The sequence below is a fragment of the Canis aureus genome, chromosome 3 (assembly GCF_053574225.1).
Source record: "Canis aureus isolate CA01 chromosome 3, VMU_Caureus_v.1.0, whole genome shotgun sequence".
Taxonomy (NCBI): Eukaryota; Metazoa; Chordata; class Mammalia; order Carnivora; family Canidae; genus Canis; species Canis aureus.
The window spans coordinates 52629082-52881963 of NC_135613.1; the positions used below are offsets into that span (position 1 = coordinate 52629082).

Consider the following 252882-nt stretch of genomic DNA (forward strand, 5'->3'; position numbering starts at 1 on the left):
CTTGAAAGGTGTGGGGGAAATGCTGGGTGATAAAAACAGATGGGGTAACAATGTGATTCTATGATCTTCAAAATAATGTGTGCAAAGTAACCAAGAACTAGAGGTACGTTAATAAGTCTCTTCGTGTCTGGTCAAGTATGGTATTTTTAAATTTTGTCACATTTTTCTATTTTGTAAAATTTTTTCTTGCATGTCTACCCCTCTCATTTTTTTATTACTACTGTAACAAATTACCACAAATTTAGCGACTTACCTTAAACTTATTATTTTATGAGTCTCTAGGACAGAGTTAGGTAAAATCAAGGTGTTGGCAAGGGGGCATTCCTTTCTGGAGGCTCCAGGGGAGAATCTCTTTTCTTAACTTTTCCAGCTTCTACAAGTCACCCACATTCCTTGGCTCATGGACCCCTCCTCCACTTTCTTTTTTTTTTTTAATATTTTATCTATTTATTCATGATAGACAGAGAGAGAGAGAGGCAGAGACACAGGCAGAGGGAGAAGCAGGCTCCATGCCAGGAGCCCGACGCGGTACTCGATCCCAGGACTCCAGGATTGTGCCCTGGGCCAAAGGCAGGTGCTGAACTGCTGAGCCACCCAGGGATCCCCCTTCCTCCACTTTCAAAGCCAACAACACTGGATTGAATCCTCCTAACATCACATCACCCTGAACTCTAACTTCTGTCTCTCTCCTCCACTTTTAAGGACCTTTTTTTTTTAAAAAAAAAAAAAGATTTTATTTAAATTAGAGAGAGAGAGGGAGAGTGTGTGCACACGTGCACAAGTAGGGGGTAAGGGCAGAGGGAGAGGAAGAAACAGACTCCCCGTTGAGCTGGGAGCCTGACACCAGGCTCAATCCAAGGACCCTGAGACCATGACCTGAGCCAAAGGCAGACATTCAACCAACTGAGCCACCCAGACATTCCCCTTAAAGACCTTTGTGACCAGATGATGGAGGATAATCTCCCTATTTGAAGGTCAGCTGATTAGCAACCTTAATGTCATCTGCAACTTTAATTCCCCTCGGCTGTGTAATATAACATATTTAAAGATCCCAGGCATTAGGATCTGGACATCTTGGGGGGGGGGGCATTATTCTGACTACCAAAAATGGTAAAAAGCAATAAAGATTATTTCTATGTTAGTAGAACTTCCATGGAGATGTATTTTATAAGCATTCACGAAGAGAGTTTACCAAATCAAAAGTGGCATCTTGTGCTGAAAAAAAGAAAAAAATCAACAATCCAGTGGAAATTACCACCAGCATGTAGCTAATCTCCTTTTAGCCCAGAGCAGCTTCATGGGAACTTTTGTAAGTAGTGCTTGGGGCCCACTCTGTGTTAAGGAAATGACTCTCTAGGAAATGACTGACAGCACACTATGGAGTCATTCTTAAAGGTTTCTATTCCTTTAAACCTTGCTATAGATTGTCTCTCTGTTACCTGATTCATAATGCTATTTCATTAAACACTGTCTTTGAATATAAAAATCATAATTGATTTTATATCATGCACTGATTCATTCACTACACGCCTTTTTAGTTCACCGAGAACATAAGCATTAAGTGTCTCAGGCACCTGAAAGCATGTAACAACATTTCAGTTGCTGTGCCTGTAAAAGATGTCTCAGTCTTCAGGGTGAGGCTTAGAAATGAAAGGCTGCTAAGAATTGGCAAATATTGCAAGATTTTCATACAATTAATATTATCACAGAAGATGGGAATCCTGGGTGGCTCAGTGGTTGAGCATCTGCCTTCGGCTCAGGGCATATCCCGGGGTCCTGGGATGGAGTCCCGCATTGGGCTCCCTGCATAGAACCTGCTTCTCCCTCTGCCTGTGTCTCTTCCTCTCTTTCTCTCTGTGTCTCTCATGAATAAATAAAATAAAATCCTTTAAAAAAAATCACAGAAGACAGAATCAGACTCTGAGTTTGGAAGTCTTATCAGTCTCAGACTGTCCAAGTGGATTTTATTGTTCCAACCCAGAGGCCAGGCTTGATCTAGGAGCCATGGTGCTTCACTTGGTGCTTCTCAATCCCCATTCACTGGTTGGTGGCTGGCAGTCAAGATCCCTGGGGCAAGACGGTGGGGGGCAGGGGGTGTGCCTGGGCAGAGGGTATGGGGAGATGGCCTGAGAGAAGAAATCTCACCTCCCACATTCACACCTCACCTTCCTGACTTGGAAGACACCTCCAGTTAATGAGCAAATCTGGCATCTGTCAGCTTTTTGTAAGCAAGCATTTCACAAGGTTTACAGAGAAGTAAAGTAAACAGAGTTCTGAGTAACAAAAGAGTGGCGTTTATGCATTCTTTGATTCACTTTAAAGGATGGTATAAACTGACTTTTTAACCAAGCATTAGGCAAGATCTGGGCCCAAGCCATTCTATAATAAACAGTGACATGGCTATATTAAAATATTTACTTTGTGTGCTAGAGTGACTTATAGGAAGAGTGGCTACTACATAGAAGTCCTAAGTATTAAGGCGTCAGGTGCCACGGGCGGCATAAATATTCCATGTGCACTTGTTTATAGGAAAACCCCATCTGGATTTGGCTAAAACAGCAGGCACCCTGGTGACCCCAGTTTTGCTATTGGAAAATATAACACAAGTGTTCACTCATCTAGAATAACTACAGTGCTAAGTGCCAAATGACAGATGGGAGGGGAATTGGCTTTTCTCAATAAAATCCAGGCACTCCATTGTGAAGGGTTTCATTGTAAGGGCTCCTCGGCATTTATAGGCTCGCAGAGTAGATGTGCAGCTAGATGAGGCAAGGTGCTGGGTCAGGCTGACCACGGGGTGCCTGTTCAGGAGAGCTTTGCCTACATACACCCGTGCAAGCTGGGCAAGATGTGAAAGATCTGGCCTGGGATAGTCCATGGACAATGTCATCAAGCCTCACTCCCACACTCCCTCTCCCCACAGCTTAGTTATGCCGAGTCACGGTCAGGCAGATGGGCTGGGGACCAAGCCTGGTGTGATCAAAAGAGCAAAGTATTCTGAGACAGAAAGGCTGAATTTGATGCACTGCTCCTCTACTTACTTGACTTAACCTTAGGGATAGGGAGAAGGCAGTGCCTATTGATAGGCATTGTACTGGAAGCTTCTCCTACATCCTCTCACTAATATCCTCACATCAGTACTAGGGTGCACGTAGTACTTGCCCATTTCACAGATTCACATCTAGCTGAGAATGATTCCAGGGAACGAAAGTTCTTCCCAGGCCAGGTCATCCCTTCTGATGAACACATCGACCTTCTCTAAGGGTTGAGCCAAATGTCGGGAAAGCAATGAAAATAAAAGCAGAAAAAAAAATCACATTAACATCAAAACCCATCCACCCACCCCCCAAAAATAAAAGTAGAGCAGTTCTCTGGGACTGATCATTCAACTGGGGAGAAAATGCCTCTGTAGGACAGCATGATTACCTGACAGTATACATCTCAAAAAGATAAAATCTCTCTCTCTTTTTAAAAGATTTTATTTATTTATTCTTGAGAGACATAGAGACATAGAGACACAGGCAGAAGGACAAGCAGGCTCCCTTCATCGGAGCCCAATGCAGGACTCAAGCTCAGGACCCCAGGATCATGCCCTGAGCCAAAGGCAGATGCTCAACCACTGAGCCAGGCAACCCAAAAAGATAAAATCTCAAACTGAAACTAAGCCATTAACTGCAAACTAAAATCTCTGTGTGATCGGATAAAGCAGTTCCCTCTGCATCCCATTCCACCTGAACGCAAGCTTCCCCCAAATAAACTTAATCAATAGATTTCTTTTCACTCATCTGCTCACTCAACAAAGATGTCATGAGTAACTACCATGCATTGAGCCCTTTCTAGATAGACCATGAGAGTATGGCAATAAGCAAAGTCCCTGTCTCCATGGAGCTGACCTCCTAGTGGTGGCGGGGGGCAGATAAATGTATGATTACATAAATACATAACAGGATTTCAGGTAGTTACAAGGATACGGGAGTAAGAAATGTCTAGGAAAGGCATCTTAGGTAGGCTGGTACGGTAAACCAAAGCTATTAGCTGAAAAGCAGGGGAATTGTATGCATCACAGCCCAGCATGAAGGGAATAATACTGAGCTAGTCTAAGCTTTAAAATGAACTTATCATGTAGTCCTGAGAACGCTGTATCATTTCACAGTGGGGAAATAGATCCTGAAGTGCCATATGACCTACTCAGGGAAGCAGAACTAATGTGAGAACCTGAGGTTCCTTTCTTTCTATTTTATATTTCTAGAATTGTGCTATCCAAGGTAGAAGCCACTAGCCACACGCATTTACATTTAAACTGATGACTTTTTAAAAAATTCAGGTTTGGTTGCTTAGTCACACTGGCTACATTTTGTTTTTTAATTTATTTTATTTATTCATGAGAGACACAGAGAGGCGGAGACACGGGCAGAGGGAGAAGCAGGCTCCCTGCGGGGACCCAATGTGGGACTCGATCCCAGGACCCCGGGATCATGACTTGAGCCAAAGGCAGATGCTGAGCCAGCTGAGCCACCCAGGCGCCCCACACAGGCAGGCTACATTTTAAGTGCTCAGTAGCCACCAGTCACACAGACATAGAACATTTCTACCACTGCAGAGAGTTCTATTGAAGAACCCTGTCCTGCTGTCCTGTGGATTCTGGTAGTTTTTGAGAAGAAGAACCAACTGTTCATTTATACATTTTCTACTTCTACCAGATGATTTGCCATCTCAGAGACAAATCATTTTTGGTGGTTTAAACCCCAGAATTTTACAACCAGTCCAGTTTTCTTTTATGAGTGAAAATAACAGAATGCTGAAGAAATCATACCATCCATAAAACCTTCTTTAAAAAAAAATGAAGATGTACTCTGAGTGATAGAGAAAATTAAACTGCCCAAACTGTAAAATCAGAGGACCAGGGATTGGATGATATGCACAACAATAGTTATGTAGAAAGATCCATCCAAATAAACATGATAGCATTTTAAAAACAACTTTCTAGGGGCACCTGGGGGGCTCAGTGGTTGAGCGTCTGCCTTCAGCTCAGGTTGTGAATCCCGGGGTCCTGGGATCGAGTCCCGCATCGGGATCCCCACAGGGAGCCTGCTTCTCCCTCTGCCTGTGTCTCTGCCTCTCTCTGTGTATCTCTCATGAATAAATAAACAAAATCTTTTTTTTAAAATACAACCTCCTTTAGAACTCAAAGTATATAAAATGTAAAGATGATTTAAATATATAGGCTGGATTTTAAAATAAGAAAAATCAATAAAGTTGCATAATAATAGTCAAGGCTGAACTTGGCAGTGAAGCAGCCTCAATAACAGTCATCATGAGAGCACAAACAAGTGCAACTCTTTGATATATATTACACTTAAGATGGTTAAACACCTCCCACCTTGTTATCCCACTTATAGGAAACAATCCCAATAACATAAATAATAGTACCACCAAGGAGTGATCGATATAAGATCCCCATTACAGCATAATGTACAGAACTCAGAGAAATTGCATACATTACATATTGAACGTATTCTTACGTTCAATAAGAGAAGAATCGTTTGATTCTAGTATATCTATAAAATGCAATCTCATGTAGCTACTAAAAATCTAAAAATTTTTTCGGGGGGCACATGGGTGCCTCAGTGGTTGAGCATCAGCCTTGGGCTCAGGGTGTGATCCCAGGGTCCTGGGATCCAGTCCTGTATCTGGCTCCGCAGAGGAAGCCTGCTTCTCCCTCTGCCTATGTGTCTGCCTCTCCCTCCGTATCTCTCATGAATAAATAAAATCTTTTTTAAAAAATTAAAAAAATTGTTTGATAATATGGGAAAGTGTTTGTGATAGGACATTAAGAGCAAACAGCAAAAGGACAATAATAGATAATATTTATTCAGTATTCAGTAAGTGCCAGCCACTTACCCAGAGGGTTTTCAGTCTGTTGTATCAGTTACCAATCAAGAAACCTCTAAGTCGTCCGTACCAATATTGCCTCCAATATGTTACTGAGGAAACAGAGTCTGACAGCTGTTTTGCCCCAAGTCCCACGTATCAGTAAGTGACAGCCAGCTCTTGAATATGGGCCCATCTGATGTAAAGCTGTGTTCCCAACTGCCTCCCTCTCACTCACCTCAGGAGACTCTCTGAGCTACATTCTCTCAACCATGTAAAAAAAAGAAGAAGAAAGAAAGAAAGAAAGGAAGAAAGAAAGAAAGAAAGAAAGAAAGAAAGAAAGAAAGAAGAAAGAAAGAAGAAAGAAAGAAAGAAAGAGAAAGAAAGAAAGAAAGAAAGAAAGAAAGAAAGAAAGAAAGAAAGAAGAGAAAAAAGAAAAGAAAAAAAAGTATGTTCACACTTAGAAAAAATCCTGGCTAAAAATACACCCAACACTTCATAGTGATTGTCTCTGAATGCTGGGGCTACAGATCACTTTCTTCAAATAGGCCTGTAATTTTAAATCATTCTGCCAATGAACGTTATTCAATAGTGAAGGAAAAAAAAAATTTTAATGATAAAGGGAGGCCAGCTCTGTAACAGATTTGTACACCACAGCGGGGGGGGGGGGGGATAATAATTCAAAAGGCAGCGCTAAAAATGGAATTCCAAAGTGTTGCCTGGAAATTAGTGGGAGTTCAAAGGAGTTAAATAAAAGATGGAAAATGGGAGACATGCCATTGCTGGATCTTTAGGCTCTTCCAAAAGGTTTCTGTTTGTGGTTGTTGGTGTGTCTCTCTTTCTCTCTCTCTCTCTCTCTCTCTCTCTCTCTCTCTTGCTCGGCCCTCAACTTAACTTAGGAGCACTTACAGAATTACCAAGAAGTCAGAAGCCACTCAGAGGCTCCAAGCGCAAGTGTCTGCTGTGTTGTTGTTGATATTTTGTTTTAAGGACTTCACTGGCCTCACAGACGAAGGAGTTTAGCATCCGCAGGCCTCTCTCCTCCTCGTCAATTTTATTATTATTGTTAAATCAGGCAACACTTTGCGGACAAACCTGACCCTGAAGAATGCTTGTTGGCGCACTGTCCGAGACGTCTAGCAGAAGTTTGTATGATTATCTTTATGAGTGAGTACAGTTTAGTCTGGTCCCTTCTGTGTTGAATAACACCACCACACCGAGTCCCTCCGGGGAAATAGGACCATAGGGTCTCACCTCCGACCGGGTGTTCATTGGCCCTTGTGGTCCACAGAGGTCCCAGAACATAGCTTCGCACACAGCAGCAGAACCACCGTGAGGTCATGGACAAATTCGTCATCCTTGTTATCACATTTCATTTTGCCAGTAGTGTCTCTGCAACATCTGGAGAAACGTTCCAGGGCTGTCATCTGCATTCATTCGGCATTCTGTTCCAGGGAGGCAAATTCGAACCCCTGAGGGTCAGAATTGAAATAATGCTCCAGAGCACGGTATGTTAATTATTTAAATGGGGAAGAATTATTTTCTCTGGATGGGAGGGCCTCCTTGAGGACCTCAATTTCCATTTTGGTCTCCACTTTTTAGAATATAAAAAAAAAAAAGGCCTGGAGAAGGAGGAGGAATGGGATCAGCCAAAAGAAGCTCAAGGCATTAGAGTCGCCCAGACTTGACTTTGGATCCTGCTTGATCATTCACTGGACAAGATCTTTTTTTTTTTCTTTTTTTTTTTTTTATTGGACAAGATCTTTGATAAGTGTTTAACTGCTTTGAGATGCATCTTCCAAGGGATCCAAATGTTGGTATTAAGGTTCAAAGCTAATGTGTCAACAGAAAGCCTGGTATGGTGCCTGGCACATAGTACGTGCTTAAGAAATATGCTCTCTCTTCCCATCTCGTTACTCAGAAGCACACCCACCAAATGCTGAGCTCCTCGGGATCTGAAGCACAGTATGTAGTTTCAGGCCATGGCTCTTTGTTCCTACTCATCAGGCCTGAGGGGGCTTCTTTGGGATGAAAAGCATTCCATTTCTAAAGATGAAAGAAAGCAGAACTTCCACTAATCCTTCCTCTTGCCCTCTGTGGAGTTCCATGCTGTGTCACGCCCTCAAGAATTAGGCTGTAAGCCCCCATTGGTGATGAGCATGGTCTATACACTGAGATGACCTCACCTGTCAGGACCACCATCCAGAGGCAGTGCCTCAGATGAGCCCAGACCCACTCTTCCCTTCTGCTCTTTGGCCATGTCCGTACAGGATCTGCTGTGGACTATCCATCCTTGTTGTCTATAACCAGCATGAGCCCAGTGTCACTCCCTCATCTCACAGTCTACAATATGCTTTAATGAACTTATCACAACTTTCTGATACTTTGTAACAGACTGGATATGCTAGGTGATGTTGAGGAAACAAGTAATCCTGAAATTCTCAGTGGTTTAAAGTAGCAGAGATTTGTTTCTTACTCATGCTATGTATTCATTGCAGATGGGCTAGGGGCTCTGTTCCAATATCTTTCTCACTCTGGGCCCCCTGATGATGCAGTGTCCACTCTATGGAACATTGCCCATATCTGTGAGAAAAGAAAATGAGACATTCATATTGGCCCTACATCTTACACTAGGAAAAGCACATATCATAGTTCCAATGACTAAAATAAGGCATGTAATCATGTTAGAATCTGGGGGGATGCAAACACACACCACCATCACATGTCTCAGAGAAGGGAAAAAAACCCCATACTTTCATACCACACCAATCACACACCTGTAAGATATGCATATCAGGTAATACCAGCCTCACTGTATAAAATGAATATAAGTCCATGAAAGAAAGAATTGGCAAACTGGACTTCATTAAAATTAAAAATTTCTTCTCTGCAAAAGATACTGTCAAAAGAACAAGAAGACAAGCCACAGACTAGGAGAAAATATTTGCAAAAGACATAACTGGAAAACTACTACTATCCTAAATATGCAAAGAAATGTTAAAACTCAACACTAAGAAAATAAATAGCATGATCTCTAAAATGGGCCAAGAGCGGCTCGTTGGCACAGTCAATTAAGCATTCGAATCTTGGTTTTGGCCCAGATCATGATCTCAAGGTCATAAGATTGAGCCCTATGTCATGCTCCATGGTCAACACAGGGTCTGCTTGAGATTCTCACTCTTCCTCTGCCCCTCCCGTTCCTGTGCTCTCTCTCTCTCTCTCTCTGAAACAAATAAATCTTAAAAAAACAAATGCACTAGAGACCTTAATAGACACCCCGCCAAAGAAGATCTGTACAGATGGAAAATAAGCATATAAAAAGGTGTTGAACATCATAAGTCGCTAGGAAACTGCAAATTAAAACAACAGTGAGATGCCACTGCACCTATTAGGATGGCCAAAATTTAAAACACTGACAACATCAAATGCTGACAAGGACATGCAGCAGCAGGAACTCTCACTCACTGCTAGTACGAATGCAAAATGGAACACAGGTTTGCAGTTTCATATAAAAGTAAATGTACTCGTATCAGACAATCCCACATTCACTTTTCTTGGTGCTTACCCAAATGAGCTAAAAACTGATGTCAACACAAAAACTCGCACATGGATGTTTACAGAGGCTTTATTCAGACCTTCCAAAACTGATGTCCTTCCGTTGGTGAAGGGATAAACTAACTGTGGTCCATCCAGACAATAGAATATTATTCCGCATTCAGGGTTAAAAGGAAATGAGCTATCAAGCCATGAAAAAGACACAGAGGAAACTTCAAGGCATATGACTAAGTGAAAGAAGCCAGTCTGAAAAGGTTCATGTTGTGTGATTTCCAACTATATGACGTTCTCGGAAAGGCAAAATTATGGAGACAGGAAAATGATCAGCTCTTGCCAGGGAGAGAGAAGGATGATTAGGGCAGTGAATCTACTCTGTATGATATTATAATCATTAATACACTCCATTATAAATGTTTCCAATCCCATAGAACATACATCACCCAGAGTGAACCCTAAAGTAAACTGTGGACTTCGGATGATAATGATGTGCCAACACAGGTTCATCAGCTGTAACAGATATACTACTCTGGTGGGCAAGCTGGCAGTGTGGGAGGCTGTGCATGTGTGGGGGCAGGAGATCCATGGAAAATCTCTGTACCTTCCACTCCATTTTGCTGTGAAACTAAATCTGCTCCAAAAAAAAAAGCAAATCTATTTTTAAAAATGAATACATGTCTTGGAAGGTTAAGTGGCTTGGTTAAGGTCATGCAAAAGAGGACCTTGCACAGAGTTGATAATAAATATTTGTTGAATAAATGAGTGAGGGCACGTGTGAATTAGTAAAAAAACAGAATCAAAAATGGTTTGCAGGTACAGGTGGCCTGATTCTTGATATGAGGTTCTTTCTGTTTACATCACTGTACCACCCTGCTACTAGCAAGTATCTTCTACCCCCGGGGGAGGTTTCTGGGCTTTATTCCTCTGTGTTCGTTAAATAACTTGGATTCCTGGATTCTAGAACGGCGAATAGTAAGCAATTGCCCTTGTAATGAAACATAAGCAGGTGCACACACGCCCACAGATATAAAAAAATGATCAGCTTATCATTAGAGCAGCAACACCACAGGGCACTTAAAGGGAATAATAATCCCCACGGATTATTACTTATTATCAGAAAAGAAGCTGCAACAGTGATGTTGAAGTCCACAGAGAACATTTCACTGACAATGCCTCTAGTACCAGGCAGAGCCAAAAGAATGAAAAATTCTCCATCTGTGAGAAGCAAAAACTGCACATAAGCCAAATACATCTGCTGAATGTTGAAAGTGACAATATGCAGCTCGGAGAGAGAATGCATTGAATCATTAAAAAAAATTCCTAAGAAACTTAACAAGTACATCTAGACACTGCTCAAGTATGTGCTCTGATGGCTCATGGAAACATCCTGGGGAAGTGATTCAAATGGCTCGGAAAATGTGGCCTCCATGCTTGAATGATTCACCAGTTGAGGCCACGGTAAGAAGTCAAGGTAACGCTAATTGGGTGTTTCTTGGGATCAGATGAAATCCTATCAGTTGTGGCTCCGTGAAGGCATCACAGCATCCGCGTAATGGTGCGCAGAAACAAAAATGGACGATTTCCTTTCAAAATGCTTATTTTCTTTCAGTGGGTAATAATGCAGTGATGAGTGCAAAGTTTTGAAAGACCAATGAGATAACCGGAACTCAAGTTGCTATCATGCAAGTACAGAGAAGGGGAAAAACAAAAAAGAAGGAATTTCAGTAACTGTTGGACCCACACCTTTGAGGGGTGGGGCATGTTTTAAGGATAAGAACTGTAAAGAAATCTGGATGTTACCTGGGCTGTTTGCTGTTTGGTGATGGTACAAGGGTAGTTCTTATGATGCTATTTCGAGTGTACAGTAGAATAGTAAAAAATAAATGTATATAGTTGGGAATCTAGGGTTGTCTTATGAGAGAAGGGAAGTAAAAATAGGAGAAATGTTGTTGGATTAAAATGATGTTAAGGACAGAATGTTTTTTGTCCCCCTCACACATGCGCACATTCATGTGTTAAAAGCCTAACCCCCAATGTGTTGGTATTTGAAGATTAGGCTTTCAGGAGCTAATTGAATTTAGATGAGGTGGTGAGGGTGGGCCCTTGTGATGGGATGAGTGTCTTTACAGGAAGAGGAAGAAAGAACAGAGCTTGCTCCTTCTCCACCATGTAAAGACACAGTGAGAAGACAGCCATCTGCAGCCCAGGATGAGGGTCCTCTTGATGTTACTGAATTGGCGGATACCTTGATCTTGGGTTTCTAACCCCCAGAACTCTGAGAAATAAATGTCTGTGGTATTTAGCCAGCAGTCTGTGATATTTTTTGTTATGGCAGCCTGAGAAGACAAGGACAAATGAGGAGTATTTTTTTTTTATTTTTAATTTATGAGAAACACAGAGAGAGAGAGAGAGAGAGAGAGAGAGAGGCAGAGACACAGGCAAAGGGAGAAGCAGGCTCCATGCAGGGAGCCCGACGTGGGACTCCATCCTGGGTCTCTAGGATCAGGCCCTGGGCTGAAGGTGGCGCTAAACCGCTGAGCCACCGGAGCTGCCAGAGGAGTATTAATATGAACTAGCTTTATCGTTGAAAAAGGTCTAGAATTGTAACCACCCTACAAGCAATGAGCACACCGTGTGATTGCCCAGATCTTGGTTTCTGAATTCTATTCCCCACTGAAAGGACTCAGGGAATCTTGGGGAAATGGTTCTTTCTAGGTCAAAGACAATGAAAGTACAAAATGGTGCTGGAACATTTTATCATTGTGTTGGAAAGCAAGGAAATGCTGACATGTTGTGTCAAATGCTGACACAGGAGCCAACTTGAAGGGGCTTCCAATGGTCACATTTGGAGTCATTATAGCATCAAAAAGTAGTGATAATGGCTGCTAATATACTGAATTTCTTTTTAAAGATTTTAATTATTTATTCATGAGAGACACACACAGAGAGAAGCAGAGACATTGGCAGAGGGAGAAGCAGGCTCCCTGAGGCCACTCGATCCTAGGACCCCAGGATCATGACCTGAGCCAAAGGCAGATGCTCAACCACTGAGCCACCCAGGCGCCCCTATACTGAATTTTAAAAATTGATTTATGTATAATACAGTCAAAAAAAAGGGAAGGTGAGACTTCTCTCAGAAGAACATTAGGTAATAAGATTAGGACTCGTGGATTTTGAAAATGATGATTTTTGTCACCTCCAATGTACTAACTGATTCAGGCCAGAATCAACAGAGACTACAGCCAGTCAAGTATAAAAGCTGGAGTAAATCTAAGACTTTATAATTCAAATAAATAAGCTTTGATAAGACCTCAGGAAGTAGTAATCAGACTCCACTGAGTGAAATGTTGTGAGCGTATTCACATGGTCCCAAATTAACACACCCCAATGTTGTATGAGCTTGCTAGGACCACCATAACGCAGTATCACAGACTGGGAGGCTTGAATAACAGATTTTTATTTTCTCACTTTGGAGGTTACAAGTCCAAGATCAAGATGCTGGCAGAGTTGGTTTCTCCCGAAGCTTCTTTCCTTGGCTTGCAGATGGCCACCTTCTTGCTTCTTTTCACATAGCCTTCTCTCTATGTGTGCCTGTCCCTGGTGTCTCTATCTGCGTTCTATTCTCCTCTTCTTATAAGGATACTTCTTATACGTCAAATTGGAGTACAGCCTATCCATATGACTTCATTTCACTTAATCACGTTTTTTACAACCCTACGGCAAATGCACTTACATCTTGATGTATTGGGGGTTAGAGCTTCAACATATGAATTTTGGGGGGACACATTTCAACCCAAAACAGATGTGTTCTTAAATACAATGGACAAGGGAATTACAATGGCCAAGTCTGGCAGCCATTATCTTACCTAAATGAGCAACCTCTGCATCACTGAGAGCACCTCTGTAGTATTCTTGACAAAATGTTTCACCTGAGTCTACTTATGAGGACATAGAAAAATCCAGATTATGAAAATTTCTACAAGACAACTGGCTGGTATTCTTCAAAAATAACATTATCATAAAACAGCAGGTGGACTTACCTAGACACACAGAAGCTAAAGAGACATGACAACCAAATTCTAAACCCTCGATCTTCCCAAAAAGAGGTATGAACAAGAATTTTGTGATAACAGTATATTAGAGGATACTGTTGTTTCAATGCTAAATTTCTTGGGTGGGTAATGATGTGGCTTTGTATTTAGGGACAAATATCATGATGTCTACAATTTATTTTCAAACAGTTCCACAGTTGGGGGGATCTATAATTAACAGTGAGTCTTTGTGAAAATTATATGATCTATTTACTTTAAAATTCTTAGAACCTTTCTGTGTATTTGAAGTTTTTCAAAATGTGAATTTAGGGCAGCTTGGGTGGCTCAGCGGTTTAGTGCCGCCTTCGGCCCAGGGCCTGATCCTGGAGACCCGCGGTTGAGTCCCACGTTGGGCTCCCTGCGTGGAGCTGCTTCTCCCTCTGCCTGTCTCTCTCTCTCTCTCTCTCTCTCTGTTTCTTATTAATAAATAAATAAAATCTTTTAAAAAAATGTGAATTTAGAGGTGATGGACAGATAGATACATAGTATCTACATCTTTTGGAGATAATTCTCTAGCATACAAAAATATACTGGTTCTGTTTCACACATGCATAATTTTCCATTGTGCATACATTATTTAACCTGTACTCCATTACTGAATATTCAGTTGAACATTTTTTTCACTATAAAAATGATGCAAAAATAATCCTGTTTATACAACTTTTTGGACATGTGCAAGTGTATCTTTAGGATAATACCTAGAAGAGGTATTGCTATGTTAAAGTTCTCTCTGGATGACTCTACATGGGCACTGAATTTCTAAGCAAAAGTTATTTTTTTTCAGTTCACTGGTCTTCTAAATCAACATAAAACAAGCTAATTAAAAAAGCAAGCGTTCTTAATTGATTTCTTTACCTTAATGGTTTAATTCAAGATTTGAATTATTCAACTTTAAATGCAAAACATCTAACATGGTGTGTTGTACAAAATAGATATAAGCATTCATCAAATGTGTTTGAGTGAATGAGTGAATGAATGAGTGGAAGCTTCTAGACACTAGAAGCATTAACTGTGGAATTATAAAATAAACACATCCTCCCTCCCCACATTCCAAAGAGGCTGTGAGAATCTTAATGGCATCTCACTATAACACACAAATTAGATGTCAAGACACATCTTCCATGGACCTCATCCAACTCACCAAAATGACTTCCTTAAAATGGACTCCCAAGACAGAATTATAGTGTAGTAGTTGGGAATTTAAAGTTTATAAAACTCTGTGAATTCTCTAGCTCCTTGCCTACTCCCTGCGGCTGCTTCTCCTCCGCCTCCCCACCCTGCTGATTTCTGATCCTCCGTCACTCTGCTCCATATCAGAGATATTCAGAGAGAATGGCAAATTTAGATCTTACTACAGCCTGAGCCCAGTGAAGATAGAAGATTAATAAACTTTGAGCCAAGTCACTTTATCCCTCAAAGGTTCTATTTTATCATCTGTAAATAAATAAATGAATAAATAAATAAATAAATAAATAAATAGGTTGAAGCACTAAGATTTCATCTCACATTCTGTAGCTCCTTGGAAAAATTATGTTAACAATCACATTATGAATAGGAACAATAAAAACCATGTAGGAAAAGGGAACAAAACTTGCAACAAAATTTCAACAAACACTATGTCGTCATGCAAATAAAATGAGACTAGATGCAGATCTTATACTTGTCACAAAAAAAAAAATTAAAAATGGATACATACCTAATTAGAAAATTATAAAACTCCTAGAAGATGACATGGAACAAAAATCTAGAAGATCTTGGGGTCGGCGATGACTTTTCAGATACAACACCAACAATGTACAATCTGCAAAAGAAAAAATTAAGTAGCTAGATTTCCTTAAAATTAAAATTTCTGCTCTGTGAAAGACATTGGTAAGAGAATGAGAAGGCAAACCATAGACTGGGAGAAAATATTTGCAAAAGGCATATCTGAAAAAGGAGTGTTATCCAAAATATACAAAGAACTGTTAAAACTCAACAATAAGAAAATAAACATCATGATTAAAATGTGAGTCAAAAAACTTAACAAACACCTTATCAAAAAAAAAAAAGATATAGATGGAAAATAAGCATATGAAAAGGTACTCAACATCTTATGTAATCAGGAAATTGCAAAGTAAAACAACAATGAGATATTAGGCACATCTATTTGAATGACCACAATCTGGGTCACTTACAACACCTACTGCTGCGAAGACATGAAGAAACAGGAAGTTTCATTCATTGCTGGTGGGAATGCAGAATGGTACAGTCACTTTGGAAACATGTCAGCAGTTTCTCACAAAACTAAATAGACTCTTACCATTCGATCCAGCAATCACATTCCTTGATATTTACCCAAATGAGCTGAAAACTTATGTCAACACAAAAACCTGCATGTAGATGCTTTTAGCAACTTTATTAATAATTTCCCAAACTTGGAAGCAACCAAGATCTTCTTCAGTAGGGGAATGGATAAATTACTTATGGTACATCCAGACAATGGAATACTACTCAAAATGAAAAAAGAAATGAGCTCTCAAATCATAAAAGGCAATAGAAGAAACCTCAATGTGTATAAGCAAGTGAAAAAGCCAGTCAGAAAAATACTATACGAGGGATGCCTGGGTGGCTCAGTGGTTGAGCATCTGCCTTTGGCTCAGGTCATGATCCCAGGATCCTGGGATCAAGTACCATATCGGGCTCCCTGCAGGGAGTCTACTTCTCCCTCTGCCTGTGTCTCTGCCTCTCTGTCTGTGTCTCTCATGAATAAATAAATAAATAAATCCAAAGAAAGAAAAATCCTATACGATACTGTATGGGTTACTGGAAAAACTCTGGAGAAAGTAAAAACATCAGGGTTCAGGGGAATGGGAGGGATGAATCAACAAGAGTACAAAGGATTTTTAGGGCAGTGAAACTATGTGTATGGTACTATAATGATAGCTACAAGGCATTAAACATTTGTTAAAACCCACAGAATGTGTATAATACCAAGAGTGAATCCTAATGTAAACTGTAGGCTTTGGGTGGTAATGATGTGTCCATGTAGGTTTATCAATAGTAACAAAGATACCTCTCGGGTAGAAGATGTTGGTGGTGGGGAAGACTGTGTATATGTGTGGCCAGGGATTATGTGAGAAGGCTCTGTACTTTCCACTCAATTTTGCCTTGAACTTAAAAAGTTCTTAAAAATAGCCTATTATTTAAAAGAAATCTCATAGGGCAAATGTTAATGAAAATAATGGCAAGTTGAGCATTTAGCTTTCTTCCACAATTTTATGAAGGTAAAGTATAGCTCTATAGTGTATTGCTGCTTCCTCAAACTCTTCTTGAGGCTGGATCTGGGAGTTAGACCTAAACTACTTCAACACTTTTGAGTCACTCAGATTATTTGAAGTTTGTCCTGGTGAGCCATCACTTTGATGACAAGGCCACCACCACACAGACACTGATGACACAGAATCAAGATGGCAGGTTACCAAGAGAATGTAGCCAAGGGGCTCAGTAACAGTTCCAGCAAAAACTAATGTCTTACTGTTTTTATCTTATATAAAATGTATAAATTCAATAGATGTTAAATGGGATTATTTTAAAATGGTATTCTTTTGTTGGGTTTTAGAATTAAATGTTGAGTCTCTGATTAATTAAATCTAAGTAATTAATCAAATTTCATAATACTGAAATGTAGTGGGAGGTGAGGAGTAGGGAATTCTGAAATAATTTTTAAGCAAAAAAAAAAAAAAGACTTAAAGTACCATGCTACAATAGACTTGGAACAATCTTTTTTTTTTTTTCTTAAGATTTTATTTATTCATTCATGAGAGACACAGAGAGAGAGGCAGAGACATAGGCAGAGGGAGAAGCAGGCTCTCTGCAGGGAGCCGGATGCAGGACTCAATCCCAGGACCCTGGGATCTCGACCTGAGCCAATGGCAGATGCTCAACCACGAGTCACCCAGGCACTCCGACTTGGAACAATCTTGACGAAATTTAGAAATTCAAGGTTGTAGTACTGAATTTTATACATTACAAAATAGTCTTTCAGAGTTAAGCCAACAATGAAATCTCACAGAAGCGAAAAATAGAAATGGCAGTCTTAAAAGTCTACTGAACATAGGAAACACTGGTCCCCAAAGTTTGGCTTCCTCTTGACTTAACTGTCAATTGGTTAAAAAGCAATCAGATACCCACAGAAGTTTTGTTCTTCCACTTAATTACATTTCCTTGGTCGTGAAAATGTGCGGTCATCATAAGCTCTTGACTCATGTGAAGCTTCCTCATTTCCTCCCTGCCAGGGCTCTGAGTCATGGCAAACCACTTGAGCTAGCGTTTCCAGTGATTTGCTATTCATGTTCATTAAATGCTCAGACAACGTCACAAGAATCTGTGGACATTGAATTGTATTAAATAAAAGAAGAAAAGCTTTTATATCCTTTGGTAAGAATTCTAAAGTTTTCTTCATCTCGGCCATACACATTTCCTTTTAGGTTTAGTTTTAATAACAGCGATAGCTAACAGTTACATACTGTTCTCAGCACTTTGCATGTATTAACTCATTTAATTTCATAGTTTTTGCACACAGGAAGCACTTCAAAAACATTAGTGCTATTATCATTTTTATTAACACTCGTGTATCTCCTCAACAGCTATCACATGCCTTTGATTTGGATATATTCAAATTATCTACTTTTAAGAGGTGTCATGTTGATTGATTCTCTTGGGTTTTCTGGGTGTCCAATATTCAAAGAGCAATTTTGCTAAGTGTCTCCTCATCATTTTGTTTTTGTATCTAATTGTATTTTCCTTCAGCTTCTGGAGCAATGTTAAACTAAAGGGAGCAAGATGAAAGATTTCATTTCTGTTCCTGACCTTAATCCCCATGAAAAAGGGTATTCTTCTATAATTTCTCCTTTAGGCATTTGGCTGGATTTGAACAGGGGATGGGAGTGGATATAAAATAGTAAGAAAGTATCCCTCTACTACTCTCTTACCAAGGATCCTTCATTAAAAATGTACAGTCCTCTTATCAAATATATTTTAGCCATTAATCATTCTGATAATATGCTTTCCCCCTCTGACCAGTTAAAATGCTAATTCAATGGCAATAAATTCTCTAGAATGGATCCCATCCTCATTTTCCCAGAATGAAATGGAGTTAACAGGGGATTCTATGACATTATTGGTAAATTATATTTGTTAATAACATGCTATGAAAAGTTCTGCCCGAATGTAATTGATACTGTTCCCAGAGTTGTCATTTATTGTGCATGTGTGTGTGTGTTTACCATGTTACAATGGCTTTGAGAAATATTTGAAAACTATTTTTTTCCCTGTTCTCTACACTCTGAAATGATAACAGTATTGGATCTTTCTACTCATTGAAAGGTACAGAGAATTTCCTTGTGAAACTATCTGGATTTGATCCTTCTTGTGAACATAGACCTTGAAAACCTTTTTCAATTTTGTCCATGATTATTGGTTCTATTTGGATTTTCTCTCTTTCAGGGTCAATTTTGGTTGTTTCTATATTCTCTCGGGGCAGAGAATCATTATTTATATCAGGTTTTCAAACGTTGCCTGGAGTTTAAAAATGCATCCTCTTAGGTTTCATTAACAACACATTTATATTTGTTTCACTTGTCTCATTTCTAAATTTGCATATTTGTCCTTGCTCCTTTTTAACTTAATTAGTATAGATTTATCTGTTTAATTGTTTAACTGCCTATCACATACTGGTTTTATTTACTAGACCCAATTTTTTTTTCCCACTCCATGATTTGAATGCCAAATTCTCATTTTACTTTTTATGATGTATTTAAGACTGTGAATGTCCCCTTTATCCATAATAGTATTTTCTTCCCTGGTTTTTCATGGTTATTTAAGAAAATTTGCAATTTTGCTTTGAATTTTCTCATTGATCCAAAAGTATCTTAAGACTTTTTCTTTTCTTTTTTTCTCTTTTACCACTAAGTACTTGGGATTTTTGTTTGCTTGACTCTATTTTGCAATTTTATGCTTTATTACAATGTAGATGAGAGAATGAGGTCTGTATTATTTCTACTTATTCGAATTTATTGTGTTTTTTTAAATGTCCTACTATATCATCATGGCACTTTGAAAAAATGCCTATTTTCTGTTTCATCAGGATCTGGAGTTTGTTCTACATTTATTAGATTATCCTTGTTACATTAGTTAGATTCACTATATGCTTACTCCTTTCTGTTTATAGCTATGTCATGTGTTGAAAGGCATGAGGGAAAGTTGCATGTCACCCTGTGTGTTTCTGCCTAATGTTCCCTCTCTTTATTCAGGGGTTGCTTTATGTGTATCGATCCTATGGACTGAATTTGTGACAGTTACCACATTATAAAGTACCATTCTCTTGGTTTTTTTTTGTTTTTTTTTTTTTGTTTTTAAGCTTTCTTACTTTACTTTCTATTTTGCTTTTAACTCACCATTGGCTTTTTTTTTTTTTTTTTAATATCTTTTGCTTTCTGGTCTCTGTTTCTTCTCTAAAAACAACAACAACAACAACAACAACAGATTCTTTCTTTCGGATAAATTTTAAGGTTTATACTCTTTTTTTTCCCCCTAGTTCCTATAGGGGTTATAACTTTAGATAGTAAACATAAGTTTCAGTGTATTTCCCTTAAATTACCGTATTAGACATGCTCCTCGAAGAGAGAAAGATCAAGAATCATTTAAATACTGAAGATCACTCTACCTACTTTCTATTCAATGATCATATGCCCCAGGAGCATGTCGTGGGAGGGCACAGTCTGCTGACCCCATCATGCTAGATTGGCAGCTAGTATTTTTGGATATTCATTCCTTATGTACATGGGTCCAAAAAACAGGCAAACCAGGGTTTGTTTCTGGGGCCTAAGAAAGAAAAAGCCATATTTTAAGGCAGGTAAGAAAGTTTGCTGAGGTGAACTTGCAGGAAGACAACAGATTGTCAACGAGGCACCTTCTGTACAGATTTCCAAGATAATCTTGATTATGGCACTTACGTTGGACATGTGTATGCTTCTTCCAAGTCTGTTTGCCATTCTCTTGGTAATAGCCTTAGATTTCATTATGAACCCACTCCTCACCAGCACAGCCCAGGTATAGGGAGAGTTGTCTCCAGTTCCAGGAGGAGGGCCTGTGACTCACACCTAAATCAACCAACTTTACATTCACCATGAGAAATGGCACATATGACCCAATTTATGCCAATGAGATACAAGGGGTGGGGGTGGGTGGGTTCTGAGAGCTTCTAGGAAAAAAACAAACAAACAAAAATAGTTCTTCACTTTTTTGAAAGACCTGAAGGCAATGACGTTCTCTCTAGATCCTTGGCTGAGAAAGCATATTATCTCAGATGTTGTTGACAGACATTTTGCAGCCATGCCTGGCAGTCTCCTACCCAGCACAGAGCTGATGTCAAGGAATAAAAGGCAAAGGAAGCAAAAATACCAATCCCTGAGCATATAGTTGAGCCCCTGAGTCAACCAGTCACAACTATGCTCACAAAGTGTCACCCTGTAGTTGTGTGAGTCAACACGTCTCATTTATTGGTGAAGTCAGATTGAAACGGTCTTGATGTTCTGTATCCAAATGCACCCTCAGACAATGGCTTAGACTTTTCCTGACCTGGGAGCCCAAGCCAGTCACAAGCTATGACTCCCCTCTGAGGCTCACTCTTCAATCATCAACTTTAATAGAGCAGCATCTAATAGCTGCTTGCTGTGCAAGTTAAGAAAATTAGTTCACTTGTTATCTCCACAGCTCATTCCTCCTCCTCCAAATTTATGTCAGAATACCTGAGACTTTTAACATATTACATATACATACACATTTACATATGCATATTGACAGTGTATTCAAGGTGAATGGTATTTATATTTTTTTCTGAAATCATAATTCTGACTTTTTACCCCCTTGGATCTATACTTTAAAATAGAATGGACGTTCATATAGTGCTTTCAGAGTCCAAAAGTTTACAAGTTTTCCTTTTTTTCCCCATCGACTTAGCACTTAAGTGGCTAAATTTCCTCATAAAATAGATGGTTCAAAATTATTTGTATTGAGGTTGCCAGACTTAGCCAACAAAATTACAAAGCTCCAAGAGGAATATGGATTTTAGATAAACAATGAATAATTCTTTTCATGTAAGCATATAGTATGCAATATGTGAGACACACTTATCTTAAAATATTATTCATTGTTTATCTGAAATTCACATTTTACTGGGAATCCTATATTTTATCTAAAAACCTCCTCTCGTGTGAATTATATTCTCTGAGTCCTTGATTATGTGAACATGCCAGACTGTTGCCTTTTATATCTGAATGACAATTTAGCCGAGCTTAAGAATAGGAATGGATTTTTTATATCAACCTTTTGCATGCTGCATTTCTTATGTGGGTATAAGGGGTGGGGACACTCACAGTATTTGTACATGGCTGCCACTGTGGCTTCTGTTCATGCTATTCATCTTTATGGTAGGAAGCTCTGTGTAGACTTTCTATAATGTGGAAATGTCCTTTATCATTCCTTAGTTGGTGGTGGAGAGAAGAGAAGCAGAGGGAGGATTATCTGGTGCCATCAACATTTATAATAGGTAAATTTTGTCTCCATTACTTTGTATTATAAAGTTGTAAAAAAAAGAAAAAAAAGTCCTGTGCTAATATTTCCCCCATCTAGCTTTGGAAATATCCCGTGTCTTTGCCCTTATGTCTGGGAATTTTGTCCTAACTTAGAAATTGTCATCATGTGTTCATTTCTGCTGGAGTCCATTGTAGACATATCCTCTCCCAGGTCACTGCCTCTTCTCTAAACCAAAGCCACTTCCACTTCCCTACCAGCCAGGTGGTATGTCCAGTGGTGATAGGTACCATTAATGAACACTTCAACACAGAGGAGACTGTGGGTCTCACCCATGCATACTTGCTTTATTTGCTTTATTCCTCATTCTTTCATCTTTCAATTCTGATGCATGTCAGTTTATTGTTAGAGATAATTAGCTCTGTAGGATGTGCCTGCTTTTTTCCCATCTAGGTGAAAACAACTCAGCAAATTCTAGCAGTTTTCTCTGAGTGAGTTTTTTTTTCCAGTCTCTCTTAACTTGGAAGTTAAGCAATGCTGGTTGGGGAGAACCTCCATTCCAAAGTGACCACTATGTTTGTTGTTTCATGTTAGTTCACTGGTTTAATTTTTTCACCTAGATTGCCTCTTCCTTCTCCTTAAGTCACTTCCCACGGTGTTGGACAGAATAGTGAGATTTTTTTAAATCATCTTTCTTCTACCATCTTCTCTCCATATAGTTTTTGGTGTGGATAAGGTATTGATACTAATGTGTTGATTCCTTCTGTGGTCCATTCCTCTGGTTTCTAGATGATGCTCTAAGATTATGGGTGTTAGACTGTATTCACTCTTTGAGTACTACTAGCGTACCCTTCCTTTCTTTCTTTCCTTCCTTCCTTCCTCCTTCCCTTTCTTTCTGCCTACTTTCAAAAACTTCTATTTTGTTCCTTCAGTTGGATTGGTGGAGGAAAGTTTGTAAACATTGTTCTTAAGCAACCGTCTCTTCCTAGTGGTTGCTAGAATTCATTTAAAGGAAGCCACTCAAGGAACTCCGACCTATTTAGATCACTTCCTGTAAATAGAGAAATTCTTAGGAACTAATTAAGTCAGAGTAAATATGTAATGAATATATATTAAGTCACTGAAGGGTGAAGAAATCATTCCACGGGGGAGGGAAGTATGTGAAAAATCAAGGACACTTTGCGGAAGCTACTAGAGAAGATGACCAAGAACGTTACCATCAGTGAATTGCTGATGGGAAAGAATAGTAGTAAATGAAGCAAGCTTTGCTGGCCTCCAAGATGAGATTCAAATTAAGGCTGCAAGTATTTCAGTGCTGTGTGACCTTGGGAAAGTCCCTTAGCGTCTCTAAGTGGGAATTCTAACAAATGCCCCCATAATAGCCTTTTTAGGGTCAAATGAGATAATACAGGCCTGGAGCCTCAAGTTCCTGACACAGAGAGCCCAACAGATGTCAGAGAACTATTACTCCCATCATCATTTTGTCTTCGAAAAGACAAAAGGAAGAGACAAATGTTGCAGATTGTGTTATCTCTGTTCTTCTATTCTGAAATATTTGTTCACGTTCTCCACACTTGTCCAGTGTGTAAACTGTGTCAGCCAGATTTTAACCTTGCATCTTCATCCTCTATCCTGCCCACCACAGGGCCCTGTGCTTACATGTAAAGGATACTCTTTGATTTCACCTATGGAGTCAATCAACTAATGGATTTAGGATTATAAGGAACAAAAGAGGAGGCATTTTATCCAGGCCTTAATGGATAAAATTGAACTGAGGTTGCATAGTTGCATTAGGTGCATTACTTCTGCATAGAAGTAGTTGCATTACTTCTGCAACCAGGGAGAAATGACCATTGGCATGGATTGTAAGTGCAGAGAGAATCACGGCACTTGAAATAGCTGGACAGTTTAGATGGGAACTACAGCCACAATGTCAGACCTCCCTCAGGGCATTTAGACTGGGGATGATCAACATGCAAAAGTTTACAAACAATTCCCACAAAACGAGGAGTCCTGGTCTAATATCCAGAGCTGGGCAGGGCAAGGGAGTGCAAGAATCAAAAGTTAACATAATTCTTGGAAAACAGAGCAAGGAAAGGGGAGGGTATGTTAAAGCAACCAGCACAACCAAAGCAGAAACTGATGTTAATGCTATCGACAACAATAATAACAGAAATAATAGTAGCAAGCATTTCCGGAGCACTTACTATATATCAGATATTATTCTGAGATACAGACCGATGACAGATTCATTTAATCCTTATAAAAATCCCACAAAGAAGGTGAAATTAGACAGAGATAAGGAAAAGTAAGACACAAGAAGAAGCTATGTGCCCAAGTCACACATCTAATGGCCAAATAATATTGGGATCATGTTAGTCCTCTCTGGAAGGTGGATTAGTAATAAAGTCTTACACCTTCACACAGGGAAAGGTGACTGGCAGCTGGTGGTCCAAGCTGACTCTGGGTGAAAGAAATTTTTTTTTAAATTTTTTAAAAGATTTTATTTATTCACTTGAAAGAGAGAGACCATGAGACAGGGGAGAGACAAGCATACTCCCTGCTGGGCAAGGAGCCCAATGTGGGTCTCAATCCCAGGACTCCAGGATCATGACCTGAGCAGATGCTTAACTGACTAAGCCACCCAGGTGCCCCAGAGAAAAAAATTTCTAGTGCGGGTTTTAACTGTGCTCTTGGCTTTAGAGTATGCTATGTCTCTTGCATCTTCCCACAATATACTTAGGAAAAGATGTATCATATTGCACTGGTCGAGAGCCACTGAAAAGAAAATCACAGGTCCAACATGGAGTTCCTTATGTTAAAGGCCTTGTATCAGCAAACCAAAACTTAATACCTAACCTAAACTGCAGTCCCAGCCTCCCCAGGGAATGCAATCTTTAACCAGTCAACATAGAATTCCCTGGTCAACACTAGGAAATTCACTGATAGACCCCTTCGGTTCCCCTTACGAGGGCAAGTTTGCCTAAAACAAGGTAATAACTTCCTTTTTCTTCTGCTCCCCATCTGCTTTTAAAAACATTTCCTTTTGTGCTGCTCCATGGAGCTCCTTTCTCTTTGCTAGATGGGATGTGGCCCGATTCGTGACTCATTCAACAAAGCCAATTCAATCTTTTACATCACTCAGTTGAATTTTTGTTACTGAACAAAGCCTAACCCCTCAAAGCTAGAATGCCCAGTTTGGATTCTGCTTCTTCCTCTGACTAGTGGTGTGACTGGCCCCTCTTCAGTTACTTAATATTAAGGAGTGTTTCTTCCATCCACCCTCCAGTGTAAAGCCAGGAAGCTGGAGATCTCCACTGGCAATGCCTGGCTTGCACACCCCATTTCCATCCCTTGGCACTATCTCTATTGACACTGCCCTGGTCCAAGCACTGCACCTGAGGGTTGACCTTGGGAAAGCTAGTCTCTCTATGCCTCTGTGTCTTCACCTGCAAAATGGGTATAATGCCTACCTCCTAGGGCTATGTGAGGATTTAACATGTTCATGAAGCAAAGAATGTGGAACAGTACCTGGCACACGGTAAGAGTCAAAAAAATATTAGCCTCAAGGACCTTCCAAAGGTTTCCCTCCTTTCACTCTGCTTTCTGCTCTTATCTATTTTCTGCACTGAAATCAGGATGATCCCTTGTAATAGCAGTTTTGACTGCATGCCTGCTTTACTTAAAACCTTTGCTCAACTTCTCTATTCGCTCAGGGGATAAAAATCCCTGCCCAGTGAAGCCCTGCTCTCTCTCCAGGTCATCCTCCACTATGCTCCACCTTGTTCCCAACTCATTGCCCACTCTGACCTCCTGTCAGTTCTTGGAATGCCCACGTTTCTTCCCAGCACATCCTTTGCATACAGTGGTCCCTCCATCTGTAATATTTTCCCACTCCCTCTCCCACTCCTCTGCCCCAGGGCTAACCCGCCCATCCTCCTGATTCCTGTTCACTTCTTGGAGAGGCTCCCTCTGATGCCTACCCTCCCCACTCCAGGCTAGGTCAATCTCTTTTGTCCACACACAATCTTAGGACCTCATTCTGCACTTACCTCATTAATTAGGGGATTAATGTTTAAATACTGGTCTCTTCCATTAGACTGGAGCCATCACATGGGGGGGAAACACACATGTATGTTTAATATGAGTTTTCTTATAACCCAAGTGAGGAGCTCCACGAAGCTCCACTTCTTCCCCTTGCTACGCAACCCTCAGGTCAACCTTTCTCTGAAAAACAACTCCTTATTCTAATCCCCACTGTGAGACCTTCTAGAAATACCACCCCATGTCCACCCTGGTTTGGTGGTACCCCAAAAGTCATGGCCTGTTCTTCAATGGTACATTTCTCCAAGTCTGAGTTACGTAAGCTCAAAAGTGCTCCGAGGGGGTGAGAACAGGAAATTCCACATCCATGTCCCACAGAATAGTCTGTCTCTGTGTGGGGGAGGGGAATAGGCAGGGTTGAAGGGAACTTAGAAGGAACATTTTGAGATGGAGGGAGAACTCCAGGCTTTTTATCTTATAGACTTTAACCCTCCTAATCTTCCAGAAGATAACTGCTTAATCTCTCTCTCTCTCTCTCTCTCTCTCTCAAAACACACACACACACACACACACACACACACACACACACACACGCCCCATCACCAACACCATCACCATCACCAGGACCCTCAGATACAGTCTTCTAAACCAGAAATCACACACTGGAAGCCCCAGACAGGGCCAAATCCAAGCATAGAGTTTGGCATACAAAAATTATAAAATTTTACATAAAGACCCATATTTTGAGCATATGTGGGAAAAAAAGAAGTAAGATTTCCATTGGCTGGAGCTGAATAATGGTGGTCCCTTTGGATGAGTCAGGCTCTCCCTGGCCTGCTAGTGAGTATGATCTGCAAGCAGCTCACAGCACTCACTCCCTTTACTTGCCTGACCCTTAGTAGTGGCTGATATTTCCAGCACTAGTCAACTCTAAAGGTGGGAGAGATGTAATTTCCTATCTGTTTCTCAGTTTTCAAGGCTGTATCCAATCTTTCCATTTTGCAATGTCTTTTATCCATCCTCTTCCTCACTCCCTCTCACACTGTATCCCTGAGAACTTGCAGGGAATAAGAAATGGTCCATTCCTGAGTCATCCATCTCTTAATAGCAGCCCCCTTAGCTTTAAAAAATGTGGCTGGAACTTTAAAATTTACTGATTACAAGGGCCAAACTAAATTCTAAAATTAGGTCCACCCTCTTCCCTGAGATGATTCTGGTTACACAACAGAGCACAGACTGGTGGGGAATTATGGGCAGCTGGAAGAGGAAGAATTAGTGAGGCTGATGTTATCAGGCAAGTAGGGAGCTGAGGGTCTGAACTCCACCAGTGACCACAGAAAGAGGAGGAGGTACAGATGCTATGGATTCACCATCAAAATATCCAGCATGCCGTCATTTCTCTAGGAAGATGACACACTGATTTACTATCATTGCACTCTGTAATTACATTGTCCAACCCCTCCCCGCCCAGAAGATTCCAATGATTGTCTCTTCTCTCATTTCTTGGACTCAAACAAATGTTTATAAAATCTGTGTGTCTATAATATAATGAAAACATTTACAGACTCCAATTAAAATTATGCACAGGATCTAGCTATTAGGAGGAAAAATAAATCCTACCAAAATGTCTGACAGTAATTTTGATTTTGGTCCCATTCTCCTTGATGGAACACACTCAGTATGTATGTAAGGCCACTTGCAAAACACCACCATGGACATTATTTTGTCCTGCAAATGAAATAGGCATGGTGTGGATGTAGTGAGCACTTAATATTTGTTGAGGGAAAGAAAGAAAGGGAGGGAGGGAGAGAGGGGGGAAGGATAGGAAGGAGGGAGGAAGGGAGGAAGAGAGGGAAGGAAGGGAAGGGAGGAAAGGGAGGGAAGGAAGGAAGAAAGGAGGGAGGGAGGAAAGAAAGGGAGGAAGGAAGGAAAGAAGGAAGGAAGGAAGGAAGGAAGGAAGGAAGGAAGGAAGGAAGGAAGGAAAGGGAGGAAAGGGAGGGAAGGAAGGAAGAAAGGAGGGAGGGAGGAAAGAAAGGGAGGAAGGAAGGAATGAAGGAAGGAAGGAAGGAAGGGAAGGGAGGGAAGGGAGGGAAGGAAGGAAGAAAGGGAAGGAAGGAAGAAAGGAGGAGAGAATTAACACATAGAAGTCCTGCAGTTCTAAGTCTTCCTACAGAAGTGATAATTTTGAAAGCCAGTCTTGGTTGAGAAATAGAGATTACCAACTGCCAAAGTTCCTCTGACCTATTAAGAGCAGAGTTCAAATATCAAGTTTTATTGTAGTTTCCAAGCAGATAAAACCCAATACCCCAAACAAGTGGCCCATGAATGACTCAGGAGGAAGTGAAGAATGAATCTGGGTACAGGAGGAAGAGCTATGAAGGGAAGAAGAAGAGTAGAAGGAATAAGAATTCAGGGGCATGAGCCCGATTACTACCTTGAGTTCAAAATCCTTTGAGAACATCAATAGGTTAAAAAAAAGGTCAAGGTTATCCCATTCCATGGCAGCTTGTTCCTCACTTCTCTGGCCACACACTGGGACCATTTTAAGCACTCTTTCAAATGCCTCAGGTTTAACTGGGTGCCATATCAATGTGGAGCCTATGAGCTAAGGTAGGCATCTACACAAATGGGTTGCAGGTCGACTCTGAGTTGTCCATACTTGATATACTGGTGTGGAGAGCATTAGAGGTCCTATAAGTCCCAATGGTAGGTACAGAGAGGCTGAAAGTTTCAAGAGATCAGCAGAGGGGTCAGAATAGAAGTCAGAAACTATATGACCAAAGGGCAGCACCAGGATATCAGCAATACCCTAAGGGGCCAGATGGGATTGGACCTATGTGAGTGGCCCAGTGGGTGCCCAGGGAGCAGACACGTGGGTACCCAGGGAGCAGACCACATCATCAACCCAAGGCAGAGACCACTGTGAACCCAGACACAGTTATAGAACCAAAGCCTCTTGAAGCACTGCCATGAGGATGTATAAACTTCCCATTATACTTACAGATAAACTTGAGCAGAGAAGAGAAATGAGGATTGTAAGGAATCAGGCAGAGAAGCCCTGAAAGACTGGCATGTCCCAAGAAAGCCTCAACTTTAAGCTGAAAGAAGCTTCTCAAATGACCCAAACAACAGGAACTCCAGAAGCAGCCATGGGTACACCTAGACAACATGAGTTTGACCATATGCAATATAGATTATAAATGTTTGACCTCGCTATGAAAATATGAGTGGAATGATGATGAAATCAGTCCAGAAACAGAAAAAACGAAAAATTAATAAAGCACTATTTCCTTTTACCACCAATAAATGATCGGAAGGAATATGCAAAAAAAAAAAAAGCTTGAAAGATAGAAAGAAATGACCTTTTCTGTTCCTGTTCTTACCAATATGAGCTTAGCTCATTTATCCTCTTCACAGTCAATATAGTATTACGAAATGCGAATTACAATGGGGACACAGAAGCTCTTGGCCAGGAGCTTAAGGCTAAGGGGCAAGTCTGCCTATCACCCAGGGTCCCTATAGAAAACAGATGGATCCATAGGGAGTTTGAGTGGAAGACTGTGACCTCTTACCTTGGCCAAAAAGGGACAATGGGAAGGAACTGTGTGGAAGAGCCTACAGAGAGCTGGAGGCAAGGAGGAGGAGCTCCTATGGGGAACAGCACCTGCCCTCTCAATCCTCCTGCCCTCCAATCTCCTGCTGCTGCCTCCTATTGGCCAAATCCAGCTGATGTCAGAGGAGAGGGCAGCCCAGGTAACAATCCACTGGTATCAGTTTCCTGGGCACCAAGCAAAGCAGAGAAGTATGGAGAATGAATCGAGGCAGGGTGGGCAAATGGAAAGTAACCCTCACAGTCTGATATATGGAATTATAAGACATGGCTCACATCTTCAGCAGGGTTTCCGTATTTCCATGTGATTGTCCAAAACCAGAAAAGAACTGCAGCCCAAGAGCAGCACTTGGGTGGCCAGTCGAACACCTGAAAAGAATTTGCTTTTTTTTCAATTTTCCATAGAAATTAAGAAATTTCCATCATCTTCCCCAAGGCTGTGATGTCAGACTGTTTTAGTCTCAACTAAACTACTTCAAACATTGTCACGTATTTCTATAAACTTGAGCTATGGGAGTTCTGCTTTCATGGTTTCAATATACAATCTAGAGGCAAAGACTGTGTCTATATGTCAACGATGTTCTGGTCACAAGACTCACCACCACATGGCACAGAAGGCTCTGCCAGACGAAGCTGACCTCAGTTTGCAACGCCGGCTTTGGGGGACTTTATTTTAAAACCTGAATATTTATACAGTTTGCATTCTTTAGGAGGTGATAGATTCTATTAGCCTTCAAGAGCTCTCCTTTGCTTTATCTTTTTGCTAAGAGAAGTCAGGCTGCCTGGCCGAGAGGACCTGGCTGACTTGGCTTAGTTGAGCCATACCTGTTGTTATTAAACACAGAGCAGAATTATTTTAAGTTCAATTTTTACATTAAACATAATAATTTTACTATGTTTGGATTCCTGAGGGCTCTTTGGACACTATAATTTATTTCACTCTTCTGATGCTGCTCCTCCCCCCACCTCCTTGAATTCCACGCTCCATGCTAAGGCACTGCCAGGAAGGGGTGAGTGAGGGGCAGCTGTGGCAGGGAAGAGGTTGGTAAGAAAATGTGAGAACAGCCACCATAACTCCTGGTCCTCCATGGAAGGGTTTGGGGGAAATGCACCTGATTAATTTTAGTTGAACCAGTAGAGTAGAATTTAGGGAAGTAAGAGGTTATTTCTCCTTCCATTTTGTTTCCACGATAATTCATTGGAAATCCAGCAACTTTGGCCTAATTAGAGCTGACCCTTGAACACTGTGAGGGAGAGGAGTGCTGATCCCTGCCCCAGGGAAGTTGGAAATCCACGTATAACCTTTGACCCTTCCTAAAACTTAACCACTAATAGCCTGCTGTTGATCGGAAAGACTTGCCAACAACACAAACACATTAATACATACTTTGTAAGTTGTGTGTACTCTACACTGTGTTCTCACAAGAAAGGAAGCTAGAGAAAAGAGTGTTAAGGAAATTGTATGGAAGAGAACTATTTATAGTACTGTATTGTATTTATTGAAAACAATCCATGTATAGATGGAAACACAGAGTTCAAAGCCATGTTGTTCAAGGGTACTTTTCATAGCCTTTTTCATGGTTTCTGTATGTAGAGCAGAGGTGCTAGAGTTATCCTGACCTGAACTGGACTTGCAGATCTTACTGGCTGCATGAGCCAAGGTGGGTTGCTTCCTTTCTCTGATGATCAGGTACCTCTCGCTGCTCAAAAAAGTGTGCTTCACGTAACTGTACCTCTTGATAAGGTAAGTACAAAAATGGAGTGTTTAACAACATTTTTTAGCAACATGGCTCTTGCTGTAATGTCCATGTGCATGATCCTTGGACTCATCTCACTGAACAAGGTATGGACCAAAAATACAGGTCTGTGACAACATGTAGAAAGAAAATGGAAAGATTTCTAAAGTCTCCCAAAACCCAACAAGCCCTGGTCTTTCCCCAAAGAAAGTTTGAGAAGCACGGGTGAGGATGACGAGATCTCTGGCTCTCAGATAATGGACTGGAAGCATCACAGCGCTGACTGGCATGTGGTAGGAGCTCCCTTCCTCTGTCTCAGAGAAGACCCTCAGGACCTTAAAGTGAATACTTGAGACCTGTCAACCCTGACCTTGCTCCAACAGAACCTACAAGGATGCATCTTGCCAGAATGCTGCATTGGAAAGCCTTGGGAAGAAAGATGTGCTTAAGAATCCTTGCACCCAAACTTATCATGAACACAGTAGGGCCCAAATAAGAAACTCCACCCTCTCTCCAACTGGAAGGAGACTGCCCCATGAGATCTACAAATATTATTAGTGTAAAATCAAGCTTCAATTTGACTTGACACTAGTAATAATAATAGGGGTACCTGGGTGGCCCAGTTGGTTAAGCGTCCCACTTTTGGTTTTGGCTCAGGTCGTGATCTCAGGGTTGTGAGGTCGAGCCTCACTGTGAGCTCTGTGCTCAGTGGGGAGTCTGCTTTAGATTCTCTCTCCCCGTCTCCCTCTGCCCCTTCCTCCGCTCATGTTCTCTCCCTCTAAAATAAACAAATCTTAAAAAAAAAAAATCATAATAATATGGCCATTTTCAAGGAACTGAGAATTTCCCCTAGTCAATTCCTGGATTTTTAGTAGAGGCAGTTCATTCATTTGCATCGAATAATCCCCTGTAGGCCTCTTTTTAAAAAAGAAGCTGAGTAACTAAGGAAACAAGGGCTCAGACTGGGCCTACAACACAACAGTGCCCCATATATTCTTTTACCACAACAACAGACTCTGGTGTATTCTTTAAAAAAAAAAGATTTTTTTGTTTGTTTGGTTTTTTAGAGAAATTTTAGGTCTATAGCAAAATTAAGCAAAAAGTCCAGAGATTTCCTGAGGGCTCCTCTGCCCTCACACATGTATAGTACTCCTAGAACTGTGGTATATTCTTCCTTCAGACTTGGACACAGCTCAATTATGAGAGGTCAAAGCTGCAGATGAATTGCCTACCCAATGCAGCATAAAGTATCCCCCGGACCATGTCTAATCCCGTGCAGAAAATAAAATGTTCAGATCCTATGACAAGTCCACTGGTGGAAGAGAAGCTCCTCTTGAACTGGGTTGGTTCTCCGGCTAGCTTGGTGCTGCCTCAGAAGTAGCACACAGCAGCCGTGAAGGCTGAAAGGACTTGGAAAATTCTGGAAAGGTGTAAAGTTCAGCAGGGCTCTGGCCTGTGTATTTGTTAAACCTGCTTTCCAATGACTGCTTGTGTACACCACTTCAGAGGGAAATAATGAGCATGAAATTCAATTATACAGGCCTCGCTTAGCCATCTCAACCAGAATTGTGTACCTAATCTTTTATTTTGAAGATAAAGTGAAAATCTAAAGCTACTCTCCTTATGATGGCATTTTATTCCCTTTGTGACTCAGCCAAGAGAATTCCCTTCAACCTAAGGCTCTAAGCTTCAAAGTCAGCTCTCTTCTTAGCTGCTGCCCTGCTTTTGAACCTTAATTTATGTTTTCTGTATACTACCGAAGTAGGCCAAAGCTTACCCACCAAGAGGGCCTCAGGAGCATTGCCCTGGGGAAAGATGAGCAACAAACACTGAGCTGTCTGCTGGAGAGAGGACACCTCCTGCCCTACCTGCGCAGCTACGGAGTCCTGAGGAGCTCTGAAAGGCCCTGGCCCCGGCCTTGATATGTGCCAGGTTAAAACTGAGCCTGTGGTCTAGAGCATCCTGGAAGGGTGCCACTCAGAGAACTCTCTTCGGCCTTCCAAGTCGTCTTGTCACACCTCTGCATTGTGCCACTCTATACATGTAAGTCCCACACATGAGATTCACATTTTACTTCACCTGCCTCGCTGTGGGACCATGCCTCCTTCACCTTCGCAGATGAACCAGCACCAAGCACAATGTCTGGCCCCTGGGTGATTCCATTAAATGGGTGCTGAATGAATGAATGCACAGCTAAACTTTCAGAATAGGGCCTATGCCCTGAGGATTCGGATTATGAAGCTTTGAGACAAGTGTCAAGAGCAATGGTGCTCCCCAAAGCCCCTTTGTTCTGCTTCTCCTACTACTTCCCACTCAAGTGAGAACCTAAAAAGTTTGCTTAACAGAAGGCCAGAGAGCTCTAAATCCATGGATGTAGAGCACAAGTCTGCTCTCTGCCCCCAACCACCAGTATTACTTCTTTCTTTCTTTCTTTCTTTCTTTCTTTCTTTTTTTTTTTTTTTTTTTAGAGAGAGGGGGGTTGGGGAGGGGCAGAGGGAGAGAGAGAGAGAGAGAGAATCTCAAGCTGACTCCACGCCTAGCACAGAGCCCAACATGGGGCTTGATCCCACAACCCTGAGATCATGACCTGAGCTGAAATCAAGAGTTGGACACTTAACTGACTGAGCCACTGAGGCATCTCCTTATCCACTTTTTAAATTAAAAGAGGACATCAGAAATAGGAGTATTGCTGTTTTTCAGTTGCATGGTCTTTTTCCCAATATAAAGGATGACAAATAGAGTTATGGTGTTGCCATTAATGGATGATGAGTAGAGTTTGTGGTGTTGCTATTAAAAGGCAGATAAAGGGGAGCTGAAATTGGTGAAGGAAGAAGTTTGGCTTTGAAGTCAGTCATCGAGAAGAACTTCCTGATGGCCAGAGTTCAGATATTCTAGAGTAAGACCATCTTCTCTTCAGAGAACCTTCTGAGTTTGTGTGTTTAAAAAACAAAAACAAAAACAAAAAAACAAAAAAACTGAAAACCTGAATGTGGTCTTTCCAGAGCCAAAGAGATGGATTACTTTCCTTCCTCACCTCATATGTCTGTCAAAATCCTTCCCATCCTACAAGGCCCCTCTCAGGTACCCAGAGCATGGTAGTCTCTCCACCTCTACCACCCCTTGTGTGTACTCTGTGTGCCTCTGTCATACCCGGGCTTCATCAACACTTCTTTGTTGACGCCTGCCATGGCTGGGTACTGTCCCAGTTTTCTGGGGACACAGAAATAGTCCTGAAAGACTAGGTCCCTGCTGTCATAGAGGCCACATTGTCAGGAGTATGAAGATGATCAACATGGAAACGAATACACAAACTACTTCTCACTAGTTTTCAGTGTTACCTAAAAACCTATCAGGTTAAGTATGAGAATGGCTGAGGGTTCCCCTAAAGAGAATTTCTCACAGGAAGATGGGAGCCTCTGTGAAGAGGTGACCATGAACTGAGGGCTGAGATGGCCAGTATGTTTTTGAGGCAGGCGAGGTGATTCCAGAGGAGGGAAGAGCAGGTGAACTTGGAGTGTTCAAGCAACAGACACAAGGACGTGAGTGCAGGTGCTCACTGAGTGCAGGTGAGAGAGAAGAGTAGGCTGTTGCCAACTCCCCTTCCCAGGGTGCTGTGTGGTCTATTTTGTAAGGGTCTTGAGGTACCATAACCTCCTCCACAGAGCCATGTTGTAGATGGAATGTGCTCTGAACATCACATATGAAGCCCTAGCCCCTCATATGAAAAAATTCAGAGATGGCTCTTTGGGAGGGAAATTGGGTTAGGTGAGGTCATGGAGATGGGCCCCCAGTCTGATGACATCAGTGCCTTCATAAGAGACACCAGAAAGCTTGCACACTCTCCCACCCCCTGCAGGCACATAAGAAGTGAGACGGCAGCTGCTCACACGCCAGGAGGAGGTCTCAGAATGAAATCTGCCTCACTGCCTCCTGGATCATGGACTTCCCAGCTTCTAAGGGTGTGAGAGAGAAATTTCTGTTGTTGAAGCCACCCAACCATGGAAATGTGTCATGGCAGCCCAAGCTGACCAACACAGGTCTACTGGTATGCCTGGAACTCAATAGAGAGTCTGTAAATATCTCTTCAATCAATGAGTAATGGAGTCAGAGGATTGTAACCCACACCCACTCAGTCCTCCATGACTTATGCCTCATCCTGTGTAAGAGGGACCTATAATCCCTCACTCAAAGCTTAACCAGATATTTTCAAGAGATCCTGAGGGAGAATCAGGGCAATCCAAAAGAATGTCATCATATATTCTTTCACTCCAGGCTCCCTTCCTTACCAAGTAGCTTTCAAATCTGTGCCACACCACTATCCTGGCAGCTAAGACACTAAGGTTCATGCTGAGGGTGACAGGCACCCTCTGTTCCCAAAGCTATGAAACACTCAGTGCCAACATGAGCTGCGCTTCCCATAGCCTCCACTGATTCATGGGATAAAGCTGGGGGAAAACACATGCTCTCTTACCTGCCCGTCTCACCTGGTGCGTTAAGTTCTATTTGTGCCATCATGCTCACTGAGTCTTCCAGAGAAACTTGGTCCTTCAGCTCCTGCCTGGAGCCTTGTTTGTCTCCACTGAGCTCAGAACCCAGTCTACATCTACTATATCCACTGGCCCATGAGATGTGCCTCAGGTGAGCAAACATCTGGGGGAAGCCAGTCACCCGCACCAACTTGTCCCCGGTCAAGCTGCATGTTGAATAAAAGATGGAGCGTCCCTGGATTCTCAGTCTCTGTTCATGTCTAGCCTTGAAATTCAGGGGGCTTTCTGGTATATGGAAAAGAGTCAGCTGAAAGTGAAGGGCAGAGTGACTCTTTCCCCTGTGAGGAAGGATGTGTGTGTCTGTGTGTGTCTGCATGTGTGCTGTGGTCTCTGGGACTAGGATCAAGATATATGTCCTCATTGTGCTGTTGCCAGTAGACGTTTGACTAGCACCCCTATGCATGACGTTTGTTTGTTCAAATGTCACACAATTCATGGTCCATGTGGGAGCACAGGGGTGCTGTGACACTTAGCAGCTGAGGACTCCCGAGCTTGGCAGCCTCCCGGGCGTGCTGCACTGTGGCAGGCAGCCAGCGCGTCACAGAGTGTGGATCTATGGATACCCACATATGCACTACACACATGCACACACACGCACGTGTGCGCGCACACACACACAAGGGCAGGTGAGAGGCACTTTGTCTTCAGTAGATACTTCATTTCTTTTATGTAATTTATACTCGCAAACCATGCTATGCACAATCAAGTCCTGGGGACTTGATTCTCTTTCATGTGGTTCTTTGTGCTAACGAGATTAAATCAGTTCCAATAGGTACTGGTTTAATGGAGATGATAAACTTTTATTGAACTTGAGCACATTAAAATGAAATGTAAGCAATAGGTGATTTTGGCATTCTCCCGGGGTCTCTTCCAATTTGAATAAAGCCAGCATGCCTTCTCTGGAAAATAACAGCTCCTAGCCCAGCTCACTTTATGTGCTTAATTAAAATCTATTTTTGTGGTATAAAAAGGAGCTAAACAATGTAATGTTTCTTCTCTTCCATAGAAGTCCAAAGAAACTATGTTTTCAACTAGGAGAGCAGAGATGGACGAGTCCTTTCTTAAAAACAGATCTTTACATTTCACACAAAGAGCAGGTAATGTGCTGTTTTACAGCGAACTGTCTGCTAATCTGTGATCTGTTTTGTCTGTGAATGGGATTATCATGGTGGTTTATTGAAAAAGAGCCAAAAACGATGTAAAGTAAACTGTTTACACAAAGCCACCAGGCTGAAAAATCCAAACTCGGACTCGTTTCACGTTTTAACGAAAATAAACTTTATTATACTTTCGACTGGACAGTTAAACCTTTCAGGGTCTGCTCAACTTGCTGACTGTGTAGGACCCAGGACCAGGGCTCTCGGCAGAAATCACGAAACCGTAAATGTCGGGGTTAACCTCTGAAGGTTGCCTCTCTCTGCAGCACTCCGATTGCATTTTACTCCCGGCCAGGATGTCGGCCAGGCTCCTCGGCCAGGCTCCTGTCACTGTGTTTGCCAGTCCCGTAAGTCAAGAGGGGGAGGTTTGGCTCTCCAGCATGGCAGGGGGTAGCCGAGGAGCCATCAGTAACCCTTAGCCTTACTCCTCGGGGAAGACATCTTTATGTTTCTGGGGGGCTGGCAGGGTACATATGGCCTCCTTTGACCCTCTGTGGTGGGCCCCTAGTCCAAAAGGGTCAAAATGATTTTCTTAAAATTAATGTCCACTCTTGATCTTTGTGCATCTTAAATTCTAGTCCAGGGCCAAAACATTTCATAAGACGTGCTTTGATCTGCTTGAAAACAGACAAAAGACCAAAAGAATAGAAACATCCACCAAGGAAGTCCGACTTCGACACATTGTTTTGTCTCTTTGCAAGTTCTGCAGCAGGAAGCCAGACAGAGAGTTCTCGCCCGTGTTCACCATATCCGCAGAAGTCACTTCAGAGATTGCTTTTCTAGTGTGCAGATCAGAGGCTCACGGGAATGGTCCCGGACCATTTTCTTTTTCCCTGAGCCTACCTAATTTTTCCCAGAATTGTCTTCTGGAGCTCTTTGGACTACAAAGAGCCTATGTCCTTTTTACCTGACACCAATCACCTCTTAGCCTCGTTCATTCATTCACTCATTCATTCAATGGAAGGATCCAGTGTGTGCCAGGTACCGCATTAGACATGAGGGATACAAAATAAGACGGTGCTCCTGACCTCAAGCACTCTCTAGCTAGTTGAGTGACAGGTAATTATAATATAGAATGATACATGGTTAAAGAAAGGAACTAAGTATTAGAGGAAGACAGGTGCTCCTTGGTCTCCATCTAAGCTCTTCCTTTTCCCTGACCCTTTGGTGCCGAAGACCCTTTGGATTCTGCACTGGGTCCTCTTTTCTCCTCTATCGACACTCCTCTGCTAGTCTTCTTCCCTCTACACTCCTCTACTTATCCACAGCTCAGTCCCAGAGCTTTGAGCAATTACATGTTGATAACTATTTCTCTGTCTTCAGCCCTGACCTCTCCCTGAAGCTCCACATTCTTATGGCTCTCTGCCTATCTGACCAGCTCCACCTGAATGACTAGAGGCATCTCAAGTCTATGCACAGTCACTCTTAACCTCTGCCTTCCCACAATGCCCTCCTCCCATGCCACCTGCCCACTTTCACCATCTGCCCAGCTGGTCTAGAAAAAGCTGGGAAGCAACCTTGACTCTTCCTTTTCTTCCCCATTCCACACCCAAGCCCTGTGGATTCCATCTCCAAAGGCATCTGGATTGTGTCCTCTGTCTCTGTGTTCCCTGCAAAAATCTACCTTCAATAGCTATCATACCTTGTCTGCATTCCTACAATAGTCTACACATTCTCCCACTTCCAATCTGTTTCCATGCTGTAGTCTGTAGGACCTTTTTAAACCTCAACTGGTAAAATATTGCTCCTTTACTTAAAACGCTTCAAAGGGATGGGCACTGAGGGGAGCATTTGATGGGATGAGCACTGGGTGTTATACTATATGTTGGCAAATTGAACTCCAATAAAAAAATATACAAAAAAAAAAAAAGATTTTGAAAATAAAGCTACCTTACAACCCCCCCCCAAGATATATAAATAAAAAATAATAAAAACTGGACAAAATGAAGCCAAAAAACAAACAAACAAAACAAAACAAAACAAAACAAAAACAAAGGGATGGGCCTTCCATTTCTGACAGAGATAGAATAACAGGCACTAGATTTATGCTCCCATATGAAATAACTAAGGAATGATGCAAAATATGTGCAACAATTATTTTCAAAACATCAGGCATGAGGCGATGAAGGAGAGTGACAGCTGAGAGACAAGAAACAAGGCATAGCTGCATGATTGCCCCTGTTTAATGTTTAAAGAGAATTTTCAGGCTGTGGCACAGGGACAGGGAAGCAGAAAGTTTAGTGGTCTTGCTGAATTGAGGAGACAGTACTAGGTGTCCAAGAGGCCCAGGAAGCCAGAACTCATGGGGGAGTACTGGAGAGAAGAGAGTTCCAGAGAGGGAGCTCCAGAGATTAGAAGAGAGTCCTCCCTACGTGCTGCTCAGTGCATACCCGTAAGAAAACACAGGTATGAGGCAGGGGGTAAAAATACTTGAAAGGGTTAGAGAGAATAATTCCTCAGAGGTCACACAAGACAAAATAATTTCTCTTTTATCCATAGCATAAAAAAAAATGTCTGAAGATGGGTCTTATACTCTGTAGCTTCCCCCTTGAAAACAAACAAAACCCCTGCAAAAAAACCAAAAGTAAAAAAAAAAACCTACTCAAAGTTAAATTCAAAATAATAAAGAAACAATAAAGATAAGAATGAAAATCAGCAAATACAATGGAGAATACAAATGAGATCAAAAGCTGAAGATCAATCCATCTGATAAACCTCTAGCCTGACTCATGGGGTGTGGGGGAGGGTAGGTAGAGAAGTGCACATTAGCAACATCAGGAATGAGAGGTGTGCCATCACTGTAGATTCTACAGATATGACAAGCATTATTTCTTACAAACAACTTTATGTAATAAATTTGAAACTCACGGGCAGCCCGGGTGGCTCAGCGGTTTAACGCCGCCTTCGGTCCAGGGTGTGATCCTGGAGACCTGGGATCCAGTCCCACCTCGGGCTCCCTGCATTGGAGCCTTCTTCTCCCTCTGCCTGTGTCTCTGCCTCCCTCTCTCTCTGTGTGTCTATCATGAATAAATAAATATAATCTTTAAAAAATTTGAAACTCAGAAGAAATGGAAAAATTCCTTAAAAGGCATAAGACCAACACCTGCTCAAGAAGAAACAGGTAACAGGGATGTCTGGGTGGCTCAGTGGTTGAGCATCTGACTTTGGCTCAGGGTGTGAACGGATATCAGGATGGAGTCCCTTATCAGGTTCCCCGCAGGGAGCCTGCTTCTCCCTCTGCCTGTGTCTCTGCCTTTCTCTCTGTGTTTCTCATGAATAAATAAATAAATAATTTTTTAAAATAAGAAATAGGTAATCTGGCCAAATAACTGTATATTTTTAAAAATTGAACTTATAGTTGAAAATCTTCTCATGAAGGAAACTTCACATACAGGCAACCTCACTAGTGAATTCTCCCAAGCATCAGGAACAAAGAATACCCATCTGAACAAATTCTTGAAGAAAACTGAAGAGAGGGAATGCTTCTCAACCATTCTACTAGGCCAGCATTACTCTGATACTAAATCCAGAAAAAGATGTTACAAGAGAACTATGTAGGTACGAATTTTCTAAACAAAATCTTAGCAAATTTAATCCAACAATATATAGAAATGATAATAAATCATAATCAAGTAGGGATTATTCCAGGAATGTAATTTTGGCTTAGCTTTCAAAGCAATCAATTAATGGACACAAAAAATAAAAAACAAATGATCATTTTAAAAGATGGAGAGGAAACATTTGACAAAACACAGCACCCATTCCTGATAAAAAAAAATCTCAGTAAAATAAGACTAGAAGGCAATTTTCTTAACCTGATAAAAGATATTTATGAAAAACCTATGGAACACACACACACATACAGAAGTATGTACTGTAGAGATGTAAGTCATTAATCTTATTTACATAAAATGTTAGAGAATGCAAACTAATCAATAGTAACAGAAAGGAAATTGGTGGCTGCAATGAGGGAAGGTTCTGAGTGGGGGATTATAAAGGCCCATACAAAACTCTGGGGGATAAGCATGCTCAGTATCTCAAGCGTGGTGATAATTTCCTGGGTGTTTACATATGTCAAACTTTATCAGATCGTATACTTCATACACATTCAGCTTACTGCATGTTAATTATACTTCCTTAAAGCCATTTTAAGAATCCTTCAAAGGGGGGGTCCCTGGGTGGTGCAGCGGTTTGGCGCCTACCTTTGGCCCAGGGCGCGATCCTGGAGACCTGGGATCGAATCCCACGTTGGGCTCCCGCTGCATGGAGCCTGCTTCTCCCTCTGCCTATGTCTCTCTCTCTCTCTCTCTCTCTCTCTCTCTGTGACTATCATAAATTTTAAAAAAGAATCCTTCAAAGGTTTTACATTGCTTTGAGAATAAAATCCGAAGTGGTCTTGTGGACCATTTATGGCACATTTATCCGAGTGTCTGGAATATAGAAGCAGCTCAGCGAATTAAGTTCCCTTCCCCATCCTCAGTTCCAGCCACAGGGAAGGGAACTGCACGGGGAAAAACATGTTCTGAGAAAACGGCATGGAGAGTTGGGAAGATGATGACAAAATGGAAAATTTTAGGAGCATAATGGGGAGAAATGGAAGTTAAACCCGGAAATGCACTTTGTCAAGGAACTGAGTGCTCTGCTTCTGGATTTCCAGCTGTGAATAATAGGAAGCTATAAAGGAGTTGGGGTGGGCTAAGGGAGGATTAGGCTGGAGAGATCTACAATTGACAAGAGTTCCTCTAGTAACTACATGAAGAGAGAAATAAAAGTTGGTGAAGAGTGGGGAAGATTGGAAGCAGAGAGAAGACTTGGGTTTTTTTTTTTTAATTGTTTAGATTCCAGCGATGAAGACGAAGCACCCATGACTCTCACCTCTAACTGTGCTCTGCTTTAGCCACTACCACCTACCTCTTAGGAGACCCTCAAAATAACCCTCAGCATCAAAGCTGAGTCTGTGAATTATAACAGAGCTCTTTACCATTGGTTGAAGACAAAATCAAAATAGCAGATCAGGAAAACATTTGAATGGTCATGAACTTTTGGTATAATTTTTCATACCCAGAGGTTATAGATGAGAATCATGGAGAACTTCAATTCTCTGATTAAGGAGAAAGAGAAAGGGGTGAAATGTTTAAAATCCCCAAGGCTACCAAGACACAAAACAAGAGAATTGGCAGCAGAGATCCAAGTAGTCAAGGCTCGTGAAGAACAAGTGGATAAACTGGTTAATAAGGGACTTAGCACTGGAACATAAAAACCGTGGGGTTGAAGGTTATGACTCAGGCTTTCCTAGCAACTCCACTAAACAGGGACATTCCATGACAACGGATTCAAATTCAACAAGGAGCTAACTGATAAACCTGGGGGTGGCTCATTCTTCCAGAGCAGGGGGCACGAATGAAAGAGAAGTCCTAGTGACAAATAAATAAAAATATGACTTTGCTGGAATGTACGCCCAAAGAAACTGCAAGAGAGACTAAGTTTTAGAAGATTTGCCCCTCAGAGACTGTCTCCTTCCGTCAAGGTGGCACTGGTACTCCTGACCAAGAGACCTGTGAACCTAGTGGTGCAAGAGAATCATTAAGTGGGGCTTGATAAAAACACGCATGGCCTAGAGACTCTGATTTAGTAGGTCTGGTCTAGATCCTGACATATGAATTCTTAATAAGTCCCTCGGGTCGTATTGATGTGCTGCTAGGCTTGAGGATCACTAACCTCCATCAAGGCCTTGTCCAAACAGAGCGACTTTGCACGGGCATGGTAACTAAATGTTATAAAGGATAGTATGACTTTGCTTTGCATTACGTTTGTCAGGAGAAATGTAATACCTACCAACCTTGCGTATGTGATTTTAAGTATATATATATATAGTGACACATGTTAAAGAAAGATCATTAAAAACATAGGTATATTTAGATATCGCTTAAGAACTCTTCTCCTATTTCTTTCACTCTTAAAAATAGATTATGTGATGTGAGAAAGTTTGGATTGGAGGAACGGAGAGTGTGAAGGCAAGTTCAAGGGAGAACATTTCTAAGCTCTGTGTCAAAGAGCAGGAAAGAGACTTTTGGGAAAGAGCCCCCTGCCTCTGAGTTGAGTCCCACTGCCCACCAATGGGACAGGTGGGGGGAAGTGCCTTCCTCTAATCCCAGGCCCAGCAAAAGGCTGAAAAAAGGCCACTTGGAGCATCGAGATGTGTTTCCCACAACATAGAAGAACGACATGGAAAGGTAAAGCAGCCTGCAAGTCTAAGTGCCTGTGCTCATCTCCAGTGGAAGGGAATCAGATGTAGGTCCTAAATGGGAATGCTGTCCTAGGGCCAACTCAAATCCTATTTGAGAGGACTGCTTGAAAGTGCAATGGAATACAAAAGGGAAAGTTCTGTGGGCAGTGGACAACCAGAAATCTTGGGGCTGACTGGGGAGTATCAACCAAAAGAGAAGCCCAGGATTTGAAGTCAGAGGGAGCCAAGGAGCAGCAGAGTCTCTGGAGGGATCAGGAAAGCACTCTCTGGAGGAAGAGCCAGCTTTCATCCCTGTCAGGTATAAAGAGAGCAAAATCATCCTGTGATGTCTCCGTCAAATCAGACATGTGAATATTCATTTTCTCTTCTTCTCTTCCTGTGTCCCAGCCTTTTATTTATTTATTTATTCATGAGAGACACAGAGAGAGAGAGGCAGAGACATAGGCAAAGGGAGAAGCAGGCTCCATCCAGGGAGCCCGATGCAGGACTTGATCCCAGGATCCCAGGATCACGACCTGAGCTAAAGACAGATGCTCAACCACTGAGCCACACAGGTGCCCCCCTGTGTCCCAGCCTTGGAAGCTCCATAAGCTGACCATAGTAAGATGATGGTTGAGGTGAACCAGAAATAAAGAAAAAGCTGACTACATTTCCTTCCTCGGCAGCAGTTAGCTAGTCCCAGTAGGGAGAGTGAAAAGATTCAATGCCAAGTCAAGTCTGGAGTCTTGGTTACCACGTGGGCATTTGAATATCTGAACTCAGACTGGCATAGGAGCTAAAGCACCCAGCCTTAGGTCCTGCCAGTTTCTTCCAAAGGCAAAGGCAATTTTAAAGGGGTGGTGGGAGATAAAATAAAGATGATCTCTATTTCATCTCACAGATTAATCATGTTCAATGTACAAGTTTATCCTAACCCTCGTCTTCCCTAAACCCTTCCTCCCTACTCCCTTTAAGAAAAAGAAAGACAAAAGATGCTTGGGTGGCTCAGTCAGTTAAGCATCTGACTCTTGATTTTTGGCTCAGGTCATGATCTCAGGGTCATGAGACTGAGCTACGGGTTGGGCTCCACACTGGGTGTGGAGCCTGCTGAAGATTCTCTCCCTCTCCCTCAGCCTCTCCCTCCTCTCCACTCTTAAAAAAAAAAAAAAAAAGAAAGAAAGAAAAAGAAAAGAAAAACAAAGACAAAACCATTTTCAGTATTTTCAGTTTGCTATCTACCCCTGGCACAGTCAGAAATCTTAGCTTGTAGGTACGACCCTGATTCCAGAATTTCTATAAGCAAAGCAAAGTCGAACAATGCAAAAAGACAAAGCAGGAGTCAGAAGAGCCGAAAGCTATCCAAAGGCAAAGGAGGGGTCACTTTCCAAAAAGAGAACATTATGTTTTAAGGGTGCCTGAGATTTGCTTTAATTAGTTAGGGTGAGACACAGACACGGAAATAACTCTCACGAAGGAAGAAGTTTTTACAGGCACAGATCCCTAGAAACAGGACGTATGGCACGCAGGGCCACACTCAGTCAGGAGACAAAGAGAATGAGGGAAAGCATGAGTAAGAGCCGGTATTGTGGTTTCTGCGGGAAGGAACGTGCAAAGCAGAGTGATCTGGCTGAGGATGGCGAGTCTGAATCATTTCAGCTGGCTCTGGGACACACAAGATGGCCATAGTCATCTGGTACCCGGTCCTGGGTGATTAGTACAAGGGAAGAGTGGTCTTGAAGGCAGGAGCCCACCCCATAGAAGGGGTGGCTGGGGGTTTGCATTGGAAAGGCATACTTGAGGGCCAGTTGTTTACTCTCTAAGAATTGGCGAGTCCTGAAAGGGGAGTCTCTCTGGGGTCAGCAGAGCCCCCAGACGTCAAAGCATCAAAAAGAGAAAAGGACAGAGTTAATACAACTGAAAACAACATACGGCAGGATCACATGCTGCAAAGAGGTCAAGGAAGTTGGATCCTACAAAACAGGTATTGGATTTTCCAGCTGAGTGGTCACCGGGAGTACTTCTAGGAAGCAAGGTGAGCACGGTGGTCAGGGCCAAAGGGATAAAGAAGAAAGTTGTTGGGTAAGAAACAGGATCGGAGATGGTCAGAGTACCCTGCGTATATGTACAACATGAAAAAAAGAGTAAGAAAAGCAGTAAGATGGTAGGATACGAGGAAAAGTATTTTGTTTTGCTAGACTTGTTTTTGTCTTAGCAGACAAGAGATATAAATTTGCTTGTAGACAGAAAAGACGAAACCAGGGTAGGAAGAGAGGACTGTAAGAGGTTGGCAGGGACTCCTGGGGGGCTTCACCCAGCTTTGATTCCTAAGTGTGCAAGTGTACATCAGGGCTCACAGCAAGAAGATGCATTTCTCCAACCTCAGACTGCAGGCAACCAGGTGAGTGGAGACTGGAATAAGCTGGCCCGTCCGCAGGGCAGTGACACTGCACAGGGCACAGCACGACGCCCCGGGGCTGTTATCAGGGGACTGTCCTTCCTGTTGGAGCCGGGTTTCCTACAATCTTGGGCACAGAAGCCTCAACAGATTAGATGGAAGAGCTTAATTTGGAGAAGGATACATCAGTGTCTTTGTCCTTTTTTTTTTTTTTTTCTGTGCTGAGAATATGTTTATAGAAGTCAAGCTCTTAGTAGCCACATCCAGGAAAAAAAAAAAATCAATCAATTTGTTTACAGCAATAAAACCATGCTGGTTTAATGAAGGGAGCCCCCTACCAGGACACCAACTCCAACAGATGGCCTTCTCAGTTGACAGAATGTTATATATTTGTCCTTGAAGCCAATTTTCGATAGATGAATATGCCCTCCCACTCTACCAGAATATTCATACTCCATTAGGGCCCAACACGAAAGTATAAAACCCCTCCTCGATAGACGCATTCAATCATCAATTAATTGCAGATAAGAAACACATCTTGTTTGTTCAATCAACTGTCCGATAAAGATTCACTGTCTTCATTTCATCAGGAAACCACACCAAGCCTGAGGGGAAAGACAGTAAGAAATTTCCTTTTGAGGAAGCTCCTACAATTTATCCTAAGCAGTTGCCAATGTCGCTTCATTTAAATCCCTGTGAGCATGCTCGTTAATACCATGGTCTCCATTTGACAGAGGAGAAACCTGGAATTTGAAGAGTTTGCATGATTTGCTAGAAGGCTCGGAGCTGGGGCACAGGAGCTGGGATCCAGATGTGAACCGAGGGAAGTGGATGGGGGGGCCATGCCAGAGACACCCTTCCTCAGCTGTTTTACTGTGAGAAGAGCCGGCCTGGGGAGAAATGGCAAATGGGCTGGTGAGCCTGACTTCTCATGCTCAGTGCTGAGTGCTCTGCTACAACAGCCATGATCCTGGAGCCAGCGGACATGAAGCGGAAGAGGGAGATGGAGCCTGAAAGACCCCAGGGCAGCCGGGGCTGGGTGTATATTTGCTCTGTTTGCCACTAATAACTAGTGCTAGCATGGCTTAATTTCCAACTAACCCCCAATCTGTTAGGTGTGCGCGTGATGAGGATACAGAGAGAGAGGCTATCCCACTCTGAGCTTACTATTCCAGCTGCCTAGGAGAAGAAAGTAACAGGGACACACACACACATTCACACACACAGGCATACTGACACACATGTGCACACACTCGCATGTACACACATATGCAGTTGTGTGCACATGTAAATGCATGTGTATGCACAAACATGTGTATGCATATCTGCATACACACACGTACAGTTGTGTGCATATTTGTGCATGCATACACAAACACGTGCATGCACGCATAAACCTATATGCACACACCTACACAGATGTGCACACACGTGTGCATATACACATATACATGAATATCTACACACACAAACATGCAACACACATGCATATGCACATGCTCTCACCTGCAAACTGGACGCTTTAACACATGGCCCACTCATCGAAATGGCCCCTAATACCTGCAACTTGACATAGCTAGATTAGATCGTCCTCTGGGAGATGCTAGAAAGAATAAAGAAGAAGCATTTCCCTCCTTCACTCATTAAACCAGGACAATAAACCAGGTCCTGTGACTCAGCTACTGGGCTTTTTCAACATGGAAGACAAAAAGAAGTGTCACACGAGGCCTCTGCCATCAAGAAATTAGCAATCAAGACAGGAAACAAACCCCCAAAAGGGAGCCCAACCAAGGGGGTCCAAAGTCAGTTAATGCCAACATGCAGTTTAGAGAAAAGAGAGCTCACTTTGGCCATGGCTGGTCTGGAAGGCCTTCTGGAAGGGGTGGGGACGGTTTATACCGGTATGTCCGTCTCAAGCCAACAGATGCACTTTTCATTCACCCTGTCAGGACCCCACCTTCACCGAGAAGGAGAGCGGCCACCGTGGCTGGTTTCCCACTCTGCATCGGGGCCTGCAGGAGCTCTGTGAGGGAATGCTCCCTTCTCAGGGAGCTGGACTTCTAACAGCAAGAAAATTTTAAGTTGGAAGGAACTTTCCTCTTGGAGAAAACTAACCGTGACAGAGTTTGGCACAAAGCTGGGCTGAAGCTCAGACATCCAGAGCCCTAATCATCTGCAGACGTTTTAGGAACCGGTCCTGTGCATTGGATGGTTCTCAGGAAATAAACAGGGAGAGACTCTCTCCTCCCCAGAGCCCCTTTGCCCTGTTCAAATTTGCCCTGACTAATCGTCTTAGTAGGTGTTGGGTCAGAGTCAGCGAGGGGTCTGACTAAGGTCACTTACTTGCTTTGTTTACACTGCTAATTTTATCATTGCTTGGAAGGCTAATGGTATTATTTATACTTTAACTATGATAAATGTCTAGTTAAAGCAGGGCTGGGGCAAGTTAAAGACCAATACAACAAATCCAGAACTTTTTTTACACAGGAAATATTAATATTTTTGAACCCCCCAATCTTTCTAGAATCCTGGGCTTGACAAGGATAAGCGGTCCTTCTAGCCTCCTGCTTCTCCTGTTCTAGTCTCAGGACAGACAAACAGCAACAGAATGCCTGGGAGTGCTGGAGGACAGGCCCAGGAGCCCGCACGCCAATCCCTGCATCTGCCTTCTGGAGTGTGAGAGCTTTGGATGCACCAGCTCTGTGGACAATGCAGGGAGCTGCTGGAGAAAGGGGGTTCGAGGCAATGGCTGGAAACCCAGTTGTCAGCTACATTTGAGACCCATCTGTTCCCGTTTAAGGCTTTGAGGGAGGCTTGGGCTTTTAACAATGTGCGTAACAGAACGGTGCTTGTCAAGGTTTAACATGCGCACGAGTCACCTGGGATCCTGTGAAAATACAGATCCTGTTCCAAGCTGGCTAGGGTGGGGCCTGAGACTGCCTTTTCACTAGGCGATGCTGTGCTACTACTGCTCCACGGGCCACACTTTGAGCAGCAAGTCAAAGAGGATACTGGAAGGTCAGGATATGATTCAACAGGATTCACGGTTGGCTTGGTGAGTCTCCCCAGCTGGACACTCAAGGTGTGCCTTTCCACAGCTTCCCTACTCACAGCTCACTCCCTCCAACAGCATTGGCTTCTCGATGCTTCCTAGGGAGCTGCATGATTTCCCTTCAGCAAGAGAATGCTCACATCATTCTCCCTTCCTAGACTAGTTTCCTCCTGGCCAATGTGAATCCTGGAACTTCTTCACAAACATCCAGATCTATCTCAAATTTGCCTTGCCAAGGAATGAACCCGCTCCCACCTTGGGTGAAGCTTTTTTTTCCCCCTTTAAAAAAATATTTATAAATACAAGTTTGCACCTTTTGACTGCTTTCATCCAACCCTATCCCCCACCTTCACCTCCAGTAACCACAAATCTAATCTCTTTTTCTATGCACTTATGCACTTCTTTTTTCTTTTTTTTTAATTTTTATTTATTTATGATAGTCACGGAGAGAGAGAGAGAGAGAGAGAGAGGCAGAGACACAGGCAGAGGGAGAAGCAGGCTCCATGCACCAGGAGCCCGACGTGGGATTCGATCCCAGGTCTCCAGGATCGCGCCCTGGGCCAAAGGCAGGCGCTAAACCGCTGCGCCACCCAGGGATCCCTATTTTTTCTTTTATATTCCACATATAAGTGAGGATATGTCTTTAGAGGATTTGTTTTTCTCAGTCTTATTTCCCTTATAATATAAGTATAATGCCCTCAAGGTCTGTCCATATTGTTGTATATGGCAAGATTTCCTCATTTTTAATGGCTGAATAATATTCCATTGCATATATACCATGACTTCTTTACCCCATCAAGGGACACCTCAGTTGTCTGCATATCTTAGCTATTGCATCTCTTGTGTTTTTGATAATAATCATTCTGACAGGCTGAGGTAATAGCTTACTGTGGTTTTGATTTGCATTTGCCTAATGATTAGTGGTGTTAACTGAGGCGAGATTTGATAACTAACCCCCCTCATCTTCTTGTTTAGGATAACTGTCAAGTGGCAGAGCCAGAGTCCTAGCTCCAGCCTATTTATTGGATAATTATGACTTAAAAATAATTTCAAGGTAAAGCAAGATGAGCTGCTGGCCAAGTGAATTGTGTAGACCATGGATGCGCAAGGTATTCTGGGTGGTGAGGATGGTCAATGGGGGCTAGTGAGAGAGAGCTGAAGAGGGGCAAACAGAGGTGCTGACGTTTGGCATCAGGTGTGGGTGCCCACAGCCTAAGCCTAATGGGAAATGGTGTGCTGCTTTATTAGCGGCTGGGCAAATACCCCAGACCCCGCCTCATGCTCGACCAAAGTCGAGCTCTCTGCGGGTGAATGACGCTCCTGAATTTATGCTGGTCAGGTGCCCAGGGTAAGCCCATTTGATGTCATTGTAAGCCCATATTATGTCATCTTAAGCCCATGTTTTATGATCCTATCTCTGGAGAGAGAAGAGACACTCTCAGGAAGTCTTATCCCATCTGCAGCCCTCATGATGAAGGAGAATGGAAATGAAGCAGAGCTCCGAGGTGGGGGCTCTGAAATGCTGGTGGGGAGTTTGCTGAGATGTGAAGGCCTCAGCCCGTGGCTTTTCTCCTGCTTCTCTTGTGACCACGTGATTCAGCACAGAGCCCCCGGCCCCTCTGGCAAGGCTGCCCTCCTTCACCTTGGGCCCTCAACTCCTCTTCCAGCCTCTCCACCCAGGATCTGCCATGGGAGCCTGGCCATCTTAAATTCACAGAGAGGAAGCCATATTCCCGCAGAGTTCTGCTTTGGGGTATGTCTGCGGTAGGTGAGGGTGTGGGAGGGGTTGAGGTTTGGGGTATTTTCCTGGCCTCTAATAAAGCAGGACTCCAACCCCCATTCCCCTAGGATGTAGGTGTCCAAGCGAGCCACCAAACCCGGACCCTCCATCCATCCCTTCCCCACCTCACTCCCATTAATCCTCAACCCTCCAAACATCTTCATCATCACTTAGCCCTTGGCTGATACTGCTTTACCTGGATGTTGTTTTCAAATCAGGTTACACAACAAAAACTGCAAACCTCTCAGTTAACAGAAACTACCTTGGACTTTTTCTGTACCTTTGGCTCCCAGGCCCATTTCCTGAACACAGGTGGCACTCGGTCAGTGTCTTTTGATGGTGATGAAGCAAGCATCATCAGAGGTTCTGGAAACAACACACAGCACTACATTCACCAACGTGGGTATCACACAAATGCGAAAAAATTGTCTCTGGAAGGTGAGAAAGGGCTCACGATGGGACTATTAGGACACATACAAGTGGTGGATGTGTGTGTGAAATTCATTTTAGCCTGTTCTGAAGAATCTGCCCATCCTTTGTGCTCGCATTCCCGTGGATTGGCATGCTACTGTTCTGGCCTGCGGGGAGTTGTAGTTAAACTCCCCAGATCTCTATTGAACCCCGTTGCTAGACCAGATTCTGGGGTAGAAGAGTGTTCCCAACTCTTGCCAGATGATAAAGTAGCAGCGATGGGGGACTCCAGGGAAACAGCTGTAGTCCAGTAATCACTTATGTCATGGATCTTTTTTGGAAATACAGATCCCTGGGAATTGACATTCGCCCTGGGCTTTCAGAGAGATGTGTTATGTCTAATTGCATGTTCTCCTCTCGCTGCCCCAAATGCCAGACCAGTGGTGGAGATGGTTGTTTGCTCTGGCCTCTTGGGAGGTCCCTCATGCCTCCTTGGTGACTTAATCATGAGAACCCTTGTGTATTTCACTTATATGAGTCACCATTTGGGCAAAAGAAGAGATCTCTTCAGAATATAGAAGCAAACCCACTAATAATACAAATTAAACACAGAAAATCTATTTGTTCATCAGTGTTCGGTAGAAAACTAAATGTAAGCTAGAGAATTGTATGACAGTAGATACTCTGCTTTGTTGAAAGTCATGGAAAATAATCTGGCCAGGACTTTCATAAAAATCATTCAAAATGCAAAATAAATTCCACAGTGAAATTATAAATTCAGCATCAGACTGACCACATATGTCATATTTTCCACAATCAAATCGTGTCAACCCTACTGTAATCCTAAATCTGTATCTCTTGTATTCAAATATTCTTTCTGACCCTTAGCAAACTAGTGTGACTTGTACTATTCTTGTTGCAGGGTTTTTTTTTGGGGGGGGGGGTTACTTATGTAAATGGGACCTTTTCCCTGTGACGTTTTCCAAATGTGATTGTTTAGATTATCATGGTATTGAGATTTTATAATTCACCACATTCCTATAGTTTCTTATCAAGTCTAGAATTTTTTTAAGTGTATCTTGTGATTCCTTACATTTTGGTAGTCAGGTATATTTATTATTATTACTTTATTAGTTAAAACTGAGGTTCAGAGAGATTGAGTGTTTTTCCAATATGCAATTAGAAAGTGATAGAATGTAGAGCAGTTTTTACATTATGGGGATTATCTGTCCCTTGAAAGTTGGAAAGAATTTGCCTATAAAACTGTCTAGAATTGGGCAGCCTGGGTGGCTCAGCGCTTTAGCGCTGCCTTCAGCCCATGGTGTTATCCTGGAGACCTAGGATCGAGTTCCGCGTCAAGCTCCCTGCATGGAGCCTGTTTCTCCCTCTCCCTGTCTCTGCCTCTCTCTCTGGGTCTCTCATGAATAAATAAATAAAATCTTTATCTAAAAAAAACTGTCTAGAATTAACACATTTATTCCTGGTAATATCTTGACTTTTTTCAATTTCTCTCTTGACTAAATATTTATTTGAGATTTTCTACATTAGTAAATATTTCTAATTTATATTTTCCTAAAGTTTGCAAACTTATTAGCTTTGGGCTTTATAAATATTTCCACAGTATTTTATCTATTTGCTAGCTACAATTATACATATTTTCTAATGCCTAAAGTTATGTTTTTAAGTGATCTCTATTTTTTATTAGACAAGGTGAACTTTTACTATTTATTTTTTATAAATTCCAATTCATTAATTTCTGTTCTTATGTTATTTATATACATTTCATTTATCTTATTTTTCCTATATTCCCTGCTCCATTTTTTAAAATTTTCTTTTATTTTTCTTTGTCCAATTTCTTGAGTCAGCAATCATTTTCTTCATTTTGCTTTGTCTAGGAATGAAGGCATTTATGATTATGAATTTTTTGAACAATGCTGTTAGTCACTTCCCATAAGTTTTAATTTGTACTATTCACATGATCATTGCTTTCTAAATATAGTTTAATTGAAGGATTAATGTTTCCTTTCTTCCAAGAACTACTGAGGACAGTACATTAACATCTCCAGATGATCAGGATTATTTTATTATTACATTTTGGTTATTTATTTCTAGTTTTACAGATTCATAATAAGAATGCGTGATTCATGTAATTTCTAACAGCAGTATGTTATCATATTATAGCATAGCGTAGCATATTAAATCCACTTTATTAGTAGTATTTAAATTCTTTCCTTATCCTTTCCCCCCTTGTTGCTTTTATTTGAACAATGACTAAAAGAGATATGCTAATGCCTCAAAAGTAGCTGTTTGTGGCAACTGTTTATGCAACTTGAAACAGTTTTTGATTTATCTATTTTAATCATGTTTAGGAGGCCCTAAATATCCATGATTTTATATTTTTCTGGTGGGCTATAAGCTTCAATAAAGAAAATATTTGTCTGATATATTTTTGTCTTGAATTCTACTTTTGTATTGACATCACAGTGTTTTTACTTGGCTTCTATTTGCATAATTTGCTTTAACACTGCCTTTATGTTTAGAGTTTTTTATTTTAAACAAAATATTCTATTCCAATAATTTTAAAAGTCAAATAGTGCTAAAAGGCTTTTTTTTTTAAAACTTAACCTTTCAAGTCCCAGGAAGCAACTCCTTCAAAGAGTTCCAACCTTAATTGTCATTGCTACTTAATCTCAAATTTCTAAATACTAGAAATTCTTCTATTAACTTCAGACATTAACTATTAGTTCCCTATTATAGTCACTTTTACCCTCTTTTCCCTTTCATTCTCCCAATAGAATTATATTTCAACTTTTTGTTAAATCCATATGTAGTGTTTTCCTTATTATAACTGTATAAATACTGTTCACCATTAAGCAGATCTTGTACAACTATTTGTTTTTTCTGAAGTTAATAATTGCTTCCATTTTTTGTTTCTGCCAAGCATTCAGGGTATCTGCCAGTCTAGGAACACTAAATAAAATTCACAACTTGAGTTTTTTGAACCACCAAGTGATGTGAATTTGAATAGTAAATCAATGGGAGTCATTGCTCCTGCTGAGAGCAAGGTGACTTCCCTTATAGTCCCTCGGGGTGAAGCTGGTCATAGGTTCCCTATGAGGAACCTTCCCTGTGAGGATGTGACTCTATATTGAAAGGATTCCTATTAGCTTTTCTACCTTAAATAAGTCCTAGGTTTTAAATCTGTCCTGCCCAACCCCTTCCTTCCTACCCCATAGATAACAGATTTATCCTACCATCCTCTTTGCCATTGAAGTTATTTGTCCTTTGTTCTGCTTTCCACCTTCATTAGTGCAGTTATACATATTATACATGTCACATAGCTTTACCAAATTCTACCAAATTAGTAATTTTGTTTCCCTTCTTAATCTTATTTTTTGAAGGCTAAGAGGAAAAGAATACAAAAATATCTTTATGTTGCAATCTTAAAATAGGAATTCCCAGTCTTATCATGAAAAATGTAATATTTTTAAAAATTATAAAAAGGAATAAATATTCATTCCATTTTAAAAAGATAAAAATAAAAAATTCAATTAATGCTTCAGAATATTATATACTGGGCAGCCCTGGTGGCGCAGAGGTTTAGCACCGCCTGTGGCCCAGGGCATGATCCTGGAGTCTCAGGATCGAGTCCCACATCGGGCTCCCTGCATGGAGCCTGCTTCTCCCTCTGCCTGTGTCTCTGCCTCTCTCTCTCTCTCTGCATCTCTATGAATAAATAAATAAAATCTTTAAAAAATAAAATAAAACTTAAAAAAAAAGAATATTATATACTGTTTAAAGGCACACAAAACTACAAATATATACATATACACATTTATATGTGCATATATATACACTTATATACACATATTACATACATATAGTGTGTTGTGTGTAGGTAAATATAGAATTGTGGACTGGATATGCACCAAATTCCTAGTAATATTTGCCTCTGGGGAAGAAGGAAGAATAAGAATAGCTATTTTAGTAATTCAGGCATGACTAGGACCACTAATTAGTATCAGCAGGAACAAAGAAGATGTGAATATAAGGACTATTTAGAAGAACTGACTTATAGGACATGATGGTACTTTACACTAAAATGAAGAAAGTAGCTTAGAGACTGAGAGAGATAACCATGACGCCTTTTGTTGATACTAAAAATTTGGGAATGGGACCAGATTTTAGGAAAACAAGAATTTAGAGACATTTACATTTGAATTATACTACTCAGTCAAATCTTTTTTTTAAACAGTATTATATTAGTTTCATGTGTAAAACAGTGATTTGTCATTTATATACATTGTGAAATGATCACCATAAGTCTAATTACCATCTGTCATCATACAAAATTATTGCAATATTAGTGGCTACATTCCCTATGCTGTACTTTACATCCTTGTGACTTATTTCTTTTATAACTGAAGTTTGTGACTTTTAATCCCCTTCCCCTATTTCATCCATCCCCCTACATGTAGCTCTCTGCTCTGGCAACCACGAGTTTGTTCTCTGTATTTATGAATCTGTTTCTGTTTTGGTTTGTTTGTTCATTTGTTTTGGGTTTTTTTTAGATTCCACATATAAATAAAATCATATGGTATTTGCCATTCTATTCACTTACCATAATACCCTCTAGGGCCATCCGTGTTGTCACAAATGGTAAGATTTCGTTCTTTTTTTAATGGCTGACTAATATCCCATTGTATATATACAGCACAACTTTTATTATGCATTTATCTATCTATAGGCACTTGGATTGCTTCCATATCTTGGCTATTGCAGATAATGCTGCAATAAACATAGAGGTGCATATGTCTTTTTAAATTGCTTTTGTTTTTTTCAAATAAATACCCAGAAGTGAAACTGCTGGATTGTATGGCAGTTCTATTTTAACTTTTTGAGGAACATCAAGTTTTTATGAAGAGATAAAGAGCTTTGCAAACAAAACTTAAAGTTTGTCACCACTAAGCTGGTCATAAAAGAAATGTTAAAGGGATTGCTTTCAGTAGAAAAGGCCCTAAGTAGAAGTAAGAAAATTGTGAAAATTATGAAAGACATTAGCATAGGCAGTAAACTCTTAGACACTGAACTTAGCAATACTTTTTGGGAGGGATTTGCCTCTTCAGACAAGGGCAAAAAAAGGCAAAATAAACAAAATAGACTATATCAAACTTAAAAGCTTTTGCACAGTGAAGGAAACCATTAACAAAATGTTTTCAAAACTTCAGTCCTGAATGATAACATTGTGGGATAGAGTCATCTTGGTTGTAGTTTGCCTGTTTGTTTTCTCAATTCAGCACTGTGCATATATCATGCTGCTCTCTTCTAGCCTCAAAGTTTCTACTGAAAAATCAGCTGGCTCTCTCATTGGAGTCTGTTTGTATGTAACTAGTTGGTCTTCTCTTGCTGCTTTTAAGAGTCTCTCTCTAACTTTTGACATTTTAATTACAATGTGTCTTGGAGTGGATCTCTTTGGGTTCATTTTGTTTGGGGCTCCGTGATTCGTGGACCTGGTTGCCTGTTCCTTTCCCCAGATAAGAAAAGTTTTCAGCTATTATTTCTTAAGTAGGTATTCTGCCCCTTTCTCTCTCTTCTTCTTCTGGGACCCCTAGAATGCAAATGTTAGTATGGTTGATGTCCCAAAGGCCCCTTAAGCTATCCTCTTTTTTTTTTTTACATTCATCTTTTTTTTTTTAAGATTTTATCTATTTATTCATGAGAGACACACAGAAAGAGACGAGACACAGGCAGAGGGAGAAGCAGGCTCCCTGTGGGGAGCCTGATGTGGGACTCGATCCCAGGACCCTGGGGTCACGCCCTGGGCTGAAGGCAGATGCTCAACCACTGAGCCACCCAGGTGTCCCTACCTTTGTCTTTCTTTTTGCTCTTCAGCTTGGGTAATTTCCACTACTCTATCTTCCAGATTACTGATCCATTCTTCTGTATTCTCTAATATACTGTTAATTCTCACTAGTGTTGTTTTTCATTTCAGTTATTTTATTCTTCAATTCTGATTCATATGTTCTTTTATCTTCCATCTCTTTGTTGCAGTTCTCATTGTGTACATCCATTCTCCCCCTGAGTTCAGTGAGCCTCTTTGTGACCATGACTTTGAACTCCTTTATCAGGTAGACTGCTTATTGCTATTTCTTTTTATTTTTTAAAGATTTTATTTATTTATTCATGGGAGACACACACACACAGAGAAAGAGAGAGAGAGAGAGAGGCAGAGACACAGGCAGAAGGAGAAGCAGGCTCCATGCAGGGAGCCCGATGTAGGACTTGATCCCGGGTCTCCAGGATCACACCCTGGACAAAGGCGACGCTAAATCGCTGAGCCACTGAGGCTGCCTGCTTATTGCTATTTCATTTAGTTCTTTCTCTGAGGTTTTGTCTTATTCTTCCATTTGGAACATACTCTTCTTTCTCCCCATTTTGCCTGTTTCTTTTTATGTATTACACAGACCAGCTACATCTCCCAGTCTTAAAGGATTGGCCTTATGCAGAAAGTGCCTTGTGGTATCCAGAAGAATAACCCCACCCCCACCTCCCATCACTAAAACCAGGGGTTTCAGGCTTGTCCCATGTGTGGGCTGTATGTGCCCTTCTGGTGGCTAGGCTGCAACTGCTGCAGGAGTACTGGGAGGTGGGGCAGTTCCCCAGCCCAGCTGGCTGTGTTACCTAGACATCACTGCTACAGATGAAATGGTTGGTGGGGCTGGACCCAGTGTGGCCAGCTCTGAGACCTGACTGTGACTCCAGTAGGCACACTGGTAGATGGAGCTGGCCCCTGGGGCATCAGCCACTTTGTGAGGGAATACCAGTCCAGGCCAAGGCTGCCCACCAGTTGTGGTGGGACAGGAGCTTCTTTGGTGAGGAGCCTGCTAGTGCAGGTAAATTTGGCAGAGCAGGTCCACAGGGCAATACCAGGGCAGGGTGAGTGGTGCTAGTAGATGGAGTGTCAGAAATGGCACCCACCAGTGTCAGGCCAGATAGGTAGGGAGTATAAAAAAAAAATGATGCCCACCAGTGTCTCCATTCCTGGAGAAAGTTCCTACAGATCCTTACCCCTATAGCATATGACCTAAAGTTAGTCAATAAGTGCCCTTCACAAAATGGCCCAGATACTTTTCAAATTGTTGCTTCTATGTTAAGTCTCAGATCAAGTGAGTTTGTGCCATGAGACCTTTAGAAAAAAGATCTGTTTCTTAGTCTTCCAACCTTCCCAGAGTGAATACCTGGTGGTTCTCAAAGACACACATTATGGGAGCTTATCCTCCTGGTGCAGGTCCCCATGATAGGGGTGCTCTGTGTGGAGCATGAACCCTTTGCTCTTCAAGGAAGGCCTCTGTGTTTATGTTATCCTACCTGCTTGTGGGTTACCATGCAAGGGGTGGGAGTTCTGACTAGACTGTCTCTACCTTTCCTACTTCTCTTGGTATAGCTTTTACTTTATATATTTAGTGTGGAAGAGCTGTTCTGCTAGTCGTCAGGTCACTTTCAGAGAGTTGTTCCATATGTAGGTGTAGTTTTGGGTGTCCATGGGAGGTAAGCTCAGTGCCTGCCTACTCTGCAACTTGTTCCCAAGCCCAGTGAATCTTTCCTGAACACCAATGTATACTCAGGGCCTAGCACACTGCCAGGCACACAGCAACTTTTCAGTAATTATCAATGGAATGGTAAGGGTATAAGGTACTACGCGGATGGCTGGGCATACAGAAGTGACCCAGGCAGGCTTCGGCTATACTCATGAACTCTGGAGCCTAGAGGATAAGAACAGATAAGGATACATACTGGTGTGCTGGCTCTCAAGATTCCTACAGACCCAATAACGGGTAGGTGGCCTCATGTGGAGAGGCTCAAGAAAGGCTTCGGTACAGAAGGTGGCTTTAAACAGAAGTTGAAGGACACACAGTCTGCCCTACCTGGTCAGAGGCTCTATGGAAAAGCCTTGAGCTAAGTGAAGCAGGTGGGATGAATGGCCACCAGATAAAGGGAACCCCTGCATGAACACCCTGAGGCCAAAGACAGAAGGCAGGTTCCTAGACCCAAGAAGTGATAGGTAGGGCTGCAATGGGGAAGAGACAGAGGACAGGGACAGTGTGAGCTTCTCTGGCACCCTGACTCAGCTCTTCCTGGTACACACCAGACTTGGGTTGGGTAGAGGGTCCCTGCCAAATATAGCGGCACTCAAATGTCTGTCTGGATGATGATTTATAGAACAACACTCAGCCCTCCTGAGGTCGGAGTCCCTGTGAATAACAAAACGTTTTGTCCCACTGTGTGAACACTCCACTGGACGTGTGCTGAAGCTGTCAGTGCCTTGTCAAAGCGATGGGAGAGGAAAAGAGCAGAGGAGGAGAAACAGCTGGAGTCAGTTACAGTTAAGACATATATAGTTTGGAAATAAATCATCTGTCAAAGCGTGTTTGGTTTCTTGCTTATTCCAACATGTTTGAAGATGTTTGAATTGTTTGGTTGAGGCCAGAATTCTCTAAGGATCGGGCTTTCCCTTTACTGCATGTGTCTGTTAATACTTAACGGCCCTGGTCTGCTTGGCCTCCTGTGATCTGAATCAAATAAAGTAAGTGACTAACCTAAGCTATGATTGGATGAAGTCCGAGATCACCAAAATAAACTGCAGCAAAACTGTCCCAGATCCAGCAGCAAATACGGGTCACCCTACCTGCAGAGATAATACAGAATCCTACAATGTCACATCACCTTCCTGCTACTCCTGGGGTCCAGGACACCATTAACTCTCACTCATATTTTACGTGTCTTCATAAATGGTCTCCCTGCTTCTGCCCTTGGGTCCTCTATGGTCTAAGTTCAGTACAGCAACCAGAGATTTATTTAAAAGGTTAATCAGATCCTATCCCTTCTCTGCTTATCACACTCCTTCAGGTTCTTCAGAGAAATAAGACTAATAGGATGTGTACATAGAGAGACACTTATTTTAAGGGTTTGGCTCATATGATTGTAGAAGCTGACAAGGTCAAAATCTGCAAGGTGAGCCAGCAGGTTAGAGACTCAGGGAGAGCCAGTGTTGCAAGTCCAAAAGTTGTCTGCTGGCAAAATAATCTTTTGCTCTATTCAGGCCTTCAGTTGATTGGATGAGGCCTACCCACATTATGAAGGGCAATCTGCTTTACTCAATGCCCAACAATTTAAATGTAAACCTCATCCAAAAACACCCTTATGAAAACAACCAGAATGATGGTTGACAACCTATCTGGGCATTGTGGCTCAACCAAGTTGACGGACACACTTAACCATCACTTCTCCTAACAATGGCCTACAGGCTCCTCATGGCTGGTTCTCAGCCCTGGCTGCACATTAGCATCACCTGGAGGGCTTTAAAAATCACTGACCACTGGGTCACAACCTCAGAGGATCTGGAGAACAGTCTAAACATTGGGATTTGAAAAAGCTTTGCAGGTAGCTTTAATGTACAGAAAAGTTTGAGAACAATTGTCCTCCATAACTGGTGCCCTTCAATATTATGACCTCCCACTCTCCTCCTCATTGGTTTACCTGCAGCCACACTGGCCTAGTCTTTGAACACTAACCACACACACACACACACACACATACACACACCCTCCTTCAGAGCTCTTCTCAAATGTCATCTTAACTGTAAAACCTTTCCTTTCTTGACCACAGTAGCCCCACTTCCTATCCTGGTTTATTTTTCTCCACTACACTATCTCTACCTGAAATACTATTATGTTTACTTATTTATTGTCCTTATGTCTGTCTCTCTTCTGCTAGAATATAAGTTTTAGGAGGACAGAGACTATGCTTGTCCTACTCACTGCTGGGTCCCTACAGCTTAGAAAAATGCTTGGTATCTAGCAGGGGCTTAATAAATATTTGTTGAATGAACAAATGAGTGATGAATGATGTGCAGATTTTTCCCCCTAACAATTCAATTTTCATATATCCTAGAACATCTCACTATTATGCATTTGAGCCCATTTTTTTTGCAATTCCCAGCTGAGAGTTTCTCTTATAGGGGCAGGTCCAAACATGTAGGTGCTTTGAACAAGTCAATTACCTGGTTCTAGTCAAGCAATAAGATGCCATGCCTTCATAAGGAGTAGAATGGGGGTTACCAGTGACAGGATGAGGGGGAGGAGGAATGAGATGTTGGTCAAAAGATATAAAGCTATATTAATGCAAGACAAATATGTTCTGGAGATCTAATGTACAGCATGATAACTACAGATAACAATATTGCACTGCATACTTGGAATTTGCTAAGAAGGTAGATCTTAGGTGTTCTCACCAGAAAAAAAGCAGAAAGTAAATGGTAACTCTGTGGGTTGGGTTGATGGTTATAGTAATTAGCTTCATTGTGGGAATCATTTCACAGTGTGTATATATATCAAATCATATTATACACTTTAAATGGATGGATCACAGAGAAGCGGCTTTTTTTTTTTTTTCTGTTCTAGAGAGCTGTCTTCATTAGCCCCAAAGGTATACATTTCCATTGTGTAAAATATCATGGTGGAGACCTAAAATAACTAGCAACCCTATTTTAATTTTACTCTAGTGTTGGTTTCCACCCTTACTGAATGGGTGTGGTTGCTGTGTTGACTCAGAATCCAGCTTGCTATAGCTGAGACTCTCCCCAACACAGGATCCTCCACTTCTGCAACTTCATCTCCCAGTAAAAGGCTCTCACTGGGCATTTGTTAAAATTTTAAGTTATATTATTTAATTACTTCAAAAGTTTTCAGGGAAGGAGAGGAAAGTTTTTGAAGGAACTAACCTAAGGCCACCACTAGTTAGGACCAGAATTAGAGCCTGAACAAAAGGCTCCTGACTGTCAGTTTCTTTCCCTTCCTCTTCACAACACAGAGGAAACGTCTAGGCTCAGGGAATTCCAGAGTCCCTGCCTCCACCTCCCTTTTCAGTTTATCCTGGGAGCATATTCTTAATTAAAGACTTGCACAGACAGAGTCTTGACTCAGGTCCTCCAGGGAACCAAACCTAAGACATCTAGCACCAAATACAACAGTTGCTCAGACTATTTTTTCTGTGTGAATGAATAAATACACAAATGATTTGTTTTCTTTAAAATGCAATCTCAGTGTCACTTGGTATTAAATTACTAAATTAGAATAGCTGGCATAAGTGATAATACACATATAATTGAAGAAGAAGATACTTTTTCAGAGGCTACACACAATTAGATGCACCTTTCTTAGAACTTAGATTCTTGGAACTTAAATTTCTCTCTGTTCTTTGGAGTATTGGTCAGGTACTGCAAGGTCATTTATTTGCATGAAAGGATTATCCATTCTGAACTCATAAGACATAATACCTTTTGGAAAGTTGGATTCATGTGAAGCTTTAGAATAATGTGCACTGAACATGCCTGCTTTCAAACTCTTGCTCCATACCTCCTGCTTCTCTGATCTCCTTTGGTTCTCAGACTTAAGGGAACCATACTGTACCTCTTTCCCACTCTCAATTCTTAACATCTTTAGCAGTGGCACTTTGGCTCATCAAGTCAGATAAACCTGTGGAGGATCCAGAGTCAATCTCTGTATGACTACATGTAGATGATGTGAAGATATTAATAATACATGGAGAAAGATGGCTGAAATCCCAGATTCAATGGGGTAAAATACAAGGGAAAGGAAAAAAGTGAGTTCTAGGCTGGAGCCTTAAAGGAGATGATATGGATAAATACAAAAAGGAGAGGGAGATCATTTTTAAAACTAGAAACCAGGTAAGCAAAGATTTAGGATGCATAAGAGTGACAGAAAGTTGGGCTAGAAGATGAAATAGCTAGAAGTATCCCATAGGTTCATTTATGCCCTAGCATGTCACTCCTCCTCACCCTACATCCTTGTCAACTACTCAGTTTTATTCTCATGTCTTATCTCCCCACTCCAATTAAAGTAATATGGGTTAAGGATGATCCTGGACATATATTTAAACACATAGCCTTCCAAAACTGAATCAGGAATAAATAGAAAATTTGAACAGATTATTAGCAATAAAATGGAATCAGGAAAAAAAAAAAAACTGCTTACAAACAAAAGTCCAGGACCAGATGATTTCATAGATGAATTCTGCAAAACATTTGAAGAAGAGTTAATACATCTTCTTCTCAAACTATTGCAAAAAAACAGAAGATGAAGGAAAACTTCCAAATTCATTCAATAAGCCCAGCACTACCCTATACAGAAACCAGATAAAGACACTACAAAAAAAAAAAAAAAAAAAAAAAAAAGCAATAGGCCAATATCGCTGATGAACATAGATGCAAAAAATCCTCATCAAGATAACAACAAATTGAATCAAGCGATATGTTTAAAAAGTCATTCACCATGATCAAGTGGGATTTATTCCAGGGATCCAAAGGTAGTTTGATATTCACAAACCAACCAAGGCAATACATCAAATTAACAAGAGAAAGAACAAAAACCATATGATTAAAATAAATAAAATAAAAACCATATGATAATCTCAATAAATGCAGCAAAAGCATTTGACAAAGTATGATATCCATTCATGATAAAAATTCTCAGCAAAGCAGGTTTAAAGGGAAGATACCTCGACATAATAAAGCGTATGTTAAAAACCAATAACTAATATAATACTCAATGGTGAAAAACTGAAAGCTTTTCTTCTAAGGTCAGGATGTTTGCTCTTAACACTTTTATTTAACATAATATTGGAAGTCCTAGCCATAGCAATCAGACAAGAGAAAGAAATAAAAGGTATCTAAATTGGTAAAGAAGAAGTAAAATCTTGGCTATTTGCACATGATATGATACAACATATATAAAACCTTAAAGACTCTACCAAAAAAACTACCAGAATTGATAAATTCAGTAAAGTCATTGGATCCAAAATTGATATACATAAATCTGTGGCATCTCTATACATTAATAATGTAGTAGTGTAGTAGCAGAGAGATTAAGAAAACAATCCTTTTTACAATTGCTCCAAAAATAATAAAATACCTAGAAATAAACTTAACCAAGGGGGTGAAAGATCTGACAACTATAAATTACTGATGAAGAAAACTAAAGATGACACAAATAAATGGAAAGATATTACATGCTCACATGGATCAGAAGAACAAATCTTGTTAAAATGTACATTCTACCCAAAGCCATCTACAGATTTAATGCAATCCTTATCAAAGTGCCAATGACACTTTTCACAGAACTAGAAAAAATAATCCTAAAATTTGTACAGAACCACAAAAGACTCCAAACAGCCAAAGCAGTCTTGATGAAGAACAAAGCTAGAGATATCACAATCCCATATTTCAAGATGTGTTACAAAGCTGTAGTAATCCAAACAGTATAGTACAAGCACAAAAACAGAAAACAAAGATCAACAGAACAGAATATAGGGCCCAAAAATAAACCCATGATTATATGGTCAATTAATATTGGACAAAAGAAGAATATACAATGGGAAAAAAGACTTTTCAACAAATGGTATTGGGAAAACTGGACAGCTACGTGCAAAAGAATGAAACTGGGTCATTTTCTTACACCACAGACAAAAATAAATTCAAAATGGATTAACCTAAGTGTGCGACCTGAAACCAGAAAATCCTTACAAGAAAATATAGGTAGGAATTTCTTTGACAGTGGCCATAGAAACATTTTTCTAGATATGTCTCCTCTGGCAAGAGAAACAAAAGCAAAATTAAACTATTGAGACTACACCAAAGTAAAAAGCTTCTGCACAGCAAAGTAAACCATAAACAAAATAAAAAGACAGCTTACTAAATGGCAGAAGGCATTTACAAACGATATATCCAATAAGTGGTAATATCTAAAATATATAAAGAGCTGTATGTATGTTAGTAAATTGAACACCAATAAAAAATAAATAAAAAATAAAAATAAAAAAAAATAAATCCTTGATGCACACACTGAAAAAAAAAAAATATATATATATATATATAAAGAGCTTATACAACTCAACACATACAAAAAACAAATACCCCAGTTAAAAATGGGCAGAGGACCTGATAGACATTCTTCCAAAGAAGACATACAGAAGGACAGCAAACACATGAAAAGATGTTCAACATTACTAATCATCATGGAAATGCAAATGAAAACCACAATGAGATATCACTTTATACCTGTCATAACAGCTAAAATTAAAAAATGCTCCCATCAATTAATATTATCTTTTATTACTATTATCAATACCCACGATCTATATGTGGAGAAAAAGGAACCCTCATGCACTGTTGGTGGGAATGTAAATTTGGTGCAATCACTGTGGAAAACAGTATGAAGTTTCCTCAAGAAATTAAAAATAGAAATACTGTATGATATGTATAATGTAATTCCACTACTGGGTATTTACCCAAAGGAAACCAAAACACTAATTTGAAAAGATATATGCACTCCTACATTTATTGCAGCATTATTTACAAAAGCTCAGACATGGAAATAACACAGATGAATGGATAAAGAAGAGGTGCTATGTATATACAATGGAATGCTACTCAGCCATAAAAAATGAAATCTTGCCATTTGCAACAATATGGATGGATCAAGAGGGTATAATGCTAAGTGAAATATGTCAGACACTGAAAGACAAATACCATATGATTTTACCCATATGTGGTATTTAAGAAACAAAAGAACAAAGAAAAAAAAAGAGACCAAAAAACCCAGATGCTTAAACAAAAAGAATAAACTGACGGTTGCCAGAGGGGAGGTGGATGAGGGGATGGGTATGATAAAGGGCACTAAGAGTACACTTATCATGATTAGCACTGTGAAATGTATAGAATTACTGAATCATTATATTATACATCTGAAACTAACATGACACTGTTAATTATAGATAGTGAATAAAAAATGAAAGAAAACACTGCCTTTGAATATTGCCATTTAGAAAACATTAAATTAATATTCTTTAAGATTTATTTATTTATTTTAGGGAGAGAGAGTGCACAGCAGGGGGAAGGGCAGAGGGAGAGGGAAAGAATTCTCAAGCAGACTCCTCACTGAGCACAGAGCCCAACACGGGGCTCAATCCCAGGACCCCAAGATCATAAAATGAGCCAAAACCAAGAGTCAGACACCCAACTGACTGAAGCACCCAGGTGCCCCCATCAAATACCTTTTATTACTATCATCAATACCCACCATCTATGTTGAAAATATAAATATTTTTTTAAATAAAATAAAAATCACATCCTTTGTACTGATGATGTACCCCAGATGACTCTGGCCCAATCCTCAGCACATGCCAGTGAGAAGACATTGAGTCAGGTCTGTGAGAGAGGAGAATGCCCAGTGTCAAATCCTTATATGAGGGGAGGTGATGTAGACCCATGAAAGAAAGAAGGGACCAGCTGGAAGGTTGAGTGCTATAAAACATTCATCAGAGATCCGAGAAAGTGAGGCAATAGAGAAAAGATTGGTACTTGAGAATCCAGAAAAGAAGACTTTGAAGTCATGCTGGAATAATGCTTTTGGGAAAATAAGAACTGACACGACTTCTAATGCAAATTTGCTTGGGAACAGAAAGATTAGGTGTTATTAAAAATGACAGAGAAGTATGGCTGCATATATTAGCTTTTCCAATGGCAGAAATGCTCTTAAGAAGAAAAAGTGACTGGAAGAAAAAAATGCAATCCATGGCAGGGAATGGTAGTACCTCTGAGTAGAGGGCATCAAAGGGCTGTACCTTGGTGTCCCAGTATCTACTGCTGCATAGCAAAGTAATCTAAAACTCAGTGGCAAAAACCTACAATCAGTCTATTTAGGTGCATGATTCTGCAATTAGAGCAGGGTTCAGTGTAGACAGTTTAATCCCCTAAAAGATATGTTAAACACCTAACCCCTAGCACTGATGAATTTGACTTAATTTGGAAAGTGGGTCTTTGCAGATGTAATAAAGTTAAAATGAGTTCATTATAGTGGACTCTAATCCAATGACTGTTTTGTTTTGTTTTGTTGTTTTGTTTTGTTTATCTAAAGAAAAAACTTTGCATACAGAGGAAGACAGCCATACAAAGATGGAGGCAGAGCCTGGAATGAGGCTGCCACAAGTTGAGGAATACTTGAGGCTCTCAGAAGCTGCAAAAGGTAAACAAGGATCTTCCACTAGCTAGTGCCTTAGTGACAGTGTGGTCTTGCCAACTCCTGATATCAGACTTCCAACCTCCAGAACTCTGAAGGAATAAATTTCACCTAGTTTGTGGTTCTTTGTTTCAACCACCCCAAGGAATGAACATACAGTTCATCTGTGTTCCCTGTGACATCAGCTGAGGAGGCCTGAGTGGGACAAGATGGTCCTGTGGCCCCTCACTCCTATGGCTGAATAGTCAATCCTGGCTACCAGCCATGAAACAGCTGGACCTGATGGCTAGGGACCTCAGTTCTCCTCCACTTAACCTCTTAGCATGGCTGGTTTGGGCTTCTCATAGTATGAAAGTCCTAGGGTAATGGGACTTCTTACATGGTGAATGGCTTCCCCCACACAAAAACAGAGGCTTCTTAGCCTTCTGAAGACCAAGGTGAAGAACTAGATCAGCATCACTTTTGCCATATGCGGTTGGATAAAGCAGGTCACAGGGCAGCCCAGACTCAATGTCAGGAGATACAGTAGTATCAGGAGCATAGTTCACTGGGGACCACCAAAGTAATGTCCTACCATGCGTGGAACTCAAAATCTTAGAGAGATAAGTGGCAGAAACAGGAAATACTAAGACATCACTGAAGCAAGGGAGGAGGAAGTGGTCAACTGAGCAGATTTATAATAATAATTATTCTTCTATCTGCATAGCATTTTAACAGCTTATAAAGTAATTACCTTAGTGAATCCAAGCCCTCTCAAGTTCTTCTACCACACTTACACAAAAATACCCAATGATCATTTTTCAACTGACTTGACCCATCTTTGAAGGTGTTCACCTGTAACGTCCTCCTCATTCCTGTGCATTATCCTACTTTATATCTTACTCCCTCCGCTCCAGCTGGACTCCAGTTTTCTCTACCATGCCATGAACATGCCTGCCTGTGCCTTCCATGTACACGCTTCTTCACGGCTGGAATCTCTCTTAATAGTCCTGTCCTTCTTTCTCAAATCCCAAGAAATGCTCCCTGCCACAGTCATAGTTCACTTCTGAATTCCTCCTAAAATTGTGAGTATGTATAACAAATGCTAAACCCTAAGATGGCAGCAGCTTCATCTCTTTCTCTATACAGCCACAACATCTACACTTGCACATTGTAGGCCTTCCAAACGTATTTGATCAGTGAGGAGGAGCAGAATGTGAAGTGCTTCTCTTCAGCTAGGGGTTATGCTATGGCCACACCTCTTGTTTGATTCAGTCCCTTCCAAATTGAAATTATAATAAAAACTCAAACACGAGGCACACAGTAGGTCTACTACAGATGTGCTCACTGACAAGGGTATACAGGCAGCCAGAAGACCTCACTGGCAGTCAGTGATGGCGACCAATGACTGACAACCTGCTTCACTTTATGCCCTTTCAGGGGTTCACTCCTCACAGGCACAGAGCTAACAGTTGGCAGTTCTGAGATTGGAACCTTGGTTTTGTCTGATTCTAAAGCTCATGTTTTCACCATCTGGATGCCTTTTACTATATCACTATGGCCACTGAATACCCACAACTCACCAAACATGATGATGTTTGCCTTTTGTCCAGTATTGCTGGTCCTCACCATACCCTGTGAGACAGTCTCCATATGAGAATTTCAAGTCCTTAAGATTAAAACAGATAAGCACATCCAGGATTTAAATCCAAATTGATGAATATTCTTCTCTTGGCTAAGCTTCTAGGAATGACAAAATTCAATCCCCTCCAACTTGATAATTAGTTACACTAGGTTTATGAAGTCTAGGTGAGAGCCCCCAAAAGCACTTCTAATTCAAAAGTACAGATGGTTGTTTGAATATCCATTAAATGCATCAGAGAAAACACTCTACTTGCATCCAGATGATGCACATGCAGATTCTCCCCCAGATTCTAAGTCTACATCACACTAACCAGTTCACAAAGAACAAATCATTTAACTTCTCTGAACTTCACTTTTTTTTTTTTTTTTCTGTAAGTGAGGCCTACCTCACTAGTAAACAACTTAAAATCTTTGAAAATAGCTAGCACAACTTTTGGATTATAGTGGTATTCCCATAATGTTAGTTTATTCAGAGTCTGGAGATAGTAACATTTGCCCTGCCTTTCCCCAAACCATTGTAAGAAGAATAACATGGCCAAACAGGTATAAAAGTATTTGTACATGTAACTATAAAAAAAAAAACATGTAACTATCATGATTATTGTGTTGAAGGATGGTGCTGGATCAGGATGAAGTCTGTAGAAATGACAATAAGTTAGCTTCTTTTGTTTGTATTCTTCAAGTTCCAGTAACAAAGAAGGCCAACCAGAACTGGTTTAGACAATGAAATGAAAAGAAGTCACTCCACCATGGGCATTTTTGAACAGATGCCAAGTGACAGAGTTTGGACCAGGGATGAGAATCCATGAGAGGTATCCCAGATATTGGGGCCTGCATATCAGACCAAGAATTTGATTTTTTGGTATACTTTGGGTATCTATGGGAATTACCACAAATTATTCTTTGGGCTGAGGCAAAAGTTCTTCAACAAAGATCAAATATCTTCCCAACAGCTCCTTCCTGCCCCCCATGGTAAAGCTCCAGCAAGCACACATGGTCACATACACAGAGGTTTTTGCCTTCACGTCCTGTTCCCTGTCCCAATCAATATGGCTTCTGAATTCCTTTCATTTTCAAATGAGAATCATTCACTTTCTGAAATTTCTGAGATACTAAGGAAACATTTTATTTTATTATTTTTTTAAGATTTTATTTGTTTATTCATGAGAAACCCAGAAAGAGAAAGGCAGAGACAGAGGCAGAGGAAGAAGCAGGCTCCATGCAGGAGCCCGACGTGAGACTCAATCCCAGGAGCATGGGATCACGCCCTGAGCCAAAGACAGGTGCTCAACTGCTGAGCCACCCAGGCATCCCTAAAGGAAACCTTTTAAAGGGTTTAAGTCAATTAAATCCAAGGAACACTTAGGACCACCAACTTGGAGTCAGGCACTGGTAAATCATCCTTAGCCAAAATAAATACCTAAGTTGTGTCAGTGGTGGCACTCAACAGCTTCAGAAAACTCTGTAAAAATTTAGACTTTTCTGTATGAGGAGATTACCTTCTCCTACTAGCTCATAAAGGCCCAATTCACATATAATATGTTTGTGTTCTGCATGACTGACTACAAATAAATTTTTGGCAGAACTCACCACTAAGAAGAGGCCAGGCCAAACACTTCTGAGTGCCTTCCTTCTCTCTTTCCAGCTCAGCAGGATAGCCTTAGGTCCCAGAAAGGTCTGTTCTTTCAGCTTCTGACAGCTTAGTGCACTGTGTTCCTGAAGCATGGTACAAATGCAGGAGATGATTTCTTTTTTTTCAGAGGCACATGGACAAATATTCCCTATTTTGATAGTTGTGTACTTATTTTAATGTGTATCTAGAAATTAAATCAATTTTATCTTCAATATCACCCCTTAGAATCAAGTTAAGAAAGTTCTATTTCTACAGACTCTACTTAAAAAAAAAGATTAAGTAAGTAATCATATAGATGGCATAGATGTAAAAAACCATGAACGGGGGGGGCAACCTGGGTGGCTGAGTGAGTTAAGCATCTGACTCTTGATTTTGACTTAGGTCATGATCTCAGGGTCATGAGATGGAGCCCTGAGTTGGGCCCTGTGCTCAGCAGGGCACCTGTTTGAGACACTCTCTTGCTCTCTGTGCCCCTCCCCTGCTTGTGTGCTCTCTCTCTTGCTCACTCCCAAATAAATAGATAGATAGATGTATGTACGGATGGATGGACGGATGGATAAATAAATAAATAAATAAATAAATAAATAAATAATAAATCTTTTTAAAAAAATCATGAAGGTGGCAGATGAATGACCAAAGTTTAAGAACCACTTGATTTGGTCAAAAGTTGCAGTATTACACTGGTATTTTTCAAATAGTCTCTTTGGCTGACACAAAAATGGAAATATCTATATTTACAGTGATTATATAGGCCATGTTTTTTAAAAGTGTCTTGATTTTGAATATTCTGTGGGCTATCTCCATAAATTACTGAAGCATCCTGGAAATTTATACATTTCAGCATCTAAACTACAATTCTGAGACAGACGAAACAAAACATACATCCTTAAAAGACTGTGTGCTCCAGGTTTTGAAAATGTAGGCACATAAAGTCTTGAAACGTGTGCTGGTGAGGGCTAGAATGTAGACTCACTCTAGATCTGCATGTGGCAAAGCTTCACATACTTGTTCTGGGAGGTGAAAGGTGTCTTAATACATTCTTTTTCAAATTAAGATAAAATTGTCTACTTTATCTTACAAAAACAAACTACAGTCAGCATACCAGCAAAATATTGCAAAAATCTTTCCATGTCCTTAAATATGCCTCTATAGCAGACTGATGCCTCTTTCACATGGATATACATAATTTAAGCAATCTGTCCTGTTGATGTCATTTCAATTCTACATTATTATAAACAATGTATCATCAAAATCATTGCACCCTTATTTATTTCCTCTTGATAAATTGTGTTAACTGTAGAATTTCTGCATCAGAGGATTAAGAATCCTAAGAATCCTCTTAGGTTGAGTTCCCTAAGAAAGAGGCTGAGTATCATCTGAGTGTAGTCATATTGTCGGGATGCCCTCAAAGTCAACACTATTAGGTGCTGAGGAGAGAAGGAAATAGAGTTGGAGAAAGGGAGTTGTTCAGTTCGGATGCAGCAATGACAAAGGCCTCAGCACATCTCAAGGGGAGTTCTGGACCTACAATGAGCCTTCAGAATTACCTCACCTTGAGGCAATGATGGTGAGCCCACATTAACCAATCAGTTGATGTAGGTTGCTCCCAACCAGGGTAGCTCTCTTTGCCTGAGGGTAATTCCCGAAGAACAGCTCAGCTGAGAGCCAGAGGTAGTAGTGTCCAGCTCCCAGCAGCTGGGGACAGTAGTGCCTGAGTCCTGCAGAGAGGTTTAGGCTTCTAGGGGATGGAGGGATGCAGATAGCTTTAAATTTTGTTATTACCTAATTGCTCACCCCAAAGGTTCTATCAATTCTCATTGCCATGAGTTCATGTAGGAGAATGTCCTTTTTCCTGCTCCCTTATAAAGTCTGAGGAGACACAGAATAGAAATATGCCCTGGGAGCACAGAGTTAGGGAATCCTAACCTACCAGCAGCATCGAACCCCCTCTTCTCTGTCATTCCTTAATGGTAGATTTGTGCTCTTGCCTTGCTAAAACAAGTTTATGGCCATGAACCTCAATGGACTCCTCCTTCTGTTTCCTAGCAGTCATACAGTATTTCACTAGTCCGTGCTCTTCCTCACACTCACAGATAAATATTTTATACCCATCTTCTCAACATTCAACGCCATAACCCTGGGTCCTTGCGCATGCAGAAAATTGACACAATTAGATGAAACTTTCAGAAAGTCCCATCCAAACATCTCCACATCTACGAGAATCATTTTTGTTAAAATGATGAACTATACTTGTTCTTATCTGAGGCTGAAGTGTCCCTGGGGATTTACACCCATTACTTCTTGACTGCAGTAGATAGGTTATCCATACGGCAATGCTCTCTCCTCCCAACTCCTCCTTTTCCTTCCCTAGTGGATCACTCCCAGCAGCAGACAAATTGCTATAATTTCTCACAATGAAAGAGAAAAGGCCCTCTCTTGACTTCACATTCTATCACTCTACTTGTCAATTCTTCTTTGCAGCACAATGACTCAAAGAAGTCATTTCTATTCCTTGTCTCCAATTTCTTTCCTCCAATTCCCTCTCAAAATTGATCTCATCTGACTTCATCTCAAAGATAACTTTGTCTTGGCTTTCCTCCTTTTTCTCTGGCTACATTTTCTCTGTCGTCCTGTTGGCCTCCTCTTCTCCCATGACTTATAAATGCTGGAAGGCCCCAGAGCTCAGGCCCTGGAGTGCCTCACTTCTTCCTCTCCATCCCTCCACCAGTGACCTCATTTGGTTTCATGGCTTTGAAACAAAGCAGTATGCTGAAGATTCCCACAATTACATCTCCAAACAGGGCCTCACCCCTCAGCTCCAGGTGTAGGTCCAATGTCCTACTTGGCATTTCTTATTTTATGTCTAATATTCACTTTGAACTATAAATGTCAAAAAATGGACACCTGATCTTCCTCATCAAATCTCTGCCTTCTACTGCCATCCCCATGGCACCTGACAGCAACTCTATTATTCTAGTTTCTGATGCGTCCTGCACACATCTCCCACTCTCATATTCACATCCATTCTACCAGAAGGTCCTGTGGGTTCCACCATCAAAGCATATCTTTATCTGTCTACTTCTCACTATTTCCACTATTTATGCCATGGTCCCAGCCATCCTCACCATCCCTGTTATAGCTGATTCTCAACTCAACAGCCAGAATTATGTGTCTAAATATAAGTTATGTCCTGCCTTCGCTCAAACCTCTGATGATTCCCCTTCTTTCTCAAGGCAAAGCCAAAACCCCTTCCCATAATCCATAAGGACTATGTGATCTGGTCCCATGCTCCCCTCAACTTCATTTCTTACTGCTTTCCCATGCCCACTCCATTTCAGCCACCCAGGTAGGCCTCTTAAATGTTCCTTGACCGTGCCAGACACGCTTTCCCACTGGGGCCTCAGAACTGGTGCTACTTCAGCCTAGAATGTTCTTTTATCTAGATAGCCCTGGGCCTACCCTCAACCTCTTTCAAGTCTTCGTTTGAATCTCACTTACTTAGTGAGGGCTACAATGAAATAAATTTCAGCCCTGCAGTGGACACTTAGAGCGCACCATGTCAATGCCTGTAGCCCACTTGCATTCAGCATACTTTGTTTTTTTTTTAATAATAAATTTATTTTTTATTGATGTTCAATTTGCCAACATACAGAATAACACCCAGTGCTCATCCCGTCAAGTGCCCCCCTCAGTGCCGGTCACCCATTCACCACCACCACCACCCGCCCTCCTCCCCTTGCACCACCCCTAGTTCGTTTCCCAGAGTTAGGAGTCTTCATGTTCTGTCTCCAAACAATCCAATCATGAAATGGGCAAAAGACATGAACAGAAATCTCACAGAGGAAGACATAGACATGGCCAACACGCACATGAGAAAATGCTCTGCATCACTTGCCATCAGGGAAATACAAATCAAAACCACAATGAGATACCACCTCACACCAGTGAGAATGGGGAAAATTAACAAGGCAGGAAACCACAAATGTTGGAGAGGATGCGAAGAAAAGGGAACCCTCTTACACTGTTGGTGGGAATGTGAACTGGTGCAGCCACTCTGGAAAACTGTGTGGAGGTTCCTCAAAGAGTTAAAAATAGCCCTGCCCTACGACCCAGCAATTGCACTGTTGGGGATGCAGTGCAACGCCGGGACACCTGCACCCCGATGTTTCTAGCAGCAATGTTCACAATAGCCAAACTGTGGAAGCAGCATACTTTGGAAACACTTCTGTGTCCCACACCGAGTACAGATACTGGTTACCTCACTGTGCTGCTACTTCAGAGCCACAGAAGACCTTTCCTTTTATGCAAGCACAGCCTGAAAGTTTAGAGAAGTTAAAATTCCCCCAAAGCACCCCTTAACAAATGAAGGATAAGAGCCCCAAGTTCCCCAGTTTGCCAGAGGACAGTTGTGGGTGTGTTCTACACAGTTCCTCAGAGGATTTCCAGGGATAGCTGAGCCCCACTTGGTGTAATGAGTTCTTTAAGGTGTCCTGTACTGGCCTGTCTTCCTACACTGGTCACTTTCCCCACTGCCTAATTTTGCTTGCTGGGATTACCTCCCAAATAAACTATACATGTCCAAGTTCTTGTTTCAGGCTTTGCTGGGGAGAACCCAAACTAAAATAAATCCTTCCACAACATTCCCAAACCGCATACTTAGCCCTGTCTTTTCCCCATTGCACTCATCAACTTCCTATCTAATAACTTAAGCATTTGTTGTTTATTGTCACTCCATTGCAATAGAATATAAATTCCACGAGGACAGTAAATTTTGTCTGTTTTGTTCATTGATCTATCCTCAGTACCTAGGCTTCTTCCTAGCATATAGTGAGCTCTCCATAAATATTCGTTGCATGGGAAACTATCTTGCTCATTCTTTTTTAAAAAGATTTTATTTATTTATTCATGAGAGACACAGAGAGAGAGGCAGAGACATGGGGAGAGGGAGAAACAGGCTCCCTGCAGGGAGGCCGATGTAGGACTTGATCCCAGGACCCTGGGATTACGACCCAAGCCCACAGCAAACGCTCAACCACTGAGCCACTGAGATGCCCTATCTTGCCCATTCTTTAAGAACAAGGACATCATCTTTTAACACAATGCTAGACAAACATTAATTTAAACCTTAGATCTACGACTTATTGCTGGGTGATCTTGAGCAAATTAATTTCTCTGAAACTTAGTTTCTTCATCGGTAAATGAGTACAATGATGTTTATACTTTTGCCATAAGTGCCTTCATCTGAAGAAAGTACCTAAAGAAGTTTGGGCCCAACAATGCAAGCTCCCTTTCCTCCTGCAACCTGCTCCCCTTGATCACTGAACCGTGGTTTAAAGGAGTTAAACCCATGACTCAGCATCTTCTCCCCCTGAATCTTGACTATGTGAAGATTCCTCTGAAGCATATCCTTACGCCCAGTGGAGGTCAGGAAGCCAGGCTTCTTTCAATCCCCCAGTGAAATGCCAATTAGAAGGACATTACCAGCAGGAAGAGCTACTGGAGGAAACCACACACTTATTCCAAAACAAAGATCACTCCGCATGTCATAAAAGCTCAGAAATGTCTTCCAGATGTTGCATACTGGGCCTGCACAGATGTTTCCGATGTCAAACCATAAATGTTGGAAACATAAAACATTTGTGCCCCACAGATGTAGAGATGTAATTATACAGTGGATGTGATAAATCTTTGGGTAATAAAAGACCACAAACTGGCCACATTACATTTTTTTTTAATTTGATTTTTCCCCTACATTGGAGTTCCACTGGTATACTTCAAGGTTTTTGTTTTGTTTTAAAATTTGACTGGGAAAAATCACAGGGAAAGAGTTGGATTTACATGGAAAAATGTATTAACAACAGTTCTGAATCCTTCTGGTTTGATGTCTGCACAGTATTCGCCAGCTAGGAAGCAACATCATGACTGATGATGGATTGCTTCAAGGCTTCCCGGTTTGAATCAATGCTGCTCCATGGGAGTGCTGAGTTACGCACAGTGCCTGCCTAAATGAACTCTCTGGGTGCACGGGGGATGGATTCCACCATGAACTCACACTGCCATTCAGGATTCCATGTCAAAGCAACTGTGTTTCTGACATCTGGAAAATCAGACCTTTCATCACCTCCAAGTATATAAATATATGTATGTATCTATGAGAAAGAGACTAAATGTAAACAGTGGGCTTGTGTGCACTCATACATGCAACTCACACACACACACTCATGCACAGACACACACGCACACAGACACACATGCTCACACACAAGCACCCAAACACTTCACATGGAGGCAGGAGAGCTGAAGAACTGTACCCAACAAAGACAGGAGGACAAGGTAGGAAACAAAGACCAACATTATCACATGACCTACCATATTTTCTCAGTGTTTCAACATATTCTCTTCTCCCTATGGCTAAAACACTGTGTTTATTCTTACATGCTTTTGTTCAAAATTTATTACATAGTAGCAGAAAAGGATACCAAAACCTGTAAGACCCATTTCTGCCCCTCCAAAATGGTCAGACCATAAAAGGAAGCATGTACTGAAGAGCAGTACAAAAATAATTGTATATCAGGAAATGTGTAGAAGCTTGATCTCCACCCCTAAATTTTTTAAACTTTTATTAGGTCAAAAAAATGATTACTTATGCACATTTTTTTTTCGTTTTACTGAGATATCACTGACAAATATAAGATATTTCAAGTGTACATCTTGATGATTTGTTATATACCATCAAGGGAAGGATTCCTCCCCCACTGAGTTAATGCACATATTCATCACCTCACATACTTACCTGATTTTTTTGTTTTTGTTTTTGGTGAGCACACTTAAGTTCTCCTCTCCTAGCAAATTTCGTTTGTGCCTTCAGTGTTATCCACTATAGTCCCCTTCATCAGATGAAGAAGATGCAGTATATTGATACAATAGAGTATTATTCAACCATGAGACAGAAGGAAATTCTGCCATTTGCAATAAAATGGGTGGACCTCAAGGGCACTATGCTGAGTGAGATAAACCAGACAGAGAAAGACAAATATTGCATGATAACACATGTAGAAGGAAGGAAGGAAGGAAGGAAGGAAGGAAGGAAGGAAGGAAGGAAGGAAGGAAGGGAGGAAGGAAAAAAGAAGAAAGAAAGAAGAAAGAAAGAAGAACGAAGAAAAGAAAGAAAGAAAGAAAGAAGAAAGAGAAGAAAGAAAGAAGAAAAAAGAAAAGAAAAAGAGGAAAAAAAGCGAGAGAAAGAAAACAAAGGAAAAAATCAAACATACTTTAAAATAAAAAACAGGATGCATAGCTCTTCAGTAAATATTCTTAAAACTCTGATAATAATTCCTTTCGTCATTATAGTCAGTTTGGAAGAGGAGAAAGAGAGATGGAAGGTATAAGCTAAGACATAATAGCAGTAATATCGAACATGGGTTGTACTGGGCTTTAAAAGGTCTTCTCATTACAATAATTATTCTATCCAAAAACAACTCGAATGTCCATCAAAGAGCAGTTAAGTGAATTATGGAGCATTCACACAACTGAATTTCATACCGCACTGAAAATGAATGAACGAAGGAAGGCATGGAAAGAGTGAAATGGAACTATGGGTGAATTTCACAAGCAAATACTGAGCAAGAGAAGCTGGACAGGAAAGAATCCACACTGCAGAATGTTTATGTAGGGCTCAAAAACAGACAAAACTAAACTGAGCTCTTGTAAGTCGGGACAGAGGTTATCTTTCAGAAGAAGGTTCAGGATGGTAACTGGAAGTGCTTGTGGGGGGGCTCCTCAGGTGCCGGCAATATTCTATCTCTTGATATGGGTGGGTGGCATTGAGATGGATATTTTTATTTTGTGAGAAGTCATTAGGCAGTACACTGAGGATCTGTAGGCTTTTCCGAATGTACGTACACTACAATAAAATGTTTATCAAAAAAGAACCGTGACATCAGATCTACCCTGTTCTATATTACTCCCACATAAACGGGCACTTTTTCAGACCAGATTTCCTGCCTGTTTATACCTCCTGGTGAATCAGTGATGGCTGGCCATCAACCAAACCAGTATTCCCCTTCTGTGGTACAGACAGCGCTAAGTACCTGCCAGGTACAGACTATGTTTTTCCAGCTTCCCTTGCAGCTCTTACTGACAATGGCTGGTTTTTACCAATAACCAAAGGGATATATGCCTCTTCTGGGCCAAGGCTTTGAACAAGAAGGTATGACTCCACTACATAGAATTGCCTTTTTGGCAGCTGGATATAGATAATTATGACATCCTTGAGGACGCCAAGCCATAAGGCGTCCATAAGCCTGGATCACTACGTGGAGGAGAGTTATTCACTAACCAGGAACAGCCAGTGAGAGTGGTTGTCTGAGCCAAACAACAACAACAACAAAAACAAAAAAACCTTACACTGTGCTTAAGCCACTGAATTTTGGACATCTTAGTGAATCTTGGACATTCCCTGTAGCGTATCCTACCCAAACTAACTTTTCTGGCATTTCTCTGGGGAAGAAATTAGAATTATTTTCACTTTTCCTTTTTCTTATTTCCTTCCTTTCCTCTCTTCCTCTTCTCCACCCGCACCAGCCCCTTCATTTCTCTCCTGTTGGTTTGATAGTTATCACTACACTGCACGGTTCTAAGATCTGAATTACAACCCAATTCACAGACTCTTCAATCCCATCTAACCTGCTAGTACACTCACTGATGTAATGTCTAATCTCAATCATTTTACTTTTTAATTTCTGGAAGTTGTATTGAGTTCTTCCTTGAAACTTCTCAGTCAGGATTTTAGACTTTCTTATAACCAGAGAACAATTCTCATCTTGTTTTTTTTTTCTTAGAACACAGTAGAGAGGATTTGTTTTATTACTTGTGCCTGCTAATTCCAGTATCTAAACAATTACAAGTCTATGCTGCCAGCTGTTTCTGCTGATTCCTGCTCGTGATGTGTTATTTTCTTGTGTGCTTAGCATTAGAAAATGCTCATTTTCCTTAGGAAATTATTTGTGGAACTTCTCTGAGGCAGGGATGAAGAGAGAATTTACTCCTGTCTCTCTCAGGCACCTGAGGACACTACTGGTTCTGGACAATTTGAAACCAAACTAACAGATCACGTTATTTTTGACCATCAGGGATACTGGATGTGGCTGAAGTACGAGAAGAAAAGTCACTTTTTTCCTACTACCCTCCAGAGTTCTCCAGCTCTGGCCCTCTAAACTGGGCTGATGAAAGACAGATTAACTAAAGGAAAACCAACAGAAGTTGATCAGCATGTGCCTCACAACTCATCTGGAGACAAAATTGCTTTCAAGCTAGGAGCCTGTGAAACCAAAAACATTATGTGCTTCCAAAATATGATGGTGAGACAAGCACAGGACAGTCGTGCTTATTCCACAAGGGAGAAATATGAAGAGAGAAAGGTGACAGGTACCCAGCAAGTCCCAAATCAGCTCCCTGAGGTCTTAAAGCTCAAGAATAAACAACTTTGGCTTGGTATTCTGTTTTTGAGACCAACTAGGGTGGTCACCCAGACAGCTTGGGGGTGCTCCCCCACCCAGCTCTCTGCAGCAGCCCCACCCAGGCTGAATCCTAGTGTCGTCTCCATCAGGGTGAGAGTTCTGTCCCCAGGGCTCCCCCAGGTGGCCCCACCCCAGGGCTCATCAGGGCATTGGCCACACCCTTCAAAATTGAGGTGGTGGACTCAGCTCTGTCCTGGGATCCATGCACTCTGGGCCTGTGGTGGTAGTAGCAGCCCATGGATCTCTGAATTGCCTTTGGGGTCCTTCTTCCCTCACCTTGAAGAACAGCACGCATTCACACTAAATAGTTCTTGGTCCTGTAGGATCTAAGAATTCAGTAGTCTTCCTTGCTCTTCCATTTTTTTCTGTTTCCTATAGCCCCTGCTGCTCCTGTTTCTCCTGGTATAATCCCATCTCTATTGTTGGCTTTTGTGGGGGGCAGGGTGGGGGTGGATGATTAAGTCAATGGGTCACATGTACACTCATCTCTTTATCAAGTGATCATTCTGCTACACCCTTAGTGTTCTCTTCCAAACACACTTTCTCATTTTTTGTAATATGGACAGGCTGAGAATTTCCCAAATCTTAAAGTTTTGTTTAACAATTCTGTCTTCAAGGCATTTATTTTTCTCGTGTTTTACTACACACAGTCAGGAGGAGCCAAGATGCACCTTCAACACGGAAGTTAGAAATCTCTTCAGCTGGTCTCATCAATAAATGGTGTTGGAAGAACCAGACAGCAACATGCAAAAGAATGAAATTGGACCACTTTCAGGGTGCCTGGGTGGCTCAGTTGGCTGAGCATCTGCCTTAGGCTCAGGTCATGATCCTGGGGTCCTCAGATTGAGCCCCATGTTGGGCTCCTTGTTTAGCAAGGAGTTTGCTTCTCCCTCTCCCCTTGATCCTTCTTCTCTACTCACACACTTGTGCTCTCTCTCTCTCTCAAATAAATAAAAATCTTTTAAAAAGAAAGAGAGAAAGAAATTGGACCACTTTCTTACCACATACAAAAATAAATTCAAAATAGATTAAAGACCTAAATGTGAGACGTGAAACCATAAAAATCCTAGAAGGGAACACAAGCAGTAATTTCTCTGACATCAGCTGTAGCAACTTTTTTTCTATCTATGTCTCCTGAGGCAAAGGAAATAAAAGCAAAAATAAACTACTGGGACTATATCAAAATAAAAAGCTCTGCACAGCAAAGGAAACCATCAACAAAACTAAAAGACTACCTACAGAACAGAAGAAGATATTTGCAAATGACATATCCAATGAAGTGTTAGTATCCAAAATATAAAAAGAACTTATAATTTTCAACACCCAAAAAGCAAATAATCCAATTAAAAAATATAAGATTTGAACATTTTTTTCAAAGAAGACATTCTGGTGGCCAACAGACACATGAAAAGATACTCAACACGACTCATCATCAGGGAAATGCAAATCAAAATCACAAAGAGATTTCACCTCACACCTGTCAGAATGGCTAAAATCAACAACACAAGAAAGACCGGGTGTTGGCAAGGATGTAGAGGTAAAGGAAACTTCTTGCATTGTTGGTGGAAAAGCAAATGGGTCAGCCACTGTGGAAACAGAATGGAGATTCCTAAAAATGCTAAAAGCAGAACTGCTCTATGGTCCAGCAATCACACTACTGGGTATTTACTCAAAGAATACAAAAATACTAATTCAAAAACATACATGCACCCCTATGTTTATAGCAGCATTATTTACAATAGGCAAATTATGGAAGCAGCCCAAGTGTCCATCAGTAGATGAATGGATAAGGAAGATGTGGTACGTGTAAATACAGTAGAATATTACTCAGACATAAGAAAGAATGAAATCTTGCCATGTACAACAACATGGATGGACCTAGAAAGTATTATGCTCAATGAAATAAGTCACAGAAAGACAAAATACATATGATTTCACTCATATGTGGAATTTAAGAAACAAAACAAATGAGCAAAGGGGGAAAAAAGAGAAAAACAAACCAAGAAACTGACTTTCTACAGAGAACCACAGATGCTTACCAGAGGGGAGGTGGATAGGGGGATGGGAGAAAAAGGGGATGGGGATTAAGGAGTGCACTTGTCCTGAGGAGAACTGGGTGATGCATAGAATTGTTGAATCACTGTACTGTACACCTGAAACTAATACAACACTGTATGTTAGCTAACTGGAATTAAAATAAAAACTCAAAAAAAAAAAGAAATTTATAAAGGCTTTCAGGAATGAAAACAAGAAATCTCTTTAGCTAAATATCCAATGTCATGCTCAAAGATTCTACCTTCCACAAAACACCGGAACTTGAACATGGGTCAGCCAAGTTCTCTGCCACTTTACCAAAAAGGATTGCCTTTTCTCCACTATCCACTCACATGTTCTTCATTTCTGTCTGAGACCTCGTCAGAAGTGGTCTTTATCATCCGTATTTCTGCCAACATTCTGTTTGGTATTTATATTTATATTATTTATTATTATATTTATATTCTCTAGGAAGAGCAACACTCTCCCTCCAGCTCTCTTCTCTTTCTGAGCTGGTACTTGAATTACCATCAATGGTCCATTGGTTGCAGGATAGGCTTTTCCTAGTATGACCTTCAAACTCTTCCAGCCCATACCAATCACCCCATTCCAAAGCTACTTCCACACCTGTGGCACCCCATGCCTCAGACCCAATTTCTGTCTCAGTTCAGCTGCTGTTACAAAGGACCACACAGACCGGGTGGTTTGGAGGACATTTATTTCTGACAATTCTGGAAGCTGGTGAGTCCAACATCAAGGCACCAGCACCAGGCATCAGCATATTTGGTATCGGTTGAGAACCTACTTCCTGACTGATACTTGGCCAATTTCTCATTTTATCCCCATACATGGTAAAAGGAAAGCAACACAACTCTCTCTAGGGTCCATTTCATAAGGGCACTCCATCCCATTCATGAAGCCTCCATCCTCATGACCTAATCACCTCCCTAAAGCCCCACCTCCAATTACCATCACATTGGAGGAGGATCTCAACACACGAAATTTAGGGGATCACATTCAGTCCACTGCACATCTTCATAGAAAAAACTGGGAATTTCTTATCTCCATATACAGTGAAAAATATATGTTTGATTATGACAGTCAAAAATGAAAATCACTAACACGATCGAAAAAAATACAGAACTTTTAAATTGATAAGAGAAAAAAAAGAATGAATGGTAAATAAAATCAGCTGAAACGTCAAAATAAACAAAGGTGAATCAAAGTAAAATGAACAGTGAACAAAAAGATGAGTATAATAAAACTAAGTATCATATGTTAAACTGAATGTGAACAGGACAGATTATCCCAGTGAATGAGACTGTCACACTGAGCTAAAACATAGAACCCAGATATATATTGTTTATAAGGAGCACTCTTAAAAATGGAAAGGAAATGTTGAAAAGAAGGAGATGAACAAAGGATGTCAAGCAAATGCAAATTTAAAAAAACCAGGAATGCCAATGTTAATACCAGACAAGGTGGGTCCCAAGGTGGGATCCAGGGTTAAGTCCCAGGTTCAGGGACTTACTGAACAGAGTAAGTTGGAACACTGAGTAATAAGGAAAGGGCAACTTATGATAAAGAAACAATGATCGTAAACCTGAATGTTCCCTAAAAATACAGCACCTAAGTACATAATATTAATTATTAGAGATTCAAAGGATCTTTGATTTAAAAAAAAAAAAATCCCGGAAATTTTACATGTTTCTTTTCCAAAATCAGTTCCAGGAGTCAAAAAAATAAGGGTTTTTTTGACCCAAAATAATTTTTATAGTTTTCTTAAAATATTTTATTTATTTATTCATGAGAGACACATAGAGAGAGAGGCAGAGACACAGGCAGAGGGAGAAGCAGACTCCCTGTATGGAGCCCGATGTGGAACTCGATCCCAGGACCCCAGGATCACACACTGGGCCCAAGGCAGACACTCAACCACTGAGCCACCCAGGTGTCCCTGACACAAAATAATTAAATAATACCTAAAGGTCTGTATTACTTTCCCCACACCCATGGACCTTTCATAGAAACCAATCACACACACAAAGAGAGCTTCACAATTTCAAAGAGGCAGAGGGTGTTCAGGTGATTTTTTTCTGAGCATAATCCAGTAGAAGTATAAATAAAATAATATGTCTGAAAAACACCTTCACGAATTGGAAATGAGAAAACACTTTTCTAAATAACTCTGGGATCAAAGAGATAGGAAATCAAAACTGAAATTACTAGCTAGTTAGATAAGAAAGGGAAAAAACTCATCACACCAAAACATGTGCAGCAGCGGGAGCTTTCCTCAAAGAAAAGCAAATAGCCCCCAAATGCTTTTATTACTGCAGATAAAAATTATAATTTATTTATTTAAAAACAGAAATAGAGAAGTAATAAATAAATCAACAGGTTTCATCTTGGGAGAATAGAAACAATAGAAGAGGCCAACTTCTGACAACACTAATCAGGAAAAAGGCGATAAGAGTGACAAAAGTAAAACTGGGATCGAGAAATGGAACACAGCAATAAATACCAAGTATAAGCAATAATGAAATGTCTAAAACTGATGAAATTTACAACAATATAGAAAAAGTAAAATTACTAAGGGGATTCCCCCACCCTGGCCCCTGCAAAAAAAAACACCTGAAAACCTGATTAGGCTGAAAGGAATTGAAAATGTTTTCAGAGAGCTTATCATCTAACAAGGCCCAGGAGTAAAAATGTATGGGGTAAGAAAAGTCAATGTATAAGGACCAAAAACTCACAAGAATGCATCAATTCTTCAGTGCCTCAGTCCATTGTCTGAATTGAAAAACCAAAAAACTGTAGCAATCAAGAGAAATGAAAGGCCAACATAATGAATAAGGCAAAACAAAACAAAATGAAAAGCAAGAAAAAAATCTTCCAACAGAATACTCAGAAAACGAATTCCTTAGAATATTAAAAGAATACCCTTCTTTAAGATTTAGCTAAAGGATGCAAAATGATTTAATTAGAAGAAATCTAATTAAATGCACCACACACTTTTTTTCAGCAGTGGTAAGGCTGTTGTTAAAATTAACGTTTGTCACTATAATAATAGGGAGAAAAATTGAAAAATAAAAGGTCTCTCCTTAATATGACAAGTTGCAAAACATTGCATAAGGATTACTACCCTCACACTACTTAGTAAAATTTTCTGCCTTTGTGGTGGGTACCCCATAAAGCATTTACTCAGGTGAACCAAATGCTTAATGGTGAGTGAATGAATGATCCAGAGAGTGACCAGCATCGGGTTTCAGAGAGGGAGGCTCAGCAAAGGCCCAGGAGTCAGATTTTAGATATTTACAAGGAAAAGAGGAGTGTCTTCCCCAGAGGGGAAAGCCAGGAGCACAGAACACAGAGCAGCAGGATGAAGGGGCAGTTCTGAAACCATTTCTTCTCTCGTGGGCACAGTGAGCCCCTGGGGTTTTGTTGGGGTGTGAGATGTCTGGTCCTGAGCATATTCCCCTGAGGGGAGTAAGGAATCAAAACGCAAACCCTGCAGCAAGAAGAGCGGTGAATTGTCTATACTCATGGTTTAGGTTGAGATCTGCCATCTGAAGGAGTGTGAAGAAGAGGGGAAGGGCAGGCAGGGGGTAAGGGGAGGAAGAGTGGGTTCGGCTCTGGGTAAAGGCCACAGTACTCATTCCCGGACTCATCCCTGCAGCTGATCCAGCTCCGAGGCCTCCCGATTTCACACTCTACCTGTCTCCCCAGTCCCAATCCCCCCCTCCCTGGTGCCCTCATTTGCACCCTCTCCTGCCTAGACTTTCTCAACTGCACGACCTGGAGGACTTTTCAAGTGTTTTTCACATCTACTCCAGCCCCTAAGATTTGTTCTTCAAAACAAAGCTTGGACAGTTGTTTAGCTGAAAATATAACATTCTCTCTGACTCAAGGTTTCTGTGTCTCACTCTTCTGTCTCTGTCTTTTACACTATCTCTGTCTCACTCTTTGTCTCTCTCTGCCTGTCTCTGTCTCGGTTTCTGTATCTCTCTCACACACACATATACACACTCAATGAATATTTGCTGAGTTCTAGACATTGGAAATAGCAATTTTGACTTTCCTTCCCTCACAGAGGTTCTATCTAATAGAGGAGGCAGTAAATAGACACAAAAGGTGGACATGTCAGCTCGGCGTCGCTATACTGAGCAGCGACCCTGCAGGGTAGGAGGAGAGGCAGCATGAGGGCCAGGGCAGTGGCAAGAGGAGGTGACCTTGACCAACAGGTGCACGTTGCATTCTCAGGCTGGAGGCAGAAATGGCAAGGAGGGGGCAGCTGAGCCTACAGTCTTAAGGACACCCACCTTCACATTCTGAGAACTTGTGGGTTCACACGGGCTTTACCTGGCTTGGGGCAAGATTTCTAAACCTGCCGCTTGACTTCAACCCCCCAACTCCCATTTTTGCTCTGAGCACTGAGAAGATAATAAAATTCTTCTTGGGATCAAGTGATCAGGTTTGCCTTGCTAATTTTAGAACGTTAAAAAATGTTGGACCACAAGAATAGAAACTATATTGGAAACTACATTCTCAAATAGACTCTTTTTTAGGTAAATAAAAGTCACTTGGCTCTTAGGGACTGTATTACACATAGTTTCCTCAGATTTTTCTAGTACTGAACCCTTTGCAAATATATATATAACTGGCTTAGAAAAATAAAATGTGGCTCTCTTTCCATCTATCCCTTTGTTGTTGTTGGTTTTTCCACTACTAGGAGCTTTTATAAACAATTCTCAGGACAATTTAAGTTAGGTAGAAAGAGCTTTCAGCCTCTGGACTGATCTCAGCTTTAATTCTAGAAAACTTGCCACAGTCCAGATCAGAGCACTAATCTGCAGGGGATTCCTTGTTCCCCATTAAAACCAACTTTTGCCTACAGGTAAGTAAATGAGTTATAAATTGGAACATTTACTGTGTGTATGTCTCAGGAGCTTTAAAAAAACTTCCTATCTTACAAAAAAGGAAGGGGGTGCTTTTCCGGAGAGTTGGCATTCTGAAATATAGACAACTTTGCAATAAAACTCAGTATCTTGTTTTTATAGGCTGTCCCCAAAAAAAGATCCTTTGTGAAGGTTTTTCAAGTTCCAAGAGAGGAGCCATAGTACGATGTAGGGTTTAGGGTAAAATTAAAAAAAAAAAATGTAATGGTTGGTATGAGAACTCAGTAATGTCATTAAATATAAGGAAATTTGGAGGTTGCCATAATCCCATTATAGATGGGAAGTAATCAAAAATACCAGGAGTTTGAATAAACCACCACAGACCACAAAAAAGACGTGTTACCAGTAGAAATGCAAATGTGAACAACAGGAAAGGTCCCGGAGAGTATTTTTTACAGATATGCAACATTTCATAGAACAAATGTTACTTAAAGAGCATGTGTGTTTCTCCATGATGTGTAGAGAGGAGTGGTCATTTTTTTCCATTTTAGAAACAGGTCATTTTCTTGATTTAAATTTAGATTTTTCTATTAATGTTTTATCAGTGAAAGAAGCTATTCCAAAAATAATTTGAATGACCATTGTAGAAGACTCCAGAGCCAGCCCACAAAGGCTGCTTTGGGGTGGTTTTTTTTTTTTTGTTTTTTTTTTAACACATCAAACAAGTCTGAATTTGTGGGGATGAACATGTTCTAAAGTTGATTGTGGTGATGACCACACAGTTCTGGAAACATCCTCAAAGCCATTACATTATATACTTTGTGTAAGTGAATTGTATGGAATGTGACTTGTGTATCACTTAAGCGTCCCACCTTCTGTGATCAGAAGCAAATGCTGGGCTGTGAGAGCATCAGGGAACTGGGAAGCTTGTAGGGGTGGATTTTTAGCAAGCCTTTGTGCCAAGCAAACATTAGGACAGGTCAAGCGGGGTGTAGGCACTGATTTCACCTCACTGACTTTCAGCGTATCTTGTCTGCTTCTCTTCCCTGGATGCCTGCTTGCTGCCTCAAACCCCCTTCCACAAACTTCTCCTGATTGTCCTGATTGATCTTGTCTCTCTTGTTCATAATATTGAGCCAGATTGTGGATGTACTGCTGCCTATTATACTTCTTTTTTAGAAAAGAAAAAAGATTCCCCTACTCCCCTCCTTAAAAGTAAAGAGTTCTTGATTCCCTAGCTGAACTTAAAAGTTCTTTATCATGTTTTCATTTTTTTTATTTTGTTTTGATGAAAAACTGCATTGCCTTTTTTTTTCCTTACTGGGCAACAGTGGAGTGAGTTGTGCGGGGGGGGGGGGGGGGGGGGGGAGGTGAGGGGGATGGGTGTGAGTGGGTATGTGTTTCAGGAAAGCCTCACTCAAGAACTACGCTATAGTGGGGATCCCTGGGTGGCACAGCGGTTTGGCGCCTGCCTTTGACCCAGGTTGTGATCCTGGAGACCCGGGATCGAGTCCCACGTTGGGCTCCCTGCATGGAGCCAGCTTCTCCCTCTGCCTGTGTCTCTGCCTCTCTCTCTCTCTCTGTGACTATCATAAGTAAATAAAAATTAAAAAAAAAACTATGCTATAGTAAACCTCTCAGAGTTTGGGTTGGTTTTGTTTTTTTAATTTTTAAAGATTTTATTTATTTATTCATGAGAGACACAGAGACAGAGGCAGAGACACAGGCACAGGGAGAAGCAGGCTCCCTGCAGGGAGCCCGATGCAGGACTTGATCCCAGGACCCCGGGATCACGGCCTGAGCCAAAGGCAGATGCTCAACCATGGAGCCACCCAGGTGTTCCAAGGGTCTTTTATTGTTGCTGTTGTTGTTGTTTTTAATCTACAGGCAGGTTATTCAGTTGTAGGGTTTGGTCAGGGAAACTGAAACAGGCTATTGTCTTGATTTAAAACATGTCAGAATTATTTGTGGGCCTCGGATACTTGCAAGAGACTGTGAATATTTGAGCTTGGGCCACATGAAACTCACTTCACATCATCCTCTGACTTCTTAGACACGATTCCTCCTTAAATAGGACCATTCTTTCAAAATCCAGAGTTCAAACTTAGAAAACAGTCTCAACCAAAGGGAGAATACTTGCAAGGTCAAAGAGACTCAATGTCATAGACATCTATGGTAGTGAGCTGGTTTCATAAATCTTTGCCATGTAAATGAAGTCACTGAGCTTACTGGAAAAATGTGGCTAAAACCCCCTATTTTGTAAGATTATGGTAGATTTGTTGGAAAGGGAATGCGAGGCTCTCCTCCTTTCCTCCCTCCCTCCCTCATCCAGAACAAACTGGCTCCAGGAGAAGCTCTGCCCAAAGGTCCATCATTTCATTAAGTATCCCCCCATTTTTTTTTCAGGCATGAGCTCATTGCTTTCAGTTAACTAGTAATAAATGATTTGTAAGGAGCAACTTACATCAGTGCCTTATAAATAACCACCAACTGCTACATTTGACTTCCTCGAAATGTTGACTCAGACACTGGATGCGCGCAAAAGTACCAGCCCTGCAACCTCTCAATCCCTTGATGCCAGACAAGTGAGAGTAAGTGCACAGAGTCTGTCAAAGGGACGGGTGGCACAGCATTCCGCAGACACAGAACTGCTTTGCAAGGTGTCACTATGCCCTGAAGCAGGGGAGACAAAAGCAGAGTGGCCCACGCTTCTGGGGTGGTGCGGTCCCCAGGGATTTTCCCTACTGATTCTTCAGTAAGCAGACACGGGCTTCCTCTCCCACAATCATCGGAGCCCTTCACACGTGGGGTCCCTCATGGGCTGCTCTCAAGAGCCCCCAGATATAAGGGGCTGAGTTTGCCATGTCCATTGCTCAGGTGACAGCGGCCAGTGTCCCGCACTGGAGAGTAACAGGGCCCCTCCTCTCTGCCACCTGCACGTGAGGAAGAGTAACTGGATCTATTTGCAAAGCAGAGCTAGAACTGGAGGGTTTACAAGGACAGAATATGGCTTTTTGGCTTAATCCAATCATCTGATGACACACACACACCCCACCACCACCCGGCAAATTGTATCAAAAAGAATTATTTTTTTAGTTAGAATGCAAAGAATGGAGGCGGAACATCAAAAGATCTGAGCTTGAGGTCTCTCTGCTCTTTCCTAACCAAGGCTCTGGGGGGGCTCACTCCAACATGGTTTCTGCAACAGTCAGCTCAGATTGCCTGAAATGCCTCTCCTTACCCCACTCACAGGCTTGTAGCAGGGATGAAATGAGAGTGCAAGTGTGCTCTCAACACAATGAAGTGCTGTGCAAACATTAGGTATGGAGACCACACACCCACCTAGGAGCCCAAAGCCATTCCCAACACATCCATATAGAATTCTTAGCCCTGGAATCCTGTCTTTTACCCTGTAGTAGATGGAATCATCAGCTAAGGATCCCACATTCTACTTCTTTTGGAGAGACTAGTTAAGTCCTGCTTTGGTGGCACAGACTTCTCAGCAATTCCTTACTGTATGCAAAGAATATGGCAATTTGGCAATTACTTGCTTTATAGAATGGAAGGATGAATGTATGCATGGGGAAGTGAAAACATCAGGTGGTATGATATATTCCCCTCAAAGGATTATCTGGATATCAGAAATCGACATGTCAAAGAAATAAGCTTGTGATTTTAAAGAAGTGGGGGGTTCCTGGGTGGCTCAGTCAGTTGAGCATCTAACTCTTGATTTCAGCTCAGGTCACAATCTCAGGTCATGGACCCAGCCCCATGTTAGGCTCCACCCCCAGCAGGGAGTCTGCTTGAGGATTCTCTCCCCCCTTCGCTTTCTGCCCCCCCTCACCTGTGCACTCTCTCTCAAATAAATTAATAAATTTTGTTTTAAAAAACGTAAAAAAGGAAATAAAAGATGAGGGACACATGCCTGGTATCCCTACTCCATATCCCTCTACAAAGGCCTAAGAAATATAAAATATGGGAAATTCTTCATGACTGCCAGAAGCTCTAAATAGAAAGAGATGTCCTTAAAATGTTCATTCTCTTGGATTTTTTAAAAAAAAAAATCCCTTTGTCCTCCTGCAATGTATGGAAATTTCTAAAACTTTTGCTTCACCTTTCTTACATAATATTATTGTGGTGCCAATTTTAGCTTTCCTAAAAAGCAAATTCTTGTAAGTCCTCTGATACACAACAAGCAAACAATACAATTAATGAGTATGAGTATGTAATTATTAAAATCATGCCTCGAATGTATATGAAATAACTTGTTGAGACATTCATGACGTATCTTGGAGAAAAAGTAGTATAAAACAATCTGTTCACATTTGGGGGAACGATCTGTGTGTGCTTACATAGGCACAGACAAGTGACAATTATATGTAGCTTTCACCTGGAGCTATAAACCTATGTCATATTTCTAACCTTCTTTTCACATAACCTGATTTTTAAATTTTTTCCCAAGAATTGTGTATTTATTGTACTGGGGGAAAAATGGAAGAAAACCAAGTCATTTTAAAGAGTTAAAGTTTTATCTTTCGCTCTACTCTTCCCCAAGACTCCCAGAGGCAGGGAACCCTCCTGCTCACCTGCCAGTTGTGCCAGGCCAGGCCTCTTTCTTGAGCTCCATTTTCCTCAGTGTCCTTTCAGTGGTTCCACAGCCAGACAGGTCTCTGAGCTTAGGCTTCCTCTTGCTCCTAGATGGGACTGGAAACCTCCAGAAATTGCTAGAAGGCTTCTCTTATGGGAGAGGAAGTACTGTGGTCAAGGGGCAGGTGGGGATTTCCCGGAATGGGTGGAACATCCATTCGAGGAATGGAGAATTATTGTCAAAAAATCCAAGTAGGATTTTTGTCTTTCATGGTGTGTGTGTGTGTGTGTGTGTGTAGGATTAATTCAATGTCACAGAAAATTGTTAACATTGGCTTTGTTTCTGGGTTATTGGAGCCTTAACAAAGGAAAAAAAATCTGTAAAGGCTCAGCTTAATTGTGTAGAGAAACACAAGTAACAGGCACTTATGCGATCTGGTCACCATTCATTCGTAAAGGCTTTCCAGCACAATAACAATTATCCATATTGTTAAATATGTGGATATCACCAGATTAATTCTGCTGTAAGTTTTAATTAGTTGCAACACAAAACTGCTGGCATGTGCTCAGTCATCACAGTTGGCTGTCCCTGAGGCATTATCATTTGCTCCCAACTTTGAGAAACTTCAGAGAACATTGGTCATGATGGCAAGACAGGTCCAAATGCACTTCATCGCTTTCTGCGCGATTATCACTACAGTGCTGGTCTGGTATATTTCCCCAAATCCTAAATATCAAAGCTGTATTAATTCTTAAAAAGCTAAAATACATTTCTTATTGTTTCTGACAAGTCTCCCAATTCCTTATTGTTCATTTCGCACCAATATACCAACCAGATGGCTTATATTCATCTTATTTACACTATTTTTTCAAGCCAAACAGTATTAATCCAATAGTATAAACTGATCCATGTAAACTTCTCACTGCCCAAGACCTACAGCAGCCTGTTCTCTTCTTTCTTGCCCCTGGTTGGGTCACCTTGTGGTCCTCCGTCCATCTGTCCAGACTTCATGCCTAGTTCTGTTTCATCCTTCTCCAGGGTCTTCTTCCCATTCCACCGAAGCCTCAGTGGGTGGTCCTCAGAGTCCAGGCTTGGCACCCTCTCTTTTTCAGAACATTTCCTTGTCCTGATGCGGCTGTTAAAAAACTATTTACTGAAATAGAATCACCCACATGTGGAGATGTCCTGACCCAGCAGACAGATGATTCTGGAACTTAAAATGTCTATTGGTCCTTCTCTGCATTTATTGCCCCCATTGTTATGTAACTCCATCAATCAATCAATGTATATTTACCGAAGGGCTGAGAGGTACCTAGTATTCTAGGGAATACTAAACAGCATAAGATCTGCACTCGAGCATGTATCATATGCTATTTGGAAAGGGAGGAGTTGACATGGGGAGATTAACCCAAGAAACAAACATATAGAAAATCACATACACACTCACACACAAAACACACAGCCTCAGCTGGGTCTGCTGTGCATACAGTAAGGTGCAGTGAAGTCAGATGGAATGATGGGAGGCAAGCAGGTCGAAAGAAGATGGATCTGACCAGACTCTGAAAGACAGATGGATTAAGGCTCAGGTGTGAGGCTGAGACAAGTCTGATCATGTTGAAGGCAACAAAACCACTGCAGAATGTCTGGGAGTGGGGTGTTACATGACATGCTGAGAGTTTCATCTCAGAAAGATTTCTCCCATGGTTCTTTACACCTATTCAAACCCTGCCACTGCCTAAGCCTGATGGAAATGGAACTTGTTTTGATGGTGGGGATTAAAGCAACTTGATTGGAGTTTTTACAAAATACCACAGAACAGAGAGCTTTGGCATTAAAAAAGATAAAATGGACAGGGAATCCTGGTTCATTCAGTGGGTAGAGCATGTGACTCCTGATCTCTGGGTTGTGAGTTCAAGCCTCATGCTGGGTATGAAGCCTACTTAAAATTAAGAGAGAGAAGAGAAAGAAGAGAAGAGAGAGAAAGAAGAGAAGAGAGAGAAGAGAAGAGAAGAGAAGAGAAGAGAAGAGAAGAGAAGAGAAGAGAAGAGAAGAGAAGAGAATGGCCAACTAACTTAATCTTCTCATTTTACAGGTGAAAACAGAGGTGTGCAAAGAACTTAAAAAGCATGCCCAAAGTCTTGAGGCCAGGAGTGGGTGGGCAGTACTCTGCATCCTTAATATAATATTCCCAAAGCTAACATGTGAATGAACCTCACGTTCAGAAGGGGAATCCTTTGGTAGGGAGATTCCTTATATGAACTGTCCTTGTATGAATTCTTATTATGACTTTTCCTCCTTGAAAAACCAAGTCAAGAGTTCCCCCAGCAAAAGATAACAGGGATTTCAGGGATACCCTTTCAGTGAATATGGATAAATATACATAAAACTAAATCCAAGCATTACTTCCTGACATGAAGAGTAGATATTAGGAGAAATAATTTCAAAAATATATACCACCAATGAAAATATAAGCAAAATATACATAGAAACACACACACAATATGGGGACACCTTGGGGGACTGGATAAAACACTGATCAAGACAATCATGCCCTGTGGACATCTCACTGAGAAAAAGTGCCAGGATGTAGAATTTTTCTCCTCTTAACTGTTCCTCCTGAAGCCAAGGAACCCCTAAAATTGTTAAGAATTCCAGACACCCGGACAAGCAGCTCTTCTTCCTAACAAGGATCCTCCTTCATCTGGCTCCTTCTCACCTGTCTGCCTGGATCTCCCCCAAGCCCCTAGCCCCACCTGACTCCATCCTCCAACCAACCAGCTTTGTCACGTGGCCCTACCCGTGCTCTGCTTTTATCTCCCAGACCTGGCTCCCCTCTTCCAAAACACCTACTCTCTCTCCTCTGCCCATCTACAGCCATCCAGCAGAAGTCCAACCTTCTCAGGAAGTCATCCCTGCCTGCCCGCCCCAGCATCCTGCCTTGTGCACTGGTCCAGAGGCCATGCCGACCCATCTTTCCAGCTCAGCATGTAAGCTCTTTCAAGGCAGGAAGAGTGGATATCACGTTTTTCCAAATATCCCCTTCCTGTGGAGCTCAGTATTTGTCTTCATTTCAGTACCAGTGCCATGCATAAACCACCTAATAGATCTTCTGCAAAGAGACAGAAATCAAACCTGAACAGTCTCGCATTTGCTCCTGCTTGCAAATCTTGCACACAGTCTATTGCTAGACAAGAGACTGAACCAGGTCCTTTGTTAAACCTGCTTCCAATCTACTACAGTGCATGCATCTTGTCTCGTTTTGGATTTACAGAGAAGTAAGCAAATTCTGTCCTCTCTTCGCCCTGGAAGGAAAGCAACAATCAGATGGCTGAAGACTGTGGAGGACTGTGGTAGACACCCTCTTCCTAAATGTATATGTATTTTGGATGGCAAGGAGGCAAGCAGGAAGAAGGAGAACATTACAACCCAAAGAAAACAGGGCTGCGTGCTAATGGCGGTGGCTTACAGGGAGCACTGCAGGATGCTAAGACATGGAGCATGACTAGACCACTCGAAGGTCAACCAGCCAACACCAGGAAATGGAGCAGACGCAGAGCAGAATTTGCCCAGCCTATGAGCAAGGGCCTGGAAAGAGAGAGGCCTGATAAAGGCAGCCCAGTCAAGAGAGAGAAGCATTATGTCAATATTTAGACTACCCCAGAGAGACAGATGAAACCTGGAAGGGGGGGAGATTTGTGGTCCAGAAAGAGCTTAGTACTCGGGGTCCAGCCTGAAAGGAGGGGAGAGAGTTGGTCCATGCTGGTGCCTCAAGCCACCCTAAATGAGGTCAAGCAATAACTCTGTGTGGTGAGCCTGTACCTCTTGGCCTCTGTCAGACCGTAATACAGTGTCTTTTGGCCTCATAACTAGCAAACTTGACTCTCCTTGCAGAAGATCCTTGGCTGACAGGACCTAGGATATTGCAATTTGGGGTTTCCCTGGAGCCATTTCTTCCCGCAAGTATCTGGGGAGAGTGCATCTCTTGACACTGGTATTAATGCCGCAAATACTCTTCTGGCCTGTTCCATGGGGGCACTAGTACCACAGAGGACTCTGGGCAGCACGTGCCGGGGCGTCCTCAGACAGGCTGGCTGCTGGCTGCAGAGGGCCCAGGCCTGAGAGCAAGCCACACAGGCTTTGGCAGCCCGGGCTGGCCACCCGGGGCAGAGTTCTGTAGGAATGAGCCCGTGATGAAACCACTATAAATCTCTGTTTAAAAATCCTTGTTAAGTTTTTTGTTTTGTTTTGTTTTGTTTAAATGTTGTTTAAACATCTTCGGTTCTGGAAGAGAGGCGAGCCCTGCGTTGCTCAGTTCTGAGGAACTTCTTGACTACAGCTGAGTGTGTCTGATGAAGTATGAGCATCTTGATAAAGAAAACATTAAACAGAAACTAAGTGTTTAATGTAAAAACCTGGCAGCTGTGAGTTCATTTTACTTAATATCTACCTGTCGAGAGACAGAGGTTTTCCCTTTGTTTTGGTTGGAAATTCTTGTCTTCTGATTGGAAAAACACTGTCAGTGAGGTTCATTTTTTTTTCCAGGATACAGATACATCTCTCTAAATGTTATGTGTCCTATTCGTGCGCCTCAGAGAAAATGCACAGCCATCTCAGGGAACACGGGAGCGCAATTAAGGGACAATTAATATCTGCTCTAACCTTTATCGGTCTAATGGGGAAAAACAAACCCATGGTTAAGAGAGAAAAAAGACAAACCATATACAGGCAGCTTGAAGGATAAAGTCAAAACCAGGGTGAAATCTTCTGATGCCAGCATGACCTTAAAGGTTCAAATCAGCCCATGCCAGGAACACTGTCCAGGACGCAGCAGCCAAATGAAGGAGAGGGTGAAGCCTGAGAATAAGAGAAGTGATGTTAGACAGCAGTGAGGACCTGCACTAGGAGGAGTGTAGGAAAGAGACTGGAAACATGTGGGGTTTTTAAGAGAACCGTATGTGCACCCACACATACAGAAATGCCTCCCAAAGGTTTTCGTGTCAAGGCAGACACTACTACTGACACCACATGGGGTTGGAGGGGCTGGTGCATGCGACAGCAACCAGCCCGGGAGCTGCAGCCACATGGGGCCCTTCCCCTCCTGATAGGTCCCTGTCACCTCTCTCGGGACCCCATATGCCACAGAACACTAAGACACAGTGGGTTTTCACTCCTCTGCTTCTGACTTTCGTAGTGGATCCTTTTTAAGGAAATGAGTTCCAATATCTAGGTGCCTGAGGCCTCATCACTATGCAATAGGGGATTCTCATTCACTGCAGGAAAAATCTCTTGGGGCAAAGAAATGATTGGGAGAACCAAATCTAAAGACGTACCTGCCCCAGAATTATTCCGGTAACATCTCCACCACCGTCCCAGCCATCCAGCTGGTTGAACATTACAGTTTTACCAAGCGGAACGTAAGGCTGCCTCCACTTGGGGCTTTCTATTTCAGTCTGGGTTGTTGGGTTGGGGGCTCAGGCCATCACCGCTTTGTGCCCAAATAAGTATCAGTTGTGACAAAGATGTTCACCGGGCACCAGCCTCCTCTTCCTCTGGCCTCCAGCTTGGCCTTATTTCCCTAAAGCTCTCTTGCAATGAATGTGGCCCCCTGGCTGGGTTCTCAGTGCTACAAAGTGAGGGCTGCTCATGTGCCCACATCTGCGACCAAATAATAATAATAATAGTAATAATAATAATAATCATTAAGAGATATGCCTCCTCTCTGCTCTCTTTCTCTGCAGCGTGGGCTATGCTGAAATGCCAAGATGGAATGATCCTGGTGCCTCCACCATGTAGAAGGGAGCTTCCCACCAACTAGGAACCACCACCCTGAACGGTCATGGGAGTGACGATAAACGTCTACTGTGTTTGAACCACTGGACAATTTGGGGTCTGTTGCTTACAGCAGCTGGCGTTTCCCTAACCAATGCAACTCCCCTCGCTCATAGGTCTGGAGAGCCCCACTCTCTGAGCCGCTTGCAGTAATTTGTTGCTCCCTGGGCCTCTCACATTACAGCATGTCGTCCACTCCACGGTGTGTCCTAGTGATCGGACCGATGGCCGGCCGAGGGTGACTGCCGCACCATCCCTCAGTTACCTGGGCCAGAACAGGACTCCCAATCTCCTGGCTCCACCAACTGACAGCTTTATCCCAGGCCCATTCAAAGGAGTGGAATCTCCCATCTGCTTTATTGGCTGACACCATAAAACGTCCTGACCTCAAATGAATTTTATGTATTTCTACAAACATAACATTTCTTGCCATTGTTTAATTTGAGATGTCTTGGGGATTTATTAATAGTTTCATAAAGATATTTTCTGTTTTATCTGACTGAAGTATTTGCCTAGGATAAAAAATATTCTTTTTTCCATGCATTTTTTATTCTCTATTTGCTCTTGGCATGCAGGAGGCATTAACCCCACGCTTGACTCAAAGCCCAGGTAGGACTCATTCCCAGGAACACAGAGCAAGCAGGTCAGACCCCAGAAGAAAGGAAATGAACACAAAAAGATGATTGTTTTTCATGGGATCATGGTAAAAACAAAAACCAGTTAGAAGCAAGCTGAAAAAGAGAGAGCAGAATTGTCTAAGCCATCCCTACGCAAAGTGGACCAGCGTCACGGGGGAGCGTTTTAGAAATGCACACTCTCCGGCCTCACCACAGACCTCCTGACTCAGAATCTGCCTTTTAGCAAACCCCCCATGTGATCTGTGTGTAACGTTCAGGTGTCGGAAGAACTGGTCCAAGAGTCACAAAGATCTGGTGGTATAATTCTGACCTTCAAATCATCTCCTGCCAGGCGTCTTTAATCTGAACAAGAAAAAAAAAAATCAAGACCAACTCTCTACATAGCTTCACTGATTCCACCAAGGCTTAACACTCCTCTGGATGCGCACAACTAATGTGCATCCCCATAGGTAACTTAGATTCTGCATCTGCATGTTGAAATTTTTTCCACTTAAAAATGCAAAATGACAATGCTGGAGGAGTCACTGATGCTCAGTCTCTCTGTTGTCCATACGAACCTGAAAGAATGTGGATCTGAGCTGGGGGAGGGAGGACAGGAACTAACATTTGAGGGCAAAAGAAAGGAGGGAAGAGGGGCCCCTGGGTGGGTCAGGGTTAAGCATCTGCCTTCAGCTCAGGTCATGATCCTGGGAGTCCTGGGGTCAAGCCCTGCTTCCAGCTTCCAGCCCCCTGATCAGTGGGGACTCTGCTTCTCCCTCTCCCTCTCCTTGTGTGTGCTCTCTCTCAAATAAATAAAAATCTTTAAAAAAAAATACATACACACACACACAACATAATACATTTTTAAATGGCTGTATAGTATTCCATCCCGTAGATTTTTTTCCTATAATTTTTTAATCTGCATCTGAATGCTGGAGTCAATTGGTGTTTTTCTGTTCTAAAAAAAAAATGCTCCATGGATCATACATGTAGATAAATTTCAGCCCACATCTTGGATTGCTCCTTTGAGATAAATCCTTAGAATTCTTTATACTGAAACTTTAAGGCCATGTGAAATTGACCATGTTTTGAGAAATGAAATAGTAATCATATTATTTTTTAGTAATTGCTCCATCACTATAGATAACCTGTAAAGTTTTATGAGATAATCACACACGAAGCTCCTAATCCTAACTGACCTGCTGCTACTTCCTCTTACTTGTACTTATGCAATATATTTTCATTTCTCTTAGTGCATTTTTGTTCGTTCTTTTTATTATTTTTTTAGCATAAATAAAGGTTTTATTGGTCAGTTTGGGTGAGTCACATACTGACATACCCCCAACTCACTGTTCCATACACCCAAGACCCTGAGGTGGCAGGAGAAGCTAAGCCCACTGACAGTGAGCGAAGGGTGGAAAGAATCTGAAGGCCTCTGAGGGTTAACAAGGCTACCGGGACCAGAACCAATGTCTTAGAAATAAATCCAGGATGGAATAGGCATCATCCAGGGCTGGAGGTGTCGGTGATTCTGGATCATCTCTAGGACTGCCATCTGCTTCTTGATGGGTTACTGTGGTCTCTGTCCAGCCCTCACTATCCACAACAGTCCGGCGCTCCTCTACTGTCCCATCTGGCTTAGAGATCTTAGTCACCGTGATGCTCTTGAAATAGGATTTGGGCTGGGGCTGCAGAACTGGGCCGAGGCCTTCCTGGGAAACCTGCGAATCAAGATCATTGTCTTCTCTGGCTCTAGAACGGGGGGTCACAAGCCACATATCATCAAACAGACCAAAAGGTCTCTGGGAGCCCCAGTCTGGTGCTGGTTTGGAGGATTCACTTTTGTATCACTCTCCAAGACCCCCCCAAAGATCCTGGGCTGGTGACTATCTGGATACTTAACCATTGAGTCCCAAAGTGTCTGTCCCTCCGGTTGTCTATCACCAGGTGTCTCTGATTCAGGACCAGGACCTGGAAGTTCAGAAGGGTGGGAAGGCAAGGTCCAGGCCTCCATCTCGCTGAAGATATTATTAAAATCACGAATCAGGTCATCAAAGCCAAAGTTATCATGGAAACGCATCCCTCCTGGAGTGAAGGTGAAGCCAAAGCCAAATTCCTCCGGGACCTGGGGACCTCAGACCTCGAGCTCCCATGGCTTCACGGGGCTGCTTCTTCCTCCTCTTCTTCATCGTCCTCATCTTCATCTGGAGTCATCCCTCCAAAAAGGGATCTCTGTGGCTCTGAGGTCCAGAAAGGCTAAAAAAAAGCCCTGAAAGAGATCAAAGAAGCTCATCCCCGTTTTGGGACTCGAACCTGCAGACCCTACCGAGGCCCATTCGCATCTGGCCGCAGCTGCACTCCGCCGCTGGAAGTTGAGCCACTCTTTTTTATTTTGAAATATTCTTGGCTATTTTGTCAACCCCTAAAAATATATTAGATTTCCAAGAATTACATTAAGCATAGCAATTAAGGTAGACCAGCAATATCATATCTTCTCATCCAGAAATATAATCTCTCTCAGAGGAGTGAAATCTTTCATGTCACTTAATAACATGTGGTCATATTTTTTGTGTATCCTGGACATTTCTTCCTTAAATTTAATTCTAGAATTTTTTTTTTTTTGCTATTGAGAATGAGATTATTTAAGGTTTATTGCTGACCTAAACAAAAGCTACTCATTTTTTGTACAATTATTTTGTAACTGGCCACTCTACTGGACCCTTTTCATAAATGAAACAACTTTCCATTATCGGCTTGGGTTTCCTGTAAATTACCTACAAAACAATGACAATTCTGACTCCTCCCAATATTTAAGCCTCTTTCTTTCTTTCTTTCTTTCTTTCTTTCTTTCTTTCTTTCTTTCTTTCTTCTTTCTTTCTTATTTTGTCTATTACTTTTTCACCATACTTATTTATTTTGGTTTAAAAAACAGGATTTACAGATGGGATAGAGTGTTGGTTAATGATATGCTTGTTTTTCAAGTTTTCCTACTGGGATTTTGGTATTATTGGGAATATCCGTTTTTAAGCTTTGGAATCACTGCATTCATGTGGACATTTTTTACTCAACAATACTTGAAGGAACTTGTCCAAATGAGATTTTGGTTGAGACCTTTGGCCACATGTAAAATGTCAGAAATGTCCTTAGTCCAGTTATCTCCAATCCCAACTTGAGCTGGTAGAGGTAGAGTCTAATTTTTGAATCTGGACAACCTAGATTTTTTTAAAAATGTTTTTAACATCAGCATAATATGTTTCAGTTTCTTCCACCTGTAGCTTATCCCCCTTTATCATAATACTGTGAATGCAATCTTTTCTCTCCTTTCTTCTTTTCTGACTGATGTTCCTTCCCATGCTGCTTCTCTACCTATTTTGTTTTTTTCCTAACTGACCATACATTTCTTACACTGATCAGAGTACTATTTTTCCTGTTTAAAATAGATTCTGGTCACTAATTCCTGTGTATGTGTGTTTAGGGGGTCCCCACATCACCAGGCAATTCTCTGACACCAGCCAGGTGCCCTACAACTCCACTCAGCTCTGACACTGTCCACCCAGAGATAGATCCCACAGGTTACTGGTTCAGTTCTACAAGACTGTTTCCCAACCCCCACTTCAGATGCCAATCACAAGTCTGAGTTATCACCTGTGCTTCTAAACAACCGGCTATAAATTGGAAGTTCCAATTATTTCTCCCAACCCTTCTCCTTGAGTTTGACGAATTTTCAAGAATGGCTAACAGAACTCTGAGAAGTATTTTACTTACTGGCTTACCGATTTAGTATAAAAGGATAAAATTCAGGAACAGCCAGATGGAAGAGATATAGACGGCAGGTGTGGGGGAAAGGGTGTGGATCTTCCATGCTGTCTGGGTCTATCACTCTTTGAAACTTCCACATGTGGACCCAGAAGCTCTTGGAACCCTTCTTTTAGGTTTTCATAGTCTTCATTACATAAACATATTGGTTAGATCACTGGCCATTAGCAATTATTCGACCTCCAGACGCTTTTCCCCTCCCTGGAGGTCAGGAGTCTGGAACCTGAAAATCCAATCCTTTAATAATGTGGTTGGTTCCTCTGGCAACAACTCCCTTCCTTAGGTGCTTTCCAAAAGATACCTTACTAACATAACTAAAATAAAAAAGGACACCTTAATAGCTCTCAACAATTAAGAAATTCCAATTGTTTAAGGAGCTCTGTGCCAGAAACAGGGACAAGACCAAATACATATATCTTTTATTATAAATCACAGTATCACACTGCTCATAGTTTTTAAATGGAATAAATGGACTGTTTATTATTATTTTTCTTAAATTTATATACACATGTGTATGCACATTTATTTTATCATATATATTGAATACATATTCTCTTTCATTTTTATAAAGCAGGGAAATCCTATTAGAGAAGTTCAGACACCGAGAAAAGGCAAGAAATCTTGAGCTGGTTAGAAGTTGAAGGAGAGAGCAGGAGGAAGGGGTGAGTCTGTTGTTGTTGTTTCAATAAGACAAGGGGTGACTAGAGCCTGATTTTATGTCGTGGTTAAGGAGCCAGGGAAGATGGTGGAAGATACAGGTGAGAGATGATCTCAGTGGTGTCCGTTTCCTGTGTGAACTGAGGCAAGTCACATTTCTCTGAGATAGGGGCCCTATCTTATCTTCCAGTACTGTTGTGAGGATCAAATGGCATATTTTACGAGCACTTGCATTTATGAATGATAAAGTGTGACATCATCACTAACTATGGGTCTCACTTGGGTTGGGTAAGACCCTCTTGATGGATCAAACTAAGAATCCAACTATATAAATTATTGCACCCTGAGCGACTTGCCTACATTCAGTTCCCAAATTGCAATTCTGTTATTCCCAAATAAACTTATTTTTGCCATTAAAATTTAAAAATTAATTAACACACACTGGATCAAAACACATACTTTGCAGAGTCAAGAGTTTTACCTGGTCTCCCAAAGCACAGTTCTCACAACCTGACTGAGCGCTAAACTGAGCACAAAATAAAGGTACTGGTAGGAACATCTGACAGTCCTTACCCCAATCTTTTATGCTTAAAAGGGTGTCCTGACTCAGGGACTCAACCTACCCAGATTTGGGGACAAGAATTTACCTCTTGCAAGGATGAAAACATTATGACCATTTTATCTTGCTTTCATTAACATCTCAAGTAACTGCCCACACCCAAAGAAACCACTGTATACAATGTGGCTTCCCCTGAAATCCTGCGTCCAAAGAAAGCAGATGCAAACCATGTCAATTTGAGACTTTCTGATCCACATCACAATAATCACCTGCTATGACCTGCTATCACTGCTCACTGTTGTATGTGCCAGAAATAGAGAACAGAGCCACCATGTAACACAACTCCAGAGGCAACATTTATAACACAGTCTAGGTAAAAATGGTGCCCTTTGGAACACAACTGTAATGGCAGGAGCTGCTAACAATCAATGTTCTTTTTTTTTTTCTTGGCCCACAGCTTGGATACATTTCCAAGCCTTCTGTGAAATTAGGCATGAATTCTAAGTAATGCACTGAGGGTGCAAGTGATGTGCCCGCTTTCAGATTTCACTCATACAAACCCCCCTGCACATGCTCCTTCATCTTTTTTCCCTTTCTTCCTGGCTGAAGGATGACAAGTTTCACAAAGACTTTGAAAACTGTGTCTGAAATGAGAAGGATCATTGTCGTCCTGAATCTCTGAATGACTCCACAGACCAGTGTTTCCACTGACTTCTTTGCCTGTTAAATGAGCAAAAGAAAAGTATCTTTTATTGTGTTTGAGACATTATACCTTGGTTTGGTGTAGTCTCTACAGATGAAACAGTGTCTTGAGCCATCAAGCTGAGACAGAAACAATGAGAAGGAGCCAACTGTGCCAAGATTTCTGGGCAGGAGGGGGAGTGGGGAAGCATATCAGGCAGAAGCAGCTGCAGTGAGGATGATCTTGGTGTGCAGTCTCTCCCTGAAATCCACAGGTGTCATTCTAGTTTTATCTACCAATCTCAGAAAGTTCTACTAAAGTGAATCAGCACCTAGGAAAGGTCATTTAATATATACTGACAAAATTAGGATCCTGAGGCCAGATTCTAGACTACAGTGTGTTACTCACTTAGATAAATTTAACTTTATAAGGCCATTTACTGGACTGCCAACATCTCACTGTGTCCTATATCTAATCTTTAATTGCAATGTTATTGCACTAAAACTGCTAGGGTCAGGAACATAGACATGTTCCATGCTGCATGGATGCCTGTGAACTCCTCCAGGTCTTGTCTTTTTCTTTTTAAAGGTTTTTAAGGGGCATCTGGGTGGCTTAGTGGTTGAGCACCTGCCTTTGGCTCAGGGCGTGACCTCCTGGGATCAAGTCCCCCGTTGGGCAACCTGTAGGGACCCTTCTTCTCCCTCTGCCTGTGTCTCTGCCTCTCTCTCTCCCTCTGTGTCTCTTATGAATAAATAAATAAAATCTTAAAAAGAAAAGATCTAAAAAAATTTTTTTTAAATTTATTCATTTGAGAAAGAGTGAGAGAGAGATAGCAAGTGAGTGAGAGATAGCGAGCAAGAGCACCAGTGGGATGGAGGGGAAGAGGGAGAGGGAGAGGGAGAATCAGACTCCCTGCTGAGCAGGGAGCCTAATGACAGGGAGCTCAATCCCAGGACCCCAGGATCAGGACCTGAGCCGAAGGCAGATGCTTGACTGACTGAACCACTTAGGTGCCCTCCTCTGGGTCTCCTGATCACTCCCCAAATGGCACTTGCAGAGTCACATCTCTTTTTGTTTTCCTCATCCAAATTTTGCTGAGTCACTAGCCCTTATCCAGGCCACTGCAAAACCATGATTGGTCTTATATTTTAAATGGTCCAACGATCTCAGAGCCAAGGCTGTTAATCCAAAATGCAAAGCAACAGGAGAGGAGCAATGCACAGACACAAATTCTTCCATGTGGCTGTGATCAGCCTGGTCTACTGAACAAGAGAGTCCATGGCATTCATACAGGCCCAGGCAAAGCCAAGATTTTTGCATATAATCTCCCTGGAGATCTCAGCAGGCTTTCATTTGAAGGAATTCAGAGAGAATTTTCCCAGTTTTCTATTCTATCTCCCTAGCCCCTGCCTCTTTGCAAAGATAAATCTGATGGAAAACACACCCAGACCACAAGGCTGAACTCCCAGGAATGACAGCACAGAGCCAACCACACTTAAGGCCTCAGGCAAGTTGTTCAAGCCAATGCTCTCTAGAGGCCAGGGTAGTGGGCGGACGGCCAAGTCCAGAGGGTGGCCTCAGCCACAGTTAGGAGCTTCCTATCACACTTTCTCCTCTTTTAAGTTTTTACTGTGAAATATTGGCAGGCATGTACAGACCACTAGCCTTATGGTCTCTTAGGGTCCTGCCATCCAACAAAGCTAAATTCAAATGTTATTTCCTCCATAAAGACTTCCTGAATTCTACTGGTGTGATTGTACGCCTTCCTCACCTGTTACTCTCTGCCTATTATTTAGCTTTACAGCATTTAATATTTTTATATATATCATCAGTGCTTGTTATTTTGTGGACTGGCAGTTTCTCAAGGATAGGAACTATATTCTGTGGCTCTTGAGCCTGATATAATAGGCTTTCAAAAAAAAAAGTTCAATTAGGGGCAACTGGGTGGTTCAGTTGGTTAAGCATCTGCCTTCAGCTCAGGTCATGATCTCAGGGTCCTGGGCTCAAGCCCTGCTCCTTGCTCCTTGGGGAGCGTGCTACTCCCTCTCCCTTTGCCCCTCCCCAGCTCATGTTTTCTCTCTCTTACTCGTTAATAAAAATCTTTCTTAAAAGTTCAATTAAATTATCTAAAAATTTGGCCCTAGAGAACTATTTAATCCATTAAAAGATAACATTTCATAACCAATTTGAATACCAATACAAAATCACTTCCTAAATACTAGGCAAAATCTCTTATAATTTGGATATTTTTTGTTCTAAATATTTTGCTTTTGTATACAATGCTGCAAAGAACAGCCATGTAGTTTTATCTTTGTGAATAACAACCTTAATGATTTCTATAATTGAAATATCTGGATTAAAGGATATTCAAAATACTCAGGCTTTAAATTTATATTGCCTAATTGCCCCCAGGAAAGTTCTAGAAATATACAATACCATTAAGAATTACTAAGAAAATATGTTTTTTGGTAATGACACCGAGTTATTTGCTCAAGACTTTGTCAATTACAAATGCAAGAACAGAGTATATTATGGTTTCATTCGCACATCTTGAATAAAAATGAAGTTAAATTGGGGTGCCTGGCTGGCTCAGCAGTTAAGCATCTGCCTTTGGCTCAGGATGTGATCTCAGGGCACAGGGACAGAGTCCCACATTGGCCTTCCTGTCTGGGGCCTGCTTCTCCCTCTGCCTGTGTCTCTGCCTCTCTCTCTGTGTCTCTTCATGAATAAATAAATAAAATCTTTTTTTAAAAATGAAGTTAAATTTTTTTCTTGTGTGCTAGTGGTACTTTATCAGTTTTTTTGTGAGTTGTCTGACTGTGTCCTTTGCCTGTTATCTCCACTGGCATATGATGGGGAGAAAGGCTATCTGAGGAGGTTACTATGAGAATCTAAAGACTTTCAATTTATCTAGATATTGTGCTTTCATTGTATCCTAAAATGTCCAGCTATAAAGAAGGGAGATCTATCAGTTACAATTCTTTTGGTGGCAAAAGTGAGAAATCTAATTCAAACTAGTCAAAACAAAAAGAACAAAAAAAATAATAATTTACTGTTTTCTGTGATTTAAAAGAAATATATACCAGGTCATTCGCATGACAAAAATATATTTCTCAGATATATCTGGTCTTCATCCATAGTTCCTGAAAGCATTTCAAAGGTGAAGTGGGTGTCTTGTGATTAATGAAACTTTTTGGACCCCACCTATGAGTAGGAGTTGGTTGCCAGGAATACCAACCACCCTCAACCTCTCGTTAAATCACTTAATGACCAATGACTTAGTCAATCAGGACTATGTAATAAAGCCTCCATAAAAGCCGAAAAGGACATAGTTTTCGTCCTTTTGTGGGAGCATTTCCACATGTGAGGAGCCACAATACTTCTTTAGGTGCCACCAAGCCAGTCAGGCCCCAAGCTCCAGGAAGACAGAAACACCTTTGTTCTGGACTTCACCCTATGTATCTTTTCATCTGGCTATTGATTCCTATCATTTAATAACCTGGTAAATGTACGTAATTGTTTCCCTGAGTTCTATGAGCCATTCTGGCAAATTAATCACACCTAAGGAGGAGGTCATTGGGAACCCCATTACTTAGCCAGAAGCACAGGTAACAGCCCATGGCTTGTGAATGGCATGGGTGGGGGGCCATCTTGTAGGTCTAAACCCTGAACTTGTAAAACCTTAAGGTGTCTCCAGGTAGGTAGTATTAGAACTTAGTTGAATTGAACTAAATTCTTAGACACCCTGCTGGTGCCCAAGAAGGACTTGGCATTGAGGGAGGGGATGAACAGCCCCTTCCATACTGAATTGGGTCTAGAACACTAAGAGTCTTATAATAAAAATGTCCTGGAACTCTCCTAGCTTTGGGTGTGGGTTGATCAAGAGTCTCATGCAGTGCTGTAAGACCCAGTATCTTTCTCCCCCTTGGCTCTACCTTCTGCAGATCCCACGTGAGGAGAGTCTTGATGGCCTCCATTCCAAAAGCTTGTGACTCTCTCCCAACAGGCCCAGCACCTTTCTCACTGCATCTCATTGTCTCTGGTTGATTGGTACCCATCCCTAGACCAACCATTGCAGCCAGGGGGCTGAGATTCTGTGTCATTATGTTTGAATGTAATGTCCACCTCTAGAGCCAAAATGGAGTCAACTCCACTGCAACAGCACATTGGTCTGAGAGTTGTCCAAACAAAAGTACACTGAATGAGTGCTGGGGCATCAAAACCCAATGAATGTCCATCATAGAGGCTGTGACAAAGTGAGCTGTACAGGCTTAAGATCAGGGATTAGTAGGGATCCCTGGGTGGCGCAGCGGTTTGGTGCCTGCCTTTGGCCCAGGGCGCGATCCTGGAGACCCGGGATCGAATCCCACATCAGGCTCCCGGTGCATGGAGCCTGCTTCTCCCTCGGCCTATGTCTCTGCCTCTCTCTCTCTCTCTCTGTGACTATCATAAATAAATAAAAATTTAAAAAAAAAAAAAAGATCAGGGATTAGTAAAGAAGGAATAAAATAACAGTAACAAGGGAAAGAGATTCAGTGCACCCAGAGGAAGAGCATTGTACTTTGGCTAACCATGGTAAGAAAGAATGTCAATCCAGAGAGGGTGTCTGACTTAGGGGACCAGGTAAGACTAGGGGAGGATGGTAAACATTACTATGAGAAGAAACAGCAGGCTCAGTGGGCTTCAACAGGGAGGGCGGGCGAGGGGAGAGGAAGAGGTTGTGGTGATAAGAAAAGGCATGCTGAGTGCTTACATTTTTATCAGGGAAGCACTTTGAGTAATGGTACAATTGAAAGTATGGCTTCCAGAGAGGACACAGAAAGTGGGAAACGAAGAAGCTGAGGAATGGCTAGCCCAGAGACCTGGAACGATAACCAATGTATTCTTAGAAGTTACCAAGAAAGCACAGAAGAAGGTGAAGCCAGGGCATGAACTCATTAAGAAAAGTGATTCTGACTTCAGAGGACCATCACCACCAAGGATACTAGAAGAGTCATTTGAACAGATGAGGGACTTCCAAAGAGGCCAGAACTTTGACGAGCTTTGGTTTAGCATTGTTTTTTAAATGTCAGGAGCCAAATTTAAGAAGACAGTTTTCTTCTGCCCCAAGAAGGGAACAAATTGAATGGGATAGAAGAATGAAATGGGATAAGTAGCAGAAATTTATAGGGAAAAAAATGAAGTCAATCAGAAATTGTAAATAAAGTTAATATAACTAGCTTCTATAAATACATTCTTGCTCTCCCTTTTTTCTCTCTTATTTAAAAAGATAGAATTTTATACAGTAACAATCATAATGATGTACTGTTCGGCTGGTAACATGGACACAATAGGTAGAACAATAACACTAAAAAGAAAGAGGAGAAAATAGAGTTGTATGGCAGTAAAGTTTCTCTATCTTATTGAAATTCAGTGTCAATCTGAAGTCAATTCTGGTAAGATGTATATTGTGAGCCCCAGGGCAATCATTAAATAACTCACAATATATGGTTTAAAAAGCATAAAAGGAATTCAAGTGTTACACTAGAAAATAGGAACTCTGAGAGAGCCAGTGTCCCTATCCTACTATCAAACAAAACAGACTTCAAAACAAACAACAAAAATGTTACCAGAGATAAGAGAATATTTTATAATGATGAGAGGGTTAATCCAACAAGAGGACACAATTAGAAGCACATATGCACCTCACAACTGAACCCCCCAAAATACAAGAAGCAAAAACTGACAGAATTATGGGGATAAATGCACAACTCAACAATAATAGCTGGAGACTCCAGAGCCTCCCTTGTAATAACAGATGGAACAACTAGACAAAAGATCAACAACGACATTGACAAACTCAACACTATAAAACATCTAGACCTAAAAGAGACCTATAGATGACTCCACTCATCAGTAGTGATATATGTAACATTCTCAAGAGCCCATGGAACATTCTCCAGGACAGACCATATGATAACCCATAAAACAAACCTCAACAAATTTAATAGGATTAACATCGATCAAGTATGTTCTTTGCCCATAGGGGAATAGGATTCAAATGGAACGCCACTCAATTCAGGGTTTCTGTAAGGAAGATTGTATGGGGAGTGGTATATGTCACAGAGAAAAAGCAATTCAGTTAAGGCTAGCGGAGGGAAGGAACAAAGTGGAAAAAGGACAGCATATGTCTAGCAGGGTCTCCCAAGCTGTGACCCACGTGTAGGCTTCAAGAATATCAACCTACTAACATTGCATACAGACCTACAGAGGATCCACAATTTTATGAGATTTTTCAGAAGGTTACCCATTACCCAAAAAAGGTTAAAAATCTCCAATGTGCTTCCACAGGTCATGATAAAAGCAGAGAACAGAAGGGCCCCTTGAGAGGGAGGGGAGTGGAATACTAGGCTGGATAAGGAATCAGAGTCGAGATGGGGAGCAGAGGGAGTCTGTGCTGAATGGTGGGGTATAAATCACAGGACTGGAGGCAGTAGGGAAGGGAGGCTGCGGCACAGGAAGATTTTGAAGTAAAAAAAAATCCTGACACCAGTAAATTGTATGAGCGCTGAACAAAGATTCAGATGAGCCTTTTGCTGGTTGTTTTGGAAAACACTGTTGCCTACAGTGCCCAGTGCCCATCACTCAGTATCGTCAGTTGGTCGTCAGCCCCCAGTCGAGAGGCACCGCCCACAACCCAGCTATTATCTAAAATGTCCTTTTTTATCTTGACATATAGAAGGTGAAGAAAGGTTTAGAATATTTATAAAATGTCAGTAGTAATATCTGAAGCGCACAAATGAGGACATGGAAATTATTTCCAGCCCTTTCATCTTTGAGCCAAATTTATTTTTTAAACATTCAAATATATAAAACTTGGAAGTCAGTTAACGTCTTGGAGTCATGAAATCTGTAGGACTGTGCAGGCCCTCCATGTAAACATGTGTCCAACAAATCACATAGCCCAATTTTCCAACCCTTCGATCCAAGAAAAGGCTTATGGCAGCTTGCGGCTAGTGGTTCTCTGGAGGGTGCTGGGCTTTGGGGAGAGAGGCATTGCCAAGGCATCTCCCAAAACTATGTTATGACATTTTAATGTTAGGTATGATGTTTTAGATCTAGAGAAGCTCTTCTTTGGCCTTATAGTTTCTACCTTTGCAAACAGGCAGGGCCAGCTACTTAATTTGCAAGACCCACTGCAAAATGAAAATGCAGCACCTCTGTGCGACAATTACTAAGAATTTCGAGATGGAGGCAGCAGAGCATGAAATCAAGTATGGAGCCTATATGACTGCCTAGATCATATGCCCACCAAAGCTGGCCCTGCGTAAAGGACAGGAAGGCAGTTCCACAACCTCTACATTAGATTCTCTTACATTTTTACTTCTATCTTTTGTGATTTCATTTTACATTAAGACTTTCATCAGTGTAGAATTGGTTTGGTATGTGGTTTGAGGTATAGATGATAGTTGATCATTGAACAATATGGGGTCAGGGCCACCACAACCATTGGAACATTGGTCAGAATGGTCAAACATTTGACCACATGGTCAAAAAACCATGTATAACTTTTGACTCCTCAAAACCTTACCTACTACTAGCTTACTGTTGACTGGAAGCCTGACTGACAACATAAAGTCAATCAACGAACATATATTCTGTAGGTTATACTTATTATATACTACATTCTTACCATAAAATAAGTTTAAGAAAGTCAAAAGGAAGAGAAAATACATTTACAGTACTATACTTACCTAAAACAAAATCCACGTGTAAGTAGACGCACACAGTTCAAACCTGCGTCGTTCCAGGGTCAACTGTACTTTGTCTTTTCTGAAGCATCTAGACAAGTGTCCTGACCTCTCTTCCTACAGATTTACTATATTCTAAATTTTGGTTTCACTATTCTTTTCCTCTGGTCTGTCCATTCTTTTTACCAGTTCCACTCTTGTTTTATCATATCCTCATAAATCATTTTAAAGTTTGGCAATGTATGGGGTGCCTGGGTGGCTTAGTCAGTTAAGTATCTGCCTTCGGCCCAGGTCATGATCCCAGGGTCCTGGGATGGAGCCCTGCAGTGGGCTCCCTGCTCAGTGGAGAGTCTGCTTCTCCCTCTCCTTGTGTCCTTCCCCTCTGTTTGTGCTCTCTCTCTCTCTTTCAAATAAATAAATAAATAAATAAATAAATAAATAAATAAATAAATCCTTTTTAAAAAATTAAATAAAAATAAATAGATAAATAAAAATAAATAAAGTTTGGCAATATATGTATGGCCCTGTCATTCACTGGCTCCTGAATTATCTGGTCTTTCACTTGTCCCTGATAAACTTCAAAATCACTTTGTCAGGACGCCTGGGTGGCTCAGTGGCTGAGCATCTGCCTTTGGCTCGGGGTGTGATCCCAGAGTCCTGGGATGGAGTCCCACTTCGGGCTTCCTGCATGGAGCCTGCTTCTCCCTCTGCTTGTGTCTCTGCCTCTCTCTGTGTCTCCCATGAATACATAAATAAAATATTTTTTAAAAATCACTGTCAGGTTAAAAAAGAAAAGTCCTTCCTGTTTTAACAGGAATTGCATTAACTTTACCAATTAACCTAAGAATCGTCATCATCTTTACAACTGCCTCAAGTTCATGTGTTTTCAAAGAATAGCAACTCTTTCAAACAGCTTCCAGCAATAGTCTATTAGCCTAAGTATAAAAATAGAAATAAAGAGATAAAAAATTTCTCAGGAACCCAGACAGCTCATTAACGGCAGACCTCTGGGAGAGTGAAAGACGATCTGAGCATCGGAAGGGGCTTCTAGACCCAGAGAGATTTAGTGATTTGTTATACATCCTTTCTGTCCTGTCATCGAGGTGGCTCCCTTCCTATGGAATTATCCTCCTACCACACCTGGGGCTATACACCAACTGCCTCATCATATACTCTCAATTCGCTTTGGTTTCCACTCCCTCATGGCTCTGATTCCCCAATTTCTGCTCAGTTTCTGCTTCTGCTTACTCATGACTACTTACTGGCCTTTGCTACTCTGTGGCTCAGAATCTAATGACATCGTTTCATACCACTACTTTTTTAAGGGCAGCCTTCTATTTATGGCAAGTGACACTCATCTTCCATTATGGCAGTGAATTTCGGTTTCCTTTGAAATCCACGCATTTAGTTGAAAAAAATGATGGATCTCGTGAAAAGACTTTTTTTTTTTTTAAGAAACTGTGCAAGGCAGATATCCTTATTATCACTCTAGAGCCGAGAAAATAAACAAGGATAATGCAGTAATCATAACAGCTGGCAATTTGCTGGCAAGTCTGTCATGCCTCACAACCGTAATCTTTCCCACATACTCTACTACTCTAGAGAAATCTTGAGTATTTCTCCAGAAATACCAAGTTGTGGTTTTTGACATTGTGATGATGAGCAGGACATGTAATGCTGCTTAATATTGTGACCAGGGCTGCCACCAGCACTGTGACTGGTGGTCCTTCCTCCCTCTCTTCATGCTGCTCTGCATAACACCCAGGGATCAAGGGGTGGAGAAGCAACAAAGAAGTGGTCAGCTCGATTCTGCAATCCTGATTGTTCTGAGGGGAGACAGCCATCACTAACTGTACCCAATTCTATAAATTTTTCTCTAGAATGTTGCACGTATCTTGATGAAGGCATCGGCAAGCCAAAGCATGAGTATCACACAGACATAGGAAAAAGAAAAAAGAAGAAAGAAAGAAAGAAAGAAAGAAAGAAAGAAAGAAAGAAAGAAAGAAAGAAAGAAAGAAAGAAAGATTTACACAAAGTAAAAAAAAAAAATAAATGACTAAAGTCTGGAAATCACTGGCTGGTCTAGAAGAAATCCATGCAAGAAAAATTACAAAATGTTGAGACCCTTCCCTGACATTACCATCAACAAGCTACACAATTCCACACAAATCATGTAAGCTTTGCTGTGGCCTTTTCTCCTCACTGTCTGTCAAACTTGGACTGATTAGACTGCCTGTTTCACCTCCTGATGAGTATTTGATCAGAGGGAAATGACTGATAGCACTTCAGAAAGCCCAGCAGACAAGTGAAGACCAGAAGGCTGGGATGGGGTATGTTGGCAGCAGCAAGAGAACAGTCCTCCTGCTCCACATCAAAGGTGCTCATAAGGATGTATCTTGCAGCTGGTCTGCTGGATTTCTGCACTCCATATATAGGAAAATTGTCCTCAGCAAAATATTTTTTATAAGAACAGTGCAGAGCCATAGGACATCCTTTACAAATTACTAGAGTAATACAAAATTAAGTGATGTAATTCTCCCCAGGAAATAAATGAGGGAGAAAGTCAAGATGGAAATGCACAGTCAGCACTGCACTGGGCTAGATACAGTATATCCAAAAGGTCAGCCAGGGAACCTTTGCCCTCAAGGAAGTTCTAACTCAGTGAAGAAGAGAAAGTACGAATTTAGACTCTACTGTAAGAAAAAAAATGTGATGTGATATGGTGAAGGAACAGGTTAAGTGTGGCTGGAAGAGAAAGACAGTGTCTCTGGGTGAAGCAGGTGCCATGTCAGCTATGTTGCAAAGGTTGATGGAGGGAAAAGCACTTCTGAGAACAGAGATACTGGCAGCTAATATGCAGAAACAAGGAATCCCTGAGTATGTGTGGCAAAGAAGGAACGTTCAGCATCACAGTAGCATAGAGTGCTAGAGCTTCAAAAGAGGGCTGGATCCTGACTATAAAGACTTCAGACATGGGCTGTAAAGACACTGATCATTCAGATGATGGTGTCCAATTAGAGTGATATCATGATCAAAGATCTGCCTCAGAGAGACTGCTAATCACATGTGGGATGAATGACTGAGTGAAGGCCTAAGTATTAATACCAGTGTCAATAAGATGGTTTACAAGGTGATAGTCATGATGATGATAACTAGGTTGAGTGCAAAAGCAGTGGTAAGCAGCAAAAGGAAGATGAAAAAAGAAATTCAGGATCTTCGGGTCTCTTTTACTCTTCAAAAAGTTCTTTACAACTTTTGGAATAGATACTCTCCTTCCTGAGTCTTGGATTAAGAAAAAAGCAACTGTATCATAAAAAGGGTTAAAATCTTGCAAAAAAAAAAATCACACAACTACTCAGTGGTAGGAGAGAAAAAGAAATTAGAAACTAGGTTCCACGGACTATAACTTACCCCTTATCATTTGTCATCTCCCTTCCCCCAAATCAACCGAAACGTCATCAAAGAAGCCACAGTTTTATGTTGTTTGTCCCAGAGAAAGTGTATTTGCATCCCCAGCATTGGCATCTACATTATCAGAACCATAAGGCCAAACCTCTCTGGAACAATATTCATTATCCAAATCCCCTTGTTCACTAATGTGGTGATGTGATTCGCATAACAGCAATTGGTTCTACCCAAGTATACCAGCCACCACCCTGCAACCTCCCGAAGGGCACCTGGCTTTGATTATTTGGGGACAAAAATAATCTCAGCTTGAAGAGAGTTCCCAATCACAACTTTCTAAATAACAGACACCAAAATATCCAATACTCTAAATAGATGGTATCCCCCCTTCTTTTTCTCCAAGAGGCAATGGACAAACGTCATAGTGCACCATGGTGCCAAGAACGTGTTATGCTTCCCAGATGCAGACTGACATACTACGCAAACTATTTATGAAATTTCTTTGGAAGAATCAAGGAAAATAACAGCCTTGCCCCCACGCCCACCATCACCACCAGAGTTAACTGGAGTAGCTCTGCTCAGAGTGACAGGGAGAGCAGACTTGAGTGCTAGGGTGTGGTTTGGTGCAAGGGGACTTGTTGTCTGTCATTAGCTGTGATTTTTCTTCCCCACGCTCCAAAATCTCCTTTTTTCCCATGTATCTTAAGTGATTATGCTATTGTTGCCAAATTGGATACAAGATTCCCTCTGACCTCCTCCCCCTCCCAGTAGCCACAAGGAGATATTACTCAGTGCAGGACCTAAGGGAACTACATATGGGGTCTTACCTCCCCCAGCCTCCCAACACACACACGTAAACATACACACACATACACAACACAGACACACACACACACACACACACACACTATGCCAGTGATAGACATTTAATAACTCATAGATGTTGTGGTCTCAGGAGAAAGAAGAAACTTAATCAAATACTATTTCATAAGAGATTTATTGATTCCATAAGTAACTGATCACTCGCTCCCTCACCACCAGCCTGACTCTCTGTAACCTCTTATGGCTGCTCTCAAGTAAAGGAATGGGGATGAGGTTATGATTTGGTATGATCTGCCCTTGGAACGCATCCTCCAAGGAAAGGTTTGTATGGACTCTGGGTATCTCAGGATCATCCTACCCCCACTTGCCAGTCACCCCTGGGAAACCAAACTGTCAGGTGAATGAAAGATAAGAGAGGAATCTAGGGTCAAGCAAAGGGATTTCCCAGGAGGAACTACTGCCAATGCTGTCCCCTTTCCATCACCTATACTGGACTTCCAAGGGAAGGGAGGCGATCTGAGCATTCTGTTTGGCTGGTTGCTTAGTTCCTATAGAAACTTTCCTGCCAAGGGCTTAAAATTAGTACCAAAAAAAGACCCCTACACAAACAAGAAACATTTCTTAATATGACAACAGTGACAATGAATATAAGGAATGGAAAGAAGAGAAATTTATCATCTCATCTGGGGCAGTCTTGTTCAACACTCCCTCTCTCCCACTGCCAGCATCATCACCAAACCTACGCTTTATTCTTTAAGAAGTGTGTGAGGTTCCTTTGAAGTAGTAAGAAAGTCAAGGGTAGATGGAGTTCAGATTCATTTCAGAAATGCTGTGTTATTTCACCCTTTCATATCTTGGAGAATCACAATACATATTTTAAACACACAAACTTATCTGAGAAGTGATCCAGTAAATAAACCTGGCTGTTTAACTCTGCTGTCTAAGCCAGAAGCCCTCCCTGCCCTGGCATCCCACACTCCATATCCTTGACATGTAACACATGAATCATGTCAACCATAAAAGTAGAGTCTATGAAATACTTAAGGAAACAATGCTCTAATAATTTTAAACTAATTAAAGTTAATCCCTAATTGGGGAACTAAATCCTAATCCTCAATCTACACAAAAACAGCAAGCCCCCTTTCGTCACCACGAATGGTGGTAACACACCATCTGATGCACACACTGCCACCAGAAATGCTCTTGTCTTTAACTTCTAACCTAACCAATTAATAATTATGATCCTATACAAAGAGAATCCATTTTTATGGACAAAGACATGTAAAGAATGTGGAATCTGATATTTTCACACAAAGAAACCCAAACTCAGAATTGAGCCTAAATAGGACATGACAGAGTCACTTTCAGCAACACATTCTCTCTTCCCACAGTTCTACATAAACCTATGTGACACATCTTTTTCCGTCAGCCTGTTATTTCCTACCTCATGCAGTATTGTGAAAGTGGCCACTTATCTCCACTAACAGAACCCACAAGACCCACAAAGATAACATAAAATTTTTAAACTACAGAGAAATTTGGTAAATATTAATAATTCTTTTCTTGTCATGGAAGATTGAAAACCACATCCCTTAAAGACTCCAAGTTAGGAGATTCCAGCAGGAGTGTCTTTAAAATTATTTCTGTGACTCCCTAAAAGATGGCCAATGAACTGCACAAGACAGGGAAATAAGTGTACCCTTATCTACCATATGTAACCTCCAGGAGTTTCTAGGACAAGGAAATGGGACTAAGTACACAAGGCTCATGTTTCTAAGAGACTAAAATGTCCACAGAAAGGGGTCTGATAACTCAAGGATGAAAGCTTCTAGAAAGATTCCTTCTCCTGACTATGACAAGTTACCTTATATCTGCCACTAATAACAACTAGAAATGCTAGGTTTGGTGGGGATGAGGAGGAGGGAGAAGTAATCTGTTAGCAGGATTCCAAGAGCTACCAAAGGGATGAGCCAAAATCACAAGGAGAAAAAAAAGACTCAATATATTTGATACTTTATAAGCATCATTGAGACGAAAAGCTAAGCAGTTAATTGGTTGAGGGGAAAGGGTGAAGATCTTATATAATTTTTCAAATGCAATGTCTACCAAACGGTCCAAAAAATCACATATGTGAGGACACAGAATTCAAAGACTAAAAAGAGGGGAAAAGGATAATAGAAACAGATTCACATCACACAGAAGAATCATCAGCTATGGCTTCTAAAATAACTAACATTAACATGGCCAGTAAAACATGAAAGCTGATGAATTTCAGTAGAAAACTGAAATCCGTGCGAAAGCAATCGAATGTAAATTCTAGAATTATAAAAGTCATTCCTGAAATTAATAACTCAATGTGGGTTTAACAGCAGGCTAAGCACAGCTGAAGAAAAAACACAGCTGTGCTCCCATCCTGACACAAGACAAGACCACAGAAAGTACAGAGAAGAGTATGAGACGTGTGGGTCATGAAGAAAGGTCACGTGTAACTGAAATCCCAGGAAGAAAGAGGAAATAAAATGGACCTGCAATGTTATTTAGAAAGTGAACAAAAGAAAAATTTTGAAAACTGGAGACAACAAGCCACAATTTCAAGAAACGTTATCATATCCAAGTAAATTACAACAAAGAAAGTTATTCCTTGGCTTGTCTTGGCAGAGCTGCTAAAAACCAACAAGAGACAGAAAAGATAATCTTTCCTGAACAGGATGAATAAGATTTACAGATGATTTTTGAACAGAAAAGAAAGAAGTCAGAAGACAACAGATGGCTGTGTCACAGATGACCTTGTACCAGCCACCAATCCCACAGAAACAAAGTACTGTGTTCCAATTACCAACCCCAGGGAAGCCTCTCAACACTTGGTATCAGAGTCTCTGAGGAACACAATGCTGCCAAGCCCTGGAGGGAGCAGCACTTTGCTGACACAGAATAGAGACGATAAGATCGGATTCAAAAGCAGTTATCAGTGCCCGATGGCCAGCAGGTTTCTTCCGACAGGTGACACGGGACACTGCTTCCACACGCTGCCCTCATGCCACAGTGGAGAGAGCTCTGTCCCTCCCTAAGGAGGAGAGATGTACACTGGAGTTGGTGAGGTGCCATATGATACATGTGCCTTAAGCAGAGTGAAGGGGCACCCCTTGAGAATAAAATGGAGAAAAATACAGCCCCACACAAGGCAAGAAGCCCAGCACAGGCTGCGTGGGCTCTTTATCTCTTGGAAAGGAAGGATGCCAAGCCGCAGGCCTACCCTGACACAGCTCGACAGCAGGGATGGCAACGTGAGAACACAGGACTGGCTTTCCCAACAAATACCATCCTTTAAGTGCTGAAGGAAAATAACTGCCAACCCAACAGATTACCCTGTGAAAATATTCTTACCCCCAAACACCAAAGATGAGGTGAAGAATATTACAATCATCTGTCACCAATGGGACTGTTTTAAAAGAAATACTGAAGGAAGTTCTTCAGGACAAAAGGAAACTAATCCCAGAAAGCAGGTAGGAATGAAGACCAACAGAAAGAGTATGTATATACATATATCTGGGTAAATCTAAATTAATATCTGCTGTATGATACAACAGTAACAAATCCTTCTGGAATTTTAAATGTGTGTAAATTACAATACATGAAAACAACATAAGAGGGGGGAGGAATCTTATGAAGAAAGCAGTGAAAGAATCTATCTTTTAATACACTTATACATCAAGGAAGTATGCTTTTGTCACTAAGTGTAAACAATAAAGAAAGAGTAAATATATATAATAATTATGATACATAATATATAATTAATAATTGATAAAGGAGAAAAATAGAAAACAAAGGAAAAATAACAAATCCAAATCAATGGGACATTTAAATACACCTCCTTCGGTAACTGATTAAACAGATTTAAGAAGTTAAAATACAGGAAATTTGAACAAGCTTGACTTATTTACATTTATAAAACACTGAATTCAACAACTGCAGAATGCGTATTTTTCCAAGTTCTCACAGAGTATTGTAAAGTTAACCTGTATGTGATCTGCTAGCCCATAAAAGAAGTTCCAATGAATTCCAGAAACCTGAAGCCATGCAGTATATGTCCTCTCAGTTCAGTGGAATCACATTAGAAATCAATATAGAGATACAGAAAAATACCTCAAAGTCTTGGAAATTAAGCAATACTGTTATAAATAATTAATGAATCAAGAAGAAATAGGAATAGAAATTAGGAAATACATGTAGTAGATTATAAGGAAACAGTATGTCAAGAATAGGCTACTGCTAGAGTAGTCCTTGCTTGGAACCATAGCTTTGAAGACATATATCAGAAGAGAAAAGGGCTGAAAACCAGTGACTTATGTCACCATCTCAAGAACATAGGGATAGGAGCCTGGCTGACTCAGTTGGTAGAGCACACAACTTTTGATCTCCTAGTCGTGAATCTGAGCTGCTCATTGGGCATGGAGCCTACTAAAAAAATAAAAATTAAATTAAAAAAAAAGTATATAGGGATAAGAAAGTATATTAAACTCAAGAAAGATAGAAAGAAAAATGTGTCTAGGATTAAAAAAAACTGATGAAATAGAAAACAAACATAATCAAATAAAGAAAGTCAAAAGCTGTTCCTTTGAAAAGATGAAAACAACTGACAAAGAAGCAATATAGCAAACACAATTGATCAAGAGTAGAGAAGGTATGAATTTTCCAATACCAGACCTCAAAAGGGGGGTCCTAGAGATCCTACAAATAATCAAGGAATGGTAAGTGAATATTTTTGAACAATTATGTGTAAATACACCTGAAATTTCAGACAAGGCACATTCCTAGAAAAAACAGTTTACAAACTGGCATAAGAAGAAACAGAAAATCTAAATAATCCTATATCTATTAAAGAAATTGAATCCATAATTTAAAACCTCTCCATAAAGAAAACTCCAGTCTCCTGAGAGCTTCATTGTCAAAATCCACCGAACGTTTAAAGGAAGAAATTAACAATTTTAAACAAAATTTCTAGAGACTAGAATAAAAAAGGGAACACTTCCCAACTGATTTTATGAGGCCAGTATAATCTTATTACCAAAAAACCTGGCAAGGAAACTACAAGTAAGGAAATCATAGGCCAAGATCTCTCATGAGCAAAGTTGCAACAGTTCTAAACAAAAGGGTAGCAACTCAAATTCAGCAATATAAAAATAGTACACCACAGCAAAATTGGTCATATTCCGACTCTTAAATGAGTCAGTTTAGCATTTCAAAGTCAATCAATGGAATTTTAAAAAATCATTTGATCAACTAAAAAGATAACAGAAAAATATTTTGGCAAATTGAATTTAAATAAAAAAATGAAAAAATAAAAAGATATAGAAAAATCATGTGATAAGTCTCAATATCCAAGGATGATAAAATGTGGTACACTGGAAATAGAACACAATTTTCTTAGTCTGCCGAAAGATATCTACAAGAGAAACTACATCAAACATAATACTTAATGACAAAATGCTTAAAGGTTTTCCCTTCATATCAAGAAGAAAGCAATGATGTCCTCTCTCGCCATTTCTCTTAAACATTGTACTAAAGATCCTAGCTAACACAACAAAAGAAATATTATTCACAGACAGCAGGGCTGTCTGTGTGTGTAAGAGATCCAAAAGAACCTACAGATATGTCATTAAAATCAGTAAACAATGGGATGGACAGCTGTGTGGCTCAGTGGTTACGTGTCTGCCTTCCACTCAGGTTGTGATCCCAGGGTCCTGGGATCAAGTCCCACATCGGGCTCCCCACAAGGAGCCTGCTTCTCTCACTGCCTATGTCTCTGCCTCTCTCTGTGTCTCTCATGAATAAATACGTAAAATCTTTTTTAAAAACCCAGTAAACAAACTTAGATGACTTAGATCATCAAGGTCACTAGATACAAATTCAATACACAAAAGCACATTGTATTTCTATTCACTAGCAGTGAAAATTAGAAAATTAAATGGTATGTATCATAACAGCACCAAAAAAAATCAAACACCTGCAAATAAACCAAATAGAAATGTAAAAAGCTACTCAGAAAAGTACAAAATATCACTGAGAGAAATTAAAGACAGTCTAAGTAGTAAGATAGAGGGATATACGATGTTCACGGATTTAAATGTTTAAAATTAACATGACAAATAAGTATATTCTCTCCAGACTGAGCTAAAGATTCAATATGCAATATACCAGCAGGTGTGGGTGACATGAACAAGGTGATTCTAATGTTAAAGGCCAAAACAGTCTCGAGGAAAAAGAACAGGGTTGGAGGATTTATACCACCAGATGTCAATGTGTGCTGTAAAGCTGCAATAAGTACAAGAATATGGTACAGGCATAAGGACAGATAGTACAATGGAATAAAAGAAATACACACAGATACATCATGCACATAGAGAGAAAAAAACTTGATTTATGATAGAAGTATCACTTCCTAGGAGTAGAGAAAGGGTAATCTTCTTATTAAACAGGCGCTGAGTCAATAGGATATCAATAAGAAAAAAATGCATACCAAGCATAAAAATATATTAGAGATGGATCATAGGTCTAAATATGAATAGTAAGAGTATAAGTGCTTCACATTACTTCAACCAAATGCAAAAATCTTAATTCCAAAAGAAAATAATCATAAATTGGATTACATTAAAATTAAGAATTTCTGTTCATTGTTAGGTATTTTAAGAGAGTAAAACGGCACATGGAGAGTGGGAGAAAATATTTGGATGCATATACCCCATAAAAGATTTGTCCAGAACACATATTTTTGTAAAAACCTTCAAATCAATAAGAAAAACATAAGTGACCTCCAAAAATGGCCAAAAGATTTAAACAGGTGGGGCACCTTGGCGGCTTTGTCACTTAAGTGTCTGACTCTTGATTTTGACTCAGTTGTGATCTCATGGGTCTTGAGACTCCATGCTGAATGCATGGGGTTCTCTGCCTCTCCCTGTGCACCCACTCTGTAAATTAACCAATTAATTACTTTTTAAAAGATTTTATTTATTTATGCATGAGAGACAGAGAGAGAGAGAGTGAGAGAGAGGGAGAGACACAGGCAGAGGGAGAAGCAGGCTCCTTGCAGGGAGCCCGACGTGAGACTCGATCCTAGGTCTCCAGGATTACGCCCTGGGCTGAAGGTGACGCTAAACTGCTGAGCCACCCGGGCTGCCCACCAATTAGTTACTTTTAAACAGTTTCTTTACAAAGTAGGGTATTTAAATGGCCAATAAATATATCAGAAGTCCGTTCATTCATCTTCAGGGAAAATCAAATTACATCATGGTAAGGAATCACCACGCACCACCACAGTAGTGACACTGGAAAGACTGACACTGAAACAAACGGAAGTCTCGTATACAGTTGGGGTGAGCATAAATTCATGCAATGACATAAGAACTTCTACATTACCTCCTAACACTGAAAACATGCAAATCTTCTTACCTAGCAAATCTCCTCCTAGGATACATGTGTTTATGTTCCTGCCCCCAAAAAAATGTATAAAAAATTTTCTGGCAGTCATAGTTAAAAACAGAAATCTCAGGGTGGTGAGATTGAGCCCCACACTGGGCTCCCTGCTCAGCAGAGAGTCTGCTTGAGATATCTTTTTCTCCCTCTCCCTTTATCCCTCCCCCCCAAAAAAATACATAAATCTTTAAAAAAATATAAAATGTTGGAATTTAAATAAATAAAATTAAAAATAAAATTAAAAAAACAGAAAGTGTTCATCTATTGCAAAAGAGACAAATGCACTGAGTTGTGATATGTTTATACCGTAGACAAATAGCATGGAAAACGAATGAACTGCAAACATGTGTAGCAAAATGGATGACTCCTGCAAACATAATGTAGGCAAAAGTAGTAGACATTAAATATACATGTCATGATTTCATATAAACTTCATGAATTTGCATGTCATCCTTGTGCGGGGACCATGCTAATCTTCTCTGCGTCTTTCCAATTTTAGTATAGGTGCTGCCAAAGGCAGCACATATTCATATAAACTTAAAGCTGGGCAAAACCAATCAATGATGGCAGAAGTCAGGACAGTGGTTCAGTCACCTTTGGGGAGGAAATGGTAGCAGTGATTTAAAATGAAGCCAGTAAGGTTGGGCAGGGACAGTTGGAGTGAACAGCTGGAGAAAGGCTGGCTCCTGATGATAGAGCTGGAACCCTTCACCCAAGCACACCTGACTCTACTTCCCTCTACTGCTGGACCTCTCAATTCCATGAGACTTTAGTTTCAAATGAGTTGTTGCCTTTTTGTACCAGTCTTGACCTCTGACTGAAAGCCAGCTCCTGCCAGAAATGGAAACCTGGAAAGATGGTTTCTCTCCAAGTATGAAGGTGAGAACAAAGTGGTCTACAGATCACCTAACAGAGAGAACTTTCAATCCAACTGTGGGAAGGTTCTATGCTTCTATGGGCCTGAGTTTCCTTATCTTTGAAAGTAGAAGCTTGAATAGGGATGGGTCTAGTTTGGGATGTGGACCGGATTTGGTGTAGCTGCAGGAAGTTAATACTGCCTCCACCAATACCTCCAAACCTGGTCCGTATCTTACATCCTCCCCCTCGAATAACCAATTCGTGGGACCAACAGACTCCTCCAGGTTTAACAGAACAGCCTCATTTTTAGATATTAAAAGTCCAATCTGAACTAATATGAAAACACCTATTGTGCAGCTACATCAAAACATCTCCCCTTATGTAATGGGTTGAATTATGTTTTCCCAAAAAGAGATATGTTGAAGTCCTAACCTTCAATATTTCAGAATGCAGCATTATTTGGAAACAGAGTTGTTGTAGATGTTATTAGTTAAGATGCTGTCATGCTGAAAGATGATAGGCCCCTCATCCGATGTGACTGATGTCCTTATAAGACTATGTGAAGACACAGGGAGAGAACACCATGTGGTTGTGTTGCAGAGAAGGAAAGGATGTGTCTACAAGCCAAGGTATGCCATGGATTGCTAGTGACATCAGAAGCTAAGACAAAGAAGGGAACAGATTCTCCACTGGAGCCTTGGAGAGAGCATGGCTCTGCAGACATCTCGTCTTCGGATTTCTGGTCTCCAGAACCGTGAGAGAATGGATTTTTGTTGCTTTAAACCACCCAGGTTGGTGGGTCTTATGAGGGCAGCCCTAGGAAAAGAATGCACCTCCCACCGCTCAGGCCTGTTCTGCTGTTCCTCAGACCAACAGTAGGGAAGGGGAAACGAGCACTTACAAATGAAAGTGGTCACCTAAAAAAAAAAAAAAAAAAAAGAAAGTGGTCACCTGATGGATGTCTGAGCTTTCACTGCATGCCTTTCCACAGTACACCGCTCTGTCTCTAATGTACTCCTGCTCTCCTGCCCTGGCAGGCAGGTCCCTGACCAACGCCACTGGAAAGAGCACTGCCAGGGATCTGGACCACACAGGATCTGATAGATCTTGGGTGGTGGGGGCGGGGAGCAGTTACGTACTTTGTTCATTCTCCTGCTTGTTCTTTGGCTACTATTGGAGAAAGTGAGTTCCAAAGCATGGATGGGGTTAGAGAGTCTTAAAAGAGACAAAAGAAGGTGACTGTGCCGCTTACACAACACGAAGAACTCAAAAGCTCTTCGTCCATCCTGGCACTGTCTTATGGAGGGCCTGACATGCCCCCATTAGGTTAAATAGTTATATGGGCAGGGTGGAGGGAACATCTTATTGGATGACCTAGATGAGGGACTGGCTGGCATTTTATTTTTTAATGGGGTGCGAGCTTTGGCTGTGGGACCCCAAGCAGACCGGAGGGGAAGGGGGAGAAGTCATGGGAGCAGCAGGCATCTTTGGTGGTGAGAATGATTCTGCGAAAGGAATCTAGAGAATCAGAATCCTGGCAGGGATCTGTTGGCAGATTAAGTTGGAGAACTTCACTTTTAGGTGAAAGAAAGGAGCAGGGAGGCTTGTTTTTCTGGAGTTTGCCAAATATGCTCTGGGTGGGGGCCGGGGGGCTTCAACTTAACTCAAAACACATTTCTTGAACTCCTAGTAAGCTCAAGATACACTGAGGTTTAGCTACTAAAGGATGATCCTAAAGGATGAGTAGATACGGCCCCTGCCCTTGAGATGACCCTTTCCATCCAGTAGGGGAGTGTGAGTCATATTCCTAACTCAGGATGTGAGGCAGAGTGAGAGAAGCACCACTGCAGAAGTACAGACAATAGCTCATGCTTACAGTGAGTGCTCAGCACGCACCAGGCACGAGGCTAAGCAGTTTACGCCTATTCATTCTTTTTACGCTCGCCACCACCTCCTTGTGTTATTATGATCCTCATTTTACAATGAGACCAGAGAGGTTAAGTTACCTGCCCAAAGAGCACAGTCAGCAGGCAATCTGGCGGAGATCTGAGTATCTATCGATCAGGAGACATCCTGAGCCCACATGCCACATGCTGAACTAACTCTTGCAGAGTATTGCTCCCAGCTGGCAGGAGTGGAGGAGCTGGGACAGCTCCAGTGGCAGAGCATGCCCCCCGAGAGGCGCTTTGAGGCAGGGGTAGGTAACACGGGCCCTCCAAACTATGCACAAGGGAGGGCCTCCCTCTTCATGCTGGGACCCTAAGTGTTACACAGCATCTAAACATAGCCTGCCTAAGACAACACCAGTAAATAAATGATCAATGGCCAAAGTCCCTTCTATCTCCAAGACCACAAATCCACAAGGCTTAGAAAGCAAAAGCCATGGGCCATCAAGGAGCCTGTGGTCCCTCTTCCACGACAAAGAAAGCTAAGAGGTCCACAGGGCCTCTGTGGAAGCTACTGTATGGATGAATCTGAAGATCAAATCATTGAAGTGACCAATCTGTGACTTCAAGTAATAACAGTCGACATAAAAAAAATTGTTCATTTCTGACCCTTTGTCCAGTGTTAACCCTTCCAGGTAAGTGTTACACTAGCAATCTTTTTACGTTAGAGGATTTCATAAGGTGTGGGGGTGAGGAGAAATGCAACATCACCTGATTTTAAAAGTGTGGGTCAAATATCCAAAATGCATCGATGAAGATCATCGGGCAGAAGGAAAGACACAGAAAACCAGAGACTGTGACTCCTCTTCGGTGCCGTTTGGTCCAAGACCAGCTCTGGTTTGAGGAGGGGAAAGGAACTGTTAATTCCTTATTTTTCCTCCTGGGTCGAGGACCCAGTACCACCACAGGGCTGACATTAGCTCCAGCTCTTTATTTAGTAAAGTGAAAACTCCACGAACATTCTGGCACTAGGAGACAGGAGTTGGCTCCTCCAAACAGAGACCTCTGCTATTTAGGGACTCTACAAAACAGAAAAAATGTGTATTACCAAATAACTATTTAGAGAAAATATTGAAAAAAAAAAGATCTAGAGAGAACTGTTTGTTTTAATATGGTCTGTTTACAATGCATTATTACTGGACTGCAGAGTATGTGCTAACGGAACAAAAATGCATTTGCATTTTTTCAGGGTCAAAATAGCCATGTTCAGACAGCATACAGCAATCTCTCTCACAGTTATTTTTCTTCTCTTTTTCTGGCATTTGATAGATTCTAGAAGTTCATCTAACTTGACCTCTGGCTAAACTGCCATTATTGCTGTGAAAATATATTCTCCCTCAAATGAGGCCTCCTTTTCAAGTAAGGAGTCAGTTTCTCCAAGCCAACGGTCCTCAAACTTTAATCTGCACCAGACATTCCCAGGTTTGGGAAAGCACACATAGGGTCCCATCCCTAGATTTTCTGATTTTGTAGGTCTGGGGTGGGGCCCAAGTATTTCCTGCCTTCCAAGTGCCCAGGTGATGCTGATGCTGGTGGTCCTAGGACCTCACCCTGAGACCCGCTGGTCATGGAGCGCTGAGATGATCCAGAGATGAGAGTGAGCAGGCTATCTGACTGTCCTTGGGAGAAATGGCCCTTCCTTTTCCTCCCCGTGATAACAAGGCAGAAGACAACTCTCTGGTGCCCATGAAAGGACAATGAATACTGCCAGAAAAACAGAACCAAGTTAGAGATGAAGAGAATCTGATTCTGCTGGCAACGTTGGCACCCCTGCATGGAGCTGAACCCCAGCCTTAGCAGTTATGCGAGTCAATGCATTTGCTTTTTTTTTGCTAAAGGAGGCTGGATTGTTTATTGTTTGAAAGAAAAGAATCCTGAATCGGTCACCTATTATCTGGATGTTTACAGCACAGGGTCCTTCCACTTCTTTCATTCTCCTATCCCTCACTGTTGCCAAGGGAAGACCTCTGGCACAAATAAGTTATGCTCCCAAGTCTACTATCTATTCACCTAGTTTTTTCAGTTATTAACCCAACTCAGGAACATCTTCCACTCATGCTCACGCTACCTGACTCCCAACTTCATTTTTCTGGCTTAAGCATAGATACAATTATACACTTCTCTGCTTCACTCCCTGGGTTGCTCTCACTCTGAAGCACAACATCATGCAAATATATGTCAAGGGCAGGAACACTGAATATCACTTTATCTTATTCCTATAAAGTTGAAGGGCTCTGACTACTATGCTTTGCACTCTTGATTCAATCTACTTGGTCAAAAACACTAGTAAAGTTAGCCTTTGAGTATCTCCGAGGTTTCTACAATAGCAAAGTTTCATGACTGATCCAGAGACCCGTCTAGCCAAACCCTATTGCTGAGAACATCCTGGTACATCCTAGAATTTGGGATAATTACCCTAGCAATCTTGCCACATGAATGGGTGTCCACAAAATGTGTAAGATCCCAAGCACAGTATGTTGTGTCCTGGAGGGACTTGATAAACATGAAATTTGATTGTCATTTAATCATTAAATAAGCATGTCCTTAGTGTCCACAAAATACATGGCATTCTAAATTCATAGTGGCATAAAAAACAAATACCATCCTTTATCTTAAGGTACAATGCAAATTAATATGAAAGATGACCAAAATACTAATAAACAGCGAGGAAGCATGAACAAAGGCAAAACTATTAGTTTTTTAACAAAGTGCCAGAGCATATATCACCAAATCAATGCATTATTCAAATATCCTAAAGAGCCTCCCACTGTTTACTTTGTGATTCTTTTTTGGAACTGTCTGCACAGCCAACCTACACCATTCATATTTGTGGCAGACACAGCTGGTGGCCTACCCCGTTCGCATTTTATCCCCACCATCAGAACCCCTATTTTGGAAGTGAATGTGCTCCTATGCAGGCTATAGATCATGACTGGCCCGATCCAGTTGTGACAAGCCTATCCCCTGCTTTCCCAGCATTCTTGCAGACGAGATGGCAGTATGACCTAGTTCTGACCAGCAACACTAGAGCAATTCTTGGTTTTCCTGTTAAACAAGGAACACTCTGACATAACTCCTTATTCTTCTGCTTTATTCCAGCCTGGAACATAGGAGTGATGCCTGAAGGTACCCCAGCCATCTTGTGACCCTGGGGCAGCACCCACTGAGTGAACAACCAAAAGAACTGTGCCCGATGCCAGCCCTGACGTCACAGAGCAAGTGAAAGCCATGCCAGCAGCCTGAAACTTCTTAACATGTCAGAAAAAAATGAATCCGTTTGCTTTAGCTACCCTAAGGGGATTTTTATATTACTTGAAGCTAAACACAATATTGTAAGTGATAGAATGATATAGTCTCATTATTTTTTCTAAAATAGGTTCCATGCCCAGTGCGGAGCCCAATGTGGGGCTTGCACTCACAACACTGAGATCACAACCTGAGCTGAGATCAAGAGACGGATGCTAAACCGACTGAGCCTTGCAGGCACCCCTGTAGTCTCATTTTTTATTAATCAGGTGGATCCAGCAAACACATTCCCCAAACTTTAGTCCAAATCTCTTTAGGCCGTTCCCAGAAAGTATACCCTCCCTCAAAGTATACTGAGGGCAGCAAAAGGAATATTGGCAGCACTTAATGAAATTTTACAAGAAATTTTGAGAGCTGTTTTAAACTATGGCAATTTTGTGACAGTGAGAGGCACCACTAAATGGAATGACACCCCTTTGGTTAATACATTTCATTTGAAAAAGAGTCATGTGAATCCCACCTTATATATGTTATAACTAAAACCAAACGCTGATTAAAGGCATAATAGGAAGGTCAAGGAGTAGAATTGTTAAAAGCTACCTTCTTAGCTTTAGCTCAGCTTTCAAGAAAAATATTTAATTAGCTTAAAACCATCTGTGAGGGTTGTTGAGTTAAATTTGGACTCTGGTTCATTTTCATTCTCTCTCTTCACAGCAAACGTTGAAAATCATTTTGGGGTTAACATCCAGTATAACCTGTGTTTTAGGTTTTCACCAGGAGATTCTAAAACTTCACTAGATGAAGCTAGTTTGATGTTTTATATGCTTTATCACACAATTTTATCCTAACCTTGTGGTTCTTTCTTTTTATTAGTGTGGAAATTGAATTATTTAGTCACAGATATTTTGGAAAATACAAAATGAATTTTGAGGATAGATCACTCCACATTCCCCTCAGAGCTATCACCAAGGAGTAATTTTTCAAATAACAAAACAGTAGAAAATTTAGAGTTCTGATGGCAAAGAATGGCCTTAAATAAATTCTGGGAGTGGTAGAGTCATATGGAAACCTTCAAATAACTAGAAAAAATATCAGAGTATTCATCTGATCTCAAAATGCAGGATAACTAAGCATAAAATTAAAAGAAGAAACTTTAGGGGCCCTGGATGGCTCAGTCGGTTGAGCAGCTGCCTTCAGCGCAGGGTCCTGGGATTGAGCCCCACATTGCGTTCCCTGCTCAGCAAGGAGTCTGCTTCTCCCTCTCACTCTACCCCTGCCCCTGCTTGTGCTCTTTTTCTCAAATAAATAAATAAATAAAATCTATAAGGTTAAAAAAAATGAACTTTGGAAGAAATTAATAAATATGACTGCATTATAAAAATATTTAAACTTCTATATAGCAAGAATTACAAAAATTAAGAATAACAAACTAGGAAAACAACTTGCAACAAATAAATTAGTTGGGAGAAAAAAACCCCACAATATGGTATTATAATCAAGGAAAGGACTAGGCAAGGCCATACATGTGAATTAGAGCTGAGAAGAAAAAATACAAGTTAGCAACAAGCACTTGTTTAATAAATGCCAAATACCGGGATAGGGCAGTGACCAAGAAGCTCCACCTCTGATAAAAGCAGGTGATAAATTTGCTTCGACGTGGATGGAACTGGAGGGTATTATGCTGAGTGAAATAAGTCAATCGGAGAAGGATACACATTATATGGTCTCATTCATTTGGGGAATATAAAAAATAGTGAAAGGGAATAAAGGGGAAAGGAGAAAAAATGAGTGGGAAATATCAGAAAGGGAGACAGAACATGAGAGGCTCCTAACTCTGGGAAACGAACTAGCGGTAGTGGAAGGTGGGGGTGACTGGGTGCTGGGCACTGAGGGGGGCACTTGACGGGATGAGCACTGGGTGTTATGCTATATGTTGGCAAATTGAACTCCAATAAAAAATTAATTTATAAAAATTTTTAAAAAGGAAAAAAAAAAGGCAGGTGATAAGAACAGGTGACAGGTAAGAAGTTTAGATGAGCACCAGCTGATGCATGGAAGTGTTGAGTTACTACATCGTGCCCCTGAGAGTGATAGAACACCACATGTGAACTGGAATTACAATAAACACTTTTAAAAAAAAGTATGGGGGCATCTCGGTGGCACAGCAGTTGAGCATCTGCCTTCAGCTCAGGGCGTGACCCCGGGGTTCCGGGATGGAGCCCCAGTCGGTTCCCCGCAGTGAGACTGCTCCTCCCTCTGCCAGTGTCTCTGCCTCTCTCTGTGTTTCATGGCCTGGGGGCGGGGGGTGGGGGGACTGTCCGCAGGAGGCAGGTGCCACCTGAGAAAGCGTGAATTAAATACACAATGTAAAGTTAGGTTCTAAGAACAAGCCACAGAGGAACAGAGCGATGGAGCTGAGTGATGGGAAGGATGACATACACTCCCAAATACGTGCAAAAACACGATTAAAAAGCAAGAGAAGGTTTTTAAAGAGAAGTTACCCCATGGAGTTCCCTCCCTCCCTCTCCCGGTTCTCCCCTCTCCTCCTCTCCTCCTCCCCTTTTCTTTCCCCCTCCCTCCTTCTCTGTCTCTCTCCTCACTCTCACCCTCCCCTTCTCGCCTTCCGTCTCTCCCAGCCCCCTCCTCTTCTTCCTCCCTCCCTCTCCCCTCTCTTCCTCCCTCTCCCTATCCCACCCCTGCTCCCCTTCTTCTCTCTCCCTCTCTCTCCTTCCATCTCTCCCTCTGTCTCCCCCTCCCTCTCTCTGAATGTGTGCCCTTGGAAACCCCCATCACCATTCATCCCCCATTTACACCTCCTTGGCTACCAGCCCACTAGAATATATCGAGCTCGCTATAAGGGGCTCCTGTGCTTTCGCTCCGCAGTACTGTCCACGGTTTGGCATGGAGCAGCAATCACTTTGAGGCCTTAGGACATGCCTGAATCAAATCTGTCAGTTACTGAAATAAATTGTTTAGCCTGTCTCACCCTTAAGTTATGGCTGTGCAGAAACCTGTAAAGATGTCTTTTGTATCTCAAAATATCGTTCACTTGCAACAAGTTTCATTGTGTGAATTGTGATCCTCTTTGTATAAAACTGAAGAGGAAAGTTTGAAATTAAGTGAAATGATTTAGGGATCCCTGGGTGGCGCAGCGGTTTGGCGCCTGCCTTTGGCCCAGGGCGCGATCCTGGAGACCCGGGATCGAATCCCACGTCGGGCTCCCGGTGCATGGAGCCTGCTTCTCCCTCTGCCTGTGTCTCTGCCTCTCTCTCTCTCCTCTGTGACTATCATGAATAAATAAATAAAATCTTTAAAAAAAAAAAATAAGTGAAATGATTTAGGTAAAAACAGAAATCTGTAAAATCTGCTGTAACCACATTGGGTACATATGTATGCATGTTTGTGAATATGTATGTTAATGTTTGCTCCTTCATAACTTATGTACAGTATAGCCTTCAGGGGTAAATATTGTGTAATTAAAATATAATAGAGATTGGGCTAAGTTATCCAGATTTGTATTTAAAAAGGTAGTTTTTGAAGGGAAGGATATTTCGACTCCAATTAAACAAAAGAATTCACCAATTAAACAAGAGAAAGAGCAGAAATAAAAATTGATATAATACGATAAATAAAACCTCCTGCTCTCGATTTCAGGTCATGATCCCCAGAGCCATGGGATAGAGCCCTGTGTGGGACTCTATGCTGGGTGGGAGACTGCTTAGGATTGTCTCTGCCTCTCCCTCTGCCCCTCCTCCTTCACCACTGGGGTGCACACAATCTCTCTCTCTCTCTCTCTCTCTCTAAAAAAAGATTCTTAAAATAAAATGAGGGGCACCTGGGTGGGTGGCTCAGGGGTTAAACACCTGCCTTCGGCTCAGGGCGTCCTGGGATGGAGTCCTGTATCAGGCTCCCCAAAGGGAGCCTGCTTCTCCCTCTGCCTGTGTCTCTGCATCTCTCTGTGTGTCTCTCATGAATAAATAAATAAAATCTTTAAGAATTATTAAAAAAAATTAAAATGAGCAAATGCTATTAAGCAATATATACAAAATAATTTCTAAATCAAGCAAGTTTGAATTGAGGACAAAGAAAACACTGAACAAGACTAAGGAGGCCACTTTATATTTACAAAGAGTAAAGCTCTTCCACAGTAAGCTCTTCCAGTAATTAATAACTATGCATCAAATAAGAGAGCATTAAAATCATAAAGCTGAACCTATTAGGAATACAAGGAACAAATACATCTGGTAAAATATTTTAATTTACCTCCCTTAGTTCAGGACATATTAAATGGACAAAAGTAATTACTAAGGATAGTATAACAGTAACAACGAAAAGCTAAGATAGACCTAATTGCCAAATATCCAATTCCATAATGTAGAAACAGAAAATAGATATTTGGAAATGCTCACAAAAACTGATCCTAAAATAGCCCACATTGAAATCCTCATCAAATTCCAAAATGTATTGAAATCGTACTTAGTCCTCAGACCTCTCTGTGCAATGAAAGAAAACTTAACACAAAATGTTCACAGAATCTGAAAGAAGGACTTTGATGCACATAGTTTATTTGGGAAACAAGACAAATAGGAGGAAGTAGGGAAAGGGAGAGAAAAACTGCGTGGGAAATGAAGGAAACAGCAGATGTGAGTTTTCCTGGGGACCCTCTAAGGAATCATGAAGTGTGTACCTCAGAACTTTCCCATCTAGGGAAGAGGAAGCTGGGGGATTTATCCACTGACTTCTGTCCTTTGTCAGGTGCAGGGAGCTCCAGAGGCTATTTTATCTGGCATTGCCAACTGACCTACAAGACCTGAGCCACTAGAGAAATACCTTTAGGCAGAAGGGGAAAGTTGTAGCTGGCAGCCGAGAGGGGAGGCTGCTCACGTGCACACCTGTCCTCCAGCTAAATTACTACGTGCTGGGTACACCCTAAGCACCACCCCCCTCATACCTCTGCATAACTTCCTCCTACTCTTGAGTGCTGGTGGAACCAGAGACCACGCCAACCAACAGAATATGGCAAAGGGGATGGGAAGCCACTCCCATGTTGAGGTTTGCTTAGGTTACGTTTTATAGAAAAGGTGAAGGGGTTTTGCAGACATAATTAAAGTCCCAGACTGCTTGGATTTAGTCACGAGGGAAATTACCTTAGGTGGGTCGGACTTAGTAAGGTGAAAAATTCTTTTTTTTTTTTTTAGTTTTTTTATTTATTTGAGAGCGCCCACCCAGCAAGCAAGAACATGAGTAGGGAGAGAAGGAGAAGCAGACTCCATGCTGAGCAGGGAGCCGGATGCAGGGCTCAGTCCCAGGACCCCAAGATCATGACTGAAGGCAGATGCTTACCTGACTGGGCCACCCAGGTGCTCCTTAGTGAAAAATTCTTAAGAGTGACTGCACCATGCTGAAGTCAGAGAGATCCCTCCAGCTGACCTTGAAGAAACAAAAGTCATGTAAAGTGTGAGGTGAGCCCTCCACCAGCTGACTTAGTGACTGTGGCTTTGTGAGATCCAAACAGTGATCTAGGTCTGAACTCCTGAGCCACAAAGGCTGAAAGATAACAGTACCTGTTGTTTTACATTTGTGATGATTTATCACGCAACACAGAAAACTAATATGGGATGTGAGGCATCAACAGTGTCTTTTTCACTGGAGAATAAGTCATAACACCTGATTCTCTGGTCTGAGCATCATCAAAGCTGGAAGCACAGATCATAGATGTTAACAGCAATGAAAACACTATGAAAACCCATGGGTCACACCTTCAGCAGTGCTCAGAGCAAAATTCACAACTTCATCGTCTTATGTTGATGAAAAATAAGAAACAAGGGATGCCTAGGTGGCTCAATCTGTTAAGCATCTGCCTACGGCTCAGGTCATGATCCCAGGGTCCTTGATTTGGGCTGGGATCATGACCTTAGGGTCATGAGATCAAGCCCCACATCATGCTCTGCACTGGGTGTGGAGTCTGCTTAACCTCTTTCACTCCCTCTGCCCCTCTCTTCCTCCCCTTCCTCTCTAAAAAGAAAAGAAAGAGAAAGAAAGAAAGAAAGAAAGAAAGAAAGAAAGAAAGAAAGAAAGAAAGAAAGAAAGAAAAAAGAGAGAGAGAGAGAGAGAGAGAAAGGAAGGAAGGAAGGAAGGAAGGAAGGAAGGAAGGAAGGAAGGAAGGAAGAAGAGAAACTAAATATATTAGGATTCAACTCAAGAAGTTAGGGAAAAAATAACAAAATTAATTTAAGAAAAGCAGAGAGAGGGAATTAGCAAGAAGGGGAGGGATATTGTAGAAAAATAAAATAAGGGGGGCACTTGGGTGGCTCAGTCCAGATAAGTGGTTGCTTTTGGCTCAGGTCATGATCTCAGGGTCCTGGGATCAAGTTCCAGCTCAGGCTCCCTACACAGCTGGAGTCTGCTTCTCCCTTTCCCTCTGCCCCTCAGCCCTGCTCTTGCTTTCACTTTTTCTCTCAAATAAATAAATAAAATCTTATAAAAAATAAGGAAAAAGTGATAAAACTAAGAGGCAAATTTAGGAGGTAATTCCTTAAAAAGTAAAGGAAAATACAACTGGAAGTGATCCTAAGCAGGGGGAAAAAGAAAACCACATAAATGTACAAAAGATGAGAAATTCACTGAGTTTATTTTCATAAACACAAATGCAGAGAAAATAAAAAGAAGAAGAAACTATTGTCCTTTGCTTGACACAATGCAAATATATTTGAAAAGGTGAATTAAATGAAGTTCGGATAGGAAAATACAAATTACCAAATGTGACTCTAGAAAAGCGTTAGAAGGACACTTGGGTCTAAAGCTCATGTTGGAGCAGAAATGAGTTGATGGCAAGGGCAGCAGGAGGTGAATCTGGAAAGCAGGAAAGGACTCAGAACCACCTAGTAAGCCAGGTAAGCAAATTTAGATTTGACCTTGGTGAATTCAGATTTGACCTTGACCTTCAAGACCTAAAACCATGTGATGTGGAACTGAGCCACTTCCCAAGGAGGGAAGTGATGGGATCTGATTCTGCCCTTTCAAAGGATCACTCTGGTGAAGAAAAGAAAACAAAACAAAACACAAAAATCAAAATGGAACAATTACAGTGGGAAACAGACACAGTTAATAAATAGCCCCCTTCCTATCACAATAAAGTACTCAAGATAATTTCACAATATAATTGTGTTAATCCTTTAAAGTTGAGTTCCGTTTGCCATTTTAATTGTTCAAGACAAAGAAAACTAAGGCTTCCAATTATTTTTATGAGACTGGACGATTGAGAAATAAATACCACAAAGATAGATAAATTTCATTTGTGAACACTGATCTCAAAATCTTACATAAAATGTTAGGACACAATAGGATATTAAAAATTGATGCCCAAAATAAGGAGGGTACATGATGAGATGAGCACTGGGTGTTATAGTATATGTTGGCAAATTGAATTTAAATTAAATAAATAAAGAAAATAAAAAATTGATGCCCAAGGTCAAGTAATATCAGGAATAATAATCAGAAATAATCAAAGAATAATTTGATATTGGGAAATTATTAATATATTTCATTTTATTAATAGCTCATCATGAAAAATTATGTGATCCTCTTCAAAGATTCTTAGAATGGGATAGAAATAGGCAGATATGGATATGGTATGGACATAGATACAGATATAGAAAAGTACACCATGAAACCTGGAAAGAAGGAAGTAGGGGCACCTGAGTGGCTCAGTGGTTGAGCATCTGCCTTTGGCTCAGGTCATGACCGCAGGGTCCTGGGATGGAGTCCCACATTGGGCTCCCCACAGGGAGCCTGCTTCTCCTTCTGCCTGTGTCTCTGCCTCTCTCTCTCACAAATAAATAAAATTCAGAAAATAAAAGAAGGAAGTAACTTTATCATTATTTGCAAATGATATGAGATTGCATGCCTAAAAAGCACAAAAGAATAAACTTCAAAACTATTTTTTAATTGAAGTATAATTAACAGTGTAGTGTTAGTTTGAGGTGTACACTATAGTGATTCAACAATTCTATCCACTGTTCCATTCACATCAAGATAAATGTACTATTAATCCCCTTTATTCACCCCTCCCCCTACCACCTCCCTTCTGGCAACCACCAATTTGTTCTAATTAAGAGTCTGGGTTTTTTGTTCTTTTGTTTGTCTCTGTTTTTGTTTGCTCATTTGTTTTGTTTCTTAAATTCCCCATATGAGTGAAATCATATGGTATTTGTTTTTCTCTGACTGACTTATTTCACATAGCATAACACTCCCTAGCTCCATCCACGTCATTCCAAATGGCAAGATTTCATTCTTTTTTATGGCTGAATAACGTCCATTATATATGTATACCACCTGTTCTTTATCCATTCATCTATGGATGGACACTTGGGCTGTTTCCTTATCTTGGCTATTGTAAATAACACTGCAATAATAGGGATGCATATATCTTTTCAAATTTGTGGTTTTGTTTTCTTTGGGTAAAAACTCAGTAGTGGAATGACTAGATCATATGGTCATTCTATTTTTAATTTTCTGAGGAACCTCCATACCATTTCCACAGGGGCTGTACCAGTTTGCATTCCCACCAAAAGTGCACTGTTTTGTTTTGTTTTGTTTTTCACATCTTTGCCAACGCTTGTTATTTCCTGTGTGTGTGTGAGGGGGTTAAAGATTTTATTCATTTATTCATGAGAGACACAGAGAGAGGCAGAGTCATAAGCAGACTCCCTGCGGGGAGCCCGATGCAGGACTTGATCCCTGAACCCCAGGATCATGACCTGAGCCAAAGGCAGATGCTCAACCACTGAGCCACCCAGGTGCCCCTCTTGTGTTTTTTACTTTAGCCATGCTGACAGGTGTAAGATGGTCATTGTGGTTTTAATTTGCATTAAAAATAGTTTTACTATTGCATTAAAATAGTTTTTGTAAAACTATTACCAACAATAAAAAAATAAAACAGTTAGATAAAAATTAATATAAATAATGGGTTTTTGTATATTAGCCACAAAAAAGTAGAAAACATAATTGAAAACGTATTTCACTTATAGTAGTAATGAAAAGAATAAAGTAGCTAGAGAATGGTGTGATTTAAAATATGCAAGATCTAGAAATGCCTTGCTGGCTCAGTCAGGGAGTGTGTGACTCTTGATCTTGGGATTGAGTTGGGACTCATGTTGGGTGTTCATTTTATTCAAAAATAAAAAAATAAAAATCTTGAAATATTTAAGATCTATATAAAGAAAAATTTTAAGTGAAACTGATGAAGTTTTTTAAAAATTGATTAATGGAAAGTTATTGAATAGGATTGCTCAATGTTACAAAGATTTCAAATGTCCCTAAATTAATCTATAATAAATGCAACAAATGTTAAAAGCAGCGTTTTAATAACACTAGAAAATATGTTCCAAAATTCATATAGAAAAATAAACATGCAATGGCAGCTGGAACACTTAAGCAAAAAAGAATGGGAACCAGGAAGGCCACACTGAAAAAAAAAAAAAAAAACCATGGTAATTGCAATTATGGGGGGGCTCATACTTGAATACACAGGCAGATCAAAGGAAAAGATTGGGGAGTCGGTAAATCAACCCAAAACATACGTGAGTTTCATAAGTGACAAATATAACACAACAAATCAGGGCAGAAGAAAATGAACTCTTCACCAAATGGTCATCATAACCAATCGCAGAAAGAAAAGACATATCCCTACTTCACTAACACCAAAATCAATTTTAGATGATCACAGATTTAAACATTAAAAAACTAGAACGGACATGAGAAAAAACTTTAAATAATCCCAGAATGAGAAAGACTTTCCTAATTATGATCACCCCCCCTCCCAAAAGCCTGAAAGCGCTTAAAGAAAAGATGGAAAAATTTGACTAGCATCAAAATGAAAAGTTCTAAAAACAAAAAACTTAGGAATGCTGAGTGGAAAAATACCATAAACAAACTCAAAAGACATACGACATACTGGGGAAAAAACTTGTTCATGCTTATCACAAAGGGATCATTCCGTTTCTGTATAAACGGTACACACAAACTACAGAAAAAACATGTGTAACTTTACTTAGAATAATAAAAATGCAAAATTAGAAAACCAAGATACATTTACTTCCCTTGTATCAGAGAGGCAAAAATAAACTTTGGCCGCGCTCTATGTTGGCGGGCATGGATGTTGGCATGGGGTCCAGCACAGGTGTGAGGAAACAGGTACACTCCAGCCTCGGCGGGTGGTGGTAAAATAAATCATGACCTCCATGGAGGGCAATATGGCCATAATCAACAAAATCACGACAAAATTACATTACCCCTGGGTCCAACTTGCATAGTAGGTACGAAATGATGCGATTGACTTATTCCATAGAATGAGTATTTGTTGAAAGCCTACGATGTATCAGTCCTATTCTAATTGTTGAAGATAAAGCAGGAAACAAAACAAAATCCTTCCTGTATTCAAGGAAGGACATAATCCTTTTCTCTTTTTTTTAAGGAAGGAAATAATTCTTGGTGAAGGCATACCATAAATAAATAAAAGAGACCAATACAATAAATTCTGGTTCATGCACACAATGGAATACTCTAAAGCTATTTTAGAAAGTGAGGCAGCTCTGTATGTATTGATATGAAAGATATAGCAAGTGAAACAGGAAAGGTTAGAAGCATATGCACAGCATATTGCTATTTGTGTAAAAACAAGAACAAAAACCCTCCATACACACATACACAGAGAGACACACAAGAAGCTGGAAATTGTAGCTGTCTCTGGGTGCCAAGGAAATCAGGACTGGGAAAGAGACATATTTTGCTAGATATCCTTTTGTTCCTTTGAAATTATGTGCCATGGACATGTATTAAATATAAAATAATGCATGAAAATTGCTACCAAAAATATAAATAAATAGGAATGACTGAGCATACGTGCCCAAACAAGTGTTAATTCTGAGTATACTGTTATGCTAAATAATAGGACATTTTAAAACCATAAGGAAAAGAGAATGCAAACATACAAGTATAAAAAGTGTTCCATGTTTGTTTGTTTTTTTTAAGATTTTATTGACTTATTCATGAGAGACACACAGAGAGAGGCACGGAGACATAGGCAGAGGGAGAAGCAGGCTCCCTGTGGGGAGCCTGATATGGGACTTGATCCCAGGACCCCAGGATCATGCCCTGAGCCAAAGGCAGATGCTAACCACTGAGCTGCCCAGGTGTCCCTCCATGTTTCTTCTTAAATTCATGCTTGCAAAATTCCAGTTCAACTTCTAGTCACATGTTTTTGGTTGATTCTCTGCTCTTCTTTGAGTCAATGTATTTTCAGCGTCTGTGTGATGAAATGCTACCATAGCCTGCACATGGTCACTTCATTGTCACCATGGCTCTGTCCACCAGCAGAACTCTCAATGCACTGGGCTCTTCATTTTCCCCTTGTGTCTCCAGATGACCAGAGTAGATGGAGGGGCTCCCTGGGTGCCTCAACTACTGCCCAAACCCTGTGGTTTATCTTTAGCCCCTTCCCTAGCTCTCTAATAATGTTTGAGCAATGTCATTAGGACTCTGCCAATCCCAGCTCTTTCTACTGAGTCCTTTATAGCCATCAGATAGATCACTGTTATGGAATGAGTGTTTGTGTCTCCCCGCAAATTCATAAGGTGAGTTACCCAAGAAGGTAAATAACCCTAATAAGGTGAAGAACCCAATGTGACGGTATTTGGAGATGGGGCTTTGGGGAGGTAGTTAGGGTTAGATGCAGTCATGAGGGTGAGGCCTGCACAATGGGAGTAGTGCCCTTATAAGAAAGACTGCCGAGAGCCTTCTCTCTTTCCCACAAAGAGGTCACATGATTACGCCGCAAGCCGGCAGGTGCCTACAGGCCAATGAAATTCTCAGAATGAAACCTACCTTGATCTTGTACTTCTCAGGCTCCAGAAGTGTGAGAAATGGGCTTCTGCTGTTTAATCCGCCCGCGCTGTGGTGTTACGTCGTGGCACTCTGAGCTGACAAATACAGTTTTCCCTAATTCAGCCGCATGACTGTTTCAAGGGGCCAGGCCATTCGAAACACCATCCACTCTGGAGAAGGAGGTGGTGATGTAAATGAATTTAACGCCGCTGAACTGTACCCTTAAAAATGACGAAAATGGTAAATGTTGCTATTTATTTTTGTACCACACGCACACAAAAAAGGCATCGAACTCATTTTCTCATTTTAAACTCAATTACCCCACCCCATCCCTTCCTTTCTTGCTCAAAAGACAGACGTGTCTACAGCCTCTCTGTGGAATAAGATACTATAGGAAAGATGCTCATCGCATAGTTATTTAACATTTGAAAATAGAACTTTAGGGGAAAAATGTAGGCATGGGGGTTGCAGGGTAAATGAACCGTCACACTGTAAGTTAATAACCCCCAGGAATCCTGAAAGCTATTTTAAAACATTGTATTAAGAGCCCTGGAAGAATTTGTGATGAAGATCAAATATACTAGACCCTTGGAAAACACAATTCCCAGTTTGTCAGCTCTCAAAGGCAAAGATGCTAGAGCAGCCACACTCTTCAGAAACGTAGGAGAGAGAGAGACAAAGGGAATGTCTGGAAATGGAGTAGAAATTAGAAAAGCAAGCAGGACATCAAATAAAAAGTCTCAGAAAGGGGCACCTGGGTGGCTCAGTGTTGAGCGTCTGCCTTTGGCTCAGGGCGTGACCCCGGGATCGAGTCCCTCATCGGTTCCCCGCAGGGAGCCTGCTTCTCCCTCTGCCTGTGTCTCTGCCTCTCTCTGTCTCTCTCATGAATAAATAAATAAAATCTTTAAAAGTGAGAGAGAGAGTCTCAGAAAGAAAACTCATCTCCTAGAATCTTAAGGCACCCCTGTGATACTAGTCACTGGGGTCCGCTTGAAATAAACTAGCCTTTGGCTAGGTGCTTGATCTTACAGGTGACTCACTGTAAAGTGTTCATAAGTTTAATATGTATGTTTCCCCATATTTTACGGCATTTAGGTGCCTGGATACCAGCAGATCCTAGCTCCCGGTGAAAATTTCCATTCTGCAATGTGTCCTCCTCTGTCTCACTACTTCAGGGAGGTAGACTGGAGAGGTATAGGGTCAGAGAGAAGTGGAGGATCACATGTGGTCTGCAGTCTCCAGAGGGCTGTGTGGCTAATGTGCAATTTGTATTGGGGAAATTCGGAATGCAAGTCACTGATTGGCGCTGTTATATCTGGCAGATATGTGACTTCTCTGCACCTCAGCATCCCCAGCTTTGAATTGTGGATAATATTAAATAATGCCCCACCCTGGTTGTGTGTGTATGAGGATCCCATACATGGGATGCACTTAGTGAGAGGATATCTTGAGATATTCACCTCTGTACCTTCCTTTCTCCCACACTCCTGCTCCCTGCAGTGGTCAGCCACCAAGGGAAGGAGCACTGTTACAAAAATGAGAACCAGGGATGCCTGGGTGGCTCAGTGGTTGAGCATCTGCCTTCAGCTCAGGTCGTGATCCTGGTATCCTGGGATCGAGTCCACATCGGGCTCCCTACAGGGAGCCTGCTTCTCCCTCTGCCTGTGTCTCTGCCTCTGTGTGTGTGTGTCTCATGAATAAATTTTTTAAAAATCTAAAAAAAAAAAAGGAGAGAGAGAAAAAAACAGAAATGGTCAATGCTTGTAATTTTGACTTCCAGACATGTTGCTTTGGGAAGCCTGGCTTGGAGTGGGAGAGGTCAGTGGGAAGGAAGAGGGATATGTCCACGAGGGAACAGCCTCGTACTATGCCCTTTGCGATTGTAAAATACAGACATAAAATCATGGGATACAAATTATCTCACTTAGCACCAATGAAAATTAAAAGGTCTCTAAGTCTGTGACACCAGAAGACCAAAAAAGTTGAGCTATTAGCACAAGGCTTTGAAAATATCATGTACCAAGCCATTTTTATCTTGTTACACACATTACACATATAACAGTATTTGCAAGGCATTTACCTTGAACTTATGGGGAATTTAAACATTAAGCCAGTTCCTTTGAATATTCTTTTCTTGCCATATTTATACTTTATTCCGTGGCTTGTCATCATAAAATTCAGTAGTTCACTTACCAACAGCTTTCCTGCCAAATTCTACTGTAATCGCAGTGCTCACTTGTTACATTTGTGCTATTTATCCCTGAGTTCATACTATTCACTTACCTGTTTGAGATAGAAAGTTACATTGAATCATTAAATGAGTTAGAATTAATTCATCCAGTGTAAAAAAATAAATAAATAACTTGTCAGGTCCTCTTGGGGGGAGGGGGAATCTCATTTCTTCCAAGTTCAATTATAGTAGAAATAAATTTTAAAAGATTTTTATTTATTTATTTGAGAGAGAGAGAGAGCACAAGCAGCGGGGAACAGCAGAGGGAGAGGGAGAAGCAAGTTCCCCACTGAGCAGGAAGCCTGGATACAGGACTCGATCCCAGGACCCCAGGATCATGACCTGATCTGAAGGCAGGTGCTTAACCTACTGAGCCACCCAGGTGCCCCTAAAAGAAATATTTTTAGACACAACCCAGAATCTTGGTGTTTTCTTCAACAAATACACTGTATAAATAGTATTACCTATTTTAAAGTCAGTGACTTATCTGTAATACCCTTAGTAAAGCTTTTATAAGTTATTAAATTTATATAGGGTAGTGACCATCAGAATGAGACTTTACTGTTCAAAGAGCACATAAAAGTTCCATTATGAGCTAAGTTTTGACCTAAGAGTTAAGGAAGATGTGGGGCAAAAGAACTGGTTGAGAAAGAAAATAATTGGCAAAGTAATGTATGGAGGCAAATGTATGGAGGAGCCTGGGAAAGGAAACCAACCTAGGGGCACCTGGGTGGCTCAGTGGTTGAGCGTCTGCCTCTGGCTCAGGGCGTGATCCTGGGGTCCTGGGATAGAGTCCCGCATTGGGCTCCCCACAGGGAGCCTGCTTCTCCCTTTGCCTGTGTCTCTGCCTCTCTCTGTGTCTCTCATGAATAAATAAATAAAATCTTTAAAAAAAAAAAAAAAGAACTAAAGAAATGCAGACCTTGGCAGTTAAAAGTTCTCCCATTTCATAGGAAACTAGAGGGAATCAAGGGAACCACCAACCAGGCAAAAGAAACAGGCAAAGCTTCATGACCAACCAGGGAAACAAGCTTATTTTCAACCTTTTGTTTCCAACCGCATGTGGCAACTGAGTGCTCACAATAGCACGATGATTTGGGGCCCACTTTTCTCCCCTGTCCACTGAGGATGGAGACAAAGACTAGTTCTTCATTGTATGCCCCATGAGACAAATACAAGAAAGGAAAACAAACCCCAAAAAAGGCCAAACAAATTATTGCATTCATTCGATTAAATGTGAGGGAGCATCTACCACAATGAGATGGTACAAGAATTTACCATCTACACTGCAGTGTCTTAAGTATGTTAACAGATGCAAACACCCCAGACATGGAAGGACACAGAATGAGTGGGAGTCTTAGTGGGATGAGCATCCTAGGAAAGATGATCTTTGAGGAATTCTTGAAGAATTTGCAGGGGTTACACAGGTGGCTGGGGGGGGGTGTCCATGCACCTGTGAATAAAATGCACTACACAATTTGGGAGGGAGATGACACCCAAAATATATACTGGCCCAGAAGTTAGTTGACATGCCCTGGGTTTAAATCAATGAAAATTAAGCTATGAGAGTGGAGGAGCTGGTCGCTGAAAGATCTTGTACTTATTTGGCACTTCTGCAAGCCAAGCCTTGATTTCTCGAAGCAAAAAGATGTGCCCTAGGGTTTGGGGAAATTAGGTGTGCATGATGAATGCCCAAGTGAAGCCCTCTCTCGATGGACTCAGAAGCACAGAAGGGGTATCAGGACAGGGGGACCTTTGGAGCTGTCTGTTGCATCCATGCCCAGAGCAAATGCAATGATTCCAGAAGCGTGTTCAGAACCTCTCCTATATAAAGCAGTGGGTTCGATGACTTCCTGCCAGGAAAGCCCATGGCGCTCTTTAATGCACAAAAATGTTTCTGTGCACTGGTTGCAAATCATGAGCATTTCTCCCCAACTCACCCACCACCATGCCCAGCCCCGGGCAGCCTGCAACTGGGCACAGCCACGCTGATGGTAACGACCACACTGTCCCATAGAAGCCCCAAGTCAGACAGCGGGTAGGTAAATCTATTCGCTTTAAAATCTAAGGGTTCTTTTCTTGTTTTTAATCCTCTGCTAACTGCCCCGCAGGAACAGATGTTGTTATTCTGAGCCTGGCATATTATTGGAATGACTTAACAGCATCTTCTGTTGCCAGCTCATTGTGTTTAGGGTTCGAAGGCTTTGCACTGTTTCCTTTTCTTCTTTTGATTAAAACGATGTGCCAAAAACCATATAGAAATCAGAGACCGTGAGCCTTCCAAGACACGGCCTTTGCAGGAGCAGAGAAGTTTCTCTGAATAGCAGCACCCGCTCTCTCCCTCTGCTTTTTTTTTTTTCTTTTCTTCTTTCCTTTCTTTTCTTTTCTTTTCCTTTTTGTTCTTTTTTTCCCTTCCCCTTCCTCCCCCTTCCTTAGAGCTGAGTCTTGACGCGTTCTCCTCTGGTGCAACTTGATGACATGCTGTGTGTAACTGGCAGTGACAGGGGGTCGCAGAAGTGGGGAAGGGACAGGCTGCCACCTGGCCACAGCCTGGAAGTTGCAGATCCCAGGTGCACTTCTCAGCTCTAAGCAAGTGAGCTTCTGTTTGTGTAGGAAGCACCCAGGATGACTCCTCACTTTATCTCACTCTGTGTGATCTCTGCTGTTTTCCTGAAACATTCAGCTCACTCAGGCCATCTTTGGCATTCCCAGTTTCAACACAGATGCAGGTGGTGTATTTCTCCACCAAAAGAAACAACAACAACAACAACAACAAGCATGCTGGCACAATGATAATTGGCCACTGACAGCTCATCTGGGAGGGTGACAGCAGGGAACCATGGGGACCATGCTGAATGGGAGTGAGCTTCCTGTCTGAAGTGGGCAACCGCCACCCTGCTTTAGCCAAGTTGTGTTTGGTGGCACTGGCATGTGGACACAGCTTGAGCAAACCTTCCCATTGTTTTTGGAGAGAAGCCAAAAATTCTTATTTCTAGGGGAAATACACTGGATTTTAAATATTGGGTGTTTTGGTTTTGTCTTTCTGTGTTGTTTCATTTTTATCTTGTTTTCTTGATGATATTTTGGTTATACGCTAAGTCCACTACTGCTGAACAGTTTTTCCTACACATATATTACATATTCTTGCCCTATATTATAGGCCCCTTCACATATATATATTTTTTGTATCATCTATTGTTCCTAAAAGTGGTGTTAGGTACATAATACATGTTCAACTAATGCTTGGATGGTGGAGGGAAGGATGGATGAATGGGTGAGGAGAGATGGATAGACTGGCAAAATAAAGGAACAAAGGAATGAGCAATTTGCTAATGGTATCACTCAGCCGATGAAAATGGATGGACACAGGAATGGGGAACCCTAAATTCTGGCTTATTTTAGATTCCATTTAATTCAATCAAGTTAAGTGATATTCTTAGAGATTCATCAGAATCCATATCTGGACTACCCCCTATTCCTTTCCCCTACCCAATCAGGAAACTACTTTGATTCATTACTTTGTAAGATGATACGTACAGAAATGTTTACCATAGCAATGTTTAAGGGACAAAACTAGAAACAAAGTGAATGCAGCTCAAAAGAAAAATGGTCACGTACACCATCACTACATCTACGTGCTGGTGTATTCACACAACCAATGCAAATCATAAATTAGAGTGATCCCCTTGACTTGGAGGGGCTTCCATAAGGTATAACTAGCGGGAAAAAAAAATCAAGATGCAAAAAAGTGTGCATAATAGTATACCAATTTTTTTTTTTTTAGTATACCAATTTTTAAAAGTCTAACCCCCAATATATGTGTGTGTGTGGTTTGGTATATATGTAATCAGTTTTGAATTATATGGGTACAGAAAAAATATGACATACATATATTGATATTTTCATTTAGATTACCTTATTGTGGAAGGCTAATGAAGGCAAGCATGTGAGGTAAACATGAAAAAAAAAAATAGGGAGCTTCTTTTCCAGCCCATGAGGAAGAAAGGGAACCAGAAAAATGAGCTTTATTCCCAAGTATATAGAAATTTAGGTTGCTCCTGTTGTACAACTGAACAGAATGGTGCACACTTTGGCCTGGCGACACTTTGTATGTTCATGTAACCAACTACATTATTCTGTTTTACATTAAAGACACCATACAGAAGTCACATGGACAATGGGCCATGCCAGTAGGACTGTATCTTATGCGCATGTCACTTTTTTCAAACATAAATGCTCTACTGTGTCCCAAGGGTGCAGAAAATGCTAGTTGCTTGAAAAAGAAGATACTTTGTTTAATGCTTATTCCTTTACCCTGTAGAATTATGAGCTCCAGTCATATCGTCATGGTGGCGCTTGTTGGAACAACCCTGTGGCTGGGTTCCCTCTGTGTCTTACACTGTGCCATCCTCTTTCCCACCTGCAGAAACCTTTACTCTGGTCCATCCTTTGTTTCCCTGGTAACCACTCAAAATCCTCTTGTCACCCAAACATCCCTGACTTTATCAACTTGTGAGAAGTGAGATCTTCTCATTTTGTTTACCCACCTGAATCACAGTGCCCCCTCTATTTGGCTGGCAGGGAACTCAATCTTTGCTCTGAGTTAACCTAAATATTGTCTGATCAGCTTAAATCAGAGGTTCCCACAACTTCCTGCTTGGATTTGACTGATTGCTGATTCAGAACTTAAGAAACTCCTTTTCTCCCTGCATCACCGGTTTGTGATAAAAAGGATCACAGAGAGCAGGTATAGGGAAAGGGCGTGGAGTTCCACAGCCTCTTTGGGTGCACCACTGTCCCCAAACCTCCATGTGTTCACCAGCCTGGAGGTTTTCTATACCCTATCCTTTTTTTTTTTTTTTTTTTAGATTTTATTTATTTATTCATGAGAGAGAGAGAAAGAGGCAGAGAGGCAGAGACACAGACAGAGGGAGAAGCAGGCTCACGCAGGGAGCCTGACGTGGGACTCTATCCAGGGTCTCCAGGACCAGGCCCTGGGTTGAAGGCGGTGCTAAACCGCTGAGACACCTGGGCTGCCCCTCTTTTGGGTTTTTTAACAAAGCTTCATGACATAGGTACGATTGATTAAATCATTGACCAGAGGTTCAGGAGGAGGGGAATGAAAGTTCCAACCTTTTAATCACTTGGTTGGCTTCCCTGGCAAACAGCCCTCATCGTTGGGTGACCTGGGGGCTGTCCAAAAGTGGCCTCATTAACGTAACAAAAGACCCCTTTATCACTCATCACCTAAGCAATTCCCAGGGTTTTAGGAGTTGTGTGGCAGGGGCAGGGACGAAGACCAAATATATATTTGCTATTCTAAATCCCAGTAACATATCTCCATTTTCTGTTTTTAACATAAAATAGAATGATACAGTATATTACATCACACACACACACACACACACACGCGCGCACACACACACACCATGTATGGCCTGGTTGAAGTATGCACAATATTAATCAGAGGTGTAAAAAAATGCATAAATAAAATAATCTAACTTTATGCTTTGGAATTTATTTCATTTTGCCATCAGGATGGCTGAGGATGGGGGTTTGTGGCATTGGGTATGGATTTTCCCAGAATTGACAGTTAGTATACTTTTGCTGCTAAGTCTTTACTTAGATCCCTATTGCTTTGTGGTTAGTTCCTTTTCAGATGCTCAGGTGGGTTCTCTCCCCTAAATTTTGGTTGCTTCTGGGCCCAGTTCAGTCTGCCAAGTATCTTTCTATCCCTAAAACTCAGTGGATTACCTGTCTGTATTCCCAGAGGGAATCCTCAAGCTCTATGTAAATGAGTCAAGGTGGCTCCACTAGCAGCAGCTCCACTGGGGTCAGAGGGATGGGGACCCTGGAAGACAAATAAAAGGAGATAACTTCCCTCCCCAGTAGCATGTACATCCCAGATCCTTCCCAGTTAAAATACCTGGTTACCCACCTCCACTCAAATTAGAATCTTCAATTGTACAAAAAAAGTCCCATTGGGATAAATATTCAAATTTTAGAAGGCCCATATTTGGGGATGATTATTATGTAATCCATACATATACAGTCCTAGTGAAGTGAGGGGGGCAGAACGAGGGAGGATGGGGCTCCAGATATGAAAATTCTCTGTATTATCAGTAGAAAGAGTAAGCTTTCCAGGGGCTTATACCCCTTCATGAGACCGTAGATGCCGTCCCATGAAATTGCACTCTCAAACACTTGGCCTATTGAGTAATACACACACTCATACATTTTACCCCAAATATTATGACCCTGTTTTTCACCAAAGGCCCTGAAATCATCTTAAACTATGCTGGAACATAAAAACATAACAAGATTACAACTGAGCAATATGGGAGTCCCAAGAGTTATTAATATGTCTAAAGAAGAACACCATATAATGAAAATAAAGTAAGAAGAACATAAATAAGGAATGTTTCTAGAGAATCAGGCACAGCTGAGCAGGGATAGTCATACAAAACATCACACACACCAGCCTGTAACCTCCCTGGGTCTAACCTACTTTCTCTGGAAACTACTTTTTGAAGCATCTTTGGAATTGCACCTTATGGCCTAGAATTCTCAGTTTAAACGGTGCATTAATGAATAATCAGAAAAGCCCCTGAGAAGCTGCCTGTGTGATCATTCACTGATAAAACTGGAAAAAGCCAAAACGTCCCTAAATGCGAAGATTCAAAATTCCTAAATGCCATATTCCTCAACTAGCCAGAGAAGACAGAGACAAGCTAGGAGGCAGATGTAATTCTTTGTTATGCAACTTTGGCCAAAGTATCCATTTTATAAACTGCTAACCTTCAGAGATAAGAGAGTTATGAGCAATAAAGAAGGCTGGGGAATCCCCGAGGAAATTATTTGCTAGATATCTCTCAGAAAATTGTAAAAGCAGCCAATGCACAGAATGTGAGGGAGCTATGTAGACGTGAGCAAAGCTCATGATGTTTCTTGAGAATGGAATGCCTCTCTGAATGTGACCTTGAGAATTCTTGGCCAAGACAGGGTTGCCCTGGGAAGTCCCTGGGCTGGGGACACACCTGCACTTGAGGCCTTGACAAATTTGTCATGCCAGCCTTCCCAACCCCTAGAAACCCAGCACTGCCTTCGTGAAAGCAAGTACATTTCCCCCATGCCTTTCTCCACCACCAAAGCTCATGCTGGCAACCCATCTAGATAGGGGGATGGATTTCACCATCTCTCTTACTGCTCTACTCTGCAATTGGGCTGGAAGGCAACCAAAGACATTTGGCCCACAGACTATAGTTGATGGACTTCTGAATGAGAGACAGAATAAATGTCCAGGTACTTAGCTTGGACTTGAAGATGACGGCCCACTCTCATACCCTTTCATAGTCTTCCAGACCATCATTCCTTTCAACAAACAGGAATCAAGTCCCCGTTATACTGCAGGCACTGTGCTAAACAGTGAGGACATGCAGGGGACAAGCCAAAGTCCCTGCACTAAGGGGTGAAAGTCCCTGTAGTCAAGTGCTTACTGTTATAAAAAATTAAAGACACTTTGTATGATAATAGTAGAAACATTTGTCTAAACCCATGAAATGTACAACCCCAAGAGTGAACCCTAATGTAAAATGTGGACTCTGGATGATGATATATCAATATAGGTTTATCAGTTGTAAGAAAGGTATCCGTCTGATGGGCATGCTGGTAACAGGGAGGTGATGCACGTGGAGGGGGGCTTTGGGGGTATATGAGAAATCTCTATACCTCCTGCTTAGTTTTACTGTGAACCTAAAAGTTTTTTTAAAATTACTTAAAATGTTTTTAAATTAAGATTATCAAAAAATTTTTAAATTAAGATTATCAACTATTCATTTCACTGATAATAAGTACTATAAAGAAGACACATGCTGAGCTATTTCTTTTAACTTAAATTCAATTAGCCAACATATAGTATACATCATTAGTTTCAGATGTAGTTTCCAGTAATTTGTCAGTTGCATATAATGCCCGGTGCTCATCACATCACATGCCCTCCTTCATGCCTGTCACCCAGTTATCCCATCCCCCCAGCCACCTCCACTCCAGCAACCCTCTGTTTGTTCCCCAGAGTTAAGAGTTTCTTATGGTTTGTCTTCCTCTCGGATTTTTCTCCATTCAGTTTCCCCTCCTTTCCTTATGGTCCTATGCTCTCTTATATTCTACATATGAGTGAAGCCATATGATAATTGTCTTTCTCCGATTGACTTATTTCACTCAGCATAATACCCTCCAGTTCTATCCACATCGATGTAAACAGTTGGTATTCATCCTTTCAGATAGCTGAGTAATATTATATACGTGTGTGTGTGTGTATACACACACACACACACACACACACACCACATCTTTATCCATTCATCTGTTGAAAGACATCGTGACTCCTTCCAGTTTGGCTGTTGTGGACATTGCTGCTATGAACACTGAGGTGCAGGTGCCCCTTTGTTTCACTACATCTTTATCTTTGCTTTAAATACTGGGTTATTTCTTATTATATCAGTCTACCTACCCAGAGTGCAATCTCCACTCCTCTGTTTTTTCCATTTTTACCTGTTCTTCAAGTCTCTACCAAAAGTCCCATTTCCAACCCAATTAGCATTTCCAAGCTAATTCAGGCTGAGGACAACCATAAACAAGCACATATTCTCCATCCTCATGGGCTCACTGTCCAGTCCCCAAGAATTCTCCTCCCTTGAGCTGCAAGAGTTCTGACTGTAATAGTAGTCATTGGGTCTACAGTATTAACTGATGCACGCTCTTTGCAAATAAATTTTGAGAGGTGGTTCGTTGCACATCACACTTTCTATCAGTGCCTGATAGAAGGGAGTAGAAAAGTAAGAGGGACAGCAAGCAGGAGCTTTGAATGTTCAAATGTAACAAATAGTTGACCAAAATTGGTGTCATAAATACAGATGGAGGGTAAATAAATTTTAAAAGTGGGTACAAGGAGATCCTGTTATTTAGACCAGGAGCTGGTGAACTTTTTCTGTAAAGGTTCAGGCCAACAGTTGAGACTGTGTGGACCACACAGGGTCTCTGTCCCATCTCCTTCCACTTCTTCCTCCTTTTTTGTTTTGTTTTTTTTGTTTTTTTGGGTTTTTTTTGACAACCCTTTAAAAATGTAAAAACCATTCTTAGACTACAAAAAAGCAGGTTGTGGAGTTAGCTGTTTGCCAGCCCCTGATCTATGCAGATGAGTAATATAATGAAAAGCTGTTGGTTATTCCCACCTATTTAACCCGAGAGGGCTCCAGGGAGGAGGTGGTGGTGTTTCGAGCTCTTGAGTGAGAGCCGAGACTTGGCCTGACGGTGAGGTAGCAGGAGAGCAGAATGACCTAATGGAAAGGAGCCGGGCTGAGAATCACAGTGCTGGCTCTACTGCTATCTGTGTGGCATTGGCCAAGTCACCCCTGTGCCTCCAGTAACTTCTGTGAGTTATCGCCATGAAAAATGAGTAGAAAAGCAACTCATTGCAAGAATAAGATGAGATCATATCAGAGCCCTTTGGAAACTGACAAGCATCCCAGCAAGAGACCTTGATAAAATTAGTAAAAGCCAAAAATGTAAGCTACACTTGAAAATCTCAAATTCGAAATGTCACATTATTTAGCTTAGCGAGAGAGGAGGCAAAATGTGCGAGTCGGGTAGGGTTCTTTATTGTACAGCTTTGGACATGACAGCTATTTTATAAGCTGTGAGCCTTCAGAAGATAATAGAGTTGTGAGCAATCAAGACAGCTGGGGATCCTTGAAGAGGAAACACGGGGACCATCGGTATGACACCAGAAGTGTACAGAGAAGCTCTAACCCCACAGAAACTCCCCCTTGGCAGACTGCATAGAGGATGCCCTGCATCCTCGACTTGTTCTCTTCTCTCCCAGCACAGAGACAGGGCTGCTAAGAAGACTGATGGAGTGGACTCAGAAAGACAGCTGGTGGAGTACCCACTCAAATTTGCCGCATGACACAAAGTGTCATGGATCCAAATGATGGTGAGGATGCCCTTCTGACCTTCTACTGGCGGTCTTACTCAGTGTGATGGGTTGAATGGTGTCCCCCACCCCCAAAAAAGAATATGTCGCAATCCCAGGCCCTAGTACCTCAGAATGTGCCCTTACTTGGAAGCAGAGGGCCTACAGAGATTATCAAGTTCACATGAAGTCATTAGGATGGGCCCAAATCCAATACGACTGGTGTCCTTATAAAAGGAGAAATTTGGACACAGATGGACATGCGCAGAAGGAAAATGAAGTGAAGAGACACAGGGAAATGTCATGTGAAGATTAAGTTATGAAGTGATCCAGCTCTGAGCCAAAGATCGCCAGCAAAACAACCAAAAGCTGGGAGAGAGGCCTGGAACACAGCCTCCTCTGCAGCCCTCAAATGGAGTCAGTCCTGCCAATACCTTGACTTCAGATGTCTAGCCTCCAGAACCTTGAGACGATAACTATCTGTTGTTCATGCCACCGAGTTTGTGGTACTTTGGATGGCAATCCAAGGAAATGAATATACTCGGGTACTCAAGACTCGTGACAATGGCAGCTCTCTCTTCATTGCATGAGGAACCCCCTTTTGAGGCAACCAGAGTACCCCTCTCCCAATGCCATTCACATACAGCGAGAGGAATTCTGAGGCAATACCAACCGGAACCAATCAGGCTGCTCACAATTTCCAGGTCCTTCACAGTGAATACCAGCAAGTTCCAATGGCTGGGAGTCCCTGAGGCTCCAGGTCTGCCTCCCACACTGATGCATGTTATGGTGAAAGCAAAAGTCTCAACTTAAATCCTAGCACACATGAGAATGCATATTGATGTGCAAAAGCAAAAGCAGATGTACAACTGAGTGAACTCTCAGCCCTCTGGGACTCCAGGCAAATTCTAAGATTCTAGAGGCAGAATTTGGCTAAAGACATACTCTGATCAGGAGATGGAAGCCTCCATCAAGGGATGGACTCAAATCTGAACCAAATCCGGGTCTGGAGGAACCACTGCAGAAGGGACTCCAGGAGCACAAAACCTGATCTGGAAAACAAACCCACCAAAGAAACTGAGGAAATTACTAAAGCATCACCTCCTGAAGAGATGGTCACACAGACAGTTTTGTTATCAAGTCAGTTGAAATTTTCAAGGAACAGATAATCCTCATGCAATATAAACTATGCCTAAATAGTAAAAATAAAAATTTAAATGGTCACTGCAAGTAAGGATCAGCTTGATACTAAAATCTCACAAAGATAGTACCAACAAAAAAGAGCTATAAACCAAACCCATTATGAAACAAACTTCAAGATGCTAAATAAAGTAGCAACCAATTGAATGAAACTGTATATTAAAAAAATCCTCCATCAGAATCAACTTGGGTTATTAAGGAATGCCGAAATCTTTTTTTTTTAAGTAGGCTCCACACCCAGCATGGAGCCCAACTCGAGGCTTGAACTCACAACTCTGAGATCAAGACCTGAACTGAGATCAAGACCCAGATGCTTAACCAACTGAGCCACCCAGGAGCTCCAGAATGTTGAAGTATTTTAATATCAGGAAAGCAATTAACAAAGTACATCAAATATAGATGTGCAATCATTTCAGCAGGCAGCAAATAGGCACTTATTAGAATGCAGCACATCTTCAGAATAAAAACTCAAAGAAAAGTAGAGACAGGAAATGCTCTTCTCAACATGGCAAAGATAATTTGTCTCACTAAGTCAGACCCTAAGAGTCAAACACTGGACACTTTCCTATCAGAATCAGAAGAAAGGCAAGAATGTTTGCTCTCACCATTATGATTTCACATTTTAATGGAAACCTGGCCAATTAAATGAGGTATATGATGGAAATTCATTATAATCATTACAAGGGAACAAAACTATTATTAGAAATATGGTCATAGAGACACCTGGGTGGCTCTCTGGCTCTCTGTGTCTCTCATGAATAAATAAATAAAATCTGTAAAAAAAGAAATATGATCATATGCATAGGAAATATAATGAATACTTAGCTATTAAAATGTAAGAGTCTTGGGTGCCTGGGTAGCTCAATCGGTTAAGCATCTGCTTTAGGCTCAGGTCATGATCTCAGGGTCTTGGGATCAAGCCCTGTGTCCAGCTCCCTGCTCAGTGGAAGCCTACTTTTCCCTCTCCCTCTCCTACTCCCCCTGCTTGTGATCTCTCTCTCTCTGTCAAATAAATGAATAAAACCTTAAAAATAAATAAATATAAGAGCTTAATAAAGTGCTAAGGTAATATATATAGACACAAAAATCTGTAGATTTCCCACAATCCAGCCATGTGTATTGCATAACATAATGAAAAGACTTATATTCACAGTGACAAAAAATGCAAAATGTTTTGCATAACAAAAAGTATAGAGATTCTATATGAAGAAAACTATTAGCTATTACTGAAACCTATGTAATCAGTGGCTTAACAGTACTCTCCACCTCCCCTAAGTGTCACAAGACAAGGGGCCATGTCTCTTTGGGATCTTAATTAGATCCTCAAATGGATAAAATGGGACACGTACATATTTGTCACTAAATTATGCTGAATTCACGAACAATGCCAAAATCTCAAAGGCCCCAACAAAGGTTTTTTGCCCATTCACATGATTATTTTTTTGTTTTGTTTTTAAGATTTTATTTTTATTCATGACAGACACAGAGAGAGACAGAGAGGCAGAGACATAGGCAGAGGGAGAAGCAGGCTCCCTGCAGGGAGCCCGGTGCAGGACTTAATCCCAGGACACCGGGATCATGCCCTGAATCAAAGGCAGATGCTCAACCACTGAGCCACCCAGGTGCCCCCACATGACACATTCTTGACAGTTTGGTTGTGGTGATCCATGTTGACTCCCTCCAGGAACTTGGGATGAGGAGTAGCCCCTTATCTGGATGTGATTTTGTTACAACAGAAAATAAAGCAATGAGGTCTAAATAACGGCATTGATGTTGAGTTTAATAAGTTCTTTATAGATCTTGGAAACTAGCCCTTTATCTGATATGTCATTTGCAAATATCTTCTCCCATTCTGTAGGTTGTCTTTGAGTTTTGTTGACTGTATCCTTTGCTGTGCAAAAGCTTCTTACCTTGATGAAGTCCCAATAGTTCATTTTTGCTTTTGTTTCTTTTGCCTTCGTGGATGTATCTTGCAAGAAGTTACTATGGCCGAGTTCAAAGACACAAATGCAATGAAACGCCGGGACACCTGCACCCCGATGTTTATAGCAGCAATGGCCACAATAGCCAAACTGTGGAAGGAGCCTCGGTGTCCAACGAAAGATGAATAGATAAAGAAGATGTGGTTTATGTATACAATGGAATATTACTCAGCTATTAGAAATGACAAATACCCACCATTTGCTTCAACGTGGATGGAACTGGAGGGTATTATGCTGAGTGAAGTAAGCCAGTCGGAGAAGGACAAACATTATATGTTCTCATTCATTTGGGGAATATAAATAATAGTGAAAGGGAATAGAAGGGAAGGGAGAAGAAATGTGTGGGAAATATCAGAAAGGGAGACAGAACGTAAAGACTGCTAACTCTGGGAAACGAACTAGGGGTGGTAGAAGGGGAGGAGGGCGGGGGGTGGGAGTGAATGGGTGACGGGCACTGGGGGTTATTCTGTATGTTAGTAAATTGAACACCAATAAAAAATAAATTAAAAAAATAAATAAATAAATAAATAAATAAATAAATAAATAAATAAATAAATAACGGCATTGAAAGCATGGTGCTCAGATATGGCACATGGTGCTTCTGATCACATTCCATTAGCCAAAGCAAGTCAAGTAACACAAAGTGATCTCTTTGAGGTGGGAAGGACTATCTCCTCACAGGGAGAGGCACACATAATTTAAAACAATTCTCAATAAATACCTACTCAGTGTTCAATGGGGACCTATGGAAGGCGTCTTCAGTGAATATATACTGACTAATTAAATAAAGGAAGAAGCAAAACTCCAGCGTAACATACCTGCCCTTTGCAGCATCTAACAGAACACAACTAAAGAAGTATTGAAAGACACTTCACTGAGCCCAATGATGAAAATAGAGAAAAATGCTGTTGGAAATGCAAGGAGAAAGACAAAACCACCGTTATAAAGGGAGTCACCAATACAATATCTCCAGACTTGGTGACCTCAGATAGACCAAACACACATAGTCACAAATGTGGAAAAACGAAGTATAAAAAGATGTTTTCTACACCGGAAACTAATATGCCACTATATGTTAACTAATTGGAATTTATTTTATTTTATTTTATTTTATTTTATGTTAAGATTTTATTTATCTATTTGAGAGGGAGAGAGTACAAGCAAAGGGGAGGGGCAGAGAAGAGTGAGAAGCAGGCTCACCACTGAGCAGGGAGCCCAATGCAGGGCTCGATCCCAGGATCCTGGGACCATGACCCGAGCCAGATACCTAACTGAGTCACCCAGGTGCCCCAAGAGTTTAAATGAAAACTTTAAACAAGATGTTTTTATATGATTGATTTAATAGGTATACATGGAGCTTCAAATAGATTCAGTAAATACATATTCTTTTCAAAAGCCTTATGACATTAACAAAAATTAATTATATAGTAGGCCATACAGAAAATCCTGATAGTTTTCAAAAAGTAGAAACAATGCAGACGGCATTCTCACACTCTGTAATCAGGAGATAATAAACCCAGAAATTTGTAACAGAAGAATTTTTTTAAAACACTAGACATATTAGACTCTCTTAAATAACTCTTGAGACAAAGAAAGAAACCAAAACTACAGGTATAGATGATTTTTAAAATTGTAACAGTAAGAACAGAATCGTAAAATATAGGGGCTGTGACCAAAGAAATACTAAGAAAAACTAGTAACATTGCGATTTCATAATTAAACAGAAAAGAATGTGAACTATCCAATTCAGGAAGTTGAAAGAGCCCAAGAAAATAAATCTAAAACATGTGAGAGGAAGAGAGAGACAAATATAAAAAGACTTTTAAAAATATATTTAGAAAACTAAAAAGCCTGTAAACGGATCAGTAGAGAACCTTGTAACTTTTTTAAAAATCAGCATAGAACCAGTTCTGGACAAGGCTAATTGCCCAAAAAGAAAATCATCCAAGCCCACTTGTTCAAGAGGCATATATCATTTCTATATCAGAAAAAAACAAATTTTTTAAAAAATCAAGAGCAACAACACAATTATGAAGCATCAAGAACATAAAAATCAGCAGTACCTGGGTGACTTAGTGCTTGAGTGTCTGCCTTTGGCTCAAGGCGTGATCTCAGGGTCCTGGGTTCGAGTCTTGCATCGGGCTCCTCACAGGAAGCCTGCTTCTCTCTCTGCCTATGTCTCTGCCTCTCTCTCTGTGTCTCACATGAATAAATAAATTAAATTAAAAAAAAAAAACATAAAAATCAATGATATCAAAATTGTGAAAAAGATTATTTAGAATGTGTATTATTAATAACTATATGCTATTAAATTTGAAAAGTAATCATTTTCTCAAAAAATTCTATTGAATTTCTAAAATTTTTTTCTATTAAATTTCTATTAAAAACTTCCTAATAAGAGGACAAAAAACTTAAACAAACCAGTAAAGATGAAAGAGGATGTGTGTGTGTGTGTGTGTGTGTGTGTGTTTAATAACTAGTCTCCAAGTGGCACCAGATGCAAATAATTTTACGGATGAAATGAACTTTCAAACTCTGTAAACGTTCAAGGAGCAAGGACCTTGTTCCAAAATATTACAAAATAAAACATGGTATGCCGCAATATTTACTTGATGGGATGGGCATGCCCATGTTACAAATTTATAGTCAAAGAAGTTCCCTGCATGACACAGAGAAGTGCTGAGCAGCTGTCAGAAACACAGAGATGTAGATGGGTCCTGAGCATAGAGGGCTTAATTTAAAAAACTAAAAAAAAAAAAAAAAAAAAGTTTGTGGTGCTAAGAAAAAAATAAAATTTAATTTAAAAATTATAAAAAATGAAAAGTAAAAAAGAGCATGAGATCCATTACAAAATAAATTAACAATACATATTGCATGATGGCAATATCCATTTTCAAGGGAGCCAGTCGAATAAATATACTTTTAAAGTCTCACAATATTTGTTTATGGGGAAGAGAGGGAGAGAACAGAAGGTGAGTAGAAGGTAGGGATAAATGAGAATAAACAGGCAGACAAATAAATAAATACACAGTGGCGTCTATCACAGAAAATAATATATCACCACATAAAATATGGTGTCTGAATGATTCAACCCTCTACACCAGAGATGATCTAAAAGGATGAAAAAAGAAAAGGAACAATCAAGAAAATCATAGATGAAATCTGCCTTATGAATATGGATGCAAAATGGTAAACACTGACCAACATAATACACAAAGGCAAGATAGAGTTTATAACAAAATTAAAGTATGGCTAAGTGTTTAAAATCTAGTAAGTTAAAAAAAGAGGAAAAAATATATATAATGTCCTTGATAGATTTAAATGAGCATTAAACTATTTTTCAACATTTCATGCTGTTTCAAACTTCTGGAAAAAGTGGGATATTTACTTAAAATGACAATATGACCTATCTTGGACCGATAGACAATATCACACAGAATAATAAAATACCAGAAAGATTTCCATTAAGCTCAGACACAACATTAATAATATATTCAATATGAAATCAGTGCATGTGTGGAAAACTAAAGAGAACCAGCTGAACATCTATTAGAATTAATAATAAGTAGTATAAAAAATCAAGTTATCAAAGTATTTAATAGTGTCAACATACAAGTTCTTCCAAATTTATGGCAATGCTAACTGCAAATTTCATGCAATTCTTTGAAGAATAGTATTGGAGGGAATTCATTTGGAAGATCACATAGAATCACAAATGGACAAGACTGGGCAAAACAAACATGATTTGTAATTGTACTTAAGTAAATTAAAATATTAAAAAATTATAAATATTCTAGACGCCAAACAAATTTTAACTCATAGCTATTGAAATAGTAATATGCTCCAAAATAGGTCAGTGCCAGAGAATAGAAAGCCCAGAAACAGCTAAGTAGAGAGTACAATTTGGTACACTCTTTCTTGACTGTAATATTTCTGATATCAGGATGTGACTCAAGAATTCCAAATTGCTCTGGTTTTAAATAAGAGGTGAATCTCACAATCGATTGCATCTGAGAATCAAGGAAATCAATTGTATGATATTCCAAATCAGTTGAGAAAGAAGGACTAGCAGACAAATGGCTCTGGGACAAAGGATTACATTTTTGGGGAAAACTATAAAAGTTAAAGTCTTTCCTTATGTCATATATCAAAAGAAATTCCATATGGTCTAAAAAATAACTTTGAAAAAAGAAAGAATAAAAGACAAAGAGAATGCAAATATCCTTATTTTCATCAAATGAAATTATGTACCTGAAGAGCCTGTAGTAGATATGAGCCATTTTTTGGCCTCCTAGCAACTACTCACACCCTCCAATGATGAGAAACTTTGTCTTTGCGATGGTTGGGTGGCTCAGAAGTTAAGTGTCTACCTTTGGCTCAGATCATGATCCCAGGGTCCTGGAATCGATCTCATATCGGGCTTCCCACAGGGAGCCTGCTTCTCCCTCTGCCTGTGTCTCTGCCTCTCTCTCTCTGTGCTTCTCATGAATAAATAAAAAGAAAGAAGAAAGAAAGAAAGAAAGAAAGAAAGAAAGAAAGAAAGAAAGAAAGAAAGAGAAAAAGGAAGGAAGGAAGGAAGGAAAAGGAAGGAAGGAAGGAAGGAAGGAAGGAAGGAAGGAAGGAAAAGGAAGGAAAAGGAAGGAAGGAAGGAAGGAAGGAAGGAAGGAAGGAAGGAAGGAAGGAAGGAAAAGGAAGGAAGGAAGGAAGGAAGGAAGGAAGGAAGGAAGGAAGGAAGGAAGGAGAAGGAAGGAAGGAAAAGGAAGGAAGGAAGGAAGGAAGGAAGGAAGGAAGGAAGGAGAAAGAAAGAAGAAAGAAAGAAAGAAAGAAAGAAAGAAAGAAAGAAAGAAAGAAAGAGAAAAGAAAAGAAAGAAAGAAACTTTGTCTTTATGTGACACTGAAAAAGAGTCCCTCTTCCCATTGCAGATACCATAAGGTGCTCAGTAACACCAGGATGGTGAAATCAAGTATTGGTATGCCCATAAAATGAACTATGGTACACCCTTACAAATCAGATTTTGGAAAGAGCTAAATGTGTAAGAAAATGTTCAGTATATAACATTTGGCTAAAAAAAAAAAAGAAGTGGGATGTGATCACATTGTAAAAATTTATACTTGCACATGCACACACATACACATGCAAGTATAAATGCGCATATCTTCGAAAAATGGGTAAAAGGAAAAATTGCAAAAACATAAACTGTGTATGATGGAATAACAGAGTTCGGGGTGATTTATATTGCCTTTTAATATTGTTTTCCAAATGTCACCTGAATCTCTTCCTCATCTGCCCGTCCCCAAATAGATCAGAGAAGTCACTGACCCAACTGGCCAGCAATTTATAATAGTGCCCATGTGCCAAGCTATACTCAAATGGAGATAAGAGTTATTAGCTGAATAAATCAGATTCTCTCTCTGAAAGCTTGGAACTGGGAAATGTCACACAAATGGTATGCATAAAGAAAGGCCCCAAAGGTAGAACAGGGCCATGTGTGAGTCACAGCAAGCCGAAATGAGAAACCACGTGTGAGAACAATGCTCATAGGTAAAAAAAAAAAAAAAAAAAAAGGGACGTTGGTAATCAGTTGTGGGAAGAAAAGAAGACATGGATTAAAGGGAACAACACAGACACTAGAGATCCATGAACTTCAGCTTCAGGTCCTATAGATGCTTTGGAGGTAACACTGGGGGCCTAAGACCCAAAAAAATTGTGGCTATTGGTTTTAGATGCTTATGAAACATTTTTCTCCTTTTGATCTTTACAATTAGAAAACAAAATAGCATACAACAGAGGAAATGAGTACCTTTTGTACAAAAGATTAAAAAAATCTATAAACCCACTAAAAAAGACAGGAAACCCTCAAATGTTAATGTTAATATTGGTTATCTCTAACACTGGTGATGGAATTACAAGTGATATATTTTTTCTTCTTTACACTTTTGGCATTTTTTGAGTTTTCTGCCATGAACATATAATACTTTTATAATCATTTGCTAAACAAATAAATGTTATTTTAAATGGCATGTGTGTGAATATGTTCTGTTGACCTTACTCTGATAAAAACCTTCATAAATTTCACCACTAGTTTCCTTGCTGAGCAAAGACCAAGACCTTTGCTGATATGCATCTATTTCCCACATTTTTTACATCTAAATAACCAAGTGTAGTTGTTCTGGGCCAAAGTTTGTATCCAAGGTCAATAGATTTCCCCTGCTGTGCCTGAGTGGATCCAACATACTTAGAATGGTCACCCACTGACTCATCCAATAAGTATCAGTGTTCTGGAACAGGAAATATGTATCCATCTGAGCAGTGAAGGCATCTGTTTACAGAGTAATCAGCTTGCTCTAAGAATCTTTGCTAAATAATGCTGTAGAAATAGGGCTTTACATCAGAGTAGCCCATGTGACACTCTTCTGGCATCAGGCCCATTCCCTTCAGAGTTCCTTCTCACTCCCCCTCTTCCAAAGAGGAGAAGCAATACCAACAGACAATCTAAAAAGACAGAAACTCAAAGAGGGTACTCCACGCAGAATTAAGGGTTCAACCTCTTTCTCTTGCTCCAAAAAACAGCACGCTCCCCCTGCCCAGACCCATTCTCAAGTCCCCACAGTGTGTCCTTGATTTTTATCAAATATTCTCCTCTTTGGGATGCAATGGGCATAGAGGACGCTTGAGGAGGCTCTTAAACCAACGTGGGTGAGATCTTGGGCAAAACATTGACTCTTGCTGACCTTCAATTTCATCTATAAAATGAGAGTGTTGGGGTGATCTGGAATGTTCCAGCAGCTCAAAGATCTATGTATAAGAGTCTATAAAAAGAAGCAGGGCCTACCAGGGAGGACACAGATGCCATGATGCTTCCCAGGCCTGCTGTCTCTGGGAATATTTGAAGCAACCCGGATGACATTCCTATAAACACAGATACCCCTTCTTCACCACTCAGGGAAGCATCTCCTTGTATACTCTCGACATCCTTTGCCTATGGATTTGCTGTGGAAAATGCACTGCTGTGGCTTGACAGTTCGCTGCATTCAGACAGCCCTCCAAACTCTGGGTTTTGATCTTAACGAAAATTTTTGATATGTGTTTTCAAGACACAGCTAGCAAAATAACTATCTGGTTCTAAAAGTCCTGAACTTTAAAAGGCTTCTCAAGTACCAACTCATGCTCCAAAGATAAATTTGAAAGGAGTGGAGTCGAAATGAATCATAAACATGTGGATTAAATTTCCCACAAATACCCAACCTTTTGAAAACTGAGAGAAATATGCTGGGAGGGAAAAAAAAAGTCTTAATTCTACAAAACTCAAAATCATCTCTAAAAGAATGAGACATTTGCCAAATGCTTGAGTAAAGGGGGCAACGCATCAAATTAATCTCCTTTGATCTGGTCGCAGTTGGGATAATCCAAGTGGCTATTTGCTGTGTTTTGCAGATCCTTGTGAGTGCCTGCCATCATGAGGCACAACCCTCGCATCCCTGATGATGTGTGAATACAGAGCTGCAATCCCACCCTGGTGCATGGCATCCCACTCTGTTCATCAACCCCAGAGCCCCACTCATCCTGGGGCAACTCTCAGAGCCATAAGGGTCAGATTGGGTCCAGATTTCCAAATCCAAGATCACTAGGGATGACATAAGAAGATGAAATAGCACTTTCAGGTTTGGGGATTTTTAGGAAATGCTTGCCATACCAATGCTGTGGACAAAAATGAACACGTTCAGAAGCTTAGCTCCCACTCTCATCGAGGCTCCAGCTCTCCAAAAATCTGGGCTTTCATTGCCACTGATATTTTCTGTTTTTACCTATAATTTTCCCCTGCAGACCTTATTCTCCCCCACATATACAAACTACCTACATAACTTTATTTTTTCCTTACTAGCAAACTACTCACAAGAACTTTCCAGAATCTGTTTCTACATTCTCTTCAAGCACTTACTACCAAACTTCTGAAATCAGGCTCTTGCCCCAGTATCTCTCTGTCATTCACGTCACCTCTTGGAAGCAGTGGACACGCTGGACCACTGTCTACACTGTGAAATCACACTGCTCGCTCCAACCATCCAGGGTCTCTGGCATCTTGCCCCAACCCATGTCTCACCCATGTCTCCTACCACACATATCACTCTTTCCCTACTGTAGTTTACTGTCTGAATAAATTGGACTTCCTCCTGCTTCCTTTCCATACCAGGGGAGTTCCTAGCATAGTAGGCTCGCCCTTACCTTCCACTGGCACTGGGTACAAATCCTACCAATTTACCCAGATCGCCCTCAAACGCCAAGAACCTGATGATCGTTATTAATTTGCACTCTCTCCCAACAAAGTGCTAACACCCAAACTCCAGCACACTGCATTTTGGTATTTTCCCTCATTTACAGCTCTTATCATATCATGTTAGTTATTTAAAATTTGTTTGAACTCCCATATCATTGAGAATGCTCCTGAGGACAAGACCATTGACCCTTATATTTTTATATCTCAGCAACGGCCATGCATTGCGCTTTGCATGTAGTGGGGTCTGTTAAAAGAAGAGAGTCCCTTCTGGGCATCAGCCTCCTCATCAAAAATATTGCCAGGTTTAGTGAAATTTGCTTTAAAGTCACTACCAGCATAAGAGTTCTAAGATTGAATCCAGCCATCCCTGCTGCACCTGGAAGCTGGGATTTCAAGTGGGAATGCGGATTTGAAATGACGTAACAAAGTAGGAAAAAAAAAAAAGCATTGAGATTTGAGGTCCACTAATAAATACTTCATTAGGGTTCCCCCTGTCCTTTCATACTGGCACAATAAAGCAGGCTTCCCTAAAATTAACTGTGCTGTTTTGTTGAATGAACAACACACCCCAAGTGGACAGGCAAGATAAGATGAGATGGATCCCATTCCCTGCAAAAGCAATGTCTCTAAATAGCCTCAAATCGATTTCCTAAGAATTAACCTATAAAAGTTGTTTTTTAAACCTTCCAGATAGACCCAGTCTATTTTATAAACACTTTCTCAGATTTATGTCTGGCCTATAAAAACCAGGCTGGGCCTTTGGTTGAGGGCAGGGAGAATCATATTTGGCTCCAGTACCCTGGAGCTACACTATAATGCTATTTGCTAAGCCAATGCTGGGGGCTCTTCCTTCTAGGTAAAACTTCCTTATAAGGAGGTCTTTTTTTACACTTCAATAACTATCCCCACTTTGGAGACCATCCAAGATGGATTGTCCATATATACCTAGCTCTATAGCCAAGAGAGATATAGTGAGGTCCCAGTTTATTTAGACAAAGCTTTGATAACCAGAGTCAACTATTCTTTCTCAGCCCAAGGCTTACAGTGCAGCCAAAAGTCTGCAAGGAGCACATGCACTCATAAAACATCGAGTTTTGTGAGCACTTGTGAGAACTGTCACCTGTAAAACTGCACAGGTATATCCTGCCTGAGTCATCTGAGTTATAAGAATAAACTTGAGATCAGAGATGGGTAGCAAGTGTAAGGTCTCCTAATAAAGCCACAGTGAACACACTCAGGGTTTGAGGGGAAATAAGCCTGTCCCCACTCATACCCATAGGGATCAAGCCCACAGGGCATTTTAGGGGTGGGAAGACAGAGGACACGTAATTGCTAGAATGACAAACATAATGTAACTGAACTCCCTTCATCTAGAGACTCTTTCTTAAATTCTGGCCTGCCTTGTTCATTTAGAAAGCTTTAATCAGTAATCGTGAGTCCTGAAAAGACATGTTTTTTGAAGCAACTCAGCAGAGAGAACTTGAACCTCACAGTGGAAAAATAGGGTCAAAATGGAAACTCTGGCTCCAGATTTAGGTGGCATGGTGAGCCCATGCCCCAACCTTCTCCTCCTGCTCCCAACCCTGGAATTGGGAGAAGAAAATAAAATCGTTCAAAATTATACTAAAATACAAGACCTCCATAGACCAGCAATTGCTAGAAAATATTCAGAGAAAAGGCAAGGACATTTAAGCAGCAAAAGGGGACAGGACAGGAAAAGTCTCCCACTCTCCACATCCACCGCCCCACCAACCCCCTCACTGTCTGGTTCAAGTGTTAAGACCATAGCTAAGCCTGATTTTTTCACCTGTTCTCACCCACCAGGAACAAACATGTCATGCCCACCTCCCTGGGGGTCAGAGTCCCCTTCACATGTCCGAGCTAACACAATCCATTAGCTCTGGGGCTTTCCCCCACATTCACCATTCTCTCCAGTCTGATCCAATCCACCAACTTTCTCCACATTCTCTCTGGAACTCCCGAATTTTAGTCAAAAGCTCTCCTGTGTCCTGAATCTCTTCTCTGAAAGCCCTTGCCCAGTTGAAACTCTGGTGTCTCTCTAGCTGATGCCGGTATACTTCTCTAACTCCCTCAAGTGGCTTTTCTCTCCCTAAATCCACATGTACCAAGACCCAAAAAATAGAGTAGGAGACTTCCTACTTCCATTGCCACTTTCAAAGCATGTTTCGTGCTTCAAAAATCCAAATTTTATGTATGGAAGGGCATGGCAACTCTTCTACCATCTTCGTCAAGATGATTTCTTATTGTTTTCTCTTTTGCTAACTGTATGAGTTGAATTATTAATTCATTCATTTTCCACCTTTCATGTTTTTTCCCATTATATAAATCCAAATCTCATATGTTTTGGCACATGTTGCAATGATTATTATGTGATTCTAATTATTTCAGAATTTTCAAAACAATCTCTTCTTTAACGACTTCTTGTAAAATGTATGTAGTTTTCAAAGAAAAAAAGATTTTTATTTTTACTTTTTAAAAAGTAAAGTATCCCTCTACTGCACTGCAGTATCCCTCTACTGCAAAAGTATTCCTCTACTGCACTGCAGTAGAGGGATATACTCTGTATGTTTTTCATTATGTGGTTTGTATAGTCAGTAAACATAAGGGTTCTGTGTGCTTTAAAAAAAAAATTGGGGAAAGTTGTGTCCAGAAATATGTATTTTGACATTAAGTCATCTTTGTTAGTTACATTTTTCATATCTGGTATAGCCTTCCTAATATTTTGTCTTCTTTTTCATTAGTGTCTGATAGAGATATTTAACATCTCTTACTATAACTGTGAATTTGTTAGGTTTTTTTGTGTGCTTCTGCAGATTTTTTTCCTTATGTATTTGAGTCTAGATCATTAGGCTAGGATTGCTGTATCTTACTGGTGATTTTTTTCACTTATCATTCAGTACAATCTTCTTTATCTACATCAACACATTTTGCGTTATAATTAATATTGTCTAAGAATATCACTAACCAAATTTCCTTTTGTTCAACGTTTTTCTGGTACATGTTTTACTTTTCTCCTCTTAATTTTCAATCTCTTTTTCTCCTCTACTGATTTTTATTAAATGGATTGTTTTTCATTTTCCTTTTCCCCTTTACTAGCTTGAAAATTGTACCTTATGTTTCATTCTTTCAAATACTTAAAATGCATATTTGACTTTAAAAAAAGTCAGTCAAAATCTCTATCCTCCAGGTTATGAAACAGTTCAGTTCTGATCTCCCTCCTCTCGTTTGCCATCTTATTGTTTAGCATTTTAATTTCTCTTTGTTTTTAACCTTTTCCTCCAAATAAGTCTTGTTTATAAGTGAATACTTATTTAGAGTTACAGAAATGTTCACCAATTTCTTTCATTCCATTATAACTCAAGTCCCTCTCTAATGTTCAATTTTCTCCTTATTGATGAACACATTTTAGTGGTTATTTCAGGCAATAGTCAGTAAGCTTTCTTTTGAAAATGTTCTCATTTGGCTCTCACTCTTGAATGATACTTTTTGCTGGGTATAGAATTTTACATTGGTGGTTCTTTCCATTAGCCAACTGCAGGTGTAATTACATTGTAATCTCACATATATTGTTACTTATGAAAAGTCTACTGTCACTCTTGTAGTTGTTTCTTTGAGAATATTCTTTCATTCTCTGACCATATTTAGAATTTTTCAGTTTTACCTCAATGTGTCTATGTATAAATTGTTTTTTAATCCTACTTGGAACTCCATATATTATTTTAATCTGAAGATTCATATTTTGTTTTATTTTTCTTTTTTTTTCTTTTTTTTATTTTTCTTTTTTTTTAATTTATTTTTTATTGGTGTTCAATTTACTAACATACAGAATAACCCCCAGTGCCCGTCACCCATTCACTCCCACCCCCCGCCCTCCTCCCCTTCTACCACCCCTAGTTCGTTTCCCAGAGTTAGCAGTCTTTACGTTCTGTCTCCCTTTCTGATATTTCCCACACATTTCTTCCCCCTTCCCTTATATTCCCTTTCACTATTATTTATATTCCCCAAAAGAATGAGAACATATAATGTTTGTCCTTCTCCGACTGGCTTACTTCACTCAGCATAATACCCTCCAGTTCCATCCATGTTGAAGCAAATGGTGGGTATTTGTCATTTCTAATAGCTGAGTAATATTCCATTGTATACATAAACCACATCTTCTTTATCCATCCATCTTTCGTTGGACACCGAGGCTCCTTCCACAGTTTGGCTATCGTGGCCATTGCTGCTAGAAACATCGGGGTGCAGGTGTCCCGGCGTTTCATTGCATTTGTATCTTTGGGGTAAATCCCCAACAGTGCAATTGCTGGGTCGTAGGGCAGGTATATTTTTAACTGTTTGAGGAACCTCCACACAGTTTTCCAGAGTGGCTGCACCAGTTCACATTCCCACCAACAGTGTATGAGGGTTCCCTTTTCTCCGCATCCTCTCCAACATTTGTTGTTTCCTGCCTTGTTAATTTTCCCCATTCTCACTGGTGTGAGGTGGTATCTCATTGTGGTTTTGATTTGTATTTCCCTGATGGCAAGTGATGCAGAGCATTTTCTCATGTGCATGTTGGCCATGTCTATGTCTTCCTCTGTGAGATTTCTGTTCATGTCTTTTGCCCATTTCATGATTGGATTGTTTGTTTCTTTGGTGTTGAGTTTAATAAGTTCTTTATAGATCTTGGAAACTAGCCCTTTATCTGATATGTCATTTGCATATATCTTCTCCCATTCTGTAGGTTGTCTTTGAGTTTTGTTGACTGTATCCTTTGCTGTGCAAAAGCTTCTTATCTTGATGAAGTCCCAATAGTTCATTTTTGCTTTTGTTTCTTTTGCCTTCGTGGATGTATCTTGCAAGAAGTTACTATGGCCGAGTTCAAAAAGGGTGTTGCCTATTTTCTTCTCTAGGATTTTGATGGAATCTTGTCTCACATTTAGATCTTTCATCCATTTTGAGTTTATCTTTGTGTATGGTGAAAAAGAGTGGTCTAGTTTCATTCTTCTGCATGTGGATGTCCAATTTTCCCAGCACCATTTATTGAAGAGACTGTCTTTCTTCCAATGGATAGTCTTTCCTCCTTTATCGAATATTAGTTGCCCATAAAGTTCAGGGTCCACTTCTGGATTCTCTATTCTGTCCCACTGATCTATGTGTCTGTTTTTGTGCCAGTACCACACTGTCTTGATGACCACAGCTTTGTAGTACAACCTGAAATCTGGCATTGTGATGCCCCCAGATATGGTTTTCTTTTTTAAAATTCCCCTGGCTATTCGGGGTCTTTTCTGATTCCACACAAATCTTAAAATAATTTGTTCTAACTCTCTGAAGAAAGTCCATGGTATTTTGATAGGGATTGCATTAAACGTGTATATTGCCCTGGGTAACATTGACATTTTCACAATATTAATTCTGCCAATCCATGAGCATGGAATATTTTTCCATCTCTTTGTGTCTTCCTCAATTTCTTTCAGAAGTGTTCTATAGTTTTGAGGGTATAGATCCTTTACATCTTTGGTTAGGTTTATTCCTAGGTATCTTATGCTTTTGGGTGCAATTGTAAATGGGAGTGATTCCTTAATTTCTCTTTCTTCAGTCTCATTGTTAGTGTATAGAAATGCCACTGACTTCTGGGCATTGATTTTGTATCCTGCCACGCTACCGAATTGCTGTATGAGTTCTAGCAATCTTGGGGTGGAGACTTTTGGGTTTTCTATGTAGAGTATCATGTCATCGGCGAAGAGGGAGAGTTTGACTTCTTCTTTGCCAATTTGAATGCCTTTAATGTCTTTTTGTTGTCTGATTGCTGAGGCTAGGACTTCCAGTACTATGTTGAACAGCAGTGGTGAGAGTGGACATCCCTGTCTTGTTCCTGATCTTAGGGGAAAGGCTCCCAGTGCTTCCCCATTGAGAATGATATTTGCTGTGGGCTTTTCATAGATGGCTTTTAAGATGTCGAGGAATGTTCCCTCTATCCCTACACTCTGAAGAGTTTTGATCAGGAATGGATGCTGTATTTTGTCAAATGCTTTCTCTGCATCCAATGAGAGGATCATATGGTTCTTGGTTTTTCTCTTGCTGATATGATGAATCACATTGATTGTTTTATGGGTGTTGAACCAGCCTTGTGTCCCAGGGATAAATCCTACTTGGTCATGGTGAATAATTTTTTTAATGTACTGTTGGATCCTATTGGCCAGTATCTTGTTGAGAATTTTTGCATCCATGTTCATCAGGGATATTGGTCTGTAATTCTCCTTTTTGTTGGGGTCTTTGTCTGGTTTTGGAATTAAGGTGATGCTGGCCTCATAGAACGAATTTGGAAGTGCTCCATCTCTTTCTATCTTTCCAAACAGCTTTAGGAGAATAGGTATGGTTTCTTCTTTAAACGTTTGATAAAATTCCCCTGGGAAGCCATCTGGCCCTGGACTCTTGTGTCTTGGGAGGTTTTTGATGACTGCTTCAATTTCCTCCCTGGTTATTGGCCTGTTCAGGTTTTCTATTTCTTCCTGTTCCAGTTTTGGTAGTTTGTGGCTTTCCAGGAATGCGTCCATTTCTTCTAGATTGCCTAATTTATTGGCGTATAGCTGTTCATAATATGTTTTTAAAATCGTTTGTATTTCCTTGGTGTTGGTAGTGATCTCTCCTTTCTCATTCATGATTTTATTAATTTGAGTCTTCTCTCTCTTCTTTTTAATAAGGCTGGCTAATGGTTTATCTATCTTATTAATTCTTTCAAAGAACCAACTCCTGGTTTTGTTGATCTGTTCCACAGTTCTTCTGGTCTCGATTTCGTTGAGTTCTGCTCGAATCTTTATTAACTCCCTTCTTCTCTTGGGTGTAGGATCTATTTGCTGTTTTTTCTCTAGCTCCTTTATGTGTAAGGTTAGCTTTTGTATTTGAGTTCTTTCCAGTTTTTGAATGGATGCTTGTATTGCGATGTATTTCCCCCTTAGGACTGCTTTTGCTGCATCCCAAAGATTTTGAACGGTTGTATCTTCATTCTCATTAGTTTCCATGAATCTTTTTAATTCTTCCTTAATTTCCTGGTTGACCCTTTTATCTTTTAGCAGGATGGTCCTTAACCTCCACGTGTTTGAGGTCCTTCCAAACTTCTTGTTGTGATTTAGTTCTAATTTCAAGGCATTATGGTCTGAGAATATGCAGGGGACAATCCCAATCTTTTGGTATCGGTACAGACCCGATTTGTGACCCAGTATGTGGTCTATTCTGGAGAAAGTTCCATGTGCGCTTGAGAAGAATGTGTATTCAGTTGAGTTTGGATGTAAAGTTCTGTAGATATCTGTGAAATCCATCTGGTCCAGTGTATCATTTAAAGCTCTCGTTTCTTTGGAGATGTTGTGCTTAGAAGACCTATCGAGTATAGAAAGAGCTAGATTGAAGTCACCAAGTATAAGTGTATTATTATCTAAGTATTTCTTCACTTTGATTAATAATTGATTGATATATTTGGCAGCTCCCACATTCGGGGCATATATATTGAGGATTGTTAAGTCCTCTTGTTGAATAGATCCTTTAAGTATGATATAGTGTCCCTCTTCATCTCCCACTACAGTCTTTGGGGTAAATTTTAGTTTATCTGATATAAGGATGGCTACCCCTGCTTTCTTTTGAGGACCATTCGAATGGTAAATGGTTCTTCAACCTTTTATTTTCAGGCTGTAGGTGTCCTTCTGTCTAAAATGAGTCTCTTGTAGACAGCAAATAGATGGGTCCTGCTTTTTTATCCAGTCTGAAACCCTGCGCCTTTTGATGGGGTCATTAAGCCCGTTCACATTCAGAGTTACTATTGAGAGATATGAGTTTAGTGTCATCATGATATCTATTCAGTCCTTGTTTTTGTGGACTGTTCCACTGAACTTCTTCTTAAAGGGGAATTTTAAGAGTCCCCCTTAAAATTTCTTGCAGAGCTGGTTTGGAGGTCACATATTCTTTCAGTTGCTGCCTGTCTTGGAAGCTCTTTATCTCTCCTTCCATTTTGAATGAGAGCCTTGCTGGATAAAGTATTCTTGGTTGCATGTTCTTCTCATTTAGGACCCTGAATATATCCTGCCAGCCCTTTCTGGCCTGCCAGGTCTCTGTGGAGAGGTCTGCTGTTACCCTAATACTCCTCCCCATAAAAGTCAGGGATTTCTTGTCTCTTGCTGCTTTAAGGATCTTCTCTTTATCTTTGGAATTTGCAAGCTTCACTATTAAATGTCGAGGTGTTGAACGGTTTTTATTGATTTTAGGGGGGGATCTCTCTATTTCCTGGATCTGAATGCCTTTTTCCCTTCCCAGATTAGGAAAGTTTTCAGCTAGAATTTGTTCAAATACATATTCTGGCCCTCTGTCCCTTTCGGCGCCCTCGGGAACCCCAATTAAACGTAGGTTTTTCTTTCTCAGGCTGTCGTTTATTTCCCTTAATCTATCTTCATGGTCTTTTAATTGTTTGTCTCTTTTTTCCTCAGTTTCCCTCTTTGCCATCAACTTGTCTTCTATGTCACTCACTCGTTCTTCCACCTCGTTAACCCTCGTCGTTAGGACTTCTAGTTTGGATTGCATCTCATTCAATTGATTTTTAATTTCTGCCTGATTAGCTCTAAATTCTGCAGTCATGAAGTCTCTTGAGTCCTTTATGCTTTTTTCTAGAGCCACCAGTAGCTGTATAATAGTGCTTCTGAATTGGCTTTCTGACATTGAATTGTAATCCAGATTTTGTAACTCTGTGGGAGAGAGGACTGTTTCTGATTCTTTCTTTTGAGGTGAGGTTTTCCTTCTAGTCATTTTGCTCAGTGCAGAGTGGCCAAAAGCAAGTTGTATTGGGAAAAAGAGAAAAAGAGAGGAGAGAAAGAAGGAAAGCAAAGAGAAAGAGAAAAAAAAGGGAAGAAAAAAGAAAAAAAGAAGAAAAAGAGAAAGAAAAAGAAAGGAGAAAAAAAGGGGGTGGGGGAAGGAAACAAATCAAAAAGCAAAAAAAAAAAAAAAAAAAAAAAAAAGAACCACCGGGGAGTATCTTCTGATTCTGTGTTCTTTAAGTCCCTTGGCTTCTCCTGGAAGTTGTCCGTCTCGCTGGTGTTCTGGGGGAGGGGCCTGTTGTGCTGATTTTCAGGTGTTAGCAGTTGGGGGAGCTGCTGTGCCCCTGCCTGGTGCAGGGCTCAGTGGGGGTTGTTTACCCCGTGAGGCCGCAGGAGGAACAGCCCCAGTGGCGGGGCAGCTCTGGAAACCTGGATTCAGCTCCGGCAGGAACTCCGTCTGCAGGGCCTGGAGGCTCCGGGGCGGGGCCGCTGATCTGCTCAGCTGGGGCAGGAGCGTCCTTGCTGTCCTGGGCCCTCCCGGCCTCTGCCTGTCCCGGGGGAGGCGGGATCCTGGGCTGTGTCCCGGCGCCCTGTGCTCCGGGGCCTGCGCTGGTGGATTCGCGCTCCCGCCCCGCAGCCCCCTCCGCGGAGCCGCCGCCCGAGCACCCGACCTGCTCCAGGAACCGCGCAGCCCCCTCCGCACGGAGCCTCTTCCTCTGCCCAAGCCCCCCCGAGCTGCTCCCGGGGCCGCGCAGCCCCCTCCGCGGAGCCGCCGCCCGAGCCCCTCCGAGTGCGCGCTGCAGCCCTTAGGGAGCTCGGCGCACTCTCCTGGGCGCGCAGTTGCTCTGTTAGTGTCCCGGGGAACCCGAGGGCATCCCCGCCCTCCTGGGTCCTGCTCCACCTCCCTGCGAGCCCCTTTCCCCCCCGGGAAGGTCGGTGCAGCTCCTGCTCCTCCGGGACGGGGCTCTCCTGTCCTGGGGACACTCGCCCCGGCCTCAGCCCGGCTCCTCGCGGGGCCCCTCCCCCTTGGAGGCCTTTGTTCCTTTACTTCTTTTTCCCCGTCTTCCTACCTTGATAGAAGCGCGAACTCTTCTCACTGTTGCATTCCAGCTGGTCTCTCTTTAAATCTCAGGCCGAATTCATAGATTTTCAGGATGATTGGAAGGTTTTCTAGGTAATTTGGTGGGGACAGGTGATTTGGGGACCCTACTCTTCCGCCATCTTGCCCCTCCCCCCTTGTTTTATTTTTCTAATCTGAAAAAGTCTCCACCATAGTTTTGGGTTTTTTTAAAATCCTGCCTCTCTTTCACTGTCAGTAATTTCCCCTTGGGATACCTATTAAACACATGCCAGTCCTTCTCATTCCAAGTTTTAACTACCTTTTTATAATTTTCATCTAATCATATCTTTGTGCCCCATTCTGAGTGGTTTCCTCAGATTTGTCCTCTAAATCTTACCAATTCCTTATGTTTTGGAGTTTTTTTTTAAGTTGCTATATTCTTCATTTCTTAAGTGAAATCAGTTGTTTTCCAAATCTGCCTGATTTGAAGAATGTCTTGTTTTTTTTTTTTTTTAATGCTTCTCACTCCTTCACTTTTAATAGATTTAAACATTTTTATTTTATAGTTTCTTTCAAATTTTCCTGTGTTTTCCAAATATTATAATATTATGTCATCTGTTTAAGTATTTGCTTTTAAAAAAACACAAAAACATTTGAGTGCCTACTAGGTGCCAGGCATTTCTCTTGGGACGTGGAATGCATCAGTGAACAGAATCAACAAAATTCCCTGTCTTCATGGGACTCATATTCTAGTGGAAGGAGAGAGACAATGCATAAGATATATGAAATACATAGTATGTCAGATGATGATAAAGCTAGAGAGAAAATAAAGCAGGAAAGGTACCCCTTACTTACTTACTCCTTACCCCCAGGTAAGGAGTGAAGGCTACAATTTAAATAGGGCTTTCATGGAAGAGAAACATATAAGGTGGAGAACAAGAACAAAAGCCCTGCAGTTGTTAGAGAGGACAGTCCTGGCAGAGGAGACCATGAGAGTAAAAACCCTAATACAAGACTATTCCTAGCCTTTGGGGTAAAAATAATGATGCCAGTGTGGCTGGAGGAAAGGGAGCCAGGAGGACAGTAGGAGATGAGATCAGAAGAAGGGCAAAACTGGCATCAGAACCCCTGGAAGGACCTTGGCCTTTATCTTAGCTAATACTGGAAGCCATCAGAGGAATCTGGTTAGAAGAGTGACCTGATCTGATCTATAACATCAAAAGATAACTCTGGCCACTTCGTTGTGGAAAAACTGAAACCAGACAAGGTCAGAATCAGGGAGACCATTAGGAGCAATTGCAATAACCCATTCAAGACATGATCATGGCTTGGACCAGGACAGTATCTACGGAGAGGGTAAGAAGGAGTCAGATAATGCATATATTTTAAAGAGAGAGCCAACAGGGACTTGCTGAAAAATGGGATGTAGGATGTGAGAAACACAGAGACGACTCTCTACTTATCTCATCATCCAGAGATGACTCCAAAGGTTTTGGTCTGAGCTGTTGAAAGGACAAAGTTACCATTTATAGAGACAGGAAAGACTAGAGAAGGACAAGGTTTGGGGAAAGACAGGGAGTTCATTTTGGATGCACTGTATTCATTATCCACTGCTGCAGAACAAATTGCGCCCAAATTTAGCAGCTTGAACAATAAACCCTTATTATCTCACAGAGTCTGAAGTTTGAGAATCAGAGCTCAGCTTACATAGTTAGTTCTACTTCAGGATAACTCATTAGAATGCAGTTAAGCTTTGACAGGGGCTGGAGGCACCACTGGGGCTGGAGAGTGTGCTCTCATGGTGATTCCATCACATAACTGTGAAGTTCATGCTGGCTGTTGTTCACAAAGCCTCCAGGCTTTGCTGCCTGAGCTGCCTGAGTGTCAATCTGGCTTCCTCTAGAGCAAGAGACCCAAGAGAGGGTAAGAGACAGCAAAAGGAACTCAAACAGAAGCCAAAGTGTTTTTACAACCTAGTCTCAAAAGTGAAATAACATCACTCCTGCCATCCTGCATCCATCACACTACCCAGCTCCTAGTGGGGTGTGTGTATGGGGGTGGGTATTGCTCAGGTTGCAAATGGTGGAAGCCTGGATCTTCAGGGCCATTCTGGAGGCCAGCTGTCTCACACACTTTTCACTCAGAGTTCTTCTCAGATGCCTTAGCGAAGTTGTCTTGAAGGTAATCTGGACTTGAGAACCATCCAGACTTAAGAGGAGAGAAGGTCCAGGCTGATGACATATGTGTGGAAGTTAGCAGCATTAAGGGCGTATTTAAATAATACCATATGATATCACCTAGAGAATGAGTAGGATTTATTTTCTTTAAGCATATGCAGACTCTCACAGTGTACCATTTTCCATTTCCCCTGTGGATACTGTGCCATGAATTGCAATACTATCCCCATGAAGCAGTATGGGGTTTGTTATGCCGTAACCTTGGAGGTTCCATTCCTTCTAGAAGAGTTTTTATGTTCATTACTTGGCTTAGTCTTCTCACATGAAGTGATCTTCTATAACTTCCATTTACATGGCGGTGCAAGCCTGGGGTTTGACCTTCAGGTACAGCCTCCTTGCTGCTTTCCCAGATAGTAGCTGGAGAAATTTTCACAAATGAGTAGACCCTGGATCTGGGCTCTATGCAGGAAGATCAGCTCCAGGCCCCCTTCAGTGAGTGCTGCCCATCCTACCTGCCCTGCACAGGCAATACACCAGCCCTCGGCCTGGGGCCTTTTATGTGGGGCTTGCTGCACCTGTCCACTCCCATGTAATGTTCTAGCCTAGATATCTTTTAATTTCTCTCATCTTGTGACTTCTTCCTCTTTCTTTCAACTTGGCTAGAGATTACAAAATATCTTTTATAATAATTTATTCAGAATTTCTATGGATTTGTGACACGAAATGGATGTCTTGTCTAAGTCAGGTAGAACTACCAATTTGTTGGCAAATGTTCCATGCACTGCTTTACTATTAGGAAAAAATAACAATGACAAATCCAAATTTTCTTTGTCAGAGGCTTGATAAAACACTATATTTCTCTCTATCAAAATTCTACTAACCACCATTCTCCCTATGTAATTCCCAGACACCATCCTAAGTGCTTCCCACCCTAAAAAGTCCCATTTCAAAAATTCTTTTCTCATAATCCCTTCCCTTTGCTAGTCTAGAATTAGTAGTGATTTGTCCTCTGAAGTCACTTTAAAAAGAAGAAAGCTAAAAGCCTAGAAGAGATATTTCAGCCCTTCTATGAAGCAGACTCTGGTTCTTTTGTTTTTTTCTATTCAAGTCGTATATGTGTTGAAATTTCTTTCATAAACTATACTTACCCAAAACTCTACCTTTTTTTACATAGCTATAAATGGTAAGAAAGTTTCTTCTATCAAAGGTTTGAAGACAAAACACAATGAATAGGAGTTTAACCTTTTATTCAGCTGAGAAAACATTCTTTTAGTTTATCATTAGGGACAAATGATCTTTTATCTTCAAATCATGAAAAAAAGAATTGTGAATCTACTTGGGTAATTAGAGTCTCTTTGGATAATGGAATAAAATCTCAAAGCCCATTTACAAATGGCAGTAACCAAACATCAGGCCTGATGCATAATGACCATGAGCTTATCTCCCAATCTAGCCAATCATTACTTTTCAACAAACTATCTCATTTTAAACCAATCTCCAAAAAGGGGGCTCTCCTCCTCTTTGAGGCTGTGCCATGTCATATCTGCAGAACTTTGGGGTGTGCTGGCAACCTCCTTTTGTGGCCCTAACACACCTAGCACCAGACACAAAGGAGAGTCCCAGAGTTCAACTGTAACTTGAAGCCCTCTAGGCAGCAAAATACCAGAAGAAGAATGAAGCAAGGGTCCAGAGCCCACCCCCCTCCACTCCCCACCATGCATGCTCCTGACAAAAGTCTCACCATGGCCCCATGCTGCTCCAATGGACTCAGTATCACAGTCTGCCCTAGACTACTGCACATTGGCCTATCTCTCCATTGAAGTCAGTCACTGCAGGAAGCCCAAGATTCTCCAGGGCTTCTTTATCCCTCATCACACCTCCTCTCTGGACATCCCTGAGCCCGCCCCCACCTCTCATGCTTCCCCACCTCCCTACACTCACCCAATGCAAGTAAACTCCCTACATCCTGAACCTTCTGAACATTCCCACCCCCTTCTTGCTGTAACTAAAACTTGGCTCACCCTTAAGGGCAGAGCTTTCCCTATGGACCTCCAAAGTGTTGACCATACTCTCGTTCATGGTGCTCATGCTGCTGGTCTTGAAGGTGGGCTTATATCCTTCCTGCTCCCCCAGACTGTTCCTAAGCCATTGTCCCTCCCTCTTCCCCAACACTCTCAACTGCAAAGCTCATGTCTTCAGATTTTACCACTGGACAGCCCTCCATGCTTCAGTCATCCAGACTTCAAGAATTCCTGGGTATTATACCATCTAAGTTCATGGTCCTTCCAAAACCCTGGTCTCTCATATCCTTATTCTCCTTGTCTCCACGTACTGTCCCCTGCCTTTTATTAGCCACCCACTTTATGGCTATAGACATGGTAATTACCTAAAACTATACCCACTCTCCACAATGCTAAGTGGCTTGACTCTCTCATGACTGCCACTCACTTCCCATTGACCTGATGGCTCCCTCATGAATGGCACCTACTTCCCAGCTCATTCTTTCCAATTACCCACAACTCCAACAATCCTGAGACTCCACCAGAACCTTAGCTCATTCATCCAGTGAATTCTCTCTGTCCCTCACTCTATTCTTGTCCTTACTTTTACCTGACTTAGATCCTACAATCCTACAGCATAGAGGGAGTATTTAACTAATACCATATGATATCACCTAGAGAATGTATTTGTATATAACCTCAACTCCTTTTCTTCTTTTCTGTTTGCTAATTACCCTCTTCCCCTTTTACCAATACATCTGAACATGGCTGGAGGAAACACCCCATCATGATGACCAGAGTTACCTTCAATTAATGGCCACCTATTTCAGGTGGGTGCTCGGTACTGCTCAGCCATTCACCATACTCCTACTCCTGTAATCCAGACATGCTCCTGTGTACCTTGGGGACCCTTTCACATCATCACTCTGTCTTCTTCTTTCTTAAAAACAATATTTTATTTATTAATTTACAAGAGACACACAGGAGAGAGGCAGAGACACAGGCAAAGGGAGAAACAGGGTCCCTGAGGGGAGCCCGATGTGGGACTTGATCCCAGGACCCTAGCATCATGCCCTGAGCTGAAGGCAGATGCTCAACCACTGAGCCACCCAGGTGTCCCCATCACCCTGTCTTATTTTTTTTTAAGATTTTATTTTTTCTTTATTCATGAGAGACACAGGGAGAGAGAGGCAGAGACACAGGCAGAGGGAGAAGCAGACTCCATGCAGGGAGCCCGACGTGAGACTCGATCCCAGGACCCCAGGATCACACCTGGGTTAAAGGCAGACGCTAAACCGCTGAGCCACCCAGGGATCCCCGCATCACCCTATCTTCAAATCTTAAACATCCTCTTCCATTCTCTGCTAGTGTCCTTGCTTCTAATTTGTCTGACAAAATAAAAGAAACAACACATCCCCCAAAAAATTCTTCTATACACTTTTACTATCCCCTTTTCCAAACTACTTATGTCTGTACCCATCTAAACCTCCTTTCCTCACTTGCCTTCCTGTTAATAATGAACTAATTGTACCCTCCAATACAGCTAATCTTGATACTGATCCCACAACTTCTCACCTATTCAAAGCCATCACTTCAACAATTGTGCCATCTCTCCCCACCATTAATTTTTCCCTCTCTACTGCCATCATCTCCATCAGAATATAAAGTGCTATATTATCTTCCTTTAAAAAAAAAAAAAGAAAAGAAAAGAAAGAATCTCTCCCTTGACTGCATTCACCATCAGTTATGGCAAGTTTTCCATTTCCTATAAAGATAAATTCTTGAAGGAATTAGAGACACTAAGTATGGACAATCCCTCTCTCAGGCCCTGTTGAACCCACTATAACCTGACTTTTATTCTATTTACTCCCACAAATGCCTATATGACAGTCACTAGTGATTCTCACCTTGCCAAATCCCATGGCCAGTTTCCAGCAGCTGTCATACTGGCCACAGATTCCCCCACCCCATCCCCAAATACTCTTCACTTAACTTTATGGAATCCACTTTCTCTTGGTTTCCTCCTGCTCTGGTGGCCATGAATGTTCATCTCCTCTACTTGTTCTGCTCTAAATTCTGAAGGACCCAAGGGTTCATCCTGAAACAGAGCTGGAGGATAGGAAAGGTTCCACCATCAAATATGATGGTTCCACCATCAAATATGATGGTATATACAGCCATGGTTTGAGATTAAATCAATTAGAGAACAATCAGAGCTGGAGGAGAGGAAGGATGGTTCCCTAATTGATTTAATCTCAAACCATGGCTATATATACCATCATATTTGACAACTTCTTGAACACTAGGTTCATATCTCTCAACACCTACCTGCTACCTCTACTTGGACGCCCCAAATCATCTCAAATTCAACACGTCTTAAATCAAACTCTTATTTCTATCTCAGCAATACCTCTTCTGCCCACTTCAACAAATGACAAATCCAACCTTTCAACTGCATGAGCCAAAAGCTTAAGCATCTCTTTCAGCCTCTTCTTGCTCTCACATCCCATATCCTATTGCCTCCACAATCCTATTGGCTCTTCCTTGAAGATGTGTCCCAAATCTGACACCTCTCCCTCTGCTTCTATCACTCCAGCTCTGGTTCAGGCTGCCATCAATTCTCCCCTGAAATGGCCCCCCTCTTCCAACCTCACCCTCTCTATTTGCAACAGAACTGCTAGAAGGATGCTTACAAGATGTGCACCCAATATGATACATTGCTACTCCAATCCGCCAATGACTCTCCAGTTTACTTAGAGCGAAAACCCCATAATTTCTTGGATCCTATCTTCTGTTTCTCTCATTCTCTCTCTCAGTTGACTTCCATGACATGGGCTTCTGTTGTTTGTAGAACATGAAGAACATTCTCCCAATTCTAGTCTATGCCTGGAAAGTGGATATCTGCATGGCTCACTGCCTCAGTTACTTCAGGCTCATAGTCAAATGTCACTTTATCAGGTCTCACCTAACCATTCATATAAAATATCAGCTCACCAACTACTTAACTTTTGTTATGAGTTGAATTGTGTCTCCCAAAAATACATTCATTAAGTCCTAACCCTTAAGTGAATGTGACCTTATTTGGAAATAGGGTCTTTACAGATGATCGAGTTAAGATGAGGTCACCAGGGTGGGCCCTAATCCAATATGCAATACGACTGATGTCCTTATAAAGGGGGAAATTTGGATTTAGAGGCAGAGGAGGAGCACCATGTGGAGATTGGAGTCATGTTGCCACAAGCCACAGAATGAACAGAAGCTAGGAGAAACGCCTAGAACAGATCCTTCCCTAGCATCCTTAGAGGGACCAAGACACTGCCAACTCCTTGATCTTGGAATTTTGGCCTCCAGAAATATGAGAAGATAGATTTCTGTTGTTCAAGCCACTCAGTCTGTGGTACTTTGTTATGGCAATCTTAAAAACTAATGCAATCTCCTCAGATTTCTTTCTTTATCTAGACCACACAACCATCTGATTTTTAGTGAATTCCATTTGTTTACTGACTGCCTTCATCAAGAATTATTTCCTTATTGAAGACAGGAAGAACTATATTCTCTGATATATACATAAACATATACACATATATATGTATTCCCAGAGCCTAAAAAGTTGCTGGCTATGTTCCCAGAGCCTCAAAAATTGCTTACTGCCTAGACATGCTCAATAAATATTTGTTGAATGAATAAATATGGGAAGGAATAAATTCCTTAATCAAACATCAACTGCCTCTACTATGTGATGCGCTGAGCTGAACACCGTGACTTCTTTGTGAATAAGACAAGGGAAATGTGTTTGGAGACAGGCACACATTCTGTCTCATACTTCATTCCACCTCAGCTTCTGTATTTTTCTAAACTCCTTAGTAATTAACCTGAGGATTCTTCCCCCAAGCAGTCACGCCTCGATTATCTTTGCTTCCAGACTAGACCAATCATTTCCTTATGGTATGAAAGAGGATAAGACCCGAGAATTCTCTTATTTTTATTCTAAATTGTGTCCCAGGGCATTTGTGAGCAAATTAATCTCAACGAACTTCCTTTTCATTTCTGTTAAATCTTTAACTGACCATTCCCCAACCAGACTGCTACCCTCCCCACACATATTGTATGGGTTTAAAGTATTTTTCTCACTCCTTCCCCCCTTTTTATAAAAGTTTAGCTTTGCCTGCAAATTCTCCAACCCCTTAGTTTCTGAAATCCCTGCAAGATTACTGGATAAAGATTCAAAGATGAGAATCTGGTAAAAAGAAATACTCTGATATAAACTTGATGAAGAGTAAGAGAAATGTTGCCAGCCTTTTTCCATAACTGTTTCTTCTCAACTGAACTGCAAGTTTGCAACTTGGTTCCTACCCTCCAAGAACTCTGGGAAAATCAAATCCTAAACCTAAAAAGACTTAGAAAGTCTCAAGTTTTAGGGATCCCTGGCTGACTCAGTTGGAAGAACATGTGACTCTTGACCTCAGAGTTGTGATTTGAGCCCCACGTTGGGGGTAGAGATTACTTTAAAAAAAAATCTTTTAAAAAAATCTCAAACTTTAAAGTCAAGACAGTGAATGTCAACTGCCATACCCCAGTTGTACCAGCAACTGGTGAGTCATATGTTACCATTTATTTTTTCTTTTCTTGGCTGAGAAATCATCAAAGTGTCTTTAACAAGGAAACATCCCAGTACAGACTCTGAGAAAGGCATTCCTTAGAATCCAAACAAAACATGTTCCCTTCTCCAAGCAGCTTTCCCAGATTGAATCTAAGGTAAAGAGCCCTCCCTCTGAAGTATACCAAAGCCACTGAATGTGAATACGTTGGACTCAATGACATCTGCCCTGGCCACCATTTTTCTCTATAGGCAGTACTGCTCTTTCTAAATAAGAAAAGCTTTGAAAGATGAAGTCATTATACTTTTAAATAATCTTCACAGTGCCTTTTACAGCATTCAATAGACTCCCCAAAAAAAGATCTGGTAAGTGAACCCAAGAATAGAAAAGGTAAGACTGAAGGAAACAGATCACCTGACTATCTCAGAAAAAAGGAAATTGTGTTCAGAACTTGGGGCTTCCTGAGGAGAGATATTCTCACTACTGCTCCAACACCTGCTCATTTCCCATAATCCATTGTGTTCTTGCTTGGCACATTTCACAGAGGTTAAATTCCACCACTGCAAATCCAGAAGACTCTCAAATATCTCTTATACTATAATTTTGAAGCAAAATGCCTAAGTTGCTCGAGTGCTATCACAAGCAGCCTCCAGTCACAAAGGGACACAGCTAAGCACCCCCTCCCCAAAGCAAGAACAACCATAGCTGAGGAATGAGAACATTCTGGGGTACCTGGACTCACCATGTGAGGTAAGGTGAGGGTTTCTAGAAGAAGAACCAGTCCCTGGCTCCCTCTCTCTTAATACCTTCGATTTCAATCTCACTTTTCTGACTGGGTAATGTTTCTTTTAGGAGAAAACATATCTACCCAACAAGACAGTGAAAAAATGTGTTCAGTAGCAGCACTATTTACAATAACCAAAAAGTGGAAGCAACTCAAATGTTCAACAGATTAATGAATAAGAAAAATGTGGTATTTACATATAACAGAATAATACTCAGCCTTTAAAAAGAAAGGAAATCCAGACACCTGCTCCAACATGGATGAACTTTGGGACATAATGTTGAGTCACCAAAAGTCACAGAAGGAGAAATAATGCCTGATTCCATTCAGATGAAGACTACTCTACCTAAAATAGTCACATTCATAGAAATAGAAAGTAGAGTGGTGGTTCCAAGGGCTGGGGGTAGAGGGGAATGGGGACAGTTTCAGTTTTGCAGGATGAAATGAGCTCTGGAGGTAGATGATGGTAATGGTTGTACAACAATAAGAATATGCTTAATACCACTGAACTGTGCATGAAAAAATGGTTACAATAGTAAGTTTTACATTTTATACATTTTGCCACAATTAAAAAAAATTTAAGTTGGGTTCAGAAAAAATCCCAATCATTTCTGATCAGGAAGCATATGAAAGATACCATGAATCCATGAATGAGCTTACATTTTGGCACCTCAACTGGACCTCCAAAGTCAAGTAGAAGTCCACCAGGTGGAAGTGTTAAGGAGAAGTACATCTCAGGAAGAGGGGGAAAGAGAAATAGAAAATGAAGCTGCTTAGGGATCCATGGGAGTCTACACAGCTAGTATGGATAGTCCATGTGAAGAGCTGATGGGAGGAAAGAATGGAAAAATGCACCCAAGCAAGAGTGTGGAAGACTTTTCATAGTAGAAGTTTGCACTTTCCTCTCTGAACTAGATTCTCCTCCAAACCTCAAAGGTGTACATGGCTCCCTATGTGAGCTCTCACAGCCGTTGAAGGGGTCATGCCTCCAGTTAGCTTAAGAGTGAATATGAATGAGGCCTAATGGAAAAAGCTGCTGCCCATAAAAGCCACAAAAGAGCCCTCGTTCAGCTCCCTGATTTCTCTCCTGCCTGGCCCTGCTCCAGACTTTTCCAAATTATCCCAAGTGACCCCTTACAAGAACTCCAAGTCTGGCAAAGAGTAAACGTGGTCCTGCTTAGACAACCAAAAGAAAAGCACTAATAGCAGATCTCTTGGCAGAGAGCATGGTTATCCACGGCCCAACCTATACAGGGAGAAGGGCAGCCTGCCCTCTGGAGAGAACTGATAAGGGGTCATTGTGGGGTGAAGGCCAGAGTTGCAGCACACCCAAATAGGCCAGGCCTTTAGTGCATACACTGTTTGGGATTCAATCTTTCCAAAAGCCTAGTGGAAAACCTGGCATTCTCCCCACTATACCACCATCTTTCTTAGCACATTTATTGATATTGCACTGATATTGATGGTTATTCAAGAACATTCATCTCCCCTTTTAGCCGGTGACTTCCTCAAGGACAGAGGCTATTTTGTTATCTTTCTATTGGTGGTACCTAGAAATGTGCTCAATAAATTCAATAAATGAATAAGTGAATGGATGAATGGAAGGGTGAATGGATGGATAGATGGATGAATAAATGGATGAGCTCCCAATCTTGAAGGTAGCTTTCTCTTGCTGATATCGCCCTCTCTGAATAAGACCTTACTTTACACAATAATGTAACTGTTGAAGTGAGAATATATGTGGACTTTCCAAGAGCTGATGCCCATTAGGTGAGAAACACTGGAGAATCCCAAATCACCTTGCCCAAGTACAATGGTAGTGAAGAGGTTAGTTCTAGAATGCTTGGGAAGTTCTGCAACAACTCAAAAGGTACCTTCCCCTACATAGAGTGCTTGGAATACTCTAGGGATCTTTAGGGTCTTCAACTATTATTGTTTCTTAAAGAGCTTCATTGTTTACATGTCAAATCTCAAAAAACAGCGCTCTTGTGTCTTAGTTGTACTGGCTTTTTGTTCTCATTTTTCTTCTTGCTTCCTGTTAAATGCAACAGCTGAAATGGAAATAGTGTTCACCGAATAATAATGATGATGATCTGTTGCTGCTGTAGCTGATGATGCTAGGGAGCATTTATTAAGCATTGGCTATATGCCAGGACTTTACAGTGTTTTATATGCATTATCTCATTTATGCCCCATAATACTTAAGAGCTGCTATTATTGTTCCTACTTTATAGATGAGAAAACAAGAATTAAATAATTTGCCCAATATCATACAGCTGGTAAGAAATGGATTTTTATCCAGTTTAGTATGGTTGAAAATTTTTCTAAGCTAGACTTCTTAAGTCGGATGGAAAGTGTCCCAAGAGCTATTAAGTCTTTCCAACAATATCATGTCCATCCCCTTTATATAAGGTTGCATCATTAACCAACACAGCAAAGATTAGTGATTAAAGATTGGTTGTGGAGTCATGTGCCCTGGGTTCAAGGCCTGACCCTGTTGTGGAGTAGCCTGTTAGTCTCTCAGGGATCCCATTCCCTTATCCATAAAATGAAGATTTAAATAAAAACTCATTTTAATGATTGAAAGTGATGATAAACGGAAAGTGCTTGGCATACAATAAACAATGATTACATGTTAACTGTTAACTTTACTCTCAATGGTACCAGGAATGTCACAGTAGACTCTGTCCAAGAGAAGCTCAAATAGGCAAGCCTCCAGGCCAGGCAGGTGGATGAAGTCAAGACACTGGTGAATGAAACACCTCAGTACAGCAGAGTGGTGGGCATCATTATTTACTAGGGTTCTGGTGATATAATTTATAACATTCAAAGATGGGAATGGATTGGATTATCCCTACTACACAGCCCCACAGTGCCGCACAACTCCGGAGGCACCATTCTCAGACTAGAGCGCGCCCTGTGAACTACACCTACCACACCTTCATCTATATGGACCACACCTGCCGGACTTGCGCAATGTGGGGGGCCTTCCAAAAACCTTCGCTTCTCTCCTTGTGTGGCTCATTCATATCCAAAAGCCGATTGATTGCCTTGGAGAAATCAAGATGCACCAGCAACTAGGATTTGAGTCTCTAGTTCACCACGTTCTTTAACTTCTCTGGGCCTTGGATTATTTATCTTTACAAGACAGATGGTTGCAATTGTACAAGTCCCGTACAAGTAATAGGAGGATTCAGTGAAATGACTATGTAATATGACCCATAAAAGTTTGGTGATAGTACTAGTAGTTCCGTACGAGATTGTGTTGCTTGTTTCCCCACTGTTCAATACAAGATCCGTTAACCAGAAGGATTCTAAGTAAATGATGCTGAACTCAGAATGGGTCTTGTAAGTTGTACACCTTGATCTTACGAAAAGTTATCCTTGTAAGAGTCCATCTTTCCCTACCCAAAGTTACTCTCTTAATTATAATTAAATTATAAATAAAATAACATTATAAAACATTAAAATTATAATATATAAAATTATAAATACATCTTAATGATAAATCTTAATTGTAAATAAAATAAAATTACAAAATGTATTAAATACAGGGATCCCTGGGTGGCTCAGCGGTTTAGCACCTGCCTTTGGCCCAGGGCGTGATCCTGGAGTCCCGGGATTGAGTCCTGCATTGGGCTCCCTGCATGGAGCCTGCTTCTCCCTCTGCCTGTGTCTCTGCCTCTCTCTGTGTGTCTCTCATGGATAAATAAATAAAAATAAAATCTTAAAAAAATAAAGCAGTAAAAAAATAAAAAATAAATAAAATAAATTTTAAAAACAGTAATTATTTTAAAAATATATATTAAATACAAATGTATTAGGGGCGCCTGGGTGGCTCAGTGGTTGACCACCTGCCTTTGGCTCAGGGTGTAATCCCGGGGTCCTGGGATTGATTCCCACATCGGGCTCCCCACAGGGAGCCTGCTTATCCCTCTGCCTGTGTCTCTGCCTCTCTCTCTATGCCTCTCTCATGAATAAATAAATAAAATCTTTAAAAAGTAAAAATAAATAAATGCAAATGTATTAAAATTATATTAATATAAACATAGCATATAATAATATATAAATAATATATAAATGGTAATAAATAAATAATATATAGAATTATAAATAAATGAATCTTAATTATCAACAAAGCCATCCAGAGTGTTTCCTGTGATCAGGGTCTCCCACGTATCTAACACATAGTCATGTTTTCTTCCTATTAAGCAAAGAAGCGAGGTCCTTGGTCACCTTGAGGAACTTAAGTCACCTCCACTTCCATAAGACGAAATCAGAGAGGTAGACAAACCATAAGAGAGTCTTAATCATAGCAAACAAACTGAGGGTTGCTGGAGGGGAGGGTGGGGGGATGGGGTCACTGGGTGATGGGCATGAAGGAGGGCACCTGATGTGATGAGCACTGGGCGTTATACGCAACTGCTGAATCACTGAGCTCTACCTTTGAAACTAATAATACATTCTATGCTAATTAATTATTTTTAAATAAAATAAAAATAAATCATCCCCACTTCCAGCATCCTCACTGCTTTCTGACTTCCTACTAACCCTAGCTCAGAAGCTGGGCTTGTAATAAGGGTGGCATTAAGCAGCTCTGCCTCCCTACCCCTGCAGGAGCAAGCGTCTCCCACGATAGGGGCCACAGGGAACATGTGCTCTGCCCAACCCCACAGGTCCTCCTCCCTGTCTGCTTGATTCTTCAAGATCCCTGGTCTTGCTGCTTCTCTGTTGGTATCTCCTTTGACACTCCCTTCAAATGCAAAACACAGCTTCATCTTTTGTGGTTATGATCTTTGTTACACAACCAAAGGAGCACGCACAGGGCCAAACACAGGCCTTTAGAGAAAGAAGGTGACCAGATTCCAAAGTCACCCTGTTTCCTCTCAAATCCTACCAAACCACCCCTGCAGGTGGCATTCCCAGCTGATGTTTCCTGCACTTGCAGGTGTAGATTTTCTCAGAGGGAGAAGTACCCCCTTGTTTCTTTCAGAATTATATTTGTATTACTTTCTGGATGACTATAAAAGTTTACAAGGAACTCTTCCTTATGCACAGATTTTAAAAATTCTCAACGATGGGTTAAACCTGTCTAGTCACATACGCACACCTTATCTTAAACATTTAAAACATTCTTAGTAAGGGGGCACCTGGCTGGCTCAGTCATCATCATGACTGTTGATCTCGGGGTCATGTGTGTGAGCCCCACATTGGGTGTGGAGTCTACATACATACATAAATAAATAAATAAATAAATAAATAAATAAATAAATAAATAAAATGGTCTTAATAAAACTTTTAATTTTTCTAATGAAAAGAAGCTCTTAAAAAAGGAAAGTGTGGTGGTAGTGTTGTTGCTGCTAGTGATTAATTTGCTGGTCTTTCTTCCTAAGATCCTCATAACTCCACTCTTCATCCATACGTAAAGGAAAATTAATACATGCTCTTCAGGGGAGTAGTGACATACCCAGAGAGGTTGACTGTACTAGAATCTCTGTCACTAAAATAGAATCTAGATATGAGCTGTTACTGTCACTTGGCTTCTGGTTTGTAATTTTAGCACTTATCAGGGTCCAGGCTCTCCTTGGCAAGGTCTTGTAATTGGGGTACACTGCCACCAAGTGGTGGTAAATGCCATGCTCACATGAAAAATAAACCTAATCTGTGCCTGTGACTAATGGGCCATCTATTCAACAAATACAGGATATGAACCATGCATTGTCCACCTCTGAATAGCAAAAATATGAGTCTTTATCAAAATAGTTGAATATTGGGACACTTGGGTGGCTCAGCGGTTGAGCATCTGCCTTTGGCTCAGGGCATGACCCCCGGGGTCCTGGGATTGAGTCCCACATTGGACTTCCCACAGGGAGCCTGCTTCTCCCCCTGCCTGTGTCTCTGCCTCTCTGTGTGTCTCTCATGAATCGATAAATAAAATCTTTTTTAAAAAAAATTGTTGAAAATTGTAAACATTTTTTCAAGATAATATAAGACAATTTCAGAAAGAAAGAAATATGTGTGGTAATGACTATCATTTAATTCCACACAGTTATTGAGCATCTACTGGTTTTAAGGACAGGTACCAAAGACAAGCAAGACCACAGGCCCTGAGCATCAGTAATTATGTAGATATGTACCCAAATAACTCAACAAACATTACCAAGCACCTATGATATAAGGGCTATAAGACAGAGAAAGGTAAGATTGATTTGGACTGTGAAATGTAAAGCACCCCCCAAGAAGACAGAAAATTGTGCATGGCTTTGAGAAATGGGTAATCTTTTGAAAAGTCAAAGTGGCAGAGAAGGGCGCTGTTAACAGAGGTTCTGATACCACTGAGGCTCAGAAGTGGAAAGTAGTTTTGGAGAAGGTGAACCCGGACAAGTCAATTGGAGCAGGCATGGGGACAGCCTTGAGCGCACATTAGGAAATATGGATCATCCACCATATGCAATGGGGAAGAGAGGAGTGCATCCTAATTTCACTAGGACTCTAAGCTTTTGCAGAGTCTTAGTTTTCTGGGTGCTCTGAGATGTGTGGAGAGGTAAGAAGAGAAGACCAGGAAGAGAGCAAAGGATGGAAAAAGGTGGGAAGGTGGATGATCCCCTCCCCAGCTGTCAGCTGCCTGGTTATTAATATCCAGGAGCCATTGATTCCAAGAGGCCAGGTGACAGTTTGAGCTGCCTCAGGTTGGAGTCCTCAGAATGGATTTCTGCAAGACAGCAAAGCCTGAACACACAATAGCACATTTTAAACTGCTTCCTTAAGTGGATTTTTGAGACTGGCTTCAGTAACCAGCTTTGCAAAAATGGCAATGGACATGATGTCATAAGGCTGACGGTTCAAAAAAAAAATGGAGAAAAGCATTGTTCTCGTTGACATTATCCATGACTGCATTTGCTGCCCACAGTAGATGAAGGGGGCATGCTCTCTGGATGGCAGCTGGATGCCCTACGCAGTGAGGATGGCGCCTCTGGGGGCAAAGACACCAGATGGTATCTGAACATCTGCTCCCTCGCCCCACGGTGCCCCTGTGCAGCGGCGGTGCTTACAACCTGAGGCTTGATCAACACCCAGAAAAGTCAGTGTTGTTTCCTGAGAGTCTCCCCCCATGGGAGAGCTTGGGTGAGGTTGTTTTAGGTAACAGAACAGTCTTGAAATCAGAAGACCCCCCTCCCATTTCCTGTAGGATAACCTCAGCACAGGCGAGTCCCCCTGGAACCCCCAGGACCATCCCTTGTCCTGCACCCTCTTCCTGCAGAGATTCCTGCAAGAGCCATGCAGAACCCTTTGCTAAGGGAACTCAGGCTCTGGGAACTGGGCTGAAGGCATCCTGGAGGAGGAGGAAAAACGGGTGCATGCTTCTTAGGGGGATCATGTGCGGGTCCCTGGACGGGCTGCTGGGGAGGGACGGCTGTTGGCAGTCAGATGAGCTCCCTGAGCTGTGTGAGCTCTCAGCCTGTTTCTCCACCTGCTAAACTGAGGGCACGAATGTGACAGCTCATGGAGCAGGACAGGAAGGTGCCGCAGGAGATTCCGGTGAGCCCCGCATTAGTGTTCACTAGAACTTCGTTACATCCAAGGGACGTCACGGTGGAGGTATACTGGGGAAAGGTGGGCACACCTGCCGCCTTGCTGCCCCTCTGACGGGTAAGAACAGAAGAAACCACCAGGCTGGCATGAGTTTGTGGTACACATAATGTTTTCCACAACCTATATCTGCCCACGCTGTGCGTGTAAGGCAGGGGGAGGATGCAGCTATGGGGTGTATCCTTTATACTAATATCCCAGATTCTAGGATATTAGAATATATCCTACCTCAAGATCCCTGCAGGGAGGGTGCAGGGCTCTTGTACATCACCCCCTCCCCCATGCCACCCTGCTGGTGTTTCTGGGGGTCGCCAAGGGGTGTCCACCATGTGATGTGCCCAAGTTGTCAGCTAACACCTGCTGGGTCACCTTCTTCCCCTCCAGCGGGTGGCCAAGGGGGAGCTGCATCCAGGGACCCCACCTCCACCTGCTGCGTCCTACATAGGCAAGCTTCCTCAGCAGGGCACTGGCAAAGTAGTGACAGGTGCTCTCCCCAGAGCCCATGCTGGGGAGGGGCTGCCCCAAATTCCCTTGCAGGAGGAGGCAGCATGCCTCTAATGGCAGCTTAACCAGGACTGTGCAACCTTTAACCCTCCTGCAAAGCAGGGATGGGTCCCCTCCTTCACCCCTTGAATGTGGGCTGGACTGTGATTACTTGGCCCAAGAGAGTGTGTGAATGTGATGTCATTCGGGCCTGTGAGAGGACTAGCAGCTTCTGCCGTGGCCTTTCGGGCCCCTGAGCTCCTGCCATGTCACAGCATGACCATCCTGCTGGTACGACCACACAGAGAAGCCCCAGAGAAAGAGGGGGGCTCAGCTAAGCCAAGCCATCCAGTCACCCCTTGCTGACATGCTGGGGATGTGAATGAAGCCATCTCAGACCAGATGAGCATCGCATCCACATCCAGTAGACGCATGCCACTTGAAACACAAGCACCTCTATCCAGGCCCTGCCCAACCTCCAGACCCACACAGACCCTGAGAACTAATAAAACCTGGTCGTATGCAAGCACTGAGTTCTGGAAGAGCCTTCATCAGGTGGCAACAGATAATCGAGCCCACTTCTCTCCCTGCCCCATCATTCTGCTTCACACCAACAGCGAAGCGGTTTAGTTTGTGTCCTGACTTAACGACTTGATTTTAGGTAGCTAAGGTTTAATTTTATAGCCACAACCCCCACTAGAAACCCACACTTTGCCCCTGACACCCCAACCAGGGAGACAGTGGGCTAAGAAATCCTATGCTCAGAATCACCCCATTTCTCTAATGGAGAATCAAGGCCACAAAGAGTGTGGCCAACCCTGGCATTCCCTCAGGATCAATTTGCTTTCTCTCCAGAGGCCCCTCAGACTCTTACACAAAGGCTCGTACCAGTACGGGCTGCGTGGCTGCAGATTCCACAGCTCAGGGGTAAAGCTGAAGCCTTGCTACGTGTACTTTCCTGTCCACTGGCAAAAGGCAACATCTTAACAATGTCCCAGGCTTTCTCTGGATCCAGGGAGGCTCCAGCTCCCCACCACATCTCTTTGTAAGAAAAATTAGGCGCCTCTTAGGCCTCTTTCCTCCCAAGATGAGCCTGGATTTCAAGGACTTTAAAGGGTGCTGCTAGCACAGTCCAGGCCGAGGGTTTTCAATAGGTTTTGGCACGTCAGCTGAACACGTTGGAATATTGTCAACACAGATTCTGGAGCCGCTCAGGGCTGTGCACGGGGGCTGTAACAGGTCAGATAAGATCTGTCTGGCATGCATTCTGCATGCAGGGAAGCATGAAGTCCTCTTGATTCAATTCCTGTCCATTTTGAGATAAATAGGGGATCTGAGTAAATAAGATCTTTTACAGTCACTTAGAGTTTGGTGATGCAGAGATTGACAACTGTATATCAAGTTCACTCCGTTTGGGGTTCCTGGGCCTAGACACTTACTAGATTAGAACATGCTAGCATTTCTTATATGGGCCTTTTAAAGTTTTTTTTTTAATTTTTAAAAAGATATTTACTTGTTTATTCATGAGAGACAGAGAGAGAGAGGCAGAGACACAGGCAGAGGGAGAAGCAGGCTCCATGCAGGGAGCCTGATGCAGAACTCTATCCCAGGACACCAGGATCACGCCCTGAGCCGAAGGCAGACGCTAAACCGCTGAGCCACCCAGGCGTCCCTTTTAAAGTTTTTATGCTTTACTATCAAGTCAGGGTGTGTATTCACTGAGAGGCCCTCAAGATCCACCCTCCCCTCAGTTTCCCAACCTCCAGCCAAGGGTTCTCTTCGTTGGACTCTGACTGCTGGATATTGAAAATGCCAGAGGAGATCTATGCCAACAATGGCACTGTGCTTTCGGGAGCTTGACAATACCTTTCCTTCTATGTGAGCAATTCTGTAACCAATCAACAAGTCATTTTTGTTTCTTTTAATCAGATGCCTGGGTACTGCTTGCTGCTTGCAACCCAAGAATTCAGAGGCAGAGCACCAGTCGAAAGTCCATCTGGGCATATGTTACTTCCATTTCTGATTCCTTCTGTTCCAGTGTGAAAGTTAGATAATATGAAATATGATGTGTTTTTCCGCTGATGGTTATGTAACAGGATGTTAGATGGGATATTTCCTGTTGTCTCGGAATTTAACAGCCAGGACCCCAAACTGGAGTCAAAGAGGTATAAAATATTATGCATTCTAAAAAGAACCAAAAACAACCAGAAACCTCCCTCAGAGCCTGTTATGGGACAAAGCGGCCGTATTAACCATGTCTTTTATTTTCTGTATTCTGAGGCTTTGTCATCTTGGGGCTTTGCTGGCCATGCAGGGACTCAGTTCTTAGGGATACCAAACACTGTGCCCCTGAGTTGATCATTCAAATGCAAACCAACTCATCCACCCAGGGGCCACACTCCCAACTCTTTCTTCTTTTAGAGGTTCATGCTCTGGCCATGTCCACCTGCCCTAATCACCCCAGGGCCAGGTACGAGACAACTAGGGATAGTCCTTGTGCCCCAGAGGCAGCTGAAACTATTCAAACTGGCCAATCCTGAGCCTGCTCACCCTGCCTGATCTATTCCCTTCCATAGAAACCACAAGAATGGCTCCTGCCCACAGCTCCCCCTTCTCCCTCTGGCTCCTGACGGACCCTGGTGCTCCCAATATGGCCCCATGTGCCATGTCTTCTGTTTCTAGGGAATCTATGAGCAGGATAAGCTTCCAACTTCATGACAGTCATTTCTGGATCTGCATGCCTTACTGTGCCTAATTAAAGCAAGTCTCAGGTACCCTTAAAACACTGGCCTTGCTCCCCAGTGACTTGCCGCCCTCCACTCCCTTTAAAAAGAGAATGAGAAGAGAGAGGAGATATGTAGATATATGTGTCAACAGCCTCATAAAAAACAGAGAAGGGGAGAGAATCCAAGACAATCTCCTACAGTAATAATAGGAGACCCCAGGAAGGAGATCCACCATCCCATTCTCCAACTGGGGATCCCCAAACTTGACTTGTTAAGCTGCACATGTGTCTATCTGGATGAGATAAAAGAGACCTGGAGACAAATGGAGGAGAGAGATCACAGAGGAGGCCTCAGCCCACTGCTGGGCATGGCCAGGACACATGTTTCCCATGGGTCGAGTGGACACTGGAATGCAGCTGGGCTTGGGCCATCTTTCCGGTACCCCACCAAGAAGGCTGCCTGCCAGGCGAGCGGACTTTAATAATGGAGCTGATGAAGAATGGACATCAGTCCGGAGCCAGAATGCCTGTGTTAGGGAAACGGGCAGTAGGGGAGGCCCCACAGGGTGTTCCAAAGACTTCAAGCAACACCCCCAAGACAGCCAGCATTTGGACATCTGCCACCCACACAGAGCTCATAATTGGCTGGTCAGTGTCAACCAGAGGAGCAGCAGCAGAAGCCTGGAGAAGACTATAGATGGGCCCAGCTGAGGAAAGTATGGGGTAAGGGGAAAGGGGGCTGGGAGGAGTTTAATGACAGAGGGGCAACAAAAAAGGAGCTTCTGGGAGCTTCCTATTTCTTCATCTGGTTTACACAGTGTGTTAGTGAAAACTCAATGAACACATTATAATGTGTACACACTTCTTTATGTAGGTTTTTCTCCAACTAAAAATCTACTTTAAAAAAAAAAAAAAACTAAACATAGGACACCCAGAATATATGCTCTGCCCAAGGACCCAAGGACGAGTCTTCCACAACTCACTCCCTTAACCACGTCCTGTTGACTCTCCGTCTCTCTGCTTCAACCTGAACAGCTCTAATACTGCCCTCAAAGGTAAAACACAGGCATCACTTCCCCCAATCTTTCTGGGTGGTTCCTTCTCCAGCTTTGGGGGTGTTATTTCACATACCTGAGCTGCTGAGCCCTCACCTGAGACTCAGGGTGATTCACTGCTGGGAACTGACAGGGCTCACCAACTTTGTCTCCACCCTCATGACCCCTGTCCTCTGCTACCTGGTGTCTAATGTCTGAAAACCATTGCTTTCGCTATTTTGCCTTAATTTTTCATTGTTTCTATGGAAGGGTAAGCCTGGTACTCATTACTCCATCGTGGTCAAAGCCAAAGTCCCTGGATCTATGGTTAACCAAGTCATATCTAATTCAACGGCATTTTTAAGTGAATTGACTTTATCATATTCTTTGTAAAGCTTCTTAATATGGTTTTCACACATCAACAACCCTTCTTTTTCATATTTCATTATTTTGCATGATAAGTACTGGTGACATAACCAAGTGTGAGAGTAAGTGATTGACTCTGGTAGGAGCAGAAGTGTGCAGGTGCCACCTGAGCTCACCACCATTGTCACTGTGACTTCCAGAGAGGATGAGGACTATATGTGTATCCCAGGAGTCTCCTGTCATGAAATCATTTTTGTGCATGTTCTTTTTGAATCACCTGAGGAACATCCACAAGATGTTGAGTTTTATTTATTTTTTTAAAGATTTTATTTATTTATTCATGGAGACACACAGAGAGAGAGAGGCAGAGACACAGTCAGAGGGAGACACAGGCTCCCTGGGGGGAGCCTGATGCAGGACTCTATCCCAGGACTCCAGGATCACGACCTGAGTCAAAGGCAGATGCTCAAACACTGAGCTACTCAGGTGCCCAAGATGTTGAGTTTTATATTCAAGAGAGATGTCTGGCCTGAAGACATTGATTTGGGCAGTTCTTTGCATACAGAATGTAGTTGAAGCTGAGTATAGAGGCAGCAGAAACAATGAAGAGGGTGGAGAATGAGGAAAAAGGAGACTAAAGGTAAAATCCATGGAGCACTGACATTTAAAAGACAGGCCAAGGGATGCCTGGGTTGCTCAGTGGTTGAGTGTCTGTCTTTGGCTGAGGTTGTGATCCCAGGGTCCTGGGATCCAGTTCCACATCGGGCTCCCCTCAGGGACCCTGCTTCTCCCTCTGCCTATGACTTTGCCTCTCTCTCTGTGTCTCTCATGAATAAATAAATAAAATATTTTAAAATTTTAAATTAAAAAAAGAATGAAGAAAAATCACTGAATATAGCAAAAATATCTATATTTATATAAAGAACTGACCAGTTCTCTTCTCTATCAAGAGAATCTATATCTCCAATTACAAATTGGAGAATCTATATCCCCTTGATAGAGAAGAGAACTGATAAGTTAAAAGCATGTGTTATTTCAGAAAATAAGAGAAAATTTCAGGAAAACCTCTAGAATGTCCTCAGTGAGCTTCAAGAGCACATTGCATGTATATAATTAGAGGAGAAACAGAAAAAAATCTCAAATCAGGAAAAAATACTTGGCAATAAAAGACATAAACATCAATTTAAAAATACAATGGAGTAAGGAGCAACATATTACATGCTGAAGAAAACTAACCAGGGAATTAAAACCAGCTCAATAAATCCTCCCAGGATTTAAAGAAAAGGACAAAGAGAAGTTCTAGTTAATGTACTGAGGGGGGAAAAAGTATAAATACTGGAAAGGAGGAACAAATTACCATAACTTGAAGATTCCATAATTGTCTTCCCAGAAAATCTAAAAGCAATAGCTAAAGAATGATTCAACTGATAAGGTGATTCAATAAGTTAGCTATTCACAAAATGGTTTAAAAATATTTAAAAAACTGAAAAAGATGAAAAACCTATGAGGTAACAGTAAACATAAAAATATATATTCCCATCCCTTATCAAGTAAGTGCTTACCAAAACCACATAATGTTTATTACTCAGCAAATCAGCAAAAAATTAAATAACTCATCAGTGTTTGTCAAATGTGGTTGAAATCAGCCTTCTTATAGATTGGTGGCAGGAAGATAAATCTACATAGACTGTAGGCAATCAGATAACATGTTTATGTGTTTTAGAATTTTTCCATATCTTTTGATCCAGCAACCCAACTTCTAGGAATTTATCATAAGGAAATAATCATAATCATATACAAATATATAGCTACTATGACTGCCATCATGATATCATGGCCCTGGTAATAATGGTGAGTTACTGGAAACAACCTAAATTTCCAACAATAGAGCATGGATTCAATAAGTTATAGTATATCCATATGATGGAATAATGTTTACCCATTAAGCTATTATGGCAGAAAAAATTAAGAAAAGAAAAAAATATATCATAAACTATGTAAAAATGACTTCTAAGAAGCCATTCTAAATGACTCCATTGCTTACCTATCTCCTGGAATTGTATACACCAAAATGTTAAGGTCAAGATGGTGGACTCAAAGATGAGAGCATGAAAATATATGTCTGTGCAGATTGGAACTCACAGACTTAGGAGGAGCACAAAAATATGATTATCAATAAGATATTAGGGTTGAATATAAAACCTTTCAGAATCTTGCTGAATTTTTTTGTTTAAGATTTTATTTATTTATTCATGAGAGACACAGAAAGAGAGGCAGAGAAACAGGCAGAAGGAGAAGCAGGCTCCTTGTGGGGAGCCCGATGCGGGACTCAATCCCAGGACCCCACGATCACGACTTGAGCCAAAGGCAGATGCTCCACCACTGAGCCACCCTGGCATCCCTTTTGTTTTTTCTGTTTAAATATTGGTTGAATAAGTAAGTTGCTAGATAAGTTACCTGACCAGGAGAAATGTCCTACACTTTCATAGCAGATGAAAACATCCACAGAGCTTAGCCGAATGTAGGCCTAGGGAAGAGACCCTCAGTTCTCTGTGTTTTCTTGTGTTCTCTACCCACCCTGTTCCACTCTCACCCTCATTTCTCCTGAAAGCCACAGAAGCTAGATTATCTTCATTTGTACATGTAGATGCTGGGTGTAGGAGGATGATGGCATTTAGAGCTGATTTGTTTGGTACAGCTAATCTGCATCACCCTGAATGTCTGACAAGAGAAGCACGTTCTTAACTGAGTGCCTTTCACTTTCCTCGTTAGAAGTGGCACATTTTTTTTAAGGATTGTATTTATTTATTCATGAGAGATACAGAAATAGAGACAGACACACGGGCAGAGGGAGAAGCAGATTCCCTGCGGGAAGCCCAATGCAGGACTCGATCCCAGGACCCCAGGATCACGCAGTGAGCCGAAAGCAGACGCTCAACCACTGAACCACCCAGGTGCCCAAGAATTGACACACATTTTGCTAAAGGATCTGGATTTTATTTATGTGATATAGCCTCCACCCTGTCTTGCATACCTGGGGCAAAGCAGCATTCAGCATCAGTCAAGGTGTCTTAGCAAGGGCTGCAGGAAGACATAAAGCACCGCTTTAGAAAGCCACCAAAGGGCCACTTGGAAAGGATTTTACAAAGCACAGAGCACATTCTCAGAGGACTACCTCCTTTTACCTTTGCTTGTTTACTCTGGGTTTGCATGTGTACTAACTGGATGCTTCCACTCAAAGACAATTTATTTACCTCGTGGACAGAAGTTTAAGATGACTCCATTTGGGCCATCTGAAATCATTCGAGCAGTTGGTGCTGGAGGGAAAACCCGCATCTAGTTTGGGCTTCATGCCAGGAGCCCAGAATTTGGGGTCTAGGATCTGTTCCACTACAGTGTGATTCCACAGACAGATGGAATGCAGTAAGAACAAATCAACACACCCCTGGGTCTTAGAGGTCAAGAGGAGAACGAATAGTCTTTCCCTCATTAAATTTTTATCCCATAACAGGAGAGCATAACCTCAATTTGCTTTTGTGCTTCCCATAATAAGCCTTCTTGTGAAGAGTGAATTCAAATGGGCAGTGAACATACCCACTTGACTTGCAGGCAGGTCTGTTTGTGTTCTGCACAAAATTGTGGAAAGGGACATTTCCGAGCCAGGAGTCAGCCTGTTCTATCCCATCAGTGTCCAAGATAGAGCTGAACAGACTCTCCAACACTTGGCTTCTGCAAAAGGGCCATAATCAGGCCTGCTCCTCAGGAGTGCAGACAGACACAGCAGTAAGGCCCCTAGATCCAAGAACGGCTCTTTTCCACCAACGTCAAACACGTTTCACAGCTGACCTGCCAAGAATGTGGATCCTGCTTCAAGATACACAGTCTGAGACAGCACACGGCAGCCAAAAGAGAGAATCTCCATTGAGCCTGCATTCTGGTATATCCCCTACAGATGGACAGTGTGTATACGGACTGGCAAGGATCCCAGCCCTTGGCCTCAAACTAAAAGTTCAGGATTACTTCAGAAGTAGATGAAAGAGATAAAGCAATGCTTCCAAATATGCCTTTGTTTTCCATGGGGATTTGGAAAGTGCAGTTGAGGGAGATTCTCAGGTCAATTCCTTTATGAGCAGTTTGACCAGGACAGGTCCTGTGACAACCATATATTCACCACAAAGAGCACATAGACACCCAGGCTAGGGGAATCGCCCTGGAGTTCATGTGTTTAAACCTTTCTCTGACCATATGTATGTCCTCTAGATCTGCTCTGTCAAAAGGAAGGGCAGCGTGGCATATAGAAAGAACACTACACCAAGAGTTAAGAAATTTAGAATTTCTGTGTGCTTGGAAAGTTTATTTTGTCTTGCTTAAAGTCAGTCTTCATATCCTTAAAACAAGGGGAGAGAGGGATCGTTCTGAACCAGAGGTGTCCCACAAATGTGATGTCCTCTAGTTTTTCCTGCCTCAAGGATCCAAGAATAGGCATTCCCAGCAGACTGCAAAATGTGGTGCAAAATGGCACTAATCCTCAGGCTGGCGGAAAGCCCACTGGGGGTGGCATCCAGACCTTGTGTGACAACGGTTAGTAGAAAATCATTTGGGTGGTAGGCGATGGGGATGGGAAGCACATTCTGGTCCTTCTCCCTGGGTGCCACGTTCCCTCTCCACTCCCAAACTAGAATACCTGCCAAAATGAGCTAAGAGAATGAGGATAAACTTAGTCTTAAGTGTTAATGTGGCTCACCACCCTCACCATCATCTAGATCTACCCTAAGTAGCCAAGGATTTGCTCCTGGGCTCCAGCATTCTTTGCTCCAGTGAAGCTTCTTGCTCACTGTTTCTAGATATGAACCTCCTGATTTCCATTTCTGGGCTTTCCCACATTAGACTTCACAAATCTGCAATGCCTACCATTTCCTTCACCAATGAAATAACAGAAATAAGCACGCCTACTTATGAAAAGAAAATGCACACCCATGTTAATAATCAGAAAAAAAAAAGGTATTAAACATACAGGAATAGAAAACGCAAAGGCAAACACTATCTAACAAATTTCAAAATCACAATGAAATGAATCATTTTAGGGGCACCTGAGTGGCTGAGTTGGTTAAACGTCTGCTTTCAAGTCAGGTCATGATCTCAGGGTCCTGGGATCGAGTCCCACATCTGGCTCCCTGCTCAGCGAAGAGTCTGCTTCTCCCTCTCCCTCTGCCCCTCACCCCACTCATGGGCATGCTCTCTCAAATAAATAAATAAAATCTTTTAAAAAAAGAAATGAATCATTTTACTTTTCTGCATTACCCAAAATTCTGACAATATAAGATGTAGAAGATCATTATAGACAAGTAATTGAAAAAATTTTTGGAAAAGTTTCTTAAAAATTTATCTTCAGGGGCATCTGAATGGCTTAGTAGAGCATGTGACTCTTAATCTTGGGGTCATGAGTTCAAGCCCCACATTGGGTGTAGATTATTTAAATAAATAAAACTTTAAAAAATGTATCTCCAAAAAGACATTAGGTCCAGGTGGGTTTTTTTGAGTGGATTCTTTAGAACTTTCCTAGAAAAAAAAAAGAAAAAAAGAATTGTTCAAACCCTAGAGAATGGAATTATGAATTACAAATTGCTTAGCAATTTAATTCCAAAGAATAGAAAAGAGAAAGGGGAAAATAGGAACATTACAATGGAGGAACCTAGCAAACACATCTCCACCAAGTGATGAGGGTTCATATTTCCAGGAGTGTCATGTACCCCAATTGGGGGAAATTCTTCAGGATACTCAGCCAGTACTCTTCTAAACTTCCAAGGCCATTAAAAAACAAGAAATGACTGAAAAATTATCACAGAGCACAGAATAATCACAGACCACAGCTCTGTGGGAGACACAAAAACTCACTGCAATGTGGTACCATGAATTAGAAAGAGATCCTGAAATAGAGAACATTAATGGAAAAAGGTAGAAATTCAAACCATGACTGACTGTAGTTTAGTTAATAGTAAGATTTCATTTTTTTTTTTAAGTAGGCTCCATACTCAGTGTGGGGCAAGAACTCACAACCCTGAAATCAAAACCTGAACTAAGATCAAGAGTCAGATGCTCAACTAACTGAGCCACCCCCGTGTCCCAACAGTAAGGTTTCTTAATTTTGACAAATTCACCACATTAATGAAAGAAACTGGCTAACAGGCATACAGGAACTTTCTGTATTTTTATAACTGCTATGCAATCTAAAATTATTCCAAAACTAAAAATGTAAAGGAAACATTAAAGGGGGAAATGGTTATGATTATATCCATAGACATGGGGGAGATTGAGGAAGAACTTCTACAGGCTGTGGCTTAGGTGCTCAAGAGATCTAGGAGGTACAACTATGCTCTACAGAACTCTGATCCATGACTTCAAGGTAGCAACTAAAGATGGAGGTGCGTAGTGAGGGTTATGAGGATAAAAGCACCATTTGGGCTTCCCCTATTAAAGAATGAAAACTCAGGAACATCAGACCAACATCAGTTCCAGTTTAGGAACTCAACATCTAATTAGTTCTAGTAAGTGTTTTTTCTTTTTCTTCCTCTGCCAATTTTCATCAAGGCCAATCCCAAGTCACTTACAAAACGTGTATGATTTCTGGCATGCTCATATCAAAACTGACATCTTACAGGCCCCCAGGTGGAAAACTGCAGCACTCTTCTGCCTCTACTGGTGCCAAATGCACCTCTGCCACAACTCCCTAGCTATAACTGCTAACCTGTTTGCTCCCACACACACACCTGCTAGCAGAAGCTCGCTTTAACACATTCAGAGAATAATACCCTTTATCCTCTCCCGCAAGCCATGCGATCCCTCTAATTACAGCCAACTCATTTTTCACCATAATCACCAGCCACTAAGAATATAGTTGCTTGGTTCCTGCCAGAAACCCACATTCTGCTTCAGCACATACATTCAACTGTCAGAAAAAATTGTGAGAGACCGTTGAAATAAGCAAATGAGTTTTGTGAGCATCCTTTCAATCAAACACTAAGTACAGCTTCCACTCCCTTCTACAAGAATCTGTGCCATTCATGATCACAGAGCTATTGTACCACTTGTGTAAGTACAGCAAGTGATCCTTTACCATAGAAAAACAAATGAATTTTGTCCGCTAAAGATGCCCTTGAAGGGCAGGTGGGTGGCTCAGTTGGTTAAGTGTCCCACTCTTGATTTTGGCTCAGGTCATGGTCTCAGCGTTGTAAGATCAAGCCCTGCATTGGGCTCCTCACTCAGCAAGGAGTGTGCTTCTCTCCCTCTCCCTCAGCCCCTCCTCACTCTCTATTAAAAAAAAAAAGTTTTTTGTTTTTTTTTAAGATGCCCTTCAGTATTACTCTAGGTATAATAGCCAGTTTGGCACCTATTAGAAAATTTATTTTACTATTTCCCATGCTTACATACGTGTGTGCTCTGAATACCCTCCTGAGCTGATTTAGTGCTCTTATTGGTTTGTTACTCACCACAAGCTCGTGGCATGATGAGCAATGACCTTGAACTGAAGTATGACTTGACACACCATGCCCTTCATTCTAGGCACGCAGTTCAATAATTAGCCCCAAAGAAATTATAGAGGGCTCACCTGGATTAATCCTGTTTCCACTACAGTGTGTTCTCTGGTTTGCACTTATCAGCCTGAAGGAGCTGAGTTTCGTATCAAACATGTGATCCCTGTGCATCTTCTCAGCGTGGTAAGTCATGATGTTTCAACATGCAACATGCCCTGAAGTCTGCTGAGGTGAAGAGCGTCACCTCTTTCCTTCACAGCTACAGTCCATTTTCTTAGCTTCCATAATACAAATCCTCTGCTGACTCTAAAAATGTCAAAGATTATTTGAATGTCAAATTAGATATTTTTGACAGTGCTTTTTTTAAAGATTTTATTTATTTATTTATTCATGAGAGACACAGAGAGAGAGAGGCAGAGACACAGGCAGAGGGAGAAGCAGGCTTCATGCAGGAAGCCTGACGTGGGACTCGATTCCGGGTCTCCAGGATCACGACCTGGACTGAAGGCGGCACTAAACCGCTGAGCCCCCCGGGCTGCCCCTAACGGTGCTTTTTGAGATACAACACATTCACATGCAAAAAGCTTCTGGGTCGGGGCCCCTGAGTGACTCAGTTGATTGACCATCCAACTCTTGATTTTGGCTGAGGTCATTATCTCAGGGTCGTGAGATTGAGCCCTGAGTGGGGCTCTGTGCCCAGTGTGGAGTCTGCTTGAGTTTCTCTCCCTCTCTCTCTGCCCCTTACCCTGCTAATGAATGCACTCTCTCTCATTCAAAGAAAAAAAAAGTTTCAGGATCCATTATATCTCAATATGCCTTTTCACTACTTTAGAAAACTCTCATAAATTTCATGTGATGTCCCTTTTGGATTTTGGCCTTTCCCCCAACTGTCTGATTTTTTTCAAGGAAAGATATACACTTCTTTCTTAAAGGCACCACCATCAGTGCCTGGGGAGCAATCACTCACACTGGGATGTCATCACCCCACCAGGCTCTGTCTTTTCAATCCAATGAGACTCCCCTAATTACAGAGGGGCAGAGCCTGTCTTTACAATCCAGTGAGACTCCCCTAACCTGTGACCTCTCACCTCCCTGAGTCTCAGTCCCCTCCTCTGTAAAACAGGGCTAACAGTAGTACAAACCTTATAGAAGTTCTCAGATGTTTAAATGAGTTAATATACATACCAGATACACAGCTAACTCTTTAATAAAAGGTTAACCATTCTCATAGGAACTGCCATATGATACAATACCTCTAACTTTCCCATTTGAGTTGATTTTCTCTTACTAGAAAGACAGGTCAATGCAGCAAAGGGAAATCTTCCCATAGGCTGTCCCTAAGACTTCTGTCCCTAAGACTGCTTCCTGGTTGAGTGAAAAATAAATAAATTTTGTAGCTAAGACACCTCCTGACTGAGGCTTACACTTTTCAATCAACTATTTTTAGCAGAAACTTATTGATGAATCTGCCGGCAAAGCTTATATTGAAGACAGTAAAAAAATGCAGCCCCAAAGTGACTCAGTCAGCTGCCCAGCATCCACATCTACCTTGAAGCTGCCAATTATACCCCTGATGTTTTTTCTGGAAGATTCTTCTTTTGTTTAATAACTCCAAGTCTGACTATTTCCCTTGGCTTTTTAATCAATACTATGTATTTCCAGCTAATCTACCCCTACCTGCCAAAATTATCATCTTCAGGACCTCATTTCTCATTTCAGGACCTCACAGGGTGCCCTGATGCCAGGGACACTGCTGCTGAACTCCCTGCTGGGGCTCTGGGTCAGGGCCACTCCTAGACCAAGCCTGTCCCTCCGCCAGGCTCTCCACTTGCCTGTCATCCTCCTCTCCTGGGCCCACCTTCTCCGACCTGCTTGTCTGCTCACATCTGCCTCTAGAATGCTTGTGGTGCTGTCCTCAGGCCCTTACCCATCCCCTTCCTCTCTACCTATGCATCCAACCAAATCCAATGCAAATGCAACAACTCTCCCAGAAAGGGCAATGGGACTGAGGCAGACAGGAGGAACAGATGATACAAACAATTTGTTTTATCTTCTCTACTCATAACACTTCTGACACCAAATGCACGGGAGATCTCCCCATATCAACCAAGTCTCCTACTCTCCAGACACCAGCTGCGTACCCAACGATTCAATTCATTTCTGACACTGACTATCCAGAATGAGCATGGACCCCCCAGGTCAATGGCATGACCCTGAAAGACTGCACCCCACCCCCAACTCCGGATGCTGGCATAAGTCCCAGGTTGTCACCTATATTTAATGGCTGGCTATAAAATCAGCATTTCCTTGACTCCACCCTCAAGTTTGATAATTTGCTAGAGCAGCTCACAGAACTCAGGGAAACACTTATGTTAATGAACAGTCAGATGAAAAGGGTGAAGTGTGGAAGGGTCCTGAGCACAGGAGCTTCTGGCTCATGCCATTGGGGTGTAGCACATGGATGCATTCACCAACCCCAAGATCTCTGGAGCCTGGAGTTTAGGGATTTCTTAAAATGGAGGCTTCATCATGTAGGCAGGATCCATTATTGACTCAATCTGCAGTGCCTCTTCCCTCCCAGGATGACAGGGGTGAGGATGAAAGTCCTAAGCTTCAAATCATGGCTTGATCATCCTAGTGACCAGACCCCACCCTTAAGGCATCCAGGAGCCCACCCGGAGTCACCTCCTTAGAACAAAAGTCACTCCCAAGACATTCCAAGGGGTTTAGGAGCTCTGTATCAGGAACCAGGGTCAAAGACCAGATATCAGAACCAAAGATGCTCCCTAGCACCACATCACTCCAGAAATTGCCAGAGTTTTAGGAGCTCTGTGTCCGGGGGCAGAGACCAAAAATGTGTATTTCTTATTATGTCACAGAGGGTCAGCAACTGAGGCAGACTTCAGTGTAAGTTGTAAAAGAGCAGAGAAAAGATCCAGGCCACACAGCAAGGATCAACAGCCTGGGGGCTGAGGCCAAGAGAGAGACACCAACCATTTCAGCACTGACCCTAGAAGCACAGATCATGTGGTCATCATCAGTCATTAAGGTGGGGAACTCTTTCTATGGAATGTGTTCTGGTTGAGAACCAGGTGATGGATGGCAGGTCTGTGTGTTGGGTCAAGAGTCTACTTCAGAGGGGCAGAGCTCTGTCTTTACAACCCAATGAGACACCCCATCACCCACTAAATATTCCTTTCCTGTGTGCACAGAGCACTTTGGTTACTCTTCTAGGACATTTTATTGTACTGGGATATGCTATTTTTTCCTTCATCTGTCTAGGATTCTGTGAAAAAAAGAGACTACATTTTTGCTTACTTGGCCCCGTCAGTGAAAAATTCACTTAGCTGCAAGTGATAGAAAAGATGATTACAGTAGTTTGAGAAGTAGATGTTAATTTTCCTCATGTAATAAGAAGTCTGGAGGTAGGTGACCTGGGGGAGTTACTTGAATCCACCCTTCTGGCGACCTGCATTCTTTTTCTATCTTTGTTTTTTATCAACCTTAGCATCCTGACCTTTGTCCTCATGCTATGATCTCAGGGTCACCAAGTGGCCACTGTACCTCCAACCTTCCAGGCCAAAAGGCCTCTCTCTCTCTCTCTGTTAATCAAGAAAGCAGAAGATTTTCCAGAAGTCTCAGCAAGAAGGTATCTAGTCCTATCTCATTAGCTAGAACTCTGGGTTAAGGCTATCCCTAGACCAAGTGGTAGCCAAGGGGACGAAGATCATGGGTCACTTTGAGACCTGGAATGAGGCTCCCCTGCCATGACTCAGAATTGGTTTTATCCAACCATAATTCTGAATTTTACATCTTGGGACTGGATCCTGCCCTTTCTGAGATCAAATGATCTCTACCATCATGCATCCAAGTGGGACAGCTAACATTTATTATGTACTCACTACATGTCAGAGGTGGTTCTCAAGCAGTGACATGAATTCCTATGTCACCCTCACAATGACTCTCTGCAGGTCAATACTATCATTAATCCCTTCTTGCAAAGGAAAGAAATGGAGGTGCAGACATGCAGAGCAACTCCCCCAGGCTGGGCCACAGACCTAGGAATAGAAAGAACCCAGGCCAAGTGACTGGAGAGATGGTGCTTGTAGCTACTGTGCCCCACCACCCTTCATCCTCTCTCCCATGTGGCTCAGGGATCCATAAAGCTGGTTGAATGAATGAATGACTAATGAATCAATGGATATGCCTTTTCTCAGAAGAACCTCTAAGGTGCAAGGGGCTCCCAATGCTGTTTGAAGTCACTGTTCCCCATCCGTCTTCTTAACGGGGTCAGAGTGTTATTACATGCACAGGATTTATGTCAGTTCATTGTGCTCTGGGGGAGAACAAAAAATCTTGACTCTCTTGCTGGGTTTCCTGCATAATAGGAATGAAGAAAAAAGGAGTCTGCAGAAGTCTGAGCTTTATCAGCAGACTGAAGTAAAACAACTGTACTTACATGCACGACGTGGGCCAAAAAAATGAACAAAATGCAAAGCATGTCCAGACCTCAGCCGAATCCTTGAAAATTCTAGTAGCATGTCCCAGGCCCCATTGTAAAAGAAGGGGAGAGGGGACATGGGGTTATCGGAGATCAGAGAACTGAGTTTACAGATACTGTCCCAGCACAGGACGATCTCACAAGCTATAGATGTAGGATGCCAGACTTCCAAAGGACAATTGAGCGATCCTGCCAAACATCTCGATATTTTGTCTACCCGGTGCAAACATCTAGACTGTGAAGGACTGATTGAATTGTTCTGGTTTCACATCGAGATTTGGCACGACAGCAGATATAGTACAGTCTTCCTACGAACTCCCAGAAAATACTCAGACTCTGCCTCTAAATGGGGACCCAGGACCAGTCTACGCATCCATCATTCAGTTTGATAGATATAAATAAATACGCAGTGAATTTCTTCTCCTGTAGGGTTGCCAGGTTTAGCAAATGTAAATACAAGATGCCCTGTTCAATTAGAATTTCAGATAAACGGTGAATGGATATTTAGTATAAGTATGTCCCAAAAGGCTGGCTGGCTTGCTTGTTTTTTGTTTTGTTTTGTTTTTGTTTTGTTTTGCAAATGCAGAAAACCAGATACACACAGCTGAGATGATCTAAATTCTTCTTTGGTGTAAATGACTTTCTACATGAAGATGAAAGGATGAAGGCCATTATGGGACCGTGATGTTCACTACAGCCTGGATTCAGCAGTGAGGTTGACCAGGTCTTCTGTCCATTTTAAAGAAATGTGGCTAGAAAGTGGCACAGCCACAACTCCCAACTGGATGTTCAGATTCTATGTCAAGGGCTGAACCCATTCCACCTCATTTCTGCTCACTTCCCTACAGGACAAGTAATGCCTTGAATATGTGACCACACGTGGCAGCTGACATCTGTACAGGCAAATGGCCACATGCAAGAAGCATTCACAACAGGGTAGTCGGGACAAGATGACAGGTACTTGGGGCACAGCTTGGCAGCTGAGCCAGGGAGGAGGTGCCCAGCAGGTACTTCCCAAGGACAACAGTGGGGCAGAGTGGGCTGTCAGAAGCACGCTGGCTCTGGGCAACTGCTTTCCACCGAAATAATTTTAACTTCTTAAAATCCAACTAGAGGCGAGAAAACACTCGACTCTTCACATCCTACAAGGTCCTCCTTGCTAGGAGAAGAGGGTGCGTTGGAAAGCATTATTCCCCCCAGGAAGCAGAATGCAGAGTCCAGCACAGGGCCCGTGTGTGTGTGTGCGTGTGCGTGTGTGTGTGTGTGTGTTAAATAGCCATGGACACCTGCATCACCTTCCTTGGGTCTTCCAGGCCCAAGTGCATCCCCTGGCTTAGAGGAGGAGCCACTGAGGTTTGCCAGTGGAGCAGAGCAATGCTCTCCCTCTGATAAGGAAGCACAGAGAGCCCCCCCACACACACACCGCCCCAAAGGAGGAGGCCCACCTTGGGGCTGAGATTAACCCTGAGAGCTGAGCTGGGAGGAGCGAGCTATTCTGGGAGTCTGATAAGGACAGGATTTTCCATTTTCTCAGTGTGAGCAGAAGCCAGGCCCCAGGTTTGAAAGTCCTCATACTTACCCATTGTTTCCTGTGCGATTAGATTTCATCACGAGAGAATTGTGTTACTTTCATTCAAAAGCCAGGTGGGGATGGCACCATGTCTGGTTTCTGCCCACCCCTCATGGGGACATTTGCTGAGCATGCCCTGTGCATTGGACGCTGTGGCACCCTAGTGCATCCTCATGACACCCTCCCAGAGGGTGCAATGGACACAATGAAGCAGGAACCGCTCCCCCCTTCACCCCCACCCACAGTCCATGCCCCTCCTGCACGGGAGAGAAGAAACGGGCTTCTCCGAGTGCCGGGGAGAGCAGGATGGAGCACACTATGGGTCCCACCTGCTCAGGGATCTCGGCACACCCTGGAAACAGGAGGAGATTGGTGGGGGAGAATGAGGGGAACCAGCCTGTAGCTCCTTCAGAATGCACACGTAGGTCAGTGGACGGCAGGCAGGGTGCCTGCTTTCCGCATTAGCAAATCGTGGCCGTGAAAGCATATGACATTCTCCCAAGAGGCCCACACCCTACAGAGAGCATTCTATTTCTATCATTTCTTTTTTTCCCCACTCTGGGTGAGTTTTGTGCACCCAGTTTATCCCTCCAGCCGCAGTGGTCTTGTTTTCCATTCCTGGAATATGCCAAATGCATTGCTGCCCAGGAACAACTGGCCTTGCAGCTCCCTTGGCCTTGAACACTCTGCCCAGATAGTTCAAAACGGTCACCTCTAGTCCTCTGAGTATCAGTGGCCTCCTCGGTGAGCCGTCCAGAAGCATCTATATTAAGGCACCAAAACACCCTGAGTCTCTCTCCATCTCATCCCGTAGTTTCATCCGTAGCATGCTCCACTCTCTGATCTTACTCTGGTAATTGATTTTATATTATTGCTTATTGACTGTCTGTCTTCACTCCTCAACTGGAACATAACTTCCGCTGGGAGGGAGTTGGTCTGTCTTGTCATCACTATGTCCCCAGTGCCTTGAACAGTGTATGGCACCAAGATGGCACTCGATAATTGTTAACTCAATGCTGTTTAATGAATGAGTAACTGAATACAAATACCCAGCTCCACCCACAAAAAAAAAAAAAAAAAAAAAAAAAAGGAGGGGAAGAAGGAAGCACCCACAGTGATGGAGGTGCTGTTTTGGAAAGCAAAGAGCAGCTTTTCACCCTCAAAACATGACAAAAAGACAGGCAAGTGGTGATGGGGGCTCTTGGAAGACACCTGTGGGGAGCACAGGATGGGCAATCCTGGGAGGCCGGGCCCAGGAGTGGAAGGGGAAGACAGGAAGGATGGAAGGAGCCATCACTCCATTGAGAAGGATAGGACGGATTCTGTCCCCGTGGGCTGGGGGGCCGACCACCTGAGCCCAAGCACAGGTGGAAGCTAAGAGTCAGGAAGGCCAATGGCCACAGGAAAATTGGGTCCTCCTGGCACAGCCACTTGAACGTGGAAGCCAAAACCCAAATGTGCACTATGTCCCATATCTGCCAGTGGATTCTTCCTCCCCTTCTCTCTCCAGTCCTGGCCAAATATGACCCGTTGCTCTGAGCTCTGGAGACACAGGCTCCGCGTGAGTAGGAGCATAGCAGCTATTAAAAACAAAGAGGTTCACTGTGACCAGGAATGCCATTTTCGCTGTGCAAATGCACCCCAGACATCACTCTGCAGCAGCTCTCTCTGACCGGGATCTGTGTCATTCTCCATGGAGCCCCGCCTGATTTACACCCCTAGGCCATCAGACACGGATGTCCCCCACCACCACCACCCCGAATGCATTATCCCCCTCGGAGCTATTTTTCTTTCAGGAGGTATGTCTCCACTCCTAGACTCGTATCATCATAGGATAAGCACTTCAATGCGTTAAAAAGCAAAGAGAAGAAAATATCGGAAATTTCAATGAGGGAGAAAAAAATGTTTGGAATCTTGGAAATACCACATGAGCTACCTACAGGTGGTGAGTGACTGCCACGGAATATGACTTGCATACAGAAGGAGCAGCTAGTTAATACAAATGAATCCAATGAGCAGGAGGTGGTCGCTGGGCACAGGCCAAAAGCCTGAACACCCCTGGCAGGGCCTGCCGCCCCTGCCACCTGTCCTAGAATAGTGGCTACCCCAGGAACACGTCCTGGCCCCGCCTCTCACTCCTCCCTGCTTCCCCATGACTGTGGCCCATCCCCCGACTGTCACACTGATGACTCACACATAAGCCTTGAACCCAGGCTCTGCTTCCAGGGCCCTGCAAGCTGAAACACCCAGGAAGGAGGAAAGGTTCCAGCTGGCTATCCTTGGGCACATCACCTCCTCCCTTCCCTGGCACCATTGTGTCCCCACGTCCTCCGGGCTTCCAGATCAGCATCCCAGTGCAGAATGTCCACCAGCACACAAGTCCCCATCACCAGCCCAGCTCTGTGTTTTCTGTTCCCAAAGTCATTTTTTTTTCTGCATCAATCCATTCTGTCTTCTTTGCTTAGCGTCTAGTTGCTGCTGTAACCAATGACTTGGGCTCTGTGGCTCAAAACAACCAGAATGTACTATCTTATGGCTGCAGAAGTCAGAAGTCCAAAATGGGTTTCCTTGGACCAAAATAAAAGCGTCAGCAGTGCCATGTGACCTCCAGGGGCTTTAGGGGAAAATGTGTTTCCTTGTCCCTTCCTGGTTCTAGAGGGTTCTGAAGTCCTTGGCTAAAGTCCCTTCCAGAAGTTAAAACATCCCCAACCTCTGTTTCTGTTGTCACATTTTTTCTGGCCTTCCTGCCTCTCACTCTTCTTCCATCTCTAAGGACCCCTGTGATTACATCAGGCATATTTGAGTAATCCAAAATAAATGTAGCTCAACATCCTTAATCTCAGCTGCAAAAATCTCTAAGCCCCAGGAATTAACATATTCACACACTCCTGAGACTAGGACTTGGACATATTGAGGGGGGAAGGTCATTATACTCCCTACCACCTTCTTTCAATTTAGAGCATTGTTTTAATTAAAAAAAACAACAATAACAAAAAACCTGATTCTCCCAAATTTTGCTCTTTGTCCATCTCAGCATCAGAAACCCCACTGCTTAGCTCAGAGAGCACCTCCTCTTTATGAAGGATTCATGGAGCTGAAAATGCACAGCCAACAAGTCAGAAGTCACCCCAGACCTCTCTGTTGGCATGCAAGAGTCTTTCTCTTTTTTTTAAAAAAATATTTTATTTATTTATACATGAGAGACACAGAGAGAAAGAGAGAGAGGCAGAGACACAGGCAGAGGGAGAAGCAGGCTCCATGCAAGGAGCCTGACGCGGAACTTGATCCCAGGTCTCCAGGATCAGGCCCTGGGCTGAAGGCAGCGCTAAACCGCTGAGCCACCCGGGCTGCCCACAAGAACCCTCCTTAAGAACTTAGAACCCAGTGGTTAGATTTCAACATATTAATTGCCACGCAATTCAAATTCATCTTTTTAGGGAGCAGCTTCTGGGGACTATCCCATTCCAGAAAACTAACAGTATGTTAATTCTTTATATATTTGCAGGAATTGAGATTTCCTAATCTCCATTTTGCTCTCCTCAGGTTAAAACAGCTCTCAAGGTCAAGACTCTTCACCTCAGGAGCGCCTGGGTGGCTCAGTTGGTTAAGTGTCTGCCTTTGATTCAGGTTGTGATCTGAGTCCTGAGATCGGGTCCAGGCTCCCTGCTCACTGCTTGTGCTCTCTCTCTCTCTCTCTCTCTGTCAAATAAAGAAAACCTTAAAAAAAAAAAAAAAAGACATTTCACCTCAGATCTCTTATTTTCTTCTCTTGCTGCAATGGAATTGAAAAACAGCCACCACCTCCTTATGCATAAACATTTTTCCTACATGTAAAAGTCATGCCCAGAATCACAGAGTTTAGGGCTCGAAGTCCCCATATGGATTGTATAGTTCATCTCCTTCATGTCTCAGAGGAGCAAATGGAAGCCCAGAGGAGAGAGGGTCTTCTTCCCCCAAATCAAGCTACTGAGTGAGTCGTCTGCTTTTGGAATCCTCTCCTCAAGGAGAAATAGTCCAAATTCTGTTCATGTTTTTTTGTTTGTTTGTTTTGCCCACCATTCCCACCATTGCCTTCATCTCTTTCGTTATTTTTTCTTCTTCTTCTAAGTTTCCTTGACCTGTTTGCAAAGGCCAGGTCTTCCACACAGGCTAACAACACCCGCGCTGTCCTGGCCCTCGCAGCACCACCCCGCACACAGCTGTGGAAATTCTTCTCTCCCAGACCACATTCCTTGGCAAGGCTGCGAGGCGGGGAAGCTGTAAGGTGAAAGTCTCTTTTCCCTCCTTCCAAGCAGACACCGGCTAAGGGTGAGTTGGGAAGCCTCTGTTTCTTGTCGGGATGCCCCCTGTGGTCAACTGCAGAAGCCTGACCATTGGTCCATGGATGTAAGACACCGCACAGGGGCTGCGGTCCCTGAGGCCGGGAGGGCTGTGAGGGCAGCAGGTGCACAGGGTCACATCCCAAGAAGTTAATGCGTCCGTGGGCTTCTGCTTAGGTTATCCAAGATGGTTCCCCATCATGCCCATCGCCTGACCCTACTTAATTCCCTTGCATGCTAACCTCATTCACGTATTTATATTTACTGTTTTTCCCTGTTTCCATTCTCCCCATTAGATTCCTCCACACACACTCATATATTTTTTTTTTCATTTTGGTGCACCTCACCTTTATCCTCAGGTGTGCTTCCCTCATGATGGTAAAGCGGCTGCCAGCCGGGGCAATGGGGGCTTCGTGCTTCCTCCTTCACTTCCACAGAGGACCCGGTCCCCCCAAAAGGACAGGTGCTTGCACTCTGAACCAATCCCTGTGGCCGGAGGAAAGCGATTGGCCAATCGGTGGAGGGAGGGGGCGGGGTTTCCTAGACTTGCTAATTCCAAGAGGGGGCCCAGCCCTGCAGCAACAAGTGCAGGGTTTCCCAAAGGGCCACGGGGGCTGCTGACTGGCAGGGAGAGGAAGAGAAATGGATGCCAAACGCATAAGCAGTGAACATCCACAGCAACCTGCCAACGCCACCTGCCTCCTGACTACACCACTGTACCTCTGGTTACCCAATTGGCTGTACAGATTCCTGGCCAAATTAAGAGTCTATGCATACACATATTTTATCTTCAGTAGTATAATTTCTTCTTTTTTTTAAAGCAAAGAACTGATTTTGAGAGACCTCCAAACGCACCTAAACTAGTGTTACGAAAACTACTTTGGGGACGCTTGGGTGGCTCAGCAGTTGAGCATCTGCCTTCAGCTCAGGGAGTGATCCTGGGGCCCTGGAATTGAGTCTGGAATCGGGCTTCCCACAGGGAGCCTGCCTCTCCTTCTGCCTATGTCTCTGCCTCTCTCTTTGTGTCTCTCATGAATAAATAAATAAAATCTTATTAAAAAAAAAAAAAACCTACTTTGAATGGCCCTATCCATAGAGACCTACAATGATGCACAATCTTCAAAGAACTTTTCCCAGATTTGAACTGTAAGTTCATTAGGGCAAAAGAGAAAGGCAGTCTCAGGTAGGAATGGCTTTTGCAGTATTCAGAAACGCTTTCACCTTTAAAGCATTAACAAAGTTGATTTTGATTTAGTGGGGTGGGGGGAGAGAAACTTTTGGCCACGCTGCTCCACAAGAGGGATGGATCAAGACCCATCTGGACAATGTGTTCAGATGGAACAATTTTTAGACTGCCTGTGTGTTTGGAGGGGGGGGGAGAAATGAAAATGTGAATTTTATCAAGTCTGAGGATTTTAAGTTTTCCAGGTTCATATAGTTTTATTTTTTTAATTTTCCATAACTAATTTGTAGATATGTTTCTGTCCTGGATTTGGAGTATTGGGATAGATAAAAAAAAGTCACTGGATTTTTCTCTGGCAACAAAAGTGTATAAATATTGAATTGAGGTACAGACATTTAAAAGGTTTGCGGTGTAGTGCACTTTAAAAGGTTTTGATTTAGGGGCACCTGGGTGTCTCAGTGGTTGAGGATCTGCCTTCAGCTCAGGCTGTGATTCTGGGCTCCTGTGATCCGGTCCCACATCAGGCTCCCTGCAGGGAGCCTGCTTCTCCCTCAGCCTGTATCTCTACCTCTATCTCTCTGTCTCTCATGAAAAATAAAATCTAAAAATTAAAAAAATAAAACGTTTTGATTTTAGGGGTACCTGGGTAGTTCAGTGGTGGAGCCTTTGGCTCAGGGCATGATCCCAGGGTCCTGGGATCAAATCTCACATCCGGTTCCCCGAGGGAGCCTGTTTCTCCCTCTGCCTATGATTTTATAGTGCTGTTAAAAACTGTTATTTATGCTTTAAAAATAAAAAATAAAAGTTTTTATTTTTTTTTTTATAATTAGAATGTTAGGGCTAAAAGGGCTTCATGAACAGGCTCACCTTTTCATATTGCAGATGAGAAACCTGAAATGAAGTGAGGTCTCCCCAACACCTGGCCCAAAGCTCTCAACCTCACCATCCTAATATATGCCTTCCTCCTCTGGGAGACATCTTCTCTGGGCAATACCATTGTAAGGAAGTTAATCTGTGCTCCTGGGTTAACCTGAGCTAAAAGCTTGACATAGTTTTTCTCTAACACACTGGGCACATATTCTACTAGTGACTTTGTAGAAACACAAAGGATTAATCTGGCAGGAAGTCTAAACTCTGGTCCCCAGTGGAATCTCAGACATTCCACACAGATATTTTCTAGCATGAGATGTTCCTCCAATGGTTCTACCTTTCCCCTCTATGAGCACAGCTCCCTGTGCTTTGGCGGGTGCATATCATTGCCATACTAGCCCTGACGGAAAATCATCAATGGTCTCAAGATCCACAGCGAGAACGCTCTCACTCCTGCAGTGTCCTCGGAGATCACAAGCTCCAAGACATGGAAGTGGGCCTCAAGCGGGTGGCGGGGGCCCAGCGTCCGGCAGATGGTTTGATCAGAGAGGTCAGGGAGGAAGGGCACTAGAGGGCAAGACTTCTGGACATGTGAGGCTCACTATGTGCTGGGAAAGAAGCCAAGAGGCAGGATATGTATCCTGTTGGGAGAGGAAGGAGGGTCAGGGCTGTGACTTGTCTGTGTGCCCAGCCAAGGTGTGGGGCTGGGAGGGGAGGTAAGCAGGATTGCCCCTGGGGACCAGAGACACAATGTGGGGGTGAGGGAGTGGGAGGCAGTCCTCAGTGATGGGGCACAGAATAAGGGACAAGGCTGGAGGATCAAGAGTCTTTGGAGAAGGAAGTTTATATCATAACTCTGATGAAACAGTAAGGACCTAGACTGAGGTAGGAGTTGCAGGAAGCAGAAGCTGAGAGATGAATTTCTCATCTGTTTGTGACTCCCCAAGTCCTTTACCATGTCTCCCTATGTTACAGGTTGAGTTGTGCCCCCCCCCCCACCAAAAGATATTTTGAAGTCTTAACCCCCAATACACTGCATGACTTTACCTGGAAATAGGGTTGTTGCAGGTGTAACCGGTGAAGATGAGGTCAGTCTGGAGAATAGTGGGCCTATAATCCGGCAGGACTGGGGTCCTTATAAGAAGATAGGAGTTTGCACAATGAGATATCCTTTTACACCAGTGAGAATGGCTAAAATTAACAAGAAAGGAAACAAATGTTGGCAAGGATGGGGAGAAAGGGGAATCCTCTTGCACTGTTGGTGGGAATGCAAGCTGTGGACCCACTCTAGAAAACAGTATGGAGGGTCTTCAAGAAGCTAAAAATAGAGCTACCCTACAACCCAGCAATTGAACTACTGGGTATTTACCCCAAAGATACAGACATAGTGATCTGAAGAGGCACCTGCACCACAATGTTCCCAGCAACAATGTCCACAATAGCCAAACTGTGGGAGGAGCCAGATGTCCTTTGACGGATGAATGGATAGAGAAGATGTGGTCTATATACACAATGGAATATTACTCAGCCATCAGAAAGGACAGATACCTACCATTTACATCTACACAGATGGAACTGGAAGATATTATGCTGAGTGAAATAAGTCAATCAGAGAAAGAAAATTATCATATGGTTTCACTCATATGTGGAATATGAGATATAGTGAAAGGGATTATAAGGGAAAGGAGGGAAACTGAGAAAGGAAAAATTAGAGAGGGAGACAAACCATGAGAGACTCCTAACTCTGGGAAACAAACAAAGGGTTGCAGAAGGGTAGGTGGGCTGGGGGATGGGGTACCTGGGGGACGGGCACAGAGGAGGGCTGTGGGATGAGCACTGGCTGTTATACTATCTGTTGGCAAATTGAATTTAAATAAAATTAAAAATTAATAATAAAAAGGGGCGTTTGGATCTGGACTCACATGGAGAACAATATATAAAGACACAGACACAGGGCTGTATATATACAGCCACGTGAAGACATAGGCAGAGCTCGGAGTGATACTTCCCCCATGTCCAGGGAAGCTTGAGACCCCCCAGATGCTGGAAGAGACAAGGAGGACCCTTTGCCTGAGGCTTCAGAGGGATCACGGCCCTGCTGCCATCCTGAATTTGAGCTCCTGGACTCCAGAACTGTGACATAATACATTTCTGTCATTTCAAGGCACCAGCTTACAGTATTCTGTTACAGAAGCCCTGAAAAATGAACGCATGCTACTTCTATGAATGCTCCATCTCAGGCAGCTAAAGGAGAGAGAAACAAAATCAAGATATTTGCAACCAACTTTTAAAGTAATTAACCAAATCGACCCAAATATCTGCTGCCCCCACAGGGCAGGCTTTACTCTGGCCCTTCAGCAACTCTGGTACCCAAGTGCTTCAGTGCGAGACAGGATAGAGCTTTCGATATTCGATTTTCCTAAAGAGGTCTTTCTCCCTAAAATCTTTGCTCCTCTGCTCTCTTAATCCTTTTATACTCTCAAAGTAATTAAAAGCATCTAAATGTTGCAGAACAAGTTCTCAGAAATTCCTGATGAATATCTGCATATGGTGATTTGTCACCTCTGTTTGAAAGTTTCTATCTGTTCTATCTTGGTACTTAAACAAGACTTTATTTTAACAAATGTTGCAAGATTTAAAAACAACAGAGGCTTGCAAATATGATCAAGGAATGAGAATCTATTAAAAAAAATAACCAACCACAGAGATTTGGCTTGACCATCACAGGAAGAGATCTGACAATAATTCTGTAGGTTAAAAGAGATGGTGCTTTATTTCCCTCTTGTGTAATGGTCTGGTGTGAGTGCTCCAGGTTGGCAGGCAGTTCTATTCCAGGTAGTCATTCAGGGATATAGGTTCCTTCCTTTCTGTTGCTCAGCCCATCCCCTAGGACATTAACTTCATCTGACCACAGGCGCAGGTGACAGGACAGTTTTTCCCCCCCAACTCTTTTTGAACCATTACTTTTGTAAAACATAAAAAAAAAGGAGAGGGAGGAAAAGGAGGAGCAGAAGGAGGAAGGAGGAGGGAGGAAGGAGGGGGGAGAAGAAGGGATGAGGGAGAAGGAAGGAAGAGAAGGGAGAAGGAAGGAAGAGAAGGGAGGAGGAGGGAAAGGAGGAAGGAGGAGTGAGGAAGGAGCAGGAAGGAGGGTGAGGGAAGAGGTGGAGGAAGGAAGAGGAGGGGTGAGGAAGGAGGAGGAGGGAGGAGGAGGGGTAGGAAGGAGCAGGAGAAGGAGAAAGGAAGGGTGAGGAAGGAGGGGGAGGAGGGGGAGGAAGGAGGGAGGAGGGATGAAGGAGGAAGAGGGAGGAGGAGGAAGAAAGGAGGAAGGAGGGGGGAACAGGGAGGAAGGAGGCAGGGAGGAAGGAGGAGGAGGGAGGAGGAAGAAGGAAGAGCATGGAGGAGGGAGAAGAAGAAGACGAATTATTGCCAGAATGCTCAGGTATAGCATTAGGGGACTGAATTGATATAAACATCTAAATGCTTTTCTATATTTTAACTAATCCCATCGCAAAGCGGTGACAGTTTATGCACCTGCTGTGTCCCACAGATAACTCTTTGAACAACATTATCCCAGCTGTCAGGAAGGAGAAAAAGTGTGTCCCATGGTGCATACCGCCTCCACTCACATCCACTGAAGACTTAGTCCCGTGGCTACATCCAATGACAGAGGAGCGAGGGAACGGTCATATAGCTGAAGGGCCGTGTGTCCATCTGGGAGACTATTGACACAGAAGAAGAGGATGGATTACTGTGCACCACTGCTTGTCTCCACAAATCATCACAAAGCACCAAGACAGAGTACATTAGAAGCTCAGTGAACTGAAGGGTAGAACCAAGGAAATTATTCAGGGGACCCTCCAGAGACAAAGAGATGGAAATATAAAAGATGTGCTATGGGGCACCTGAGGGCTCAGTGTTTGAGCATCTGCCTTCAGCTCAGGTTGTGATCCTGGGGTCCTGGGATCGAGTCCCGCATCGGGCTCCCTACAAGGAGCCTGCTTCTCCCTCTGCCTGTGTCTCTGCCTCTCTCTCTCTCTCTCTGTGACTCTCATGAATAAATAAATAAAATCTAGAAAAAAATTAAAAATTAAAAAAAAGATGTACTATGAGTCCTGAGAAGGCCCCATTGAATGGAGAAGAGATAATATTTAAAGCAACGTAAACCAAGAATTTTCTAGAACCATTGACAGATACCCATGCTCAGATCCATAAATCACAATGCATCCTGCCCTGGGCCCTGTTGTACGGCTTTATATAGCAACGCATGTGATCTGCACAGCGACCCCATATGTAAGGTATGGTTATCATCACTATTTTATAGAGGAGGAGATCCCAGGCACAGAGAGGGTAAGTGACTTACTTGCCCGACGTCGCACAGCTAGCACAGAGCAGAGCTTGGTTTCCATCCTCTTATCACAATACTATCCTGTATTATCTCTCAAAAAAAAAAAAAAAACTTTTAATTACAACCACAAAGGCAATGTTAAAAAAAAAAAAAAAAACATGTAGAATGGTTTTATTTACATTTGATAATTTTTTTAGAAATGTTTTTCTAGGTCAATTAACCTAAGTAAGATTCCAACCTGAATATTAAATTCACACTGCTTGGAAATATCGTAGAATTGGTGCATCTTTCCAGAACTTACCACCCCCTCATCCCCCACTGCAGAAACCCACTCCAAGTGATAATAAACAAGAAAAAGGGAGAGAGAAACCTTTATGTATAGTGAAACTAGGAAGTGGCTCCGTCCCACACCACAGAGTCCAGACACTATGTGCTCTCACCCAGTTGTAAGGGAGACCACGGGCCAGGCCACGGTTGCACAGCTATTCTTTGTGACCACAGGGAAATACCATTTTCTGTGGCCCAAGAGGTATTTCAAAACACCCATCTTGCTTCACATACCGGAGACGGAAGCACAGTACTTCCCACTTCCTCGAGGCCTCTCAGGGCAGCTCCCTGCTTGGCTCTACGAAGAGCCAGGCCACAGGGAAAGGGCAAGGCTCCCGCCCAACCCCCCTTACCAAGAAGCTGGGCAACCCCAGGCAAACAGCTTGACCTCTTGGAACCTCAGCGCCCCCCAGATGTAAGTGAGAAGCCTGATGCAGACTTTCCCCGAGACTCAAACCTTTCTCTCCTCACACCTGGAGACAGAGATGGCTGGCACAGGAGGGAGAAGAGGACCAACCTCTGTAGCTGCATGGGAGGGGCTGGGGTGAAAGCTCTGCCCTCCAGGCTTTCATCCCTTCCCATAGACTGGCCCCGGCAACCCCTCAGACTCCTCAGAGCAGGATGAAAACCCTGTTTCTATGATTTCTGACATCCTCTCCAGCGGTGATAGCTGATGAGTCTCTCAGGAGCCAGACAACCAAACAGTGGTCTCTGCTCTACTCTTTAGTAAAAAGAATGTAAGGAGGATGGGGGGGAGGGAGGTGGGGGGTGAGAATGGGGAGGGGGAGGAGGGAGGAGAGAAAGGAGGATGGGGAGAAAGAGTGAAAAGGGAGAGGAGAGACAGGGAGGAGGGGGAGGAGAAAGGGGAGGAGGGAAAAGGGAGGGGGAGCAGAGAGGAGGAGCAGGGAGAGGAGGGGAGGGAAGAGGACGCAGCAAACGAAGCACTCCAACAAGAGCTACAAGTCATTTTCAGGCTTGAGCCCAAACAAAATCTGACAGCTGTCTGTGTCAGTGAGTAATCAACACGAGGTAACTGACCAGCACATTCATTAACAAGAATTATGTAGCCCTATCCCTTTTATGCCCCATCCTATTAAAATGTCTTGCAAAGAAAGCAGCATTGGGGGGGGGTGGGTGGCAGGTCTCACCTGGGGAACAGGCCCGGGGAAGTCAAGAGCCCATCGCTCTGAGGCCCCGGGCAGGCCAGGCTGACAGCTCTGGCTCAGACCAAACAAACATGTCAGCAACTCGTCTCTTCCACCTGGAAATTTATACCGGCCTCTGCGTAAGCAAATCTGAAGAAGACCAGCAAACTGGAAACATGGAACAAGAGCAAAAAACCTCTTTCATCCCGAGGGCAACAAAATAAAAAGGGCTGCTTTTTTTTTTTTTTTTTTTCAGGGCCCTAAGGAAAGAATTACTCCCTCTAAGCGCTCAAGCTGACATTTTCATGAGAAAACAAACTGGGGCAATTCCACTTACTGCTAGCAAATGCTGAATGACCTGGAGGGACAGCTAACCGGGATCTGCACAGACGGCTCCCCTCCTCACCCCAATCCCATCCACAGACGTTCCCTCACCCTTCTCTTCCTCTTCCCTATGTACCCTTCTCTTCCTCTTCCCTATGTAATCCCTAAGGGGTGCCTAGGACCTTCTGTTTATTTATTTGGGGTCATTTGGAGAGTGAGTTTTGTGTCTGCGTGCCATGTGTTTTTCCTCGATGTCAGTAGTAAATTAATTCCTACATTTAACTTCCACCAAGGGCTGTTTGGGGGACAGGCCACACTAGTGCAGCAGAGAACAGCTGGGCAGTTCCTCCCCGAGGCACCATCCTTTCCCGGAATACACCTGCCGGAGCCCCCAGCCCCCCATTCCCCTACCACACCGGGTGCCCCTCACCACTTGTCCCCATCACCTGGCACTGTTCTCCACTCCCATAGCCATGCTCAGTTTCCTCCACTGCGTCCAATCCAAGATCTCACCCATTCTCAGATGTACGGGGCTTTGAGAAAGAAACCCCCTACCCATAAAAGGTTGACACTATGTTCTCTCTCTTTCTCTCTCTTTTAGATTTTATTTATTTGGCACAGAGAGAGAGAGAGTACGGACAAGCAGGGGGAGTGGCAGGCAGAGGCAGAGGGTGAAGCAGGCTCCCCATGGAGCAGGGACCCCCCAGTGTGGGACTTGATCCCAGGACCCCAGGATCATGACCTGAGCCGAAGGCAGATACTTCACCGACTGAGCCACTCAGGCATCTACGTTCTAGACACTATGTTCTCTTAACATTCAGAAGTGCTCCAGAAAAGAGTTCTTGGAGAGACTGGGTGGCTCAGAAGGCTAAGCATCCAACAATTGATTTTGGCTCAGGTCATGATTTGAGGGTCATGGGATCAAGTCCTTTGGGGGGGTTCTACGTTCAGTAGGGAATCTGGGATTTTCTCTTTCCCTCTCTCTCTTTGTTTAAGAAATAAATCTTTAAGAAAAAAAAAGAAAGAGTTCTTTTAAGGCTTATGTATACAGAGAACTAAAGCATTTATTGCTCTTTCACCTACATAAAAAGGAAACTATGTGCTAAATTAACTGATCATGGGGAACCTAGGTGGCTCCATGGTTAAGCATCTGCCTTTGGTTCAGGTCATGATCCTGGGGTCCTGGGGTTGAGTCCTGCATTGGGCTCACCACAGGGAGCCTGATTTTCCCTCTGCCTGTGTCTCTGTCTCTCTCTGTGTGCCTCTCATGAATAAATAAAATCTAAAAAAAAAAAAAAAAACAAAAACAAAAAAAAAAACATTCATTCATTCATTAACTGATCATGCTCTTTCTAAAGTCTCTTTATGTTGAGAGTGTGGCACTTAGGAATCTCTTTTCAATTCTGAGTCCTCACTGTCCACGTTCCTTCACATAGTCCATCCTCCATGACCTCGAGAGTGTTGGTGACATGAGGTTTCTTTCTCAGTGGTCTCTGAGATTTTCTTGTGGCTATGGACATGCATCCTGCAATTTACAATGTAGGTTCTTTCTTGGTTGAGCCAGGTGTCAATGAAGGTTTGCAGAGGAAGATTGAGATTTATATTCCTTTCTCAAAGTGGCTCTCAAACTGTCCTTCCATACCATCATAAGCCAACAGTGTGATTCTCACATGGGTAGTGACACCAGGTCAGGACTATCACGTGGCCAGAAGTGACCATAAGATGCCCTCCATGCTAAGACTCATCCCAAATTCAGAAATGGGAGCGCGTGTGTCGCAGCAATGAGAAAGTATGGGGTACACGCTGTTTTCTCTGGATATTCTCTCCCTACCCTTCCCTAGGCCAGCCCTCCTGATCTCAAGGGTGTCATTCTCCAGTGGCCTTCCTCCTGCACTCCACATTGCCCTGCCTCAGACCTTGTGTCTCAATCTGCAATTACACATCTACAAGTGTGATTACAATAACACAGGAAGAATAAATCATGTCTTGAAAGAACAAGTGCGTGAATTCCTGCAGGAATTTGCATGCAAAAGTCTAATTTGTGGTTCAGTTTTTTCCAGGTATAGAGAATGAACACAATCGTCATCGTTTATTCATAGATGTTTGAGTCCCTTTATGCAGCGTGCATGGGCGGGGAGGCAGATAATAAGCAAAGATTGATATGATATATAGTAGGTAGTAACAAGCTGGGGCACCTGGATGGCTCAGTGGTTAAGCATCTGCCTTTGGCTCAGGTCATGATCCTGGGGTCCTGGGACTGAGTCCCACATCAGGCTCCCCACAGGGAGCCTGCTTCTCCCTCTGCCTATGTCTCTGCCTCTGTGTGTCTCTCATGAATAAATAAATAAAATCTTTTAAAAAATAGGTAGTAAGTTACATCGAAAGAGATGAAGCAGGCAGAGGGGCTGGAATTATAAAAAAGCTACCTGTGATGTGGTTACAGTAAGGCTTCTTAGTGGGTGATATTTGAACTAACCCCTAAAAGAGGAAAGAGGAAGTCCATGGAAGTCCCTGATTGGAAGAGCATCCAGGTCAGGGTGGGAAGGCAGGGGCCTGGAGTTAGGATGATCTGGCATGTCCAGCAGACTGCAAAGGGGCTGATGTGAGAGAAGCATCGTGGCAAGGAGGAGAGTGTCATGAACCATGCGAACAGGGTAGCCAGAGGGCAGATTTTCAGAGCCTGGCTGGCCACCTAATGAGCACTTTGGACTGGTTAAACTGGCCAGGTGTCCTGGCATGTGCCCAAAGATCCCTATAACTCAACCGTGCTGGTTTCCTGTGGTGATATCCCCAATAGTAACATGAGTGAGCCTCCCTGCTCTCTTTTCATATCTCTTCATCATTGGCTTGGATCCCTACCTGCCCACAGCTCCTTGGGGTAAGTGGGTCTGTGCCTTGAGGTACCTTCTCGCAACCAACACCAAACAAGAGGCACATACAGGACACAATGACTACAAAGAAGGATTTTTTCTTTGTTGCCTTTTTCCTCCATGGAATCATGCCCTCGGGACTCCTTGTTCCCCTGGCCTTGGATGAAATTCAAGGGGAAGCCACAGATACTCATTCATTCCCACGTGTGGATGGAAGAGTGGCAAAGACACGACGTCCAAGAGCCTGAGGGATCGAAAGATTGCTGCAACTCATCACTGCCATCGATCGGCCAGAGGAGGCCTGACGGCAAACCTCTGAGAATGGCATTGTATCTAGGAGAGAAACCTCTTTCCTGCCCAGGTGACCTCAACAGCCTGCGAAGACTTTCAGACATGGACAACCTGTCCAATACTCCCACTGAAGAACTGACAGCAGGGTTGGGGCTGCAGGGCAGACCCAGGTGCAAGCTGATGAAGGGAAATCACACGAGCTATGCCTTTGGAAGAGTCAACCATGCTTGCACACTGGCTTATGTGTTCTTTCAGTTTTCAAATGATTCTAAACAAACCCAAATTTATATTTCTATATTTAGCAGCCCCCAGCTTGATTCTGATCCTGTCTGGAGACTGCATGGCCTCCTGCCAATGGTTAAATTAGTCTGTGGGACATCTATTGCTCTGAGCTAACCGATGACCATGCGATATTTTTAGCAACTGTAATATAATGTTGGTAGGACCGTGCATTTTTATGACTTTGTAAAGCAATCTCTAATGCGATTTAAAAGTGACGTCTTTTCTTAACCCGATGAAGGCCACAGCCCCTCTGTGAGAGGCGTGAGAGAAGTGGACTGGGTCCTTGCTTATTGAGAGAAGCAAGAGCAGAGGATGGCCCGGTCAGAAGTCCCTCCCACAACACATTGGGCTCAGGCGGGATTAATACATGGAGCAGTGTCTCTGCTCCTCCTGTTAAACCTTTCCATTGCCACACCTGCAAAAGAGACAAGGGAGATGTCCTCACGGATGAGAGCCCTCTCCAAAACAGCCATGCCTGCATGCCCTGAACAATGCACCGACTGCACTACAGCTGCCCGATCCATCATCACATGCCTTCTCCAGCTCCACTGACCGCCGGTCCCTGCACAAGCCCAGCACCTTCGCCCAGCCTGGCTTCCCTCACACACTCTCTTCTGCTTGGATGCTGTCACCTCATCTCTGCCTTTCCAACCCAGCTCACTGCCTTCCCTGAGGAGGATCCCTAGCAGAACTCAACAATACCCCCGTCAACACTCTGATCCCAAGATGAAGTCTGCTCAGACTGGTGAAAAAAAAAAGATTTTGCATAAAGACCAAAAAGTGGGTGAAATTACATGAATGAATGGTGTGCAACGTCATGCTGAGCAGGGAATAATATGTCCTGTGATACTCCAAACAAACCAGGGTGACCGGGTGACAGGCACTAAGGAGGGCACTTGACAGGATGAACACCAGGTGTTGTACTGTACGTTGGCAAATTTAATTTAAATAAAAAACAAAACAAAAAAAGAACAAAAAAATGTACAAACCTTTTTGGAAAAGTGATATGCTGATAAGTAAGTTGAAGAGTACGCACACCCTTTGACAAAGCGCTTTTTCTTTGTGACTCAGCCTTTAAAACCAAATCGCAGCAGGCCATGGGAACATGCCAACTTGGGTCTCCACCGGCCACTGCTAGAAGGGGCACAGACGGGGCAGTGCCCTGTGTCAGGGAAATGGTTGCCTGACTGCGCAACAGGCATATTACCAAATCATACTGCAGTCCCTTAAGAGACTGAGTCCTTAGAACTGGAAGGATTTTTCTGATGTCTTTTTTTTAAAAAAATGTTATTTATTTCAGAAAGAGAGAAAGAGTCTGAGCAAGCATGAGTCATGGGGAGGGGCAGAGAGAGAAGCAGACTCCCCGCTGGGCAGGGAGCCCAACATGGGGCTCGATCTCAGGACCCTGAGATCATGACCTGAGCCACTCAGGCGCCACCCCCACCCCGATGTCTTGTTAAGTATGAAGAACAAGTCATAGAGGAGGAAATGAGGAATGATTGCTTATTGTGTACAGGCTTTCCTTTGGGGGGGGAGGGGAGATGATGAAAATATTCTGGAATTATGTAGTAATGGTAGTAATGGTAGTTGCATAACATGGTGAAGATACTAAAAGCCACTGCATTGTACTCTTTAAAATGACTGAAAGGGGGAATTTCATGTTCTGTGTATTTTATCTCAATAGGAAAATAGCTAGTAAATCCTACATATGTGTATCATTTTGAAAGTGCTGCTCTTGGGGTTCCTGGGTGGCTCAGTGGTTGAGCATCTGCCTTCAGCTCAGGTCATGATCCTGGGGTCCTGGGATGGAGTCCTGCATCAGGATCCCTGCAGGGATCCTGCTTCTCCCTCTGCCTATGTCTCTGCCTCTCTCTCTCTCTCTCGTCTCTTAAGAGAAGAAAGAAAAAGAAAAAAGAAAAAGAAAGAAAGAAAGAAAGAAAGAAAGAAAGAAAGAAAGAAAGAAAGAAGAAAGAAAGAAAGAAAGAAAGAAAGAAAGAAAGAAAGAAAGAAAGAAAGAAAGAGAAAAGAAAAAACAGAGAGAGGCAGAGACAAGTGCCACACCATTTTCTTTCTTTTCTCTTTCAGAAAGAAAGAAAGAAAGAAAGAAAGAAAGAAAGAAAGAAAGAAAGTGCTGCCCTCAGAATTCCTTCTTAGTAAAGAAGGCACTTGGTATTGATGAACGTGTTGCAAGAGGAGAACCAACCCTCTGGGGAGCCCAGGGTTTCAGTGGAAAGGAAGGAATCTCTCCGAGGGGAAAAAAAAAGAAGAGGGTGGATGGGCCTCCCAGCAGAGGCTGGATGGAGATTGGGGAGGAAACTAATCAAACAGGAATGTTTTAGGGAAATTCTAAAGGCTGAAGAATATAGTCCCTCTAGGTGCCTTCACAAACCCTCAGTAAAGCATCACAGGCTTACTAATTCTGATGCATACCTAACGTGTTGTTTTCTTGTGGGACCCAAGGAAGAGCACAAGGCTTAAATCAAGATCAAGGTGAAGCCAAAACCAAGTGAGCCCATGGAGACAGGGAGGACAAACTTCAATGGGTTGCGCTGCTCTAGAATCCTGTTCCTCTGCACCTCAGTTAACCAACCAGGGGCACACCTGTTCCATGACGACAGGGTTGGGGTCTCGTCCATCTTTACGGCCCCTGCAGTACTCAGTACAATGTCAGGCACATTATGAGCATTCAATAGGTGTTTATGGAATCAGATTAACTTGGATACTTTTAATTAAGATATAATTGACATATAGCATTGTGTAAGTTTAGGTGTATGTGTATTGATTTGATACATTTATGTATTGCAACGTGATTACCACCACAGTGCCAGCTATCACCTCTCCTACAACACACAATTATTTCTTTTCTCTTTTCTTTTTTGTGGTGAGAACATTTAATCTATCCTCTTGACAAGTTGAGGTACATAATACAATATTGATGACTATAATCACTATGCTGTGCACGACAATCCCAACACTGATTCATCTTCTACCTGCAAGTTTGTATCTTTGACCAACACCTCAAAATCCCCCCCGCCCACCGCCAGCAACTACTATTTTATTCTCTATTGCGATGAGTTCAGCTTTTTTAGATTCCACATATTAGTGCGCAAGGCACACAGTATTTGTCCTCCCTGGTCTGATTTATCTCACTTATTGTAATGGCCCCAAGGTCACCCATGCTGCTGCAAATGGCAGGATCTCCTTCTTTTGCATGGCTGAATAATATTCTATAACATATACATCCTCTTCATTCATGAACAGATGCAGGTGGCTTCCATGTCTTGGCCATTGTAAAATAATGCTGCAAGAAACATGGGAGGGTAGATAGCTTCTCAAAATCCTGTTTTTATTTCCTTTGGATATATACCCAAAGTGGGATTTCTGGGTCTTACAGTATAGTTTTATTTTTTGAGCAATCTCCATATTTTTTTTCCATAGTGGCTGTACCAATTTGCTTTCCCACCAACAGAGCCCAGGGTTTCCTTTTATCTACATCCTCACCAACACTTGTTTCTTGTCTTTTTGATGATAGCCATTCTGACAGGTGTGAGGTGATATCTCATTGTGGTTTTGATATCCATTTCCCTGATGATGAATGATGCTGAGCATCTGTTCACGTGCCTGTTGGCCATTTGGATGTGTTCTTGGGGAAAACGCCTATTCAGCTCCTCTGCCCATTTGTATTTTTTTAAATTTGATTTATTTATTCATGAGATACACAGAGAGAGGCAGAGACACAGGCAGAGGGAGAAGCAGGCTCCTTGTGGGGGAGCCTGATGTGGGACTCAATCCCAGGACCCCAGGATCATGACCTGAGCCATAGGCAGACGCTCAACCACTGAGCCATGCAGGTGCCCTACCCCTGCCCATTTTTAATTGGATTATTTGCTTTCTTGTTATTGAGTTGAATGAGTTATCTGTTTTGAATATTCACCCCTTATTACATATATGGGTTGCAAATATTTTCTACCATTCTGCAGACTTCCTTTTTATTTCATTGCTTGTTTCTTCTGCTCTTGCAGAAGCTTTTTAGTTTGACATAGTCCTGCTTGTTCATTTTTCCTTTTGCTGCTTATGCTGCTTGTGTCACATCCAGAAACCACTATTGCCAACATCAATGTCAAGGAGCTTGTTTTCTTCTAGAAGTTTTTATGCTATCGGGTCTTAAGTTGAGGTCTTTAATCCATCCTGAGTCAATTTTTCTGAGTGATGTAAGAGTGATATGAGTGATACAAGTCCAATTTCACTGTTATGCATGTTATTGTCCAGTTTTCCCAACACTGTTTGTTTAAAGAGACTGTCATTTCCTCATTGAGTGTTCTTGGCTTAAGATGTATTTTTCTTTTCTTTTTTTTACATTTTTCTAATCCAGAGATAAGTCAAGAGCCTACTGTATTGACAGAGTTAATGCCCATCTCCCAAATCAAAGGACTTTAAAGTCTCTGTCCAGTATTGTCTCAATAAGTCTCCTTTGGGGACTTTTCTCTGCCCAGCTTTGTCCACTGCAGAACCAGGCACATCTGTGCAAACACAGACCTTCATCTCGTACATACCTGTGGGAAGAAGGTCTATTCAGGACAAACTGGCGTGTTTGGAAAACTGTCATGGCCCTGGCAGCCAGCATGGGATTGATCACTTTCCAGGCCAGATTCCTCTCCATCCTTGTGTCTCCTTCCATGCCATCCCAAGATTTGCTCTCTGCCACCCCAAGACAATGGCTGCAAACCACGCCTATACACAGATCACATTTGGCCTCACACCACCTAGAACAAGTTTAAAGTCAAGGTAACAGTCTCTGACATCTGCTTAGCTCTGTACATTTTACTGAATTCTTTCATGGGCAGCATCACTGTGATCTCACAGTAACCCTAAGAGGTACAGAGGGCAGGGTTTATTAGCCCCAGGCTTGGGTGATCAAACAAAAGGTTGGAAGGTTGAAGATGCAGCAAGCAGGCAAAGGAACTCTTACTCAGGATCTAAAGCATATGGAAAGTTTTTGCATGTGAAGTCAGTCGTCTGGGGAACAGAATCTACCAGTTCAAGCCGATGTACTTGTTCATCTGTTTAATTACTGTCCATTTCTTAATCTTCATATTTCTCCCATTTGGTACACTGTTTGACATAAGAGTAAGCCTTACTGAATATTTTAGAATTTTAATAAATGGCACATTTGCTTCCCCTCCCCCCAAAAAAGCATACTATCATTTTGTAACGATAAACAAGTAAACAATCAAAATACAGTTTTATAATTATGTTAATTTGATGAAAATTTGTTGGGCACTTATTATATGTCAGGAGCTGGAAAGAGAGAGAGAGAGGCAGTTATAGTGTGGAATTTAAGCAATGCATGAGAGCCTGAGCACATGGAATCCAATCCCCGCTCTGCTATTTTAGCTTTGGTACTTAGACAAATTATTGAATGTTACAGAGTTTCAGTTTCCTCCTCTGTAAAATGGAGACAAATAAAACATACTTCACAGTATAGTTGTGAGGATGATATTAGTTGCTACATGTAAAAGTTTCAGAGTGGTGTCAGGTCAATGGGAGTTTCTCAATAAATGTTAATATCACTATTATTACTAATAGGAATCCACCATGGAAAGGGCAGAGTCTGCAACTGGAGAAAAACTCAGATTTTTAAAATTACAAACTTAAATTCTGTGATTTTAAAAATAATTAAAACCCACATACATATTATGGTCAATTGGTTTTCAATAAAGGTGCAAAAGGAATTTGATGAGGAATTGAGAATCTTGGGCAGCCCTGGTGTTGCGCCGCCTGCAGCCTGGGGTGTGATCCTGGAGACCCAGGATTGAGTCCCACATTGGGCTCCCTGCATGGAGCCTGCATCTCCCTCTGCCTGTGTCTCTGCCTCTCTCTCTCTCTCTTTGAATAAATAAATAAAATATTAAAAAAAGGAATTGAGAATCTTTTCACAAACAGTGCTGGAAAAACTGGGCATATATATATGCCAAAAACAACAAACAAAAACCTACCTTGATCCTTACCTCCCACCATACAAAAAATTTACCTCATAATGGACCACAGACCTAAATGTAAGAGCTAACATGACAAAACTTCATCCTAAAATGATCCCTCATGCCCCTTTGCAGTCAACCCTCTCCCCCGACCCCCTCCCCATATCCTTGACAATCATCATCTGTTTGCTTCTGTCACTACAGTTTTGCTTCTTTTTAAGAATGCATGTAAAGTGGAATTACACAACATCGAGTTGAGTTTTTTGTGTCTAGCTTCTTGGTTTAGCAAAATGGTTTTGAGATTCATCCCATGTTCTTGCATATTTCTGAAGTTTGTTCATTTTTACTGCTGAGTGGTATTCCACAGTACGGATATAATGCAATTTGTTCATCTGTTCACACAAGAACACTTAGATTATTTGTATTTTACAGCTATTACAAATAAAGCTGCTGTGAACATCTGAGTGCAGGTCCTCGAATAGATGTGATCTTTTCATTTGGGTAAATACATGTTCGTCAGGTAGGTGACTGCTCATGAAAAACCGCTAACCCATTTTCCAAAGTGGAAAACAATTTTGCACTTCCATAGCCTCTAAGCCAAATTGGGAGGAAGATGAGGACAGGAAGGACTGCTTAGCTAACCTCCAAACTTCTGAGCAGGGGCACATACAATGTCAGACCAAGCAAAAGAGCAACCTTTATTCCTAAAACAAGACTTCAGGAAGACAGAGGCACAAGTAAAGTACAGAACAAACAAATACCCACTGTCTGAGGCCAAACCAAAGGCAGGGCCTCCTGTTGGCTGGATCTCAAAACATCTTAAACACAAGCTCACATTCTTCATTCATGCGCTCACCCTTTGGCATACAGAATTGCAAATATTTAGGGAACAAGAGGATGGGGACTATTGTATATACAGACCAAGGGCCCTCCTCCTGAACTATTTCCACTTCATGTGAGTATTTAATTCATATTTGCCTCATTTGTTTGAATTCATTAGACAGAGACTGAAGTTACAATGAAATCTAATAGTTCTATAAAATGCTAGAGGAAACACAAATAGCGGTGGAGCATTCTGTAAAAATGTCTCCTTGCAAGTCCTTCACTGACCACATCAGCCATAAGGCCACACAGACCTGCACACACAGGGCTATTTATCCACTCAGCAGAGGAAAGAGAGCACTGTGTGCTGGACAGGGCTGAGGGCAGGCAAAGGGACTCAGGCAGACCTGGACATCCTGCTGGGTATACACATGGTTGCAGATTGTCAGGCCAGAATCTGCAGGTGGCAATAGGCTCAGAGTTTAGACAGACTCCACAGTCTAGGGTAGGGCTTTTTAAGCGACATCCTGCAGAACTTTGAGGTTCCTCAAAGTGAACATGAGGGGATAAAGGGCCACTGACTACACTTTCTGGCCTTCAACCAAAGTAGCTCTGCTTTTAGGTGTTTTATATATATTGAAGTTTGCACAAGATTTTGTTGTTTTATTAAGAAAAAAAAATCTTGCTTGAAACAATTTGAAAATGACTAATGCAGAGCAAGACCCAAAAAGAAAGCCTTTACAGAGGCAGAGAGGTAGCATACATGAGTAAAGCAGGCTATGAAGCATATCAAAGGGAGTGGTGGGGACGGTGGCTAATGTGAATCCTCTAATAAGCAGCTGCTACTTGACTCCAAAGAGGTAGATACTTCCATCCATGTCAGGGGCAGAGGTGCACGAGTGTGTCCATATGGATCAGACATGGGCCACAGGAGGGAGGGGACTTTCATAGCACCTCCTACATACTGTTCCAGAAACCTGCCTACAGAAGCATGAAGACCTTGGCCAGAGGTGGGTAGTTAAACCTGAATTCCTAAGAGCTGAGGAAGGAACCATGAGCAGCCGCTGAAGTAAACATAGCAGATGCACCACAAGGAGTATATTTGAATATTCTCAGTACAGACCTCAAAGAACCCACAAATGAACTTCAGGAAAATGAGTCAGCTTTGCTCATCTACTAACTTGCTACAGTTGGAAGTTTTCAACACTCGATTCCATGAATACCAGTCATGTTAGACCTTTCTGGCCACCATCTTTCCTCCATCCCCAATTCAGACCTGGAGGGTCTTCTGGAAACTTCAGCCAGGATGGTAGGGCAGGAGGAAGAGAAACGTTTCCCACTCACTCCCTACCCAATGTAGATACACACACACACACACACACACACACACACACACACACCTTTCATAACAGGCATGGCTGGGCTGGGAGAGAGGATGGAAAGTTTAACCTTGAATATATTTGGAGGCCTTTTTTTTTTTCTCAAACACTGCATTGGTTTAGATATATTAATTATTAAAATAAAAATACTCTTGAAGCTAAAAATGATCAAAGGACTTTTCAATTCTTAAGAATGAGCTGGCTGACTCTGTTGGCCACCCAGGACTCCACCAAAGTGTGGAGGAGCCCACATCCCAAGGGAGCTGAGGGAGAAAGAATAAAGTTGTTAAAATAGTATTTTTTAAAAAAATATGGGTTAAGGGAAGGGCATTCCAGACCTTGGAAATAGGATGCCCAGAGATATTAAAATGTGAGAGTTTGAAGAAGAGCAGGAGGGCTCAGGTGACCAAAGCTAAGAAGTGAAAAGGGGAGATGGGGCCAGCTTGCAGAGAAGACTTGTTGGTGTTCTGAAGTGTGTCCTTTATTCTGCTAAGGGAAGGAAGTTCTCTGAGGAAGCAGAGATACATTCTCTCAGGTACTTTGAGAAGAGGCACCTGGGGACAGTGTGGACAGACTAGAGATCCTCCCTCTGGAGGTCATTACAATAACCCAAATGAAAGATGAAGGCTTCAGTTACGACCCTTGTGGTGGGGATGGAAAGAGGACAGATCTGAGAACCTCTCAGGAGGCAGAATTGATGGGAGCCAGCCCCTCTTTGGACGAGAGGGGTGGAGGAAGAGAAGGCAAGGACGGCCAGTCCTTTGAGCCTGAGCAACAGGGAACTAATGGTGCCAATAATCTGGATATGAGACAGAGGAGGAGAAATGAAGCAGGAAATGATGAGCTCAGTTTCAGACGTGGTGAGACAGGACATTCTGGGGAGGACATGTGAGAACAGATGGAAATCCCAGTCTGGGAAATGCTGAGAGGTCAAGGCTGCAAGACCAGCTCTTCTCTCCCTGTTCCTCATCCTCCTCAAGGGGATAACTCCAGAATAAGGTGCTCATCCACACTTGTAAAATTCTACCAATTATTTCTTAGCACATCTTAGGGGTAGAGGAGAAAAATGGATCTCCTCTTAGCATTTTCATTACATTCATTCTAAAATTATACTCTCCTGATTTCCAAGGACTTCCAGTGCCTGGTGTTGATATATAACCACATAACTTCACCCTCTGTATATAAGGCTGAATTACTTACGCCTCTTCCAGGGCTCACTCCTGACATGGGATGTCAAACAGAAATAGAACATGCATCTCCTGCATCTGGGGGTGAAACCTTACAGAGAATTCTATGGGCTGCAATAAATAATCCCTGATGTTCCTGGAAAGGAGCTTTGTGCGCAGACAAGGTAGGGTCACTGCAGATTTATGAGTGCGTCCTCAAGTCCGCAGGCTCTACACAGCTCAGGCCAAGGCCCTGACAGACAGTGGGAGGTCCGGGGGAAAAGCTACACAAGGACAGCTGGTCCCATGGCTGTGACACCTGGGCACCTCAAGAGCTATATTAACAGAGGTCCCCATGTTCTGGCTTTTTCACTGCTATGCTCACTGCCAGAAAAAGAGCTTGAGGTTTATACTGAAATCTGAGTGTCTTTGGACAGCCATTCAAGTCTGATACCAAGAACACTGGGATGCATGTGTACTGTTGCAAATCAATGTTTCTTGGCCACTCAGCATACCCAGAGCTGGCCTTGGATGAACTGGGTGTGGATGAAGATCACCTCCCCTCCCTGTCCTTGACCATTTTTCCTAACTGGTTTTCCTTCTCTCATTCACTTTCACTCTTTCCTCAAATTTTCCTATAAAAACCCCTTCCTTCCCCATGGGCATGGCTGGGCTACATTACTTTACCTCTGAAGACCTTCATTTTCTCACCTGCAAAATGAAGGTGTAAGACCAACTGCTCCTCAAACTTGAACATGCAAACTATTCCTCTGAGGCTGTTGATGAAAAACAGATTCTGATTTGGAATCAGAATCCTGTGGTAGGGCCCAAGATTCTGCGTTTCCAAAAAACTCACAGGTGATTTCAGGGCTGTTGACCTGCGAAGCTCACTCTAAGCAGGAAGAGGAATCATGATGGCAAAGAGTCCTCACCTGCAGGGCTCTCTTTGATTATGTCCACTCTGCACTTGTAAAGGCTGCTCATAGAACTGGGCTGGGAGTTCTGGGGATGCATCCAGCCCCAGAGGAGGAAAGGGAATGTGGTAAAAATGCATTCAAAGAATCCCATCGAACATTTGCCTTCAATGGAATAAATGATCTCTAAGTACCCTTACGAGTCAATGTTCTAGAACATCTGTGACTCTCTTCAACAGGGAGCATATCTTAAAAGTGGTCCATGTATGAAAGAGTCTAATGGACTCATTGGTGTCAATCATGGATCATGGAAGAAAAGCTTACAGAAATAAGGAGAACAGAAATCATAAAGACAAAGGTCAACAAAGTAGGACCAAAAAATTGATAGTTTTGTATAAACTAAGAAAAGTTAGTTTATATAAAAGGCTAATGAAAAAAAAAAAAGGCTAATGAAAGAACTAATATAAATTTATATATATATATAAATTTATATAAAAGGCTAATGAAAGAAAGGAGAAGTAACTATGGACATAGAAGATATTCTAGGAACTTTAAAATAATATGAACAGACACCAACAAATTTCAAAACTCAGAAACAATGGGCAACTTGTTTAAAAAGTATAAAATGCAACAACTTTAATATGAAAGACTGGAAAATTTATTTAGACCAATAATGCTTGAGAAATTAATAAAATTTTTAAAAAGCCTTCTCTCTAGCCTCACCCAGACACAACGCCAGGCCCCACAAGGATTGACAGGTAAGTGCTATCAAATGTTCAAGTAATAAATAATCTTCATATTATAAGTTGATCCTCCACAACAAAAAGATTGTGTTTTTTTAAGAGGGGAAAAATATAACCTTAATACCAAAACCAAACAGGGACAATACAAGGAAAGAAAATCATAGGCCAATTTCACTAATGAAAAGAGGTGAAAATCCTAAATTAAATATTGACTAACAGAATCCAACATATATTTCAAAATAATTCATCATAATCGATTTATTCCAGGTGTTGAAGGATGATTCAACATTAGAATAACTATCAATCTAATTCACAAAAATTAACACAGAAAAGTCAGCTGATTGTCTTAATCAACGAAAAAGCATTTCGTATGTGTCATACATTCTCATTACAAACATGCAGGGACCACCTGGGTTGCTCAGTGGTTGAGCGTCTGCCTTTGGCTCAGGGCGTGATCCCAGGGTCCTGGGATCAAGTCCCACATCGGGCTCCCCACAGGGAGCCTGCTTCTCCTGCCTATGTCTCTGCCTCTCTCGGTGTGTCTCTTATGAATAAATAAAAATCTTTTTTTAAAAAAGCAGAAAACAGTGATGTAAAGAGGCTCTCAAATTGATAAAGTTTACCTTTCAAAAACTATAGCAAACAAAACAGTTTATAACAAATACTATAGCAGAGCAAATGGAGGCTCTTTAGGAGGTAGAGAACAAAGCATATGTGTGTTGTCATCACTACTGTTTGCCATGGTTTGATAGGTCTTATCTAATTCAAAAAGATAAGAAAGAAGCAGAAGATTGGAAAAAGTAGGACTTCCTACTATTTGAAGAGGCTCTGCTCATTTACATAGAACACGCAAAGTAATTAAACTACTAAATGTTTACTGAACAGATAAGTAAATGAATGAATGGATGGGTGGATGCGATGGGATGGTTCAGCAGGATTCCCAGACATGAGCTCAACACATGAACACAACAGTGTTCAAAAAGCACCTTCCAGGATGGCAGTTTGAGAAGCTCCAATGTCTTAGTCTGTTGAGGCTGCTCTAACAATACTACAGACTGGGTAGTTTTTAAACAACAGAAATTGATTGCTCACCATTCTGGAGGTTGGAAGTTCAAGATTGTGGTGCCAGTGTGGTCAGGTGAGGGCCTCTACTCAGATTGCGGACTCCCTGTGGTACCCTCACATGATGGAAGGGGCTAAGGATCTCTCTGGAGCCTCTTTTATAAGGTGCTAATCCTCACTGTGAGGATCATGATTGGCAATTAGCCAACCCAATCACCTCATGGTTGGGATTAGCCAACCTAATCACCTCCAAAAGCCCCCCCATCCCCTTTGGGAGTTAGAATTCAACACATGGATTTGGAGGGGGGACAAGTTCAAACCTTAGCACTCTCCCCAGTAAAACAACCACAACTGGTGAAAATTATATAAACAATCATCGAAAGTCTCTGGAAATTGTCCTAAAGGCATATGGCAAATGGAGAGACATCTATTCAAAGAAATCTAAATCTCAGTAACACAGCGAGAGTCTGTATTTGAGCCATGACCCACTCCTTACATGCCCATCCCCTCTAGCCCAGTGGAAGAGAAGTTCTACTGTGGGAGCATGTGGCCAAGAAGACAGAGCTCCCTCTTGCCCAGCTCTCATTGTGAGGGTACAGTTTACCCCCGGGAGTCACAGATTGCCAGCACACAGCTCCTTGTTTCAGAAATTCCATTGCAGGAGGATGAAACCCAGAGGTCTGGGGGTTCCCTTCCTCCACCCAGCATAGCAGTGCTCCATCATCAAATGGAAGTGGTATGAGTAAGTTACATGAAAAAGTAGCCCAAATGCCCATGGCCCCTATTCCTGCTACACTACTTTCTCTAGATAGCATCTATAGCCTTATGGGGGTGGGGGAGGGAGGAGTGAGGGGAAACCCCTATGATCAGCTAAGAGAGAGAAAACTCAGGCATGGTTTGCAGATGATTTTGCCTGATATATATACGCCCCAATCCAAAGTGGACAACAGGAGTTCCACTTCCTGAGACATCCCTGAAAGATGGTGGTGACGAGAAATCCTCTTGGTGGTCAGAACTTTGGGCAATGCATCTGACTGTTCATTTTTCTTGGAAGGAGAAATGGCCAGAGGTAAGAATCTATACTGATTCATGAGCTGTGACCAATGGTTCGGCTAGATGGCTAAGGACTTGGAAAGAACACGATTAGAAATTCGATGATAAGGATGTCTGAGGAAGAGGTATGCAGATATAGACTTTTCTAAGTGAGTAAATAGGTAAATAAATACATGCATGCATATAATACACACATAAAATGTATCTTATGTGACTGCTCACCAAAAGGTGACCTTGGCAAAAGGCTTTTAATAGCCGGATGGATGATGGATGGATGGATGGATGGATGGATGGATGGATGAACTATTCTATGGACACCAGTCAGTCTCTTTCCTCAACCACTCTTATTATTGCCCAATGGACTCATGAGCAAAGTGGTGACAGGGATGGAGGTAATGCACTCAGTCAACAACAGGGACTTCAATTTGCCAATGCCAGCATGGCTACAGTCATCACTGGGTGCACAATATGCCAGGAGCAGAGACCAAACCTGAGTCCCTGATATGGCACCATTCCCTGGGGTAAGTCATTCATCAGCTTGATTGCATCGGACCATTCCCATCACGGAAGAGGAAGCATTTAGTTCTCAGTGTAATAAACACTATGGATATACGTTTGCCTTCACACAGTGCTTCTATAAAAGCCACCATCCTTGGACCTACAGAAGGCCTTATTCATCATCATGGTATTCCACACAGCATTGCTTCTGATCAAGGAACTCATTTCACAGCAAAAGAAGTAAAGGGTCCACGCTCATGGATTTGTTGGTCTTTTCATGATATTCTTTGTCCTGAAGCTGCTGACTTGATAAAATGGAGGAAGTCACCTTTGGAAGACTATTATGACACCAGTTAGGTCATGATTCCTTGCAGGGTTGAGGTATCCACATCTAATATACAGTGCTGTCTCTCTAATAGCCAACATTCATGGGCCCAGGAATCAAGGGGTGGAAATGGACATGGCAACACAACACTCACTCTTACCCCAACTTCTACACTAGCTAAAGTTTTGTTTCCTGTCCCCCTGATCTTACGCTCAGCTGGTCTAGAGGTCTTAGTTCCAAAGGAAGGAATGCTCTGACTAGGAACTATGACAGGGATTCACTGACCTGGAAGTTAAGACGACCAATCGACCACTTTGAGATCCTCATGCCTCTGAATCCACAGGTGAAGTGGGGAGTTACTATCCTGGCTGGGGTGATTGATCCTGTCTCCCAAGGATACATGATTTAAATGATTGGCTGTGGATATTAAGCAGAACATGAAGGAAACAAGACCATGAGAGGAGTAAGGGACAATAAAAAGATAAAAAGATGGTAAGATTAATGGGTTGAAGTCCCACGGGGTCAAAGTGTGGGACCAGAGCTCTGGTCCCACAAAGGACTTCACTGTTGCTGTCATTCTCACATTAGAATATCCTTATTTCCATTCTAAAGAGGAAGATCGAAATGAGTATTCAAATAAATACATCAGATGATGTCAGAGGGTGATAAGCACAAGCAAACAAATAAAGCAGGGTAAGGGAACAGTCCTGGCAAAAATGAGGGGCTGTTTCAAACTTGTTGGTCATGGAAGACCTCTGAGCAATGGAAGTGTACCCTATGCCCAACATCTCCCCTCTCTAGTAAGCCCCAAACCCACTTCTGCATCTTATCCCACCCCTGCCAGATAACTGTGCCTACTTGTTCACTGGGAAGTAGTACCTAGCAATAAGTACCTTTATTTTTCCTCAGTCGGCCTCCAAATGTTTTCTGTTTCTCCAGTCTGCCTGCATTTCCTCCAGGCTCCATGAATGGGAAGCCTCTCTCCTCATAAAGTACAACCTCGCCAATTTTGGTCCTTACCTATTATATTTGATCTTCTCCTGACTGCCCTGGTTCCTTCTCTCTTGCCTTCAAACAACCACAGATCTTCCCACGATAGAAATGAATATTTTCTGGAACTCTGGTGTGTCGCTTGGGAATACTCAGAAATGGACCTCAACCCGAAGTCTCCTCTCCTATAAAATGCCAAGAGTCCATAGTATGGACTGTTTGTATCCACCTGAAATTCATATGTTGAAACCCTAATTCCCAATGTGCTGGTATTGGGAGGTGGGCTTTTGGGAGGGAACTAGTTTTAGATCAGTTGACGAGGCTGGGTTTCTCACGGTCAGATTAGTGGAAGTGTAAGAGATACAATCTCTCTCTGTGTGCCCTGTGTCGACACAGCAAGAAGGTGGCTGTCTACAAGCCAGGAAGTGAGCCCTCACCAGAACCAGATCTGCTGGCACCTTGATCTTGAACTTTCCAGCCTCCAGAACCATAACAAATAAGTGCCTGTTGTCTAAGCCTTACAGTCTAAGTGGCCCACGCTGATGAAGACGGTCCATGAACCTGTCCCCCTCCTGTACAACCTAGCTTCTTCCCCGACTTCCTCTTTCTTCCTTCTATCCCTGATCTGTATACCTAAGTGAGTTTTCTCCCCTGCCTCTGCTTCTCTTCCAACTTTCTAGTTCCAAGACTCGTTCCATTTCCCCTCACAACATCTCTCAAATCTGTTCTCCCAATTCTAGTGCTACCGGCACCATGTTGGCCCCAGCCCTTATCATCTGAGGAATAAAAATCTCTGACAGCCTCCTAACTGGCCCCTGACCTCTGGCCCACCTTCCTCTAATCCATCCTGCATAAACTAATCTTTCTAAGCTCCTATCTGGATCCTTTCCTGCTCAAAATTTGCTTGTGTCCTGCCCATGAAATTCCAGACTAAGGAGTTTAGATTTGGGCCTGGAGACAAGTCCTTGCAAACACACCCTCAACCCACTTCTTAGATGTGTTTCCCATTACCCACCCCCTCCCAAGAACTCTTCTGTTATTGTCTGACCTTCCCCCCAACCACCTGCACACACACCCCGCGTGCGGGACGGCTGTCTGCCTCGTGACATCTGACCGCCTCAGGCACCGCCTCCTGCCTCATAATGGCTGTCAGACTTTGTGGTGTCTGAGTGCAATATGTCATCGTTTACAGGGTCTGAGCTCACATCAACATTTTGGACCAAAAAAAGCACCCCTGAATCCTCATATTTAAAATCAGGAACTGGGCTGACTGTTCCCTCCAAGAGGGAATCTGTAAGTTGCCCAAAGTCAAACAGGGATAAGCAGGTTCAAATCATTTTTACTCCTTTCCTAGCACCACTTGCCCCCCCATCTGCTAGCTGTTTTTTTTTTAACTATAATTAACATATAATAATAACATTATTTTAGTTTCAGGTGTATGGCGTACTGATTGGATGATCCTATGTTTCTCAGTGCTGCCCATAACAAGAGCAGTCAGCATCTGTCCCTAAGCAACATATGCAATCTTACTGCTGATGTTCCCTCTGCTGTTCACCTCTATGACTTATTTCATAACTGGGAGTTCATAGCTCTAATTCCCCTTTACCTCTTTCACCCATCCCTCCCGAACTCCCCTCTGCAACCACACTGACTTGCTTTTGATATCTGTGTCTTCCACTCCTGCAGAGTACTAAGCATCGTTCTATGCACTGGACGTGCAGCAATGAACAGAACACATGGAAAGCCCTGCCCTCACTGAGCTGACATTCTGGAAGCAGGAGGTGGTCAGTAAACAGAATAAGGAAGTAGAACACACAGAATGTTGGGTGGTGAGTGCTAGGCCAGGGGGGAGGAAGTGTGGGCAGGATGGTGCTGCAGTCTTTGAAAGAGAAGTGAGTTAAAGGTGCAAGGGTGTAGACGGGGAAGGAGGGGAGTGGGGAGCTCTGCAAGCTCAGGGGTCAGCACAGGGCAGGCAGGCAACATGGGAGGGAATCGGAGAGCATTCCCGGACTGCTCATGAACAGCAAGGAGGTCCACAAGGCCAAAGCTGCAGGGTCAGGCAGTAAAGGAGGAGTGGTCAGAGACCTCTCTGGGGACACCGCTGGGAAGGACAGCCCTCAGGACCTGAGGGAGAGGGGACACTCTGGAAGTCCTGCAGCCAAGGACCGGGTGGCACTCCTGGGACAAGCAGCAGCACTGCTCTGCCCCTCTGTGGAGAGTAAGCTGTGAAAGTGCAGGGGCGGGAGGTCAGTGGGAGGCATGGCAAGAACCAGAGAGAAGAGGATGATGGGCGGGACCATCACAGGAGCAGCAGAGGTGGGAAGTGGTGGGCTCCAGAATTTGGCTGGAAGGCAAGGCTAACTAACGGATTGGCTGATGAATGTGGACAATGAGAGACAGAGAGGGGTTCAGGGCAACTCAAAGGTTTTGGCCGAGCAGATGGAGACACAGAGTTGCCCTTCACCAAAATAAGAAAGTCTTTTGGAGAAACAAGTACAGGCCGGGGGGGGGGGGGGGGGGAGGTGGAGATAAGGAGCTCAATTTTAAATAACAGAACATGAGATGTTGCACAGGCTTCCAAGGGGAAATGTTGTGTAAGAAGTTAGATAAATGAGCCTCAGTCCAGGGGAACGATCCAGGTTGGAAATAGAAATGTGAGAATTGTCCATTTATAGGGGGTTCCTAGAGCTCTGAAACTGAATGAGATGATCCAGGGAGTACGCATGGGCACGTGTGTGTCCTTATTCTTCTGCATTAAGGAAAGTTTCTTGAAAGCAATGCCTGTCACCTGTATTTTATAAGAACTGTGTCTACGTCAGGGCAGGGTATATATTAAACAACACCTTTTAAGCTCCTGCTTTTTAAGTGAGAATAAAACGTGCAACACAAATTCTTTGGCCGAGAACTTGGGAAGACTGGGATTATTTTAAACTATACACAGACATGCAAGGAGAAGGAGTAAATTCTGCCCTGCTTGGAAACTGACGGGCTTGTCACGAGTGCTGATGTTTATCAGGTGATTTGTTGATGATCTGGAAAATAAAACAAAAAGACCCTGGTGTTCAGATTACCAGGGACTTGCATGACTATGAACAAATAGCTTCTCCTCTCTGCGCCTGTTTGCCCAAATGCAAAGAGGAGGAAATGGAACTAGACAACCCTTAACTCCTCCTTTGTCAGAAACTTAAAAATCTTAACCTTTCTGGGAAAGTTTGTTTTTTTGCTATCTGGCTCCCCCAAGCGGTCAATGGGGTGAATGCAGCTCGCATGTCAGACTATTAATTGGGCCCATGTACTGATCATTCAGACACTGTGGTTACTGTTTTAGATGCATTATCTCATTAAATCCACACCAAAGCATCATGAGGCAATCATGTTTTTATCCCCACCTGACTGAGGAGGACACTGGAACTCTGGATTCACGGGTGCCACAGTTAAGAGACGATCCAGGACTCACACCCAGGAAGACTGAGGGCACAGTGTGAACTCCCGACCACTGCGCCCTTCACGATCCATCGTATCCGAGGGTAAGAATGGATGAGCTGCCAAGACCAGAAAAGCTTTCTTGGTGTTGCCTCCTCACCAGGAGAGGTTATGAGTATCTACTTGCCTGTGGAGAAAGTCGAGGAGCCTTTCTGCTCCCCTCGCCTCGGGTCAGAAAGGATTTCACCAGCCTGCTGAGGCCTCTAGTGAACCCAGAGCCTTGCCCACATGATCAGCCACCTAACACAGGCCTCTTAAGCCATCAAGACTGGAAGGAGTATCATCTACTGCTGGTAGTTGCTTTGGATCAGTGTCTACACGGTTTTGATTAGAAAGTGCACCAAGGGACACTCAGGAGGGACACTCGGAGGCTCAGTGGTTGAGCGTCTGCCTTCGGCTCTGGGGGGCGTGATCCCAGGGTCCTGGGATCGAGTCCTGCATCAGGCTCCTCTCAGGGAGCCCTCTGTGTCTCTGCCTCTCTGTGTCTCATGAATAAATAAATAAAATCTTTAAAAAAAAAAAAAAAAGACATTTGCTTTGCTTGCTTCTGGGTAGTTTTGGAGAATGTTTTTGAATTGAGGTTCAATTAAGTGACTGAGACCAAGCAACCAGAAAGGGGCTGAGCCTGGAGAAACCCAGGTCTTCTGAACCCGTATCGCAGTCTTTGTCCTCTCATGTGCTGCTGCTTAAAAATTAGTTTTTTATTTCAGTAAAAATCACTCATTTGGGTATGCACTCCTCTGAGTTTTGACAAAGCACAGTCGTGTCTCCAACTTTCGACTCCTCTCCCCAGTGCACCTGCTCTTGTGTGCTTTCCAGAGTCTTTGGGTAGCTGCCTCTTGAATTCTGTCTGGCGCTCTTGGCTGTCATTGGAAGGAGAGATGAGCTGCAGTGGGCATCCTCCACGTTGCCGGCCAGAAGCCCTTGGGGTGGTTTTGGCATTTTGGAAGGAACAATGGATTTGCTCATCAGCTGGGCTTACTGTGTAAAGAAGCGAGAACTCATCCTGCTGGCCCCAAAGCAGGTAGAGTATTGACCCTGGCAGGGCTCCCAGGGAAGAGGACACTTAGAAGCAGAAGCTTCGGTAGGACTGGGGCTCAGACATTAGCCCTGCAGGTTGCTTAGGGTCCGTGGCAGGTCTAGAACCATCAGACTGGGCATGGAAGGAATTTCACCTTCTACCCCCTGCTTCTAGGCCATGGATTTCTGTTCCTCCACGAAGAAGAGCACGGGCTTTCTGTGTGGATACTCTCCACCTTGTAGCTCCTGCCCCTTGGACTCTGACTTGCCCACATTGTGCACAGCACGCTTCCCCTAACGGGGACACCCCATCCCTGTGCTTCTGTTCAGCACTGGTTCCCACTGCCACCTGCTTCATCATCTCAGTATCTCCCTGTGCACACTCCTGACAAGGAACAAAACAATGGGTTTCCTCATCTTTCTACACCAGGCCCTGTCATGGGTTAGCCTAGGGCTGGGCTGACTTTCCATAGTCCGGGTAACTGTCACTCAGTGGGAGAGTGGAAAGTGGTGTTACTTTTGCTGTGGGCTGAAGGCATGTCATCTGGACGAAACACTTTGTCTAGCAAGACCAGGATTGCCAAAGTTCTTCCCCTCCTACTTTTGCATTACTGTCCCCTGGTATCTTTTAAAAATATGTTGTGAAATATTTCAGATAAACAAGTGTATATAAAATATGTGCCTTTTAAGGAATAAAGCATCAATTTATCTATCCCCTGTAATCCCACTTAAGAGACTGATTGTTAATACTATCTTAGAGTCATTGGTCCTTCTGTGTCTCCTTCCTCTCTGCCCAGAGAAAAATCAATATTCGATTTCTTTTTAAAGATTTTATTTACTTATTCATGAAAGACACAGAGAGTGAGGCAGAGACACAGAGGGAGAAGCAGGCTCCATGCAAGGAGCCCGATGTGGGACTCGATCCCAGGACCCCAGGATCACGCCCCGAGCTGAAGGCAGATGCTCAACCTCTGAGCCACCCAGGTGCCCCCAATATCCAATGTTTTTAATTAATCATCCTTTTGGTTTGCCTAAAAGTTTTCCCACATCTGAATGTATCCTTAAAATAGGTTTTCCTTGGTTTTATCTGGTTATGAACTTTATATAAGTAGATTTACAGTTGATATAACCTTCTGTGATCTGCTTCATACATTCAGTGTTAAACTTTTAAAATTCATCCTGTTGATACATGTGGGAGGCTTTCACTTTCAATTCTTTATAATATCCTATTATTATATACAGATATATCATAAAAGATTATATATAGCTGTAGCTATATGTATCTACAGATGCATGGTTATACATCTGCTACTGGTGGACACTTGAGGGTTTCTGGGTTTTGTTAGTATAAACAATATAGACATTCTTATATATTTCTCCCGGTGGATGCTGGCAGAGCTTCTCTGGAATATATGCTTAGGGAGGTTCTGCTAGATTGGAAGTTATCATCATACTCAAATTTACTAGGTTACAGCATTTTTTCCCCAAAGTGTTTATATCAATTTATACTCCCAACAGCAGCCAATGAGAATTCTCAGAGTTCCGCATCCCCACCAATATTTGGCTTTGTCCAATTTAATTATGGACATTAAAATTTAAAAGTTTCTAAGGCCACAGAGCATGAAAATGGTATCTCTATGGCTTTAATCTACCATTCTTGAATACCAGTTACGATCAAGCTTCTTTGCATATGTCAATAATCTCCTGTTAAAACACCTGCTAATGCCTTTACACATTTTTTAAATTGGGTTGGTTGTACTTTCCTGATTGAGTCATAGGAGTTTTTATATATTATGGATGCCTCCAGTCATCAAAATATTATTTTCCATTGTCTTCTAAAGCTTTAAAACTCTGCATCTGGAATGGATGTTTGTGTACAATGTAAAATTAGGGCTCTAATTTCAGTTTTTTGTTTTCATCCTAAAGATCTATTCTCCTAGAGCCACAGTTTTACCTCTTGCCACAAGGAATCCCAACACCATGAAGATCAAGTTTTTGAATATGGATGAGTTTGGTCCTAAGGTCTCCATTCAGTTTCTCAAACAATGGAATGCAGAATGGCCCCCTCTTACTTACTCTGTTCTCTGGAAGATGTGACAAAGTTTGCAATTCTCTGTTCCATAAATATCTGGGAAAACTAACCCTAAAACCAGGTATCCAGTATGATGTGTTTTTGAAGATTTTTCAAACTAGGTTTCATTGACCTTAATGTATCAGAACTAATAATGATTTGTTTAATCTCCACATTAGGTCCAATGAAAACTATCACTCCCTCTTCAGTCCTTTTTTTTTTTCTCTCCAAGATTTTATTTATTTATTCATGAGAGACACACAGAGAGAGGCAGAGATACAGGCAGAGGGAGGAGCAGGCTCCCTGTGGGGAGCCTGATGTGGGACTCAATCCCTAGATGGAGTGGGGGGGGGGATCACGACCTGAGCTCAACTGCTGAGCCACCCAGGTGTCCCTCCCTATTCAGTCCTAAGCCGATGTTCACCTTTTCTTTCTTTATACAGTAATCATGCTAGGGATTAACACTTTTGTTGCCTTTTTCAGAGAAGAAATGTCGCCTCTGTTGGTTCTCGCTACTGAATTTTGTCTGTAGATACTCCCACATTCATTTCTGCTCTTCATTTTTTCTTTTCTTCTATTTTCTTTGGGTTTCCTCTGCTACTAAACAAACAAAAGTTGGCATACACATAGAAGACCTAAACAATGAAGTGAACAAGCTTGATCTAACGCACCTAGAGAATTCTGCACTCAATTACAGAATATATGTGTTTTTTTTTTTTGTTTTTCAAGTAAAGACTGACATTGAAAAGGAAATCACTGACTGGCTCTTTAAAAAAGTGTCAAATTTCAAATACATGCCACGTGTATCATCAACTGTAACTGCAGTGTAAATGAATTACAAGTTAATAAAGAAAAGATATGTGGAAATCTTAAAATATGCTGTTGAATAACTCCTTGAGTAAAACAGGAAATCATCATGGAAATGTAAAGAAAGCCTAAGACAAAACAATATAATGAAACCACCACATATCAAAATGCATGCAGCTCATCAGGAGCTGGTTTTAGAGGGAGGTACGGAGCCCAACACGCTTACGTTAAAAAGAATAAAGTCTCAGAATCACCAGTCTGATGCCTGTGTTAAGAGGTTAAGAGAGAAATAACATAAACCTAAAGACAAGAGGTATGAAAATAAGAGTGGAGGGGTGCTGGGTGGCTCAACTGGTTGAGTGTCCAACTCAGGTCATGATGTCAGGGCTGTGAGACTGAGCCCCAGTTGGTCTCCATCCTGAGTATGGAGCTTGCTTTAAAAAAAAAAAAAAAAGAAAGAAGAAGAAGAAAGAAGAAGAAAGAACAAAGAAGAAAGAAGAAGAAAGAACAAAGAAGAAAGAAAAAGGAGGAGGAGGAGAAGGAGGAGGAGGAGGAGGAAGAAGAAGAAGAAGAAGAAGGAGGAGGAGGAGGAGGAAGAGGAGGAGGAGGAGGAGGAGGAAGAGGAGGAGGAGGAGGAGGAGGAGGAAAGGAAGGAAGGAAGGAAGGAAGGAAGGAAGGAAGGGAAATAAAAGAGAGCAGTAATAATAATCACATGTTAACAAATGTAACAATATAGATAACACAGGAAAATCAAAACTTCCAAGAACTGATGCAAAAGAATTCTCATAAATTATCTTCTAAAGAAACTGATACAGTAATTAAAAATCCTAAGAAAACATCAAGCCAAGATAGTTTTATAGGAAAAGTTCTAAAAAGTTTTCACAGAATAGATTATCCCAATTTCATGTATAAAACTGGGGTGATCTCTTCCAGACAAAAGAGAGAGAAAAGCTCTAATTCATCCTACAAGGCAAACATAACTTGATTTAAAAAAAAAAAAAAAGTTGCCTTACAAGAAAGGAAAATTATAAGCCTGTATCACTCAGGATTGTGGATGCAAGAATCTTAAACACCACCAAGCTGTGTTTATCCTAGTTATCAGAGCAGTTTCAAGGATGGTTGAGTATTAGAGAAACAAGTAGGTGTAATCCCCAGATGAACACGTTAATCAGGAACGCTGTTGGTGGTGTCCACGGTAGAATCCTGGCAGAGGGAAGCCACTGGCACTTTCTTAGCCATAGTTGCCTGCTTCTGCTCACATGGTACCTAAACTTTGGTTATTAACTATTGACTGTGTGTGGTCAGCTGAATCTATATCTGCCTCCTTGCTTTCAGCAGAAATATGCCACGGATATAGAAATCCAATTTATTTTGCATCGTTCTGGGGGAAAAAAATCATTGAGGCTCAAAAGAATGAAGTGCTATCTTCAACAAGTGTGAAAACATCAAGATTATATGGCTTTTTAAAAATTGTATTTATTCATGAGAGACACAGAAAGAGAGGCAGAGACACAGGCAGAGGGAGAAGCAGGCTCCCTTTGGGGAGCCCAATATGGGACTTGATCCCAGTACCCCAGGATCACAACCTGAGCTGAAGGCAGACGCTCAACCACTGAGCCCCCCAGGCATCCCATATGGATTTTTTTTTTTTTTTTAAAGAACAGAAGAGCACTATCACTGCATGATGGCTATGATGACCCTATCAGTGGGCCACAGGATGGCTGAGATTGGCTTCAGATAACTCACTGCCAAGTATGGGAAGAGATAACTGTAAGTGAACATGATTAATGCCGCACAGAGATTAGAAAAAAACAAAAGAAGTGGTTTGAGCTCAGAGTACAGAATTGGGAAGCCCTCCTAGAGGTTGTGCCATTTAACTCAGGTCTTAAAGAATGACTAGGTGCTCTCAACAGACAAGCGGAAAAAAAGGTTTCAAACAGGAGGAAGTAGCTTAGACAATAAGAAGGCACTGAAGAGCAGATAGCAGGTTTGGTGAATCATGAAAGGTCGTGCCTGGCACAACAGATCTGTAAAGCAAGCCCAGTCACCCAAGCCAGAAAACATCTGCCCAGGCTCCCCGACCTCATTCTTTACCCCACACATTTCATCAAGAACCATTGAGCTAAATCCTTTCCTCCATTTCCAATCCCTCCAACTTGCCTAGAATACTGCAAGTTTCTTTCTTCTTTCTCTTCCTTTCTTTTCTTTCCTTCCTTTTTTCCTTTCTTTTTTAAGTAGGCTCCATGCCCAGCATAGAGTCTAATGTGGGGTTTGAACTCATGATCCTGTGATCAAGAGCTGAGCTGAGATTGAGAGTCAGATGCTTGACCAACTGAGCCACCCAGGCACCCTGATATTGCAAGTTTCTTAATTGGCCCTCAAATCTCCCCGAATCTTCCCCTACAAGGTCACTGAAGTGATTTTTCTGAAGTACAATCAGGCCAAACCATTTTGTCACTTAGAATCCCATATGGTTCTCCAGCACACAAGAGAAGAAGTCCATCCTTGATGTGATGCACAATTTGAGGTATGATTAAGACCCTGTCCACCTTTTCAGATTCATGCCCTACTCCTGAGCCTTCCGGACTCTTCACTGGCTCTGTGATAGTGGACAGATCTAGTCCTAGTTACTAGGTTACCAATCACAGAGAGCCCACTTCCTTACCTTTAACATGGAGATGAGCGTTTCTACCCATGTGTTCAGGATTAAATAAAACTATACATCTAGAAACATAGAAGCTTGGCCTTCCTCTTGCATATTAAAGACTTGTAAACAGAAGAATGATGCTATTCTATCAGCACTCTAGAAAGACGAAGGGTAGTAGTGGGGATGGATTGAGGGAGAACAAAACCAGGGTGAGGAAGATCAGCCAGCAGGAGGAAATACACGGTGAGAAATGAGGGTGTCATGTCAATGAGAGTAGAAACAAAGGAACTAGAGCAAATTAAGGGACTTAATCTAAAGGACTTGGTTCCTAAATGGAAGTAGAAGGCAAAGAGAAAGATGTGAGAAAGCAGGTTTCAAAGAAAGGCCTTGACATATTCATGAACAGAAGCTGAATCTAATTAGTTCTTATGTTTTTTCTGCCCTCACTTGAAACAACGCTCCATGCTTTGACACTGGATTTACTTTTACAGAAAAGGGCAAAAGTGTGCTGGGATCCAGCCTGGCAAATCAAGAAACAAAGCTGGGAAATGCCATTTGGGATTAAAAGTGAGCAGGGATGATTGTGTAATGATGCTTCTAACCCAGATGCTTGAAAGGCATTTTTCCAAAGAAACAAAACGTTCTCACCAATGGTTTCATGGACTAGAGTTTATACAACTGGCAGGAATCTGAGATGTATGTAACACATCTTAGCTTTAAAAAGAAACAAAAAAACAAAGCCTAGCTACTTTATAAACACATCTTCCAATCTGTTGCATTATCAAATAGGAAACACATGGTTTCACCCGAAGATTCCACAATACATCAGGAGACCTACAGTTTCTTGAACACTGCTACCCTGCCTGTGGGACTGTCTCCCTCAAACACGTGTGTTCACATTACATCTGGGTAGAAGAGCTTAGAAAAAAAAAAAAAATAGAAGTCCTGTTTTGCAGCTCTTCAGCAAAACGTCCATGCAGATAGAAATTTCAAATGCAGATAGAAACTTGATTCCTTCTACGTTATCATTACTCAATTGTGACTTTACACCATGCTACTCAGGCTGACAATTTTAGATTGGCAGCCACATTTTACAGTTAAAAAATATAATACACTTTGGTATGTCCTCAGAAAAACAAAATTTAAAACTTGCTAACGCAGGAATTGCGTTACCTTGCAATGATTTCAAGGTTTGAGGTGAGAATTCCTGGATATTCGATTATCAAAGAATTCCTGGATACTCGTTTATCTGAAAGAAATACATCAATTTAGAAAATGTATGGAGGCTGATGGTTTACATACTAACAGTATTCCTTATACACACAGTCTCAAACCAACTTTTCATTACATGTGTTTCTAGGAATGTACTCTTAAGAGAGTCACTCAGGCTATTGGATTTTCCTTCAAACCACGTCATGAGGTATTTAAAGGAGTTAACAAGTTCAAGACCAACAATTTTTAGGTTTTCAAGCCCTCACATCCCAAGGAACAAGCACAGAGGCTATAGATATGGCTGGTGCCTCCAGCCGTGGCCAAGAGCTGGAGACACAAACCACTTTGCACCTCCGAGACAGAGCAACCAGTGCTCTGGGCCACTTTCGGGAACCTCTGTGTCCTGCGTCGACCCTTCTGCAGCTAAGATAGATGGACAGAACTAGGAAGTAAAAAGACACTTTAATACTAACTCAAAGCCATCTTTGGTTCCTCTCCTGCTGAATCCTCATTATCAGTGACTGCCCCTTGAGGTCATCATGCTAACAGGGACATGAAGGTGGCTATCCTGAATTCTCTGGTATGCTGTGCCTGAGGATTAGGATTTAGAACTTCTCTGGTTAGTTCCAAGGCACCCTCCTTCCTCACACCTGCCTTTATATGGGCCACGCAGCCCTAATGTGGCCCCCAGAACCTCTGATGTCAACTTATCCCCAAGACAACAAAGGTAGCCTTGGTCAGGTTTATGAACAGAGTAACTCCAACTGTAGCTGGAGACACTTGTACTTCTCAACTCCACTGTGTTTCTTTAATGGCAGTTTTTCAATTAATGTAATATTTCCTACATGTTATTGACTTGGATTTGAATCTTAGCCCCCTCCCCTACCTGCTACTATTATCAGAGTCAGAAGTTTACTTCTCTCAACCTTGTGTTT

At 42.0% G+C, this 252882-nt stretch overlaps 4 long non-coding RNA genes, 1 other non-coding gene and 1 pseudogene across 5 annotated transcripts; 2 read left to right on the plus strand and 4 right to left on the minus strand.

Moving 5' to 3' along the window:
• Positions 1-6498: 6498 nt before the first annotated feature.
• LOC144310904 (uncharacterized) lies at positions 6499-29836 on the minus strand. Its single transcript, XR_013376567.1, has 3 exons — positions 29702-29836; positions 15211-15315; positions 6499-8454 (listed from the first exon to the last, which is right to left on the minus strand). It is a non-coding gene; the product is annotated as an uncharacterized LOC144310904 (long non-coding RNA).
• An 18151-nt stretch (positions 29837-47987) lies between these two features.
• Positions 47988-52500, plus strand: LOC144305342 (uncharacterized). Its single transcript, XR_013372385.1, has 3 exons — positions 47988-48855; positions 49828-50605; positions 50926-52500. It is a non-coding gene; the product is annotated as an uncharacterized LOC144305342 (long non-coding RNA).
• A 46625-nt stretch (positions 52501-99125) lies between these two features.
• On the minus strand, positions 99126-100179 carry LOC144305349 (HCLS1-associated protein X-1 pseudogene; annotated as a pseudogene).
• A 1939-nt stretch (positions 100180-102118) lies between these two features.
• LOC144310907 (uncharacterized) lies at positions 102119-221580 on the minus strand. Its single transcript, XR_013376570.1, has 10 exons — positions 220909-221580; positions 220554-220628; positions 219820-219912; positions 217241-217384; positions 214488-214626; positions 203825-204056; positions 148930-149026; positions 140946-141166; positions 134406-134492; positions 102119-103623 (listed from the first exon to the last, which is right to left on the minus strand). It is a non-coding gene; the product is annotated as an uncharacterized LOC144310907 (long non-coding RNA).
• Positions 123429-123535, minus strand: LOC144311675 (U6 spliceosomal RNA). The gene has a single exon (XR_013377257.1). It is a non-coding gene; the product is annotated as a U6 spliceosomal RNA (small nuclear RNA).
• Positions 206644-213519, plus strand: LOC144310906 (uncharacterized). The gene is made up of 3 exons (XR_013376569.1): positions 206644-206799; positions 209100-209208; positions 213365-213519. It is a non-coding gene; the product is annotated as an uncharacterized LOC144310906 (long non-coding RNA).
• Positions 221581-252882: the final 31302 nt, after the last annotated feature.